General features: G+C 46.0%; 10 protein-coding genes across 14 annotated transcripts; 5 read left to right on the top strand and 5 right to left on the bottom strand.

The window, feature by feature from the left end:
• The first annotated feature begins 3,766 nt into the window (after positions 1-3,766).
• RHOF (ras homolog family member F, filopodia associated) lies at positions 3,767-17,411 on the top strand. Its single transcript, XM_013956182.2, has 5 exons — positions 3,767-3,940; positions 4,384-4,471; positions 12,966-13,075; positions 13,839-13,973; positions 16,345-17,411. The coding sequence occupies exons 1-5, from the start codon at positions 3,767-3,769 to the stop codon at positions 16,507-16,509; spliced, it is 672 nt and encodes a 223-aa protein (XP_013811636.2). The 3' UTR covers positions 16,510-17,411.
• Positions 17,412-19,040: 1,629 nt separating this feature from the next.
• TMEM120B (transmembrane protein 120B) lies at positions 19,041-35,452 on the bottom strand. Of its 2 annotated transcripts, XM_067306842.1 has the most exons (12): positions 35,317-35,452; positions 32,651-32,769; positions 30,498-30,614; positions 29,169-29,228; positions 28,411-28,506; positions 27,254-27,343; positions 23,521-23,586; positions 22,474-22,535; positions 22,199-22,291; positions 21,591-21,655; positions 21,341-21,409; positions 19,041-19,932 (listed from the first exon to the last, which is right to left on the bottom strand). In XM_067306842.1, exons 1-12 carry the CDS (start codon positions 35,383-35,385, stop codon positions 19,819-19,821), a joined length of 1,020 nt encoding a protein of 339 aa, XP_067162943.1. In that variant the 5' UTR covers positions 35,386-35,452; the 3' UTR covers positions 19,041-19,818. The 2 variants fall into 2 exon arrangements, with proteins under 2 accessions (XP_067162943.1, XP_067162944.1); XM_067306843.1 differs by lacking the exon at positions 27,254-27,343.
• Positions 35,453-48,501: 13,049 nt separating this feature from the next.
• Positions 48,502-57,920, top strand: MORN3 (MORN repeat containing 3). Its single transcript, XM_067307098.1, has 5 exons — positions 48,502-48,646; positions 49,649-49,806; positions 51,355-51,514; positions 54,141-54,325; positions 57,601-57,920. The coding sequence occupies exons 1-5, from the start codon at positions 48,502-48,504 to the stop codon at positions 57,667-57,669; spliced, it is 717 nt and encodes a 238-aa protein (XP_067163199.1). The 3' UTR covers positions 57,670-57,920.
• Positions 57,921-61,559: 3,639 nt separating this feature from the next.
• Positions 61,560-82,094, bottom strand: LOC106495677 (calcium release-activated calcium channel protein 1). Of its 2 annotated transcripts, none has more exons than XM_067306751.1 (2): positions 82,047-82,094; positions 61,560-62,174 (listed from the first exon to the last, which is right to left on the bottom strand). In XM_067306751.1, exon 2 carries the CDS (start codon positions 62,166-62,168, stop codon positions 61,608-61,610), a length of 561 nt encoding a protein of 186 aa, XP_067162852.1. In that variant the 5' UTR covers positions 62,169-62,174; positions 82,047-82,094; the 3' UTR covers positions 61,560-61,607. The 2 variants fall into 2 exon arrangements, with proteins under 2 accessions (XP_067162852.1, XP_067162851.1); XM_067306750.1 differs by lacking the exon at positions 82,047-82,094 and adding an exon at positions 72,993-73,265.
• A 4,397-nt stretch (positions 82,095-86,491) lies between these two features.
• Positions 86,492-203,321, top strand: KDM2B (lysine demethylase 2B). The gene is made up of 20 exons (XM_067306752.1): positions 86,492-86,496; positions 94,596-94,642; positions 112,486-112,664; positions 115,836-115,942; positions 125,852-125,945; positions 126,844-126,997; positions 139,314-139,429; positions 145,853-145,979; positions 154,431-154,885; positions 162,883-162,969; positions 185,412-185,636; positions 189,306-189,449; positions 194,204-194,290; positions 194,837-195,097; positions 196,088-196,126; positions 197,724-198,397; positions 199,841-200,004; positions 200,473-200,634; positions 201,325-201,543; positions 202,063-203,321. Exons 2-20 carry the CDS (start codon positions 94,597-94,599, stop codon positions 202,242-202,244), a joined length of 3,522 nt encoding a protein of 1,173 aa, XP_067162853.1. The 5' UTR covers positions 86,492-86,496; position 94,596; the 3' UTR covers positions 202,245-203,321.
• Positions 203,322-204,376: 1,055 nt separating this feature from the next.
• RNF34 (ring finger protein 34) lies at positions 204,377-214,253 on the bottom strand. Its single transcript, XM_067307075.1, has 6 exons — positions 214,168-214,253; positions 210,448-210,666; positions 208,636-209,025; positions 208,256-208,321; positions 207,822-208,023; positions 204,377-206,335 (listed from the first exon to the last, which is right to left on the bottom strand). The coding sequence occupies exons 1-6, from the start codon at positions 214,171-214,173 to the stop codon at positions 206,148-206,150; spliced, it is 1,071 nt and encodes a 356-aa protein (XP_067163176.1). The 5' UTR covers positions 214,174-214,253; the 3' UTR covers positions 204,377-206,147.
• Positions 214,254-219,396: 5,143 nt separating this feature from the next.
• On the top strand, positions 219,397-234,809 carry ANAPC5 (anaphase promoting complex subunit 5). The gene is made up of 17 exons (XM_067306873.1): positions 219,397-219,623; positions 219,704-219,783; positions 220,349-220,458; positions 220,863-221,058; positions 222,943-223,009; positions 225,374-225,475; positions 226,432-226,622; positions 227,564-227,645; positions 228,421-228,510; positions 229,607-229,788; positions 230,269-230,404; positions 230,645-230,719; positions 231,525-231,646; positions 232,769-232,876; positions 233,127-233,274; positions 233,886-234,048; positions 234,474-234,809. Exons 1-17 carry the CDS (start codon positions 219,420-219,422, stop codon positions 234,686-234,688), a joined length of 2,271 nt encoding a protein of 756 aa, XP_067162974.1. The 5' UTR covers positions 219,397-219,419; the 3' UTR covers positions 234,689-234,809.
• Positions 234,810-241,251: 6,442 nt separating this feature from the next.
• On the top strand, positions 241,252-253,229 carry CAMKK2 (calcium/calmodulin dependent protein kinase kinase 2). The gene is made up of 16 exons (XM_067307341.1): positions 241,252-241,509; positions 241,980-242,027; positions 242,356-242,409; positions 242,520-242,571; positions 242,848-242,981; positions 243,902-243,938; positions 244,465-244,486; positions 244,971-245,059; positions 245,178-245,377; positions 245,474-245,527; positions 245,662-245,735; positions 246,125-246,212; positions 246,456-246,551; positions 246,959-247,087; positions 248,013-248,113; positions 249,789-253,229. The coding sequence occupies exons 1-16, from the start codon at positions 241,252-241,254 to the stop codon at positions 249,859-249,861; spliced, it is 1,509 nt and encodes a 502-aa protein (XP_067163442.1). The 3' UTR covers positions 249,862-253,229.
• Positions 253,230-254,223: 994 nt separating this feature from the next.
• P2RX4 (purinergic receptor P2X 4) lies at positions 254,224-263,752 on the bottom strand. Of its 3 annotated transcripts, none has more exons than XM_067307064.1 (12): positions 263,288-263,752; positions 261,140-261,287; positions 260,047-260,118; positions 259,862-259,934; positions 259,270-259,366; positions 258,491-258,571; positions 258,220-258,361; positions 257,732-257,868; positions 256,074-256,167; positions 255,920-255,985; positions 255,734-255,829; positions 254,224-254,950 (listed from the first exon to the last, which is right to left on the bottom strand). In XM_067307064.1, exons 1-12 carry the CDS (start codon positions 263,416-263,418, stop codon positions 254,918-254,920), a joined length of 1,170 nt encoding a protein of 389 aa, XP_067163165.1. In that variant the 5' UTR covers positions 263,419-263,752; the 3' UTR covers positions 254,224-254,917. The 3 variants fall into 3 exon arrangements, 2 of the variants coding, with proteins under 2 accessions (XP_067163165.1, XP_067163164.1); XM_067307063.1 differs by lacking the exon at positions 256,074-256,167 and adding an exon at positions 256,674-256,689 and having other exon boundaries at positions 263,288-263,490; XR_010885929.1 differs by lacking the exons at positions 254,224-254,950; positions 255,734-255,829 and adding an exon at positions 256,900-256,975 and having other exon boundaries at positions 263,288-263,491.
• A 2,091-nt stretch (positions 263,753-265,843) lies between these two features.
• P2RX7 (purinergic receptor P2X 7) lies at positions 265,844-282,407 on the bottom strand. Its single transcript, XM_067306858.1, has 13 exons — positions 282,283-282,407; positions 280,448-280,584; positions 279,761-279,828; positions 278,817-278,889; positions 277,768-277,864; positions 274,563-274,643; positions 273,845-273,974; positions 272,778-272,908; positions 269,317-269,410; positions 268,809-268,874; positions 268,606-268,713; positions 267,749-267,844; positions 265,844-267,281 (listed from the first exon to the last, which is right to left on the bottom strand). The coding sequence occupies exons 1-13, from the start codon at positions 282,405-282,407 to the stop codon at positions 266,799-266,801; spliced, it is 1,689 nt and encodes a 562-aa protein (XP_067162959.1). The 3' UTR covers positions 265,844-266,798.
• Between the last annotated feature and the right edge of the window lie 535 nt (positions 282,408-282,942).

Here is a 282,942-nt window from a genome sequence, read left to right as displayed (position 1 = left end):
AGGCATTTTCTCTTACTCTGTATGTACAGAGGTGTAGTTCAAGGGGAATTCATCACTGACATAAGACATAATGTTATTGGTAATACTCAAAAATAAATATTTACAGCTCTGTCTTGTTATGCACATTCTTAACTAAGTTTGAGTTATTTCCTTTGACATAAATGGGACTACTTGTTCTTACTAAGTTTATGTTCAGTCTTTGTAAAGGTGGAGTCTGTATTATTAAGAAGAAAATTCTTAAATGTAAAAAAATTAGTTTTGAAAACATTCTAGAAGGAACAGGTCCCCATTCTTGTCTTGCTTTTATTACCATATAAACTAGTAATATGAGTATACAGCAGATGGCGTTTGCTGTTACTTCTCTCTGTAATTATGGATCCAAGGAAGTATCAGTAGCCTGTCACTTTGCTGGCTAGTTAAAATAGACATATTTTCCATTAGAAATACTATTGCGAGCCATACTCATCTGTCTAAGGGCATGCACTGCAACAGACCTTAAGTGACTGGAAATGTCAAAGGTGTTCAGAGTTCCTCCAAACAGAAGAATGTTTCTAACCAGAACATTTTGTCAAATCTGTTAACCTATTCCTATTTAAAGAAGCATCTTGTGAGCAGAAGAATCTGCAATTATGTTTCTCTTCCCCGCCAGACTTTCTGTCATCACAAAGCTCATGGGCTTCTAATATTTTTAAATCTCAGTCTCCTTGTCTATTTAAAGCATATTTGACCATCCAGTCAATAGTTACTCACAAGGGACAGACAGAGACACAGCACAAGGGTGCAATTACTGCTCCCTTAGGAAGTCAGGCCAACAACATGCCTTGAGTTTCTTGCATAGCATCAGAACTGTCCAGGAGGTTGGACCACTTTTCCCTGGCCTCAGTATTTTGAGAAATTGCAGTACCAGCTTATTTCATCACCCTATATCCTCAAAAGGTCACAGCTTCAATTTTAGACCTAAGATGTGAGTGTCCTGAATACTATCCCAAACCATCCAAAGTGTTAAAGTATCTTTTAAAAGAAGTCATATGCTTCCAGCAGTCTTCCTAGGCAGTATGATAATCTTCCATCCTTTTCTGTTATTTTCCTTGTCACTTGCAAATCAACAAATTGGTAACAAGAATGCCACACGAGTGTTTGCCATACCCCATTACATTCTTGATTTTGGTATACTCCTTGTAAATCTTTACATGCATGGTGCCTCTTGAGCTGCAAACGTGTCAGCTTTTGATGAAATACAGCATACCAAAATCAATGTACAGGCCAAAACAGAAGTAGGATAAGGACACTTGTGATTTATAGTGATCAGATTTGAGTTTTGGTTATAGGAGGCTGAATCTTCTTCCATTTAAATTGGTGGCAGAATTCCATGTTAGATTTTAATTTTTTAGAGCCAGCAAAAAACACTTAGCTTTTGTGTAGTACTTTATATATCTAACATACTGTATACACGCTAATTAAGATACTGAAATAATATATTTTGTCAATATTTTGTCAATACTAGGTTGACTCATTACAGATACAATATCCATTACTTAAAAATAGTCTGTATAGAGTTTACAGTTGATTTGATAGTCTACTCATTTTATATTGTTTAGTCCTGAATCTAAAACTGTACAAATTTAAAACGTTCCCCTAACTATAAATACAGAAGGAGAGTGACAAAGTTGTGAGAAACATGGAGATACTTTGCTTTGTAGGATCGTTGCATAAAACAACAACAAAAAAAAACTAACAATGAGCCCCAAAACACTTTTATCACTAAAAGCCTTTTACAGCAATTATTGAACTGAAAAGCCAATGAATTACAGCAGTCAGTTACATGAAGACTAAGAGCCTATCTGCTGATTATATCATACCACTCCAGTGGTTTTGAGCCAGGTTCAAAGAAATCGTTTGAGGGTAAACCAATTCATTTCTGGACCATTCATTCCTGTGCAATATTGGAATGTCCTCAGCCACTGAAGTCTGCAGGAGTTGACGGCTTTTAGACTCTTGCAGATAAGATATATATGATTATGGTTCATAAGGTACCTTTTTGACAGCTTGTATATTCTACATGCTCGTGTTTACTTTTTCCAAATAAAATGGTTAGCTTTACATAGGTGTGAATTTGGCTGCCTTTTATTTTTTTCATTTGTATTATATGACACTTTGCTGGGTGGTTATGTATCCCTCCTCCTCCTCCCTGTCACTGAAATATCTTTTTCTTTCTTTCTGTTTGCCCTCTGCATAAAGCAGGATCTTTCTTGAGAGATTATTCCAGGCGATGAGGAATACAGTCATGTTTTGCATTCAGTCTGGAAGGCCATCTAGTGACACAATCATGCAGGAGGAAATGTGAAACCCTGTTTGAATGACAATTTTTTTAGCTGAATTAAAGAATTTTGCTACGCTCGAGCATGCTGTCGGAGATTTGTTAGTATTCCCAGTAAGTGATATTTCAAAAAATTCTAGACTCAAATTTGATTTCTTAGGAAGTGACAGGATTTGTTTGAGACAGGGCACATCATTAATCTCTGCTAGGAAAAAAACCCACAATTTTTGCACAGAACGGTGGCAGATTTGTATCTGAGCGATTCTACTATAAACACAGAGTCACTCCACCGAAATGTGGATCGGGGCCAAGTTTATCTCACCGTTTTGATTCCCTACCTTCGCGCTGGCGATTCCAGCATGTGAAATAACGCTGCACGGAGGCGTGCGCAAGGCTTCGCATCTCTGTAATTAAAAACGTAAAATTCCATTTGATTTTTACCACGGCTCACCTTGCGTGAAGTGCACTGAGTGGATAAGCAACAAGCAGAGCTGGGGGGATCCTACCGAAGCGATAAACGCGCTAGAAAACAGGTAATAAATCACAACCGCTCGCAGGCAGCTGGTGTGTCAGCAACACGGCGTGTTTTGGGGGTTACCTTAGGAGGCAGCCGCATCCCCGTCCGTCGCCCCGCTCGGGTGGGCCGCGAAGGTCCGGACCCGCCGTTGGGGGAAGCGAGGCCGCGCTGGGACCCGGCCCCTCGGCTGAGGGTGACTTTAATGTCTGGAGCCCTGAAGGGGTCCCCGAGGAGGCAGGTGAGGCGGCGGGGAGGAGGGCGCGGGCTGAGCACGGGCACCGAGGGGAACGGCCCGGGGGCTCCCGGCGGGCGGAGGCCGCCAGCGAGGCCCTGGAGCGCGGCTGCCCCCCCACCGCCTCCCCCCGGGCCTGGCGGGGTCCTCGGGGGGAGCCCTGAGGGGAGCCCTGAGGTGAGGGGCCGCTGCGGGGCCGCCCGGGCGGCGGCGGCGGGGCCCAGACGGGGCTCTGAGGTGAGGGGAGCCCTGAGGTGAGGGAGCCGCTGCGGGGCCGCCCGGGCGGCGGCGGCGGGGCCCAGACGGGGCTCTGAGGTGAGGGGAGCCCTGAGGTGAGGGGCCGCTGCGGGGCCGCCCGCGCGGCGGCGGCGGGGCCCAGACGGGGCTCTGAGGTGAGGGGAGCCCTGAGGTGAGGGAGCCGCTACGGGGCCGCCCGGGCGGCGGCGGCGGGGCCCAGACGGGGCTCTGAGGTGAGGGGAACCCTGCGGTGAGGGAGCCGCTACGGGGCCGCCCGGGCCGCGGCGGGGGGGGGGCCCGGGCGGGGCCCTGAGGCACCTGCGGCGCCGGCGCCCGCGGCGCGGCCAATCCCCGGCGGGGCGCGGGCGGCGCCTGCCCGCCCCGGGGCGCCCCGCGTGAGGGAGCCGCGTCCCCAGAACGCGGCGGCGGCGGCGGCGGCTCCGGCTCCGCTCCGCGCCGCTCCATGGAGGTGGCCAACGGGGCCCTGCCCGACGGCCAGGCGGGGGGCGCCCGCGACGGCGTCGCCGCCGCCGCCGCCCCGTCGGGCAAGAAGGAGGTGAAGATCGTGATCGTCGGGGACGGCGGCTGCGGGAAGACGTCGCTGCTCATGGTGTACGCGAAGGGCGCCTTCCCCGAGGTGAGCCGGGCTCCCGCCGTGCCTCCGCGCTGGCGTTAGGGCTTTTTAGGGCTTTCCCTTTTTTAGGGCTTTTTATTGTTGTTGTTGCTTTTTCGCCCCCCGAGACACGCGAAACAGCACTGAAATCCCCCCGCCGTAACTCATGGCCGGGAGAGAGGCCCTGGGCTTTCCCCTAGCACCGGGGGTTAAGGAGGAGGGGAAGAATGAGTTTAAAGGCTGGGAGCAGGAACGGGTGAGATCTCGCAAGCGCAGGGTAAGTTTGGAAAGGACGAAACGCAAAGCTGCATGACGGGACGGGAGGGGACGGGGGTCCCTGCGGCCCTGCTCCGTTTGGCCGCCGCGGTGAAGCGCCTCGAGGTCACTGCGCCAAGAGGCCCTCGTGGTACCAGGGTTGCACAAGCATTACCGTTCAGTAACTAGAGTTATTTTTCCTGTGTTTACAGCAATATGCACCATCTGTCTTTGAGAAGTATACTACCAGTATTACAATTGGCAGCAAAGAAGTCATCCTGAATTTGTACGATACCGCAGGTAATGCTTTTTTTCACGTACTTTCAGTTTTTCCAGTTCCCAAAATAATGAACGGCAATGGCCAGTTTCTCCAAGACCCCTGGGATGGGATCGCGCTGGGGGACTGGCTTGAGACTGAACCCAAATGCAGTGCCAAGGTTTTCCAGTGGTATGAACACTGATATCATTTCAGAGAGTTGAGCAGAAACTGCCTTCGCCTGTGTAAAATGCCGTTCCTGTGAACGTGCTGAATCAGTGTGTTTATTCCAAAAGATTTCTCTGTGTCAACTTAAAACAGACTGATACTGGAAGATTGCAAAACTGGACATATTTTGATATTGTTTTTCTGCTAGCACGCTTCTGGCCTAGTATTACAGTTAAAACTATTAGAGATTTAAATACAACTTTAAAACAGGACAACAACCGTTACCAATTTAACGCATAAATGTGCCTGCCAGGGAAAAAATAGTCACTAGTCTAATGAATTTGTTGTTCTAGCCATGGATTTGTTCTTTATCCTAACAATGCAGTTTATTAGGTAAATCACATTGAATAGCATACATATCTGAAGGTATTAAAATTTAGTTCCCAGATGCATAGTGTAATATAATCAACCAAGAAAATGCTTTAATCTCCTGCCATGTGTGATCAAAAAGTAAAGGGAAAAAAAAGGCTAGTATGTGTTCAAAATAAAAAGGCCATAGTGTTAAAAGCTACTTGAAAATGCTGGTAACTTTTTTGGGTTCTTTTCAGGAACTTGTGGAATCGCTTGCATTCAACTTCATTCACAGTTTTTATCGTATTACTGAGACACAGTTGTCCAGCTGCATTTCTAAATGAACCCTAACATTGACACGCACTCCATTACAGCTCAGTGTAAATCATGTTTGTTTCAGTTCAAGTCTGTGGAGTTGTTCCAAATTTATGCCAATATAAATAAGAATGTGGTTCATACTCATTTCTAATGGTAATAAAACACATTTATCTTTTTACATACTGTATATGATATCTGAGTAGATAATTTTAAAGGTTCTTTAATATAAAAGTGAATTTTATAGCTAATTTTTACTGCAGTATAGTAAGATTCTGGGCACCCAAATCTGCTAATATTTCTTTCTGTTTCTAATGTTACTTTTCTTGACTCCAGTGATTTGGATAATCTAGCTTCTACTGAATGGCAAGGCTTCTGTGTTTGCTTTAAGACTTAAGAGAAGGGCTGAAATGTAGTTTGAGCAACCAAACAGGGATTTCCTTAATATAGTGCATTGGCACAAAGACCTTGTCACAGTGAACTTGTTGAACAAACTTCATGTTTGCTCACTGTCAGTGTGGGATTTTAGCCTGTTATATAGTTTCTGATATTTGGCTGGCTCTCATTTAAAATCCCTATGGTACAGCTTCCAACACTTGCCTTTGGAGACTCTTCCAGGCTGGATTCAGGAAGGGCTGTTGGTAGGGTAAAGCTCGACATTGTAGCTCTAAACTCTCGGGGCCCGTAGGCTTGTGAGCAAAGACCACAAGCCTGACATAAGCACCTGACTCGGTGCATCATACAGTGAGTTCAGCTCTGTGCGAGACTTACAGCCACCAGCAGCCTGGAGAACTCTCGCTGAACCCAGCGCTGATGGTTTATCTCTCCCTGTTTCCTTGTTCAGGCGTGTAACTCAGCAGAAAGCGTCTGCCCCTCTGCATTGAGTTCACAGCCACAAACACTGTCTTGGAGCAAAGCGCCTCCCTGCTGAAGAAGAGGGCAGGGGTTATTTTGTCTCTCTCACAACGCTTCAGGAAGCGGAGATGCCACTGTCGCCTAATTGGTAGAGCCCTTACCCATCAAAGAGCAATTGCCTTCCATGTCTCATCTGGAGAGCTTGAAACCCCACATATTTCACCTCCCAAAACAGTGCTGTGGCCACCAGCCTACAAGTTGCTAGAGGGTGCTGACACTCTCTCCTCCCTTCCTGTTAGTTTTCTTTTGCTTTGCATCAGACAACTCGAGGTTCTCTGGTGCCAAGAAAGGGAGACGTTGCTTTCTTGGTTAAGGCATTTGCTTGGGAGGAGGAAAGACTTGAGTTTTGGTCCTGCCCCAAAGTTGCTCACCTAGCTGTATGTTTCACAGTTGGTAATTCAAGCATTTCACCCTCTTCCTGAACCTGGAAGCTAGGCTAGAGGAAGAATTCTTCTGAACACCCATTTTTTAATCCCATCCTGTTTTTAATAAAACAAAACTGATGTTGATTTGCATAAGACTAGGACCAAGAATTGTTCTGTCTCCTCTAAGCGCAGTAGAAGACAAGGGGGACATTCTGTTCAGCAGCAAAGAGAGCTTCTGTTCCTCTGTCACTTCAGTCTGGAGAGGGACATGCAGTAATGGGATTCGTGTTTCACTACACTGACTTGCTGCTGTTGTATCATGCGACAGAGGCTCATTAGATTACTCTCAGCTGGGTAATGATGCTCTGGGGTGGCTGCTGTGTATAGCAGCAATTATGGCTTAAAGAGGAGAACAAGCAAGCGTACAACAGCTTACTAATAGCAGTGCGGTGGTTTAGCAGTATAGTATATTGGCTATATTTCGTGAATTTTCTTCTGACTTACTGAACTGCTTGAGTTGTTCTTGCTCTTCTATAAAAATCTAAGACAGCTTTACCTTTGTATATTGCTTCTCAGTCTGAAAAGTCCCCAAATCATTCATATTGTCCTAAAATCATTAAAATGAGATGAAAAAGAAATAAAAGCATTTCTGAGGTGAACGGCTCCAGCTAACTGTCATGCTGCAGTGTAGGGGAGGAGAAAACAAGTATGTTCTTCTGAAAAGCGTCACTGGATCTTCATCATCCACCCACAGCAGAAAGAGTTTGGTATCTTTAGGATCTTGCCAAGAGCAACAGTAAATAGAGCTGCATGTACTTCAGTATCATGGGAAGATAAAGGACAGGTTCAGCTCTGTGGCTGGTAAACCTGTAGTTTGATGGGATTCTTTGTACTCTGTCGTCACGTTTGAGACTGAGCTCATCCTGCTTGCTTAGGGAGAAGGACACAAACACGGTGACTATAGAATCAAGTATTTCAATCTGTAGAAGATTTTTTTTCTTGGCAAATGTTTTGGTAACAACTGAAGTTAATGAACTAACCCCAAATATGCTAGAATAATAGCTTTTTTGAGAGACTTGTATGATGCCACTCTAATCTTCCTCAGAGACACCTCTGGCTGTTGCAGGAAGTTGGTGCTATATATACGCAATCTATAAAGACTTTGCAATATCAATTATCTTGTCTGCAAACTGCAGCTGCTTATTCAATTAAAAATTTCCATTTCTCACTGTGCTTGACAGAGACAAAGGAATTGCAAGGTAAATTAACTTTGTAATTGTTTACATACTAAAGGAACAGTCTGATAATGTTGATGCTTTAGCTGCAAATCAGACATGAGGGTTAACTTCTGCTAGGTGCAAGACTTTCTTAGAACAAAGAAAAAATAGATTGAGCGGGGGAAGGCTGCGGAGGAAGTAATGCCTAATCATTGCGGGCTCTCGCCCTGGCTGGCAGGAAATGCACTTGAAGCCTCCAGCAGGGTCCTTCAGGTCCAGAATGACAGATGCACTACAGTGTGAAGCCTTAAGAGAAATCCGAAAGGGGCTATATGCAAGAGTAGCTTTTTGTAATTTTGAAAGAGAGAGGGAGGGCCTGAGGAAGAAAAAATACTCGCTTTTTAACTGAAACATGCCCCTGCTCCTCTCACCTCCCAAGCGTCCTCTTCTACTAGTTTTATTCCTGCCAGGAAGAAAATAAGTTTCACAAATTTTTCTAAACAGAGTAGCACAAAAGCTTAACTGCCAAGCTAGCAACAACCGTGGTATTCTCTAGAGTCTGCAGAATAACAAACTAAAGAGAATTTAGTGCATTTATCCTTTTATCTGCTCTCCACTACATGATTACATGCTGGTTTTAAATACTGAGTGTACTGTATTTAAGACAACATATTGACATATATAGGAAGTGGTTGGCTGGTCTGGACTAGGTGACAGGATATTACAGTCTTCCTTCTGTCCTGGCAGTTGGTGGCAATGGACAGTGCTGCTGTAAGTTAGAGAGCAGCACTCGCTGGGAGACTCCTAGACTGCCACTGGTTAGTTTTGAATATATTGTTTACCCTCTCCTGTGAATGGCAATCTTGTAGAAGGGAAAGCATTTAGTTACAAACATGTTTAGATTTGTTTAAAAAATAAATAAATAAATAAAGCGACCATTTCATATGTTAGATTTTTTTTCCTGAGATACACAGGGAAGAACTTTTAAAGCCAGAAAGAGAATGGTTTATTGTATAACAAAATGAATTTGTGGAACTCTGTGATCAGTTATTAAACAGGAATGTAGCAGGATTGCATCTGTAAATTGCTTTGTCTCTTTTTGCTTTTGCTGGAAGGGCACAGACTCAGCTCTGCCAGGTAGACTGCTTTTCTTTGGGAAAGTTGGAACCAAAAATTAGCCATTAGACTGACCTCAACAACTTAGCATACTGAACATCCCTGGCCCCAGCATGCCTTAGGCAGCATCTGTTCAAACAGGAGACATCTTAATAAACTAGAAATCGTGACTGGTTTCTTACCTTCGTTCTGCTGTGGATAGGTGAAGATTGGTTCGGCATCCTCATTGCCACCACTCCACTGTGTTTTTAGAATGGTCTCAGCTACTGGCTCCCTTCACATCATTTGTACAAGTGACCCTTCAAAACAGGCCCTGGGCCTGCTCTCCTCCTTCCTAACTAATTCCATCCAGCACTCTACCTTCTTCTCCATAAGGATTAATTGCATTGAAAGTAATTGTTCTACTTTAAAAGGTTTGCAAGAACAAAAATCGGATATATCCGCGTGCTGGAGGGGGCTGTTGTGTGTGCTCAGGGGATTATCTGCCCTGTCTTTGGAAGGGCTCTCTCCTGCGCTATGCTTTCTTTTTCCTTTAAAGATGTTTCCACAGCTCAGAGAGGTCCACTGGGTTGTTGTCTCTGGCCTTTCCCTACCTTGACAGCGTGTCAGGCCTGGGGGCTTTTTTTCATAACTTTACGATGTGGTATTTTACGTGTTATAATACACATACCTATGCAACACTGGTCAGTCCTGGGGGGTTTGCCACAGGCCTGGTGCAATGCACTGGAAGATGGGACCTACAGCACCAGCACTTCAGCATCCCCTCATGTCCACCTTAGGCCTTCACGCAGGCCTAAGGCAGGCCTTAGGAGAACTGCCAGAAACACCACCTATGATTAGGAGTACAAGAGAGAGAAAAAGCCACTAATTAATTAGGTCTAGAAGGAAGATGTTCTCCATTGCCCCCAGAGAAGCATGAAAAACTGGACAAACCCTGGTTGCCTAGGCTGAGTAGGGCAAGGCAACAGTTATCCCTCAGTCTGCTAGACGGGGAGACGGATGCCTGCACAAAAACTCAGAGGCCGTGCATGAAGCAGTGCCGTGGTGGGAGGACTTTACTACCTTCCCAGTGACCCAGAGTGCCTGAAGAGATTTAAATGTCCCCACACAGCTGTTGTCCCCACACTGCAAGCAGCTGCTGAGGTCCTTTACAGCCTGAGCACTGGACTGGCTGTTACTTCCTCTGGTCGGAGGTTTGGTGGAGGGGAGAGGAAGAGCACATGCAAACATGCATGTGAAATGGAGACCTGTGGTTTCACTTCTTCCTCCTGTCCTCAGCCGTAGCTTGAGGTCTCACCCCTTCTTCAGGCTCAAGTGCAGTGACGGTGATGTGAGTGTGTGATCTTGCAAAGAATTAGGGAATTTCAGGTGAATTCAGCTGGACAGGGAAAGTCTCAAAAAAAAAGAAAAAAAAAGCCAAGGTTTCTTGTGCTACAATGAACTGAGAGAAGCCAGAGGAGAGTTACAGGTATGCTCAGACATGGCTGTATGTTTGCCCGATTCTTTCACAGGATGCTTTGTAACTGGGGAAAGAAAACAAAAAAAAGTGCTTGAAGGAACACACGCTCAGGGGTTTTGCATGTACATTCAGTAACCACTTAGGTTCAGCCCTGGTCCTTCATTTTAAAACTCTTCTACTAGAAGACCTAAATCTGTGCCAAATAAACTCTGGCCACAGACTGAGCAACTTTATAGAAAAAAAAAGTCTCCCAGGTGCTTTTTTGCATTTCATCAGCAGTGCTTAAGGAGAGGCTGTGAAAGGAAACGTTTTCAATAAGGTTCTTGGAAGAGAGCTGTTGATGTTCAGACACTTACAACCTGATCTGGATCCTGTTACACCCACAACAACTGAAGAACTGTAGTTTAAACTCTTAAAGAATAGCTTCCTCTCCTTCCAAGTGAAAGCTGCAATTATCTCACCACAGTACAAGTTAAACAATGTACCATCTAACCTTGCCGCTGTGGTCTCTGCATTTTACCTTGTCCTGTGCTCTGTGTTTGACATTTCAAACATGAAGGAAGCATTTGCATTTTACAGAGCAGTACTTTCTCATGCATTTATTTTCTCAGTTTACTTCAAAGTCTTAACTGCAAAGCTGATTTTGAAGATGAAGGTGCAGTTCACTGGGGCAATCATATCTGTATTTTTTGGCTTACAACACAGCACATCTGTGTCACAAAGACACTTCTGTCATCCTACCCAGGAGAGCGTGGTTATAGCAGTATGTTCTGACTTCAGGCAAGCTCGTGTGGGTTATTCAAATGGGATGCTCCTCTCTGCCTCTCAAACTGCCAGCAGTAACTTGGAGGATTTGATAACTTGATTTTACAAGCTACCTTTTTAGCGGCTCAGAGGCATGAATTTGAAAGGGAAAAAAGTATCCAGCACATAACACTGGGGAAATAAGTAGAAAAAAAAGTTTGGCACCTGATGCATTTAATGTATTTAGAGGATTATCTCAGCAACAAAACGGTAAATCAGTTGCAAACAAGTAGATGGATTTGGGAGAATAAGAATGGCTAAACAGTACAGTCTTTGCTCTGAATGTTTATACAACGTGCATAATTTTGTCAATTGTCTATTATTTTTGGATTAAGCCTTGAGGGATCAATCCTTCTTTGTTCTGTATGTCACCCATGGAACGTGCTGCTCTTATGGGAGCTCAAATACAGTGAGTGGTCCAAACTTAAAATTCCTTTTTTACAAACATCTCAGGCAAACTAAGAAATGGCTTATCCAGCAGGGATTGCCTTGTAATAATCTGTCTCTCAATCCATGGTTTAAAATAAGAGGGATGACAAAGTAGTGTGGAGAGTTGCTGGGCATCTTCAGAAGTAACTTGAGACAAGCATGTTGGCTAGAGTAACGAGTATGTGACTTAGAACAGAGCTGGGTACCAAGATAAGGAATAGTTGATATAAAGTTGGAGAGAATGTTTACATTTTTAACATCCCTTCATTTGATTTGCCAATGCAAATATTTAAGATGTGTAACTTCTGTAGGGCAGGGAGCTGGCAGAATAACAGCCCAGTATATATAGTGCGGTGATCAGGCAAAGGACTAACATTCCCAATGCTCATTTTGGAAATACAGTGTGTCACAGAGACATACCTGATTCCCAGGGCAGCATTTAAGTGGTAAACAGATCTTCTACTCTCTGTTTAAATGGTGGTTTCTTCCTTAATAATGTCTCTGAAAAACATCTCAAATGAAAAAGATTTGTTTTCTGATCTGCCAGCCATCTCTGGTAGTTGCTGGGTTTCTTGAACTTGCCCTCTCAAAAGCGAGACACCTTCAGAGCCCAGCGTTGTGATGACTGCTAAGTCAGGTACAGCAAGGAAAGGGGAAGAGTACAGGACTGAAGCAAATTCGCTTCTTGTCTGATCATGTGCTGCAATATTGCTAATCAGAACTCAGAATAATCCCATGCTTTCCCAGAATTCAGCAGCAGCCCTAAGACCTGCTGAGAAGTCCTGCTTCAAAGATCAGTTAAGGCTGGTTCATGTTGCTGTGTGTCTTGTAAAATCAGCTGCTTGCTGCTAGTAGAACGTGGGCACAGAGGGCGCAGGTGCTGAAGGAACAGCACGCTAATCGCGGCTTCCTCTCAGCTCGCAGGGCTAGGAAATGCAAGGCTGCCACTTAGCTTTCTTACTTCAGCATTCGTGTCCAGCAGATAGTGTTTTTTCTCTTCACAACACTGCACGTGCAAATACATCTGGGGGAATGAAGCCACTGCCAAACTGCAAACATTTTAATCAATGACTATCAAATTCCTCTTGCTGATTATACTTGTGAGCAACAACTTGGCAATCAGTGATTAAAACTGCTTCTAAATACTTAATAGCTGGACAAAGCATCCTTTTTATTAAAACTTCCTAAGGAAACATTTTGTATTCAAAAGCATCAGCTTTGTCACTGAAGAGGAATCTCCTGCATTTAAGGGAGGGAATTTTACAAAAATGGAAATGTTTCAGTCTGTGCAATTAGAGTAATTCCTGTTCTTGAGATCAAGTATTTATCTTTACGTGTTCCTATCATATTGTCTGTCAAGGACAGATTTCTTTCATCCAAAACTTTCTCTGTGTTTCAGGGCAGGAGGACTACGATCGGCTACGACCACTTTCTTACCAGAACACAAATGTAGTGTTAATTTGCTATGATGTCATGAATCCCACTAGCTATGATAACGTAGTAGTTAAGGTAAGAGGTTTTCATAACTGCTTTAAACTTTTATATGAATTAAATGTGTCAAATGTATGACAAGGTGTCAGAATCAAAAAGCTGATGGCTTTTAGTAGTCCTGTACCCAAGGCTTATAAATGCCCAGACCATTCATCGTGCATTGAGCTATGGGTCACAGTCCTTAGACTTGGGACTCGCCTCTCGAAGGCTCACAAGTGCTCAGAATTGGGGGTTGGCTCTGCACTACACTAAAAGGATCACAAACCAAGCGTGAAATCACTGTTTCATCTATAGCAATGTCACAAAACCAAGACTGCATACAAATATTTTAAATTTAAGTCTACTTCCATTATATACATATTTAGATACATTTAAGAGATACATAAGCACCCACTGTCTGTAATAGGATTTCTGCTGAGCCCTTGTAATGCTCCAAAGCAGAACTTGGGGTTCCTGTATATAGCACCAGCAAAACAAAACAAGACTCGGTCCAGATTCTGTTCTTACGTGTGACTTCAGAGGTGTTCTTCCGAATTTAAACAGCTTTTAAGTAAGCGCTTTGTCATAGTGGCATACGCTGCCTATGCTTTTATAAAGCAACTGACTTCTGTTAGGACTTTTGAATGTTTCTGTAAATTCACACATTTTGTGCCCTAGCGCTAGAATAAGGACTTTCAAAACTCTGAAATTGCAGTGCATATTAAGTGCTAACTCTGTTCCTTGACTTTATTGTTTTGATTTCTGAAAAAAGGATGTAAAAGTTTTGTTTTTCTACTATCAGTGGTATCCTGAAGTGAGTCACTTCTGCCACGGTGCCCCTCTCGTACTGATCGGCTGCAAGACAGACCTCCGGAAAGACAAAGAACAGTTGCGTAAGCTCCGGGCCTCTCAGCAGGAGCCTATTACTTACAACCAGGTAAATACAACTGCATTTAAAGTGTCTGTCTTCTGTGCAAGAGACGAAGCACACTTATTTTAGTGGCATCATTGCTAACAAGTTGCAAACACAGATATTCCAAAATCAGGTGAACACAATGTCCAGATTATAAGTTATTGACAGTCAGCACTAACAGGGGTTTCTGCAAGTCCTTTTTGAAAGTGGCCAGATCACTGCCCATTTTTCATACTAAAGTAAAGAGAAATTTGATGAGCGTTTTGCATATCTTGGGGGGTCTGAAAGGACACTACTAACTAAACCTAGTATCAAGACTGAGATTTTCCTTCCAGCCTAAGGAGAGCAGCAAGTGTTGGTCATTTGTGTCTCTCTCTTCTAGGCTCATTACATCTCATTCTTGTTTCCTTTCACAGCTGGGTTATTACTGTTATGAATTTGTAGGCCCCAACAAGTTTGTCAGGCTCCCTCCATAATTCTTGTTACAATGCATTGCTTCCATCACTGATACTTTGATCAGGGTTGTGAGAAAGACTGGAGACACTAGGATACATGTTACTGTATTAAAAATATTGACTGTTCTAGAAAAAATGTGTTTCACAAACCATATTTAAAAATAAATCCTTTCAAGGACAATAGCAAAAACATCTGTAAGGCTTTTCTAACATAGGAAACCTTTCTCTGAAGTCTCTAAACTAATCTGAAGTAATAAGATACTGCATATTATCAAGTGTTTTCAATTTAAGCATTACAAAGCACTGAGCCTCACAACTAGTATTACATGACGGGCATAGCTGTCCTAGGTACAGGAGCAACATTAGTCAGCAGTGGAACAGCTCATCCCGTGTCACACAAGACCTTTCTGCTCTGATCTCCCACCTCCCTGCTTTTTACTTTTACTACAGAGTCATCCTTCACCTCTCATCTCAGGGTTTTTGAACTATTCTAGACGCAAGCCTGGGAAACAAGGTTAACTGCACAAAGACCTTGAATGAATCACTTATTTTTCTAAACACCGTGAAAAGGAACTGCTGCTGCCTCACCACTAAACCATTCTAGGACTTCTTTTTCTTCTTTGTGCACAAGAAGAGATGCCTGTCCAATTGCTTCATGAACATCTGCAGATTGTCTCTCATTTGCATTAATAACTCCCTTCATCACTCTTGCACTTGAGATACAGGGCAAGTCTGCTGAGGCCTCACATCTGGCGCTGTTACTGCCTCAGAGTGGCCTGATTCCCCCTCCATCCCCCAAGCAGCTCATCACACAAATGCTCACATAAGAGAGGGGAAGCTCATGAGCGTAAGCCTGAAGGAGAGAAGGTGAAGTGAAGCTAACACTTGTGGCAGGCAGCAGCAAGCATGCAGTTAAATTCCATGGCCCATATGACATACAGTCTTGGTCTCCCATGCAAGTCCTCCCACTTCTCCCCCCCGACACACACCTTAAATATACGCTACCTCAGTCTTTTACAGCTCATGGCATCTTGAGTCGCACAACATGATGTTCCTGATGCTAGGCACAGAGGAGCTGAACAGTAGCTTGCAAACGACTAGAAGGAGACATATTTTGCTTAAATATGCTGAAGAAAAACCCCCCTATAGAAGTCCGAGTGCTCAAGTGACCCCACTTCCAGGGCTTATAATGAATAAACGCAGTTTGTGAGCTGTGCATTGCAGACCTGAAACACACGCCAAGGCGTGATCACAAGCACTCAAAACGGGGGCTGACACTGCGTGACAATAAAAGGATCACAAACAAAGTAAGAAATCACTTTGTTTTGCCTGTAGTGATTTCACACAACCAGGATTGCATGCAAGTGCTTTAGATTCTAGGCTGTTTCCATCACACACATTTGGGTAAGGTTTAGAGACGTGCAGGCACCCATTTGTGTATTAGGATTTCTGCGGAGCCAGTGATGCTCCAAAGCAGAAGTTAAGGTTCCTGTACGTAGCACCAGCAAAACAAACACGGACGTTGGTCCAGATTCTGATCTTGTACATGACACTCATTGCTGGAGCTTGCAAACTCCAGAAGGTAACATCACATACTAATTGTGGTCAGGGCCATGTGCTGAAAAAACACCCTATTTGGATATCTTAATTCTCACTTGATCTATCACAGCATTTCTTTTAAAGGAACTTAACACTGAGACTGTACGCTATCAGCAGTCTGCAGCTTAGAGCCTCTAATGCACTGAACTCCTGGGCCAGCTTCTAGATCAACTTAGGAGGGAAAAAAAAAAGTTTCTTTACCAGTGACTCACAATTTATTAGAAGTACCACTTACGCCTTAGCACTATATCAGAAGCAGCAGCTTCTTTCTTCCCCATCTCACCTTCCTTCCCCTCCCAAACTTCAGGTTTACATCTTCTCTTTCCTTTTATTCTTTCCAGGGTGAAACAGCTTGTCAGCAGATTAATGCAGAAGTTTATCTGGAGTGCTCAGCAAAATGTCGTGAAAACGTAGAAAATGTTTTTAAAGAAGCAACAACCATTGCACTAAATGCCATGAAAAAAGCCAAACGCCAAAAGAAACGGACAGTGTGTTCAATGCTATGATCTGGACTGCAAATGAGCATTGCAGCCAAGTGATTCACATTTTAGCAACAGTATAACTTTAAAGACCTTTCCCCCCCCCCCCCATTACATGTTTTTATTCCTACAGTGATTTTTAAGTTTTAACTTTTTAATATTTTTGCACTTTCGTTGAACTGCTCTCATATAATTTTCAAAGCTCTTTATCGAAGTTAACTGGTGGCACATACCTTTGTCCATCTGGCTTTTGCTCCTAACCATAAACAACCACCAATGAGTTCTTGGATCCACTGTAAACTGCATTGAACAGTGACTGCTGCTATCTGACTTGATTAGTTTTTTCTCTGGAAATTAGTTGTGGTACATTTTGGCCACAATTTATTGCCTTGGTAACTAAATTTAAGCAGAAAAGCTAGAAAGGCCACTTCTCTCAGAAGAACTGATGTTACAGCAGCACATTTAGAGAGGACAGGAATTAATTTGAAAATATTGATATAAACTTAGTTTACTCAATGACAGTGAACTGAGTTAGCCTGAAGCTGTCCCCTAGACTGCACAGGCAAAGCATCCACTCCTTTATCATTGCACCAGCTTTGCAGAGCTGCTCCTTTAGGGGACTCCTTGCAAGGCCTGTTGCCATAACAGAAAGCGTTACTCATCATTGGATATATACCAGTTGCTCCAATTCAGAAGTGGAGTATCGTGGGAAATATTTAGTCTACAGCACTGAAGGTCAGAAACACTTGAAGCAGCTACTCCGTGCAATATAAAGTCAGTTTTACAATAAACTCCTGCAATTTATTTAATACATGACAGATGCAAATGTGGGTGCATGCTAGGGGCAGAGAAGTACTTAGCAGGACAACCCCTGCTCATTAGCTGATGAAATGATCTCTACTGCTGTGAAATAAATTCTCCCTTTGTGATGAAGGTGTCAGTTGTCTGTTGAAGGACATCATTGGTTTCTCCCACTGAACAACCTAGTACCTGTGCCTCAAATCTCAGTTCTTTTGCACATCATCATACAGTAAGATCTCAGATTTCAGGAGCAATTGCTAGTTTGAACTAAACCTGTGAGGGGGGAGGAGAAGTTTCCGCAGTATAGGTGGTGGTAGTGAAAGTTTTCTGCATAAGTCAAATGACTGCCCATGCTAAGCGAGAATACACAGGACTCATAGTGGTAAAAAGGCACAATCTTGCCAAGAAGTTTGAGCAGTGCATGCCAGGATTTTTACTACTAGACCAAACACCTGCATGTATAGGCAGGTAACTGTAGGTCATATGGGTTAAGAGCAACTTTGTCCTCTGCTGGTGACCAGCTGGTGAAAAACCCTGCTTTGGAGCGAGCCATCATTCTTGTTTTACATGTGGGATAAACAGATCTTCATCCTTGAAATCTTTTTTTTTCCCCAACTTGTTCCAAGTTAAAGTTTGTGAATCCCTGTGAGCTTAAAATGGAAAATGAAAACAAAATATACGATGACAGACTACTAGTCTGTGCACCTCTGATGACTATAGGAAAACCTCCATTTCAGGAATTGTGCCCTTTCTCCATGGGAAGACATTTGTCACTAAAAGATAACAGAACCCTATGTCACCTTACCCAGCACGTAATTGAAACACATATTAACAGAAAGTTACTGCACTTGCACTCAGTTCTATGGCTGGAATCTTTCCTTGGTTCTATAACCTGAGTCTCTCATACTGCAGAATCCAAATTACTTCCCATGCGCAGAGCTACCTCACCCCTGCAGCACCAGTTCCACTGTTGGGATCCAGCAGGTTCCAGCATTGCTCTCAGAATAAAGAGTTTACATTTCATAAATGGAGAGTTCCAAAAAAACCTCATAGTGTGTGCAAAAGTCAAGCGTTAATGCAGAAAGATACAGCCCAGCTAGTGTGAAACTTGTTCAAAATATGCAAATTGAAATTTATTGTTCATGCCCACAGGACAGCAACACTGTAAAGGTAATTTTGCTAGCCTTGCAGCAACAAAATAATTGATGAAACCATTTAAAATCTATAGTGCATATATATTTCTTTGTGAGCACTCTTACTGGGAGAAGGGCATAATTTTCCGATCATGTTCTGCCAAAGCCATTTGCCCAATCTGGACACTGGGCTAGCACAAAGAAAATTCTTATAGTTGAGAAATATGCTGCATAAAGCAGCTCACAATATTGAAACTGGGTTTAGGAGGTACAGATGTTAAACACCCAAACAAGCTGTATTTGAGTGAGTAAATTTAAGTTCAAGAAGCACAAGGAGTTAAGGAGAGTCAATATTTCTCCTCAGCCAAACTTCTGACGGAGTGTTTATGTTCTCTTAACTCTTGTCAGCTTGATAACCCATAATGGCAAAAGCATGGTATCTAAAGGAAGTATTTCGTATTTATGCTTAGTCTGTCTTCACCAGCTTTCCAGAATGGCACTGGGAGCAAAAAATACTGAAAGCAGAAACTGAAGGGCAGTGGCTACTGCACCTACTGCCAATGATCAGGGTCATTTTCAGGAAAAGCAGAGTCTCTCTCTCTCTCTCAAAAAAAAAAAAAAAAAGAAAAGATCCAACCCAAAGGGCAGTATTTTTGTTATTAAAAAGGGGCTGAACCAGCTGCATATTGTGTGATTTGTTTTAGGTCTTTTCCAGGCCTGGACAGATTACCTGGTCTCTCTGGAAGAGAGTGAGCAGATTTCCTTGCCATTTAACAGCTAGTTTTGCTTGCTTTTTTTTTTTTTTTGTTGTTTTTAGAAGAGGATTTCTCTTCATTAATAGCTTTTTAAAAGTGTATATAGCAGCAGTATGGTTCAAAGATTTTTTTTTTTTCTCCCCACAGTACACACAGGTTAGTATTGCCAACTGAAAATAAGCCTTAAACAAATGCCTTTAAAAACAGCATTCAGTCTGTATTACTGATCGACCTAGAGCATTTATAAAGCTTTGCAAATCCAATACCCCAAATTTAAATAATAAAACTGAGGAGGAAAGCATTAGAGATTATTCCAGAACTGGAATTACAGTAGATCCCACATTCTCCCAATACTGGCACTCCCTCTGGCAGGTGCATGCTGCTGTATATACAGAAAAACCAAAAGCAAACATGTTTTGTATTAAATATACATAAATAGCAGAACTGCAGACTGGAGAGCCATGCTTGCGTAATACTGAGTCTGTGCTGGAAGAGTTCATATCCTTCGCCAAACACAGCGACGATTCCTTCCAGGGCCTGTTCACAGCGCGGCTGCGGTTCAGCAGGTTCAGTCCGAACACTGAGCGCCTGCCGCAGGCGGAGGGCAGATGAGCTCCTGTGTCAGCATCCTTCACACCGCTGCTGGTTCACAGCTTCTTCATTTTGTCTTTGTTTTTCTGGAGTTTAGTGTGCACCACTTTGAGAGTAGTGAGGAAGTTCCCAAGGAAGAGCAGCAGAAATGTGAAAGCCAACACAAAAACCTGAGGAGGGGAAAAAAATGACAAATAACAGTGAGCCAATTCTGTTTCAAGGGGTTTTTGTGTTTAACTACGGCAACAGGTAAGGGAGAGGGGAGCCACTTGCACAGAGAAGTCCAGTCAGAAGCAGGATTAGTGCTAAGAAGGGTCAGTGAGAGCATTAAAACCCTGCCCTACTAAAACACCCGCATAGGGCAGGTCTTCCTTCAGAGGGCTCCCTCAAGGAGAGGTTTTATTCTTTCTATGCAACAGGGTAAAGCCTCATCTGTCTGCCCCAATTTCTGATGCTTCCTTCTGTAGCCAGTGTTACCTGTGTAGGTGTAATGTGAAGGAACAAATTTACCAACGTATATTTACCCAAAGAGAATTTGGAGAGGAAAGTCCGTTACCATTTCACTCCCCACATGCACAAGGGGTCGGATGAACTGGGGCAGGGGTAGCGTTTCAGCAGCCTGTGAGTGAGCCCGGGCAGGTTTGGTTGGCAAGTCCTACCGGTAGCCCATGAGGAGAGAAGATCATAGACAAACATACACCCACACATCTACTTTTGTGAGTTAACAGGGAAGTATATTTTTATCATGATCATTTAAGTAGCATTTACTGTTTTTTAAATATTACAACAAGGTCTATACGTGGATTATTTTTGAAATGATTTCCATTCAACACCTTTGGACACTTTCAGCCAGTAAAGTCCAATCATTACGAAGCCAATGGATTAGCATTACGCTACAAGCACTCTCACCTAGCAGCAGTGGCACGCACATTTATATGAGAAGCTGCGTTCCTCCCTTTATGCCAGTGAACAAAGTAGGCCGGTGACAAACTACAGCAAGACCTGACCCAAATAAAGCATATCAGATTGCCTGCATCGCTGCCCATGTGACATGGTCGTATACATCACTGCCTGTGATCAGTCTGAATCTACAGAAACAACAGGATAGCTGGAAAACAGACAGGTTTGATGGGTGACAGCGAATAGGAAGACAAGTGAAAGGATCCCTAAAAGTAGGGTAGATAATGTATTTCTGATCTGATTCATTGTTATCATTTTTTGTGTGTAACCCATGGTTTAGCTGTAAAAAGAACCAGCAACATCGCAGTCATTGCTATTACATTGCTATACATGAATACCTTGCTGGGATATTTACCCAAATGTGCTTTCTTTCCCCTGCACCTTCTGCCTTTAATTTTGTGTAGTTAGCTAAGGGTGCAAGTTTTCCTACAGTAACTCGACTTTATTTTAAAGAGCTGACATATCTTAACTTCTACTGTATAGGCGCTGTGCCAGATGATGTTGAGGTATTTAGATGGGCATAGATGCCCAAACATCTTTAAGGATCTGGTTTAATAATAATAATTATAATAAAAATGCCCTGCCGCCATGTTTTTTCTGAGCAGAACCAACACCCACCTGCCATTCTTTGCACTCCTTATGCCTTGACAATCCAAAAAGTGTGATTGCATTATATAGCTGCCAGAACTAAAAAGAGAAGAAGCAATTTCATTGCTAGCAAAACTTAGAAACATTTGCCACAGGAACATGCGATTCAAAGACAACCTCCTCGCTGCTGTGCTGCAGTCGCAGCAGTAACAGCGGACTCACTCTAGCGCCCGTGTACACGCAGCGGTGTTGGATGGAGGGACTGGACTGCCCAACTTACATGCCCAAAGAACAAGAAGGGAAGGAGGAATGTCAGCCCCCGCCACATCCAGGACTGAAATCCTTCTGCAAAAGGTTAAAAGAAGATGCACAGAGTGAGCACAGGAGAGCCAGGGGCTGCCCCCAGGAGGCAGGGCCAAAGCTGCATCTTGTCCCCTTTGCGAAACGTCCCCCAGTTTCTCCACGGTGCGCATGGGGAGCGGCTCTCCCCAGCCAGGCCTCCATCTATGATCAGTCCCCCAACCTGCTCCCCCCGTAAGGACTATTCCCGTCCTGCTCAGCTATAACCAACTAGCTTAAAATATACACTTGAAGGTGTGGTAATAGGAGGAGGATGATGATGGGGATGAAAACCACCCTGGGCTTACCCCTGAGAGGACCCGACAGGGATCAGAGCCCTCTGCTTCCGACCTACGGGGATAAAAACCTCGCTCCTCTTTTCCTGCCTTAGGACAAAGGCGGCCAGGCAGGGGAAATGAGAGCTATGCAAAGGAAGCGTTCCTTGCTCTTTGAAGATCAAGCCCAGCCCATATCACTGTATTTAAAACTCGTCCCATTTGCTTGACATATCAGAAAGTTTTGCAAACTGAGTATTGCAGAAAACCTCACCCACTGTAAGGTCCAAGTGGTTTCTCTCCCCCAAAGCACGGAGTCTATATAGGCAGCCCCTCTGATAGTAATATTGGAGGAACTGAACACAACCTGGAGAAGGAGAGAGAAAACATGTTGCACTGGCTATTCAGAAGAATGAAAAATGTATCAAACTAGTTTAACACATCCAAAAGTGTTCAACTATTGTTTATACTTGCATATTGCATATTTGCAGTTGTATGATATTGTTTATGTTTATACAGTTTAAGACTGAATTATCAAGATATACTCACTCTGAAATATTGAAAACGCTAAAAATTGACTGCGAAACATTTGATACATGAGTCCATCTGGCCTGAAAGCAAAACACACAAAGGAAATTCATTCACTTGATTAAAAAAAAACAAAAACAAAACACAAACCTACACAGTGCCTTTCCCTTGCCAGTCAAGCCTGATCCCATTAGCAAATGAAGCAAGCAGCTGGTTTCCAGCCCGCTCCACCCCATACAGAGCCTAGAAGGGGTGTTACAGCCACCCATAGGAATCCTGCACTGTAGGAAATCATCTGATTAGGCTTCCCCTCTCCAACGCATCTGAATGCTGCCCCCTCTTATGCGTTTGTTTATAGCAGTTTTCTCTAGGCAGCGATCAAAGCTGTTCAGCAGTGTCTGCATCAAGAATCAAAGTGGTGCAGCCAAGGGGGGTTGTTGCATTCCTTATCCTAAAGCTAATTCGGGACATATGGAGTACAAGGAGCCTTCCACTCCAGCCACTGTACAACTCCCTCAAAGACTCAAAATCAGAAATTTGTTTGTTGTTTTAAAACAATTTTTAATTATTAATCAATCAGTCCATACAAACAAAGTTGAAACGGTTTGTATGGTCACCCCACGCAGGGCGCATTGTGTTTTTTGCTAAACAGTACTATCTGTTTGAGCATAACTTGAATTTTTTGCTTTATACTTGATTTATAATCTGGATTCAGTAAAGGCACTGAACAGAGTTCATTTGCTGTCATTCTCCCACTAAAGCAAAGTGCTACTTGTTTGCTCAGTTCTTCGTACAGAGACAGAAACTGGGAGACTTGCAGAGATTTTGGTACCATCACCGCAACTAAATTCTGGGAGTTTTGTTTTTGCCAGTTTTTTTTTTTTTTTTAAGCTAGCTTTGTAAATACAAGCTTACACAGGGTTGTATTTAGCATTCCAAACAGCAGTAACATCACACAAATATTAAGGCAGGTGCCAGTGCGACAGAGTTACATGGTCACAGAGGATTTAAACGCTCTGACGATGCTGTTTGTTTGAAGCACCTACCAGCAGACGAGAGAAAACTCACCATGTTAACATCACCCCAGACAAAAATGTGGAGACGTAGTGATGAGACACCCACCAGCCTTTGATCCTGCACAGAAAAAAATAATAAAAAAATGCAACAGTTAGAAGGAAAACATGGATCTCAATATTGAAAGTTTGACTTTAAAGACAAAAAACAATCCTAGAGATTGGGGTGAGCGGGACAAAATGGATGGCCCAACTCTAAGGAGCAAAAGATTGGCCAGGTCAGCACCAAAGGAAAGGAGTGTCCAAGAAACCATCAAGAGGCAGCACAAATCCGTTAACGTACAGTACGTGGGGGGACGCGAATGCCACGCAAGCCCGACCGCTCGCAGCGCGCCATGGTGCGAGCCCAGGACCAGCCTGCAGCTCTCCCCGGAAAGCAAGTTTCACCCGCTCCTGGGGGCGGCCAGCGGTCACCAAACCCAAGCACAGGGAGACGAGGCCCCAGACCGCAGTCGGGTATCTTCCCCCGGCACCCGGCTGCCAGCAAACGCCTGCTGCAGGAGCCTCTGCACAGCCCCACGAGGCCTCGCTCACGGCGAGGGATGTCAGCGACAGCAGAGCCAAGGGAAAAAACTCAGCACCAACCGACCCACTCACTCACACCCTTTTTTTTAAACAAACCGGTATTGCGCAGAATCACCGCAGCTGCGAGTGAAGGAAAGCTGCGGGATGAGCAAGCGCAAGGCAGCGGCGCGGGGAGCCGGGCTGCCTCTGCCGGAGGGGCTGCGACTCGCTGCAAGTGCGTCCCAGGAGCGGGGTTTGTGCAAGGCACTGTCTCCTAAGAAGGTTTAACTGGGGGCTACAAACCCACGACCGCTGCAGGAAGACTCAGGACAACGTGACGGGTCTCGCGTGCTCCCAAACGAGGCAGGAATAAGCAGACTTTCTAGCACAGAAAGAGCCAGCAGTCATAGTGGCAAGAGGTATCGCAATGACTAACGATGTACGAGTTTCAGCCCACGCACCCTTTCTTTCCCTGCCATGCAAATAAGTGAAGTTTCAAAGTTCTTTTTCTTAGGTGGCCATTTCTTTCAAGTAGAAACACTGCAGAAAGCTCGGAAACTTAAACCACAGCAAATGAAGGCAAACGAGGGAGAATCAAAAAGCAAAGAACTATCCCATGGACAGCGCTGCATTAGAAACTAAACCAACATGACAGGCTAATTTTGGGTGTCTCAGACCAAAGGTGTTGAGCCTCAAACACTGAGACAGCATTGAGCCACTGGTAATCCTGCAACCCACATCAGTGGCTGCACTGGATCCAGGCCCAGCCAGAGGTTTCTTTGCTGGTCTCAGGCAAGCTCTTAATACCCTTGTGCTTTGGGTGCCCCGTAACAAAAAAAACAAAAACCAAGTACAAACAAAAAACACACACATGCACACACACAATCCTCTGCAAGGCTCAAAGGAAAAGTTCATGAATTTTGGTTCTCGCATGCCCTTCCAGCTCTGAGTTCCCCGAACAGCAGGCAGCGGGGCGATGCCTCGCCAGTGCTTAGATCCCTGCAGCATTACAGAGGCAGGGCAAGAGGCACCATTTGGTCTCCAGCCCCCACCAGCAATCCCCCCGCTCTGGAAAGCCCTCAAAAGCAGGAGATCCCAGATGAAACCACCAGTGCACACCAATTTCAGAGATAGAAGTGACCAGCTGAAATAAGGAGCCCTCAGCTGCTCCAGCCGATCGCCAGGCCTTGCTAAAGCGATGCACACCCCATCGTTACCACTTAGTTAGGAGAACACTGCTGGCTCCTGCCACTGCCATGAGTGCTGGTCTGCCCCTGGACAAGGGAGTGCGCAAGTCATCTGGTTCCCCAGAGCGGTGTTTGCCGAGTGGGAACGTGTGTGGGAAGCTGAGCTAACACAATGTTGGCTGTTCGAAAGGCAGCAAACGAGACAAGTTAGAAAGCCCAATTAATTAATGTAACGGGGAGCTGCAAACATTGCAGCAGCAGCCACTCACCCAGCAGCAAACCAACGCACAGACTCGTGGCGATCGCTGCCTTTTTCCCCGCCACGGTTGTGCCGGCCTATCTGGACAACGCGACCTTGAGACATGCAGCCGTCAGGTTATTGCTAAAATCTAAGATCAGACTCCCATTTAAGTTACACAAGTGCAAATCCGAGCAACTTCTCTAAGCTCTGCCAAGATGTGCCAGAGTAAAGGCAGCAAGAGGCACAGCAAAACCAGTCTGATTATCATTCTTTCCAGCTGGAGAACGACCCTCACCAAGGGCTGTCTCAGTTTCCAGGAGCGCTGCAGGAGTTGGCAGATGTCCTGTAATTCCTCCTGCTTTGGGGGACTCTCGGGGGGAGGGCAGGGACACGAACGCCTCCCTGGGAGCACCAGAAAGGCCCAGGCAGCATTTGGCTGGAATGGGAAGTGCCGGCTTGCAGGTTTGTTTCATTCTGATTTTTGAGAAAAAATGCACACGGATTGTGGATTGACTTTTGTTTGAACCCACTTCTGGCGAGGTCATATTGCATGGGCATTTTTTAATATCAGTGTGAAGCTCCCTCCCTTGGCATCCTTATCAGACTCCTTGGCAAGGACGGGCTCTTCTCTCCCCAGCCACAAACGAGATGTGTCCCCTACTCCTCATTTAGAGCAGCGATTCACAGCGATACCACACAGCACAGATAACCCAGACTTAAGGGAGATGCTCCAGGAACAATTCATAAGCAAAATCTCATCATCCTGCTCCATGGCCAGAGTGGCCAAACAGCCTAGCAATTCTGATCCCAAAAGCTCTCCGGGTTCACGTCCGCCCGGAGAGCTGCACACCCAGCAGTCCTCGCACCATCGTCAGCCCCAACCTCACCACGCACGTGGCCTGCAGGGCGGCACCCAGACCCCGCGAGAGCTGCAAGCTGGACCGCACAACCACATGGGGTAAGACTCTCGGAGAAAGCTGCATTTCTCCTCCCAGGATTCTTCCACTGTAATAATGTTCTGGGCGCGCCTAATAACCCAGTACATCGTTTGAGCCGCAAAGCTCAGTGCCAGGGATGTAACTGGAACAGGAGACTGGAAACTCCTAATAACTCCAGCTGAGCCTGGAAGCGATTCAGGATACTCCTACTAAGGGTGTCATGAAAAGGAAAGTGAGGGCAAGGCTTAAGGATCATCATCTACTTCTCATGGGGTTTTACTTGTGTTCCTAGCTCTTTATACAATTATCTCCTCCTAACCGCCAATTTTCCCTCGACAAAACTGTAATTTAGTTGAGCACTTCAGAACATGTTGCAGTGACCTGCAGAGTGGTCACGCTAACCACATGGAGTAATGCAGATGTTAACTTAGCTTCTACTTCCTTTTTCTACTATGAAATCAGTTTATGTATGCATTCACCCAGACCCACACTGCTACCGTCAAAGAAAGGCACAAAGCTAGTACCTCGGGCCGGTCGTTTTGCTGAACACGCACACTTTCATACTCCAGACCACACCTACAATTAACTTTTGGTAGCTACCAAAAACATTCAATACTTTGGATCAAGAGAGTATGGACTTCTCAGAAAGTGCACCTTCTCCTCCCTTCCCAAATCTCAGGTGGCCACACCTGCCTTTGCAAGTGAACGGAGAGAGGGTCGGAGACAACAGACCCTGCAGAGAAGAATCATCGTCTCAGATTTGCTGGGCTTCAACACCAAACCAAATCCGCTTTTGTTGCTTGTTTTTCTTTTAAGGACATTTCATGCTTTAAATAGTTTTTGCAGATTGCATGGTACCTTGATCCATTGCTAATGAGAATGCTTTCCCGTATCGTCAGCGTGCAGTAATACCACACTAATAGAAAGTTAAACACTTCATCTGTCACCCTGTTTAAAAAAAAAATACAGTAAAAATCCTCTTAATTATAAACATTCCTTTAAAAATCCCTATTCCTCCTCCCTTCCCCCAAGAAACAGGGTGAATGAAAACCTGCCCAAGCGAGACCACAGACAAAGGCCCAGTCCTGAACATCTTTAACCCACATGCAGAACCGCACACATCAGCAACCCTGCCAGGCTCAAAGTCCGTTACTCTGGGAAGTGCCCCAAGATCTAACGCTGAAGATCTCAAGCTGATAAGCAGGTACGTAGAGATGACATTAATTCCTTCTGAAGGAGAGAAAGCACCATGGAAGCAGCAGATGATCCAGTTTAGAGAGGCATTTCCAGGCTAATTCAATGAGGAGATTGAATGAGATCTATATAAATCCAATCAACTAAAAAAGCAGAAGAGCATTACACTCTGGAGAAAAAAAGAAGTCTTTATTTTGCCATTTGCAAGTCCCTGCAGCCACAGGGATTCTGGGCAGCCCTTTTATACAGCAATGTATTTCCATGGTGCAGTCCTGCATTCATCCCAGACCCATGGAGACCCTGATAAAAGGGTCAGGCTTCAAGACTTATGTTATTTTTTTTAAACAAAACTTAATAGTGGAAGCTTGTTGGTGCTCAGATAAGTTATTGTGACCTAATTTCAAATCTGACCACTTGATGCAAATGTTCTCATTAGGTGTTTGCAGCCCCACACCTTCAGCACAGTGATGATTCCTTTTGGGGACTATTGGAAAACCAGAGAACAAAACCAACCGCTCATTCCCAAGTACACCAAAACACCATGAAAACCAAAACAGATCAGGAAATAAAATGCTCAACTTTTCTTAGTTGTAACAGACTCCTAAAATATTAATAGCAAACAAGGAAAACCAAGTAGCTAAGATGCAGGGCCAGGCTGCACTGAAGAACAGGTACAGAAGTTCTCCTGCTGGGGTAGTGTAACTACTCAAAGCCTAAATATTGCCCAAGTCTCAGTCTTTAACAGAAAATGAGAAGAGTTAGTTCAGATTGAGTATGTTTTTATTCAGAATACTTGGTTACAAGTAAAAATGCAGGCTTACCTGTAGTGAAGAATAAACCTGCAGGCCACAGCCCCAAGTAACAAGATTATTGTCAGATAAAGTTTGAACTTTTCATATTCGTCTTTGTAGGCAAACCTGTAATAAAACAATTACAATGCAGGAGACCTCATGCTTTGCAAGGGGTGTTTTACTGGAATGAGACTTTCCTTCTTTCAAACCAGACACAAATCCAGGTGAAAACACATCCGCCCTTCCCCAGCCACGTGCACCCAGCGCTCTCCCAGTCCCCCTCTGCACAGCCTTCCCCCAGGACCACAGCCTTCATCCTCATGCTTCCTCCTCCTCTCACCAAGAAATGGGTGCAACAGAATAGAAATAAAGTCTTTGTACGCTGCAGAAGCAAGAGCCCTGCCGAGCAGGAGGATTTGGGTTGAACTAACTGCACTGGAAGTTTAACCAAAGGAAAAATGGGAACGAGGGAGAGTGTGTGCATGCCATTTAGGGATCCTGACCGCCAGCACACTTCTGCATAACGCAGTCAGACCTGCCCATCCCAGGGACAGTTTTTGCCTAACACCACTCAGAAAACCAGCTGACGGGGGGGAAAGGCAGCATTTTGCCTGCAGGGTCTGGGCTGCAGAGCTGTTACACTGTAAGGCAACTCTAGGGCTTCAGTCCGTAAGAGCTGGTTTCTGGGTTAAGAAGTAGCAGCTTTTTTATTCCCTAAATTTATAGAAAAATTGCCATTTTCTTGAGTCCAGCATGCCTCAAACAACACCAGAAAAACGCTCACTTACTTTGCTTGGTTACTCAGAAGAGTTACGTTCACATTTCCCAGCACCAGATTTAAGTACAAACTGGAAGACGAAAAACAAGAGACCCACATAAGTCTGTTTTATTTGAACACAGCAGAACAAGGCAGATTAGTTTTGAAGAGACTGTCATATTTGACTAAACTGCTTTTTGCTCTAAGCTTTAATTAAAGCACACTAGAGAAGCAAACTACAGAAGAGGGCTTAAATGCAGAAGGCTCTCCACAAACTCCTCCACCAGGGCTGTCTTCAGCCTGCGCTCACTTGCACTGTGTTTTGGTCAGCATTTCCAAGAAGTTTGAGAAAAAGTTTCTTTTTCTTTTCTTGGTCTCTCTTCTGTACTTTGGTCTAAGTGTGAGAAGCAGCGTGTGTACAGAGAGAGAAAAGAAAAAGAAAAGAAAAACGAGAACAAAAAATAAAAAGGAGAAGTCGGATGAGAAGTTTCCAGCAGACCGCTCCACCTGCGAGCGGCAGCCCACAGCCCCATGGGGAGGAGACATTTCAGCCGCCAAGGCACGGGTGTGCCGGGTGCTACACGGGAAAGCTCATAGGAATATGCCGATTGCCAAACCTCCGCATTAACAGTTACGGCTTCCTGGCTCGCGCCAGCCCTCCCTTCTGCTCCACCTCTCCTTCCCACTCAACCCCCCTCGGACTGCGCGATGAACCAGCCACGCCACTACGGTCCCTCATATCTGCCGGTTTACTTTGCATCGCTTCCCCCGCTCTGGAGCGTTTCCACCCAACGAGCTCTGCTCACCACAGGCATTGAAAAAGCCAACTTGAGCAAATGTTAGGGCAGGAAGGGGAAAACAAACCAACCAAGATCAAGTCACTTGGCCCAGTTTGCTCCACAAATGGCATCAACATCTCCTGTTTCCCAGCGGCGGACAGCACTTGACAGCTGAAAGAAACCTGTCCTAGCAACCTGACTTAGAGCAAAGTGCAAACTTGAAGTCAGCTAAATGCACTATTTAAAAGAAATGAGACAGAAAACTCTTGTGCTGATTTAGTCTTTAAAAAATTAGCACAGGAAAGCATTATAGTGTGAAACACTTAACTGCGTGATCTCTCACCAATGCAGATTCTCTTTTAGCAAGAAAACCTGTCTGTGCCTACACACAGTACATTTACATACACTTCTAGCTAGTGAGTTTTATGTGCAACTGACAGCAACTCAGCAAGAGATTTATGATTAATCCAGTTTTACATGCATTTCTTCAATACACACATACTCCTTTGGGAACACCACCGCTGTGAGTATTTAAAAATCAGTTTTCTTAGAGCACACGCCTGTTCCGACAAAGTACATACCCGTTCTTCTTTGGCAAGTAGGCTTCCATGTCAAAGAAAACATTTTGCCTCTCTTTGATCTGGCTGCTGATTTGCTGTATGAGAGCAAATTCTTCAGGACTAGCTCTGGGCTTGCACCTGCGGGAACACAGAAACAAGATTCTCCTGTTTACATTTTTACCTCCTTTTTATTTAAAGGAAGATAACATTGCCATAAAATCCATGCTGTTCAGAAGTTTACTATGTAAGTTTATCCCATTGTGCACATCATTCCTGTATTTTCCACTTAAAATCATTGGTAAGCCAAGTGGTAATTTGACCACCTGGTTTGTTTCACTGCAGATAATTTCAATCAGCTGGTTTGTAAATAAGCTTCTCTTCATTTCATTGACCAGATTCTGTACTTCTTCCACTGCAAAAGCCATGAGGGCATATTGGAGGGAGTTTTACAGGAACTTCCTCCAAATGTTTGTGTGTGGTTTCAGACGCTGCTTTTACAAACTCCAAACTGATCTGAACTCCCTGTAAGTTGAAAAGCCGCTACCCAGACCACATAAACTCTTCGTGAGAGGCCAGCTGAAGACAAAAGCTCACTGTACAGCCTTTAAAAACAAGAAGTGACCTCATGCATCCTACACAGCCACCAGCGAAAGCATGTCAAACTCATTTAAATTGAGAGGTCGATTCAGCCCCTGCACAATTAACAGTAGGTTGGACAGAGGAAGGTGGGGGAAAGGGACCTTCTGGTTTGCCTTTCTCCATGTGCTCCCTCTCCTGAAACAGGCCACTTTAGGAACAGCAGGCAGCGCAGCCCGGGCGTTTCTGCACGCTGGTGGTGGTGGACGAGAGTAGAGCTTTGCAGCAGCTCTGCAAACCCCCCTGAATACCGCTGCTCCATGCACAAAGCTGCGCGTTTCCATCTACAGGAGGGACCAGAAGGGATGCACAAGCGCTGATGTCTGCAGCAACGAGCTCTACGAAACCTCCAGAACCAGCCGCCCGCAGAGAGGCCGCTGCTGAGCGTGGCGCAAGCCAGGGCTGCAGGGAGCAGAGGTGTCCACTCGCAGCCCCCTCCGGCCGCCCCAGGGGGACTTCTGAAGTTAATCCCCATCCCCGCAGCAAACACAGAGGATGAGCTGTCAGGGCACAAAACTAATGGGAAACGCCACTCTCCGTAGCGAGGAACGGGCGGAAAAGGGGCTGCCTCCTCCTTCGGTACCTACCGCCCAGGCGCAGGACAACGAAAGGGCAGGAAACCTGGCAGTCTGCACAGCGCGGCTGCTCCTCCGAGGACATCGCTGATTAGCGAGTTGCAATTGCCCTCCTGTGCTTACTGGGAGGACCTTAAACATGGTCCTCCCAACAGGGAACCCTATGAAGCTTTCAATGGACAAGGACAGGGGTGTTAAGCAATGCAACTCCAACATCTATAGTGGAGCCCAAGGGTCATTTAAGAGTCTCATATAAGCTGCCAGGCTCAGCCCTCCAAAAAGTTTTTAAATACTGAAAGAAACATGGTGAAAGAGATTGTCCATAAGTTACAAACAGTCTGGTTACTGAGCTCAAAACTACAGCTACCAAGGGCACAGTTGTGCAGTTACGCTTCTTCAGCCATAAAATACTTCGTGCTGTAACAAAAGGCACAGCTGATGATTTACTGGCAAACTGCAGTTTTACCAATTAATGTAAATCAGAAAACACCGGAAGCAGCAACTTAGGATGTTTGAGCGGATATTTTCAGGCCTGCATACAAGGAATCTAGCCTATGGCTCCCAAAGATCAGTCGAACAGCTGAAGGCAGTTCCCTCAGGTAAATCAACCCCGGAGTGAGTTACACCTTCAAGGAGTGAACTTCCAGCACAGCTTACAGAGAAAAGGTTTTCTGACCTAGCAAAGCACGCGGAGCGGACCAAAGGCAGTGCCATCCTGCAGTGTACAGGATCCACCGTGAGGATGCAAACCCATGCAGGCTCCAAAGCGCTCCCTCAGAGATCTGGTTGGTCTTCCTTTATTTCTAGGACTCTTTAAATTTCTCAAGGTGGGTTAAGAACATTTTCTCTGGCTGTGATAAACTGAGGAGACTCAAGATTAATACAGACTTCATTTTAAATGCTAAAATTCCAAACAAATCTGCCATTTGGGAAGGAGAATCACCCCCTCCCATCTCCCGTTACCGTTGCAGGCGGTACTTCAAATCTTTTAATGTCTTCTTCTGTTTCTGTATGGAGCTGCTGCAGGCCGTCTGCAAGCCGGTGACTTCTTCAAGTTTCTGCCTATAAACTTTGTGAGTTTCCTGCAGGACAAAAAGAGCAATTTGTGAGAAACAGCCCTCTGGGTTACAGATTGCATCTGCTCCTTTACCTCTGAAGGAAGCAAGCAAACCCACAGCTCTGTTTTTCTAGGAGATGATAGGAGCCTAGAGTTTTCCCCAGCTTTTCTCCACATTCGTGTCACTTAATCTTTCCAACGAGCTTTCCCACTCAGGAGCTGCTCATCCCAGCCCCACCCTATAATGAAATCACACTCTTGATCCCAATCTGTCCTAGTCAAATAGCTGGCTAAATCACAGATCAAGAACTCTGATTTCACAGCCTGATTACACTTGAAAAAAGGAGGAAAGGCAATGAGGAGCCAGAAGGAAAATACGAAAACAACTACACATGGAAACCTCAGTGTTTAGGCAAGTCTCCCGGCCACAGCTGCCATCTCTATTCCAAATGCACTCAAGCAATTTAATGCACCATATTCTGGCTTAAGCCCTTAAACCCTCCCCTCTCCGCAGTATTAGATGCTCCTTGCAAGGAGCGCTTTTATCGCAGCTTGTTTATCCTCTGAAGCCCCGAATCAGTGCTTGACTGGCGGTAATCAGGACACAAACACCAGCTGCAAGCCCACTGAGCAGTGCTGCTGGTTTGACCCCCCTCTTGGCTGGGGGACAAAGCGGGAGGCCTCGGAGGGCTAACGAGAAGACGGGTGCCGCCGGCGGGGACGAGCCCTGGGGCTGCCATCCCGGACCGCGGCTTCACCTCCTCAGGGAAGGGAAGTCGGGTCCCTTATCTTCACCTGGAAGTTCAACATTAGCCCTGCTTTAAAAACAGCTGGGTCTTCCGATATCCGTAGTATCTCCAAAAACAGAGCTTACGGAGTTAGCGTTGAGGAGAGCAAGCTTGGCTGAAACGGCTATCTTGGGTAAAGACCACAGAAAACTACCACCAGTTTTCCTAATACCATCCAGCAGCATAGACACGGTGCTGAAACCATACAACCCAAATCCTCGCTCTCCCTCTCATTAGGACCTGGCTGCTCATTATTCACAGGAACAGGCTCTAGTATCCGATTTAAAAGGCTTAATAACCAAACTAGCCGCGTGCAGGCACCAGAGCTCTCGTTATTTTGGGATTGGTTTGGTTTTGCTTAGACCAGGCAGGACCTCAGCGGGTTGCACAGTAACTCGCTCCGCTTCGCTAGATCTCACGCATCAGGGTCTCTTCACGCATTGGCAAAAAAGGGTATAAGAAGCTCTTTGCCAAAAAATAAAAAAAATTTAAAAATTAAAAAAAATTGTGTGTTTATTAGAAATGCAAGCACAGCTTGGAAACGCAAAAACAGTCAAAAACTGGTAAATTCTATAACTAACCAAAACCCTTCAGGATAATGGTTCTAAAACAGCACTAGTGCTTAGAAGACGACAAAACGCGCTAGGGAAGTTATTCGCTCGCCAAGAGACACGCGGCAAACGGGTGCGAGAGGGACCCGCCGGCAGCTCAGAGAGCTCACGGCCGCCGTCCTCCTCCAAACGAAGGGCGGACTCGAGTTGAACGCGGAGGCCCAACGCGACGGCCGCCACGGGCTTTCAGTATAATCCTGAGGGATCGTGATCCCCGCAGAGCCGCGGGAAGCGGCTCGAGGCCCCTCCGCGCGTGGGGAAGCCGAGGTGGGGAGCGCTCGCCCACTCGCCCTTCGCCGCTTCACCTCCGACGGCGACGGCCCAGCGCCCGCGCGGGATTTATCGCAAATCAATCATCGCCGAAGCCACACCGGCTGGCACTCGGCCCCCACGGGCTAACCCCCACCTCGCGTTCGGTTAAGGCAACTCCGAATCGTGTCAACTAAACCGGCTTTTAATTAAAGACGGGGAGCTAAATCTGGGAATCGCACGTTTTCTGCGGTGCGTGTTCTGCTTAACGGCCCCAAAGAGGCTAACAGCCAAACGGAGGGGGAACAGCAGGTCGTATTTTAACACTGGCTTGCAGACTAAGCGCACGCACACGGGCACGGTGTCCGCTACCCACGGGGGAGGAAGGCTTCCCAGGTAAAAGCCGTCCGGGCTGGTGGAGGACGCCAAAGGTTGCTCCGTGGAGGCTCGTGCCAGAGGCGGCCTCCACCACAGCACCGCTGCCAGCCGTCCTGCCAGACCCTGCCGACCCTCCGGCAGCCTTTGGGCCCTTCTGAGCACCTCTCGCCCGGATGCAACCAGGAGGAGGAAGGGCCTTTTGGCACCCTTGGGAACCCCTTGCTGCAGGCTGCAGCCGGTTCCTCCCGGAGGAGCGGCCAGCAGGGAAAAGCAATGAAAAGCAATGCGATGGCAAGGAAAGGCAAGGCAAGGCAGAGCAACGCCAGGCAAAGCAATGCAATGTAATGCAAAGCAAAACAAAGCAAGGCAACGCCAGGCAAAGCAATGCAATGCAAAGCAAAGCAACAGCAAGGAAAGTTAATGCAATTCAAAGCAAAGCAACACCAAGCAACGCAAAGCAACGCCGCGCAACGCGCTGCCCGCACCGCCGGAGAGGCAGCGCGCCGCCCGGCCCCGCTGCCGCGGGCTCCCCCGGCGCCGCCTCACCTGGAGCTGCCGGAACTCCTCCTCCAGCTCCCGCCACTCGCCGCAGCACCGCTCCAGCTGCCCCCGCATGGCGCGCTCCGGCCCGCCCGCCTGCGCCAGCTCTGCCGGCGGCTGCGGCGGCGGCGGCGCCCGCCCGCACGCCGGCTCGGGGGCCACGTGCGCCCCTGACGTCATCGCGCGGGGCTGGGCTGGGCGCGACGCCCCGGCGGCGCGCGCCGTCTGCCCACCCGCTCCGCCCCGCCCCCCTGAGGCGCGGCCTCCCCTCAACGGCCACCGCCCCGCCCCGCCCCGCCCCCCTGAGGCGCGAGCTCCCCTCAACCGCCCCGCCCCCCCGAGGCGCGAGCTCCCTTCAACCGCCGCCGCCCCGCCCCCCCGAGGCGCGAGCTCCTCTCGACCGCCACGCCCCACCCTCCCCCTCTGAGGCGCGAGCTCCTCTCAACCGTCCCGCCCCGCCCCCCCGAGGCGCGAGCTCTCCTCAACCGCCGCCCTTCAGCCTCACCCGCCCGCCGGGGGTGTCTCCACGCCCCCCGCCGTGCTGTGCCATACCCCCCCCCACCCAGGGCGGCTGGTCGAGCCGCAGTGCCCCGAGGACTCCCGCCCTTTGCAGGTTCCTGCCCCCTCAGGGGCGTTTCTTCACAGAGGTGACCGCAGGGGTGGAAGGGGACAGGTGCTGCGGCAGCGGGTGTTGAATAAACGCCGCTCGCAGCCCAGCTGAGCAGCTGTCCGGGTGTGGAGCAACCTGGGTTGTGAATATTAGAAAATGACAGTACAATTCCTGACCTTTCTTATTATTACAAATAATAACCTGCTTGGCTGCAGGACCGGCTAACCAGGAGTGGGCTTTTGTGGCCTCTGGGCTCTGCAAGCAGGCTAGCACAGGGCCCCCACTCCAAAGAGCTCGCGGTCGAAATAACACACGACATACCAAGCAAGTAAGCAAGAGTATAAGGGGCAGGGGAGGAGTGAAGCCAAAGTAAAATTTTAATGCAGTCCTGTCCTTTTGCAAAGAATATGTGTAGGATCCTGTTTCCTTGAACTCAGCACAAAAAACCCCAAGTATTTGGTGTAAAGAGCTTTCTCAGTGTGCATGACGTCTCTGGCCATTTTCCAGAGCTATAGTAATGCTGTCTGCCTGTTTTATTCCCTTTTTGTTTGTTATTTTCATACGCGTGTGGATGGACACCTGAAATGCAGTCAGTGACCCCGCTACCTGCCTCAGCACTCGGTTTCCAAAGAAATCTGCTCAGAACTTGCAATGGTTGGTGAATTCTGCTGATTTAACAGCCGCTAACCACAGGGACATTTAACTGCTCCTTCTGTTCTTCCAGGGTTCTTCTCTTCAGGGAGGTTAGAGATTGTTCAAAGATCGAATACATATATTGTGTCAGGTACTGATAATCTTGAAGCTCAATAATAAACTGGTGAATGTAGTATGTGATAAGTGTCACAGGAGTTTGTTATGTCCATATTAAAGTTTCTCAAAATTCTAGCTTTTGCTAGAAAGCATAATCCTCTGTAACAGGATTTTAGGTTACAGGAGCCCTGCAGGTTTTTAAGTTACAGCAAAAAAATCACATCTCAGATCACGGCTTTAATTCTCCCTGGATATGTGTTAAAAACATTCCAGTTCACCACAAGATTGACGTACTCCCTACCAACAAAGTATTTTTCTTTCCTGTGTGAAAATAACCCCTCCACCTTTGCAGTTGTTCTCTTGTCTTAGTTAAATTTATTACAGAACCACTCCTTGTGTTCCTCTACATCGACACAAATGTTTGTTCTCAACAGGTTTTGCTTTCCCAAGCTACGTACCACTTTGCGCAAAAGCTTTTAAACAATTCACTAAGCCCTTGAAATCTCTTACAGATGGAATATTAGAGAACAAACACAGGCTGCCCTGCAAGGATGCTTGGGAAGGAAGGTGGGAAAGCCACAGTACAAAATTTGAGCCCCAAGAATGTGCTGTGCAGAGTTCCCCAAAGCCTGCGGCTGTGCTGTTCGGGGTTGGCAGGGCACGGAGCACTCTGCGCTCTAGTTAATGGCTGGAAAGCACTTTCTGGCAGCTGGTATCTGGAGGACATGTGTCTGCCCCTCCTGGGTGAGGGAAGGGAGAAGCATCTGCTGCAGAGGAGTGCTTCATCCTCTCCTCGAACCCACAGGCTCTGCTTTTCCAGTGCTCCAGTACTGCTCAGTCTGCCCCTCACCACTGTGCCTCATTCAGAGTTTTTCTAACCCCGACAGAGGAATTCCCAAACCTGCGACCTGCAGCCTGGGGATGGTCGAGGGCCGTGACTTTCTTCTGGGCTGCAGAAACTTGGCCCCAACACAGCGCTCTCAGCTCAGTGTGATTTAACGAGCAGAGGCAGCCCCGCAAGGACACCGTTCAAGCATGCAACTACATCTTGTCCCTTCCTGACGTGCTCTCGTGGGAGGTTGGGGTGGTAGCATCCTCCTGCACACCTAGGTGAATCCAGACTTGTGATTGCCATCGTGCTGGGTGGGTCATGAGATGTTTAGTGAGGTGAACAGAAGCTGATCCCCCCACAGGGACTGCTGCTGTCGGTTGCATGAGTTTAGCCTTACAGGTATTTTGTACACTGAAGCGCTAGCATGTGGCCATAGCAAACACTCCAGTCTCTCCTGTTGATAGGAATGGTCAGTTTAAAAGCAGATGGTTCTGTAGATGTCCCCTTATTTCCTTTAAGTAAAATCACTGCTCAGACTGAGCAAATGTTTCTTCTCTCTGTGGCTTACTAATGTAACTTTAATGTTGTGTGTTTTCATTTTTACATGCTTGGCATGGCCTCTTTGCCATGAAAAACGTACAACAGGATGGCTTTTATCTCTGAAAAACAGATCTCAGTCTGTGCTGAAAGACCAGTGGTTACACTGCAGAGTTTCAACTCATTGCTTCTGGGTTGGAGAAAGGGGGAAAGATATTAAAAAGACATTTGGGAATTTGGGGAGAATTTACTGTCTTTGAGGGTGAGCATTGATTACATTTGGAGAGTAAAAGCTTAGGGGACCACAGCCCATTGCATGAACTAGCTGTTCAAGAACACGGCCAACGAGACTGAGAACATAGGACCTCATGTCACCCTTCCACCGCTATAAGGACTAACTCCACTCCTTCTCATATGAGCGCGTATATGCTATCAAATGCATCTCCACTGGGCTTGCTAGGCTGACGCAGTCTGCTAGTAACACAACACACAGGCTAGTTGTGTGCACTTCAACATTTGTAGGCCTACTAACATTCAAGAAGACGTGCTTATAGAATACATCATAAATTGTAAATAACCCTTAAAACTATTCATTTAACTCACGGGCTATAAACTTCAAAAGGAACTCAAGAAAGCTCTTAATACCATTATTGGATATTTGCCCTGGGCCGTAATTTTGCAGCCTCATTAAACATTTTTTAGGACTGAAGCCCAATGTTTTTCCAGACCGTGGCCTCACGGAAGGCACACGCACAAAAGCCGGAAATTGTGTGCGTTTCCCATTAAGGGCTAGGCTAGCTCTGGAGGTCTCCTGTAAAGGCAGTGAACAAAATCCTACTTAGGGATCGGCAGAACTTTATTCAAAGCTTTAATATTCCTTTCCTACATCTCTCAACAAGGAACAATTCTTACGTGTGTTGGGGCTGTGTATAATTATAACACTGAAATATTTCTTTACAAATCTTTAAACTAAAATGTGCTAATTATTAATATTATTAATTCAAGAGACCTGGATATTCTTTAAATGAGTAATATGAAAGAATTTCATTTAACAAATAATATGAGTGTAACATGGCTATCTGTACAGCTAGTTCTAAAAGTATTTAATCTTGTCGCCATTGCAAAAGATTTCAGAATTACCTGTAATCTCTTTCCTTCTCCTGGGAGATTATAGCTGTTTGTATAGTCTCATTATGTCAATCACATCTTTGTGTAAAAAAACAAAGCAAGGTGACATACCAGAGATTTTTTTTTACTCGTATGGGAAAATTTGTTTATTATAGTGTGTATAACTTTATTTGCTAAGAAAGGAAACTGCAGATTTTAATGATATCTGTCAATTTTAAAGGACTAAAACTTCTGAGTTACTCATAAAAGAAAAATCACATAATTTCTATCACAGTCAGTGGTCCTGAAAGACTAAAATTTGCATATCCATGTTCTCAATATCATTCTTTTTCTTTAAATATGAACTAATCTTTGAGTTTTCAGGCTTTTTGCACTTTTTTTTTGTAATACCTAAAGTGTGTCCCTCAATGATATTTCCTGGAGGAAGAGACTCAAAATCATTGTAAATGTTCATCATCTCAGGATAAAAATATCTTAGGGTTAAAATTCGCTCATAATGAAAAGATATATTGGAATAATATAATGTGAGCTTTCATTTTTTCTATCTGATTAAAATGCACCCCTGAATATCTGGTAGGCTGTAGCTTGTTGCACCCAGTGGACAGTCAAAGACCTTACTGGACAATTAAAGAAATGCAAATTCTTTTAGCAGTTATAAAGCATTTAGAGGCAGGGAATTTTAAAACGGAGTCCCTATGTAGCCAACATTCCCACCTTCTCCTTACCTCACTTTTCCTGCTCTGCATTAAAAACAGGTTCTGCAACTCAGCTGGAGTGTGGAGCAAACTCCTAAGAGCAGGTACCTCAGCCGTTGTCTCCAGCCTCCTGCATCGTTTTCCGGAGCCTGGTTTATCTCAGGACATCCTCCATTCCTTCTGCATACCTTTCTTCACAGCCTGCTAAATAAACCAAATACGTTGTTCAGTCAACAGCTAATTAACCCAGTCCTGTACAGTTTTCACATTCATTTCAAGGATGCCTCCTCATCTGCCTCGGCAAACAAGGTCAGGGCAGTTGCACCGGCTGCGTATGTCCCCCAGCCCTTCCCCAGGCCTGTGATTTAGTGCTGGTGTGGATGAGACTCTGATTCCAGTTCATCATTTTCTGGAGGCAAAAATGCTGTTGTGCAGATTCAAGCAGTGAGAGAAGCTTCTTAAAAGAGGGTTCGTGGCTTCCTTGAAGTAGGCGTGTTAAACACAACGTTCCCCAAAAATTAGTTAAAATGTGCAGAAAGGAACCAGTGCCTTCATGCTACACGTTGTCTTAGCTGTGTTACCTAGGCCGAATGCATGGCACTAGCTCTTTCTCCTTCATCGGCTTTCTCGCATGAAGCTGGTCTTCTCCGTCCTTTCGCAGAGCGGAAGGCTGAGCTGGCCTAGGCTTGTGGGGCCTCCTTCGCTATTTCCTAGCGCTGCTGTATCACTGGATTTCTGGAGCAGACAGCTGCTCCAGATTCAAGGCTATAAAATTGTGTCTTTCACTTGTATTAACACATGAAGAATGGTGCCTTTCCTCTGAATTTGAATATTTTAAGAACATTTTTTTAGGTATCTTGTAAGTCTAATCTTCCAGCTTTTTAACGGCTGGCTTTCGCTACCAGAGCTCTTCTCAGGCCTTTGTACAGTAAATCACAAATATGAAATCTCTGTTTTACCTTCAGCTTAAATTAATCCCCAAATCATCAACTATTCACTGCTGGAAAACATATCAAAGAAACTGAATTAATAAATCAAGTTAAAGATCACAGCAAAAATGTGACTGCTTGTTCTTTTAAGGTTAAATTCTGTTTAAGTACATGTACTTACAATAATACATGTATAATCAAATGTGAACTCCTTCCCAGTGCCTTCCAGAGTATTTCTGAATGCAGATTCCATTCATTCTTTTCTCTTTTGATAATTTAGTCTGTTTCCTTAGCTGCTTTTCACCGTCCTCGAAATAGTCTTTCCAGCATAGTGCAAACTAGAAAGGATAAAAAGTATTTGTGGGTAAGTTAAGTCCTTACTCTAACATCAAACAGCGATAAGCCATGATAAATTTGAATTTGAACAGTGTCGGTGCAGCTATTTAAATAGATGCAAGTAGCTGTAAACCTGCTGCAAAAGAAATTAATGGGGAGAGGGTATCTGGTGAGTATCAGCTTGAAAGACCCTCTAGTAAACACTTCACTTTGACTGAATATGTGTTTGAACATTTCAAATAACCTAGAGTTCTTATTTTAGGTTATTTTGATTTAAAAACAACTTTTTTATTTTTATCCTCAGAGAGCTAATACAGCAAAAAGAATGGGAGAGATCTAAAGAAATACTTTCCCCCATAGCCATCTCTTAAGCAAAAGTCAACCAATGACGTTTGTAACTCAAACCTTTCACTTCAATTCCACCTAAATTCTGCTAATAGTAACTCTCAAAAACAGATCTGTGGAGAAGCTCCTTCAGTGCTGCACCCACTCTGTCTTCATTCCACTCTAAACCTGACACACACTTGGTTAGAGTCCAAGACCCTCCCACCTCTTCCTCTGGCTTTTATTTTGAATATAGCAGCAATAAAACACACATCCTAGCATCCTACTTCCACAGTATGTTGTTGTCACATTCTTCACCTTTAAAGAATTCCAACATATGTTTCTCTAAATGTTTTTCTCTATTTATTCTACAAAGTTCCCAGAATAAACTTAAGTTATTAACTCTGACAGCTTTCAGTTGGTTTGGGCATTTCATTTTGGTGATTCCCCAAGCTCTGCAAGAGCAAAGGCAGCTCAGAGCAGTTGTCTCCTTTCATGGTGAAAATGGCTGATTCCAAATGTTGCAGAACACTGAAGTCTTTTGGGTTTATTCCATTTAAAAACATCTTACTCCTTAAACCAAAAAAATTAAGGCGCATCGTTTGTCCAGGAAGCTTGCTCCACAAATGGAGCATTTTGGGGCATATTTCTCCATGCATCCTCCCATTGCTTGGTGTGCTCTTCGGTGTGCGCAGAAGCTACCATCAATTCTGGAGCTCATATTCAGAGGCAGAGAGAAAGTGGAGCTGTAAAACTCCATCGCAACAAGTTGTACTGATAGTATTATGGGCTAAGTTAAAACATGATTCAAACTGACCTATTTAACAGCTTTCTTTCAGTCTTAATAAATGTAAGGTTTAATCAAATACCAGAGAACTGAAGCAACAGCCATACGAGCAGCCAAAGCACTGAGGCCCCTGTCATTCCCCAGTGGAGGAAGCTTTGCTGGTACTTCTGTAGCAGTGACGTGTCTGTGAGACGAACAAGAGGAATCAGTCAAAAGAACTGAGAAAAGCCAAGAAGGGAGATTTTGGGGACAAATTTTGTCTGGGAAGGCCAGCATAAGGGGGGACTGCATCAAGGAAATACTTAACTGTCACCAAGTTCTCTTCCTAGCCCATCATAACCTGGATTTTGGCCACGTTCTTAATGACGGCTTCAGTGCTGTGCTTTGAAACGACTGCTCTTGTGGGAGGAAGAGAATCTGATTAGAGTATTTCTGGGTCAGTTCTGATTTAGACCTCACACTTAGCCTGAATTCTCTATTCTAGATACCTGAAACTCTTTATAAAAATTCTCCACATTTCTCACTTATTAACAAGGTTACTTCTCTCATAAGGGAGTAACATTTTTAAGTAGAATTTTGGCTCAGTGAGTCCAAAGAGCCTTCTGATAAAGTTGCAAATATTAGCAGCTTCTTTTCAAGCTGGTCAAACGTCACCCTTTATGTGAGAAGAGTCCGCTTACATTTCCTGCTCTGTACCCTGGGAGTGCAACAAGGGATAAAGGGATAATAATGAGTGACAAAATAATTAAGTAATAAGGTATAAGTACTGAAAAGCATAACACTTTGTCTCTTCCCTTTGCTGAGTAAGTTGCATGTTAAGGCATCAAATAGATATTTGTCACCCCAGAGTACTCCTGATACTGAAAACTCCCGTCGCAGTGGATGAGGGTGGTTCAAGCCTTGCTTTCTCCTTGCCCTTCCTCTAGGATGAGCTTAGAATAAGAAACCTGCCAATGGGAGCTGTGCACAACCTCTTCCCAAATAAATCGCTCCGCAGAGCCTCCTTGGTAGGGCCGGGAGGGTCGGTGGGGGCCGGCTAGCGCTAGTAACCCGACTCGCTGGGCCAGGGGAGCAAAACGGCAAACGCGCCGTGACTGGGAACAGAAACTGTTTAAAATCAGCAACACGCAAACTGAGACACCATCAAGTCTTGCCCTCCATCATATCCCAACCTGAAGGCGTTTGCGGAGGCAGCTGTGAGGCAGCTTTCAGTCTCTCTTCCACTCCTTCACTGCCGTTATAGAGGGAGTTAATGATTACTGCAGCGGGGTTCGTTTAATGCGATCCCGTACCTGCTGCACACAGGACTGAAGTTCATCTCAGGTACATGGTCTAACTTGGAAAAGTTGAATCACTATAATTTCCAAAATACAATGTCTAAGAGTTTTCTACATTTTAATATGACAGAGCCATTTCTTGAATCATTTCATGTATATATGTATCTTCTGGTTGGCAAAAGCTGTGCTTTGTGGTATGTAGCTTGGTCGCGCAGTTCAAAATCCTCAGGCAGTCTGTGCTTTTTGCAAATAAATAACTGGAACAGGTTGTCTGAGTGAGTTAATTATTTTAACTGACAAATTCTCAGTGAACTGCAGTACAATATAGGGACTGAAATATTCAAAATAATTAATACTTTTCCAGAAGGGGCTATTTCTCGTTATAATTTAAGACTAATTTGGGGGAAGCGAGAAGCACTTTTTCTTCTCCCTTATGAGTTTCTCTCATTTCCTCCATAAATCCCTGTCCCGCTCTCTAGCCCCTTGCAATTGGTACTGTAAAACATAGGAACTATCATTTTCAGTCATTCTTAGACTCTGCCCCAAACTAGAAAGTGTTTTATGAACTAGTGTGAATAAATCATTCCTCAACATCTTCATTTCATTTTTAATAATAGGAAATATTTTGTCTTGTAACTTGGTCACCTTTCATAGTATCCTGTCTAGTTTTCCTGCTTAAAAGAGAGAAGGTGCACCCGCATTGTTCTTTCACTTCACTGAAATGCAGTGAATTCCTGGATTTAGGGAAATGCAGAGCCATCTGTCCACGCTACGTTCCCCTGAAGCCTGAGAGGAGATGCTGGTAGGTACCGTCTTCCCAGGTGATCTAATCCAGCACCAGAAACCTCAGTATCTGTATTTTTCTGCAGTACAGGTCTCCCTCCGTCATTTCCACGTCAGCTTGGACGTTTGACACAGAGCATCTCTTCCCTCCCTCCAGCTCATTTCGCTTCAACATCTTATTTCCCAGGGAGCTGTGTTGTCTCCTCCCGCTCCGTAACACTCATACATGCAATGGGAATTGAAACAGGAGACTTCAGACACACAAACACGCTTGGAACAAGTCAAACGAAGCAGGTTTTTACAATTAGACACAAGCATTTAGGTATTCTTCAATCCTATGGCAGGCAAACAACCAGCGCTCCGCACCAGCTGCAGCAATTCTGTTCCTCCCAATCTCTTACAACCGTCCTCATCAGTCATTTCCGAACGCCTCCCACCAGCGCGTTGCCCCACGCGGCTCGCAGCTCCTCTGCATGACTCACTCGTTCCCTACGGGGAATATTGCCTGTGTGCTGGAGGGGCTGGGTAGCTTTGCTTGCATGCAACTCGCATCGTCACGCAGCAAGGCTCTCCTCCAGACAACCAGGCTGAAGAAGCCGGTCGTGGCACAGGACCAGGAGGGGGTGAGGTTTCATCCAGCTCCGGGATGGGCTACCCAGCCTGGAGATTCGCCTTCAAAAAGTGGCTGTTGCACAGAGCGAAGTGGAGGGACAAAATCGGACAATAGCAGCTCAGGGGTGTTTGCAGGTGAATCCGTCTCCCTTGTCCCTAAGGCTGACGGACCGGCATCGTTAGCATTTTATACCTGCTTTATCCGTGCAGATTCCCCGAGTCACGAGAGCCGGGCGGGAGCCGAGGTTTAACTCCCAGGGAGCGGGTTAGAGGCAGGCTCTGCTCGCCAGCCGGACGCCCCAAGGCCGGTGCTCGGGGCCAGGCTCCGCGGTCCTTCCGGCAGAGCCAGAGGCCCCGGGAAGAGTTTGGCGGAGTTGCTATGACGACTCCGGCGGAGCCTGCACACAGACGAGGGCACCCAGCCGGCACCGCTCTCCGCTCAGTCCGGCCACCCGCGAGGTTGGTGCCCGCGGGGCGGCCGTCGGGGCTGGGGGCGGCAGGATGGGGCTGGGCTGGCTCGAGGGCATCTTGCACCCCAAGCGCGCGGGGTTTTCCCCCGGCATCTCTCCTCCGCCCCTCAAGCTCTGCAACCATCCGCTCCCGTTGCTGCTCTTGCACCCTCGTCTCGCCGGGGAAGGGGCGCAGACAGCGGCCTGAGCTTCGCTCTGCAAAGCAGCCGGGGGTTCAAGGAGAGACCGGGGGAGCCGGGGGAATCGCTCGGCTGGTCCTGAGGGTGATGGGACAACGGCACGGGGCAGCGGGGTGCCTCTGTGCACAGCCCCTCTGCTCCGTCCTGCCCGGCAGCCGGAGCCACGGTTCCCCGGAGCAGGGCTGCACGTTGCTGCCCTCCCACCAGCTCCAAAACCTGCGGGGCCAGAAATCTCCCGAGAGAGACCAGCGCCTGCGTCGGGAGCCCGAACGTGGCCCGATGCTCTCCGTGCCCTGGGCGAGGGTTGCCTTCTGGCCTGGCAAAGCCACTTCTGCTTCACCCTGGACTTCCTCCCGCTTTTGGGGACCTCGCTAGTGCGGGGATAAAGCAAGGGATGAGCTGCCCTGGGTGGCCCTCAGGGCTGGGGGCGTTAGAGCAGGGTGCGTCCTCGCGCCGGGGCTGCGCCGGCTGGGGGCCGCGCTGGCAGCGCCTTTCTCCCCCCTGCCGGGGGGCTCCTCTTTGCAGCCGGCTGTATTTTTCAAATTGTTCTTTATTAAGTTAACGTGTAATGTTAAAAATTAACAAAAAAAAAAAAAAAAGTACCTAACTTGCCTTGCTGTGAAGTTCTGCAAGGAGCCAAGGAAAAACTGGGCTTCCCGTAGGGCCATGCAAACTGAGACAGCGTTTTACCCGAAACCTGAGGAAATCCGGGGAACATCAGTAAACAAAAACACGTAGTAGCACCTGGGGGAGGACCCGGGACTCTGTGCCATCTTCATTCGCAATCGCAGCAGCGATGGGAGACAAGCATGGGAGTAGCAACCTCTAGCCGTCAGTGCTGAGAGCTGCAGCCCGCGTTTCGCTGGCTCCAGCCGCCCCCTGCAAAGGGCGAAAGCGCTGCGGCTGCGGCGGGCGGACGGACGGACGGACGGCGCAGCGCTGCGTTGCCGCCGTGCTGCCGTGCTGCCGTGCTGCCAGCCTCTGCGCCGTGTCACCGTAGGGGGGTAACAAACAGCTGATGTGGTGGGCACCGACTGTGTTAACCCTCGTGCGAACGTGACATCAAGGTCACAAATCTGGAACTGAATTCAGCAAATAAAGCCATTTCTTGCCTGCCTGTTCCCCACGGGCACCGCGCCGGCTGCCCACCGGAGGATGCGTTGAGCGGATGGCTGCGCCGCGGATCTGCCCTCACACTGAGCTGGGGATCCGCGCTCAATTTTTACGTGTTATCCTTCAAGTTTAAGAGAAGAGGTGGTCGGGTGCGATGTCCCTGTGCTGCCTGTCTGGCGGAAAAGGGGGGCAGTGCCAGCGCCCCTCGAGGGCTGGCGCTTGGGGCAGTGGGCTCTGCCTGCCCCGAGTGCCGGTGCTGGGGCGGGTTGGGAGGTCTGGGGATATATCGGATAGAGGGACAGATTCCTAGATCCGGCAGGAGCAGCTCAGCGCAGGCCTTCCTCAACGGCGTTGCTGGACCGCGGGGACGGCCGTGCACGCGCAGCGCAGCGCGTGAGCCCGGCAAGCACCGCCGGGAGCTCCTCGCCCCGGGCGTCGCAAGGGCACCCCGAGCTCCTGCAGCAGATCCCAGGGTTGCATTGCAGGGAATGCACCGTCCGGAGCAGCTGTGACCCCGTCGGACCTAGTGATGGACCTGGCCCTCCATGGCCAGAAGCAAGATGTGCCCGGGTGGGCGGCAGGGATGGGCACGTTCAGGGGGATTCAGGCACAGTGACCGTCCTGGATGCACCAGCCTGGAGCCGCAAAGCAAAGCAAAGCATCCCGGCAATGGCAGACAGCCCAATTCCCAAAACACCCGCTTTGAGGGCCAGGAGGCAGCCAGGGCTGCTTGCCCTCCTCCGGCTTCCCGATCGCGTGGAGACCGACAGCGGAGAGCGGAGGAGCGGCGCGGGGGCACCGCTCGCGGGCTCCTGCCGGCCGCCGCTCCCGGCCCTCGCCCGCGTTGCTGGGACATTTGCTGAACTTCCCCCGCTTCCGAGGCCTGAGCTCACAATCGCGCGCCCGCCGCAGCCCCCGCGCCCACCGCCACGCGCCCGCCGGCCCCTCGCGGCTCCCCGGCGGTAAGGAAAAGCAGAGCAACGTGTTACACAGAGCTGCTGCCTTTGGGGGAGCAGCGATCACCGGGAACACGGGAAGGCTTTTTAGCAGTAATATCCCCCCCCCATCGTTTCTGAACAACCATCTTCCGTAGACACCCGGAGAACTAGACCGCTGGCGTCCCTCGACAAACTGTCACAAACCGCCCGAAAACGTTAAGCGGCAGGAACAGGAGCCCCCGTCCTGCCGGCAGAAGGAAACGTTGCCGTTTCTACCCTTTTTAACAAGACGCCTATGGGATTGATTGGGGTTTTTTTAGCTATAAAGGACCCTAAGCTCTGTACCGCGGGATGCATAGAGCATCCGAGCTCCTGCCGCACCCCGGGGACGGAGACCAGCTCTCCGACCCGCTCTATTTTCCAAAGATCTTCTGGCGTATTTCCTAATAAACCAACAATTTGCTAAACTGCTTAAATTACGGCTCCCCGCTCCCGCCGAGCAGGCAGAGGCGGCTCCGGGAGGGGCGAGCTCGCGGGGCTGCTGCCGTGCCGCGAGGGCCCCGACTTCCCGGGCTCGCCGACGGCCTCCCGCGGGCGCGCGGCGCGACGCCCACCCCGGCCACGTCCCGCCGCCGCTTGCTGAACGCTTCCTAACGCTCTGTGCTGCGAGCCTGCTTTCAGCCGGCACTGCTTCCCACTTAAGTATTTTTAGATTCCCTTCTGCTTGTTATATTTTTATTTTACCCCTTCCAAAGGCAGACATTAATTACTGGCTTGGGTGCGTATTCAAGCGTAGCTCATTAACAGACTGCTCTTTTAGTACCCGCCCTGAAAATTTCTCTCTCGTTTGTTTCTCACCATCGTTTGCTTCTGTCTCCAGCCGAGAACAAAATGCCCTTTGCGAAATGCCCCCCGACGGCAGAGCCTCCCTGGCACGAGCGCGACAGGAGAGCCCAGAAGAGCGGATTGAGACACACGGTGTACGCTGCAAACGGGGACCAGTACACGGGAGAGTGGCTGGACAACCGGAAGCACGGTAAGACGCGTCGTTCCGAGCGTGCCGCTTGGGATGCCTGCGCCAGTCCCTAGGGGAGGGAGCAGTCAGCGTTCCTAGGTATTCCTGGCAGACCGTTCATTCATGGGCGACAAAGTGGGTTCATTATGATATAAATACTTTGATATGTATCAGGCAAAAATGCGCTCAGACGTGTCACTAATCAGTAACTGGAGACGCTTTTGCGGGCGCTCAGCTGCAGGGCAACATGAAACATCCAGATTAGGGCAAAGCTCCCCCCTAAAAGTACAGCAAACTGCAGTCGGCGCGGTGCCTCCGAAACGGCCCTGCCTGCACCACGAACGACGTCCCCGCGGCCGCGAGGGCCGAGCGGTGCGAGCGATGCAGGGCACGGCGCCCTGCCAGCCTCCTCGCTGGCGGCCTCCGCGAAGGCGCCGCGCGCCGTCCGTCCCGCGGCGTTTGCCCGATCAGCCAGATAAAGCAGGGCTGCTGGCTGGTGCCCTGAAATGCCCTTGCCTCCAGGAGCAGGAATTTAGGCTCAGGCCGTGGCCCCTGCTGCAGGAGACCAGAGCAGAGCCGTAAGGGGAAGGAGATGCCGACCGAGCGCTGAGCAGCCGGGCCAGGTCGGGCTTGTTTACAAGCAGTAAACTGAGCTTTGGAAAGATTAAGTGCATTCGCCAAGGGCCACACAGCAAGCCCATGATAGAGATTAACGATGCATCCGACTCGGGAAGCTAAACCGAACCCTAGACGTAAACCTGCCTCTGTGCGGGAAGCGCTGCAAGGCGCTCGGCCCGCTGCGGGCTCCCGGCGGAGTGTGCGGCGCCGCGGGGCAGGTACCGCCGCGGGCTCCCGGCTCTCCCCGCAGGTTTGATGCGTTTGGGCAGCGAGGAAAACTCGGCTCTGCTGCTCCTGCGCCCAGGGCAGGGATCTGTAGCGAGCCCTGAGGGCAGCCCCAGAAACGCTGCTCTTTCTTTACAGCTGTGATGGTCTTGCTGCAATTCCTCTTCTTCATTAAAACAGGTAAAGGCACGCAGATATGGAAACGCACGGGAGCCATCTATAACGGCGACTGGAAGTTTGGGAAACGGGATGGTTATGGCTCATACAGCATTCCTGACCCTGTCACCAAGGAATACAAGAAAGTGTACACGGGCTGGTGGAAAAATGACAAAAAATGCGTAAGTGAGATTTCCTCGGCCTCCCCCCAACCCTGCCTACGGCTAGGAAGCACCCACAGCGACGTGGGCCCCAAAACGTGGGGAAGATTTGGGTGCACGCATGCAAAAAGGTCACTGTAAATACTGATTTTTCCAATGGCATCTGTACTCTGAGCCTGAACTGAAGGTGCAGAAAGATTTGGGGGAAATGAGTACGCGGAACAAGAAAAAGAAAGCAAGACTAAAAGCTTTCTTATTTCGGCCTTCGTTCCCGTGGGGGAGAGTCTTCTCCTGCCCCCACCGGCTTTGGCTGACCCAACTTTACTCACTTTTCCGCCTTAGATATTGCAGGAGCTGTGTTGCGTCCCAAAGCCAGCAACGCAACAGAAATACTGTGATTTCTGAGAGGGGCTTTCCCCCGGGCTTGGGCTTCCTTTATACTTTAGTTTGAGCCTGCTGAAAGAGTAGAAGCTTCAAGAGTAAAACCCGTCACCGATAAAACCTCAGCATGGCCAAGAGGGCACGGTCGGCATTTGCCGTGCCGGGCATTTTCGGTGCGGGAACGCGTCCGGGGGCACCTGGAGTCCCGCACGAGCCACGACTGCCCGGCTCACCTGCAGCTCAGCCGGGCAGGCAGGAGAGGTTTGGTATCCTGCGGCTTAATCTTCCCCACCCATTAATTTAATTACTACCGTGTTTAAAGCGGCCGGAGGAACTTGCTGATAGAGCATGTTTTACAAGCACTGCAAGAAAACATACCTTCTTAGACCTGCTCTTTTCCCAGCTTTACAGCATGTTAGACAAATAACCCAAGTTCTTTTGGAAATTAAGCCTGTCATATAAATCACCAGTTTTTCTAAAGAAAACATAATGAGGAAGTCATCTGGTAAAAATGACTGCAATCTTATGTGCAAAATCCTTTCAGGAACATTTTCTGATCTGCCAGTGGAAACATTGTGTTACCCTTTGTGTATGGCCTTAATTAAATTAATAGCCTCTTACGTTCCTAATTGGCATGTGGCTCTATGGCTCGAGTCTCTCCAAGGGAGCTTCCTTTCTCATTCTTTGAGAATATATTTTGGATAATTGAGCTTTGGTGAAAGATTTCTAATGTCAGCCAAACCTTACTAGGGTTTTTTTTCCTGCTCTAAAAGCCTCCCATTTACATCCATGACGTTTAATGAAATTCATGCTCCAAAAAATTGGTTATTTCCAGAGGTGATTTTATTTTTTTGCAGAGAGAAACTACTGTTTTCCTCCTATGGAAAAAACCTCACTAATACTAGGCAAACATTTCTCGACGATAGCGGCTCCTGGTGCAGGGATACCTCTGGGCTCCTCTTAGCTGGCAAACACACACCTAAGGCAAATAGCTCCTTGGCGTTCCTCAGTTCTACGCTTAATTCCCAAGTTATACACCTAGTGGGCTTCGTTCGGAAGTTCGCCAACCAAATCTGCCCCCGGCACCAAGCCGCGTGCCGGGTTGAGAAGAGAAAGCGGGGATCAGGCGCAGCCGGGGCGGGTGGAAGCCGGGCGGCCGCTCACGGGCACCTCTGTGCTGCCGTCCAGGGCTACGGGACGAGGTTTTACGCCGGCGGCGAGTACTACGAGGGCGAGTGGCGCGGCGGGCTGCGCAGCGGCTGGGGCCGCCTCTACCGCCGCGACGGCTCCATCTACGAAGGGCAGTGGCTGGGGGACCAGCCCTGCGGCCAGGGGATGCTGCGCCTGCGTGAGTACCGCCCGCCTGGCCCGCGCCCCGCGGCACCTCGCCGTCCCCCCGGCCGGTGTTTCAGGAGCCAGGGGGTGGCTCCCCCGCGCCGGGTTTTGGGCTGGAGGCGGCGCGACCCGGGCGAGGGCAGGCGTTGCATTGCTCAAGCCCACGCGCGAGCGAAAGCTGATTTTTGCTGTGATTTATGTTCAAATGCCTGGGATGGTTGGGGTTAGCGATAATATACTGTTGGGTCAGAGAAGAGCAAATCTCTCTTTTCAAGCCAGGCACTTTGCCAGACGTGCTTTCCAACTACCGCATGCCAAAGAGGAGTCTAGTTTCTAGTATAAAAGAAGAGAAGTTTTCTTTTAGCGTTCGCTCCATGCCCTCTCCCACTTCCGACACTGGCTCTTGTTGCATGAACATAGGGGTTTCATTAGTGCTCCATCCCTTCCCAGAAATAACACTGAGCACATCACAGATTGGGAATGCTGGGGACAATCTCATCATAAAAATAGAAATTCGGATTTTTTTTTAATTTGCTTTGCTTGGAGTTTAGTCCATTTGTCCCCAAAGGCAAGAATCCCAAACCTCTGCAATACAAGACAGTGTGTTCCAGGGATATTTGAAGAAATACTCTCTCCTCTGGCATGTTATTCATCTACTGCTCTTTTCCTGGAAGTAGTTTCAAGGCTAGGAGTTAACTAAGCAAAGCAGCTAGGAGGAATCAGCAGCACCTTCGCTACGCATCACGTGCAAGGCAGCACTGTCTCTCCTGACTGCGGATTCACTTTGGACCAGCGGCTCATACTGATAAAATCAACGCACGCTTCTGTGGGTAAGTCATCCGACTTATCTGCTCCGCTCCCGTCACAGTCATCCTCTGCGGGTTCTGTCAAAGTCCTTCTCGGCGGATTGTGAATTAACCGCCCCTGCCGGCTGCGCCGCTGCGGATGCTCTGTTTCAGCGCCCAGTCACTTCGAGCGAAGCCTGGAACTGATTGCGAGCTGGATTCCTTTCGGTTAAAATTAGCCAGAGCAATTATTTCATACCCACAAGCTTAATGCATTGAGCTCAGCCGCTGGCAGCGCGCCCACTTGCCGGCTGCTTTGCAAGGGTGAAAGAAAAGGAGCTCTTCGGCGGAGGTCACGATGAGCTGCAGCTCAAGATTAAATTGCTCGTGCTGGCAGCGCGCCCGGAGAGGGCGATCGCGGCCGGGAGAGCCACCCGGATCTGCTGGCGCCGCCGCGCTCCGTTGCAGGAGGGTTTTAAACCAGCCCATCGCACGTCCGCGGTCGAGACCTCGGCGGCGAGCGAGCCGGTGCCCGGAGCGCCTTGGGAGGAGAGCGGAGGGGAGCAGCCGAGCGCCGCGGGGCAGCCAGCGCGGGCGACGCTCCCCTCCGCCACGGCCGGGCCGATTGCGGGCGTTTCTAAGCTGTTGGTGGCTGGAGGACGCAAGCCCGGCTGCTCCCACTGTTAGGCAGGGCAGGTGTTGAGGATGAGCATGCAACAGGGCAGATGAAGGTCACCACCGCCCTGGCTCCGTCCTATAAACCACACGAGCGCCTGGAGAGCCTCACGGCGCTGCCTACCAGGAGCAGTCTTCTCGTCTTCCTCCTGCCTTACCCCATTCCGGCAGCCCCCAACCAGCTCTGCAGCACGGGTGCTGGGTCCTGGCATTTCTGCCACCTCCTGCCACAAAGAACGGTGAATTCACCTGACACCCGGATACATTTCCACCGAGTAGTTTGGTCAGAAATCCCTGCATTTTTTGGCCAGAAAAGAAAATACAGGAAAATTGTCTGAGAAAAGGAGACAGCAGAGGAATCTCCCAGTGAGAACAGGGTCACCTCGATATGTCCCAGCCCACCCACACAGGCGTGGACATGATCAGCCTTCTCCACCAGCGTCACTGGACAAATGTGCTCTCTTTGGCTTGCCTATTCGGAATAGGCCTTTCCCATTCGTGAATGGATTCTTGGAGAGCAGCTCAGTGCCCCAAAAAAATCTCTCTCGACTTGCAGAAAAACACGAAGAGATGCAACACAGCTGGAAAAACAGTCTGTAACTGCTTGCATGAACTGTTTAGACATCCACAGTGATTCCTGAGCTGTAATTCATTGAGAAAACATAAAACTACAAGTATTATTTAAAATTAAGATTATTTTGACTGGACAAAGATCACACAGTGCTACTGCTCTTTGCCCAGAGGAGCAAACCTCTGCAAGCTGCAATTCCAGTGTGATTGGTGGCAGTGACAACTCTGAAACTTGGGTCCTGCAATTTTTCATGTCATTAAGAGCGATTCAGCTACTTGTTCCTTATCCTGAGCTCATTCACTCAGAATATACATGAAAAATGAATATCACCAGGAGAAGAACAAAGAAAGTGAGTGCCTTCAGTGTTCCAAGTAAGTAAGAGTGGGCTTTAGCTGCAGAATTTTCTCACTCCGAGGCACAGCAAATAGGGCACGGTTAAAACAAAACGACATGCCATGCTGCATCTCCCTCAAAATTACCGACAGGGGCCAAATCAGGAGGCAAACAGATGATCTACTCATGTTGGGTTTCTGTGTCGATTGGTTTCATTTGTAACCACCTAATGAAATGGTGCAAATTTCATGGTCTGTTCATGTATTTAATTGCAGCAAATGAAAATCGGTATGAAGGAGGCTGGAAAGATGGAAAGAAGCACGGACCAGGGAAATTTTTCTACTTGGATACGGGACAGTTGTTTGAAGGTGTCTGGGCAGCAGATATACCAAAATATGGAATTATGATTGACTTTGGCAGAGATGAAGCTCCTACCCCTACTCAATATCCAATCCCTAAGGTAATTGCTTGGAAATTTCATTTTTGCTAATGATGTTTTTCATTAACAGCATTCATCAGAGCTCAAGGCATCTGTCCAGGTAGCGTTTCATTCTTCAAGCGATTGCTCACGTGGGCTCCAGGCTCGCTGCCTGCGTGCTCAAATTCTTTTGGCCAGCAGTGTCCTAAATGGCCCTTTTGGGACAAAAAGCCTATTTAGCACCAAGTGACCTGTGTGAGCCCAGCTTTGGAGCCTCTGTTACTTGCCTGCACATCTGAAAAAATGTAGTTCTCCTGCACCAAAACTGCTTAGAGACCTGAACCAACACAAAGGAAACGGAGACAATAGAGACAGAGACAATAGTGGGATTTGCGTCAAAACCAGGTGATTTCTCCAAGCCAAACTGCTCATGCTGACTAGACCTCACCGAAGCCCTAGCAGCTGCGGTGCTAGTATCAGCTACGTCCTTCACCCAGTCATGCTGAGCTAGGGGCTCTTCTGTGTCCACCAGCTTAGTGGGCAGCGGAGCACAGCTTCCCACCCAGCCTTAAGGCAGACGGAGGGATATCCAAGAACCAGCATCTTCTGCTCCCCTTTTCCCTTAAGGAAGCAGACGATTGACAAGGGAGGTGCAGAAGAAGAGCCAGTCCTAGTCATCCTCCCGAGACCTTGTGATAGGCACGATGGAGCACATGGACACCCCGCTGCAACAGGAGGCACGCAAGCTGGTGGATACACTGGAGCCTTACATCCCAGTTAAGCTCACATCGTCTCTTAACAAGATGCAGCTAAAGCCTGCAGGGGACTGATGACAAACAGCACACCTCACGATTCACCACTTTCCAGAGCACAAATAGACAGTCCTACTTTCCCACCAGGGTCCTCAAGAGCTTTTCTTCAGTGTCAGGTTCCCTTGTCGCCGTGGCTATGCAAAAAAAGTTCCAGCAGCAGCGACCCGCTAAGACACCACCCCAGGAACGAGATTAGACCCGCTTGGCAGAGAAATGCGTTCGTGTCAGTGCACAGCTGGGAACCGATGGCTGTAACACACTCCTGGCAGAACATCTCTGTCTGCACCCCAGAAGCACAGCTCAAAGGCCTGATCTCAACGCGTAGCACTGCGCTATTCCAATAACGCGGGGAACAGCATGGCCCTGGCCAGCAGAATCAGGTGCTGTTGGCTCCCTGGTCCCCCGCAACAGGTAAAGGGACACGGTTGTTGCATACAGTATCGGGCAAGCTTCACCAAAGCTCACGGTTGTTTGTTACAGCTTTGGTTTCCTTCACCCGTTATAGCACGGGCTCTCCGAGCACGGACATTTTTGACAAGTCAGGGAATTCTCCAAGTACTAGGTACACCCGCAGCAGTGTAAAATAATAAACACCAAATACTCACCATGGAAAAACAGTCCAGCACTTGGTTGCAAAAAGAGTGAAAGGAGCAGTACTTCTGTAACTAAAAATGTTTACCTTGAGAGGTTTGTCAAAGGTCACCCAAGAGAACTGCTTCTTCAACGGCCTAGCCCAAAAGTAGTTGGATGATTTACCGTTTTGCTAAGGCAGGATGTTCAGGCCTAGCTGTTTATTTAAACTCCCCCAAGACCAAGATCTGACCCAGTTTTCTTCCTGCTCTGTGAACAAAAAGGAAGCATCAACTTTCGCTGCTGTTACTACACTTCCAATTGGAAGAGACAAATTTAACTCTCAGAATATGAAGGAAATAACAGACAAAGGAGAAAATTTGAGTTCAGATTTTTATTAAGCCTTTGTCAAATTACCTTCACAAGAAGCTGTTAAAGAAACGTAGATGTAGGGTGAAAGGTAGAAATTGTCAAAACCAGAGATGGAATAAATAGTCAGCTTTTGCCTGGCAAAAGGCTAATAGCAAGACAAGATCTGAGATTCTGTATGAAAGAGGTGTCATTTTGCGTCTTCATTAGCAAACAGGTAAAAGGAGCAAACGGGTGCAAAGGTTGGGCAGGACATAAAACAGCTGGAAACTAGAGAGTAAAAAAGCTTGGGAAGAATTCAACACATAGACGATGGGGTAGCAGGAAGGCAGAATTTGAACCTTATTCACAAAGAAATACACGCTACAAATCAAGTCGCTTGCACGCCTTGCTCCAAGTCACTAATAGAGAGGGAGCCGGGAATCAGCACAGGCTGGACGGCTGGGCAGGAAGACCACCATAAAGCTTACCAGGGAAAGAACAGAAAACAGCGCTGGACACGTTGAATTTGTGGTACTATTTTATTGAGCGTTCAGTCCTCGTTACCCTGCATACCGAGAACACAAGACGGGCAACGGCAGATCCGAGAGGAGACGGAGCAGGAACGGCCTCCGGTCTTCAGCACCAGCCAGCGGTGGACACCAGAAGAGCAGGCTGAGCACGCAGCGCCACGACCGCCAAGATGCTCCCACGCTTTGCAGCTTAGGGACTTCCCGAGCCAAGGGTGGATGAATTCTTTTGATTAATTTGCTCAGTCACTTTATACATTTTTTGTAATAATTACTACCGGTCAACTTGGGTTTTTGACACTTACTGAGCCTGGAACCAGTTTTTAATAGGTGTGTTGTTGCAGGGTGTTATCCTCCGAATTGACCCTCTCTTCATAATCTCTTGGGAAAACTGCAACAGCAGAAAGCTCTAGAGAGAGGGAAGTAACTGTAGAGAGGAAAGGCACAACACAATGGACCCGGGATATCTGCCATTATAGTTACTGAGCCAAGACTTCAGGAAGCAAAACAAAATAAATAAGAAAAGGACTGGATGTCTTCTGCCTGGGAGAAAAACATATTTGAACCTCCCAGAAAACATGAGGATATAAAGCAAGCTGGACTCAGGTGACAAGTTCCTGGTCAGTAATGCAAGGTTTTGGTGCTTTCCCTTTGAGAATCTGTATCCAGTTACATGCAGGTTCCTGGACACGACTGACTCCTGGTTTCACCTGATTTACTGATGCTCACTCAGATGACTGCAAAGTATTCACCTATTACAGCTACAGGTGTGACCCAACAGGTTAGAAATCAAAGACAGTTTTGTCCAGGAACATGTCGTTGCTAAAAGAGAATCAACACACTCCATGCACAGCTACTGCAAGGAGACAAACTGACATTCAAAACGCTAGTAAAATTAGAAAAGTGCAGCAATGTTTCTAAAACAGTAATTGAAAGGCTGTGATATAAACTAAAGTCCTGCTACATGGGAGACTCTCCATTAATGCTTAAGTAATCAGTATTTATAAACCCTAAGCTTAACTACACTGCATAATTGATTTGTATTCTTTTTATTTAGATTGAACTAGCTGATCCAGATGGTGTTTTAGAGGAGGCCCAAGCAATGTTTGATGACAGCCAAAAATAATATTAACTGGATCCTGAAGAAAAAAAAAAAAAAGGATGCAAAATAAGAGCAAAATCCTGAGTTACTCATTTGTGTCTCAAATCCGCACCGTGGCATATTGGATTGCGGTCAGCCTGCCTCCCTCCCTGCCTCCCCTCGAGACTGCCCACCTGTGCTTCACTCGGCAGGCGGCTTGGCTCAGACACCTCCTAGCAAGCCCCAATTATTTGAAAAGACAGCAAAACGCTGCAAGACAAGCGCGGTGACTTGTTGCTCAGCTCCTCCACGGTTTCCTCCTCCTCCTATAAAGAAATAGTGCTCCTGTTGCTTTCAAGGTCTTTCACATAGACTGTAGTTCTCCAGGGCTCTGCTTCTATAGCATAGAATAGAAACCCTGCTTTTTTCTAAGGCAAATAAGCCCTTTCCCCTCCCAAGGGTAACTTAGCCCAATACACACCTGGGAACTGAGGTGCCTTGTGAAGTTGTAACAGATCGCAGTGCTATTAATATTGTCATTAATGCAACGCTACTCATTCCCTGTGCGTGTTCTGTAAAGCGAGGCCGGCTCCCACTCCCAACCACGCCGGGACGCGGATCAGCGGATCTAACCCCGGCTCTGTTCCTGCACTAACCCACGAGCCAGACCTGGCTGGTCCCCGGCCCCGTGCCGGCCGCTGCACCACCGCACGGACAACGCGCCCAGGGCACCGGGCGGCCGAGCGGCTCGCTCGGGAAGCGCTGCCGAGCGCCACCCACGCGAGCGCACCACGGCGGCGGCCCGGCTCGCTGGCCGCAAACAAACCCTGCGACAGGGTGTAATTAGTTCACCCGATTTAAGCTGCATTTCTGAATATCATGTGTCCTGTTTCCACTTCACTTGGCCCCTTGACTCTTCATATTTTCGCAGCTGAAAGATAACCTGCTTTTCTATTTACACACTCAGGGAGAAGAATAACAATACGACATTCTTACTTCCCACATTTAAGCAGTGCTGACAGGAGGAAAAGCATGCCAAATACTTTATATTCTTTATACCTGTCTGTGTGAACAGGAAATTTCATCTTTATACTCATGAAATGAGTAGCTGAATACATTTAAGAGATTCTCAGGAGTCCACAACTACGATTACCACAATCCAAGCTGAAGAACGATAAGGGATGTGAAGAAAATTAAGCATATTTATAGGCATCTAGATAACAAATAATCAGCAACAATTGAGTATATTTTTATTTCATTATTTTAAGTATTTTATATCTAAATCAGTGACATACAATAACCAAGTTTAAAACGCTTGAGGTAAATGATTAATACCATTAGTATAAATAAGGGATTTAAAAAGAGGGAAAAAAACCCACTCCGAGTGCACTCCTAATGTTTACAGCCATACTTTCGGGTCTTGGTTACTGACTCTGTTACAGTTGACACTGTGCCCAAAGTGTAACTTCCATGACCATTTCCATGGCTGGAAAACATACTCAATACTAGAGCTTAAAGTGCAGAAAATAGTCAGAAAAGCAGCTGTAGCAACAGCCCCATTAGCTTGGAACCTACCAGGTTTAAAAAGTTAAAAATAAGGTAGCTTCTACCACTAGCTTCTAATTCCCTATTTTCCAAACCCAAAATCCCTTCTTGTCACTTCGTAAAAGATCCACAAAATAAAATCAGCTACTTATCCAGAACAGCAAGTAGTTTTACAAAATAAGCTAGGAAAATATATTTTCTGGACCTCCATTCATAACAGTTACAACTCAAGTACATAAAAATTACACTTCTGTCTGTAAATTAAGTCTGACAGCACCTTTTCAACCATTTGTTCTAGTGTGAATATTGAGTCAGATTCGCGTCCTTTACTAAGGCTTAAGAACCCCCTTTCCCAAAATGAGCCTTATTTTAGTAGAGGATGCCCAAGGAAATTCTGTGCCTGCTATGAAGATTTCATGTTTTGGAATGCTGCTTTATTAATGCCTTACTAATGCAATCCTTCCCGCGTTCCCCGAACGAACACCTGCGGGATTGTAGCCCCAAGTCTCATCATCAGAATTATATCAGGAATAGTATTTTTATACTTGAAACGTAGCGTAATGGCAGAGCTAGACAAAATCCAGTTTGTCCTCTGCATACCAGAAGGACTTGTGAAAATGGCAAGTGGAAAGCGATTTTCTGCTTGCGAACAGAAAACGTCCCTGCAAGAACGGCACTGAAAAGCAGCCAGCAGCGGTTTTCAGCTCCTTCTCGGGATAGGAAGGGCACCGCGGGCAGCCTGGTCAGCACATCCGCAGCCGCTGCAGCGCTGACACGAGGAATCAGCCCCATCCGCTCCAGCAGGGCGCTTCCGTAGAAAGCTCTACGCTCGGCCATCTCAACTCCCTGAACGCATCCCAGGGTTTGTAGATACACTGGGATAATCCGGGATGGCGGCTGGGTGTAAGAGACCGCGTTCCGCCCGGGCTCAGTCGGGGCGAGCTCCGCCGCACTGCCACGTTCACCCCGTCTCATCGCCACATCCCAGCGCCATGGTCCACGGGGAGCTACGAGGGGGCTTCAAGTTTTGTTCCATGAGATCTGAACCGCTCTCAGCTTGCGTGTTCAAAAAGGGCTTGTACACGTTAAAGCCAACAGCTTCTCCATAGAGGAAAGACTGCATTCCCCAGATTTCCCTTCTAGGGGCAGCTGGAATTACAGGAATTCTGAAGCAGCCCAGGACAAACGCTGCAATCTTTCTTGGACAAACCTCATCTCTAATAGACCAAATGGAAGCTTTTGCTTCAGGAAGAAACCAGAAGTTGACACAGGAGCCTCACTCTATCAAAGATGCACGTATCCAAAAGTAAGCAGCAATATTATTTACAAATAACCTACTCTTATAAATAAATTTGCATAAAGAGAAGTAGTCTCCAGACCCTTTGGAAGCAAAAAGGTGTAAGAAGTTATTAAATACAACACTTCAGCAAGCAGAAGACTTTCTAAACAAGGAAATCCAAGGCATAGCTAATTACTTGGGAATCCAACATAGAGAAAGTGCCTTTTGCTGCTTGTATCTGAGGATTATTAAAAAAATATATTTATTTATATAAAAGTATAAAATAGTTACCACTTTGGCTTGGAAAAAAACAGTAGTGGTTCTGATTTTCAAGCAAACAAAAATTATCCAGTGATAATTTCCATTTAGTTTCTTCTTTTTAAAAAAGATTCCTAAATGAAAAACAGGCAATTCTTATCTTCAGATAATGCCAGCTCATGAGGACTTTAAAACACGTATTGCTTTTATTTTCTTCCACAGAAGAGTGTAGTAGAGTCTCAGTCCAACTCATGTGGCCATACCACATCACAGTAAGACTAGTCATGGGTGTTTAGTGGGCTATAAAATGTGTAACTGCCATGGGAGAAGGTGCTGGAGAAATCAGTGAAATAATAATTACTTGGCAGCAAAACACACTGGGGAAAGTGGTGGGAAAGCTTTCACTTTTACCATCTGTCAGGCTTTCTAGAGAGCACAGCACTAGCACTGAAACCAAGTGCTAATTGCTGTGTATCCCAAGTAATTTGTATCACGCCATGCAACATGTATTGGACAAGCAGTATCTTCTAGTAAATGCCAACATCAAATAAAGAAAGGAAATGTGCTTCTCTATCCATCCCTGACAAATACCAAAAATTACAGTGTTATTCTCCACGTATTTATGTAGCCGCCACTCAACATTAACAAGAAGCAATCTACGCAGTGCTCACTAGAGGAGGAAGGCTCGCGCAGGGCAAGCGCACCCCACCATCCATTCCTCCAGACATCAGCTATCCACAATGTTAAGACAACAACACTTTTTTTCCCCCATAAAGAGTTAGAACAACATTTATAAATCTCTCTTTAAAAACGAATCCATAGTTCACCCGGTTCATGCATGGGGGAGTCAACATGGCAAGGCAGAAGCAGAATAGTGCGTTTATTTTCTTTAAGTACAGGTTTATGCAAAGTGGCTAACACCTGGGGAGAGGGTATCACCTCTGTGATCCAGCTGATCCTGGAGCCGTGCAAATTCAGCAAGTTCATTCAGTTCTTGAAATTGCCTGTCTGTTTTATGGCTCACCAGTGACCTGTAGAAGTGGACTGCAAACACAATGAAAATCAGCCCAAAAGGAACCATAATAGATGTTGATGCAATGGCTGCTGCCTCTCCTGATGTGATGGTAGAATTGCTGTTCTGGGATGAATCAATAGGCTTCTTCTTTAAGGGGAGAAACTTCACCCAGCAGAGCAACACCACCTCTGCAAGAAAGAGCAAAGTCCCAATAACAGTAGAAAATGCCCAGGCAAGCTCAATGTGCCGATGCATACGATCATGGGGCGATTCCTTTACCGAGTTGAGATTATGCACATTGCTAACAGCCTCTATATTTGGAAGAATGCAAGTACTTATCATGAGTGCAAAAAGATGAACTGCAACTAGGACAGTAGTACAGGCACTGAAAGCTATCAGGAGACCTGGAGGGTAGTCATGATCTGCATCTAGCTGCACTTCCACCATAGCCACCTGAAAAGGAAGAAAAAAGACAGAATAATCTATAGTCAAATAATATTATGACATAGATATTACAAGTTTAAATCTGCTCACTGCAACTATTTTTATTCCAGGATAATTAAACGTCACATTCTAGTTCTTTCTATTTATGTCTGGACAATAAAAATACTTATTTAGAGTTCAAATGTTTCAGGAGTATCTTCTGATCCAAACGAAATAATCACCCACATTTAAATTTCTCTTCATGTTATTCTGCAGCCTTTTCATCTGGCCAGAATTTACATCTGAGGTATGAAAGCACACTTAAATTCAGGCCTGTTTTTACTTACTGCTCAGCTGTAAAGCAAACCATCAATATACAAAAAAGCTGTTAACAGCACAACCACCTTGCCACCTCCAGCTCATCCCAACAGAACAGCTGGACCTTATGATCAACACACTTGGATTCTTAAATTAAAGATTTCTTCTTCTCTGTAGTATATTTTACTGGCAGCTTTTGATCTTTTACTATGGATTTTAGGGTTTGTACAGTGTATTAGGAAGTGTTTTGTGCCCCAAGTATGTAAAACGAATCCTTTACAAACTCTTTTGAAGTAGGTATCTATAACATGAAAGCCTGTGAAGGCAGTGGACTGCCCTTCACAATCTTGGCGGTCCTTTTTTGTTACATATCTGCGTTCAAGTTCTGAAGAGCAGGAGCAGGAACCTTTCATTAAAAAGATCACCTTTCCACGGGGCTCTCGGTTTTACTCCTTCACTCAAAAGAAGCATTTAAGCAGACTCCAGAACACCCATTTAAAACATGAATGCCTCCATATCCAGGGTGGCCAAACAGGCCTGTTAGAGGGAAGAAGTGTAGAGAAGGCTGGAGGAAAGAAAAACAAGTCTCCCAGAAAATGAAAGACGAAGTGCTTCCAGACATTGCTAGATGCTCTTTAAGTTACAGGGGAAAGATACCAGAAGAAATCACTCCGTTCAGCGTGCTCAGACCCCACAGCCAGACAGCACAGCAGTTCCTACCATCTGAACTAATAATTAATTGCTGTTCATAGCGGAAATCCTCCTGTTCGTGTGACGAAAGCAATAACTGCACGCTGGCCACCCACTCTTGATCCTCTGTTGAAACGACAGCTTGCTATCCCAGTGAAAGCTAACCCGGGCAAGAGGTAGTCACCTTCTGCCAGGCTGGGCGACCTGGTTCAGCAGTGCCCCGATGACCGATGACGCTGGCACAGGCCCGGGTAACTGCGGAGGGGGCAGACAGACTTTGGGCAGCGCTAAGCTATTGACTTAGCTCTTCTGTAGCTTATCATTTTGCCCTCAAAAAGACTGTGAAACCGGTTATTACGACACAGTGCACAAAAGAATTGGCTCTTTTATTCCCACTGATACAGTCTTAGTCTATTACTAGCACTTATGACAGTAACATAGCCAAATAAGACACTAAAGAGCTTCACAAGATAAAGACTATTTTTTTTTAATTTTCCTTAAAAAAAACTGATGATTAAATATTTAATTCCCCAAGTATAAAAGAAAATTTACATTTTCACTGCTCAAAGTCTCTATGTAATAATGATATCAAACATCTGATTCTGGAGTTTAGTCAGAATTTCATAATTCCAACATCCCAGCTGTTCTGGAGCTACTATTCTCCTCCCATCTCAAGAGAGAGCCAAGAGGAAGAAATCTTTCTTCCTCTTCTCAGCCCATACTGAGCTAAAAGAAACGCTAAGTAATCACATTTAATCTAAACATACCTGTTTCTGATTTGGCTCTAATTGTACGCACCATCAAAACAAAATCTTGCAGAAAACCAGACTAATTTAAGCAGCATTCAGACACCCAGATAGCTCCGTGCCTGCACTAGCACAGACAGAAGCATAGAGACAACAAGCAAACCGTACAAAAGAAGAGCGGTCCAGGCCAGGAATCCCAGTCTTCCTGGATTAAAAGGCTTCATTTTTAACACTGCTGGGCGTTACCCTAAATGAGTGACCCCAGCAGTACCTACAACCTTCACCCACTGACGGAACAGGTTAAATCCGAGTTCCAGCTACACAAGCAAGGCTTTGGTTTATATGGCTGACAAATACATTAACACATAGCTGCTTTGCAGAGAAAGTTTGTTGTTTTGGTAGGCCCAAAATCATCTCATAAAGCAAGAGCTTTCTGAAGCTCAGCAAGGCTCTAGCTGTTACTTAACACTCGTCACAACTAACCTCCAGAGCAGGAAGGGTGTTAACTTCCTTCAGCTCAAACCATGCCATGCTACTCCAGCACCAAGTGTGCTTTCTCTAGAAGCAGGGGTAGCGTCTACAGCACTTTTTTAAAAGGTAGCCCAGGTACTTGCCTTTTAGCATGTGCAAAATAAACCGGCAGCCAAGTAGTCACCACCATAGGTGACGCCCATTTTCCTCAGTTTGGGCTGATGTTAACAAGTCAAAGTGTGAATAAAGCAGAGACATGGCACCCAGCTGTCCCAACCCCAAAAACCTCATGTACAAACCTGCAGGGGAGGAGAAGCTCCCAGGGCAGGTTCCTAGAGGAGACTGGGACACCCCTGGGCCAGCTTCAGCATCTTCCCTGGCCTCAATCCCTCCCAGCGCAGCTTCTGTGCCAGCAGAGCCCTGGTGCCAAGCATCAAGGGACGCCAGCGTTAGGAACGACACTTGAAGTTGTTCAAGTCAGAAGTTAGCTATCCTGCCAATAAGTAACATGACCTCCTCTCCATGGCTGGAACCACAAGGGAAAAACACTAACAGTGTCAAGTGCTGGGCCAGGACAGATCCCACACCAAGGTGAACAACAGAACTGCTGAAAGGGAGACAACATCTGCTTGCTTTGAGAGAAAACAGTGCAATTTAGCAACCTGGGAGACCACAGCGTCTGGAAAAATATTTCTATTGACTCTGACAGGATCACAGCTTCATGGACTCCAGTGGGTAGCAGTAAAAGATCCCCACTTTGAACATTCAAGATATACTTACAAGAAAGATGCACTAAGTGCAGCTCCACCAATACATTGAAAATTCTTTGCAGATGGCAAGTTCCCAGAAAGGGAGTTGGATGCTTTTCCTAAACCCTCCTCAGTGAGAACATGTGATAGAAGCTAGAGGCTATATGCATAAGAAAAAGAGACAGGAAAGGAAAAAATTACACTGAAACTAATTAGCTGGACAGAGACACCCTTAAGCAAAAAGAAAACGCACTGAGCAAAGCTGCAGTTGTAAGTAACGTGGTAACACTCAGGGTTAGCAACACCCTGAAAGAACAAGTGGGAAAAGCAGGAAAACACTTTTCTTTCCCATTCACGTGGATTAACGGACATTTCAGAACTCGCTTCAAATGGGGACTTTGGGGAGGTCGCAGATGCAGAAGGTCTGCAGGATTTCAAGGTCTCCTGAAGTTGATGGGAAGTCTCCAGGGGGCACAGCAAAGCCTGCGTGTGCTCCTGCCTGGCAGAATAACTCCTGCTTGACCCATAAGAGAAAAACTAGTTCATGTTTTCCATCTCCTCAGACTGTCAAGGAACTAGCGGACAGACCGCCAACTCTTTTCAGTTGCAAGCCTCTGTTCTTTATTGCCCGGGCCAATCTCGAACCAGGCACCTAATGGAAAATGGGGCTTTTTGGTTTATCAGGCCCGTGCCTGTTTTCAAACAGCGACGAGAAGTTCCTTGTCTCTTTTGCTCACGCTGGGATTTCAAAATGCACAGATTGCAACTGCTCTTGTAAAGCAACACTTGCAGCATCAAGGCCCCAGTGAACATATCTAATACGATCTAAGTCCACGTAAAACATGACCTTCTACGTACATGCTGATGTTGCACGCGGGAGGGTTTTTTCCTCCGTGCCCTCTATCAACTTTCGACACTTTCCAAACGTAGGCCCTTCAGGGCAGGAACTGTCATTAAGTCGGCACGGCAGCCAATACGATGCACTTCAGCACCATTTCCTTCGCCTTTTTTAAAGCTTCTTCAAACATTTGCCTCCTGGTTTCTACTGTGCAGCCAGCACGGTTGCTGCAAGCATCCTGCTTTGCTACATAATCACAGAACAAGCCAGGCTGGAAGAGATCTCAAGATGTCATCCAGTCTAATCCCTGGCTCAAATAGGAGCTAACTTTAACATCAGATCATCCTACAGAAATGACTGACAGACTTACTGCAGCCCTTGACAAAGCTGTAAATCTGAAATACAGCTTCTTGATGAAGTTAAAGGACTCTCACGCTGCTAAGAAGCAGGACTGGAGTTCAGATGCTTTTAAAATACAAGTAAATTTGTGCACACAGTCGTGGCGAGGCTTCTGACAATCCTGGATTTCACAGAAAGCATCACGGCAGCCTGATTCCTACCACACCACAAGAAACTGAACCACCTGCACTCTAGAAGAAGCTGCATTTCAATTTTATCTATAGTTTAATAGCTTGAAATAAATTCATTTCACTTGCTTGTGTATGATGCTTCCATATCTTGTTGGACTAAAAAGGTGTAAATGAGGTTCCTGCTTTAAAAAAAAAAAAGTCCTGAGTGCTATGAAGGTTTCTATCCTCACAAGAGCACTTACACAGTGCATCTGATAAACATCAGCTTCACAGCTTTGCAAGAGGCGAGCTATGCTATACTAATAAAAGTTTCCACCAGCAGCAACACAATATTCCATAAAGAACAATCCTCAGTCACACACACAGCTGCAAATGAAGCTGGAAAAGCTCATACGGCTTCTAATCGCAGGAGAAGCAACTGCCCTGGCTTGTCTTTTGTTCCTTCCTACCACAACAGCAGCACATAAATTAGCGACCTGATTCAATTTTCAGCATTATCCCCCAGTTTTATAAGCCACAAGACAACAGGCTGGTTTCACTTAACTTGGTTTTAATTCCAGCATAATGTAAATTTTAAGCTCAATTTCTGCTTTAGGATTGTGTTCTCTGAAGGAAAAAGTAACTAGGGAAAATAAAGCATGACAGACATCAGAAGGAAAACAGAAGGAGAACTGTACAAGGAGCCACCCATGTAGCAGGTCATATTGACACTCAAGACTTTTCAACATAGGAGAAAGAGGCAACTGCTCTTTGTTATCACATGAAGCAACAGCAGCAGTGAATACAGTCGTCAAGAGGGTTTTGACTTAATCACAGGCTTGCATCTTTTCCAAAATCACTAGCTACTGCTTTACAGAAAAGGAAACAAAATGCCTTATCCAAAGCAAATCTATACCAGCTATGAGCTATGTACAGAGGACTTCCTCTCCTCCCCTTCTCTGCAGAGACGACTCCTAGCTTTGGTAGGAAGGAATATAACACCGGCTGGGAGCCCGGGTCCTAACTGTCATACTGCATGGGCTTTTATCCTCTCTCCCCCATAGTATCCAATACCAGCATCAACACGCAGCCGAGACGCAAGACTGAGTTCAGCAAGCCACGGGAGAGACAAACAGCTTTAAACCTGACAGAGCCACAGCCGATTCAAACTCTTCGCTGCCAGTTCTGATCGATGCACGCGGCCACTTTTCCACAAACTGCCTGATTTCAGCTGAATACATTCTATATAGCCAGGGGCTGGGTCAACAGCTACCGAAGGCCACGTGAGGGGGTGGCTGTAGATTTGCCCCCCCGAACCCTACAGAAGGCTTTGACCAGTCTAAAGCTCCAAAGAAAACTGCTCTCCTGTCCTTTCTAGCCAAGATTCAGACAGGAACAACAGAGCAAGAAACCAGTTTCATTATTAAAAGCTACTGGGTTTAAATACAGAAGATCTCCTAATGACCCACTTAACTGAATACCTTGAGAAACACTGGCTCTCGGCATGCTCACGTTCTTACTGCGCGTACCACTCAGGGAGCTAGCTGCATCGCAGATTTCTTACAACAAGCAAAGCCCCTTCAGAAATGAGAATTTTACCTCAAGCATCACTCTTACTAAAGACACCGAGCACCATTAACGAATCCAGGTCTAGAATTATCTGCGTGTCCTTGCACGCCTGCTCTCACCTCCTCTTCCCCAGCCGCTTCCACCATCCCTAGGCAGGAAACTGATGAGGACAAGACAATTCTCCCACAGTCAGGGAACAGAACCAGCTTGGTGGGAGCAGTTTATAAGAAAGCTGTGCTGATTGAACATCGCGGCTACGTATTGTAAGGGTCCTTCCAAACAGCGAGAGGAGGACGCAAATCACACCTGGGTAAGGTCACCAGTGTTACAGAAATACCTTCACCTTGCCGCACCAACATACCCCAAGTTATACTGTGATAACTACGAGTTTAATCAACACCTATCCACAGAAACATGTGCTTCAGCCTCTGTACACCTTACCTCCCTCTGTTGCAGCAATGACAAGAGTTGATTAAATCTAGTTAGCCATATATTTACATACGGAAGTGACTCTTCATAATACACACTAACCTCAGCCGAAGAAACAAAAAGCCCACAGAAGTGGCTTCTCAAAGTCTTGAGGCTCACATCAAAAGGCAATTTCAATACCAAATCCCATCTTATAGCCCCAGCTTACCCACGTGCGGGACCACAGGGGAGGCTGGGGATGAGATAGGTGTCGTAAGATCATCGGAAATGAGCACTTCTCTAGCTGTGCCATCAGCTCCGGAGTCGGTCAGTCTCGGTTTTCCTGACAGTACTACTTGTTCTTAGAGACGCAGGCACAGAGCCAAGCTCCCCATAGTCTCTGTACCATTCATTACGAGCCATAACAAACTCATACAATATGACTCTGTTTGGGCCAGAACCAGTCACCGGAAATTAAAAAAAGATAAGTCAAAATAATGATATTGTTGTTACTGGTTTTAAACGGAAGAGAAAGTATACATCATTTATCCTTTAGCCTAGAATATCAGCTTCATGGCTTGTCATATTTTGCAGAATGGCAAAAAACATTCATATTTACTGAAGCCACCACCTGAATACAAACACGTGATTTAATTTTGTTTTGTTGGTAAACATGAAAAGGTTAATACCCATATAATCAGAGTAAATGCATCTGGAAGAGGTAGTACTTCTACAGAGTGTTACTTACAATAAATCTATATTGCAAGTACAAGGTCAGATTACACAGCACAGCAGGGAGAAGACAGCAGTGGCTTAATATCAACTTTACATCCTCCAAGTTCCAGCAGCCACAAGCAGCCGCTCAAAGCCGCTGCAAGACAGAGCACGGCAAGAGCCCCGAGCGCTCTCTTCCACGCTGCCTTCTCGCTCGGCTGCAACCTTGAGGCAGGGATGCTCAAAGGAGCAACAAAAAGCCGCTCTCATGACTGTAAGCAAATATAAGAGGCCTTTTATACCCGGGAGATTCTTCAGAGCACAGTTCTAACCTGTAAGTGCAACAGCAGCGCAATCGTAAGTGGTGGCAGCAGCCATAAAGGCAGGCCTGTAACGCTTTCCTGCAGGTTACAAAATACAGCTATTGCATGCTATTCTACTAGCAATTCAGAGAAACAGAGCTAAAACAACTTCTAAAGAGAGATCATTCAGTGTTTACAACCGCAGAGTAAACTTTACTAGAGGAGGACCACGCTGTCTCAAGCGTCTGCGCAGCAGCGGGCTCTGGGTCTTACCTAGGCCATATCGACTGCTTTTATGGAAATTAGTTTCATAAACATTCATCAGTGCAGTCAGTCTTTTACAAAAGATGACTTCAGAAGACTGTATCGGCTATACTTCAAAGGCGAGAGCTGGCACCTCTCTGACAGTATTCAGCGTTTGAGGCTGGTATATTCCTATTTAGGCGACAGCCTAGCCAGTTTGCATCGTCAGAGCCGTTTACGAGTCAAATGTACTGCCTGGTAAATAACGTCCTCAAAATTCTAAATAATTGGGTCAGTCAAGCACATTGGTAACATAATTTAGATCCCTAATTTAGGCCGAGTTTTTTTTCCACAGAGCTATTAAAGGGGGGAGGAGGGGAATTTTTCAGTTTGATGACTGTTGTGATTTAACAATTTCCATATGATATTTGCAACTCAGGTAACATGGGGTGGTCACGCTAGCGTGTGATACGACTCTGATGATGATACGAAGCCAGCGAGTCTGTTCTGTTCAGACTAGAAACCCTGCCCACAGTCTGTCTGCATTAGAGCTCTTGATCCTGGTGTGTGTGGATGAGCCAGTGTTAGCAATAATGGGTATATTCTGCTAAATATTTCCAGTGGTGACAGCCAGCACTGGAGATGGGCTGGATTAAGAAATAAGGACAGGCATAGAAGAGAAAAATCATATATCAAGACCTGGGATTTAAAGCAGAAGAAGTGAGAAATACCAAATGCCTCTACTAGGCGGAGATCAGTCAGCACAAGTAATCAGCCGAACCCCCAGGTCTTTCACCAACTACACGTACGCTCGTCGAGAATTTCTTTTGCTACACCTAACAATTTGGAGACTGATATTACTTGCTGGCGCCACAGATTGGGAGAGCATCCCGAATGCAGAATTATAAACTTCACGGATTTCCTCCTAGACACATGGCACTGGACAGTAACGTCCCCAGAAGCCTGCGCGAAGAAAGCGCTCAGGTTTATTCCCGTGACGTTAGCTCTAACAACGGCTTGCGATCACCGGACTGCGCATCTGCTTCTCCGGAGCTAGCACACAGCAGCACTGCAATGCGTAGCTCCAAAACAGAATTCACATTCAAACGGGTTTTTAACCAGTCCTCACTGCAGAAGCGTAATGCTGGTGAACACAAAACTTGGCCGAGCATTTTCATACTCTTCATATAACTGACCCGTGCAATCTCTTGACACCCGCGTACACCATTTAACTGGGGTACTCTTAATCGATCTTGAGGGAATAAGCTTTGAAAAACGGTTGCAGTTATATATGCGATTAGTCCAACAACAAAGGAATAGTTTCGTGGATACTTAGTTCATACTAAAGGATGAAAGTATTGCTTAATAAAAGAGCGAGGATCAAGGGAGCAGGCCTGAAAACAAGCACATTCCAGTACTGTCAATTCCCATCATTTTACTGGGTGGTCTTGGATGGGTCATCTAGGCTCGCTCTTTCCTGTGTAGATAAGGAAAACTGGGGAACAATGATACTTAACTGCTGTTTTAACTTTTAGATCTAAGATTAGGTTGTGCTTTGGTAGCAAATTGTTCCAAGGTGAGTTGCCAAAGAACCTGCTGAATTTAGTAGCGTTGCATAGGTGTGCCAGAGGCCCTGTTTTCAATGCAGAAGTTGGTAAGGACAGATTCAAACCATAAGCACTGCAAAGCTACCAGAGATTTTGCTAATCAGAACAAAGTGCCTTTTTCCTGAGTTACCCAAAACACCACAAATTCAATTAAAAAAGTCGCAGTTTTCAACTGCAGGACAGTGGGCTCTTATCTTAGAGCTCTCTCCCAGAGAATCAAGAGGGAAGTCAGCCATACTCCATATATCCATGGGGGTTTTGTGGCATATACTTACAAAAAAAAAAAAAAAAAAGCAAAGGGATTTAATAGGTTAAGTACAACAGATTGAGTATGGCTTTAAAAAAAATCCTTACGGAAGTCTAATATCCTGCAGATTCAGTTATTTACAGCCTCCCTTATTTCAAAAAGTGTTTAAAAAAAAAAATCCCCACAAACCACAGCTCTTCCCCATGTTAGCTCTCACGCTTAATGGAAAATACTGAATCAAGAAACAACCCCGGCAACCGCTCCGTGGTAGCGCGACGGGCGCACGACCGGGAAACCCCCCGAGGAGCGGAGCGGGGCGGTGCGGGGCGGTGCGGTGCGGAGCGGGGCGAGCTCGCGGGCGGTGCGCGCTGCCCCGGGAGCAGCAACCCGCCGCCGCCGCCGCCGCCCTCGCACCGTTGCCTGTCAGTCAAGCGAGCACCAGGCCACGGGCAGTCCCGAAGAGCCGCGGTCCGTTTTTAGCCGTTGAAGAACAGCGGTGACATTTATGTGACCGCCCGACGGCTGCTGCCCACCAGCCGCTGGGTTTTCAAAAAGCATCCTCCAGCCGCACCAATGGCCGGTAAGGGCAATATCTCTTACGGCTGAAAAAAAAAATATATATATATATATATTTTTTTTTTAAATCCGTGCAAAAGTCATAAACAAAAGGAAAACCCCCTCCCAGCCGTACAATCCAGGATTCACTGCTGAACACAGGGCGCTGCTACAGGTTAGCAGGCAGGATGTGGTGGAGCCAGTGAGTTACCGTATCGCAAACTAACTTCCAACTAATCCCGTTTCAAATAATTAGGATTACCAGGCTAGTTCTCCTCTATATCAAACCCTAAAACAACTAAAAAGAGCAACAACAACAAAGAGACATCTCTAAAACATGCACCAAAACCACTCTCCAAATTAAGTAACTTCCCCGATTTCCTTAAAATAAAGGTCTTGGGAAAACTGCAACCACAATTACTAAGGAGCAATAGGAGTTGGAGGCTCGCCGCCACTTTCACTCAGCTATCTTGCTCAGTTCAGCCGAAAACAGCGCCAGAGCAGCGCCTGCCTGCGCGGCCGCGGTGCGGGCAAGGCAGCGGGAGCGCTCGGCAGCACCGCCGCGCTCGGGGCTTCTCCTCCTCCCCCCCCCCCCCAAAAAAAAAAAGCGAGGCGCTGCGGCCGGGAGGCCACGGGAGCGAGCGGCCGCGCACCGGGCTGCAGCGGCGGGGGGCGCCGGGCTGCTCCGCCCCGTTCCCGGCCCGGCCGCGGGGCAGCTCGGCGCGGAGCAGCTGTCACCGGAGGGGCCCGGGCGGACGGTCGCCGCCGGCCGCTGCCCGGGCTCGGGGCGCCCCGTCCCGCCCGTCCCGCTCCCCGGCGGCCTGTCAGCGCGCGGGGGCCCCGGCGGGCCGGTAGCGGCGCCCGGCGGGCCGGGCCGCTCACCATGGCGAAGCCGGAGAGCAGCGCGGAGGTGCGGCTGGAGGCTTTCAGCTTGGCGCGGCTCAGGTAGAGCTTCCGCCAGGACAGCGCCTGCATCGAGTGCTCGTTCAGGCTCATGGGCTCCGGGCGGCGAGCGAGGCGGGAAGAGGAACCGAGCGGGGCGGAGAGGGAGGCACGCGGCGGCGGCGGCGGCTCCTTCCGGCTGGAGAGCGAGGGCGCCAGCTGCTCTAACACCCCATGGCGCCCGGCGGCTGCTGCCGGTGCTGGGGCCGCGCCTGCTGCCGCCGCGGCGCTGCGAGCCTGCGCGCCGCCGCCCGCCGGCACCGCCCCGCCACCGCCTCATTGGGCTGCGCGGCGCGGCGCGGCCCCCGCCTCCCTTCGGCCGCTTCCCGGCAGCGCGGCGGGCAGCCGGAGGGGGGAGTCGCCGCCGGCTTCGCGCCTGCGGGGCCGCCCGCCGTGAGGGAGGAGGCGCGAGGGGCTGTGGGCCTCCCCCGGCCCGCGCTGAGGCGAGGGGACCCCATCTTGTCCCCCTTCTGCCGCCTCCCCACACCTGCACTGAGGCGAGGGGACCCCATCTTGTCCCCCTCTGCCGCCTCCCCGCACCTGCACTGAGGCGAGGGGACCCCATCTTGTCCCTCCTCTGCTGCCTGCCCCTGGCCCGCGCTGAGGCGAGGGGACCCCATCTTGTCCCCACTCTGCCGCCTCCCCCTGCCCCACGCTGAGGCGAGGGTCCCCCATCTTGTCCCCCCTCTGCCGCCTCCCCCTGGCCCGCGCTGAGGCGAGGGGACCCCATCTTGTCCCCCCTCTGCCGCCTCCCCCCGGCCCGTGCTGAGGCGAGGGGACCCCATCTTGTCCCCCTCTGCCACCTCCCCGCACCTGCACTGAGGCGAGGGGACCCCATCTTGTCCCCCTCTGCCGCCTCCCCGCACCTGCACTGAGGCGAGGGGACCCCATCTTGTCCCTCCTATGCTGCCTGCCCCCGGCCCGCGCTGAGGCGAGGGTCCCCCATCTTGTCCCCCCTCTGCCGCCTCCCCCGGCCCGCGCTGAGGCCAGGGGTCCCCCATCTTGTCCCCCCTCTGCCACCTCTCCCGGCCCGTGCTGAGGCCAGGGGTCCCCCATCTTGTCCCCCCTCTGCCACCTCTCCCCAGCCTGCACTGAGGCCAGAGGTCCCCCATCTTGTCCCCCTCTGCCGCCTCCCCCCGGCCTGCACTGAGGCGAGGGGTCCCCATCTTGTCCCCCCTCTGCTGCCTCCCCCTGGCCCGCGCTGAGGCGAAGGGTCCCCCATCTTGTCCCCCTCTGCCGCCTCCCCCCAGCCTGCGCTGAGGCAAGGGTCCCCATCTTGTCCCCCCTCTGCCGCCTCCCCCAGCCCACGCTGAGGAGAGGGGTCCCCATCTTGTCCCCCCTTTGCTGCCTCCCCCGGCCTGTGCTGAGGAGAGGGGTCCCCATCTTGTCCCCCCTCTGCCGCCTCCCCCAGCCCGCACTGAGGAGAGGGGTCCCCATCTTGTCCCCCCTCTGCCGCCTCCCCCAGCCCGCACTGAGGAGAGGGGTCCCCATCTTGTCCCCCCTTTGCTGCCTCCCCCGGCCTGCGCTGAGGCAAGGGTCCCCATCTTGTCCCCCCTCTGCCGCCTCCCCCAGCCCGCACTGAGGAGAGGGGTCCCCATCTTGTCCCTCCTCTGCTGCCTCCCCCAGCCCGCACTGAGGAGAGGGGTCCCCCATCTTGTCCCCCCTCTGCTACCTCCTCACACCTGCACTGAAGCAAGGGGTCCCCATCTTGTCCCCCCTCTGCTGCCTCCCCCCAGCCCGCACTGAGGAGAGGGGTCCCCATCTTGTCCCCCTCTGCCGCCTCCCCCCAGCCTGCACTGAGGCAAGGGTCCCCATCTTGTCCCTCCTCTGCTGCCTCCCCCTGGCCCGCACTGAGGAGAGGGGTCCCCCATCTTGTCCCCACTCTGCTGCTTCCAGGAGCCTCAACCGAGGCCTGCCTCTGAGGTGCTGCTGATAAGCTAGCTTTTATCAACAGTTGATAATTGATAAAGCTGATTATTAAGCAGAATGTTTCAACTGATATATACTGTCAATGTCAAAAGACTTAATTACCACCCAACATTGCTACACCGTTTTTTTTTCTTCTTTATTTTACAGAGGGGAAATGAGAGCCAAATTCCATAGCAAATATGTGGCACAATTATGAAGAGGATTTCTGAAAATTTGACATTTAATACTGTGCTTGTGCCCTGAAGAACTTGTGGATCTGGAGAGTTCTTAAGGGATGTGAAAGAAACCCGTTGCTAACAATTCCTAGTAAAAAATTCAGAATTTTAACAATAGAAATAAGCAATCCTGGAGAAGTATAATTTTTACTATTTACAGGTACAGGGATGGTCACATACAAGCTGAATCACTGCAACACTAGTTGCATTAGAAATAATCAAAAATATTACTAATTGTCTGTTGCTTTGAAACTATCTTATTTATGAACAGGAAAAAAAATGTGGCACATAAGTCCTAAACATGTTTGCTGTGTTCCTCTCTTCATGCCTTTCTCTGATTTGCAAAGTTATTCACTTAGTTACACATATTCTAATGTAAAATTGAGGACAATCTATACTAACATAGGTCACTGTTACACTTTTTAGTTAATTGACACAGCATTCTTTAAAAAGGGATAGTTGAAGCATCCAAGGAATACTTTTAACGATTTGAAGTCTCCAGACACGTTTCCTGGAACTACAGTTTCTTACTGCAATAGAACTGAATGACCTTTGTCAGGAAATAAACTGAATCTTCATGTTAAAAACAACTCTTGGTGAGATTTTATCTGCAGGGGCATTAAAACACCTCTGGCAAGAGAATGAGTTTGACCTACCGACTTTTTCTGTAAAACCTTTGCTGTTGTGCAGATGACTACATGGAATGCTTGCTATTGCCTTCTCTTTTAGGGATGACAATACTACTCCATAGGATCCATTTGAGTGAAAGGCCAGCATAAAATAGCATTAGAAAATTCTACTCTTTGCTCAATATGTTTTAATTCTTAAAAAGAAAGAAAGAAAAAAAAAGCAATCTTCCCAATCAGAATGCTTTTTCTGTTTCCCATTTATACTACAGGCTAAGTCTGAGCAGCAGATTGCAAAGCAATGAGTAACAACCATATTGTGATTTCATTACTGCATTTTACTTGGGAAAATGGTAACCATCAAAAAACAGCAATAAAAATTTCCCCCACATCTCAAGCAAAGGTTCCTTAAGACTGTTCCTCTGTCATTTAATTTCTGTGGAATCATACATTTTAAAATATTTTGCATTGCTGTTCATAGGCCATGCAAAATATGTTTTTGCATGTGTACGCAACAAGATTATTCACTGGTTCTTCTTGTCTTTGTGCACAATGATGGTTGAATGGTAAAATAACGTGTGAGTACCACTGCACAAATAATACCTAGTTCTTGTCCTGTTTCCTAAAATCGGATTTAATCTAAAAAAGAACATGCTTGTATTTATGATATTGGTGCAGAAGTGTAAGCTGTTGTAAAGGGAGACTCAATAGCATTAATTAAATAGCTATAGAAGTAGAATAGGGTATAATTATAAATTTTGAATTCATCATTACCACAGCTGCTGTTTATCTGATTTAGTACTCTGTAAGCTACAGAAAAACCTGAGAGAGAAATGTCTAACTAAGAAGGACTTCAGCTGTCTTTCTAAATAATTGTATTAAAAATAGACTGCTTGACGAGTTAGGTCTTGTTGGTAAAAAGATGGAGTGCCTGCTGTATTGCAGCACAAAGACCGCTTTCTTGATTGTGCTGCTTTTAGTATACATAGTATAACTAAACAAAATTAGAAGTTTAGTCAGAATGGAAGCTTTTCATATAGTAAATCCAGGTTACTTACTTCCCTTGTGATCTAAGAGTTACATAAAAATGCTTTGAACTCACTGTTTTTCCATTCTATCCATCACTCCTGTTTCTGTTCATCAGAAAGGGCTTTGGAAGATGTAACAATATTGCACGCTGATGAGTTGATATTGTTTAGTTCATATTTCATTCAAAGAAACATAGTATTGAAAGGGACCTACTGGATCAGACCCAGCCAGTAAATAAATCTCATACTGTCCCATCCACATTTCCAAACAAAAACCATGCTTAATTCCAAACTTATAAGCTCCATCATTGTAGCTTTAAAATAAGCATTATTTTCTTTCCTATCAAAAATAAAAAATCAGTTTGTTAAATAGAAAAAACATAAATTATTAGGGATCAAGCCTTCTTCTTCAACCAAAATGTTAGCACTATAACAGTGTACCCATTTTTTTCTTTATGCTCCATCCAGTGATTTCTGAGCTGTAAAATACAAACTAAACAGGATACATTCTTCTATTTCCAAACCGAACTACTCATTATTGCACATACTTCTATACTGCCATTCTTGAGTTAGCTGAAATAAAGAGTCAGCCATGCTTACTTAACTCTTAGAAAAGCTTCAGGGAGTTCTCCTGAAATGGTCCTGGAGGTTCAAGGTTGTGGTCTGATGTTACCTCCGACCAGTGCAATTACAGGAGACCACCAAAAGGGTGTAGTCCTGCACTCTTCCTTCATCTCCCCCCACTCACTGTTCTGTAGACTACAGTGTTCAAATGGCTACAGAGCAAAGACCTCAGCAAGCTGACCCGATGAAAAATACTTTTTCTTGATGGATTAGCTTTCTGTTGGATTCGCTCGCCGAACTGACTTACCCTGTGGCTGCATGAGCACCAGACCTAATGCAAGAGGGAGGTGCGCACAAGAGAAAGGGAACCACCCCTTTCAGCAGCAGCCCACTATTACCCCTAATTACAGGTAATTTCAACCCATTCCCTGAATCATTTATGCATGAACACAATTGGAGCAGGTGGCAGAAGTCCAAGTTTCTTTCCAGAGAGCCCTGAGAGATCTGTACACTGTCACAAGGATACTCATGAAATTTTCTGCTATAAATGTACTTCTGTATTTTCTGTAGGAGAAATGAATAGGAAGTATAGGTGCTCTGAGTACCATATGACACTATTAATGTGATATGGTACTTAGCATGCAAAGGTGCTACCCTCTGCATAACAGTCTTTCTTTCTAAACCATATTGCTAGCTTCACATGCAAATGATCACTTCCATTTGTTCCTGTTATCGTACCAAAACCAAATCAGGTTACCACAAAATGGAAAGTATGGTAGTTCTGCATTAAAAACAATACACCAGGAGTAGCAATTGCAAGAAGCAAATAAAGAAAGGATTGTCAGCAGTCCAAAGCAGTGAGGAAGTTAAGGCAAGTATCTCTTCTAATCTCATCTAAGGTAAAACTGAAAGTTTAATTGATGGAATTTCTAGAGATTAAATATTTTGATCTGTCTTGTCTAGAAAATCATATAATCATTTTAAACTTATTTCATACAGCAATGAAGTGGTTAAATATCTAGCCTTACATCTTAACCCAAGGTAAGGTATGTAATGGTAGGTCTTACATGCTGAAAGATGTTTTTTAAAATGTTTAAAAGATTATTTCTGTCCATTCTATCCAATGGGAAATAAGTATGTCTGAAAGCTCAATAGGGACAAAATTAATCCATTTCTTCATACAGCCATCCCAAGCACAGAATTAGAGTTCTTACTTTATTGTGAGCTTTGGAATGTAAGTTTTATTAAATGACAGATCCTAGTTTCAAGCAGACAAGGTCAAGATTGAACACATTGTGAAACATGATTAGAACGTAAAAATTTAAGTTAAATTGACATCAAACAGAAGGTTTCTAGGTTTTTTGGGGGGAGGGGGAGAGGCAGTTCATCTGAACCCATTTCTCGAGAATCGTCCCTCCTTTTCACAATATTAATTGTTTTTCCCTTATTCTGGATTGGAAAGAAACCCTGACTTGCTGCAGTAATGGGCTCTGCTGTAGCAAGTGCTGCCTGACAGGATCAGCACCAGGCACTATCAGAACCCCCTGGTGGAAAATTGTGGAATGACCTGCTCAGAAGGGAAACGAGCCCTAACCCTCATCTGTTAGCAGTTAACCTGTGTCCTGAAGCACATGGGTTTAATATTGCTTCTAAATGTTTTTATCCTATCTAATGCAGCTGTGGATATTCTCATCATCTATATCATACCCGTTTTTTTAGTTAAGTTTGTGGCTTAGTTATTTTGTTATGAATTAATACACTAAGTGATTACAATATTATTTTAATGGTAGAATGAATTGTAGTTTAATACAAATAATTTCTGTCTTAAAAGAAGATTAACAATGCATTTTCTATGTCTGGAGGTCTGTAGATTAAAACTGTGATATTTCTGAAACGTATTTACTTCCATACTTCAATAATGTGCTTTAGTATTTCCAGGTGTATGTGATCAATATAGTCCTTGGTGGGTTTGCTTGATATACCAAGAGTCTCAGATTGCTCATATCCAAAAAAAAGATTTAGAAAAATGAGCTGATTTTCTTTTATGTCTCTGTTCTGTCTTTTTCAGTGGACTTTTATAGAATGGATGGATTATGTGTTTTTGTCTGATGATTCTCTAGTAACATCAATTTAACTTATACAAATACTCTGTCCTCAATCCTACAGATGCACACATGCATTTAATTTTAAGATTGAGTAATCTTGGCTGAAAAGTCATCATATGCAGACATCTTTTGAGGATTATGGATTAATAATGCATTTGATATAATAGACATCTGGAATCCACACTTCAATGTATAACCTATACAACACTTCTATATGATAATAAAGTTAAATCATCTGCAAATAGGGAAATGTTAGAGAAAGATTACATGATTTTTCAAGATTCCGCAAACAGTTACTGGCAGATTCAGAAACAGAAGTCTACTACCTTAAATCCTAAGGTAGTATTCTATCTGCGAGACAAAATCTTCCTTTATCCATGTGTCATGGTTCATTAAAATATGGAGCTTTCTAAAGAGATGTCCAGAAAGGCCCATGAAGTTGAATTTGAATGTTTTATGTTTTGCATAATATTTAATATGTTGATATAGTACCTAGAATTTAATTGATTAGGTATACAAAAGGTAACTGGATTCTATATGAATTTGTTTCTGTTGGGTAAAAGCAGACAGGAACAGTAAAGAGAATTGCCCTATTTTAATAAAATGTTTAGTCTCCATTTAACTGATCTGAAAATTAAAGCCATAGAAACAGTTTGAAATTTGCTGCTGAGATTTGTAGTGGCTAGGCCCGTGGTTCTCAATCTTTGCTTGCCCACGAGCAACAACCATACTGAAGGTAGCAGCACAGTTACTCTCAGTGTCAATCTCAAAAATTGTATCTGCAAAAAGGAAAATAGAGGAGCGCTGTCAAAGCCATCTGCCCATGACCATGAGTTTAGATATGCTTTGATGTCCTCTTTTTTGGGGGGACGGGGGTTGGATGGTAAAGGATGTCACTCCAGAGCCATGCAACACTCTGGAACCTGAAGGCAGCTGTTCAAAACCTGCAGTCTGACCCTGCTGTTGCACTCAGATGGTCCCAATATTTGCTCAGTCTCAATCTGGACTAGATGTGAATTGGTGTTCTGGAAATGAAAGGCTCCGAGAATCTTAAGAGCCTGCAGCATATCCCAAACCGTAGATTTTCTACATCAATATCTCTATTATATAAATTCCTTTTTACTTGCAATCTCATCAGTCATCTGCGATTTCTGTCTGTTGTACGCACATATTATAAACCCAACTTTGTTTTCTTTAACACTGAATAATACATTATCTTTATAGACATTAGGATCCATCCTTACAAAATAAATACAGACGCAGCTCTCACAACGCTTTACGCGTAAGCCCGTGGCACGCTGCCGCAGAGAGCTCCTTTGACTTTGGGAGGACTATCTTGCCAAACTTCTCGCCGCACGTGTAACAGGAGAAGACACAGAAATTAAGCCTATGCAAAACAGGGCGCTTAATTAAACGGAGCAGTAAGACTAAGTGTTACTAATTATTTTCCAACGTTGATTTGCAGCTGCTTATCCGAGGCACCCCTTCTTCTTCCACGGTCGCGGCTGGTTCCGTCGCGGGGGATTTCGAGCAAAAAACAGTAAGCGCACTTCCGAGCCCGCGCTGCGCGGGTGCCCCTCTGCTCTGCTCCGCGCCGCTCCGCTCGCCGTGCGCGCCCGCGGAGCCGCCGTCCCCCCCCCCCCCGCGCGCCGCTCCGCGCCTTTGTGCTGGCGGCGCAGTCGCTCCGCGGGGCGCCGCGCAGCCCCCCAGCCCCAGCCCCCGCGGCGCGCTGCCCCGCCGCTCAGCGCCTGCGTGCCGCGCCCGCGGCGCACTCGTGACCTGACAACAACACGGCGGGCGAGCGGGCGGGCGAGCCGGCGGCGGCGGCGGCGAGCCCAGCGCCCGGGCGCCCCCGGGCCGGCCCGGCCCCGCCACTGTTTACGTTCCGGGCACTGCGACGCCTGCGCCCCGCTCCACACGCAGTGCCTGAAAATGGTTCCTTAGGACTTTGCAAAACGCATCGCCGCCCCCCTCCCCTTCCCTCCCCCTCCTCCCCCCCCCCAAAAAAAAAGTGCTGGTGCAAAATTGCAAAACTTTAGAGAGACCTGGATGGCTTTTGTTTTTCCTCCTCCCTATTTGGGCCAAAAATGCAGGACAGGAACTGTTGACAATTAAGTGATGAAACTCTCCAAAAAAATGGAGGCAGAGAAAGACTCTGGAAGAAGATTGGTGTGTAGCTGGCTTCTGTCTATTTCCTATTTGTGCCTTTTAATTGATTTTGCTTAATTGTTTGCAAAGGGAAGAAATGCATGTAAAATGTAGGCAGCAGAGCTACTTAGTTTGCGAGAGATCAGCTTAGACACTCGGGAAGGGGGTGGAATTTAACCGAGGGGAAGGAGAGGGTGGGACAATAATATTTTTTTTTTCCTGCGGGTAAGGGTTTGTGCTGATCAAGTGTGTGTTTGTATAGGCTTGGCTGCCGGGGCGGATTTTAAATGTGTGCCGAGCGAAGCGGCGTGTGCAGCGCCGGGAGCGGCGCAGAGCCGCGGCGGCAGCCGGTGCAGCCGCGCTCCCCCCGGGCACCTACCTTTGTGCGCGGCCGCCGTCCCCCGTCCCCCGCCGCCGGCCGCGCCGCGCCGCGCAGCCCCGCCGCCGCCGCGCCCGGCCCGCCGCCGCCGCCGCCGCCGCCGCCGCCAGCAACTTCCCCGCCGGCCCTGGGCAGCGGCACCGGCCTCCGCCGGGCCTACTCGCACCCCCCTCTCGCCGCCGTTAACTCATTCCTGCCCCCTCTGCGCGGACCCCCCTGGCTTTCGGCGTGGGAAAAGTGCGCAGGCTCTGGCCGCGCCGCAATAACGCGCGGGGCGCTGCGAGAAACGGGGGGTTTGGGCCGGGGGGGGGGGAGAAGGGGGGGGCGATGGAAAGCAAATAAATCGCGGCGTTACATAATGCGATCTGTTTTTAAATCGCGGCTTCCGGTGTGACTATGGAAACACTTGGATTATGTAAATACCGAAACCCGAATACCGAGCCTCCGATTTAATGATCTCTCCCCCCCCCCCCGGGGAATTAGCTGGTGTTCACGTGCAAAAATAATAAAAATGATCCGGTTGCTAACGAGCCGTGGCTGCCGTTCACGATTTTTACGGGATTGCAAAATGCATCAGTGCTGTAGCTTGTGAATTTTCAGCGAGTTATGTGTGTCTCGTGTTTGCATTTAAATGCTTGCTCCCAAAAAATAGCACAAGTTTTAGTTTTTCTGCAGCCAAACACCTGTTATTCTTGTCTAGCTCAGTGCCACGAGATGGAAAAGGTTGTGCATGCAGCTGTGTTATGGCTTGTTTTGGTTAAGGTTTTGTTAATTTTGTGTCTTGCAAGCTTAATTATTTCTCCCAGATTATATTTATCAAATCATCCTGCACGATTCATGCACTTTGCTCCCCACCAACCCCATTTTCTGTACCATATATTTTTGTTTTCTAGCGATCTATTGGCAGAAGGAGATACGATGAGAACGAGGACCTCTCGGATGTGGAGGAAATTGTCAGCATCAGGAGTTTCAATTTGGAGGAGAAATTAAAGAGTAAAATGTATCACGGGGATTTCGTGCATGCCATGGACGGGAAAGGTAAATGCCGGGGTGGGAGCGCTGCTGGGAGGGGGCCGGATGCCCAGCCCGGGCTTGCTGCGGGGGGCCGCGCTCGTGGTGCCTCCACGTGTAGGGCTGCGCCTGGGTTCATATTTCGCGCCCGCATCCCCCTGCCCGGGGATCCGGTGACGAAGCCAGGCCGAGCAGCAGGGGAGGCTGGGGGACGGCTCCGGCACCGGGGCCCTGCAGCCGGCACCGCGGCGGCGGCGAGCACATGCCCGGGTGCCCGCGCGCCCCGCCGCTGTGCCCGCAGCCGCCTCGGCCCCGGCCCCGTGCCCGCAGCGGGCAGCCCGTGCTCCCGCGTGGTGCCTCGGGTGCAGCTCGGCGATGAATGGCGGTGCCTTGCGCTCCCTCCCCGGCGTGCTCCGCTATCGTGACCCCAGTGCACCACCGGGATATTCAGGAATTAGGCTCTTGCAAAGGAGGCAGAAACCCCAGCCCCCACTTAGCCGGAGGTGATTCCTGCTCCCCCTCCGCCCCCTATTGAATCCAGGACCCTTTTGCAAAGGATGCAATTGATGAGCCTGTTCTCCAGGGTCGGAAACTTTAAAGTCAATAACTTCTTTGTCTTTCTGTCCTATATTAAATTACGGCAGCCCCCTCCCCAAAGTCATTTGGTTTGCTTAGGTGACTTAAATTACCAAGCAGTAAGCAAAGCCAGACAGCCCAGCTCTGCGGCGTGTTTGCCTGGTAGGAAGGAAAATAGAAGAGGTTAGCCCGGGAATCCAAGGGACCAGGGTGGTTTTGCAAGTCACCTTTATTTACTGCAGCACTGTTGAAAAGGATCCTGAATCCCAGATGGCTATCGCCAAACCCCGGCCTCATGGAGGACCAGCTTTCTCAGGAAAGAGTACTTTTGGCTGTAATCCTCATGCAATGGCCATAACTATGGAACCACTAATCTAGTTTAGAATATTTCCTTTTTTTTTCCCCTAGGCTTAGTTTTGCATGGGTATTTTAAGCTTCTTTTAGAAAAGCTAATGTGGTGGAGAAATTAAATACCTATCTTATTTAGGAAGTTATTTGTTTAGGAGATAAGCTCAACCCTGACCCCTCTTCCTCCAAACAAAACACAAACACCTATTTTTTAGCTCTCAAATGTTAATTAATTTTCCAGAAAATGGTTGCATTCTACCCTCATCTTCTAAATACTCTAGGGTTGCCATTGCTACATGCTAACTATAGTACAATCCACAGTCTTCCTGGCTCAGCAGCTCTAAAATCTTTTGGTAGCTTTCTCCTTTCTGGGAACTTGGAAATAAATGAGTGTCTTTTGTTATTTTGTTGTGGTCTGTGTCTGCTTTGTTCAACCCCACAAGGGATTTAAATGCTTTGTTGGGCCATTATAAAGAAAGGGTCTGTCTTCTTATTTGCTCTGTTCTTATTTTTACTATTGGTTTATTTTTTCTATAAATCCAGGAGTTGAACTGAATCTAGGCAAAACAATGTCAGTGTTTAGGAAGAATAAAAAAGTCAGGTTATATGAACACATGGAATTGGTTTATTTATTTATTTATTTTTATTTTCCATGTCCTTGTTTTTATTTTTAATGATAACTCCTCTTTGATTTTTTGCCAGGAATGTGGGTTGGAGGTTTTCTTCAGAGATGCTGCAAAGCTGTGATGTGATTTTTGGCTTGAATGCAGTTTGTCATAGCTACTTGTTCTCTAGCTTGCTAGGCTGTGTATCTGCCTCTGCTTTTTCTACTGATGTTATTCTTGATGTTTGTTATCTCTTGACTCTCTGTCTTGGATGTGAGTGCCCTTAAAAAAAAAAAGTGTCTGTGGTTTATTTATTTGCTTAACTAAAGCCAGAACACTTTTAATATGAACACATGTGAGAAAGGAAGTTTTCTCTAACGCAGAAATACTTACTTGGTAACCTTAGTTAACTGGAGTATTAATTACAGAAACTTTATTGCTACTAATCTAAAATTAAGTGTATTTTTAATGTTTTAGTAAATTGATAATTACTGTTCTCTGTTTTGGTAAGTCTAGGGAGTAATATTATATCCATAGTAGTCATAATTAGTAACTGAATACGGTGAGGGAAAAGTTGTAAGGAGAGAGGGGAAAAATACATGCCTGGGCACAGGAGCTTAGCCTCTGTTTTTCCTATTTCTTCCAGTATGAGTTTTTATGGTAAGAACTACCACAGATACAAGTTTGAGTCTAGTGAGGTTCTTACAGTTTCCCAGGAAAGATGTACCTTGGTGACTGAATCTTGGAGAAGTTAAACTACTTGTGCGTGCATAAATACAATACATAAAGTGTATAGTTTATTTGTGAGTGTTGTATTTTAATCACTAAAGATTCAGTGTTTTCCATTTTAAGGTAGTTAGATATTTGTAATGCACGGATACTCTACAAAATTGGTTCTCCTTTAAGAAAGGAGGAATAACAGAACCACAAAAACTCTATATGGCCACCGTAATATTTTGTTTTCTTTCTGTGGCAGAGTGCTCCAAATGGATTATGAGATTTTTGTAGGCCCCTCTCACCCAATTACTGCTTTGTAACTTTGCTCTAGTCCCAGAATCCCTGACATTGTATCAGACCATTGCATTTAGAAATGCACAGGAAAGGCCAATTGTGTGAAATCTTCAGAATGAAGCAACAAGGTGATTCTGGTCAGTGTTAAAATAGCAAACTTAATGCCTTTTTTTTTTTTTTTTTTTTACTTGTGTGCTATATTGTGACTTGCACACAAAACTCTTACCTTTTCACCATTCTTCGTATGTGCCAGGAATTGTATAAGATTTCTATATATCAGCTCCTGCAGAGTTACACTTCTGATTAATTAAAAAAAGAATGTAATCCGTTGAAAGTAATGGGATCCCTCACATAAAAAAAAAAAAAGTGTTCTAAGAATCAGGGCATTGGGTTATATTCAAATAATGCTCACAAGAAAGCTTTTTTTTTTTCCTAGATAGAAATGTATAGCTTAACCTACACATTTGCCCAACAAATAGTAGCCTGCTTCACAGTGATGTAGTTAGCATTATCTTTTAACTGTTAATTTGGTATTTCATTACAACCTGGGTGTTTCAGCCCAGGCCTTAATTGACAAACTCTGACTGGATTCTGTTTTATGTGCATCAGTGAACAGGAAAAATAGAGAGCAGCTGGGAGAGTATTGTCTGTCAGTCAGTTTCCGGTCTGGACCTAAAATATGCATTCTCTTTATATTTTTGTTTAAGTGATAGCGAGAGTTCTTTGGTGAGAAGAGCAAAATGGAGAGCAGTTTGAGAAGATGTAACATGAGGTGCCAATGCCATTGTAATTGATTTTTTTTTATTCATTATTCAAACAGATTTTACTTTTGAGTATGTGCAAAGAGAAGCTCTCAGAGTTCCCCTTATCTTCAGAAATAAGGATGGACTGGGAATTAAGTAAGTTACAACCAAATCTTGATGATTAATAAATGCTTTTATAAAATAACCATTATGCTTTGCACTTGTATGTGGTACTTCTTTTGATGATCTCAAAATGTATTGCAATTAGTAAGACTGTCAGCACCCTTGTGAAGAGGAGTGATTATTTTCCATTTATAAACAAGCAGCTAATGAGGTCTGTAAAAGTTAAATGCATACAGTGTGGTTCTACGCAGTCAAAAATAAGTCAGTGATAAAAGTTTGGAACAAAACTCAAGGGTTCTTGCTTCCAATCCACACTGTAATGACAGAACAACCTCCCTTCAATTTTTGACTTCTTAATTGTTTTCTGCGTTACAGGTGCAATAGCTAGTGATGCCTGTCTTTTACCAAGTGTCTCTTCAGAAGGCTGTAGCTTTGTAAATATTTAATAATTTCTAGTTAAAATGTGGTATTATTAGAGTCTTTTTGAGGTCACATTTTGTTATATCCATTCATAAAGGATTTGGTATTTTAATAAACTGCTGTTTGAAAGTTGTATTGTTTTCTTGTCTAGATGTACAGATCCTGCAACAGTTTTTTCATAAAAGTTACAGTGTCTAAGAGAGAAAGATTTAAATTATATACTTGATCAGTCCCATAATCCATAGCTTGGATAAATGTCTTCTGATACTTCTGGGAAATTATGGCTGTGTGACTGCTAATATATGAAAGATGGAAAATGAATTTAGTGAAAGCAGAAAGTTCCTTTGGAAAATTTCAGCTGGAACCCTTAAAGTCAGTGAAGTAAGGAGTCCCCGTTAAGTAGTAATTGGCCATTAAAAATAAAAAAGTCAGCTCAATAGACTTTAATGAGAGAGAGAGGCGATAGGGTTTGGTTGTGGGGAGCGTAAGTGTTTTTCTGATTGAGAGAAAGAGAAAAGTAAAATGGAAGACTTATGCAGCCAGAGGTCTTTGGACAGGTGGTTTCTTGGGCTCCCTGATTCCATAGGCGTTTTATTTATGACACTTATCTTTAAAATTTCTTAACTATGTATTTTATTTTTTTCTTTAGGACGCAACTATGAAAACATTTTACTATAAGAGAAAATAGGCACTCAGTAGTGATTAGAGTAACGGTTATTTTGTCATGTTGTGTTGGGCTGGAATATTTTTTCTTAGGATATTAAAACCAGCTGCTTTTCCAATTAGTCCTGGATACATAGTCTTTTTTTTTGGTTAAAAAAAAAAAAGAATGCAAACATTAAGATACCATCTTTTTTTATTTGTCTGTTCCAAGCCTTTCCTCAATTGTATCCTAATTTTCTGGAGAAAACATACGTGTTCTGTAATGTTATAGAAAGCAGGTAGAAAACATAGATATTAAATGAGAAAGGCTGGTCACTTCTTACTGTTTGCAAGCAGTTCTATGCTATTATCTAGTGTTGTAAAAAAAAAAGACATTTTTCTGTTATATTATTTGAGAGAATGTGTGGTCAGGTGAAAAGCATTGATCCTTAAAGCATGTGCAGAGAAGGGTTACAATAAGCATCTGTTTTGATATTCCTAAGCTGTACAATCTTCCATGTAACATTTATACGAAAATCTAAGAAACAGAGAAAACATTCTTGCATGTTCATAACTTAATTATGCTTCACCTGCAGAAGCCATCTCCTTAATCTTAGTTTATACATGACTAGAGTATCTTCTTGCTTGATAAATCATTTCTTGTTATCTTCTCAGCTGTTTCATTAACGGTGTTACATACAATTTGTTCTACATTCACTGTTAACACTATTAGCCAACCTAGTTCCTAGCGAGCCAATTACGCTCCCTGTTGAGTGCTTGTCAGAATGTGCATTGACACTGTATGTGTATATGCAACCATCACCTGAAGCCGAATCACTTTTGCTTCAGCAGGAGCTTTGTCACGTACAGCAAATTTCTGCTCGCTAGTATGCTGTGCTGTAACCACTCATTCAACTGGGCATCCCAGCTCTTTGCTTCCTCTCAGCCTCCAGACCTCATGGAAGCCTTCCCTCCTAGGATGGTTTTTTCTGCTGCATTAGAACCTCTGTTTTTCTGACCCTCCCTTTGGCTTCTCTGCTCAGCTTGGCAGTGAGGTTTTTTTGCTGAATGTTGTTGCTACTCTCTTTATTCAGTATATTTCTTCAAGAGAGGCTCCTCTTAGAGGAGTAATCTGAAGGACATATCTACTGTGGAAAATCATAGCTGAGGCAGGTGCTCTCCCAGTATGCATTATTTTTAATCTGCTGCTTCCAAAGGTCAAGCAGTAAAAGCTTCAAGAACTTCTTCTGGAAGAAACCATTTGCTTTTGTCTGCAACTAGGGAGTTATTAGGAACCAGTGATAGTAGGACTTGTTCTGAAGGCAGGTCTGTGCAGTACACTGTCTCTGACACCTCACAGGTACGATTCACCTAAGCACTGATCTACCACATTGTGTGTCCTTGTTAATACCTGTGGCTGCTGGGGCTCTGTGGAGCTGAAGGACAAGCAAAAGAGACATTAGGCACCATCTGTGAGCCTTAGTTTTCCCATAGCATCAGATCAAGCATCTGTTCTTAAGTTTGAGTGAAGTGCAGGTGTTATTGCATGCGTCTTCTCTCTTGCTCGTAGTGCTGTCTGCATGTTGAGATTGGTTTGAGAAAGCTCGTGGACCTGAAAGTGAGCAAAATATGCACCTTCTCTAGCACCTACCATCAGTTCTAGCAGCCAGATCCTCCTCCTGTGTATGAGGAAGCTCACAAATTCCCCATCCTGAAAGAAGCAAGCTGGGGAAATATTTCAGCTCTTACTGTGCCAACGCTGCCTATCCAGCCAGTGCTCCATCACTGGGGAAGTCTGGAAGTGAGAGCTCATACCATGGACACAAATTTGGGCTTCAGATTCTCAGCCCCGAATGGCAGAGCTCTACCAGAGCCGGATAAAGAGTACCGCACCCCTGGTACCCCTGTATTCCCTAGAGCGGCCTGTAGCAGACAGTGGTGCCTCCAGAGCTCAGGCTGCCTTCTGCGTTGTTGATGTCAGACGGGTTCCTCCAGAAAGATTCCTTGTTTCCTAGTGTCTGTAACTGCAAGATGTAATATCTGTTTCTCTTGATAGCTAATTATTCAGGATTCTGTAATGAGGCAGTTTCACCTTAGCCATTTCAACGCTCAAATCTCAGCTCACACATCATCATTTGCTTCCCTGTTGTTTCTGCGCCTGAGATCTGGAGAGCTGCCACCTGGCACTCCCCTCCGCTTTCAGTTCGCTGTATGCTTTGGCTGAAGCTTCCTAGTGTGATAGTGACTTTCAGAGAGTCGTTTTTGGTCTTTCTTCATCTATGGGTTCAGAAACTCTCCTCCAGCTAGTGGTATTTTGTAAGGAGCGCCATCTGTTTTTTGCTTCATGTGTTGGCTTGTTTTTCTACAGGATGTGTTGTTTTTAGATGCATTCACAGGCAGCCTTCCTATTCTTCCTGGAAGTCACCAGTAATTGTTCTTAAGACCTTGAAGAAGCGAGGGCTTGGGCTGTGTACCTGTCCCTTCTGTGGCCGTGAGCAATGTATATAGACAGAACAGGTTGTAGATGTACTTCTGTATTTTGCTGAAGCAAAAAAATGACCTCGTCTCACATGCTTATTTGTATGTGCATATACAGTGTGAATGCACATATAGATGAGTATGTCTCAAAGAAGAGCATTGAAAAGAAGGTACCTTTCTTTGTAAGCATTAACAAAGCTGTCAAATAAATAGTTTTAAAATATATATTGGAAGTGGAGAGGTAACAGAAAAGACTGAATGCAGCATGATTTTTGGTTCTCAGAGTTTTGCAGAGTTGGCAGTAACATAATACATCTTTTGAATTCTGATCTGGATTGTGAAGAGGTAGAAGGGGAGTAAATACTAATCCACAGTAACAGTTTTGGAGTCATTTTCCTGACTCTTTGTCACACTCAAATGCTTTGCAAAGTGAAGGAGAATATATGTTTCAATTTGCTGTGATGAGCTTAAAATAGTCTCATAAACCAGGCTTCACTAGCCAGCTTTTTTGTTTGCTGCCAGCTGCTGGTATCCTTCTAATACTATTCTGACATCTTCCCTCTTTTCTAGCGCTGTTTCCCTCTCTCCCTTTTGTGAACATTCTACAGCTCGTGTGCAACTTCTTCCAGTAGGTGGGATTCACTGCCAAAAAAGAAGAGAGTAAAAACACTGAAGCTTTTTTAGGAGGATATTTTTGATGAATGGTATGCCAGCAAAAGTGGGAGCAAATTATTTCTGATACATGATCTTTAGATGGTTCCTGCATGGGATCAGTGGAATTCTTCATTTCACAGTTAGTTGGGCGAATTGTTCTGATATTTCCATTCTCTTCTGAATCACTGAATAATGGCTGCTCTGATGGGTTAAAATACTAGAATTTGTAGATCAGTAATCTTACAGGGAATTCCACGTTTTAATCTTTTTTTTATTTGAATGAGCATAAATTGTTGGTTTGAAATGATGTTGTAAAGGAATTGTACATTCTTGGGAGTAGATGCCTCTAGAGTAAGAGGATGTTGGAAATACATTTTATACACATTTTAAATGACAGAAGTGAAATGCATGGGCAAACTTTCATATTTGGCATGCTGCAAAATAACATGATTTAATTTTATTCATATTTGCACTTCTTACATGTATCTATCAAGAATAACTGGCATGTAATACACAGGTTTTGTGGGTGTGTATTGTACTGCAGCAAAATCAAAATAGTATGCATTGACGCCTGCCTGGGGTATTAACCTGTTAACCAATTAACTGATTTGAAACCGTCAGAACCGTTAGTCTCATCCTGACATTTACTACTCGAATAGTGAGTATCATAGTCTGCCATCTTCCACCACTGGAAGGAGATTGGCCAGTCTGCCTTTGGATTTGAGTCGTTTGCTGATGAGATTCTGCAGCCTTACTTTCCACTTCAGGCTCCGGAGGAAATTATGCTTTAGTGAGCGTAATCTCTTCTTTCCTGAGTCTTTTCTAGCAATACTGTCTCTTGTCCAGAGAAGGCTGTGTTTATCATCGTTTGATAGATTGGGTCATTCCTATATGTGAGGTGACAAGCACTTTGAGATGCTCTGATCTGTAAAATATATGACATGCAATATAAGATGATTTTCAGACTTCCAACTTTTTGAATAACTGATGATATGTGCTTCCACTTCTGTTTGCCATTAAGCAGTCAGCTTGCATGTCTGTGGCTGGCAGATGTACAAGGCGTAGCTGAACAGTTTGGTTACTGTGACTGGAGGTAGTGCAGAATGGCAAGAAATGAGATGGCTGAGGAAAAATAAGGAATCTTTGAAAGTTGCTTTCGTGTATGTTTCTGACCACAGTGAGCTGTTCCTTGTATGGTTAGAAGCAGAAAGGTCAACTCGTGATCTCTTAACAGAGGAGAATCTGTTTTCCTCAGAGGGTTGTTTGGCTGTTCCCATGACTGTAACTTGGAGAGTGCGTGCTGTTTGGAAAGATGTGGTCTCTATTGTCTGAGCAGCAGTCCTCTTGCATTGTGTTGTGGTTAGTCAGATATGTGCGCTCCCCAGCGCTCATCCTAGTTAGGACTTGAATAAGAGACTGTTCCAGAGAATCCGTGAACTCTTCCTAAACTCCAAGTTTGCATTAGTGCACGCTGAGGGGTTGCATTTCTTTTCTGTTTGAGGCAACACGATTTGTCTGTAGCAGCATGCTGAAACTCTGCTCAGATGCAGTCAGTAGAAACCTCAGGGACTTCTCTGTGCAAGTGGAGAGAGGGGTAATTCTGTTGCTGGACCTCAAGGCTGTGATTTCTCCCACGGTTTGGTAGGTACGACAGTTGTTGCTGGCTGCTTTGGTGGATCGTTGACTGTATTGCGGTGTTCTACCCCCAGGATGGTCATAGTTTGGTATAAAGTCAAGTGACCCCACTGTGTTGTTCTTCACCTATTTTTTATGATACATAAAATCTTTGGAAGCATATTAGAAATTTTTTCATGCAAAGTGCATTTACCTGAAAATCATGTTACATTGAACAAAAATCTCAGCTCAGTTCTTCTGCGTTGTTGGTGTTTCAGATTTATATCTAGCCCTTATAGCTATAGGGCTGATGACGTTCAAAGAAACATTTTTTTTTTGCCATCATAGAGCTGTAGCAAATCAGCCCTAACTGTACAAGTACAGCAGTTAGATTGGGTGGGGCTGGAGATAAAGAGATACAGTAATTTATGGACTCTCAGCAGTCCGCAGAATGGGTTTTAATTAAACCTGGCCCTCCCAAGGTAACCCAACTACAAAATGGGTTCTTGTACTTGAAACATGCTGTGTTCAAGCCTGAAATTCTTCCCTTAGTGTACTCTTTCTCTAATGTTTGATATATTCTGGGGTTGCAGAGAAATAAAAAACTGTGATGTGCCAGGTGTGCTCTCCAAAGAGCCTGACGTATAATTTTATTGTTAAGGAGGATTATATTCTTTCAGTTTGAGTAATGTTTATTGCCAGCTGCTGCTGGAGTTCTCAGAATGACTGGATTTGCTTATATGCTTCTGGGTTGGGGTTGTTGTCTACTCTTTTTTTTTTTTTTTTTGATTTATACAGATGTGAAAAAGTGCCCATCTAATTGTTACATGTGGCTGGACATAAAATACGGGCAAGCTTTTTTATTTGAAGATGAGCCTTGCACATTCTTGTTGCCCCCAAGTAGTTCCTTCTTTCCCTACTTCTGACTCTCTAGTGCTTGGATAAAAAGATGAGCTCTGAATGAACCCTGAAGGTCACTAGATTCAGGCTGTTTCATTCCAGCGCGGGAGTGAATTCCAAAGCTCTGGGGCCCTCGCAGCTAAATGCAAAGATGTTAGGGTTGGCGGAGACCTAACAAAAGATATTGTCCAGCCTCTGCATCCCACCAGGGGAAGGTGATAAGGATAAAAGTAAACGGACAAACAAAATTTGGCAAATAGTTCTCAAGATTTGTGCATGACACTAAATGGATTTTTTATCTTTACTTTTCTGTGTTTTCTTAATAGTAAAAACTATTGCTCTAAAAAATGGCCTATGAGCTGAATAGTTCTGATTTTCTAACTGAGTTGTGTTAAAAGTTCTTTCTGAGCAGAAGCAAGTTGTTTATCTTCAACCCACGGCAGTACAAGGGGGACAGAACCACCTAGCTAGCGGTTCCCCCAGAGCTGTTCTTGATTACGATTCTGTAGTTAATTTTCATGCAATGCCCTGAAGATAGCGTGAAGTATCACTAAGATGAAGTGAATCAACTTAAGCACTCCTCTCCTGCTTTTGTTTTAATTTTCTGTCAAGTCTGTATGTTGCGGAATTTTTACTCTTTCCTGACACTTAAATTTCACACACTTGATATACTAGGCTATTATCTAATTACATTAAAACCTAAAATATTGTCTGTGTTAGAAGTGATGTTATGAATACATTGGCATCAGTGAACCAGTTATGCTGCCATTTGATTTAGCTCTAAGTTAGCCCTAACTGAATTAAATTGAATGAGAATTTCCCTACCCACTAAATACAGCCAGGTTGTTTTCCGCTAGGGGACGTTGTTTGATATAGTGTTTAAAACAAAGGGACTTTAATTCATAATTTTCAGTATTTTATTTCCAAGCTGTGAATCCAACATATGATGATGTGACTTTGAACAAATGGGTTTACGTTTCTATGCCTCAGTTTGTATCCAGTGGCAAAATGATAATTTTTACCTCAGGGAATATGTGAGAAGCAAGACCATTTGCAAAGCACTTGGAGTCGCTTAGCAGGAATGTGCAATAAAGATTTGGGATTTTTTTGAAATCACCCCCAACCCCTTCCTTTCCCTCCCACTCCAATGCACGTAGAAAACTGTTGCTAGAGAGTGCTTGAAAAAACACCTCTTCTCCTCCTCCATTATGAGTAGAGGAACTTTTGTACACTTGCCAATCCAAAGATGTTATGTATGTCATTAAAAATTATACTGTCCACACTTCACTGAGGCCTTACTTGATTCCACCTACTGCATTATGGACAAAGAGCACTATACATTTATTTCTCTTTTATTATGGTAACCAAAGTGTACCCATACTTATCTTGACAGTATTTAACATTGCTTTCTTTGCTAATTATAGAATGCCTGACCCGGATTTCACCGTCAGAGATGTGAAGCTATTAGTGGGTAAGTTATTTTGAATGCACTGGATTAACTCTATACAGAACAGAATTGCTTTGAAATACTTGCCCAGTTGTGTTTGTAGACATTTGTGATAACTCTCAGAATCTGAGTGAAGGCACGGAGAAGCAATTTGTAAATTAAAAAGGCTGGGAGAACCCTAATTAGTAGTTGTGCTGACCAGACTGTGATCTCATGCTGGATAATTGGCCATTTGAAGTAGAGTGAATGCTTTTGCTCTTAACAGGTGTCCTACATACACTTTTGTGATCTTGGAAAGCGGCCGTTTTATTGATTGAGTTCCTACGGGTTTTATCTCTTGTAGAGCATCTGTTTGTAAAGGTATGATTGGAGCCATATCACCTTTTGCCTGTGCTCTCCTCGCAGTTTTTATCAGTGTCAGGCCAGGTCAGTGCTTTGAGGAAAGGTTGCCAAGAGAGACTGAACACAAAGCTTTGCAAACTGCCTTTAGTGCTTTGATAGGAGGCACTTTGTCCTGAGTCAGTGTTGAATGAGTGCCTTCTCCTTGTTTTTAGAGGTGCTATCTTTTTGATAAGACATGAAACAAATAAATGGTGTCTGTAATTATCAAATATTTCATAGCAATTTTTGTAAAAGAGAAGAATTTAACTCTATGAAATAGCTATGTTTTGCATACTGAATATTTCTCTGAAATCTTCTTTTACTTAAGATGGATGTGTTATTTGTCATTTGTCTGAAATTGTTACTGAATAAGTGCTAGCATACTTGGTTAAGTAGTAGCTGTGGAGCTAGTTTTGGTGGCTAGTTTTGTTAGCTGCAGTACTTCTCAGGTTTAGCTGCATTCTTGATATTTAGAATTTATTAGTATTATTTACTGGTAGAGTGGCAAGACGTAATCTTTTAAATTAGTCCAATTGCTGCGTTCTGAAAGAAGAATTTTTGCAAAATTATTCTTGACTTTAATAATCCATAGGAATATCAAGTCTGAAAAAGATCTGGTTAAGCAAAATGAGGGGGAGGAACTTGTGCCTCCGTTCTGTTCAGTCAGGGGTTATCTGTGAAGGAGGGGTTATCTCTGATAATCCCTCCTTTATAAACAAAGCTGGGCAATGTTGCTTAATTTGTGATTATTTATAAATTTGGAAAAAAACCTCTTTGGTAGAACACGTTAGAGAAGTGGTGTGGGAAGTGTTGTTTGGTAGCATTTTTGTTGGTCAATCTGTAGTTAAAATAGGAAATCATGCAAGGGTATTTGGAAGTCCTTCTAAATTTTATGGATTTCCTAAATACTTGCATGTGCATGTTTGTAAATACTGAATCCATCTTCTTTTGCTGTGGAGAAGCCTAATGCATATGCCTTTCAATTATCTGGACGCTGCTTGCAATTTTCTGTGAATTTGTTCCGTAGCTGATAAACTGCCATTTCTGTTTCTGCAACTGCTGAAGTTGAAGATCTGACTTTGAGATGTTTTGGAACAGTGTAGCGTTGCATAACAACATTGTTTTTCCTGTATAACAGTCAAAGTGTGGGAGTTGCGTTTCCTCAAGATTGATGTTCCTGGAAATATTAGGGGGTGGAGATTCTTATGTACATGGCCAGCAAAGCAGGAGGATATTTATAAATAAAATTAGATTTATAAAACAATGGAGTAGAAATAACAATCATAATTAACTTTGAGATTAACTTCAATGCAAAAAAGTGAGCAGTTTCTCACAGCTGGTTCAGCAATCCGTGTACATGCGCTAGGCCAGATACGGCACGTCTTACATTGTTCTTTTTATTGTGTTTGGCAATCTCCCTTTAGAATCATTGTACTGAACCTGTAATTTGGTTAGGAACGCTGTCAGCTGCTGTCTTTTTTTTAAATGCAATTGATGACTTCTGGCATCACAGGTGGAAAATTTGATTAAAAACAAATCTAAAATATTTGGGCAATTGCCGGTAAGTTACATCTGAAAATTCACCATTCTTATGGAATATAATCTATCACTGTGGAATTTGTGCCTTATGTAACAGTCACATTCAGACTTAAAGCATATGCGTGCAATTCCCATGTCTATGCCTAATTTCTAAATCATGTAGTCATGAGCTCAGGAAACATACTGGAAGCAAGTTTCATATTAGATATCAATGCTGATAATTTTTCCTAATCTTTGCTTAATATATGTATTCTCTTGCATTTTAATGTTCAAATAAAGCTGATGAAAACTCTGTTTTATTAATATCTCCTGTGATTGTGCCAGCATTTTTTTTGGCAGACTTCTCAGATCTCACATGAACCTACAGGTAACTACATTTCTGAAATGCAGTGTTTTCAAAACTTATTCGATGTGTTGTTGAAATTGGAAGGGGAAAGATGTTTTGCAAATGAGAAATGGAATGATCATAACTCTCTGCATTTGAATATGTGTGGGATTCAGTAGGCAGAGAATATGGTTTGAAAAATGTTGCGTTCTGTGTAAAGTTGTTGTTTTTTTAAGTGCCCATTATTATAGTGTGCAGGTTCTATTTAAACCTGTTATTTGTTCTCTTTTCTTCTTAGAATCAGGGAAAACACATTTGTTATCGAATGTTTTAAAGAGATAGTGCTGTTTTTTTCAAAGTATGTAAACTCCATACATTTTGGAGGAAGTTACTGAACCTTTGGTGTGAGATTATTCTGAAATCTTACCTTCTATTTATAACATAATCGTTAAATCATCTTCAGACTAGGGCAGCTATAAGTCACAAGGAAATAATGACATTTGGTTGCCTTTTTTTTTTTTTTTTTTAATTTCTCTTTGAAAATTCCAGCTTGTGGCAATAATAAGGGAGGGGAACAGTTTATTGATCACTGTTGGTGCTTACTTGGGCTTTGTTGATTATTTTTTTAAAGAACCAGTTTTTGACAATATTTTTCCAGCGTTCCAAAGAAACAATGCTATTGTTTACTGGATTTTTTGTTTTTCAGGAAATTCTTAAAAAAAAAAAAAAAAAAAAAAAGCAGATACCAGCTGTAATTTAGTCTGGTAATGTTTATGATTTATTTAGGATCGCACATTAACATGCATGAATGTTCATCTGTGTGTAATACATATGAATGAAACACTCTTCCAGTACAGTAGTTTTACTTTAATGAACAAACACTTTAAACTGCACAGTTGGAATAATGGTTATAACTAGACATTTGACTCCCACCTCCATAAGAAAGATATCCTGGATACTCTTTAAACCTGAAACAGTGGATTAATTTCAACAGTTGGAATTTGTCTGATCTCTGAAATGGCCACGAGCCAAGAATACAAATAGAGAAGCGGAGAGGAATTATTGGCCTACTTAGGAACTTGAGGCAACTCTTGAAAGAGGAAAAATTCTGTTGTAATCTAATAACTATTAGGCTTTATAATTTCATTCTCTAATGTGGATTTGAATATTGATTTTGAAAGACAGAATGTCATTGTCGTCTCATCATAAACTGATTTAAAATTTGGCAAAGAGAGTCATCGGCCCTCTTACATCTCCTTTAAACATTTGTACTAAAAGTTTAATGAGTGTTATTTCTGCAGCCTCCACATTCTTCACTCTTGGCATGCCATACTAGTACCTTGTTGGTTTTAGTATATGCGTAGTAGCTATTTAAAAAATAAGCGCACTGCAGTAGCGAGTAGGTATTGGGTCTTTTTTTTGTTCCAAAACTTCTTGTACATTTGCAATTGTTGCCTTAAGATCTGCATAGTATTTTGGTTTACTTGTCTTTGTACCTTTGAGGCTTTGTGCCTTTTTTTCCTAATATGTGTTCTCCTGCTCGCTTGTTTTAAAGGCCGTGGGCTCTGAGCTCATGAGGAGTGCAGAGAACTTATCCCCGTTGTCCATTTCTTCTTCTCTGTAACCATAATCAGTCTCAGCCAGTGAACAGACATTGTGTCTCAAGGGTGCTCCCAGCCAGCGTTACTGAGACACTCAGACTCTTTCCCTGGCTGCTAGTCATGTAAATGTACGTCACAAAGCTCTCTATTAATTCCCCACCAGTGTCTTTACAAAGAAGAAGTGCTCAGGTTAGCTGAAGAACTGATTATGGGGAGTATCAGGTATGTAAGGTGGCAAGTGTTGGGTAGCACAATAAGTATTACTAATTTTTCCTCAGAGCGTGTGATTCTGAATGACTTATTGCTCATGTAGTGCAAATGCCCAAAGAGGCAGCTATGCAGTATAACTGATGTTTTCTGGGCCTCTGTTGTGTCGGCTCTTCCACGCTGATGCTTTTGGGCTCACAGCATGGAGAGGAGTCACAGATGGACAGAAAAGGAAAAGCTTATGTTCCTGGGTGTGTGTGCTTGAATCTCCAAACACACCTGCTTGAATGCTTTATGCCAATTACACTAAAGAACAAAAGAAGTATACTTGCCAAGATTAACCTAAGATTGAGCAAGTGGTGAAAGGTAACTGCCTTGCTCAGCAAGCTGTTCGAAGCCAGGGCTTCTGGGGCAGCCACTGACCACCTCTAGCCTTTGCTGCTCCTGAATTCAAGAACTGAATGCAAGTCATGTGCTTTAGTCTTTGATGTGAGAAAACCAAAGCATTCTATTGTTTTGTTTTGATTGTTTTTTTTATATCATTCTTCGTGTACATCATATAATCTGAAAAATGGAGCACTGAGTAGCTTTGGAACCTATGAGCCAAGTAAAGGAGAAAAAAGAGGAAACATGCGTGAATGTATGCATCAGTACGAGCTCCCTTTCTCTTTCTTTGATGACTTCTTTTTAGTGGTTTCCATGGGTCAGCATTGATTGAGTTTAAAAGAGTTTCTGCTTTTCTCTGGCATCTGCAGCGTCTCACCCTTTGACTTGTAATTGATGTCTGCCCTGCCTTTATCTCCCTGGGTTGTCACAGTACGGTCAGGAAATCTCTGGATAGGTGTGGAGTCCCTGCACAAGTGTGGTGTTGTTTTCTAAGCAATAAAGGCTAGTCTGGATGGATGTATTTGCTTTAATTTTTTATTTTTTTAACTGACCCCTTTTCAGTGTGCATGCCACAGGCTTGCTGTTTATCACCGTTGGATCCCAGCTTTTACACTCATACGGTGCCTAAATAAACCTAAGTGCTCCTGCTGAGTTCTGCAACGTACATCAGCTCACCTCTCTACAGGCTGAGGAGGTCCAGGCTTAGATGCAGCTTTGTGTGCCATAGTGTGTATACCCCCGCAAAGTCAAGCTTGCAAAGACAGGCTAGTGGCGAAAGAAGTGATTTCAAAACATGTCGAGTATTTTAAGAAAGAAAAGAGACTTTCAGTTATTGTGATCCCTGTGCTGAAGAGGTTAAAGTTGTGACCACAGCGGTCACTTCTGTAGGAACAGCAGCATTGTTGTATAGAATTCACCATGCACAGCCGGGCATTGTATCAGTGGGAACAGTGCAAGTACAGGACTTATACTATTCATGGGGTGGTCTAACAACTGACATAAACTCACTGATTGATTTTGTTTCTTCTTTAACTCACTCGCTAAGGGTTTATTAACAAGATTAAAAATAAGTATAGAAACAGGGAAAAATGTATCATCAATGACATATTTTTCAATTAAAATCTAATGTTGTAGAACAGGCCTTAATCCTTAAGCAGGTTGAAAATGTTTGGTTCACTTCATTTAGTTGCTGTGTTCTTTTCACTAACTGTGCTGAAAGGCTCTGTTGCTTTTGACTTGAATAAAGATCTAAGTGAAGTTGAAAGCAACAAAGCTTTTAAATGTGATAAGATTTGTGCATTGAGATATGGCATTAAAAAGTAGACAGGACAAAGCTTTGAAAACTATTGCAAAGAACAGTCTTTTCCTGGCCCCAGGAGATGATGGACAAGATGGGACCTAATAGATCATTTCAATATTTGATTTCTGTGATTCTGTCAAGTCTTTAAAGACCTGGCTGCAGCCTTTGATCTCCAAGACAAAGGGTGAAAGCAAAACCAAACCTCTATGCATCTCTTTGCTTTCTTTGCTGGGAGCAGCTGAAGAGACACCTGATTATCGCTGTGTTTTGCCCTTCTCATTTGGCATCTGAAACACCAAAAAACCAGGAGCTGAGCCAAAAATTTCAGTTGCAAATTGAGTGTTTAAAGAAATATGTGTGAAGGTCTCTGCCTCAACAGTGAGTTTATAATCATGGTGTCAGTGGAGAAAGATAATAGAATGAATTACATCATTAAATCCCAAACATTTGCAACGGAAAAGCCCTTTAAATAGAGGGGTTTGGCCTTGCAAATTCGGGTCAGACTTCCCTTGTGCCTGCTGACAAGTATCTGTTCTGTGAGAGATGCTATGTTCTGTCATACATCTACGAATAAATCTTTCATTCACTAACTGGACAAGAAGTTAAGGACCTCGTCTTACTTTGTTGAAGTGAGTGAGGTTTTTTTGGCTGCAATGGAAGAAGAATTAGGCCTGCAGAGGAGTATTGCATTGGCCATTGATGTTTGTTCACAGGGAGAGGCCGAAGCGAGCTTTCTGCAGCGTGGTGTCGGAACAGTGTTGTGAGTGGTTTGTGCGAGTCCGTAGTGTAGTGGTGCACAGTAAACAGCACTGCCTCCTCTTCCTGGGTGGACACCGTGGGCCGGGGGATGTGAAATGACCTGCCCGGGTACAAATTCGCTGCAGCACTGAAAATAGGAGTTGGGAGTCTCTGCGGTCTTCCTGTAAACTATAAGTGATGTACTGAATGTTTGCTGCTAGATCTGAATGTGGCACACATGGGACAAGTTGTGGCCTCTTTGTGCAGAAGACTGAGATGGGATGGCATGTGTTCCACTGCTAGTTAATCTAAGTAGGCTGATTTAAATAATTTAAATTCTGTGTAGTTGGGACAGAAAGGATTACAGTCCCTCTGTATATGGTAAGTGTCGAGAATATGTAGCAGCCATAAGCTGTGGTAGGGTCTATATCTTTCATCTAGCCTTTTTTTTTTCTATTAAATATGTATGCTGCTGTAGTCCCCAGGAGCTCCAGCTAAGATGAGAACATATGGTTTCTTACACAAAGACTACAACTCACCTAATCCATACAGTCATACTGTTGGATATAGGTGATAATGAAAGGGGAATGAAGAGAGATGCAAAGAGTGTATGCACACATTTTAGGTAAATGATTCTTCTGGATTTATCAAATGTGTGAGGTTTATATATAAAAAGCTATATGTATATTTCATATATATAGTATATATATGTTTATACATACACACACACACTCGTAATATTCAGTGCTCAGTCAAGAGTCATAAGTAGTATCTCCACAGAAGGGAAACTTGTGGTGCTGACTGCAGGTCAGGTGGATCAAGGCAAGAGGAGAGAGCAGAGACAACGGTAAGAAAAAAGAATGTATCACAATTCTTTTTCATGCATTAGCACAATAGTTTCCAAGCTGGCTGTGCAAATGTGTTCAGCTTTTTGTTAGTAGCTAATCAAGAAAGCTGAAAGCAACCCAGATAGCTCTCTGTGTGTAACTGCTTCCTAATGATTTTTGGTTCATTCCTCCTGCGTGTTTGCTCCCCCTCTCCAGTTGATCTTGTCTGAAAATTGTATCATGGTTGAATTCACATCAAACTACAAAGCACGTTGAGAGGCTCGTAGTGTGGTCTGCAGGCAAGTAGGGGAAATTTTGTCTTCATCAATGTACAGTTCCCCATCCTCTGAGAGAAAATTAGCTGTGCAGATACAAAAGAGGGACAAAGCAACCACACACTGCCGTGCAGAATACTTTCCATCATTTCTGCTGAATAGGAACCTAGTGTTGCTTTTTCTATAGAGCAACGCTCCATTTGTTTCAAGGAAGTTGTGAAATTGGAGACCGAGAGAAGGAGTTAGGAGGGAGGCTCATTAGGGAAACTTTGTTGTAAGGAGTGGTTCCCAAAATTAAACAGACTGCTCAAAGGAAGTGCAAAAGTCTGCCCTCAGACATACATCTAAGTCTTGATTAAGATGTATGGTTCTCCCCCTGTGTGAGGATTTGCTCTGTGAATGGGAGTGCCACATTTGGAAGAACAGAAGACCTGAGTCAGGAGTCATTAGCTGCTGTGTCTGCAGGAGTCTTGTGTGGAGGGATAAGAAAGAAGCAGTGAGATCTTGCTCTATGCCTAGTGCCCAAATAATTTATTCTTCAAAACACAGTGGACCAGACCCTTCCATGGTAAAAGAGTCAGGACTGATCTTGTGGGATGTACTTGTGTGAAATATTCCGTTCGTTGTAAGATTTCTCCTCTCCTTGCTCATGTTAATGGTGGCCCGTGGTGTGAACTGCATTTGGCTTGCTCTCTGGCTTCTGCTTTTTTTCATTTTTATGTATTAGCACAGTTCTGCAGTGTCCAGTTTGCAAGCTCCGAGTGGGACTGTTAACAAAAATGGATTTAATGAAAACAGCTTCACTCTTCTCATGGTTTGAAAGCCAGCTCCTACGTAGTTTTATAAAAACCAAGTTGTCGACTTGTTCTTAAGCCTATGTGGATTCAGACTGAGGGTACCCCGATTTTCAGATCCTGCAAGTCATGCCCTAAACTGGTCAGGTGACTCCAATCCACGAGAGAGAGAGAGAACATCTCTCGGAAAGCCGTGAGGAGAAGGGATCCAGGAGAGGACAACAGCTCCGCTGCAGGGTGCAGCTGAGCTTGGATGCTCCTCGCAGGTGACTGTAAAGTAACCGCATGTCAGTGCTACTCCCATTGGTCTGGGAATCCCAAACCAGAACCTTTAAGGGGGCTGAGTTATATACCTGCCTCTATACCTTTTCGGGGGGAAACAGAAACTCAGGAAGTAGCGTAGGTCGAGGCCGGTGACTTGCCTCAGATGTTATAAGGCCATTTGCAGTATCACAGTAACATTTGTTTGAGATCCAGTCTTTATGAAAACAAACAGTTCCTCCAACATAGAGTTTCATGGATAAAGCTTGTATTAAATCTCCAACTATTTTTCAAAACACTTTGTTTTTAAAAATTAAAGTTCAAAATGTTCTTGCAGCCATGCTATTGGGATGGCCAACATGCTTTGTGCTCTGGCGCTTTTCTGTAATTGGGAAACCGCTAAGTCAGACCTCAACCAAAATCAGCAAATAATTGCTACCGCTGAAGAGGGTAACTTCCAAGTGCCTCTAAGCTAGGATGGAGTCAAACCAATGGTCTATCAACCGAGGGGTTATATCGTACTCTCAGTGTAAGCCAGCCAGCCTTCCAGCTATTGCGTTTCTATTTAAATGTGAGCACTACAAAGAGGAAACATCTGGACAATAAAAAAATAAAAAGTGCTGTTTTATTGAAGAGATTTGTTCCAATTCTGTCTAGCAGGGTTTCTCTGTGCCAAGTACAGCATTGAAGGAACATTGGCTCATTCTTCAGTCTTTGTCTCTTTGCTTTCTTTTCCCTGGAGCGACCTCTCCTGTTTTCTTTGTACCTGTCTGTCTTTGACGAGACCACTGTACTGTACATACCTCATTTTACTCCCTAATCTCCTAATAGCTTGTGAAGAAGTAGAGATAAATCATTCCAGACTAGAGCACTTGCTATTATGATATTCTTACAAACTATGATCCAATAATGATAGGGAGATCAACATACTTATCTGTTAGCAGTACCAATAGGACTTGACAGGTGGGTTTTTTGTTTGTTTTTTTTCATGGAATCTATTAGTTCTTTGTGGTAGGTAGTTACATGCAGACACATATGCTGATCAGACCAAGTAATGTGATTTCTGAGCTGTTTCTCACTGTGATCCCTGTGTGCTCAGGCCTAGGAAGAATTACAGCTGCTGATAACTTGATGCAACTGGCAAAACTGTGGAACTGTGCTGTGTTTTCTCATGGGCAGAATTAAAATTAGAAACTAGACTTAGGAGTTTTTGAATGGATTTTTTCAAGTGAAGGTTACCTTAGTGATTTTCCTAGGATCTGAGGACTCTACCTGATCTGTCAAAAATTGAAGCAGTTTGTAGCTGTTCTTAAGCAACCCACCCTTTGGGACTCTCCTGATTTCATAGGCATGCACTGATATTAAGGTGGAACAGTGCATGTTGAAAGTCAGAATCTCTCTGTATTAAAGTGATAAATTGCAGAACTTCAGAGGACATTGCTTCATTTGACACCCACTGGTTTTGTGCCTCTTAAATAGCATATTGTTTAGGGATAAGAGGAAAAGCTCCAGTTTGTAGTATTTGGAGGGGATGCTGAGGCTGTGGTTCAGTGTTGCCATGCGGTGTTCCCACCGCGGTGCCAGCTCTGGTGCTGTCGTGCCCACTTCTACCCCGGTGTAGGTGGAACTGTGCTGTGAAGCAGGCAGGGAGCCGACCCAGCTTAAAAAAGTTATTTAAGCCTCATCAGTTTCTTGATTACTGGTGAACAGTTTGGGTCATGAAACCAGGGCCTGGGGCATACAGAGGTTAAAACTTATCCAGTGGCGCTGATAGACTGGAAATAGAAACTTGTCCTCTGAATTCCAGTATTGTGCTCTGGTTGCCAGACCATCTTTTTGTCATCTAAACTGGCATCTAGTTTTTGCAATTGCTGCCTATTATGTGTCCCGGTATTGTGTCTCTATTCTCTGTGCTACCCTTGGCTGCTGCATCTAACAACCTGTTGGATTTTTGCCATATGGATTAAACCAGTCTAAATTGGTGTCCTGCTCATTCTCTTCCCTCTCTCCCTCCTTCTGGCTCTGCTCTCCTCTCCCCTTCCTGTGTGCTGGTGCGGGCTTTGCTCTGATCTTGCAGTGAGATGGTTCAGAAAGTTGAATTGGCAGGAGACTAACCCTACCTTCCTCCCTCGCAAAGAGGGGGAGGAATCTTTTTTTTTTTTTTTTTCCTCTTCTTCCTGCTGGTTTAGCTCTCAGCACCAACTGGTGCTGGGCTAAAACGTGATGGAATTGTAGCCTTCTACCTATGCTGTGAGTGTCTAATGGGAGGCTGTGCATCAGAAGAGTTCTTAGTGAGCGAGTCTTGGTCCAGGATTAGGCTTTTTATGCAGTAAAATAAATAAAATGTATGTAGTATTTGATACTCCCTCTTCATGCTTTTTTTTTTTTCCTCTCCTTAGAAATAAAAATGAAATGTTACAACACTCGCTTGCCTATGTTTAGCATGTCTGCTGACTTGCCATCTTGGAAATAGAGCCATTTCTATTTTTAGAGCTGAGCTTCCTGTTTGATCTCTCTTTAAATTTGTCCTTTGCTTAACACAGTAAAACTCCTTAAAGAATCTTAGTTAAACTGGGACAGTCTTGCTAAAAACAGTCATGTTCGCATCCGGATATAAACACCAATAAATCCCCTTTGAATGAATGTTTTAACAAGTATTAAACGTCTCAAAAGAATGTACTCCCATCATGTCCAAACATGAAAGTGGAATTGAACCGATGTGTTGATGTGGTCGCTGTCATCTCAAAGCCTCTGTCTGCAGTGGATTTGTAAATGAATTGTCCACATGGGAAAATTAACCAGAACAGCTATTTTAGAATAACTCCTCAAAGTCACAGTTCTGGAATAAGCATCTTCTGGTTTAGCTCATCCAAACTGGAAAAGTGCTGTCTTATTCCAGAGTAATAGCACCCAAAATCATAAATATTTCATGATAGTTGTTATGCTTTAGTGTGATAATTTACCTTAGTCCCAAATGACCTTCAAGTGTAGTTATGTCTTTACCTAAAAATATATTAATATCTGCATGTTCTGGAAGCTTGATGTAATCACAGCTATATACACCCTAAGATGTCCTCATCAGAGCTTGGATACTAGATGTATGTTGTGATTGCCAACCCTTTGCCGATGTACCTTTAAATACCAGTCCAGACAAAAGCAGAGCTGCAATATTTCTGATAAAATTTCCACATTACTGAATAATTCTGCTGCATGAGGGATAGTTGAAGGTCTTATTCCATTTCCTAATGGCCAAGTATTGGGAAACCAAGGCCATAATCTGTCTCATTATGGCCTGGTGATGAGATTTCGTGACCCAGAAAGGCCAGTCTGACAGAGGCCAGAGCCTTTCCCTCCCGGCTCCTGGCTCTTCCACCCCTGCTTATGCCGTGCCACCTCTGGATCCAGAGGTCCTTCCTCTTCTCCTGGGCAGGCTTTGGTGCTTGTCTGACCCATCAGTGAGCTCATTCAGTGCTCTCCATCAACAGAAAACTAACCTGTCCTCCAAGTCACCACCAGAAGAAGGCAAATATTTTCCTGCCATTTTAGTGAGGTGTGTTTGCTTACCCCGAGGTCGGAGGAGTGCCAGGGTCAAAGCAAGAGAAGGGCAGGCTGCCCAGCCAGGAGCAGGGGCGACAGGGAGAGGTGAGACCACCTAGGAGCAGGGAGCCATTGGATCGTCTCAGCCACCTCCCAGACTTCTCCCTGCCTGGTCCCCTGGTCACCCAGCGCCAAATGCCTGGGGCGTAACTCCACTCTTGTTCCTACCATTGATATTACTGGTGGGGCACATCACAGTAAGTATAGCTTAGAATTTACAATGTAAATAAGGCCATAAAAGCTAAACTGCCCCTTCCGCGTTTGGGTGTGGTTCCTCATCAGAGACCCCTTTCCTAAAAAGAAAAGGAGAAGAGATTGCACTGATCCAATCAATGCGCCTTTGTGCTTGCTTTTAGGAAAATAAAGGACTTCAGTCTCTGCTCCTGCCAGGTTAAGATGTCACTTTAAACAAAATCGTTTAATTTTGATAGGTTTATTAGTGTGCAAAAATGACTTGACAGTGTAGAATGAAACAATACTGCTATTAAAATTGCCATTAATTATTTAATTTTGGTAGCATTTTTCCTATATTATATCTAACTATTACTATTAAATGTTTTATTTTGAGACAAGGAGCAGTGCTCTTAAAATAGATTTGATAAGTAGATAAAACATAAGTTCAATGAAGTTATATCCTTTTCTACTTTCCTTAGACCTTGTATTATTTTCCTTTCTGAAGTTTTTTGTATGCTGGCTGTTTGTTTTCAACTATCTGTAGTATGGTTATACTATAGGTTAGTATGTTTGGATACTGTATAAAACTAAGTAAAAGGAAAAGGTTTCTTTGTGTATTGAAACATTTTCCTTCCAGTGGTTTTCACTGGCTGAAGTTTAGCTCAAAGAATCACTGAAAATTACAGGTTATGTTTTGGATAAATGTAAATATATTAATTGACTCTATAGGATGTCATTAAAACACATTTTTTGCCTTAAGCCTCTTTATTTAGTCTAGTCCTGTAATGTTAAGGCTTTATAAGACTTTTTGCTGGCTTTAGCTCTTACTGTAGACATGCTCTAAGTACCTTACCTTTTGTTGCGTGAAAAAAACTAATAACATGGGTTATTGCAATTTGGCAGTTTTATAACAAATGATAAAACTGCAGCCACCAGCGAGGGGAGGGTGGGGGAAGGTACCTTTCAGGTACTCAATAGCATCACATCTCCATAAGAAGGAAATAATTTAACCCCACTGAAAAGGCTCTTGTTCTGCAGGCAGCATGCCATGGCCTGGGGAGCTGGGAAGGAATTGCAGGGCCGGGGCAGATGCCTGGCTGAGGAGGTGTAAAGAGAAAAGGCAGAGAACTGCAAAGCAAGAGATTGATGGCTTGGGAATATTAGTTTCATGGTGGGTTAGACCGTGCTTTCCATTTGGGGAAAATGCTGGGTGAGAAAGCTAGCTGTTAAAGACACGTGGGAGAGATGGGTGGAAGTGTCCAAGCTGAGCTCTTATTTCCCTTTGTTCTTCAATGCCCTCTGCTGGATCTGGGAGTGATGGTATGTGTTGCTTTTAACTTAACTTGTACTTAGCTGGGTCTGAAATTCAGGGAATGTCATTAAGAGCTCCATTTGAGCAAGGACTTTCTGCTCTGATTCACATCCCTCCCGTTAGTATGGGATGTCATAATAGTCTCCTGTGGGTAGCAGAAGAATACACGCTTTCCAGCTCGGGGGCCTCCGGAGGGATTAACTGGGATGTAAGTCAAAACCTCAATCTTTAGGTACAATTAACCCACTAGTGAAGCTAGCAGATTTCCTAGGGCTCTGCCAGAAATCCTGCTTTACAAACCAAAGATATTTTTCACAGAAGGAAGCATAAAGATTAGAAGGGTCCAGCAGGCCTCTTCTAACCTGACCCTCTGCATTTGAGGTTGGTTTCTAGTTGGAGACACCATATCGTTCTTCAGGCATGGTTCTCAGTTCTGTCACAAAGGGTTAAAATAATTTCCCAAGGTAGCCTCATCCTCTTAACGGACAAGCTTTATAATCGTTATTACAGAAAGGACATTTTGTCTTTGCTTGGGAGACCGTTTCACCTTTTCTTGCCAGTGCTACACTGGGGAAGACGCAACAATTTGTTATAATTTTCACTTCTGATCACAGTCCTCGTGCATGTATTGTATTCTACTGCATATTTCATGTTTGCTTCACTTATGGACCACCTCTTGCTTCTACTCCTGCTAATATCAGTGCTAAATCCACACCAGTGGAAAGGACGGACAGTTTTGAAGATTGCAGTCTGGTAGCCTGGATAATGCAAGTGTGAAGCCATTTCAGATCAAGGTGGGGGAAGGTAGTCCTTCACCTTTTTGGAAATGGGAAGTGGCAACTCTTAGATCCCAGGACAGATGATTAAAATCCCACAATTTCCTATTCGTAGGTTCCCCTCTGGCAAATGGTTACAGTATTCTATAGGTGAAGCAAAGCGTGGGTGCAAATTCTGCAGGGGTGATCAGCCAAGAGTTTTGCTGAGTGGCTTAGGAGCTGGAGTCTGTCATTTCTCGTAACCTGTGTTAAACTGAAGTCTTTATCTGGGGTGAACTTAGTGAAACTGTGATTTGTGAAAGCATTTGCTGGTACAATGTAGCTTGCATTTGTGTGCTCAAGTGGAGTTCTCATTCTGACTACAGGACAAGGTTTGCCTACCTGTTGCTCTCAAGAAGGTATTTTAGCAAGAAGTCTAAGATTAATCAGTTAAAAGCTATACAACATCTTGTTCATTAGACCTCTAAAAGGGGGAACAGATATTATATATGCTATTTCCCCCCCCTTAATTTTAATGTGGATTTCATTAATGTGTGGGCCAGAGCAACTTGATTAGATGTTTTTAAGGTTCCAAATGAAACAGTTCTAGAGCAGCTCTTCCTGTTTGTTTTTGTTTTCTGCAACTTCTGATATCTCTGCAACTAATTCTCCTCTCTCCTCCTTGCTTTCATCTGCTCCTCCTGTCAAAGATGGCGCCTGGCTTGTTTCTTAGTTACTGTCTTTCTGATCCTTTGGGGACTCACTTTCTGCTTGATGAGTAGGCAGTGTTAGAGGAGGAAGACAGTGATTTCTTCTTTAGGCAGTAAAATCCCCTCTAGTGAACCTGAGCATCACCAGCTTTGTCTCTGACTCAGAATCACATCTGCTGCGGGAGGGGAAACAGCACCTTCTCTTGATACCCCACCATCCCGACTTTCTCCAGGCAGGAGTTATGCTGGGAAGAATTCCCCGAAAGCCAAGGGTGAGGTGATGTGCGAGCAACTGAAGCTTTGCACATCAGCAGAAAGGTGTGCTCTTTGTCGACGAGGGATGCGGGTATCCGTTATCCACGTGCAGCAAGTGATGTGCCGAAGCGAGGAGCAGGGGCTACATGAGGGTAGGAGGCTGCCAGGGTCACTGAGATGCTTCTGGGCCTCTGCAGGCTGCATCGTGCTGCATTTACCAGCTTCTCTCCTTAGAGGACAGGGCAATTCATGGCAACGTGGTGACCAGGAATTAAATTGGTTAACAGAAATGGCAGATCAAGTAAAATGCATGGAGCAGATTGTCAGAAATCCAGGATAAATGGAGGTCTCTCAGCCTGCCACATCTTTTTGAAGCCTCAGTTTGCTTCTTTCCTGGCTTCTTTACCTGCCTCCCCTTCTGGATGGTACCTAACTGTCTCCTAGGGGCAGGAAATCGAAGAGCTGAATCTTTTCAGGAAAGAAGAGAAAAAAGTTGGCAGCAAGCCATCTAGGAAGGGGGCAGTGAGCATGAGGCTGCTCACCTGAGACTGTGTCTCTCAGGTTTTGAGAACGGTACTCCAGGAATCATTATGTATAGGCTGCTTTGATAGTACTGTGGTTTAAGAGAAAAACATCCTCCAAAATTACTCTTTAATTTGGAAGTCAAGAGACTGTCAATTTGATCTTGGCTCTTCTGTTCATAATTGATAATCGTGTATATTTAACAAACTTGTTATTTAACTGGGCCTCATATTTTTAATTCATCAGGCAACTGATGATTTTTCTTTCAGAAAAGATAATTGAGAGGTTGTACAAGGTTGCTTTCAGCAGAGCTGAGATGAAACCTAGACAGTAATATGGCAGATCCCAATCTCAGTCACACAGTCCTTCAAATGTAATTTTCCAGTATTTATGTACTCGCCTCTCTGCTCTGTAGTAGCTGCTTTAATCTCAAGGCAATGGAGTCCAGAAATCAGGTTGGCTTTTATTCAGGAGCTGTTTAACAGAATTTCACTCACATATATTGCTAATATATTTAGTTGAAGAAAAGGCTTTTTCCCATAGAGTTGTAAAGTTAACAGTTAAAATCTAGTTTGGGTTTTATTTATGTATGTTGTTTCAAACGTTCAACTATCTCATTTAAGGACACATAACTAAACTTTCTCCCCATGCTGCCTCAAGGTGGCAACACCATGTACAATGTTGAATCCAGACTAAGGAATCAAATCCTGTTCGCTGGCACTGTAGTGAAGAGTTTGACTGAAGGGCCACTGGGACTATTCCAGATTTACACAGTGTAAATTTTTCTTTTTGATTACAAAGCTTTATGGTCTTGAGTTCCTTTCCAGAATCATTATCACATCTGTCACTGTCATTGCTATCAGTGGCTAAGGATGTTTTTAATGGAGTGATGCAATCCAAACTATCATTCTTGCTGAAATACTGCTCCCAAGCACACAATAGGCCAGGTGCTGTAATTATTAATAATTCCCTCTGATGGCATATATAGGCCTTCCATTTTGTTTTAATGCAATTTATTTAGAGTTATTTCTTCAGCAATGAAAATCGTTTTGGAGGGATTTTTTTTGGAAATGTTGCAAGTTTGTTTGCTGGAATCCTTCTCTCCTGGAAATGAGGCATGTGTCTCATGGGCTCCCTTTCGCTCACACACAAATGAACTGCTAATTAGAATGATGAAATTGCTGAGAGAGGTGAAACCTTCCAGTTGGCCAAAGAGAAGATTGTGGATTAATCCGTGTAAAGCTGAAGGCTTGACTAAAACTGCTGTTCAACATTCTGGTGCTAATGAGGCTTGTATGTCTGCCACTCAAAAAGCTGAAAGTATGTCCTGTAGTTTGTGTGGAGAGATCCAAAGTGGGGGCTCACTCTTACAAGGCATTTAGTGCTTTCGTCTTCGCTAACGACTTTTGGAATTGAGAATGCTCAGCAATCCATATAAGGTGTTCAGCAGCTTATAGCATCCGGCTATGCAAGGCACTTTGCTCTATATGGATAATTTTTGTACATGAGTAACAGCATCTCGAGAGGCATATGGATGTTTAGAAAATCGCAGAGTATGATTTGGAGAGCTGTTTGTCTTGCATGCCCCCTGCTACCATTTTATATCTGTTCCTTGTTGATTTTAAGGTACTTCTGCTCATAACATCCATGTAAAGGAGGGAAATACTGTCTCCATCCCTCTGAAGCAAAGAGACACCAGGTGACTTGCTCAGTATCATACTGGGGCATGAAGTCCGGTTCCAAGTTACTTGCCTGCTCACTATTTGAGCTGCTGAGGAGGAGCCCTGTGGAGGGACAGATGTTCATCCCTCATTCTCTAATACCAGTTCACTACGATTGTCAAGAATGTATACATTTAAAATAAAGCAAAGGCAAATGTTTTTAAGAGTGGTTCTGTGTGTTTGCAGGCAGCCGTCGTATAGTGGATGTGATGGATGTGAATACGCAAAAAGGTGTGGAAATGAGCATGTCTCAGTTTGTGAGATACTATGAAACGCCAGAGGCCCAGCGTGAAAAACTCTACAATGTCATCAGCCTGGAGTTCAGTCACACGAAGCTGGAGAACATTGTTAAGCGCCCCAATGTGGTAAGAGATCCCTGTAGTGGTGTTCGTTATTAGCTTCTTCCCAATTACCTGTAGCTTTATCAGAAATAAACATGGAGTTGCAGGATGCACACTTTAAACAAATCAAGTGATGTGAAGTGGCTGTAACTCCCATCCGTTTAGTGCTGGGATCTCATTTTTATCTAAGCAGAAAGCTGGTCTCCTTGACAGTGGAACTTAACTTACAGGAATTAGGTATCTGATGAGCTCTTAATCATGCAATTTGCACAGATACCCAGTTCCTCTGAAGATATTTAAGGGAAATTGCATCCAAAATTAAATATCTGTCTATTGCCTTTTGATGTTTTTATAAGTGCTAATGTGCAAATACAACCTAATGCAAGATAACAATAGAGCTATTTTTTATGGAAAATATAAAGAGAAAAGATTAGCTAATAATGCATTAAAAGAGCAGTCTCAGTCTGTGGCTTGGTGAGGAGGAAGGTTATGTATTATCTCTAAAGTGTCTATAGGTGGGGGGAGGAAACTTAAAGCTATTATGAGAAAGCTTAAATTCCTTATATATGGGCCCTCCTAGCCACTGAAAAATGTTCAAGGGGTTATGAATCAAATAAGTTGAAAACGTGTATTAAATATAGAAATTTACACATGATTAAATCAGCATAATTACTGCAGTAGAGTCAGAGAAAGTGGGCAGATTTGTATGCATCTTTGAAGAGTGCAGGCCTCTGGTGATTTTGTTACCCAGTGGAGTCAAAGCTGAGGAAACCATGACATTGTTAATAAAGATCATTTCATTCATTGCTAAAACGTAGCCTAGCGTGGGTGGGGATCAGAGCATCAGCTCAGCGGTACCAGTGAGGCAGTGGAGCAACTGGCCTTGGAGTTTTCGAAAAGCGTCTCCTCAGGGCACTCTGCAGAGAGCCTGGGCATCGGTCCCGGTCGGTGGGAGAACAAAGGGACTTCTCAACGCCGGACGCGCGTGCGGCTTGTTCCCTGTGAATCTGCTCCCGGCACTGGATGCTCAAGCCTCTGCTGGGTGTGAAACTTTATAGCTCTCTGAGGCTGTGTTTTCAAGCGCTTCCCCCTTGTCATTTCTAAATGCTATTCTGATTCTACCAACAGTTCTTCCACTTGGGACATCTCTGGCCTATGCAGACAATATAAACACCACACTTATTTTTTGACCCGTTCAGGCATAGGTTGGAGCTCTAGTCACTGATTTGTAGAAGTAATTCTTAAATAGGCTTTTGTGTTCTGTTATGCATCTATCACAAATGGAATATGAAGCACGTTTTTAGAAGTTTGTGCAGGTTTTTGCTGTCATTCAGACACTAGCTGGCAGTTGGAAAGTGCCCTGGGGAGTTTCTGGTGTTCAGCTGATCCTGGGTTTCCCAAGCACATCATGCTCAGCAAGCTTTTAAAACATCTGTGCAAATTTCCTGGGCACTCAGCACTGGAAAATGCTATTAGGTATCTGTTACTACATGTAAATGAATTCTTATCTATTTAATATGGCCAGGCTGCACAGTGTTTTGTAAAACCAGCAATATTTAGATCTTTCTGAAAGAGACATTGGCATCCCCATTAGGTACTGAAGTGAGGGATAGAAGAGAGGAGGCAGGGGACTGGGAGGAAGTCCAGTACATAAAGTCAGATACTGGCACTATATTTGTAGAAGAGAGGCCCCTCGGGGCTGCAGAGCTCTTTCAGCCCACGTAAAGCAGAAATACTTGATTCATGTTCCTTACTGTGTAAAGGGTGTGGGTTGCAATATCAGGATGTGGGAATTATGTCAGAATCTGGTCAGTAACCATCAATTTTGTGTCCGCGTACTGCGGACACAGATACTGCGTGCTGCATTTGGCCAGTGTGGCTGTACATCCCAAGCCTGCCCAGACAGTCATGATGCGATTCATGGAGTACCAGTTCATGGAATTGGTACTATTTCTACTGGCTACATTCTCTCTCCCTTTGCCCTCTTTCAAAGGGCTGTGAGTTAGCAACAGCACTTGGTGCAGACAGAGAAACGGAGAGGGGCCAATCTGCAAGAATTTCACATGCTAATGGCGGTGTTAGGAAGATCCTCTGGGATATGAACCATTGGGCTGGCTCATACAAATATTGTCCTTGGGTGGCCCTTTCAAAAGATTTAGTAGTCAGGAGGCTGACAGAAGGGCTAACTATGCCTGAAGTGGCCTTCTCCGTTCTTGCTGCAGGCAGTGCCTCGAAGTCCTATTGACCCATAAATGGAGGTTCATTCGCTTCACTGTTTCCTGAGCTGGCTCAGGACGTACAGCCACACTGTGGCCAAATGCAGCACTACAGCCTCCCTCATCGGACTTCTCTAGTTCACTGGTGTTTTCCCTGTTTTGAAATTTGGTACGAGACCCACTTGCATAACCAGGAGGGACTGTTTCAGATATCCAGCACAGGCTCCTTCATAACACAGACCAAAGAAGGAGGAGTCGCAGGCTTGTCCTTGCTGTCATTTTAAGGGACAGAGATGGTAGTCCACACTCTAGGACCCAATACAGGAGCCGTGTCGCAACATCTCTGAACAGTCTTTGGTTTCCTTCTCTTCTTTGCCTTGCTGGTGGTATCATTCTCAGTGGTCAGCTTCCACTGTTTGCTCCTGCCCACGCTTTTTAAAAGTTTGGCTTTCAGACAAGGACCTCAGTGAATTTTATATCCAAGCAGAACTATGAAGGAAATGCTTGGTAGGCAGTAATGTAATTACTCAAATCAAAATTTGGCCAGAAAAATAGAGTTAATGTTCCTTGAAATGTAAAGTATTGGAATAATATAATCTCTTTTATGTTTGCGTTTCAATGTTCATTAATGCAGTTTCTAGGATGTTGGCTACAAAAATGCATTTGGATACAAGTGCATTTGAATGCTGGTGCAAGTGCTCGCAGGTGCCTGTAGGTCAGGATTTGCACCCAGTTGAACTGGCTGCAGAGCTCTTTTTACTCTCTGGCTTGCAAAGGCCTGAGCTGTGGTGATGAACCTGCTGCGCTTTGAGGAGCTGGGTGCCCAGGCCTCGCGCTGGAGCAGCGAGATTCTCACGGCCCACGAGCGTGTGCCAGCTGTCCGTCTGCCGCTGTTGCCACCTTGTTAGAGCCTTGTCCAACAGGAATGTATCCTACCAAGTGTTTAGTGACTAACAGTTGGTTTTGATGGGGATTTCAGGTGGACTTAGTCGACTGGGTGGATAATATGTGGCCACAGCACTTGAAAGAGAGACAGACGGATGCGACCAATGCCATCTCAGAGATGAAATACCCCAAAGTGAAAAAGTAAGTTTGTTTAAGTCTTTAAAAAGCTCTGCTCTTGACCTGCTTGTTTAATTCCTTTCGAGCTCAAAAGCTAGTAGGAGAGGAAATATTGATTTATTTATTTTTTCGTGAGCAGGAAGGGGGGGGTCGATGTGACTGATCTGCTTGTGCTATGTAATACCAATGGACTGCTCCAGGTTTTAAAGAAATCAGTTTTATGTTTGAGAACTTTATAATGGATCTTTCACGTTTTTAAGGCCTGTGGTTGGTATTTTCAAGAGAGGAACATTCTATTTTTTTTATTCTAAAAATTCATTTTAAAGGTTCTCAACACATTTCATTCTCTCTTTTATTGAGAAATAATCGATCTAAAGTTTGAGACTCACTGAATACAAACAATCTTTAATCAAATCCCTTTGAAAAGTTCCTTTCAATTTTTCAGTTTTGAGCAGTTCTCTTTGTTCTGAAAATGGCAGACTACCTCTGACCTTGAGCAGTAGATCCTCTAAAAGTGCTATCCAAAGAAATTACTTCACAGGATACAGATATGTCATACAAAATAATCAAAGTCTTTCTTCTGTAGACTGGGTTCAAATCCTTCCTGGGTTCAAACTGTTAATGGCTGAAAAGTTGTTAGCTGAGGGGCATTTTGTGAAATGAACTTGAACACTTAAATCCATTTTTAATAGATGTATGTCTCCACTGAAAACTCTGTCACTGGCCTTCATGCCAGTTTATTTTCCTGTTGACTTGTTCGACAGCAAGATCAAAGATTGGACTGACTATATAGACTGGGCTTTTTTGTTTTAGAGGACCCAGTTAGGGCAGATCTGAGACAGAAGGACAGTTTGTCCTGCTTCTGCCTATCTTGGATCTAGTCTGTGGACGAGTATAACCTCACTTTTCCTTCTGTTTGGGTGCTTACTTGTAGCTGTTTTTATATGATGATTGGAAAAAAAAAAGAAAAACTGTTTTGGGGGAGCTGAAAATACGCATTGTAATTTTCATGGGAATTAGTACAACTGGAACAGGAGTTACCATTAGAGATATAAGAGCTGCTGACCTGTATGGCAGTTGAATGCCGTGTAATATTGGAAGTCCTAAGTTGATTTAACTGCTGTTTGTGTTTTGGAGGCATTTTCTATTGGCCAAACCTAACGCTGGCGGCATTCCAAGCTCTGCTGTTGAGCCGACCTCTAGCGTTTTGCAAATCGCTCAGAACTGTTTCCAAACTGTAATGTCTAAAATAGATTGGTACTAACATATACAAGAGGAGTGTGCAGTCAGAAAGTGATATGCAGCATTTACTCCCTCGTTCTGTAAAAATAAACATTTTGGAAGGTACCAGTCCCCATAATATGAGAGACTCTGTTGCGTGCATCGTGGGGAAGCCCAGTGCTGTGATGTGCTCAGTACCATTGATTTCAGTGGAAGCTAAAGATACTCTATCCTTCTGAAAAAGTAAGCTGCTTGTTAGCGTAACTAGATATGGATAGGAGTGCCAAATTTCACACATGGGTTTGGAAATGTTCTAAGTGACTTGCCTAAGGTCACACAATCAGGCAGTGACAGAGCAGAAAATAGAAGCCAGGCAACTTGTTTCCCAGTTGCTTAGTCTACTAAATAACATACTTTATTTACAATATGCTAAAGCTATGAAACAGAATCATGATTCAGAGCTTCGGGATTCATGGATTGTACAAGGTAAGAAGTAAAGAAGACGGTCCCTTTCCTAGAGCAGGCATGCTCCAGATGCTGAAAAAAATGCAGCAAGTAAACAGAACAAGACAGAGATGATTTAGAAGAATAAGGTAACAACATGACTAACTGAATTTAGCAGAAAAAGCAGAGTATATTCTTGCAGTTCACTACTTGCTTCATAAAATGCCAGATGGTAGGTTTCAAAGAGGGATTTAAAAGAAGTAGCAATTCAACAGATTTTGACATGGAGCTTTTCCCGTGTTGGGGGGGATGGCCTGGGAGAAAGGAAGGAGATGCCTGATGAAGAAGCAGACACGTAGCCATTGAGGTTGCTGTCACTGGCAGAATGAGGGTGGAGGTTGTCAGCTTGATAAACTACTAGATGTGATAGGCAGAGTGAAAATAGTGAAAGACTGTAAGTGCTTGAAATGTGAAAACAGAGTTTGGGTTTGATGTGGGGGAAAGGAAGAATTGTCATGCATGAGGGTTAAAAGCAAGGGTGATGTGGCTGGAGTGAGAAGGTATAAGGATAATGCTAGTAATAGCTGGAGTAGCATAAAGGCCAGGGAAGGCTGATTTACAGCATTGGCAGTACAAAAACCTCGTCAGTCTAAAGAAGTAGCAAATATTCAATTCATAATGGACGCTGATAGTTTAAGGGCACGGGAGTAATTGTACTGGATCAGGACAAAGATCCCTGGTGCTCAGTAACCTGTCTGCTCTTTCCTGCTGTCATAAATGCTCTGGGCAGAGCGTAAGAACAGGGTGAGCATAAAATGATATTGCTCCTTAATAGTCTGCCAAGCTTCAACCGTATGTAGTTTGGGCAGCGACTTCTTGAGATGAAAGTGGTTTCTGTGTGCTTAGTAATTCTCAAGAGATTTCTCTTCCATGAACTTGTCCAGTTTAAAGATGAACTTCTCAAGAGATTACCTTTCTCCATCTTTGGAAATTCAGATTGACCCTTTCCTGTATAAATGCTAGTCTTGACTATTGCTGTGAGTACCCAGAGGGCATGAGCCCTTATTAAAGAGATTGTGTTCAATGGTGGAGCTAAATGTCAGTGCTGTCACTTGTTTCATGCTGCCCATTCTTTTATGCAAAACACCAATACTCATATTCTTTGTTATGGATTGTTGTTACTCAGAAATGGGATTGTTTCATTTCTTTTTTGTTCTTAGCGTTCTCATAATACTAAGAGTTTGCAGTATGCGATACCCACCATTAATGTGTTCCCTACAAACAAAAAGCACTCCAGTGAAAGCGTTGTGGTTTTGCAGACACAGATGGTATTACCAGACACAAATGTCTGTCTTGGCTACTGTACGTCAAGTTCCGTGCTGGGAATGAAGTTAGAGAACGCTCCATCTGCTGTGCTGGTTCGGTTACTAGGAGCACTAGATGCACTGGAGACTGCCCTGGCTTTCACTTGGACTTGCACCATTAACTTAACCTCATTACCTTTTTTTTTTTTTTTTTGTCTGTAAGTAAATGACTACTTACCTAATAGGAGCCCTAGAAAATGGAATTAAGTGGGGAGACAGTTTAAATCAAAAATATGTAAAAGTTTCAAAGTACCACCTCTCAATTTTAGGCAATAAGACAACATGAGAAATTAGGGGCATGACTGGCTGAGATTGTGGTGTGACAACCTTCAAACTGATGCAAGTTGGCATTGCCCCTGAAAAAAGAGAGTCCCGTGCCCACATTGTCCCATCCTCATTGCTAGGAGAGTCCCACGCACGCATTTTTCCATCCTCGTTGCTAGAACATGCCATAGTGCAGCTGCAGAGTAAACTGGGCAGGGGACTGGTCTGGATGAAAATCAACCCAGAAATAAAGAAGAAAAACTGTTTACTTTTCAGGCCATCCAAGCCATCGCATTGCTCTATAAATGCATGTATTGGCAGAAGGGAAAGCACAGTGCAGGAGTGTGGACAGCTCATAGCCATGGGTTCATGGACAAGCCCCTTACTCAGCTCACTGGAGGTGCAAGTACACGATACACAGGGTGAGCAGAGTAGCTCATTGCTACCAAGAACAGGAAGCCTGTCCTCCTGTCTCCCCTCTTACATGCCCCTGGGTATAAGTTTTTATTTATTTGCCTTGTGTTAACTCCAGCATTTGTCACACCCATCTGTGAGCTGATTTAACTTGCTCTTCCCTTCCCCCTCCCAAAGACAAATAAAACCTGCAACTTTCTATCAGATTAGTGAGATAAATCAGCTCAGCAAAGGGACTGATGAGCTTGCAAGTGGGTTTGAGGGAGAGCACTGCACTGTGTAGCTGGAAGCCAAGGCAAGTGGAAAAGGTAGGGCTGCTACAACATCAGCTTTCAGGGGCAGAAGCTTGTTCTGTCACCTCAGATGTCTCTGGTACTGCAATCCTAAAGGTAGGAAACAGTGTGATAAAAGGAAACTGAACGGGTTTAGAACTGCTTCCTTTCTTCAAGATGCACCAAAACCATTTTTTATTTAGCTCAAAAACAGCTCACATCTAGTTCTCTCTTTAAATTCAAACTGGACTGAAACAACTTGCATACAGCTGAACCCAAACCAAACCAAAAAAGTACTAATTTGATTTCTTGTTTACCATATCAGATAGCCCTGCTGAAATTATGGGACTCCTCTCTGACTGTTTACTAGGTTTTGCGTTGTTAGCCTTGCAAGACTATTTGCAAAGCAGTGGCAGTAAAACAGCAACTCTGCCAAGACATCATGGCTACAGAAATAGCGACAGGCATTTCTAACAACTTGATAAAGTTTGCATTATGGAACAAATGAAAATGAAAGCCGCAGTTACGGTAACACCTTTTTTTCCTCTCTTAAAGGTTCTCCCTATTACTTACAATATCTAAGCACTGCTATAATTGGTCTTTGTATCACTGCTGTCCTTCAGTTAAGAAGGATGGTGTATCCTCTATGAAACATCTATCTGTTCACAGAAGGATGCTGCCCTGTTACCATACTCTGTGCAACAGCCAGCCCTTTTTTCCCTCTTATAGGCTGTAATTCAGCCATCCATTCCTTTCTGTTCATTCCTTTACTAAATAGGAATGGATTTAAACAGATGCTAAAATGCTTTGCTGTACTGTGGTCTAATTAGAAGCTGAGGGTGTGCCCCTGGAGACAGAAACTGCCCTTTGAGTTGAGGGAGCTCGCAGGTCCCGCAGCACAACCTGGTGCTGTTTTATGCATGTGTGATACTCATATGCAGTTTGTATGTCACTTGTGAATTGCTTTTGATGCAAAACTGCTATATAAATATATTAAGTACATGAAAATTAGACCAATAAGCAAAAGTACTCATTCAAACTTGATAACACAGCAAATAAAATTTAATGTCTTCAAGTCGATGCATTAGTCTCAAATCCTCATTTGTATACAGCTTGGAGGACTCGCAGTGTCACACATCTAGCTGGAAATAAACACCAGCGTTTAAAATAGTGTGTGGTGAGCCTAAAGCTAAGAAGCCGTGTCACAAAGAAGAAGAAATGAGTTGCATTTTCACAGATACCGAAACGCTGCTCCGGCTCAACACAGTCGTGGGGCAGACAGGGCCGCTTTGCTGCAGATTGGCAGCTCGGTTCGTTTCCTCGCGGCTGCTGCCGCCTTCTCAGAAATTTAAGCTTCCAATTAAAAAAGAGGCCTCTTAGTTCTTAAAGTTCAAAGGTAACCTTTCAAGCGCTAGCTGAATGTGAGCTGTAGCAACGAGGTTTGCAGACAGCCTGAAATGGTAGCTGGGTGCAGCTCTGCTGTTCCTCCATGTGGGCTGTTAATGCCAAAATCCAATGGCAGGAATGTAAATAGTTGGTTCCCTGCGAGGTGCCTGTGTGCATCCCCGAGGAACGCTCGGGTTTCGGACCTGCGCCGCCCACGCGAGCAGCCTCGCGCTCCCCCATCACGAGGGGACGGGATGGGGGCGAGGGAAGTGCTGCCGCTTGCTTATTGTGGCCCCAGTTTGATCCGTAAGCCCAACGCGTGGTTGCTTTTACAAAATCGGCGGTGCGCAGCGAGGTGCGTGGCAGAGAACGGGGTTTCTCATCTCTCGTGTGGTGGTTTTGTCTGTCTGACCTGGATCACAACCCCCTCGGGGTAGCAGCCAGGCCTGGTGTGTGGCTGTGGAGCGCCCCGTGCCCGCGCCGCGTTTCGTGGCCGGTCGCTATTCGGTGTGGAGAGGCGGCGTTTCCTCTTTCCTCCAGGTGGGAAGAGCTGGGGGACCGCGGGGCGGCTGCGAGGGGGCAGAGGGGCCGGGGCGGCTTCGCCCCGGCGGGAGGCCGAGGCCCGGGGCGCTCCCCCAGGGCAGCCCGCTGGGGCGGCGCGGGGAGGCCCAAGGGGCCGGCAGCTCTATCGGCCCCCCCGTCTCCTGGGTGACAATGGCTTCTTTTGTCTTGCGGGCGTAATTTGTGGCTTTCAGTTGCAGGGCCCCTGCGTGGGAGCCTTGCTCGGTGTGGGGCAGGCCGTTAGCGTGAGCAGTCGCCCCAAGGTAGCTATGGCTTCCTGCTGGTTTCCTCCCGCTCCCATTTCCCCGTGCAGTGAGTAGGGGCCTCGGAGAAGGGCAGGCCAAGCCCCCCGACGCCGGGATGGGGCAGGCCCCGGGCAGATGCCCTCGCCGCTCCGGCCGCCCCCAGCGGGGCCTGCTCCTCTGCCTGCGCCTGCCACTTGCAGCTGGCTCATGGGCTTGGGGTATTCGGTTTCAGGCTCAGGGGTTTCAACCAGCCGGCGCTGCTCCTGGGAGGAAGGAAGAGCGAGCTATACTTTCCTCATTGGCCCGAACGGAAAACAGAAGCCTCTGCTGGGGTCTGGGAGTGGTTTAGGGGCTGAGCTCCGTGGCGGGGGAGCCCTCGCAATGCCAGAGGGAATAAGAGCCCTGCGGCGCGCGGTGCCTCTGGCGAGAGACGCGGAGCTCACGCTCAGGGTAACGCTGCCTCCGCGCGCGCGCTCGCTCGCCCGGCTCCCCGAGCTCCCGTGCATGTGCGCCGCGCCACTGCGGCCCCCCGCGCGCCCGCGTGCATCCCGGCGCCTCCGCCGCTGCCTTTGTCTGCCCGCGGGGCCGGAGCCGCGCGCGGCCAGCGCCTTGTGGGCTTGCCGGCGAGCCCCACGGCCCCCGCGCGGGAAGCGGGGGCTCCGCGTTGTTTCCGTGCGCCCCCCGCTCTCCCTGTTTGCATAATCTTCATTTGTATCCTCTCTCTCTCTCTCTCTCTTTTTGGGGGATCTCTGTGTTTGTTCCTCCCTGCGAGTTTGCAGGTTACTCCATGTTTCTTCTCATCATTTCGCTAACTAACAATTTTCCTCAGGTTTTTTGGGGGAAAGGGGGGCTCCTCCCTCCCCCCCTACACCACAGATCCTTCCCCCAAAATAACAATACATCAACTTGAGCGGTTTCAGGAGAGTAGAGAGCAGAAAACACACTGTGCAGTGGGGAAGGGAAGCTCCCCCCCCCCCCCGACAGGGTGCAGGCAGCCGCGTGCTTTAAAACGCTAGCCGAGGGCAGGCGGGGAGATGAGGTGAAGTCTGCAGGGAATGGATGTGGCAGCCGTCGTGAAAAAAAAATTAAAGCTGGGGCCTCTTTTGCGGCCGCCTGTATTTTCAGCTCTGGCACAACCACCTCTCCGTATCCTCGGTGGGGTCGGGGTCCCCGTAACCCGCGTTGCCTGCTGCGGCCCAGCACGCGCAGGGCAGAGCTGTGCCCCAGAGGCGTATGGTGCCATGCAAACGCTTGATTTCTTTCAACATGGATGCTGTGCATGGTTTTTTTTGTTGTTGTTGTCGTTTTGCTTTGTTACGGAAAAGCCTAAAAAAGTTGCATCCTTCCCCCGGTTAGCAGCTGTTAGCGCTGAGGAGCCGCCGGCCGTGGCCGGAGCAGTGTGGGCGCCCGGCCGCGGCGTGGGGCTGCGCGGCCCATGTGACTGCGGTGCACGTTGGAAGAGGAAGCCGTAGAGGTCAATGCAAAGGCGTTGTGCCCGCGGCCGGCAGCGAGGGACCGCTGCATGGCGGAGGATCGCGTCGCAGGCTCCCGAGCCTCTCGCTCGCCGCTGGTGCCGGACAAAAGCAGCCCCATTAGGGTGACAGCAGAAATTAAATATGGAATGGCTCATTTGTGGATGGAAAGAAAAACTGTTTTTTTTTTTTCCTTTCCAAATGCTTTGTAGGTTTTTATTAGTCACCATATGTTGGTCTTTCACTAAAACCACCTTTCTTGCAATGGAAATGGTTGTGTTTAGAGGAGTTTCAAGAAATCAGAGGGAAGCACACAAACCAAACAAAAAGAGTTGCGTGTTCACGGTTATCCCTGCCTTGGTGTTTGCTCAGGCACAAAAATAAATTTTGAACGCTTGGGATTTGACGAGGAATTTAATCCTGGTATTTCCTCTCTCAATAGAAACAAATCAGCAACTTCAAGTTTAGATTATTGATTATTAAAGAATTGAATAAAACTCTGGCTAGTGCAAGGCCACTTATGCTCTTTCAGAATACCTTCATACAAATGGGTAATTGTAGGTAGGTATCGTTGTCTTAGAAAATTTCTGTTAATGTGATATATTTCACATCTGACCTTTTGGAAACTGAAAATAATGGATTCCGTAAGGATTTGATTTTTCACTTTAAAACAAGATGAACCGCTAATACTCAACGCTGCCTACAACCTAAGACGTTCCAAGTTGTTTTTTGTTTTATTAGCAATTATTCAGTCTGGGACTTTTTGCATTCCGGCTTGAGGAAAGGAAACTTCCTTTCTGGGCTTCTTTTATTGTTCTTTACGTCTATCGGACTTGTAATCAGCAACATCTTGGTAGAGAAAACATAAAAGAAGAAATGAAAAAAAAATGTGTTGGGGAGGGAAGGACTCATATTTTGAAACGAGGCGTACTGAGAAGTCTAGACAGCTTCTCGGCTAGCTGTGATTTTTGAAGCATCTGAAATACCCCAGGGGCAGAAGAAGCTCTCTTCCTGCTCCTGAAGGGTAAAAAAATAAAAAATAAAAAATAAAAATAAAAAATGCAGCGCGGGCGAGAGCAGAGGCACGTCGCTGGGCGCGGGGCGGTGTCGGCGGTGAGGCAGGCACGGGAGCTGCGCGGGGCCCGCGGGCCGCCCGCCTTCGTGACAGCGCTGCGTCTCGTTCTGTCAGCCGCGGCCCTGGAGGCGGTTGCTAGGCAGCGGCTCTCCGGTATCTACGGGGGCCCTGATTTGCCAGCCGTCCGCAGCCACATGGTAAGGCCCTTCCCAGCCTATCATCTGGAGGGACTCCTGCACGCCGTCTGCATACTGCTGAGATTCTCTACCTGCATGTGATGAGAAAGAGACACAGTTAAATGAAACCGCTTTTCCTTCCCCTTGTTTTTTTTTTTTTCCCCCCCCTCCCCTCAAATCCCTTTCCGGTACTGTTTCCATAACCGCCTCCCCCCTCCCCCCAAAAAAGCCATGAAACGGCGACCGGAACAAGGAAAAGAGGTTAGTGGGTTAAGTGGTGTGTGTTTCCTGCGTTTGCAAAGGTGCCTAGAGTGAGAAGGGCGGCTGTGATTCGGCCATTAGTTACAGATGGTGGCTGGAGGCTGGAGATGCGTGCAGCGAGACGAGAGCTCTTGTAGATCTTCCCAGCAGGGCTGACTTTAAACTGCTTTGAAAACCTGAATCAAGAAGGCGTAAAAAGAATAGTGGATCTGATACTTTGCAGTGCTGCCAGCTGGTTCCTTTATGTATTTTGATGCAGAAATGCCTAGAAATGTTAACAAAAAAGAGTTAATTTGCCAAATGAGGTTTCTGTCCCCCAATTCTTGCAAAAATGGCATTGGTGGCAAGTAGGTAATGAACATTCAGGAAGATTTATAAGCAAATTGGATTTTTGAAAACTTTGGTCTTTGAAGCAATTTGTGTACAACTTTTGGTGAAGGTTATGTCTCTCGAGCAGTGAAGGAGAGCATTAAACAGATCACCCTGGGGGTAGGCAGTAGCCGAAGAAATATTTCTGAAGACATAACTTTTACTATTTTTCCGTTCCTTAACTCTGAAAGCTTTCCTTCCAGATGTGTGAATAGCAAACTCAAACTTGGAGATATGTATTTTCCAGCAGAAACCTAATTATAGTTACTTCATGAGGCAAAAAGCAGTACAATAAATGCAAAAACTTAATTGGTGGAAGTGCTATCACTCATGCAGTTATCTCTGCACATTAAGACATGAAAAATACTGCTTCAGATTGATTCATTTTTGTTCTTCACTGTGTTTTCAGGTACTGTTTGATGAGTGTGAAAGGATGCTTCACTGATTTTCATATTGATTTTGGTGGCACTTCAGTGTGGTATCACGTTTTCCGTGGGGGGAAGGTAGGTGAACCTTGTTGTTTGATATTTTTATTTCTCTGCAACTCTTATGGGAAAGAGGGGCTGCTTTCGTTCTTTTCATTATTTTTTTTTTCTTTTGCTGGTCAGCGATGGGTCTATTTCAGTTAGCTTTGTTGATGCACGTAAAGTTTGCTGAACTAGAAGAACACCATTCCCCTATATGAAGCAAACAAATAATTTATTTGAAATACCTAATGTATTATTTGGTGGTGGTGGTGATTTCACGCCTGTTATTGCTGCATAGTGTAGGAAGTGTCTTGCAGTGAGTACATGGCTGTGTGTACCCTTGTTGGGTCAGAGTGCCCTCATAAGTCTCCTTCTGTAGCTAGAGCTTCTCAGTTTCCCGTTAGAGATTCCAAGTTCCTTTAAGTGTGCACATGCACACATACCTGAATTGAAATATTGCAGGATACAGAAATGTTAAAATATACAGCATATATGGCTACATTCAGGACCTTGTTTTAGATCGCTTTTCCCATTTATAGTGTGGATAGGGTATGGTAGGCATTGAAATAAATACAGCAGATTGAACATCTCTGTGGTACAAATATTGCTCATCTATGTGTCCGGTGAAGTTGTAGTATACTAACACGCTATTTTCAACTGAAAATAAACTCTGTGGAAACGTCTTTTGAATAAGATGTTTCATGGAAGCGATATGACAGCTGACTGTTATCTTGCCACTTCAAGCATATGTACTAATTGCTGCTGCTGTCTGCTGTGGACCTCTGTGTACAGCACCTGGAAAACACGTATTTTATGCAGAAAGCACTATTGGTGCTGTGTTCATTTCCCTGATGTATGATAACCTTGTTGGAACTTCTCAGCTATTTATTTTTGTTTACCGTTGGTAAGAGTTAAATCTTTGTTTTATTTTTAGATCTTCTGGCTGATTCCGCCTACTCTGCAGAATCTAGAACTTTATGAAGAATGGGTTCTCTCAGGAAAGCAAAGTGATATCTTTCTGGGAGACAGGGTGGAACGATGCCAAAGAATTGAGCTGAAACAAGGCTATACGTTCTTCATTCCTTCAGGTATCTCTTGTTAACTAGCTGTTTTTGGAATCACTGGAATTGTTGTTCCTGTCTAACAGTTCTTGTCTGTAAAACAGTGCTTCATGTCTAAACCCCTTGTTGGCCTCTTTATTTGCAGTGGCAAAAGATAGGCTAGGGACTGAATGGGCTTAATTTCCCAGAAATTGTCCCATCCAAAGTGATGAGAAATGTACTGGTGAGAAAGTATATGCAGTGATCACTTGTTTTGTACCAGGGAAAAACAGAGAGGACTTGGATCTCTGGGACTGTCAGTTGAGAACTTCTCATCAGAATTGCTATGACTTTTTTACTGTTTTTTTGCCTTCTCAGAAAAAAATACCTTTGTGTTTTTCTTGTTCAGCGATATAACTGTTCTTAAATACATTCAATGACCAAAGTCAGTGACCTCTTCTGGCAGGTTTCACCTGCAGTTCAATAACCTACTTCTTTGCCTCTGCCTCTAACCAGAGGTGGGTCTTGATTCCATCACAGACTTCAGTGGAGATTCCTATACATGGGAGAGCAGGTGCTGTGCTGAATGACTGTGCTCCCTCAGGGCTGTTCTTGGGGGAACAACTTTATTTTATTGCAATAACTCTTCAGTACTTCTGCTGATGGAGATGGTGCTGAATCTGGACATCTTCCAGTAGCCCAGCCACACTTCATTTTTACTCTACTGCCCACTTCAGTGGCTGTGTTGCATGATTCAGGCTCTTCTTGCAAAGCAACCTAATAGTTGCTGTTTTGAGGGTTGGTGGCCTCAGCCCTTCTTCTTTGGCCTAAATTGGATTAAGGATCATGCAGTCAGTAACACTCTTCATTTAAGATAATACCAGGCTTTGCTCTCTCTATTATGGGACCATAAATTTGTTTATAATGATATAGTGCATTGCCTTTTTCTAGTTGATCTTACCAGGGAAATAAATATTGGTAGCCTCTTTACTTGATAGAAAGACATGTTGGTTGTTCTTCAGCTTCTAAAATTACTCTGTGGAGATAGGTTTTCTGTTTGAGGCTTGTGGTTTTTTTAGTCCTGAAGACAGAGGGAATGCAGGGTCATAAGAAAGCAGTGATAATGTTCTTGCTAACTAGGAAGCATTGCTGGTGTCAGCTGAAAGCCACAAATTTTCTCATTTGGTAAGTATTTGGTAAGAATCAGCCTGTGAGGTGACAGGCAAAATGGCTGTGAGGGTAGAGGAGCTAATCCATTAAAGGAATTAGGTCTTCCCTTGAAGCAGGTCAGAATGTGCTGTTACTGTTTGAACTGGGTGTTTGAATGTGCCTGTGCTGTTTGCTTAGATCCCGTTACTGCATCTTCTTATTTATCTTCACTCCCCTGTGAACAGCCTCCTACGAATAAGACTTTCTGTATGTTAGTTTAGTCATGCTCAGCAGTTGGAATACAGCAAGTTGTGGGAGCTTATACAGGGCACAAATGCAACATGGTGCCTGAAGTGAAGTGCTTCCAAATGTGTTTTTGACTGTAGTTTCTGTTTTCTTAGGAAAGCCCAATGTACAGAAAAACCAGTATCTCAGCCGTTTTCGGCTCCATGCCATATTTGAAAGGCATATATGAATAATTTCTCCTTAAGCACCTCATATGGATTCCAGAGTTTCTGCTCTGCTGTATTTTGTCAGAAAATTTCCTGGCAAATTTTTTGTTTATGTGAAAAGACAATATTTCTAAATTAGTTTAAGTATGTAAATGCCTAATTAGAAGATGTTTCATGTCAGCAAATTAAGCATAGTCCTGTAAAACAGTTCAAGTCCTTTAACCTCTTTGCTCTGGTTTCTGTGAGTATCATATTAGTTAATGTTTGAGTGTGTTTTGTGTGTACTTAATAACTGTTCATAATTTTTAGGTTACAGTAATGTTTATCTCTAAAACCGGTGTGCCTCCCATACCTTATTGGTTGAGCCTGATAAACTCTAACTAGCCTCTAGTCATCCATGGAGAAAATACCTTCTGAATATAGGTCTGGCCTCAGAAAGCGTAGGGTGATGTAGGCAGTGCTCAGCTGGACTGAGAATGGTGAAAATTTCAGTGAAGGACCTTTTCTGTAAAATATCCTGCTGTGCTCCTGTTTTCAGGTCGTCTTTGGGGGTGGTCCTAGGAATGCTATTATACTGTCCCAGTGTAAGGATGACGTAGGCAGAGAAGACTGTACACAAGGCACATGAGGGAGTAAGATCACAGGCTTGTGGGAGATGGAGGGTTTCTCTGAGAATCCAGGATCAGCAGTAGATCCAGTAAATCTCTGAAACTGCAAACTGCTTGGACAAGAATGGGAGTTATTCTTACAGACGGCATAATTGTAACGCTCACCAGGGCCTTGGGATATTTTCCTCTGCAACACTGCCTTCATCTTTTCAGGATTAAATTTAAACCAGTTAATTTCTACCCATGGTTCTAACCCTGCAAAGCGCTGACAGAGGCAGGTTCACAGCTGTGGTATCAAGGGGAGATTGAACAAAGTATTATCAGCATAGTGAGTTGTTGTAGACCAAAGTGTGTCTTGCAGTATTTGAGGAGTCCCTCAGGACCTAAGTATGTGGGACGGGGGGAAGCAGGCTGGGATTCTGAGAGATACTGTGCCTGGGGCCCTGCCCAGGTGCCGAGCTGTGCTCCTGATGGCCCCTTAGGACTTCTCCAAACAAGTGATGCACCGTTACAAGCTCTCACCTCCCACTTTGCCAGTTCCCACCGATGAGTCAATGATGATCAGCTCTGGTAAAGTCTGCGTTAAAGTCATAAAATCAGCTAGGAACCTGGCCTTTTCCATTACTATAATCATCTAAACTGATGTCAGCATTGTTGATTGAGAAATCTACCATTCTGTGCCATGCTGAGGTTTATAGCCAGATGTAGATTCAAGATGCTAAAACAGCTGAAGGTTCAAGAGTGGGAGGAAGCCGTAGTAACTACCACTGTCAGCAGATGATTTTTTCTGTAGAAGTCTGACTCCTGTTTCCCTAGGCTTGGAGACAACTTGTCCTTGTTCAGGAAGCCCTTAGTAGAGAATGCTGTGACTCTAGGGTTTTTGCACTGTCTGTGTCATTGCAAGCACTGTTTAATCTTCCATATGGTTAAGTGTTCGACACAGATGAAATTTAGCCAAGGTAACACATCTTGCTCCAATACAGTGGACAGCAGCTGTTGCATATCTGTCTGACCCACCTGCCAAATAGAAGGGAAATGCTTTGTAGAGAGAGTTCTTCTCTTTCCAGGTGTAAGCTGTGATGATCTAGGAGAGGAAGAGTGTAACCTCAGTGCTCACTTATTGTCTTAGCAGAGAAACAACAAAATTTTATCAGTTACAATCAAACCTGGAGCTTGTCCAGTATTATTTGTGCTGTAGCTTTCTTCTGTATAGTGCGCGAGTCCCATGATGACTTGTGGGGAGGATGCGTGGAATGGAAGTGTTTGGAGTCCGTTGTGATGTTGGTTGTGGAGAAAATATTGAGATATCTCTTATCACTGTGTTAGGGACATACTGAGGCAGTGTTTGGGCATCAGCCCTCAGATTTCTACAGCTCAGGGTTACTGTAGCCACTTGTTTCTGGCTTATGTGCAGCCACTTGTTTCCTCACTGATTGCTCCCCTGCAGCCTGTTTGAAATACTGCTCACTAAATTAATGCAAAAGTGCTATCCAGCTTTTGAATATATTTAGTGCTTGCCCTTTTACTTCAAATTTAAGTATTTTTCTCCTTTTACAGCTGGAACCTTTCTCTCTCCCCCCTTGCCCTTCACCTGCAAATCTAATCTTTATGCTCTGTAAACCATCTTTTACTTCTGTCCTTACACTTACTTTTCCAGTGGTGCTTTATGCATTGACTTTCCTTCCTATCTTGATTTTTCTGAACACCACCTTGGTTCCTCTTGTGTACTCCTAAACTTTACTGTTACCTAAACCTAAGTTCAAAACTAAACATACGCAAAATGAAAGATTCATCCCATGTCGGTCCACTTGTTCTTTTGAGTCTTGTAATCTTGCTGAATATGTCATTTTGATTGTAAATGATGGGACTCTGACAGTGATTTGGTCCCTCCCCTCCTTCCCTGTTGTCCTCTACAGTCCACATCTTGCAGTAGCTTGAAATGTTAGGCTTGTTTGCTTTTTTCCCCTCAATTTTCTGCCAGATCTCTCTTAAAAAAAAAAAAAAAAAAAAAAAGACCTTTTCTTGTGTGCGTGTTTGTATGCTTGGTGTAGACTCTTGTGCCTAAAATTCAAGAGTGTTTGCACATGCAAAATTGGGACCCACAGAAGCAGGCCAACTAGTAGGCTCTTGTGGAAAACTTGTCTTGCAGTATTTGTCTCTGTTAATATTGTGAAGTCAGAATATCATGATTATGGGCCTTGAAGAGGTGAAGTCAAGCAGTTACTGATACTGTTGTCTGCTAGAATATGGATAGACATGGATTTTCTTCTCTCTCTGTGAAGACCAGTTTTGCTGTCTTCAAAGGAAGTTTGCCACATGTACGGTGGATATGATTAGATTCTATGGTTTGTGGTGTGATTGGGCCAAGAAAGCCCTGCACAAATACTGCAGGCTCCTTCAGAAGGAGCAGGCTAATACTAAGGAAGGATTACTCTAATCATCTCCTTTTTCTTTTACTCCTTCTCTGATCTTTTGCTGCTGGTCGCTGTCAGAGGCAGTGGGGTCACGACTAGATATGCTTTTGGTTTGACTCTGTATAGCTGTTCTCACTGTAGGCTTTCCAGATAGGTAGTTTTAATGTAAATACATTGACGAGACGAAACGTCACGTGTGTGAACTGGTAGCATAGCAAGCTATATTTTAAAAAGGAAAAAAAAGTCCTTGGTAGACAGGCCATCTTGATCGGCTCTTGTCTGTTCTTCAAATCACACAGTGACGGGCCAAGTAACAGGCCACTTCATGGTCCATAGAGCAATGGTCCAAGAAGTCACTGTGCGTTTTTAATTTCCAATAATTTAATCATTAGATATTGTAGAAGACTTTTGTGATGCTGATTTGTTAGGCTTTTCCATGATCAAAATCCAGACAGGGTAACTTGCTGCCAACTGGACCTGCCGTTCCTGTCCGCCTCCTGTTCAGACGAGTCTTGCGCGAGTAAGAAGCTAGCTGCTGCGCGCCCTTCTGTAGCGGTTGTATTTCACCTGGCTGGCAGTGCTCCACTGAGGAGTAAACTGCTTGTTTTACTTTATTTTTTATGTTCTTCGTAATGCACTTTGGGGCCTTTCATAGGGAAAGATGCTATTATAATCTCTCTAATTTCTTGAGAGATGAAGAATGAGCCACAGTCTAACAACATGTTTTCATTGTTCCGCGATGATTATTATGTTAACACGAGAGTGCTCCAAAGTTCTTGTTTTCAGTCAAATGCAGAAATAATGACTTTTCTCTGATGAATGTTTTTGGGAAAGGAAGTGGACGAAAAGAGATGTTGTATGCTAGTTTCTAGGCAGTGATTTGGAAGGGTTCAGGACGCTTCAAATACTGTATCAGTGGTTATCGGTAGGATTCTGCTTATTATGAGTGTGTGGTCCTAGGTCACCTCTGCTGTGCCAGTCAGTATGTGATAAATTATTATATAATGGGGCCAGAAGGTAGCATATAGGGGAATGACAGGCTATTAAAATCTGACTGGGAGAATGTTTTGCGGGGAGTTGCGCTAGGGCTGCAAAGCTGCCTGGCTATTTTTGGTTGCTGTTTGCTTTTCCCACTTCAGGAGTTTCCACTGGCATTAATGGAAGCGCCATGCGTGGAACCTTTAGGGACCAAGTGATGAAGACCAGTGGAGAGGATCAGAGAGGAGAATTTTTGCCTTGAGTGTCTGCTTTCAGATAGAAGGTGACAGCTTTAGTTCTGTTCCTCTACGGTGCTCTACTTAATTCCGATCAAATGAGGATCCTGAAAGAAACGTGCAGCTACACATGATCCCCCAAGGAGAGGAGAATAGTTTAGGGGGGTAATTTTTGCCAAATTTTGCTGGTTGGAGTTTTATACTGTAAACAAAAACCAAGGTGGTTCGTATGTAAAGGTGCCAGTGTGGAGGAAAAGAGATGAGGGATAAATTCTGAGCTGATTTACTCGGGTAGGTGACCCTAGGAGCAGCCGATGCCTACGTGCAGAGGATTCTGCTGTCACGCGTGCAGCAGCTCAGGTCTCACTCTAAATGCAGTGCAGAGCTTTCTGCATATGCTCAGGTCGTTTCACAGCTGTGAATTACATACAGGACAGGTCTGGTACGTCTGATATTGGACCCCTGAATAGTGGCTGGGTCCCTTTCCGAGCTATTGGCACCAGCCTGTGTGCTCGTGCTGTACCTGACTGCTCTGTCTGCTCTTGGCTTTAGTTTTTAATTCCAAGCAGATGAACAGTCTCCTTTTTGATTTTTGATGAATTGGGTTACTTCTTTGCACCTCAGTACCTCATCTGAAAGTTCTGAAGGCTCAGATAATATTCATTAGGAGATCCAAGGTCTGTTGATGGTCTTTGAGGGCGGTATGTTAATAGTGGTTGGTTTGCTTGCTTTGCTGAAAATAGCTTAATGATGTAAGACTGAGAGTTGCCATATTATTTGTATTACTGGGGACAAAATTATTATTAATCATTTTTTACTTTTAAAATGTAAACTTGATGTATCCTTGATATATTCAGTCGTTGACACTATTATGACAGAATAACTCTTCTTTTGAAATGAGAGAAATCATGTCTCGTTTGCTGTCAGTGCCAACTGTAGGATTATCTCCTTAGTCATTTATTTTGATTTTTATTTTTGAGATGTATATATTTAATCTTTTCCACCACAAGTTGCTGTAGAGTTACAGGAAAATGTGTATGCCTTCTATATCATAAAGCAAAATACCTGTTCAGTTACTAGTGGACACAGATTCACCACAGTTTTGGCTTGGAGTTTGTAGTCTGCCCCATAGCCTTGTAAGTTAATATTCTTTTTTATTATTCTCAGATGGATGACTGCATCGTTGATGATACAGTCGGAATTTGCAGGCCCCTGAAATCTTCTAACAAGTCTGCAATGTTTAATCGTACTTGTTTTATAAAATTCCAGAGGATAATGAGATTATATCTTTCTTTTAACTGTTCAGAAAAGCTTTTGTTACTGTTAATTTTACCTTCTTGATTTACTTGTGATGCTAACATCTAAATATTCAAGTGCATCTTAGAAGCAGTGGAATAATTCTTTGCTGTAAATCAGCTGAGGGTATTTCTGAACATCGTGAATACAATTTCTGCTCCATGTTGGCTTGGCTTCATAAAGTAGGATTGTTTGGGGAAAGAAAAAATTCTTATTGATCACCAAGAACTGAAATAAATAGATCGACTCTGGAAAAACCAAAGTGGACGGCTCTCTTGGAACGAGGGTTACGAACAGAGCTCCTGCAGTGGCTGCACGCCCAGAGCTCGCTCTTCTCCATACAGCTGACTGTTTGCGGGCTGGCTGGCGCCTGCGCTGACGTAGCCTGCTCCCAGCTGCGCCGTGGCCGCGCAGCAACTGCTCCCTGCGCTGAGTTTGCTCCAGCCATGGGCTTTTGGACCGGTCTGCGAAGGAAGGACAGGCCGCTTGCACGTTCACTCGGTCGCTAGCCTCCTCCTTAGACGGCTGGTGACTGTTCAGTGGTGTCTGCTGCAGATTGTATTTGGCCTCACCAAACAGTGATCAAATAGTACTGCTGTCGACAGAGGCTCGTTTGAAACTGGTGACTTGCGAGGAAGAGGGTACCAGTCCCTGAAGCCACACAGTGTGCATGTCTCTCATCTGCGCAGTTTAATTGTAGCTTCAGATAATGTTTAGCAGGTGCTTTAATTTGTCTTTCAACCAAAAATGAACAATAACTTATTCCCTGGATCTTGATCTTTTTTGGTTCTTAATCCCTTTATTCTGATATTGCTTTAGTGGTGGTGGGTTTGTTTTTTTTTTTTTAAGAGTTAAGGATACAATGAAACTTGTGGTGTTTTGTTCTGTGTTGCTATACCTAGGGGAGAAATATTACCTCCTATCTGTCACTAACCCATGAAACATGCAGGGTTGTGCAGTAGCACCGGGATTCATGTAAATAGCAGGATGCAGCCACTGAGCAGAGAACTGATTACACTCACTTCAGAGGTGCCTCTATTGGAGGTTGCATAGCAGGTTTTTGCCGTGACAGCTGGAAGTTTTCCATGTACATGAGCAGTCGGGACAGTCTGTCCAGCAGAGAGGGATGTGACCATACATGTCAGCAGACCTGTTGTTCCATCCAGCGAAAGCCAGTTGCGTAGCTGAAAGTGAGACAAACACTTGTCTCTCGTTGTGTATGTGCACTTCTCTCCCCTTCAGATCTCTCTTCCGTTTAAAAACCCTTCGTAGGTGGGAAGCTTGAAGGTTGGTGTTCTTGTTGCAAATGGTCACCATGAACGTTCATCCTCCTCAGTTTGTTTCTTAGTCGTGCTTTATCTAAGCTGCGGGAATGAACTGAATGTATCATCCAAGCTGATGTGCTCTCTGAGCTCGTTTCTGCAATATATTACCCTTGTGGAAAGTGTTTCCTGCTTTCTGCTTGTCTCTCTACAACTTCCTTTCCTCCTACTTCTGCTTCTCTGGTACTGGCCTCTCAGTTTTTCTCTGTATACAGTCTTGTTAAATTATTAGAACAGGAGATTTTTTCCTTTGCAACTTCTGTGCCAATCTTCCTGTGTTTTTCTATCTTATTTCCATCTTTTCTTTTCTAACCTTGCCTGTAATGTCCTATATCCCTGGAACGCACCTCTTTGTGTTTGTGCTTCTGCTGTTTCAATATTGCACTTAGGTTCCTCAGGCAAGTTGAAACTATTTTGGGATGCAGTGTGACTGAAAAATGCTATACAGCTGTGTGGCCAGACTCTATCTTACGAGCAGGTGACGCCGGTGTCCGGGCTGCCTCCTGCGACTGGCAGAGGGGCCAGGCTAGCCCGGGTCAGCTGGGCCAGGGGGATCCTGCCTGCGGGAGCAGATGAGCTGCTGGAGAGGAGAGCGAGGGCTCCCCTGGGGCTCAGCTGCGTGCCTGGCTCCGCGCCGTCCTACGGCAGAGGGAGGGGGCCCACCGGCATCGGCCTTTCCCATCGCCACGCTGCTCCCGGAGTTCTTCCTACACTCTGCCTTGGCTCAGGGTAGGGAGCTTTTCTTCCTGTGTGCCCAAGCGCTAAGGAAGACCCTCCTGTTGTGGCGCTGTGCTTCTGCTAGGTATTGGAGAAAGCAGAGAGCTGAGAGCTAGAGAGAGGATGGCAGCATGTGGTTTTTCCATCTCCTCGCTGGCAACGGAAGTTGGTGTCCCCTACGTGCTGAGGAGCTGATGCACGGTTTGCCAGAGGAGGCTTTCTCACCAGGACGCCGGGCCAGTCGTCCCTCCTCGTCCTGCGAGGGGCCCTGGGTGATCCCACATGGTGATTCCACGGGCTTTGTGGTTAGGTCTTCCTGCATGTCGCAAGGTCTCTGGTTCATTGTCTTTTTTACTGACCCTGCTGGATTTCAATGCTTTGTTATTTCAGGGTTTCATTATTGAGAACTGTGTCGTAAAAGCAGTATTTCCAATCTTGTTATTAGAAATATATTTGTCTTGAAGGACCTAGTACTTAGTTGGTTTGGAAGTTAGGAGTTTACATCTGTCAGTTGAAAGTACTAATTGTTAGTAAGATGAGTAGCTACCTGGCTTATAAACATAAGTAGGAACTTAAATATATTACCCACACAAGCAGAGGTTATCTCAGGTATTTTGGGAAAGACTTTCAGTTTACATCTTTACCAGCTCTTCAGCAGTGACAGGATTGAAATTGTCTTCCTGTTCATTAATCTTTCTGTTAAGGATTTGTGGTGTCGGGGTCACCATTTGCTGTGGAACGTAGTCTTAGGCCAGTGATAGATCCTTTGAAGTTTTTCTCAATCATTTTGGGACTACTGCCTAGTAAGTCTAGAGATTATTAACACAAAGACCCCTGGCATCTAATTGGGCCAGAACTGAGGGGTCAGGGAAGGTGTGATGAGGCTGAAACCCAAAGAGCAAGAAATAATGAGATCAGTGGAACTGTAATATGGATTTTTCACTGAGGTAACATAATTTGTTAGGAGGAGGCTATTGTGTGGTTATTTAAAAAAAAAATACACTTAAGGAACAACTACATTAATGGATTTTTGTTTTATTTCTTATAAAATGAAGGAACCAAACATATCTCCTTTCCACCTTTCATATAGCGCTAGAAAGACGGGTTTCAGCTCAGTTGCTCTTTTCACTTGAGTTGTAAATCTTTGGTAACAGATTGTGTTTTAGAAAGATGTTGATCATTCCATTAAAATATCTTGTTGCAACTGTCAGCTCCAGTATATTGGCTGATCCGTGCTGAGAACAGGAGTGTGGATTAGTGGTTAGGACTCCTTAATGTTTTGCTGGTAACTGGCTGTTTCTGACCTGTCTTCTGCCACTGCTCTGTTGTCCCATTGACAGATCACACCACCTTTTTGAGCATCAGTCTGTTCAGCTATAAAATTGATAATTAAACTTAATTATCACACAAGTTGACCCTGAGTTTCCCCACCTATCCGGTAAGTCAGCTTTGGGGACCCAGCAACAGATTTACTTTAGCATGTGGTTTCCACTCTTTCCCCTAAATCACATAAATCTTTGATTAACTGGTAGAAGGAATAGCCCCAAATTCCTTGGCCTTAGACCTTTTCCCTTCCCAAAGACTAGGTTTGGGAAGATCATTTATTTTTCCAGTAGATTCCTACTAGTACAGACGGATGTACTTCATGCGAGGTGGTGAACTACTTAAACTGCGAAGAGATTTTATAGTATTGACGTGTGTAGTCACCACAATACCTTTATGGGGAAAAAAGATCCTCTACAGTTGGTTGGTCTTGATTTGGAAGTAATAAATGTGCTGAATTATTGTGAGCAACTCTGTAACTGAAATTATGCTAACTAGAGTGGGAAAGATAAAGCAATACCCAGAGCTGCCAGGGCCACAGGGCACCTGCATTCTTCCCTGCATCACATTTGTCCTGTGGAATTAGACTTATAGATTAAGAAGAATGTATCCAGAGCGATGAACTTGTGTTTCTAGAGAGAAAATTCTAATATGGATTTTCTTTCCTTCCTCTCTCCTACCAATATGCCCTTGAATTAAAGCCCTCGTTCTGCCATCTGCTGTGGCTCAAGGACTTCTCGGGCATAACTTTGCAGGTCTTTGAGGTTTAAAGATGGTTGCGGAGGAGGGCTTTCGTGGCGGCTCGCTGGAGGGCCCTTTAGGCTGAATGGCATTTTCCTGCTCCCTCACTGATCTGGAAGTGAAGGAAAGCCTCCACGACTTTAATGGAAAGGAGTGCGCAGTCGGGAGAAAATTGACCGCCCCCTATGTTGCTTTGCTGTCTGCTGGTTTTTAAATTGTAATGCTTTTCATTAAAAAGGCAAAAAAAAAAAAAGAAAAAAGTGTCAGGTCTCCGTGGGTCCCAGATCATTAGCAGGATCAATTCCTTTTTCACTGCAGAGATCAGAGGCTACAGTCTTGCGTAGCCGGTGCTTCAGCTGCTGACATACCAGGCAAACAATGCAGAAGCAGAAGAGCTGGTTCGTGGCTGCCTGAATTGCTACGTCTGGATTTTCGCTGTGATAGAAAATTCTTCCCTCGCTTTGGAGCCTGTGAAATGAAATCAGTCCCCTGCAAGATAGGGTCAGAACAGTCTCATCAGCTTGAGTAGCAGAAATGTTAAATCCCTTAACTTGGGACTTAGAGTGAAAAGATTTTCAGTTGCCTCAGGAAGTAGATAATAGGATACAAAACTTTCACCTCTGAGGGAGGGCTGGTAATAACCTGAGATTGTTGACGTCTGAAGATGTGTGCTCTGGTGTTGGTGTGAAATAAGTTTGATGTGACTCAGTCCAGTTCCACAGCCCTAGCCCACCATCACTGACAACATGATTCGCAACCCTACTGCAGGTGCCAGAAGATGCATCTGAGAGCCAAGTATATTGAGGAGACTGAATTTACTTCTTAGTCATGGATGTGGTTGAGTCACAAGCTTGCTTGTTCTCAGTAAACACTGTAACTGTTCTGTGGATAAATAGAAGAACCCAATTTACAGAGGGCTGTAAGATTGTACATCATAAGATGCCTTTCTTCTGCTATCGCTACAGTCTTAAAGAGTGGCTATGAGCACACCATTTTAACCTTTCACTGCTTTATCCTCTCTCATACCCCACGGAATGGGGTTCATGGGGTTGTGAAAATTTGCTTATAAATTGGTCTGTAATCCTACACAGCACGAGGCATTCTCAGTTCTTTGCTTTCCCTCTCTAGGGTGGATACATGCGGTTTATACTCCAGTAGATTCTCTGGTGTTTGGTGGAAATATCCTGCATAGCTTTAATGTTCCCATGCAGCTTCGCATCTATGAAATTGAGGACAGAACAAGGGTAAGGATACTTGATTCTCTTTTTAACTGAACAATTCTTTGTGACTATGATCTGTCATAGTCTCATATTCCTTTCTGAGAAACAAGAGCTGACGGGATCTCCGTGTCAGAGTCGTTGAAACAAGACAGGTAAACATGAAGTAATGAGACTTTCGAATGTTGGCTATTTTTAGTGGGATTTACTCATCTGTTTTTCCCTACTTCCCACAGACTTGTCCCTTCTGTATCTCTTTGCCTGTTAAAGTTTCATAAACACCTTTCCTTTTGCACAAAGACATATTGGTCATTACAGACCTTTGTGCCAGTACTTCTGGTAACACCCTACTTACTGTCTCTCTGTGCACGCCTGGAACGGAGACCCAAGAGTGGAGAACTAATGGGACTAGCATGCTTCTGTTGTCCACAGCTGGATTGGGAAAGCTGCAGAGGAGTTGCAAATGAAACGATGTCTTCTGTACTGTGCAGGATTTTCTTCTACAGTGACTCCACACTATGCAAGAATTTCTTGTGACAGAGAGGGTCTGGGGTGGGACCTAAGTCTGAACATTGTGATGCTCACCTGGCTGTAGCATCCACCTGATGGAAAGAGTGTTATATCTTGGAAGAGGCAACTGTGCAGGCTTTTTGCTTGGGATTGAAAATTATGGCCTTGATGAAGAGGCTAGATACCAAGCCACTGTATACCTTGCAGTTCTGTAAAATAACAGAATCTGACGGAAGTGTCACTGTTTTAGTAGTTATTGAATAAACCATACAAGGCAATGATAGCATTCTGATGCAAAGATGGACCTGTGGTGTGTACAAATTCAGATGGAGACTTTGTGGCTGGCTGTTTTGGAAAGCATGGCACTGAGACAGTGATGCTAAACAACTGGCACAGGTGCCAAGTGTAGTGTTAATGGAGATTTGGGCTGGCAAAATGGCAGGAAGTTACAATGCTTCTTCACTAAAAAATCTTAAAATGATGATATGTGTTGAACATCAGCAGTGTTCAATGTTACTCACCTCTACAAGAGAGCACAATTTTGTTTCCAAGTGGGATTTTATCCCAAATCACTTTTTTTGTAGTGGGAGTGCATTGGCCTGAAACATGCTTGCGTTGTTTAGAAATACATCCGTGACTCACAGGGAGGAAGGGCGTCCTCCCCCCGGCCGCTCCGTGCCAGCGGTCTGCTGGGAAGGGACTGCTCCCTTCCTTCGCAGCGAGTGCAAGGCCCAGTAATCTTCACATTGCAAAGCAGTGGAAGAAGCAGCTGGTTTCCTCGACTGATTTTAATGAGGAGAAGGAATCTGAATAGGAAAATGAATTCCTAGGAGGAGAGATCTGAAGACAAAAGCTGAAATTCAGAGCAAGTAGAAAGGGTCAAGTGGAGAGATCTGAGCAGAGGGAAAGTAGCAGAGAGCAGAAGCGGAGGTGAAGGCCAGAGTGGAGTCCAGCCTGACTTTGAACAGGAGTCTTAAGGCAAGAACTTGAGGTGACATGAAAAAAGAGTAGAGAGACTTGAACGGGAGAAGGTTCTGATGGCAGAAACAGAAGGGGACAGGAGGAGCTGTAGGAGCACCTCGGAAAAGGGGCAGGGGCCAGAGTCGAGCTACGGCTAAACAAGGTGATAGGGGTAGGGAGGCTTTTAAAGGGATAGTAAAAAACAACTAACGATACATGCTGGTGACTGCAGGTGCTGGAGGGGAGGGAGTGTTGTTGCTGGGGAGGATGCTAGAGCAGGCGACTTGAATGGAAAATGGCGAAGAGAGGGCTCGGAAGAAGGATCGATGCCAGCAACAAATTATGTATTTCCATTGATGACTATGGAGAAGATGGACAGGAAATGCTCCGGTTCCTGAAGTATGGGAAGAGCTGACATCATGCTCCCACAGGACATGAGCAGCCCGGGGTCACATAGGTTTTAGCAGAGTTGCAACTGCTCGATAGTGCTTTATGTCAGGCCCTTCGTGGGAAATTGAGTGCAGCTTGGACTACTTAAGGTCTTCTAAGCTGTATAACGGGAGGCAGATTTCCCCATTACAGTTAAGTATCTCGGTGACTTTTAGGAACCTGCCTGCCAGTTGCACTGCAATGCTCCAGCACCTTGACCCCGCGGGAGGTTTCCAGGGGTTGGGTATCTGCCTCTCTGCAAACGTCCTTGTCAGTGTTGTTTGGAAGGGGATGCTGCCACCTTTGGAAGTCCCAATTTAGGCCAAAGTCAGTTTTGTTTCAGATTTTCTTCAAAGTCTGTGTAATTCTATATCGTTTTCCCTCCAGTAAGTACTGCCGTGATTTAAAAAAGACCAATGAAAGCCGAGAACTTCCACGGCTCCACAGTAGCACTTTGGGCACTCGCCGGCTGTTGTGTGCGAGCGGTGTGTTGCCCGCAGCCTGCTCCCTGCGGGAGCTCGTGTGCAGCCGTACCGTAACAGAGCGGTGTCAGCAGTTGCGAACTAGCAAGAAGTTCTAGACAGGAACCAAGCATGAGCCTTGGCGCTAAAGCAAAACAGAAGTTTGCTAAGAAGCAGGAAAGTCAATATTGTTATTTATAAATAATAACAAAAAGCTACAAATATCGTAAGTGAATCTTGAAGGGATAAATGTTTTCAAAATAGAGTTCTGGAGTGTACTACTTTGTTTGCTCTAGCAATCAAATATTGTAATTTCTTACTCAAATAATTTTATTCATACACTGGCTAGTGTAGGAGGCTCACATACAGTGTGGAGTTCACACAGATTTGCCAATGTGAACATACTGCAAATGAGTTTCTCATCAGTATCGATCTTTCCATTGTGTATAGCACAGAAGTAAATTAACTGAAGTGATTGACAAAGTAATTTGCCACACTCGAATCAAAGTGTAATACAGGTGTGTTTCCTCTCTTCATTTTGCACAGAGCAATTTCATGGAGGTTTCACTGTGTTTAAATCTGCGATATCATGCTTAATCATCTCTGATTGCTGATATTCAAAGTCATTTTTATGCTAGGTGTAGTTGTTATTGTCTTAGCAGCTGAGACAAGAATAAATACATGGTTGAAATGGTAATGCTGATTTAGAGCCTGATAAAATTGCCTAGTTTATATCCTTGTCATGCTTATTCTAGCTTAATTTCTCATATCCCTGGGAGACTTTTTAAGAGGGTTATAGCCATTTAAAAATAGTTTTAAGGAGTAATAAAAAACACGTCTATTGTTGGAAACGGCTCCTAATATGCAACTGAGGTAAATAAATATTCTCCAGCCTTACAATTTGTAGAGAGTCTCATTTTGCAGTCTGGCTTTCCTCGAGGCCAATTAGCAGCCAGTCACATAGGCCAAGCTGTTTAGCTCTCTGCTAGACCAGCTTGCCTGACTGCAGAGCAGGCTGCCGCGCAGGGACTCGTCCTCCTGGCCTTACCGCTCCCTATCACCGCCGAGGAGGAGTGGGTCAGACTTGCTCTCAACTCATCTAAATGTAACCACTTTAAAATATTTGAACACGTGTAGGGACAAAAGCACTCAAAATATATACGTAAGGTGGTCACTCACAGATGATGGTGTTTGCTACTGATTCTCTTTTCTGGAACTTAAGATAATATTTTAAATTAATAGATTAATTTTTTTGTAAGTAAGCATAAATTGTTTCTCAATATTGTAATTAGAGCGATTACATACGAGTATGTAATGATTTTAATGGGCATAGTAGAAGAAACTGATACTTTCTTGAGGCAAATGTGCCTTACATGCCTAGGGTTTTTTGTTTTGTTTTTGGCAGGGGATACAAGTCTCTAAAATAATTTCACTTTGAGCTAAAGAAATGGATCATATTCCAGAGAGGATTTTTCTCACTGTACAGGAATAATTAAAAAAAATATTCAGTGGATTGTAAATTATTAATCACAGAAGTTAGAGCTGGAAAATGCCTGTTAGATGATCTAGTCTCTTTACCCGCTGCCATGAGATTTAGTCCTCTGGCAGTGTCCACGCAAGATACTACGTTTTAAATTGATCACAGAAAAAAATTCATTTCAGTTTTTTATTTTTCAAAATAAGAGTTCATTTGACCATAAGCATACGATGGAAAACTTATGGACATGTACATAATACAGTTCACATCCATTATAATGAATAAATATCCAAGAATATCATGAATAATGTACTCCTCTATACTTCCGCAGAAGCCAAATTTAGAAAGATTTTTAAAGCACTGTTAGACTTACTTTAATGGCAAAGGGCACTGGAGATCTTTGCAGAGTATCTTTTGCTGCATATGGTAGCTCTTACTTCGGAAGGTTTGTAAAAGCAGAGCCTTCTCGGGCAAATAGCGAATTACAGAGGCATGGAGGGATTTGCTGTGGGTTGGAACATTGATAGTGAGGCAATTAGGAACTCAAATTGAATATTAAAGATTGATATACATAATGGGAGCACTGCATGCATTACTGCCTTGTCTTTCACATTGAATTAACATTGGTAACAACTAAATTTGGTGAAGCTCAGAATCTGTCAACAAATGTTGAGCAATGATGTCTTTAATATTCCCAGGCATGTGGCTGAAAACCTTTTGAAGGCTGAGGGGTGGAAGGCGGCTTCCTGTTTGTAAGTCAATTCTTTGCAAATTTTGTTTCCTGCAGTGCTCTCTTGGAAAAATTTGAGTTCCTTTATTAGCATATATTTTAGCATGGCTAATTTCCCCTGTGTTCCGTACTAGTGATAAGTGACTTGATCTCTTCTTTCTGACACATAACTAAACCAAAAGGAAGAAAGCTCTCCGGTACGAAAAGGCCCTGGGGTTAAATGTTCTCACGGAGAGGGGGTTGTTGTTTGGCTAGTTGGTTTTGCCTTTTTTTTTTTCTTCTTTTTTTTTTTTTTCTGGTTTGTGTGCTTTATAACAAACGGCACAGGGGAACGTCTGAAAAGGTGCAGCATCCCTGGGTGCCTGACCCGTAGTGCCACGCAGTTCAGATTCGCCAGCTGCATTTGTGCTGAGTTTGAGATCTCAACTCCGGGTTTTGCTGCGGAGTATTTAAACGCTACACTGTGATACATTTAGTGGGGCAGTACAGTATGTTTCCCCTTAATTACATTTTGTTTTACTGCTAAAAGTGTTTATGTTTCCTGTGCCCTGGGAACAGAGGCAAGTTCTTTGGCTGTCCACCTTGGGGACAGTTTTCAAACACGGGCATTCTGGTAAGACATCTGTACGCACGAGCGGATGCTCGTATCGGCAGGCAGGTGTTTCGACAGTGTCTGCCTTGCAGAGCCGAATCTGAGTTTCCAGATGCCGGGAGCAGTGGGGCTGTTTAGACTTCATTGCTTTTTGGTTTTGCTTTTTTTTTTTTTTTTTTTTTTCCCCCTCTTCTTAAAAATGGGCTGTCTGAGATAAAGATCCTTTCTGGTGCAGTCCAGGTTTCATTAAAGGTGGGTGGACACCTCTGGGCTAGGAGAGCAGTTAAACTGCATAGAATGTGTTAAAACAGTTCCTATAATCCCAGAGCAATGCGTGCATGCAAGCCTGCAAAATGCAAATTTCTGTGCCGCCAGGAGAAAGAACTGTACAGTGTAAGTACAAGTGCATGCAAGATGCATGGCATCCATTTTTAACAAATCACAACAAATATACGTATGTTCTTGCATTTTAGGAGCTTCCCAGTTGCTTCCTTGGTACAGTGACCTCCCATATATAGAAAACTCTGGGGGGAGGGAAGGAAACCCACTTCCTTTTCTTCTGAATATGAAATGATGTCACAGATATACAGTGTTGGAGAAGAAGCTTTTTGTGTGAGAACAACAGGTCTGAGATGTAAGGAAAAGTGCGTAGCTTGGCAGAATCTGACAAAATCCTGCTTTTCTATTCTGTTTGTGGCAGAAGTTAACTTGCTATCAAAATGCTAAATGTAAACCAAAGGAGGGATTTTTAATGTTTGTTTACCAGCAATCAAAAATTTGTGTTTGTTCATTTGTTTAATCAAATTGTTGTAAAAACCGTAGTTGAAAAAAGATGTGTTTCCTGCTTGACTCATTTTAGGTAATGCTGTCATTTCGATAAATCACGTGGTAGTGTTTAGGAAATTGAAACAACCCACCTTTATTTTAACTTGAATTTTAGTGACTAACATCTGTATGTGACCACCCTATGTTTATACAGTAGGTAAATAATACCGTAGGGGCCATCCATCAGTTTCATGATTTCACAAGAACACAAACCTTTTCCTCTCCCGCCACCCCAAGAGGATACAAATTAGTGAACCAAGAAACGATGCTATCATGGCAGGCAGGCAGGCAGGCTCCTCATTGTGTATGCTGAAGGCATACCCCGCGCTCGGCGCCCACCCGCGCTCCCCTCCCCCTGCTGCCTACTGTTTGTGCTCTTGATAACATGATGAGAATGATGCCTGGCCCTTGTGCTGCAAACTTCTCTGCCTTCCCCGTGGACTGACACTCTCGATCTTGCTTGCAGGTGCATGCCAAATTCCGTTATCCTTTCTACTATGAAATGTGCTGGTATGTTCTGGAGAGATACGTGTCCTGTGTGACCCAGCGCTGCCACCTCAGCAAAGAGTACCAGAAAGAATCAATGTTAATTGGTGAGTGAATCCTTTGAGTGCGTATTCAGAACTGATGCTAGCACCTTAGGCTAGTTACTGCTTTGGTTTCTGCAAAGCAGATTATAACCTGAATTGGAGAACTGTAGAAATTTTAATGAATTATTTCTTTATTTTTGGGGTGGGGAGGATTTGACTCTTCAGCGTTTCAACAAAGTACCAACCTAGTTCAAATGATATTTATTGAGCGTTCCCTTAGAAAGTGGATCCTGGAAAAATAATTTTTGGATGCATTTATTGCTTGATTCCAGCAATGTTTGTGTTGAGATGATCTGCCAAACAGTTGAGGATTTACTGTCGTGTTTGGCACAGTACCTTAGTAGCCAGAAATGTATGCATTGCAAATATGCTCTGGTGGGTTGGATACTTAGTCCTTTTATAGCGCTTTGCATCTACAGAATGCATCACTGTCACTAAATCTGGCTTCTTTTTCTTTAATCTCTTCTGTAGTTCTCTCAGTTCTTAAAAGAAAAACAAAAACAAAAAATATAGAAACAAGAAAGCACCCATACAAATCTACATGATCTATAACTTAAGTGCAGGGTGCAGGGAGGTCAAAGAAACCTTTAAAAGAACAGCTGCAAATGGACCATGGCAGAGATGGATAGATGTGTCTGAAGCAGGAAGGCATTGCCTTGGCACTGATGTGAGCTTCACGTCAATGTGTTACAATTCCAGCGGTTGCCTTGCTGAACTGCCCTCTTCCCCCCCCCCCTTTAATGGAACGAGACAGTGGGCCGTGTTACCTTCCTGCTTTTAAGCACGGAAGGGCTGAAAGTAGTACGAGTACCAGCTAAATCTTAACTGATCCATATTAAGTGCGGAGGAGGACTGAAGTATTTCTCAGCCTCCCAGTCCCTGAGATGCCACTTGGTGGGAACCTGGCGTGTTTGGAGCTGCTGCAGGTTCTGGACAGAGGAGGGAAATGATCACCTAATTGCAGCATAATTTTCAGTAGGAGGGATTGAAGAAGTTATGGGCAGACACACTCTTCACTGAGTTTCGCTGACCAAGAATAACTGGAGGGAGCTAATAGTCTGTGTAGATAGGGCAGGGAAATCTCTTGCGGTCCCTGGGAATCCGAGTGCTTCACATTTTGCACCTCTGCGCTGTGGGACTCTGATCTGAAGGGTCAGTAAGTCAGGCGCTCTGTGCGGAGGAATTTTTCTCTTTATATGAGATTATCCTAGAGGAAAGGATGAATTTAGCCCTTTGGCTTAGCACTTCAAAAACACAGTGACAAAGCTCTGTTACTGCATTCCCTGGAAAATAAGGAGCAAACTCCTGTTGTCAAACCACTGGCGTGAGAGGTGCTGTACTGGGAAGAGGCTCTTCCCGCTGGCGAGGCAGGGGTGCCAGATCACTGAGGTGTAATTGCAGAACAAATTAGATGTGGAGAGTGGATGGCTCAGGATATTGAGACGGGACCTTTCCCAGCTAAATCACCAGTGTGAATTCAAGCCCAGCTCGGTGATTACTCATAATGATTTGGTGATCCCCATGAAATATGTCTCAATCCAGTTACTAGCTGAGAGATATTCAAATCAGGTACAAGCTCCCTGGGAACCATGCCTGTCCAGTGTCTAGAGGGAAGAGGATTGCTGTGCGTAACCAAAGAGTGTCAACTGCAAAGGCATCGGTAAAAGGACCCTGGCTGCTTGGAAAATGGTTTGGTGGTAACATTGTCTAGGCCTTGTTGTCTCCTGTGGTGGTTTGAATTGTTGGCTTCTAGGAAGGTGAAAATTAAACTGTTTCACTGTTAATTGGGCATGTTTTTATGGTCATTTTAAGCTAATGTAAGAAACATGCTGCCCTCACAAAACGATCCTGTTCTTGTGGGCTCTAGTGACTGTGCAGCTGCCTGGTGAGAGCTGGATCAGTTCAGTGAGCTGACTGAAGATGAACCGTACTGAAAAACTGAATAATTTGTTATCGATAGGATCGATGAGCTAATCTGACTTGCAGCCACGCTACTGTGTGGCTGGTAGTGCCGAGTCAAGGGAGGTGCTGCGAGGATGTGGCTGGGCTGATCCTGAGCTGTTGTTACTGTCCTGAACGGATCGGGACTTCTAGCTTACCGAAGAGGTATCTACTGACAGTGTATAGTTCATCCACCTGCCTGCTACCTCTTGGCTTCAGAGTATTAGCATGCTGATAAAATCTCTCACACTGGCATCTAGGGCTTTTCTCTCCAGGAGAGACAGATTTATACTTTTTTTTGTCAGAAACTGCTTTTTATTTCCTGGCAGGATCTTACCTTAAAATAATTATTTAGCTGTGACTTGCTGTTCTGAAGCCCAGATCTACTGTATCTTCTGAATCTTTTTCTTTGGTATTTATCAAATTTTCTGCAGGAGTAAAGACATTATTTACCTTTAAAAAGCTGTGCTGTTTTGTTCTGCTCAGGTAATACTATTTCAGATATTTGCTTGTCCTTTCAACTAGTCTCGGTGTCTAGCCTCTTGACTCAGGACAAATCTCCATGAACTGTAATCCTGAATAACTTTTGTTTGTTTGTTCTGTGGTGTCTGTATCTTAATATTCATTCAGCTCTTATGGGATGCTAGATCCAATTGAAGTTAGATATGAAGACCCCACTCCTTCATTTTTTAAGCTTTTCTTCAGAACTATTCAGGTCCTCAAATTGTTACATGCTCCTCTCTTCCTTAGAGACTTCTCTGTCTGCAAGCAGTGTCTTGATTTCCCATGAGAGAGTATCCCTTGACGAAGAATTTCCCATCATCTTCCATAAAGAGTAATGAAACGATGTGTTTAGCTTCTCTGCAGGCCCCTCATTAGATTTAATTGTCTTCTGTCCTTCTTGGTCTAAGAAAAGCTTCTTCACATCCTTATATTCGTTTTCAGAAATTTCTCTTGAATAGGCTTAATGTTTATAACTGCTTCTTGTTTTTCCCTATTTTAGTATATAATTTCCTTGACATAAGTTGTTTTAGATGTCTACTTATTACCTTTCTTTTTTTTTGGCTGCTAGAACTTGCTATTTTTCACCTTCGAGTTGTGCTGCTTTTTCATATTCTTTCTGATACAACAGTCTCACTGGATCTCATAAGCTAAGAAGCAGCAGACTTGACTGATACCTGAGGAGGACGTCCTCCAGGGAGAATGCAGAATGCTGGATGTGGTCTCTGGGATTTGCGGAGTGGTGGTTTCCAGAGATCCCGTTCGCCTATGCGAAAAAATAAATACCATGTTTTCGTTACATGGTATTTATTTACTTTGAGATGAAGGTGGCCAAATTCAGAATGAGCCTTTAAAGATATTGGCTACTCATGAAAATTAACTGCTATGGATTTATTGTGATACCTCTATCAATTTAGTTATACACTGGTATAGCAAATTACATTGATCTTTGTATTTCTGCTTCCCAAATATCTGGCCCCAAAAACTTCAGGCAGAAACTTAAAAGCTCAGTGGAGGCAGGCTAAAATTTTGAGTGTTCCCAGTCCTCGAATGAAAAATGTCTACGCTTCTAATGAGATGGAAGAAGGAGACCATGGCTTCCTTTCCCATTCTTCAGTCCCAGAGTGAGTCTTCAGGCAGTTGCCTCCTAGTCAGTGTGTGAGACTACTTTTTTTTTTTTCCTTTTCTCTTTCACAGAAGGGCGAACGCTCAGGGGAATGGTGATGTGACAGCAATCACAGGCTGCTGCAAAAGCGCACTCTCTCGCGCGCTCTCTCTCTCTCTCTCTCTCTCCACTTTTTCTTTTCCCTGTCCATCTCAACTGTGACATTTGTCCTGTCAGCTGGAATCAAAACCAGATCCTATTTGGGTTTCCTACTAGGCTTGAACATGCACTGTTTCAGGATGGATATGTCTTCATTATTTTTACTCTTATCATGAATGAGTCTGTACTGGCTGTTTTCAACCACAGTTGACCTTCAGTGAGATATGGATCTTGAGAGTGAGCTGACAAAGAGTAATTGGGAGAAGATACTGGGCTATCCGAAATAGGCTTTCTCTGTAGCCTGCAGCTTTTAAGATTCCCACTGCTAAAATTTTAACAGGATGGCTCTAACTGTATACTAAGCCTGACGGATAAAGAAGATGTGCCCTCTGGGATGGCGAAGGAGCCCTGCTTTTTTTTTCTCCTTCATCTCAGAGGACAGAATGGATTTGCTTATTGATAGGACAGGTACTGGATTATACGGAGTGATTTGTGTGTGGGATGCTCCATGCAGTGTTGTACTTCCAGTGTGCTCAGTTCTTTCTGCTAATGAAAATGTCATTCCTGCCTTTAGCGGACCAGTAAGAATTGCTGCTCCCAAGTCACAATGCCAGATTTTGAAACTGGGAATGGCAAGGTAGATATTACATGCTGGATTGTTGTAAAGAAGTTAGAAAGATTTCATAATTATACCTCCTCCGCCCTTTCTTTAAAGTTCTATAATATGGTAAGTTGCTTCTCACCAAAGAAGAAAACTGTATAATTATCTTGTACAAGTGGATAAACTGTGGGGAAAGTTAAGTGATTTGCCCAGAACCATGGGGAAGTCAATTGCTGTAGAAGAAAAGGTATTTCTAGCTCTTTGCCTGTGGTCAAGCCTGTGCTCCTTGTCTTACTGACTGGTTTGGATAAGCTGGTTTGCTTTGCTTTGAGACGAAGAGGGGGGAAGGTCTGTTAGGGCTGTCTGTTTAAGCCCAAACCAGATAACCCCTCTGAAACGAAAAGAAGAAGAAGAAGAAAACAATTGCACTTAGCAGGAGCTTTCTTCAATGGAGAGACTTCATAAACCTAAAAACGCCAAGTCGGTGGAGCTCTGGTAGTATAGAATTAACCCTCTGCTCACTGGTTAACCTTAACCCGTAGCCTACCGTAAAGCTTTTGTGGATGTGTTTTGCCAGTGCGGTTTAGAACTTACTTTGCATTGGTGGGGCGTGCCTGGGCTCTTCAGCTGTGTACAAATACGCCCGATGGAGACAAGACCAGGGTGGACCTCTGCACACTCCAAAAACGATGAATCTCTTACTAGGACTTACTGGCAAGTCTCTGGTTGCAGCCTTCGACTTTTCTCCCTCCGTCTCTCTGGCAGGCAATAGGCAAGGCTTTTGCATTAATGGGACACTGGTCCCTTCTTCACTATTTTTGTGAGTCTTCCCATGCTCCAGGCTGCTGATGCACACTCGGGAGCGTGGAGGGATGCCACTGTGGAAGGAAAAGCCCAAAGACGACTGCTGCCAACAGGCAAAGTGCCTAGGAAACTCCCTTTGTATGAGGGGGGCTAGAGGAGCAGGGCAGTGCTGGGAGCTGCCTAGCAACTCCTAGCTGTAGCAAGCAAAGCCCAAGACTGGGAAGGGGAGACATGCTAAAACGTACTTATCACTAAAGTAAATGCAAATTACACTTGTGTAGAGCTTTAGCTCACAGGATAGGGTAGCTCTGAGTCAGATGTGGTTTTCATTAAATAAAAATCATGACCCTTTGCATTACAACCAAACACTTGAAAACACAAACTTGAACTTTCCTGCTCTTGACATTGTCCTTCCATTATTGATTCTCTTGGATTTTTTTTTTAATTAGCAGCAGCAGACGGTTCTAGTGCTCCAGAATGGGCTGTGATACTCTTCGACCTGATTAACTGCAGGTTATTAGCAAGCCCTATTCCTACAAGTAAAGCTAGGCCCAGCACCATTTAACTGTCAAGCTTGCAAAGAACAGGCCACTTGTTTGGTAAAGATTCATCCTGAGGTTAGATTTAGATTATTTTTTGTGTGCATGATTATACTGATTGTCTGTCCATACCCAGGCGTAGCTGGCACAGCAACACCTGCTTTGTGCACATCAGCCTGTAGCAGAGAAAGGAGCCGCAGCTGGATGGACAGGAGTGCTGGGCCCCGTGCGTGCTGCCTTCCCCGGCGTGCTGCGATGCTCCACACCTCCTCTCTTGCCTTTTGTTTCCGTAGATGAGAGCAAGAGACAAAAAGTGGACACCTCACTCAAGGCCGTTTTCTCTTAGCACCAGAGCATTACTTGCAGTAAATTATTCACATTTCCATGATGTGATCTCCCCCTCTTTCCCTCGGCCTTATCTACACTTGTGATTTGCCCCAGTTACAGCTGTCAGTTCTTGGAGACTGTTTCAGCAGAGCCACAGCATAGGAAGAGAGAAACATAATTTTCTTTGTGCAGATTTAGACCAGTTTCAGTTAAGGACGCTGTGCTAGTACTGGTAGTGCAGGGCTGTGTGCCCGCTTTCACCTTCTGCTGCTTTTTCCCGCATCATCTCCCATCTAGATTAGGCTCTTGTACTTCAGGCATTTGTAAAACAGGTAACCAAAGCGGTGAGGCCTGGAGAAAGGCTCCAGCCCTGAACCCGAGCGACTGGGTTCTCGTTCCTGCTTCTGCCCTAGATCTGGTATGTGACAGTGAGCAAATCGGTCTTTCTCCCAAGCATCTCGTTCCTCAGCTGTAAAATGGGGGAGTGACGTGGGCTGATCAGAATAGCCCTCTGAGATGGATAAGTGAACCAGCTACTGTGGATGGGAAAAACAGTGTAAATGAGTTAGATAACCTAGTGGTTTTTAAATATTCTGGTTACACTATTTTCTAATCCTGTTATTTTTCTAAGGAGAAGTGTGGGGATGGTGTAGCACAGACCAGAGAGGAGGGGCAGCTTTGGAGCGTTGCACGCTGCCACGTCAACACACACAGTGCGCTGTGCGGTGCTTCGTGGCAAAGCCTTAGTGGAGGGGTGCGCGGAGGAGCTTCGCCTGCGCTGCAGGTGGAGCCGGGCTGGGCTATGTCCGCCCTTGCTGGTGGTTGATATTGTTTTATGTGACTGCTATCTCTGTTCACAGGCATTTCAGCTTAAATATGCCTTTCAGAAGTAGTTTTCTAGCTGTTTCGGTTCTGAGGAAAAATTCCAATGTGCCTGGAGGAGTAGACTGGAGTAGACGCTTGATTTTTGCAGAACCTGCAGCATTAGCTCGTCTCCCCTGAGAAGTGGCAAGAAGCAAAGTGGCCAACTCATTTCTCTCAGGCGCTAGTGCACATGGGTGCACCTGATCTCACAGGTTTTTATTTGGAATTGCAATGTTAAGCAGCTAGGAAAGCTGCCGCAGGATAGCTGATTTACCACTACCTGCTGCATCTTTGTTTCCCAGCTGCCAACACCACACACATTCGGTGAGAAGATGGCGCAGACTGTGCAAGAGACAAGGAGCTTTGCTGTCGTAAGGATGAACTTGCCAGCTTGGAGCTGGGCTTCAGTGTTTGTTTTGAATCTCTCTGTTAAACAACCGGATGCTGATTTTTTTTTCCTTTAATGTTCGTTTAGTCCTTTCTTAGGCATGGTTCACATTGTCCTAATCCAAAACTGCTGCACTGCAAAACATGAAAGTACTCAGGGTTTTGGCCTGCTGAAAATAAGAAAACGAAGCTGTGAAAGAAACTTTTCGTTAATTGTTCACTTGTTTTTCCTATATGACTTCTGTTTCCTTTGCAGAGTGCTCTTTGTTTACAGCTTAATCTCATATCCACTGTAGCCAGTATTAAAATTCACATTAACTGAACAGTGTTGCCATGTGTTTTCCACAGAAATTCTTGCTGTTGCTAGCCTGCGTTCAATGTCATTCACTTAGTAAAGAAAATCGGGTCTAATAAACATGAAAAGACCAGTGGTCTAGGGAACCTTGGCCACTACTTTCCAGCACTGCTTTCACTGCTCAGTTGCACTGAGTTGGGCAAAACTGAGGTTTTTTTAGGGGGAAAACCTGGTATAAAGCTAAGATTAATAGTCCTTTAGACTCAAACTTGCCTTTACATTTTCCTGAGAAATACCTAGAATGCATCAAGGACTGCATTAAGAATAACAATATTGTGTGACTCTGGGCCAGTGGCTTCATTTTTCAGTATTTTTAGGCTTCTTATCTGTGCTTTAAAAATTTTGTGTAGTGCCCCCTGCCCTGTAACGACTGATAGTTCTTGTTTTCCCAACGGTTGCTTGAGAAGAGAAAGAGTATTGAGAAGTTGACTTTGTCCTGTGCAGAATTCCTGGAAGAATGATGATGTACAGCATTTTAACATGCTTCCTCCCGTCATTTTTTCCTCTCCTCTTTTTGTGTAAACTTTTATCTTAAAGCTGTAAAGATTGCCGAATCTGGTCTTTTTCGGATTTGCTGGAAAGTTAATTGCGTGTGACTTACGAGCTCTGCCTACTCTTAATTGAAGGCATAGAGGATTGAATCTTTGAAAAAAGCATATTTTTTCCCCTAAACTTTTCTCAGTCATTTGAACTGAGTAGATTTTAACAAAAAACATCAAAAAAAATTTTTTTAATTGGCTGAATAAACTCAATTTCTGTCACATACTTAAAAGGCATTATCCAGTGCCTTGTTAAATAGGCAGCTCCTAGACCCAGTGGTAGGAGCGTGTAAGCTGGAAATTACATTCAGCGTTCTTTTTCTAACTTTCAGATGCAAAAAGAAAGCGCAGCGTAGACAGCTATTCATCGGATTCGTGGTTAGACATGGATGAAGAATCTTGTGATGCCCATATCCGGGAGGAGAAGGATGACAGCTTGGATAAGAACTCCAAATCCTTGGCGGATGGCTCCTCCTCACCCAACAGCACACACTCGGAAGGGAAGGAGGGTACAGGGAGAAAACAAAAAGCCACAGTAATGAGATATCTCAAAAGAACTTTGTCTAATGAGTCAGACGACAGCGTAAAATCAACGACCCCCACGGACTATCCCAAAACACCAACAGGGTCTCCAGCTACAGAAGTTTCAACCAAATGGACTCACCTCACAGAGTTTGAACTGAAGGGTTTAAAAGCCCTGGTGGAAAAGCTTGAATCTCTCCCAGAGAACAAGAAGTGTGTTCCAGAAGGTATCGAAGATCCCCAGGCTCTCCTAGAGGACATGAAGGTGGGTGCGATAGCTTGCTGAGCGACACAAACTGTATTCAGGGAGCGCAGGAGGCAGTAGGAGTTCAGAAAGCAAAGTTCTGCAGTAGAGGGGTGGTCCGTTGTGTGCAGTGACCACCTCAGGTGGGCTTGCTGTGCTGCAGAAAAGGGAATTATGCTTCCAGCAAAAGCCATCGTACCGCTTTGCACTGCAGTCGGATTTAACTGATGGGGTCCTTTCTGCAAGTCGCAGCTATGCTCAGTGGCCAAAACTTTGGGTGCTCTCGTAGTTTGGGGCTTGGTATATCCCACATGTAAATCATATCTAAAGAAACCTGTTGATAGTCTTAATCTGCCATTTTTGGTCTAGTCTCTGCAGAATATATCTGATTAACTGACACATACAAAATGTAAATACTTGATCTTAATTCAGAAGATAGATTGCCTTTTTCAGGTGCATTTTCTTTCCTTTTTTTGCCTTTTTCATTTTCTTTTCCTCCATTGCCCTCTATAGGTTGATAATTATTCTCTGCTGGTACAATGTACTGTTTTCGGAGATGGTGAGGAGTGAAGGCCCACTGATGACGAACTTGTCTTTAGATTTGTAATATAGCAGAGGTGGTACTTTATGTGACTTAGAGATGAATTCCTCCTGAAGACCAGCATGGTCTTGTTGCTCCTAGTCTCTCCCTGCCTCTGATCTGCAGCATCGCCTTGAACTATTTGCTTAGCTTTTCTGTGCCTTGTTTTCACATTGTATTAAATAGGCATATTAATACTTTTTTTAAAAAAGAACTGAGACCAGCCTGCTATTGCCATTTTGCTGGGACTTGTCAAATAAGACTAAAATAATCAGGGTGTTCTCTGTAGGTTCAGTACCATGGCAATTTGGCCTGATTTGGAACTACAAGTATTAATTTTTAGTCTTGTGCTTGGACTGCTGGTTTTGTTCTGCGTATGTGTACAGCATGATTTTATTTATTTTTCTTCAACTACATATGTTCTATACATGACAGCTGTGTAAGCCACAATCTGAGGAAAAATACAAGTTTATATGGTAAAAAGGGAGCCTGTACTTCTTCAGTGTAAGTAGTGTAACAGCTGCTTAGAAATGTCTTCAAAGCCAGTTAAAGAAGGTTGTAAATATGCAACACGCAGTGGAACCATATTCTGCAATCTTGGAGCCTGGAAGGGTGATACACGGCACTCGCTTTGGTAAACCACAAGAGCTCAGAAAATCTCTTCTTGCAAAATCAGCTACTTTGTATGTGAAAGTGGATGAGCATGCATGCAGTTATGGCAGTAGATTTACTTGCTTTGTGATCAGTGATATTCTAATCGGAAATCAAAATGAAGCTTCAAGACCAGGAACTGAATTTGTGGTGGTGAAGGGGAAAGAAGGGTAGCGTTACTTTTCCAAGCTTCAGGCACAAACCAAGTTTCACTTAAAAATAAGCTGCCCCTTCTTGACATTCTAGAAGGGGGTACAACACACAATAAATTGTGCAGATGTTCAGAATACGATCGTGAATGCTCTTTTGGTGACATACTCCAGTACACTGCACTGTGAGACATCTTACTAGAGCAAGGCAGGATGCCATATGTGAATCTGGTTTAAAGCACCGTGTAGGAGTATATGCTTTCTCCTCCTTCTGCAGAGCAGTGGATTCACTAGCTACAGAGGTGGAGAACTGCAAATGAACTTTGAACAGAATGGACCAAGTGATGCCCTTTCAGTGATACTGTGCTTTAACTGGTATTAAGCGGGTGTCTGCCACTTTTGTTCATCTTGGCAGAGCTGCAGTCTTGATGTTCCATCTCCTTTGATAACTGCACAGAAAACGGCCGCTTCTAAACTTCCGCTCCTTGCCAGCACACACTGTAACCATCAGGATGTAGCCCAACATCTGGATATTTATGATTCCCTGCTGGTTAAAGAGCCTCATGATAACGTCGAAACACCATACATGCTGCCGAGTTGTTTTCTCTGGGATCACCTCTGTATGTTTGGCGAGCCTGTGGTTGATTAGTCAGAGCAAGAACTCTTAAAAGGACGTTAATTCACAAACATTTTCTTGAACAGTATCTAAAGAACTGCTCTTTCTTCTCCATCTCCTTTACTGTATTGGCCCACATATAAGGCAGCCCTCAGCTTTCAGAGAATGATAGTCAGTACAGCATAGTAAATAATTAAACCCCATAGTCTCTCCCTACATCTGTTGTTATGTGCTTGCTAGGCTCTCTGAAGGAGCCGGGCACGGAGGGGGCGTTGTGCTCAGGTCTGTGACTGCGTGAGCACGCTTCCTCTCAAACGTGGAGCGCAGCCCCGGGCTGCCCGCGCTGAGCGTCCCGCTGCTGGTCAGCAAGCTGGCCGGGACGGGGTGCGTCTCGTTCCAGCTAGCGCCGGGCCCCCGCGTGCAACCACCCCTTGCTCCTTGCTGTCGCCGCATTGGTTCGCGTGGCAGAGGACAGCGCAGCGGGAGAAGGGGTCCCGACTCATCGTAATCCATGTGATAGCAAAGCATACATTTTGCTTTATTCAGTTTGTTGGCCTTAAAAAAACAAACAAATGCATCAAGTGCCAAGTGAGCGAGTTCAGCCCCTTGAGCTCGTGTCTCATGTAATGCCCCTAACAGGATTCCTGTTCCGCTTGGTGTGCGGGATGCAGCTACTCAGGATTTTTGTTCCGTCCTTGCTATTCAGTGTATGTTAGGTACTTCGTGCCGTTCAGAACCTCGCCTGAACACGGTGATAGGAATGTTCCCTGGGAATCCCAGCGATACTCATCATTACAGTAGTCACGTGCTTCCAAGCGGTAATTGATGAGCAGTTGTTATCTCTGATTCACAGGTAGGGAACTAAGGTACAAAGAGATTAAGATAAAAGTGGCCATTAATTTCGGGATACTAGTTTCAGGTGTGTCTGACATGATGTTCAGAATAGTTAGCATTGTTTAAGAATGGTATATGCAAAAGATAATTCTAATGGTGTTGAAACTGTAATTGCTTTGCTTTTCTGCAGCGGAGAAGTTCTGATCTTTAGCATCCAGTTCCCAAGTCAGAGGTGAGGAAGGCTAGGAGCGTGCAATCCATGACTGCCTGGGGAAACCTGAGCTGAAAGATTTGCCCTGTGTCACATAGAGACATCATGGCACAGGGAGGAAAACAGTCCAGTTTTCCAGAATAGTATTTATCTCCCTGACCATGAAATCATATTTCCTCTTAATTTGCTACCACTTTCCCAACTCATACAGCAGATAATGTGGGGATTTTGCTGACAGCGTTAGCAGTAGAGTAAGCAGAAGCCCTGCATCTTTCCCTCGCTCTGCTGACTATCCAGAGCACCAGCCATCTGTGGGACTCACTGGAGGCAGCAATCCTGTAGGCAAAACAGTACAGACCATGTAGCTGAGTACAGTCGCAGCGCACTTGCGCAAGGTTTGTTTCTTGGGCAACCTGAATTTTTTGTATGTGATGTATTAATAATACAGCCTAGAAAAAGTACCCTTTCAGGGCTCCCTTTTGAGGGTCATTTTTGACAAACGCATCGCAAGACGTCTCTCTGACAGAATGTCTAAAAGTTTTTGCTCCACTCAGAAAGTCTTAAACAAGTTTGTTTCTGATGAAAGTAAAACCATGTTTATTATAGCAGTTTTATTTCTTAATGAAACACCCTCAGGAACTATTCTGTATGACATTTAAATTGTTTTTGTGCTTCAGAAAACAGGATATGGGTAGTTAATTTGGGGAAAGGAAACCATTTTATTCAGCGACGTCAAGTTTCACAGAACAAATCAGGGTAGCTTGCAAAGAATTCCTGCTTTCCTGACCGAAGCAACGATTGAGTAAAGGATGGGTGAGTGGATTACTGCTCTCTGTGACAAATACAACTACAGCTGCATACAGCCTATTTGATGTCAAGTAGGTGAGGAGGCTCTTTGAAGTCAAGTAATTTATTTTTCCTTATGAGAAGGGAGCCTGAAAGCTAAACTAAGCCTGTGTAAATTCCTTACACGTCACCTAAGCTCCTAACTAACTGCCACTATCTAGTGGGGACCCGGCAATCGAGAAGTGCCAAGTAAATGCCTCTGCAGATTGAGATCCCATTTATCACCGTGATCGATGGAGTGCAGCAATGCAAGGGAAGCTTATTTGTGGAGCATGCCGCTGCCTCGCTCGGGGAGGGGTCAGCTCTTCCCTCCGCTCCAACAAGGAATTAAGCTCCTCTTGGCTGCAGCTATGCTGCATGGGAATTCTGTCCCGTGGGACCTGTATTTGCCACCAGAGGAGCTTCTCGGAGGCCTCCAAGCAGCTATTACTGCTAGCAACCTTCATTCCCTAGCAGATGGCATCTGAACAATCAGCAACGGAGAGGCAGTTCTGTATGTATCCAAATGGCTGCGGCTGGGCTCCGTCTGAGCGTGTACGTGCGGCAAATGTGAGGGGAAATTGTTGCACAGCTAAGCATACCCTCCCTGAGCGGGCTTGGCTGACACAAGTTACAGAAGGACCGAAGGCTTGGCAGTGTAGTTGTTGGCAGGGTGAACAACCAGGATGCGCGACAGCCCTTGCCGCCACATCCGTGCTGCTGGTGTTCCTGTTGGAGGCACTTGCAGCCTGCAGCAATACCTTGTTTTCCATATATACATGGCCTGAAATTGAGATATGAAACAGTGCAACAACTCCTGCTCCCAGTCTCTCAATTTAAAAATGAAGCAGCAGCTGAACTGTTAGATCTGGAGAAAGTCCCTGCAGTGAACAGATAAGGAAGAGAAAGAAAAATCACTGAGGAATAACTGTTCTTAAACGGTGGTCCTGGGGATCGAAAAAGTTTCATTGTGTGGCTTCTCCACTTGTTATTTAGCTGCCAAATGGAATAGCAGTCTAGTAAAAATGCACTCGGGGTGGATTTATGCATGGAGCAGAGAGTAGAGAGGATGTAATCTTACCACCTGGTGTAGTTTGCAGCCCATATCACAGGACTCTGCCAATGATCCTTGTCTGTATGCAGCCACTGATGTAGTTTTTCCAACATTTCTGTTGTGTTACCAGCGGGATGGTAATTCCTTCACTGCTGTTGGGGAAGACGATTGCAAGATCACTGTCGTGTGTCTCGTAGTAACGCCACAGACCTTGCCCACTTCAGAGTCCGAAAGCTGCCCTTCAGCAGGGGCTGAGGAGGTCCAACAGGGCAGAGGAAACTCAGCTGGAAGAACAGAATTTGTCAAATATCTGTAACTCCTTGGCAGCAGCAGAAGATTCTTGTGCAAGACAGATGATATCTACTGAAATATGTTCTTCCTTTTCCTTGCCAAGAATCTTACCCCCTTCTCATTCTGATGACAGAAGAAAACTCGCTCTGCTGAATGCATTTCAGGGGAGTCATTCCTTGCTGTGCTTGGGAAATTAATGGCGAAGCTGAATTCCTACATACTTAATCAGCCTCTTTCCTTCGTACCTGCTGTTGTCACCACAGTCATGAAGTGTAATGAATCAGGCAGCCTTGTGCTGGGTGAGCATCGTGTTTTTTTGTCGAACTGGAGCCCCATGGCTTTTCTTTATTTTTTTTTTCTTTTTTCTTTTTTCTTTTTTCTTTTTTTAAAGCAGGTGAACAAGCGTCTGCCTCCTCCAGCCTCTTGGGTACTGACATTTGATGCCACAGTCAATGCAACTGTGGTTTGGTTGTGGTTCTGCTGCTGAGACATCCATTGTTTTCAGCTGGCTGAGATGATAAACTGCCGTAGCTTTAAGTTGCTTCTTGGATAATATTTTTATGTGATACATACAATAACAAGAAACTCTCAGTATCCAGCCAAATTCCTGCAATGTACTCTGCTTTCTATTGAACTCCGAGTCTCTGACAGTATTTAGTGAAAATGTTAAGGTTTTCTGCCTTACAACCGTTCCAATTCAAGAGTAGCAAAGTAAAGAGAGCTTAATTTGTCATTTATTTATATGGTTCTCAAGCTGCCTTCTTGTTCTGGAGAGCTTGGGCTTTCCTCTAAAACCACAAAAGATCTCTACATTTTTAGGGTTGAAAACTGACTTTCAGAGTGTGGTCGCAGTTTAGTTAATGCAGTAATGACTGCCTGAATATAAAAAGGACGTGAAAAAAGAGGTGCTCGCTTACCTTGCTCACATCAGCGAAGAGCCACTAACTGTTTTGTATGTGCAAGCTCTTGGCCCTTTCCCTTGAGGAGGACTCAGCTAGAGATATGCTACAGGCTTCCACCGCCCATCTGAGCCAGGCTGGGACAAACCAGGCTGCGGTTTGCTCCTCACCAGCCAAGCTGTTCCCGGGGAAGCTCCTGAGCACGGCCACAGTCACGCTGACAAAATTGCCTTTACTAGTACTGCGTGTTTTGGTCATTGGGGCTGCTTTTAGGTTAACCAGTATCAAGAACAGCCTTACTGGTATGATCGTACCTGAAGGAGGAGCGCTGTGCCGGTGCTGTAGCCTCTGTCAGTAAAACATCTCTAATTTAAGCACAGACTGGGGAATTTAGCTGAATCCAACAGGGTGGTGAGCTCCCGCGAGGGAAAGCCAGCCCCAGGGGTGCCCGCCCGTGGGCTGCTCCGAGCCCCGGTGCCACCAGCCCGTCTGCTCAGGCTGTTGGGGCTGCAACATGCCATCACGTCCCCCGCTTTAGCTGAAAGTTTACAAATGAATTTCTTTGCATAATTCCAAGTACGTTTCCTATTAAAACAGGTACCATATTTTAAACTCTCCTTGTACAGTGTGTGAAATTTCTAATTATTAAAGCTCTACACTGGGGACTGAGAGTATCTAGCGCCTTTTGTTGTCTAATTAAGCTTTTTTCAAGACGTCAGTGTAATTGGGAGCAACACCGTTGACTTTCATTGTCTGGGGTTATCTCCTAAATTCTGTCATGAGGTAATTTCCAACCTGTAGTTCTTGTTTGTTATGTTGGAGCAATTTTTTTCCCCTTAACCTGTTAGAGTTCATTTGAGCTTCAGTTTTCAGCAGCTCAGCAGAATCCTTCTTCAGGCTTTTGACCTTTTTTTGTTGTTGTTGTTTGGATTCGTTTTCTTTTTTAGCTACCTGAACCCCAAATTAAGACCTCCGTAGGTAGGTTAGTAAGTACATCAAGAATCACAGGAAACCAATGTGGAATATGCACAACTGAGTACGCTTGAAAGCCGTTCTTCCCCACCTCGGTGTTGAGTTACCCAGTAATGGCAGTGATTCACAGCGGTGGAAGCTGCACAAGCCAGTGCAACCCACTCATGAGATTTCTAGGACAGTGCATCAAAGCAAAAAGATTTGGCAGGGGCGGTGGTAGAAAAAAGCCAATCTTTTTCCTTAATACCACACTATTCTAGAGTCAGATCCTTTCTCAGTGAATGCTCAGGAGCCTGAAGGCCTCACCTCACATAAAGGGGGTGAGATTGCAGCTGCTCTGCTCTGCCCTGCCCTTCAGCGTGGAAGGAAGGCTGGTGGAGATGACAGTGTTCAGGAATTGCCACCTGCGTGAAGGTGAAAGGTTCAGGTGCACAGTTCCATATCTGGACTTGCCCAGATGTGGCCAGGCGTGTGAGGGTTGCTCTGCGCTGCACGGTGGATGCCCTGTGGTGGCAGAGCTCGGTGCTTCTAGGGTCTTTTGGAGACTTGGTTAGGAGAAAGGGTGGTGGTTGTGGTGATGGCGGTGGTCCTCATTCGAGTTTTAAAGGGAGAGGTAATAGTGGTGTTAGACTGACACCAGCAGAAAAACACCAGTCTTTTGGATGCACCAGTTCTAAAGAAGTCTGCAGTATCTGGTGGGATTAGTGTTTGGTTGTGCTGTCAGTTTTGCAAGAACCTTCACTGTTTGGATCTTAAAGGCAGGTGCAAGAGTGTCAGTGTGACCTGGGAGGCTGGAAGCAAAGGTAACTTAATATAACTGCAGTCATGCTGCCCTGTAGCTTTGGTTGGGGTGGAGCAGGCTATTCTATAGATTTCTGCATTCTTCAGTTAGAAAAATGTATCTCTGGTTAATAAAACTGTTTTCATTTGCAACAGAACATTCTGAAGGAACATGCTGACGATGACCAAAATCTTGCCATTTCGGGTGTCCCTGTGGTCAGCTGGCCCAAGAAGACCACAAAGGTAATAAGACACAATTACTAATCACTGTTGTGCTAAGTCTTGATGTTTATTTAGCTATAATCTGACAAAGTGTTTTAGACGATACTTCAGCAGCTGCTAGCATTTTTAACATGACTTGTTATTTTTAATGGGTTTGTAATTAGGCGTTGAAGCAGAACATAAGAGTGCCTCAGTAGGGATAAATTGTTAGAGCTGCCATTTAAAAAATAATTTGTTTGGGCCTTATTTACCTGTATGAAACTTTGAAATGTGTTGTTCATTTACTAGTCCACGGTTAAATTTAAAAATGTTGATTTAACATTTTGCGTGAACATAAATGTTGTGTAAATTCTACAAACTGGTCACATCGTAAATACTCTCGTCTGGATGAGAGGAGGTTTTTCCTTTTACACTACGAGACCTGTATTCTCTGTCCAAGCGTGTCACTGTAACTTTGGAGGGTTGTTTTCTGGCCCTGTATCTTCATTTTGCTACCTATATATGGGAGTAGTTCTCTCTGCTTTGTAGGAGTACCATGAGGCTTGCTTCATTAATGCTTGTGAAGAATTTGAAGTAATTAGCTAAAGAATAATGTCAAAGGGCTGTATGTTATTTGTAACAGTGGTATGTTTACCAGACTGCAGTTATTCAGCATGCTGTAAAAGCAGCTCTGCTTGTTTAGAAGATGTCTCATCGCTTCTATTTTTACTGCTATTCTTCACTGAATTAGTTTTATAATACATAATTTCTCTAAAAATGCTGAAAGGGTCAGTCAACATCAATCAGGCTTCTATCTGAAAATCTGTTCCTCTTTGTAAATAACTTTCAAATCGTTAACTGAGTGAATTATTTCCCCTATTTTTGCTTAATTTGCTTGTGCACTCGGTGTGGCTTTGCATATCATCACTCGTAGCCATAAGAATACACTATTTTCAAATGGGAAATAAGAGACCATAAACTTGAGGAACTGCCAGGGAAGAGTGGGGCAAATGCTTCTTGGTTTCTTTTTGGTCTTTAGCTGATTGCATTGCAGATAGGTTTTACCTTGTTAAATACATATTTCTCTTTTTGATGGTAAGAAATCCGTAGGAATATGCATTGTGTTTAAAACATTTATTTGTTTAAAAACAACAGAGTAAAACCTTGACACCTGAATAGGTGTCAGATGCTCCACTCCACTGCTTGATAGCTGCTGTTCATTTACCAGTCAAGTGTACACTAGACATTGAGTAAGGAAAACCCCATGTGACCAGAGGAAAACTGGTGTGTGAAAATTAGAAAACAAAACTGAAAAACAGCTGAATTTTTTGTGCTCTATTTTTGAGCCTGAGGCTTGTGGTAGAAGTAAGGATTTGGTATTTTGAAGCTTTTATAAGCTTTAGTGTGTGTTAATGTTCTTGTTCGCTTTATTTTGGAATCCTTGATAAATGCTTCATTTTTATATGTTATTTCTGTGCATTGGCATCATCACTGTAATGTAGGATTTATATTTTTTGTGGTTTTAATCTTATCCCTCTTTGCAAAATTCATCTTGCTGGCTGCAAGGTTGGTTTTTTTGTTTGTTTGTTTTTTCCTAGTTTCTTGTGCTTATTTCCTTTAGCCTTTCTGAAAGCAAAACCTTCTAAAGGGCATCGTTCCCACTGCTAAGGTACAATAACAAACAAATATACACATCAGCTAGTAACAAATGCGAGGAAAACTCACAGAGTCAGACTTTACACTGAAGCCTGCAAATAATTTGTAGCAGAAGAAATACTTTCACCAGTCTCTTTACATTTATTTTCCTTAATCTGTAATTAACTTGTATGACATATTATGTTTTAGTTGAAACGTACACATGCAGACACGGCTGCGTGTTTCCAAAAAGGCGCTGCCTGTTTCTTGGACTCCCTTCGATTGGGGAGATGTTCGCACCCTCCCTGGTATCGCAGCTACGTCGCAGCCTGGGTGCGGAGGCCGAAGAGCGAACAGGCTAGGAAAACTCGTCGTAGAGCTGCGTCTCGGAGCCCCAAATTATAATATGTTGGAAGGACTATATAGGGGAAGTTTGTGTAAAGACAAAGTTGTAAGCGGTTAAGCTTAGTTATTTCTCCTTGTTCCCTTTAAGTCCTGACAATGAAGTAGAAGATTTTAAACAGAAGAAAACCCTTAGGGAAGGGGAAACTCCCTTTGGAATTGGTTGGTAGGTGGAGGAGCGAGGAGGCTCCATGGCCAGAAGATTCCACGACTGTTGAGCAGGGCAGTCAAACCTACCAGGAATTTCGCTTTCTATAGGATTGCTCTTCTAGCCTATAGCGTATATGAGAAATGCCAAACATTTAACAATGCCTTTCCCGAGGTACCAGTGTTTAAAGGGAGTGGCAGATGTGATACAGCTATTGCGGGACTGGTGAGAAGACGTTATAGCTGGTATACAAGTTTCCAGGGAGAGGAGGATTGTCTGATTCCAAGCTTAAAGAAAAAAAAAGAGAAGCGAACTGAAATTCAGGAGGAAAAGGCAGTAAGGCGAAAATGTGGCTCTTGCTTTCTCTCAAGAGAAGGCTCCAGAAGAGATTTAGAAAGACAAGAGCAGCAGATGGAGGAGGAAGAATAAAGCCAACACTAAATGCCAAAACATTTCAAAGGAAATGGAAATGACTCTAAAGAAAGGAGGGGAAGGGAGTAGAAATGGAGAGAAAGCAGGATGAGAAGAGAGGCAAGTACTGAAAAGAGATAGAGCAGAGAAAACGAGCAGAGGGAAAGAGCTCGTACTAAAGTAAAAGATCCCTGGGACAGGGACGGGGACTGACTTAAACTCTGTGAATAACCCAAGCTGTGGAAGGGCTTGCTTAGTTATATTGACTTGCTTTTGAAAGAATATGCCTTTAATAATCTGAATGACTTTAAAAGCAGCAAATAATACTCGCGTTTAAAATTGAGTTACAGGTTTTCTTATGCATTGGTAGTGTGAAGTGCCAACAGTGCATGTGGTTCAGTGCTGCAGAACAGTTGTTTGAAGAACGTGAAATTCTGGGATTTAGGAAGGAACAGGTACACTTACCCTAAATCACAGTTCATAGCGGATAAGGTAATAGATGGGCAGGAGTGGGGGAGTCCCATGCGTGTGCCGTGGCCCCACTGCGCTGCACTGCGCGTGGCTACCTTTTCTAAAGGCGTTTGGGGCTGTCAGTTTTATTACACCTCTCTCTCTCAACATGTACTCACTTTGAAAAGAAACAGAAGGATCAAAAATGTTCTTGTGAGGAGATAAAATAAATGGGTTAAATAGGTGACACTTGATGATTTCCCAGTTAATGTGCAAACTGGGAGGCAGGGGTCTGCGTTCTGCTGCCAGCTCCGCCGCAGCCTCCTTGTGTCGCAGGAGGCGAGTGGTGCCCTTCCTCTCCCCGAGCTTTCCCACGTTAGAGGATGCTGCTGGTGCTTCCCACCCTGGGAGGCTGGGAGGTAAAATTAATGTTTATAAAGATCTGTGAGACCTTTGGCACAAAGTTTCATGGAAAGACATATGAACCATTATTATTTTACAGTAATAGGGAAATGGCATGTGATTCATAGTCACCTCTTCCAAATCACATTTACTCGTCTTTATGTGGCTTTTTTGAGTCTTCTGTGATTTTTCTAATTTATCAATAATTGCCTAGCCCAATAATCGTACTCCAGGAGGCATCCTTTTTTGCAAATGCTCTTTCAGGAGAAACAAGAACCTGCTTTTTTTTCTTTTAGCTGTAGAGTGACACAGTCCATGTTCAAAAGAGGTCTCTGTCTGACAGTAATTTACGTAACAAACTGTTGAACTTTGCCGGAGATCCTCGGATATGTACAACAATCCTAATTTATTCCTCATCAAGGAATCAGGGTTGTGGGTCTGAGTAGATATTTGAAACGTGCTTGTCCTGGTGCGTGACCGACAGTTTAGGTGCCGTCAGCCTAGCCAGCGCCTTTTCCCTAGCTGGCTGCCTAGCGTGGATGGGGCCGTGGCTACGTACGCTCCCGTGCTCATTGCTCTTTTGGGGGGTTGTGCAACGGTAAGCTGTCCTCATTTGGTGCCGAGCGTGTCTGTTGTCTTTTGTAATGGTGGTCTGCCATCAGAAAGGAAGAACGCCTCGGTGTTTGCTGCCCCGAGATTCAGTTTGTGGGAGACAAATGCAAGGGTGGTATCTGCTGTGGGAAGCGAGGTGCTTAGTTCCACCATATGCTTGTGGCTCTCGGGCGAAATCATCTCTTTTGTAAGTCAGACTGTTTTCCTTCTTGACAACCTGCTCAGTCGTGGTGTTGAACCTGCCCCCTTAACATTGGTGAGGTTCCAGCCTGCATCACAGCTCCCCCTCGGTTTCACTTCGTCCTGCTTGTTGCTTCCCACCTTCTGGCCTCTGAGTGGAGTCTCTTAACTGGCCAAAGACAAGTGGGAAATAATTGTAAGCAACTAACTCCTTCCCCATCCCTGGGACATGAACTTCTGCTTGGTGTGAAAAGAGAGCAGAGCCTGGCCCAAGTCTGGGTTGCCAATGTGGTGACACAGATCTCTAATCACTGGTGCAGAAAGCTGGCTACCATCTACATCTTGAAGCCCTCTCTCAGGGTTTGCTCAGCCCTACAGTGTCAAACTTCCCACTTGATCTGCAAAGGGATTTGGGGGTAACGTTTTGTTAAGGAACTCAGTGTATGGCCCAAGCAGAAAACATGCATTTTCCAAACCATTTCCTATTTCTGGAAGATGACAGTCAACTGTAGTAGCATGTAATTACACTCTGTGGCAATATCTTCTGTTTTTACTGTGATAAAGATCTTTAGTCATCGATGAAGAGGAGCTCAAAAGAACTATAATATGTTTGGACTCTCTTGTTCTGTGAGGAGTTAGAAATGCAGACTGTGAGCTATATTCTCATCCCTCTTACCTGGTATAAACCTAAAGTCACTGCGTTTGTAATGGTAGCATGTGTCCAAATATATATGAGTTTAACTGCGAACAAGATACAAAGCTGTAATTTTCAGCGTCTGGCTAACAATACTGGAATATGTGGCTGTTTTTCAGGCCTTCTGTTCATACACTTTTTTCATGTAATTTTTACCTGTTGATTTTAAGAGAAGATATTTGAAAAGTATCATAAGGAAATGATAATACCCTTATTTAAAGGAGTACTATTAATTAGTAGAGGCCACAAACTGAATTTTTAATTGGAAGAGAGTTTTGTTTAACAACAACCTTCCTTGCAGGGTTGGCAATGCAAATAATGTTCATAGCTATTTATCAGTGCCTGAGAACCAGGAAGAAAAAGTGATCATAAACAAAAGGCAGACATATCCTAGGCTGGGGATGTTTTTGGTTTTTGGAGGGATTTTTTGGAGGCTGGGTTGAAAGGGACATTCTGTGTTAAGGACTCCACTTTCCTGGTATCGTGGGCAACCATGGCATCCAATGCCATTCAATAGCAAGCTCCATCTTCCAGCAGTTTATTTTTTCCCCCCATTATTTTTACTAGAAATGTCTTGCAAAATCCTAGATATCCATGTTTCTGGAGGAAAAAATGAATTAATCTGCAAGAGGTATAACAAAAGGCTGGTTAATACGGTTGAGGAACTGTTGAGCTAGTCGTACTCCATCCGACCAGACAGTCCTTGTAGTGCGGTGTCCTGTTTCTGATGGTGGCCAGCCACAGCGGTGAGAAGAGCTGTGAAAGCGGACATACAGCGATCACACGTTTTGAGAGATTTGAAGGAGGTCTCCTGTGCACCTTCTCTATGCTGCCCATGACTCTTTCTATGTCCCAGTTACTGCTACTCAGTCATCGCTTTCTAGTTTGACTATAGGTAGTTTTGAGATGCGGGTGGATATGGGACTCCAGAAGCACGTACAGTATTCAAGATGCAATTTCTTGTTCAGCCTGGCACAACGAAGTTGAGGGGGCAGATGACTGTTGTCATCTCCGTAAGTACTTTAGGGAGTATAAACACCGGGAAAGAAGAGTTACTTAAGCTAATGGACAATGTTGGCATGAGAACAAGGGGGTATAAACATGCCATAAACAAATTCCGGCTGGAAATAAGATTTCTGACCTTTGTTCATAGTCTGAACTAAATAGCCTACAAAAAATAAACAGTATATATCTGTGATGAGAAGGGGTTGGATTCTTTAGAAATAATTTCTATTTTAAATAACGAAAGGCAGTGATATTGGTCACTCCCTCCAAATCCAGAGTCCACAGAGAGGTCCTTGGGCACATTCATGTGTCTGCTGCCATTTTCCAGCAAGGACACTTTTTCCCTCTTCTTGATAGTTAAAAATGCTGGAAGGGAGGAAGATCTACCAGTTTTTAATAACAGTGCTCCTTTAGGTATGGCTCTAATTTTATGAACATACATGCAACACTGTGCATTGGATCAAATTTAAGAAACAGTAAGTAAATGGACCAAGAATTAATGGACACAGCAAATTTGAATGCAGAAAATAGGAAAAAAATAGCATAAATTCAAGAAGTCAGATAAGCTTCAGTTTGAAAAACCTCAACTGTGTTTAGCCCCATGTGACTTTTCAGAAGTGTTCAGCTTTGCTTTGTATCCATTTCTCTTCAAATTCAGAGGAAGAGGTGCTAGGTGGACAGAGAACGTTCCTGAAAACTTTTTGATAAATACTTCCAGTTTTTACTTGCTTGCTTACTAAGAATTCCTACCGCAGCTATTGCTGGGCCAGCTCCACCCTTAGTAGCAAGAGCATTGAGGGACTAGTTACAGCAATTAGTGTTTTAACCCGAGTGGTGTCTGAAGCAGATCTGAGCACGTAGCAATGGCACAACATCAAACCAGCGTCAGGTTCAGAGCCTGCCCTGCGGCTCCCACCAGGAAAGCTGCATTCCTGGTGGGAGCAGTGGGAAACCCGTGCCAAATTCCCTGAGACGGACCAGCCCTTCGGGAGCCACTCAGGGCGCTTGCCTTGTGCTTCCCTTGAGAGAATATGAAAATATTAGAAAACAAATATTGTCCATTAAAAACAAGCATTTAAGGATTACAGTAAAAATTGAGTAGTTCTAGTGTAGAAAAAGAGCTGGAAAGGGGAAAAAAGGTCAGAAATACACCAAAGGAATTCTGTATGATTTCTTGTGCAATGCATTTTCCTAGTTGTGATTCAAATCAAATTCTACATCAGTCACTCCAAGTGCCACAGGAGTGCAAAGGAGATTTAAACTGTCACATTTTGTCCTTGCCAGACGCCAGTTTAAAGGTGTTTGAAGTGAGCTCACACAGCACTGCCTGAACTCTGCTCGGTGTCAACAACGCCTTTAAATGCTGATAGTCTGCAAGAACATTTGCATATACAAATATATGAGTATTGTGAATCCTTTTTGTTGATTAAAAAAAAAAAGTACTGACTGTAAAGTTCATAATTTATTACCAATTGGACGTTTCTTAGTAGTTATCAGATACTAATGGTTATTCTTTGAGAAAATAACTGAGCACAAAAGAAAATTAAGATTAAAATCAACTTAAATTTGTTTTTCTCTTTACTGATTTCAGTTGTGATTGGAATCAGTGATTTAAATAATTTGGAATAATTCCTGTGCTTTAACACTGTAGGACTAGTAGTTGCCGTGTGGCAGGAGAACACTCAGTTTATTCAGAAAGGCACCCGCGTTCCGACTCCTGGCAAACCCACGGAGAAACAAAACCGCATAGATGAGGTTTGGGGGAATTTTTAGGGGACTTCCCACAGTAGCTGTGCATGTATGAAACTAAGCACTTTCCCTGCTGACTACACTTACTTGGGAACAGGAGAAAACCTGATGCACCGGCAGAACTGAAGACTTCTGTAGGTACGGTGCAAAGGAGGAAGAGCTGTGGGGGCCACGGGGAGCGTGTCGTCGGTCCGCTTCCCTGCAGCAGCGCTGGCAAGGAAGGCAGCTCCTTGCCTGCCTCGCTCATTTTTCTGAGCACCGCTTCAGTCTCGTAGAAACATTAGCGCTCAAGACAAATTCATTTGTGTGGTAGCTCCACGCAGGCCAGAGAAGTTTCAGGGTTTGGTGTATGTGTATCATATATAACGTTTCTGAAGAGCTTCACTGTACATTCCCTCAATATTCTTCTAAAAGCTTTGCCTGGTGACTTGACAGATTATTTCTCACCTCGAGAGGCTGTACTTGAAATATTGTGTCCCTTCAGGGAGTAATTATAAATAGCAAGGACTTGAATGAGCACCTTCTTAATCTTCCATCTTTGACTTAATATTTTCCCTTCTTATCAACTCTCAGCCACTTGCTTTGAAATTTGACCGATGTCTTTATGTGATTATACATCAAACAGGTAAATTAGAGCCATTTTGATTCTGAGTAGAAATTTGAATGGATTGGAAAAAATGAAGAGACATCTCTATTTTCAAAATGATATCCTCCAAGTATCATACTAGAAGATTTATGTATTCTTCCCCATTGTCATTCATCCGTCATATGCATGTGCAAGAATATTCAGTAACATGAATTTATCCCAACTAAGGCCTTGACTGACATTTTACAAGAGAGCTGCTTTCTCTTTATTTCATGGCAGTAGACGTGCTGATGAAAACTACTTTAGTCTTAAGACCTTTGTGTATGTGAAATGAGTTGATGGGTCTCAAATGTTATCACCAGGAACTTCACTACATTCATTGCTGAGTTGGCCAACAAAACAAAACAAGCTAAGGTTTGAATTTGACTAAGTATTTAAACATCCTTGTGGTGTCTCATCCTCCCCCCCCACACACACATTAAAAACACTGAAGCTTTGAGTTACGTATCTGAGCATTTAATAGTTCTGTTTCTGGATCGAAGCACATTGGCAGAGCAATGTGGAAGGCGTTTGTCATTCCACAGTACGTGCTGCGTAATTATGGACATCAATCCTGCATACACTTTTCAGAACAAAATTGAATTGTATGTTCTGTCCCTGAGAAGATGGCTTCCTTTTAGTTCCATAGCACATTGAAATTAAACTCTGCTGAGAATATAAATGAGGTCTTGTTTCAACTTTATGACTTTCCTGCAGGCACTAGTAGACCAGATACAAGAAGCACAGAAGCACTTTCCTCTTTGAAAATTAGCAATCTGACAAAAGAAATGGAGAAGGTCCGATAAAAGCTAGGCAGCTTTGAGACTGTCTGGCGTGTTTTGTCTTGGTCCTGGATGTTTTCCTACAAATCCAGATCAGGTCCGTAGCTGACAGCTGAGCAGTCATGAGGAAAACTGTAGCTCAGAATCTCTTCCTTTTCTTACATTTCAGCGCACCATTTGGTTGCATCTAAATGTTTGGGTTTGGTCTCTAGACTTTGAATCTGTTGCTCAGACGCTGGACATGACTGGTTGTCTCACCAAGAACTTTTGGTGCTGTGTGTCAGCACACAGAGCCACTTGCAGGAAAGCAGGTTACATATTCTGGTTAATCCGCTCTTTAGCTAGCAGCCGCATCTATTTGCAGGTTCCTCCACAGCGTGGCAGTCATTTCTTATCTTCTTAGGAGCCCACTTCACTTGCTGTTGCATTTACTGGCAGAACATGGCTCTTGGAGACAAACTGTTTGTGCGGTGGGAATACTGAGGGGTATAAGGATTTGTGGAAGAAGGAAGCATGGCAGGATTTCGCTCGTTTTCCAGTGCACAGTCCCAGTCATCCCATGGCTCTTCATGTAGGGAGTAATTTCACAGATCTGGATCTAACAATTTGTTGAGTACGTTAGTCGCTCTCAGTCTCCACAGCCCTGATGCTGTGAAGATGGCAGACCTCATTTATTTATCAGCAGGTTCCCAAGATGCTCGTGTCTTGGGTGGTAGATGAACTTGATGTTTCAGTACTCTTTCTGTGGTCTTATTTATTTTATTTTTAAGAAGGTGGGATTTTATTTTTAAGACTTATGAGAGAGATCAAGTGAGTTGTCACCAGCACGTTCTGTCTGGGCTCTTGACCTTTTGGTTGGGTGCTGCTCCTCTGCTGTACTGTAATAGTCCAAGTTTGTCGGCCTTTAAGAGATCTAGTAATACAACCCTTGCCTTCTTTGCCTTTCATATGCTGGGTGCAGGTTAGGAGATGAGCACTAGGCATTACATGGAGGGAGTGATCAATGTATTATTTCGTCTTGAGTTACTTTATTTGATCTGCAATTAATCAATTAGACTGTTTATTAGAGAGATTACAAGGGAAAGTCAGTGCATCTGGTGATTACTCTTATGTCATAGTTCAGATTAAATAAATAGTAGGAAGAAGTAAGATCATGATATTAGATGGATATCTGAAGACATGTTAGACTGCCAGTATGTCACCGCCGTGTTTAGAGCATGACTGAAATATTGGCTAGAGCTCTTGAGAAGGGTGTTGTGAAATTTGCCTGGGCCCCAAGACTTAGGATCGTATTTTATACAAATAGATGCTTACGCCAAAACACTGATCCTTAGAAAGCACTTGGGTAACTGTCTCATTCTCATACGGGACAAGAATCATTCACAAACGCCTCAGTTGGTTTCCTTTTCAAAAAGATACGTGTCACCATCTAGAAAGCAGCAGAAGCTCAGATCACAAGACCTTTTTTCAAGGACTTCTATACAAACCAGTTTGGAGTTGTTTTTTCCAATTGTCTCCATGTAAATGTTTTCTCTAATATCAGCTAAATACAGTATTCTATAAAGATGCATAAGTTTCAAGGGAAGGTTAAATCTAAGGTGTATTTGTACCATATTAAAAACTTAATTTCACCTCAAATTGAAAATCGTTTGGCAAAGAAACTCCAGCTTCTACTGTGAAAACACTAATCCTGTTTAGCACTGAGCACTGATGTTGGCAGCTGAAATCAGTCGGCACTACGGAGGCTCAGGAGCCAAGTGCGTATCGTGCCGGGGTTGTAGTCGTCTTCCCCCCATCTTAGTTTTACTACTTAGGGCTATTTGCATGAGAATAAAATCTGGTTCTTTGGCACTCATCTGCTCCTGCTGTTTATTCCTTGCTCGAGTTTATTGTCTCCGTTTGTGACAACATAATTGGTTTCTGTGGAGAAGATTATGATATTGATGAGACTTATATATGACTTCAGGTGAGGTGCAATCAAAGCAACAATTCGGAGTCAACGGTATTGTCTGCTTTCATCCAGTTTTTGCTAAGACCTGCCTGGCAGCTTAATTAAGGATGTTATTTATTACTGAGTTACACCATGAAAAGCTCAAGTGTGGACACAGTTATGCCAATACAAGTATGATTAGGGGCAGTATTGCTTATTTTGCTTTCTGAACTGGTATAAACTGTAGCAGGCTAGTCAAATTTACACTGGAACTGTTCACACAAGGACCGTTCACTGTTTGGCATAGTTTAAAGTAGTGTTCTCCAGTGTTGACAAGCTGAAAGATTTGAGCTGGAAGAATGCTTGCTTAATAGCTCTTTCTGTGTATTAAATATTTCTTTGAATGGCTATCTGCTCTTGTAAAAGATGAGATATTTGAAGAGCAATTCTAATCAGAGAAGTTCATTTTATTGTAATGTTTTTCCCCACTAATTCCCGATTTGCTATTTTATATCACACCCTATCCATTTTTTCTTTAAATGCCAGCTCTGCAAAGTTCACCTAGCATCGGCAGATCAGCCGGAGATCATCTCCGCGTGTGCGTCTTCGCCAGTAACGCGCCCTTCGTGATCAGAACGCATTTGTGGCGTTTGCTCCTTTTGGAGGCAGCAGAGTAGCGCGCGCTCTCCCATGGTGGCGGTGGCCGAGGAGCGAGGCTGGGTGGGGGACACGCGGGGGCGGTGGCCTGGCACGGTCCAGCTAGGCTAACGCAGAGATCAAGAGCGCTAACATTTGTTGCGGACGAAAGGAGTAGGATGATCTGCATCATGATGTGAATGACGTTTTGTCGGGGGGTGACTGGTGGCTTGTCCTTGGGGGATGTCGCAGGTTAGTTCTTCTCCTATCTGGATCATGGAGCCGGAAGGCTGGAGGGGGAGGCCGAGCACAAGCCCAGTTACACTGAGCCAAGGCTGGAGTCTGCACAGAGGCTCATGGAGACCTGGGCTGCCCACAGGTGGCTGGGGACCAGGCATCCTCCTTCTGCCGCTGCTGGAGGCCACCTGCACGCTCGAGCAGACATTGCTGCGGTTGTGTCGGTTATCCTGCCTTCGTATCCAAGCTCTCCTTTGTAGGCCTGGAGTCAGAAGCGCATCCCCCCTCCTCTCCTCCAGAAGCGCTGGAGTCTCACGCTGCCTCGTGCTTCTGAAAGCCAAGGCCTTAGGCACATGCCTTTCGTGCCGCAGCTTTCATCTGCTCCTGGTTGCACGCTAACACAATGGGGGAAGAGAGAAACCTGAGGAGACAAGCCAAACGTGTCTGATTATATTTTGAAGATCCACGTAATGTGCTGCAAGTAAATGTGTTTCATTTCTGGCATTGCAGATGAGCAGAATTTGGGCGAATACCCTCACTTAGCCACAATTCGAGTTTGAGTTGGCGAGAGGATGGAAGTGCAAACAAAAAAACGGGTGCTTTAGGTATTCAGAGTAGGGAGGGGACATAATTACCTGGTTAAATTGGCTTTACCAGCAGTAGCTGTAAATATGTGTTTAGAGTATGAAATCTGACTGTATTTTGTTACTTAAATTTGAGAGGCTGGACTGGCCGCGGCGAGCAGGGCTTCGCAGAGGCTGTACGGGGTCGGGCAGTGTTGCACTACCAGCTCCGTGGGGCCACGTGGCGATTCGGGCCAGGGAACCGAGCGAAAACCCGTTTGTCAAAAATCCTGATGCAAAGGCCATTAGATCTCCTGCTTTATGGCTTCTTGGTAGCTCAGCGCATGCAAATATTTAATCTCCTGTTTAATTCTGCGTTGTAGGCGTAGGAGCCAGGGGCAAAATCCTAGTGACTTGAGTGGGATCGGGATTTCCCCTGAGAGCAGGCCCATGAACTTTGCTGGGAAATGTAAAGCTCAGTGCTCAGATTCAGCCCTCCGCGCCTTGACCCGCCGTCGACGCCTCTCAACGGCGAAGGCGGCGTCCAGGTTCGGGCGCTGTCCGTGCTGTGAGCTTTGCATCCCGAGCAGGTCCCCGATTAATGACACGTAACTGGAATGCTTGAGGGAGAGTATTTCACTGTAAACCCCCAACGGGGGGCCGAGAGCGGTTCCTCAGGGGCGAGCAGGCAGGTTCACCCCGGGCGCCCGGCGGGCGCAGCTCTGCTGCCGGTCGGGTTTTGCCCCGCGTCCTCCCAGTGCTGCCTCTGCCCAAAGTTTGCTCTGTGCCTCCCTCCGGGAGGGTCCCCCCGCCCGCTGGGTCGTGTCCTTGGCGCGGGGAGGGAGGCGGGCGGGTGTCTGCGTGTCTGTCTGTGTGTGTGTCTGTGTCTGCGCGCGTCTCCTTTGTCTGCAGCCGCCTCCGCAGCCCGTGCAGCGCCGTGCACCCCGCGGGCAGCGCCGGCCCCAGCGCCCCGGGCCGGGCCGGGCCGGGCCGAGCCGAGCCGCGGCCCGCCCCCAGGCGGCTGCTCCGCGGCTAATTACCAGCGGGGGGCTAATTAGCAGCGCGGTGTCCCCTCTCCCCCCTCCCCTCCCCTCCCCTCCTCTCCCCGCCCGGGCCGCGCTGCGCTGCGCTGCGGCGGGCGCCCGGCGCTGCCCGGCCGCGCTGTCCCCGCGACGGCTGCGCGCAGCGGGGCGGCGATTGGCGGTGCCGGCAGGGCCAGCCCCTTCCTGGCCGCCTGGCAGGGGCACGCCCGGCCCCCTTCCTCCCGCTCCTCCTCCTCCTCCTCCTGCATGTGTGTGTGTGTGTGCGGGGAGCGGGGCTCCGCCAGCAGCGCCGCTCCAGCCATGTCAGCGCGGCTCCGCCTGGGCCCACCATGAGCCATGGCCATGTCTGCGAGCGCCGACGAGGAGGACTACGAGTCGGAGCCGGAGCCCGAGCCGGGGCCGGGGCTGGCGCCGGGGCCGGGGCCCGAGCCGGGGCCGGAGCAGGTCCGGGGCTGGGCGGCGAAGTTTGCAGCAGGAAGGGAAGGGAAGGGAGGGGAAGGGAGGGGAGGGAGGGGAGGAGGCCGGGCCGGGCAGCGCCGCGCCGCGCCGGCAGCGGGGCCGGGAACAATGTGGGGTCGGGAGCGGCCCCGGCCCCGGCGCGGCGCGGCGGCCCCGGGCGTGTCGGCGGCGCGGGGCGGGAGCGGGAGCGGGAGCGGGGCGCGGAGCGGGGCCGGGGCCGGGGCCGGGGCCGCGCCCGGCGGGGGCAGCGGGGCTGCCGCGCCGCTCCGGGGGCGAACGCGGCCGGAGCGTGTGCTCGTGCCTCGCCGGCCTTTTTCCTCCCGTTCCCAGATATTTTTTTATTTATTTTTTAATAAGATTCCTCGAATAGCTGCGAGGGCTGCGTGACTTCAGGAGGAGTCTGATGCCGAGCCGAGTTACCTCGCCTCGGCTGGGTTTACAGGCGAAAGCGCCTTTCCGTTCCCGGGGACGAGGGATGGAGCATAAAGAAAAGGATGTGGGTTAAAATGAAAAGAGAACTTTCATTAATACTTCCAGGGTCTGTTCTCTGAAGTTTTTTTTTTCTTCTCCCCCCTTTGGGTGAAAGAGAATAAACTTTTGATATTTATGGAGTAATCTGTGAAAAATAATCCAGAACATATGTTCTAGATTGCAGATTTTACTTTCTAAGAACTGCCTAAGCAATTAAAAATGCACCAGGAATAGAATGCATACATGTGTATGCAATTTAAGCATAAACTTGATATTTTTGTTCATAACTCAAGGTGATTTGCTCTTCAAAATAGCCCCATAATTTGCAACAAGTTGGTACGTAGGCCAGGTATTGAGTCTAGCCACCAACACCCATTTCACTTATACTAATTGTGCTACTTTTTGTTCAATAATTGCACCAAGAAAGCAAGGCTGGAAAAAGAGTTCAGGCTGGATGGCGGTGGTGCGCCTTGGGTGCTCCCCGGCGGGGGCAGAGCTGGTGTGGAAGTGTTAAGAGAGATGTTAATGTGCTGCACTGGCCTGTTGTCACGGCAGTCCAAGAAACTAAGCCGGTTCTTGGATGAGTAACTTTAATAAAGCCTTTGCTTAATTCCAAGAGTTGTGTGAATGAACAGGCCAGTGCTGCTGCTCAGATCACTGCCGAACTCCCAGGCCCCAGAGTGAGAACATCCCAGCCCCTCTTCCCTTTTTTTAAACTTTGTCCCACGCTAGGCCTCTTCCATTTGCTTCCCTGTTTTGATGTGATTACTGCATGCTCTTTTTTAAAGAGGTAATAGCTGGAAGAACAGATTGGTCTCAGCTGCATTGAAACAGCTGTGAAATCACTGCTGAAGGTGCTAGTTCTTGCTGGATGAATCTGAAACATTGGTTATATTCTGGGATTCTTCAGTTCTGCTAAAACGTAAGACTCGATAGCATTTGTGTATCTTAGGAGCTTAAAACAAAAATTAACGTAGAGAAGTGGCGATCCTTCCTGTGTGATTCTTTAAAAGTTTTGATCTGGACCTGAATTTTAACGTTGTGGCCTTCATAGCAAAGGCATATGAAGTGTTTTTCGGTCTCTTTGTTCAAAACAGTTAGAATGAGGAAAAGCTTAGCGTGGACCCAATTATATTTTCATACAAGTCTGCTTTTAACGCATGTAGTTGCTGTATTTTTCTACGTAGGAAATGTTAAATCAGTGTCGCGTAGCCTTATCCCCCTGTGATAGTCCCTGCTCTGTAACGGCCGAAACATTTTAACTCTACAGGTGTCACAACTGTAGTGCTCAGACAGGGGCTGCGGAGTTTGTGCAAGTTTCTTCCTACCCTTCACCTTCAGTCTGTCCTTTCTCCCCGGGTCTAAACTAAGAAAATAGGATGGTCAGGTCTTCCGGCGCGAGCGTGGATGGGATTTGTTGCGGTGGAGCCCCGTGGCGCAGGGCCGCTCCAGGTGCCCAGGGCTGAGGTTTCCGATAGTGACACTTGGTCTAGCAAAAGCTGCTTGTGTGAACAGTTACCCCAAGAAAAATACTCCTGGGTGGAGGCTGGGGGGATTTTTCTGAAGTAGCAGTGAGAAAAGCTACGTTTGCAGAAGGTACCCCAAGTCCGTATAATTTACTGGTCTCCTTTCTTTCTAAGAGCTCCTACTCTGGATGCAGCTTATCTACAGAAGCATATTTTTGCTAGTGTATCTTATTCCACCCTCCAGGCCTAACTTCTGCCTCCTCACCGCCAGAGGAGAATAAACTGGGGCACTTGCACTGGCACAGACGTGCCAGTTTATCACGCCCTAAACAACGTAGCTATGTTGGCAGAAAGCTGCTGGAGTGTCGCTAACACGCAGATGAACCTGCAAGGTGCAAGTTCTTCCGTTTACTTGTGGGAAATGGACCTGTTTGTTCAGTCTTGGAGCTCGGTGTGGTGACCCGCAGCGGCGGTCGCTAGCGACTCCATCATTTTTTTTGCACCAGAGGACGGGAAAGTCCGTAGATGCGAATTGGCGGAGATGACAGCCCTTGACCATCCGGGTAGTCTTAATCCTGCCTGGGGACGCCTGGGCGTGATGGCTGTCCCCTGCCCTGCGATGCCCCTTGTTCAGCGGGGGGCTTTGGGATGTGAGGTGCCTGGTGCGATGCCTCGGCCCCACGGGAGCGTGCGCCGGCGGCAGCCGATGTGGCTCTTGTAAACCCTCGCCGTTAGAGGGGAACAGAAATCTCATGGAGTTCGTGCGCGTGAACTTTGGGGCAGGTTGGCTTTAGTCAAACGCGTTAAACCTGAGCCGTTGGTTTGCCCTCTTGAGCCGATGGGGTTTTTAAGGACTTTGCTGACAGCAATGCCCTGATTTTTGCCGTCTTCAACTCACTTCGTCCTCAGCACCCCTGAATTCCTGCCGTCACGGCGCCCTCTCCTCTCCTTCTCTCCCTGGCCGAGTTCTCCTTGGAGCAGGGATCCTGGCAGTTACCGAAGGGATACGGGTTTAACAGTGAGGAATTGGTGACTTCGCTGTGCTGTCTAGTACCAGACAGGGTCCGTGTAAGGGGCCGCCAGCCGCCCTAACACCGGTCGCTGTATTTCCGAGTTACCGGAGTGTTAACGAGAGGCTCTGTTTCCTCCTCGAGACGTCTTGTAAAATGACTTTGGGTCTCCGTCCCACGTGCTAGTGTGCATGTCACCGGTCCCCACTGTGGTCACTGCTGGTGACAGCCAGTTTGGCTGCTTCCCTTTCGAACCTCGCGTGCGTAGAGTCGGAGGCTGGGAGAGGGACGCGTTACCGGAACGATGCCGAAAGTTCGTGCAGCTTTCGCCGGCTCTGGGCGACAGGCTGGGAGCGTCGTCCTTCAGAGCTTCCCCCTGTTTGCCTGGGAAGATGCACCTCTGCCTCCTGGCCGCTGTGATGCCTGGCAAGCGGCGGGGAAATCGCGGAGCAGAGGCCTCCTCTGGGGCGGCGGCGGGTTCTCCAGCGCTCCCTCTCTGCCCGTGACCTGGCGCGTTTAAGAGCTCTTTTAGCTGACAACAATTGTAAATTGTGGTGAGGATGTTGTCTTTTTTTTCCCCCTAGTGTGTGTTTATCTGACAATATAAAGAAAGTGCTGGTATTTAAATTCCTCTAGTCTGGTTCTGTTAAGAGCTGTATGGAGCAGCAGGGCTGTACAAAGGTGTAGGCACGGGGCTGGCGCCCAGGAGGTCCTGGCTCCTCGCTTGCCTTTCCGGGCTGATGCTGTTGTGCGGACTTGGCCCAACTACTGCGAATAGAATAAACTGAAATCCGTCCATCTGTTATGAAAGCAAAACACCCCTGTCTTGCAAGTGGAAGGGGTATGTTCATACAGCACCTTGAAAATATGAAAGCTAAAGACATAAAATGTCTTTTCTTGGGGAGATTTGTGCAGTGGATACATTAGCTGGTCGCATTGCGCTTGGTTGGGACGTGAAGCCCTTCAGGGTCTCGGCGAGCTGGCCGCACGCGTAAGCCCTGCAGAAGGGCACTGCGCCTGCGCCTGAACTTCGGTGGGAAGTGTTGAGGCTGAAATAACGGTACGGTGCTGCCGGCAGCGGTCAGGCAGCGCATGAGGCTGAACGGAGGAACGAGACCCGTGCCCAGACAAAGGCCACTTGCAGAAGAGCTGGTTTCAGGGCTGCAGGCGTTGTCAGCCTTGCTTTTAGGGCAGGCCAGGACCCTGCTCCTAGCCTGGCTTGTGCCGTCAGCTGATCTTCCTCCCCAGAGCAGAGGGGTTTGTATGTGAAGGTGCCTGGGGACAGCTCCAGCAGAGCCAAGCGGGTGGTGGGGGTGGTGGTTACAGCATCAGCACCTACTTACCCTGCGTTTGGCAGCTGATGGCTCTTGAAAGGTACATCTCCAAAATGTGATCACCCTCTATTTCTGTTAATCCAAGGTCTTTTTAGTTATTCTTCACAACTGCAAAGGTTAGAAAAATGTTGCTGTAAACATCAAAGTTGAGATTCTGTTGTCTAAGAGCTGGGCTGGGGGCACATGGGTTCTTCGGCCCTCTGCCGCCTCCGGCCCTGGGCTCGGGCAGGCAGAACTGCTTTGCTACCCAGTGGGGTGGCTTCAGAGGCTGCCGTGCAGGGAGATGGCACGTGGTGGAAGTGTGTTAAAGTACCTGTGCACACACGGTGAAAATTTCCCAACAGCCAAACGCTTGCCAAAGCCGAGATAAACTAGCGCTCGAGCGTAGCAACTCCTGCAGGCAGCGTTCCTAGGGGGTTGCTTACGGAGTTGGAGGTGGGACACCTGGGTTTGTTCCCAGATCCGTACGGACTTGTTGAGGGCCTTGAATCATTGATGACCTCTTCTTCCCACCCAGTCCCCTCCCTAACTGTTGTCCACCAGGAGCTCTCTGAATTCAGTGGGGTTTGTAGGGACTCGGCACACCTGAAAATCAGTTTGCTAATTTGTCCCCTTCCTGGTCTGAAGAGTGGGAGTGTTTAATCGCTGTGGAGTGGGAACGTGGTGCCACCTTCACTGCTTGTAAATGGCTTTGTAGTTCCTAGTATATTGTGTTTGGTGGCCAAACCTTGTTCCTAGTACCCACACTGCGCTGAATCCCACAGGGATTCCCGCAGGCTCTCGGCAGTTTGGTTTTGCTCGGTGTGGCTGCCGTTGTGTATCGCGCAGCAGTAGTCTGGTGGGGGGAACGCAGCAGGAGGCCTGTGAACACATCTGCTTTTGGAAGGCAGGCAGTGCAAGTCCACCAGCTTTCTAGGTCTCAATATCCTGGAAGCAGATATTTAGTATATTAATTCCGATTGGTTTCAGCAGCCATTTGCGCAGCCTTCATTAGGAGCTTGGGGAGCGGTTGTCATCACTCCAGCATCCTCCTACCCCGCTTTGGAGGACTGTCACTGTGCCAGGGGAGCACGGACGCACTTTCTGCGGAGGTGCCGGAAAACATAGGGGTTTGCCTGAGGTAGGAGGTCAGGCAGGCCCGGTCTTGGCTCCTTGGGGTTTGTTGTAAGAATTAGAAAAATACCGGTTCAAGTTTGGCATAAATTTACTTTCCTCCACAGCTCTCAGAGCTGGCTGTTGGGGGCTACAGCGTCAGCAGGCAAAGGCTGTGCCTCACGATGAGTTCGAGGGTCTCAGCTTGTGGCCTTGTCGGGAGAAGAGATAATAGGATCTAACAGGCAGGAGAAGCCATCTGGCCAGAACTAGCCTGGGGCCGAGTGTGTCACCCAATCCTGCTCCCGAGGCCGCGGAGCTGCTCTTTGCTGGCCTCTGTGGTAAAGCCGGTTTAAGAGATTCCTGCTGTCCCCCACCGCTCGGCCGTTGCCCTGCAGAGGTGTCCAGGAGGGCTGTGAGTTCGGTGCAGAGGTGGGAACAAGGGCCGCGAAGGAAATCTCGCACGGGGCTTCGCTCCCGGGGCCGGCACATTGCAGAGCTGCAGCCTGAGCTGGAAACGCGGCAGTATCTGTTCGCTAACATCAGCCTGGAATTTATCTGGCGCTCTGCCACATGCTAAATAAACCCCAAGTCATGGTGGAGGCTCCTTCTACCCCCTTGAATCCCAGCCCCTTTTTGGGATAGCAACCCACAGGCCAGATTTCCTTCTGTTGAGGTTTTTAAGCAACCAAGTTGAGCCCCTTGAAACTAGATACTAGTGGGAATTCCTGCAAGGCCTCCTCTCTAGCCGTGCTGACGGGGACATGGTGCAGTGAAAACGTGCGTTGGATTGAGGGTGTTCTGGTCAGTTGGCAAGTTAGCACAAACGCGGCTAGTACAATGGCTTGAATTTCCGAATGTGCACTGAAGAGGACGAGGTGGGTAAGAAATCTGTTGCGTACGGCGAGCTCAGAGGTCTGCGTCTCTGCATCCTTGTGCCGCGTGTTGGGAGTTTACAAGGGGTCCGAGTTGTGTGGTGCGGTCTGGCTTCCGACTTGCCCTTGTCCCTTTGCCTTCCTGCTTTTTTTTGGTCGGGATTCTCAAATCCCGTAGTCAGGTGGAGTCTTTTTTTCCCCTTGCATCTTTGCAGTGTCCTGGTGTTTAAGACATGGTCCTGGGAATCAGGCCCTGGCTTGTGTTACTGTGACAATCGGAAGATGCCTCCCAACTGGAAGAGTAGCCGGTTTGATGCCTAGTTGAGAGAGATTGTATTTAAAACATCAAACCGTTCCGATGGTGTCGTAACTGGTGTTTGCCTTCTTGAAAAACTGGTGTTAGCTCGTGTCCGAACCTAGGGCTGGGTGCGACCTTCCGCGTGCTGTTGGCGGAGGGGAACTGCGCAGGTGGTCGCACGCTTTTCAGTTCACTTTGCTCCCACCCAAGTCTGGCCTCTGGTTCACATTTCACACGTTTGTGAGTGGAGGGAGACTGACTGAAGAGAAGGCAGGGGTGGTTCACGCTGAGAAAGAAAATGAGCCCTTACCTAGGTGCTTCTAAGCCAGTCCTGCCAGGGCTGACTTCATCCTTGAGAGTGTGAAAGTTAGTCTCAAGGGCAGATGTTCATCCTGGAGGATGTTTGAAGTTGATCTCAAATCTGCGCTCTGGTGCAGTTTCTGATGGGGAGCTGCACCTTTCTCTGCTCAGCTAGCGCAGGAGGATTCAACTTGCAAGCAGAACAAAAACTGTTCAGAAGGAACATAATTAAAAACTTCCTGAAGTCTGCGTAGCCTCGTCCGCTGAGCAGTGCTTTCTCCCACCCCAGTTATGGCAGTGAGTCTGCGTGAAGAGGAAAAATCAGAGGTGCAGCTCCCTGCTTCTCTGCTCTCCCAGCACTGCGGCTCCTGGGATGGACACTCTGCGTTAAAGTAGCGGCGCTCTTGCGCAGGTTAATAAAATCACAGGGGAGGCTCGCTGGGTCAGCTGGGAGGAAGGTCAAAAGCTCATCAATGTGGCTTTTCTGCAGGCTTGCGTAGTAGGACACTCGGGGAAGCCACCACAGTCCCAAATAGTGTGTCTGCCTGGACCTCTCTTTTAAAAAGCGCGGTGGAAGCTGTGTGCGGCTTGCTTTAGCCAGCCTCCGTCTGCCTTAGTGACTGCCCAGCGTTCAGCAGCAACGGAAAGCGAAACTGCCTCGTCTGTCATTCAGATGCTGAGATGTGCAGAAAGTGGAAAAGTTGCATAGACACTACAACAGATGAGCTTTGCAGGCCTGTTTTTGCTCATCTTTATGGAGAAGGCTGTCGGGGTAAGGATTGGCCACGCCAGTTCTTGTGTAATTACCCCCATACAATTACACTGTAGTTTGTAATTTGGCTTGAGCTGTATGTCCTTGTGTTTAACGTGGAGTTTCTGATTGGAACGTGAAGTTTAGATGTCCAGAGTGAATATGTTGTAGTTAACCTAATCGTTCAAAATCTTTTCATGCTCCCTTAGCTACTGCCTTAAAGGTCATTGAAATCTAGACCCAGGATGCCCTTTCTAGCCTTTGGACGGCGTCGGTTAGTATGCTATTTTTGAACACTTGTTAGTGCTAGATATGAGGGGAGCCCTTTTGGAAGGGTTTTGTAGTATTTGTGTTTTATTTCCTACTTTATCACTTGGCAGCAGTTCATACTCTCCTCTTTCTTCTAGGAAGATTGAAGTGGCTTGAGTCACTGTTGCTGAATGTTTCCCTGTTGTACCTAGCCTCAAAATTGCTTTTGCAGCCTCCTTGGGCTCTTCCATTTCCAAAGGAGGAAAACAGACCTACTGGCTGAATCTGAGTACAGTCCTAGGAGCCTCCTAGCCAAAGCTCAGCAACGGCACCGATGGTCTCTTTGGTCTGAGCCAAGCTCGTCGCTTGGGACGAGGTCCTGCAGCGTGCGAGTAGGCTCTGGCTGCCCTCCTGCCGAAGTGTAGCTGGGGGGTCTCGTATCTGTGCCTTGGTTTCTTTGTCTTTTGACAACGCGTCTTTTCCTCAAAAACTGATGGAACTCGTTTAGCTGTAAGAGTGATTGTATGCGTGTGCTAAGTATTACCCATCTGTGGATGTTTGCGATACATCTGTCGGTTTTGCATCGGAGACGTATACAGTACCTGCCCCGGGAATTTCTGTAGCCTCTGCGGCAAGCGGGACGCATCTTTAACCTTTTGTGTCTGGCTCTTTCAGAACAGGGCAGTCGGACGGCCCAAAGGGAAGCTGGGCGCTGCTTCTGCGGTGAAGCTAGCAGCTAATCGGACCACCGCGGGAGCACGGCGGAGGAGGACGCGATGCCGCAAGTGCGAGGCGTGTCTGCGGACAGAGTGCGGCGAGTGTCACTTCTGCAAAGACATGAAGAAATTTGGGGGGCCCGGCAGGATGAAGCAGTCCTGCATTATGAGGCAGTGCATTGCAGTAAGTGCGCCTGTTGCTCCAGCTCTTTCGGAGTTTTCTTTCCTATGTCTGTGTCTCCTGGTGACAAGGCCTGGAACCGAGGACTCTCCTTGGAGTAGTCTGTAAAATGGCAGAACAGTGTAATCCCTGCCTTTTTCTTCCCCTTGCTTTCCACCCTGCAAAGCTCTTAAACTCCTAAAGCTTAATATTGCTGCTTTCGTCCTCAGTCGTGTGGAAGGCAGGTGTGGAGCTTATCAGTACACCATAATTCAGCTCTCTAATCACTTTAAAATGCTGGGATTTGGGGGAAAAGGGGAAGAGAGGGAAGTTCTGATTCAAAGGTGGAAGAGGCCTGTTTGGTTTGAATCTTTTTTGATTTTCCTGAACAACCACCTTGCAACTGTCTTTACCACCTTAACTACTTAACCAACTTAAGATATGGGGAAATCTTAGACAGCATCCCCCAAGGTTTTGGCACTGGTGACCCCAGCCCCAGGCCAGGTGAGATCTGAATGTGAATTTGTTTGCTGTTACCTAGGCGTGTGGGAGGGGTCTGGTCCAGAAGAGCCAGAGAGCCACCCAGCCCAGGGGCTTGTCTTCTGCAGGGACTGGAAATGGCTGCCTGGCCATGTGCGTCAGAACAGGGCAAGTAGGTAGTCGAAGACAGTTTCCTGGGTTCCAGTGATACGTTGCTTAGAAGCTTCTTGAGCCACGAGTGATAGCTTTGTGCTTGACAAATATTGAAAGATTATTCTCCCATTAAGTTGTCCAAGCACCTTTTGAAGCCATTGCTTTCATATTGACTGTGCCGCTGAGTTTCTCCTCAGGGTTCAGTGCACCCTCCCAAGAATAAGAACTATCTGTAGCTTTCCTCCTAATTTTAGCTGTGGTCAGCTACCCTGGCAAGTTTAAGCCTTCTGCTGATAAACTGGAAGACCTTCAATTTGCAGGCATTAAACAGCATCAGTTTCTGAAGGGGGTTGTTTGTTTTTAAAGGGAAAGGAATGTTGTCTATTCATAACTGTAATATTACCCTATCTATGCTGATTTTCATCTGACTCTTGATTTAGTCTTGTTACTGTTCCATTCACCTAGGCTTTTTTCTTTAATCCTGTTGAGGAAACTGAAGTGGAGGCGTTAGGTGGCATGGTCAGGCTTTAAAAACTGATAAGCACTTAGTGTTTCCAGTAGTTGCTCCTGGTAGCTCACGCCTTGTCCTGTTCTAAGCCCTGCGCAGTTTTGGCACAGAGGGTTGGATTCGGCTCTCCGGGATCTTTCAGTACATAGAATATCTACCTTTCTGCAGAGTGCTTTTGCAGCTCGAGTGTCTTTTCTTTGAACTCTTGATTTCCTGGAGTGTGGCATGAATTGAACAGCATGGATGAAGAATTTATTATTCTCCAGGGAGAAGAAATTGTGAAATCCTGCTGCCTTTTTTGCGGAGGGATTAAATTAGGGCTGAAGTGTGTTTTATTGTCCTGCCTGATGAAGGAAACTTTCCTACTAAGCAGTTTTAATCTTGATATGCAGGCTGAGCCTTTTGGAGGAGATGAACTGGGTTCTCTTCTGGCTGAGCGTAGTTGTCTTCCCATCCCCTCCCCGCCTATGAAAAAGTGTTTTTCTTCAGTCAGTATGTGCAGTTTTATTTCCAAGAGCCCTGTTAGAACACAGCACTTGGTAGCCAGGGTGTTTTGGTTCCTCATCCAGTCCGTACATGAGCTCTAGCGGCATTTCTACTCTTTGGAGGTTCCCATTGGTGTAAATAGCAGTGGGGATGCTACAAACTTCCTTAGAGCAGCAAAAGCCTAGAAAATTAACCGGTTGACCTGTGGTAACTTGTAATGGGACTTTACACTTCTGTAAGCGAGCCTGTTGTCTTTGCTCTTGGTCGTTATGTTCGCTAGCAGTTGCAATAGGAACACGTCATGATGCGCATCCAACAGCTTCCAGCAAAAAAAGAAGAAAATGGTCCAAACAAGGCTCTGTGGAAGTGATGATTCCCCACAGTTCTGGGACTGCTGTTTCCTCTAGTTAATATCATTGACAATATTAACTAGACCCAGACTTCCATTACGCTCGGAAGCCTTAAGAGAGCCTGTACTGCGCTTCGGAGAGCAGGAAGCTCCTCTGCATCGCTGGTTCAATCAAGAAGGGAGGCAGGAGCGCCTGGGACGCTCCCTGATGCGTTGGAAGGGTGTGAAGGGAGCGCGGGGGCTCTGTGCTGGGAGGACGAGTCATGACAGCACAGCTGCTCTTCGAGCCCTTCCACCGTGCAGAGGGAGGGGGCACGGAGGATGTTCCCTAGAGACCCTTGCTCCCAGCGAGAAGAAACTCGAGTACTCCCGGGGTCTCCATGCTCGCCGCTTGTGTACGGATATAAATTATTGCCGTGTGGGAGATCAGACAGAGCAAGTGGGCTCAGGACAACTTAACTTTTCTCTGGTTTACCCCCTGATGCAATGGGATCTGGGGGATTCCTGTTGTGAGCCTGGAAGAAGGATAGGAATTAAATAACATTTGCAGAATGCTTTTAAAATGGAGCATGGGTAAGCACTGGCATGAGAAAGCAGGAAAGTGTTGCCAGAGCTAAGGTATCAGTTGCTGGTGTGCTCTGTGGTGTCTTACCATAGCTGGTTTTCCCCTAAGTCTGAAATTTCCTGGAGGATACACTGTTGCCGCATAGATTTGATTCAATATACAGTTACCCGGTTAGAGATTTTATTCACTCCGTGCATGAGAGGTCCTTGCCATGAAAAGCCGTATCTCTAGCTCCCACTGCTTCGTAGTTGAGGAGTTACAACCTAATTGATTTTATTTCACATTACAGCCAGGTTCTTATGAGGATCTTAGTTATCTTTCTTGTAATGAGGCTTACACCCTGTTGCAGCAAACCAGAGTTTTGTTCCTCATTAGCGCAAGGGTAGCTTTTTTAATTAGACTGGCATTCAGTGCTTTGACATGGGGGACAGAAATATGAGATGCTACAGTTGCCCTTTTACATCAGTGAAGGAGGGGGAAGATCGCCACCCTTCCCACTTGTCGCCCTTCTAGGAGAGGAATTCTCTTTTTAAGTGTCTCTGCAGCGTTTCACAGGGTTGCGGTTTGGAGCAGGGCCTTCAGGCCCGTGCTGTGACAGCCCGTCGGTCAGAGAAAGGCCTCCTCTCGGTTCTGCTGTGGCCTGCCTGTGCGGCCTGGATTGGCTCCCGTAACCTCTGGCTGCCCAGCTTGTAAAATGGGGGAGCTGCCAAATTGTTGGTCAGATTGTGAAGCTTAATGGCTGGGCCTGGCCTGTTGTAGGCTGCTTTTCTTCCCTCCCGCTGTATTTCAGTAAAGTGACTCACAGACCACCATGTGTGTGAGCTCACCGATTCAAGGGACCCACAAAGCAATTATTCCTTCTCATCCCTGGAATTCCCCACTGACCTGTGTTGCTACAGGGAGGGCACTGTCATTCCCTGATACGTGTCCTGTGATGCCTGGGGTGGGTACCCAGCCCCGAATGTTACCCGGTTCTTCTTGCCTTCATTGATCAGCTGAAAAGTAGCCTTCGGCTGCTTGCGTAATTAAGCCCTCTTGATCTTCTCTCTCCAAAACTTTGGAATGAGAATACTGTAAATGAATGTTGTGATCTTCTATTTCCATATGCTTTCTGTGCCCTGATCAAGGCTTCTTTCTGCTATGTGTAAACAGCCGGTGTTGCCTCATACTGCTGTGTGTCTGGTGTGTGGAGAAGCTGGGAAAGAGGACACTGTGGAAGAGGAGGAGAGCAAGTTTAATCTCATGCTAATGGAATGCTCCATTTGTAATGAAATAATACACCCAGGATGCCTTAAGGTGAGTACGACGATGTGATACTTGGTGGAAGCAAAAACTGGATCGGGTATCACTTTAATGTAAAAGTAGTACACAGAAAGCAGAAAGCTTTCACGTTTTCGTCTTTGGAAACTCAGTGAGCAAAGAGTCGGTGCGAGAAGCAGGGTGACAGCGGCGGCGCCCGCAGCCCTGGCTGGCTGGCGGGGATCGTCACCTGAGGCACCGGCAGCCCTGGGTGCGGAGGCCCTCGCTTCGGACAGCCGCAGAGATGTGTTTGCATGCAGATGTTGTGCAGGGTTTTTTGTTTGCCTCTTGTTTAAGGAAGTGAGGAGTCTCAGGTGCGACAGAAAGCTCAGCTAATGTTTTGACACTGACTTGTTTCCGGAAGACAGAAAAATCTGCCTGTAGCTTTGGATGAGTTAGGGTCACAACCCCCGTATCAGCAGCTCCTTCCATGGCCCACAAAGCACAAATGAGTAGTTTGGTGTTTGTGTTTGTCCAGGCACAGATGTGCCATTCAGCGGCAGCTGGCTTTAAAGATGCTGCCAGCAAACGCTGCAGCTCTAGAGAACAAACTGAGCAAGCTTCAGGCTGCAGGAGGGCTCGCCCTTGGCTGACTCGAGTAATGTGAGCAGCTCATTTCTTTGCTGGTAGCAGAAGTGTTGTTTGGGGCATATATTTGCGTGTGAGTATTTGGAAGCTTCTCCTCTCCAGAGCTGGTTGTGTTTCAGCTGCTCAGCCATTTCCTGTTGCTGATTTGTTTATGGTTAGTGATTTGCCAGAGCAAAGGTATTCGGACGCAGCGTGCCCCAGAAAGCAGCGTTGGGCCCCTCTGGGAGGGGAGCTGCGCTCCCTGGGCAAGGCCTGGGGCAATGCTCTCCTGGTCCCTTGTTGTTCTTGCGCTGTTGCACCAGATGCTGCGCGTGCGTCGTTCATCAGAGCAGAAAGTGGGTAGGTGTCAAACCAGAGCTGTGGCTGTCTCCCTGCTCCATGAGGAATGGGGTGCCTGCAGCTCCCGCCACAGCGGGGCTCGGAAAGGGAGCTGTGCTTGCTTGGCTCTGCTTCAAACCAGGCGTCGGGGGCTGATAGGACGGGAAGGAGCTGCTCCTCTTCAGCGGTGCCTCAGCCCCGACTTGTAGCTGCTCTTTTACTATTCTGGTCATTCCTCAAAGTGCCCTGCACTCCCCCATCTCCTGTTTTGCAGTAGCAGTGATGCTTCACGGTCAGGTCCGGAGGACAGGATTGTTGTCTAGTGACAGCTCGAGTACAGTTTCCCCTCCCTGTACCACGTTTGGGGCTAGTTGCACAGGATGTGGGTCAGACCTGTGAAATCAAGCAAGTGCTGTTTGTTCTTTTGTGCATAGGTGGTGTTTTGAGTGCTGTTTTGGTAACTCGGAGCAATGTTGCTTCAGGTGGCTGTCCAAGTTGAACAGTGGGAGATTTATGGTGTGCCTTGCGTGTCTTGTATTGTAATTTCCTAATGCTTTCGGCAAGCTGGAACGGTGGGATAACTGATACTATTTACTGGGACGAAAGGGCACCATTGCCGGTTGGATTTGGAAATCCTCTTGGAAGGCAAGAGGAGACTGCACAGGAGAAGAGCAAAAGGAAAATGGAGCCTTTCCATTGATTTTTTCACTTTGCTCGTTGTTCCTGGCTTCCATGATTTTCTGTGGGATGAAAGACTCAGTTGCTGTGTTGTGTCTGCCTGGTGTTTGAGCCCCTGACATGGACTTAAGCCCGGAGGATGGAGCCCCACAGATTGTACTTGTGGGAAACACTGCTGGGTGCAGACACAGCGCCCGGGCAGCTGCCCCTGCTCTCCACCCAAGAGAAAGTCCCTTCCTGTCCTTCTCAGGAGATAGGCAGTAATACGCATGAACTGTGGGTGTCATCTCCAGTAAAACTTGTCTGGCAAACGTACTTTGGGGGGAGACTAGAAGAAACTGGATCAGTGAAGGAATGAATGTGCTTTTTCTCAGTTTCTTATTCTCACATGGAGAGAGTTCCCTTGCTTGGTCAATACCTCCGAGGTAGCTCCAAAGCTCCTGGAGTAGTTCAGCACATGCCAGGGTAATTCATACTGCGGGGCAGGCTCCTCCTGGTTTGGAGCTCATCCACTTCCAAATTCCTGATTTGGCTGTGCGCATTTGTGGTGGGTTTTCTCCATCAGAGAACCAGTCTCACAGGGTGATCTCTTAGAGTGTCTGTGGATGCGTCTGTCCTCTACCACTGGCTAATAGTTGAGCTAGGTTCAGTGGGGATGCATTAACCAGAACCGTGGAGGACTCACCGTCTAGCTTCTGGAGCAGGTTTTATAGCTGGAGCCGAATGTCGGGTTTCAGCAGTGGGTAGCTGCAGTTTAAGGGTAGCTCAGGTGCATCGGTGCTGTGCCGCAGTCGCAGCCGGGAGGCGCTTCCTTGGGCGCCCCTCGCCGAGGGAGCCCTGGGGCCTGACCCCGTTGGGTTGGAGCTGCCCGGAGGACGGCCAGGCTGTTCCACGGCCTGGGAAATGCCATGGAGTGGTTTCTGGCACCCTGCTGCTTTTCCTGAATATACAATACTAACACGAGCGCTTGTTTTGCTGAAGAGTTTCTTACGAAACGGTGACGCTTTCGCACCCGCAGCTTTGCCCACGTTGTTTCCAGGGGGAGCCGGTGAGATCTGCAGAGGAGTAGTCCTTAGCTGTTAAAGTGTTTGAGTTGAACCCAAATTGATGAATTTTTCTTGCTACGTGGCAAATTGCTAATAACACTGGTCAACACTGGTGACTGGGCGCAGTATTTGATGCCGCTATCTTAAGGAAAGGGGGTATGTTTTCCCCAGCAGGAGCCCATTCCTTTTCATCTTTTAAGTGGATATAGCGATAATGATGAAAAAGATTAATATGTTTAGGTGCGTTGGCAGAACAGCAGAAATACAAAGACCTTTCCCAGCACAGCCGCGCTGCTGCCCGCGGCTCGGGGAGGTCGGCTCGGCACCCTGGGGGCTCCGTGCTCCCTAACGGGAAGACTTCGTAGTGGGGTAGCCTCGCGTTTAGACTTTGTGCATCGCTGACCTCGCCGTGCAGGTACGTTCCCGCAGGTGCCTCATGCGGGGGGGGCTTAGACGCTCACCTGCAGCATGCAGTGAGCCCGCCAAACCGGCTCCCACCCAGCCTGGCAGGCTCGGGCCGCGTTCGGTGGCAGGTTTGTGTGCGTCTAATTCGGTTGCTTACAGCTCCTCACATCTGTTCAGTTCCTTAAACTTCGCAGAAGGGACGGAGCTGTAGCGCTTTCCCTTTGGTAGCATTCGCTCTATATTCAGTGCGGGAAATAACTTGTTCCCAGCTTGGGCTGGGGCCAGGAGCCGCTCCCCCGAGGCGGAGATGTACACAGCTCCTCCTGGAGTATCCTGCACTTACCATGGGAAAGAAGGTTCAAAGGCGCACAGTTGTGATAAAACCAGTATTTAAATTCTGCCCACTTCATTTACCCACTTATTAACTCCAGAAGACTTGCTGAAAGAGCCTGACGAGCCGTCGCTCTCGCTCGATGGGGAAGCGGTCCAGCGCGGGGCTGGAGGAAGCAGCCCCGCGAAGCGAGGACGTGCTCCCGCGCGGCCGGCCTGCCTCCGCTGGGCCGGGAAACGCGTCGCGCGCGTGAAAAATCGGCAGCTCTCTGGCCGTGCCTGTTGCAGCTGCAGTCCCCCGATCGCGCCGCCGGTGCCCAGCTGTTTGTCTTGACAGTCGCGTGTTTTTCTTTTCTACAGTAGCAATAAATCTTTTTTTTTTTTTTCCTCCAAGGCTTTTTTCTAAAAATATAATTGAACCCTTAAGATGCGAATGTGCCATCTGTGAGTGTATGTGTTTGCGTGGAGGGTGGTTTTTAGCTTAGCTCTATTTTTCGGTTTCATTCACAGAAATTTCTTTTCAAAAACACCTATCTCCTATTTGGGGAGTAACACAGGCTCCTATGTGGAAATTCAAAACCAGCTTTTCTGCTGCGTACGGCAGGACGGCGCTTTTAATTGCGGTGTGACACCACCGCGCGTGCCTTTTCTCTTTCAGAAGGCAAAACGCCACAATCCCTCCATGGTAATAAAATAGCAGCAGCATTTCTCGTCGTTACAGTAGCTGGGTAATCGTGGCTGTGAGAAGCCTTAAAAATGTCTGTGTGCGACCATTAAAGTTTGCCTGTTCTCTAACTGACCTGGCAGCTACCGTTTCTGCTGGCGTATGGACTTGGGGGCTGGCTGCATGGGACTGTTAGCTCGGAACACAAAGGAAACATTTTTTAGGGAACGCTTGATTACAGTGCTCCTGGCTTCTGAAAACGCCTCGGAGCGTAAATGTATATGAGAACAAGCGTGCAGGGGGAAAAACCTTCCTTTTAAAAGATCGCGCTGCAGCTCACTGGAGGGGGGAAGCCTGAGCTTTTTGAGTCGGAGGTGTGGGAGGACGTTTGGAGATGGGATGATTACAGTCCACTTCTCCGCGGGAGCGGAGCGTGCCTCGGGTTAGACTGCCATCGTCCTCGGCCTTCGCAGTGAGCCCGGACTCGAGCCCCGCGCTGAATGCCGGCGGAGGCAGCGTGCTCTCCGCTCCCGTCGCCGTCGCGAGGGGCGACACCGCGGGCGCGCACGGCACCCGCCGGGCCGGGCGGCTGCCCACGGCTCCCTCCTGCCGCGGGCGAGGGGGAGAGCGGCGAGCCGCGCGAACCGCCGCCGGGCGATCTCCGCGGGGACGGGAGCTGCCTCTCCTCGCTCGTGACTCGGCTTGTGCCCCTCTCTCACCAGGTGAAGGAATCGGACGGTGTGGTTAACGACGAGCTGCCGAACTGCTGGGAGTGTCCAAAGTGCAACCATGCAGGGAAGACTGGAAAAGTGAGTTTAATGGGAATAAGTGGTGCTGCAACGAGATACAAAAGCTCAAACATTCCCTCTGGCTTGTAGATGTAATTTTGCCCTGTACCAGCTTTTGGTTTTGTACTGAATTCAGTAGAGTCAAAGGAAACAAGCGGATGGCTTTCTCCTCCCTAATGTATCTTATGTAGTCCTGTTCCATGTACCAACACCTCACCCGAAACCCGGGGAATATTTAGATTAGTTCTGTGCACTGCTGCATTTTAACTTCTAAGACGAAAATAGTTCTTCCGGATTTTGTAAAATTTTATTACATGAAACCTGAAGTGTCTCTTGCGATTAGTGAAACACTAGTTTCAGCATCTGTCTCAGTTTGCAAAGAGCATGTGCGGTTATAAAAAGTAACTTCATTAAGGTTAAAATTACTGCTACCCTAACTCCTTTTTAATCATTGCGTCTGCTACGAAGGGCTCAACCCCTAGTGCTGGAGGCAGCTTACCTCCAAATAGCCTGGAAAGGCATAAGATATAAAGTTTGTTTGTGTTTTGTGTCTCTTTGGCGTACAAGCAAAAGCGCGGACCAGGATTCAAATACGCATCAAATCTCCCAGGCTCATTGCTGAAGGAACAGAAAATGAACAGAGACAATAAGGAAGTCACAGACGCCGCAAAGCGGAAAGGGGATTGCGAAGAGACTCCCCGGCGGAAATCTGAGGAACATTCCAAGAAGGCTCAAGTTGACTCCATACTGAGGAGAAAGTCGGACGAGGTGCATCTGCGAAGGAAAAGGAAATTTGAGAAACCCCAGGAACCTGCTATGAGAAAACGGGTATGGCAAAACGCCATTTTTACATACGTACGCGGGTGCCTGTGGGTTGCTCGGGGCTCCTGTCTCTTGCTTTCTGCCTTTTAGCTCATTTGGGAGTTCTGGATCGTTTCAAAAGAAATGGCGATGTTTTACTTTCCTTTCTGAAAACCGCTAGTCTAACAGGACACTAGTTTGAATAGCAAAGCTTGGGGGGTACTCAGAGGCCGAAAACACTAGGCTACGGCTGTTGTTTTATTCAAAAGGCTGGAAAACCCACTTTAAATAGACATCCCTACAAGATCCTTGGGGTAGGAACAAGGTGAAAACCAATTTTCAATGGAAACTCTCTCGTCTTTAGCCACATGGAGGCGCATGGCAGCTTTTTTTGATCCACAACTGTGCAGTACCCAGCAGTGATGAGAGGAGCTGTGGAAGCGACACCTCCCTCCCGTAGCCTGCAGAGGGGAGGAGCTGCTCGCGGCAGCAGCGTAGACAGCTTTCCCCAAACTGATCGGTCTGAGCTCTTGGAGCAGGGGCGTTCAGAACGTGTCCTGTGGACTGCAAAATGTGCTACTTAGGAGAGAGAGAAACGCTGGTTTGCAGAGGTGGAAATGAAGAGCTAGATGTAACCTTTCTCATGACTAAACGTATGATGGCTTTGAAATCGGGAGCAGTGGCTGGTTGTGCGCTGCGGGTGTAGCTCACGGGACCTGGCAGTCCGCCGTTCAAGGCCTGATAGTGGGGACGCCACAGTATGAGAGGTGCAGGGCCTGGGGTTGCTCTGGTGGAGTGGGAGAGCAAAATTCATGATTCCAGTTTCTGCATATCTGGTTTCTGGCCATGCTTTCCTTTTCCCATCCCTGTGGACTCTCCGGAGTGTTTATGGATCACCTGGGTTGTTCCATGAAAACACCTCAGCCCGTGAAGGTTTGGCAACCCACGGTGCTTTCCTCAACAGACAGCACAACAAATGTCCTGTTTTGGGGTTTTTACTTTTCTTTCTTCCAACAGCTAAAACTTGGAAAAGAAGAGAAACTCTTCAGGAAAAAGGTACTTTGCCTTTTTAATGGATGTGTTTTTAATCTCTTTTAACCCCCCCCTCCTTATGTGAGCTGTACTGTGAGCCAGTTTCTCTATCAGTCATGTCTTTGTGTCACTGCAGGCGGTTTTATTACCCCATTTACATCTCGAAATTACGGAAACTCTCTCTCATGTAAACCTTCACGCTCCGGATCAGCTGAGCCGCGGAGGGCCTGCTTTGTTTTCTCTGTTCAGGTGTCCTGTATTAAAATACAGCCATAAGCTGTGTTTTAAAGAGCCAAGGAATAAAATTCTGTGCTCAGTGCTGATGTTTTGCTCTCCCTGTGTGCTTGAATCTTGCCCCTGCAGCACACACCCCCAGCGGTTCGTACCACGGCACGTTCAGAGCCCCTCCGGCACCCCAGGGAGCCGTGGGTGACCTGGCACCAGTATCGATTACCTCTCACAATCTGGCTAACAACGAAGTCTGATGCCTTTAAATTATGCATGCTTCAGTGTCCTGTGGGGAGGATGCTGCAAGCTGACAGTAGCCTCATGTGTTAATTTTTTTTGTTTTAACCTGTCGTTAAGTTATTGCGACCTCCTCCTTTAAAGGCAGGGCGATCCGCTTGCTGTCGTGTGCCCCAGCCTGCAGCATAGGAGCACATCCACTGCCTTGATCCAGTTAGCTTATCACAAAAGCATGGGCTTTCTGATACCAGGAGCGTGTTCACTTACTAATGCTGTTTCATTTAACAGTTGCTAGCTTCCTTCTTGCTTGTGATCGGATTAAACTTGAAGTCTTTCCTGGTTTTGGTTTATACATCTCTTAGTTTCTCTCTGGTGCCCATCAAAGCGAGATTAGATTAAAATGAGCAAGGGAAGTGTGGTTTGCTGTTACGAGCAGGGAGCAGGCAGGGAGGAAGGTGCTGGCTAACCCGTGAGGCCACATCGCGTTGGAGAGCGTGTCAGTGCGAGGTCTCATCGGACAAGCAGCGTGTCACAGCTGTCACTCGGATCCCCCGGCCTGCATGCGCAGGAGGTGGCGGGGGAAGCTCGAGAAGATGAACCGAGTTTCATAGGACATAAAGGGGCAGCTATAGCGTAGTTGAACTAGGCGGTGAGTATCCAGCAGTGAGGGCCACGACGGAAGCGCAGCAGCAGCATGAGTCAGTGACTGCAGCTCAGGGTGTTTCAGAGCTTCACCTCTTGGCCGAGGGCGTGAGTGCATGTCAGCCAGCTTTTAAAGTGGGTGCTTTACCCAGTGAACCACTAATGTGTCCCAAGCCTGGTTTCTTCTGGCCTGCTGGGGTGTGCTGTTAGTCTTCTGTACATAAGCTGTCTGCTGTGTAACGAGCAAGGTCCTCGAATCCGCAGGATTATGCATGGGGGAATACGTGTATTTATCAGTGTCTGGGAGTCCAGGAGGCCAATAGCTGGACTCTCGTTGTCATCCCTGTGATGGCGCTTGAACTTGATGCCTTTGGCCGGCGAGTGTACTCTTGCGCTCAGCTGCGCGCTGGCCCCGTTTGGCAGGGCAGTCCGACCCCCGCCCCAGGCGCAGCATGCGAAGTACTGCGGAGCGCGTTCTTGCCCAAAGAGTCAGCCCTTGTCTTTTCCTTTTCAGCGGCGATCGTGGAAGACTCCAGATGACCGAGCTGCCATGCTCAAACCCCTGCGACGCCTCAAGCAGGAGCCTGAGGATGACCTGCCGGAAGCACCTCCCAAGTCCAAGGAGAGTGACCAGTCGCGGTCCAGCTCACCCACTGCAGGTCCCAGCACGGAGAGCGCTGAGTCCAGGGACAAGAAGAAATTCAAGATGAGGCGGAAAAGGCGGCTTCCCAATAAGGAACTGAGCAAGGAGCTCAGCAAGGAGCTCAACCAGGAGATCCAAAAAACCGAGAACAGCCTTGCCAATGAGAATCACCAACCCATCAAATCTGAACCTGAGAGCGAGAACGAGGAACCTAAGCGTGCCCTGAACAACAACGAGAGACTCCATAGGTTCAGCAAAGGGTTAAATGGGACTCCCCGGGAGCTGAGGCACCAGCTCATCCCCAGCCTGCGAAGCACACCTCGGGGAATCACCCGGCCACCGCCTTCGCTCTCTCCTCCCAAATGCATTCAGATGGAACGGCACGTTATCCGGCCACCTCCCATCAGCCCCCCTCCGGACTCGCTCCCCCTGGATGATGGGGCAGCACACGTGATGCAGAGGGAAGTCTGGATGGCTGTCTTTAGCTACCTCAGTCATAGAGACTTGTGCATCTGTATGAGAGTTTGCAAGACCTGGAACAGATGGTAAGGAGGGCAGGAAATGGAGCTAGAGCTAAAATGCCGTGGGATGGACTCGTAAGGGAAATGGGTGACCGGAGGCACTAATGTCTCCTAGAAGAGGTGGGCAGGGTGTCACTGAAGCTCTGTCAAGCCCAAGGAGAAAGGGTGACCAGCAGTGCCTAGAAAAGTACCTACCTTTCTTTCAGCTAAGCTTTCTCCGAGACAGCAGATTCCAGGGTTTCTGATGGGTGCGCACGTGGAAGGGCAGCCGGGTGCATGTGTCAGGCTTCCAGGCTTTGTAACGCCCAAGAGCACTCGCAGCCTTTTCTGTAGCCCTTGGCTGCTGGAACGGTCACTCTAGGTCATGCTAAGTCTTGGTGTCGTTCCATCCTCAGGACCTGCTAACTGCTAAGCTCAGCTATTCGGTGTTTGTTAAGAAACAGTGAAGTTGCCCTCAGTTTTCTCTTTAGGTCTGTTCTGATTATTGCCTTATGCAGGGTACACGGAGGAGCGATCCTGTTCGCTCTGTTCTGTACTAGCAAAGCTGATGAAAGAATCCTTGATTATCGTATTTACTCGCAATGTGTCCGGCGCTCTGGTTACCAGAGTGTAAAAATTGACAGTCGGTCACTGTAACATAGCAGGAAGCATTAGTGGACAGATTTGTGTGTTTGGTTGAACTTGTAGTAAAGTATCTTGTTTTCTGTCATCTCAGATTATCAACTGTAATGTGCACACAGATGGGCAAATAGTAGAGACTCCTTCCTGGCACAGTCTAGTAACAAACTGGGTTAATGACAGAAGGATTGAAGTTGATAATTCAGTGCAAAAAGATGTGCATGGTGTCCATCTTCCATGGGTTCCTTGGTGTCACAGAAAGGTGGTAAATGTTTTTGTCCACTTAAATGCAGTATTTTCTAATGGAAAAATGAGAAAATGCAAAGTCTTGGAAACCCATTAGGACTTCTTGCTTGTTGCCCTTAAAAACAATAGAGTGTATTATATTAACACATAAGATATGTAGATAGGCATAAAACAAAAAACACGGAACAGGAAGGGAGAGGGGAGATATGTTTTACAGAATTTATTGGCCGAGGTAAAGACGACTCGGGAGAAGTGAGGACAGTAGCATTTAAAACCGATCTTTGTTTTCAAAAGGTAAGAAGATGTGGTGCTTGACTTATGGCTAAAAAATGGATTTTAACAAATGCTGTGATGACTTAGAACAGGATCCTAAGTTGCTGACATTCATAGCTCTGTGGGATAAATCAATACTCTGTTGCATGATATACCTGGAGAAACTTCAAACTTCTATAACACTGTTTCTGTTGGTGTGCTTATGTTAGTATCACTCAGCCTTATTTTTGCTATGAAGTAGTTTCCATACTTTCAATGACACCTTTTAAGGTCTTGCAGAGATCGAAACAAGTACCAAATTAAGCTGTTGGCTTTCTTCTTTTTGGGTAGGTGCTGTGACAAAAGATTATGGACCAAAATAGATTTAAACCATTGTAAATCCATCACTCCACTTATGCTTAGTGGCATTATTAGGAGACAGCCTGTAACCCTTGATCTTAGCTGGACAAACATATCTAAAAAGCAGCTGAGTTGGCTTATCAACAGACTCCCAGGTAAGTGACGTTTTGACCATTTCACCAACTGTAGCAAACCAATTAATATCTAAACTGCAGAGGAATCTCTGAGGAATGTCTAAAGGGATCCAAGTATCCTAGGAGATAAGTAGATGGTTAGAAACTAGTTATGTTGTAACTACTTGACTTTCTAGGTAAAACTAATACAGGGCAGGTCTTAGTCAACAGGTAAGGTTGTGGAAAGCACTCATGCTAACCACGATAGCAAGCTGTGCGGTCGAGGAGGTGTGGGGAACTGTTTTCACCCACAGTATCAAGGTTTCGGGCTGTGGGTGAGATGGAGAACTGGGCGGGAGGAGGCTTCCTGCGTGTCCCTGCTTACCCTGGAGTGCCGGGATTGTCCATCAGAGCGGCGTCGGGCTTAACCTAACCTGCACGTGGTAGCTAAGAGCACCGTGTACGTCTCTCTGGCTAGGCCAAGTGCTCCAATTTCTTCTGTATCTGCAGGTCTCCGAGACCTGCTGTTATCAGGGTGCTCATGGATAGCAGTGTCGGCACTTTGTAGTTCCAGTTGTCCTTTACTCCGAACTCTGGATGTGCAGTGGGCAGAAGGATTGAAAGACGCACAGATGAGAGACCTCTTGTCACCACCCACAGATAACCGGCCAGGTAACGAGGCGGGAGGAGCACACGGGAGAGCTGTCAGATGCGTTCGGTGGCATGCTCTGCTGCTGGCCCCACTTGGAGGAAATGAGCAGAAATCCTTGCAACAGCACGGGCTGGGTTCTGGGCTTTGGTGTGTGCAAGGTGTTCAAAGTAGTGACTTGCAACACCTTGCTGGAAGCCACTGGGTGACAAGTTGTGTTCTCTGGCTGCTTGAACAGTCATCTTAGCCACTGTGCTGGTTTTCTGTCTGACTTTCTTCTCTTCAGGCTGCAACGGGTGTACTTTAGAGAGTATGGAAACACTTTCTTCCAGTTCAGGGAAGGAGCAGTTCTGTGGGTCATGCCACATTCGCCCGGATATCAGCTCAGGTGAAATTTTGAGCAAATCAGATCTGCTTTCTGGCATGCACTGCACAGCCTACTGCTTACTCCTGACTAGTAATTCTGCTGGGTCCCTGCAGTTACTTCTATCCCTTTGTTTTGATATCAGGAAGTGGTTTTCTCCACGAGCCTGTGCCAAAAATAGAAAAGTGTTCCTGCTGGTATCCCCTCCAAAGCAGCAGACAGGCAAAAAACGTCTGAAGTTAACTTAGGGCAGCAGCGTTGTGTGTTACAGTGCATTTCATATAGATCTGCAAATGTTTGCAATACTGGATGGCACTTTTATGAACGACCTACCACCCCCGTTTTCCAGGTCAGATTGACAACCGGAGTAAACTACGGAACATAGTTGAACTGCGTTTGGCTGGTCTGGATATTACGGATGCTTCTTTACGACTGATCATACGGCACATGCCTCTGCTTTCCAAACTCAATCTTAGTTACTGTAATCATGTGACGGATCAGTCTATTAACCTGCTGACTGCAGTCGGAACCACCACGCGGGATTCGTTAACAGAAATTAATTTATCAGGTGTGGAACACAAACACAAGGGAGGGGAGGAGGAGGGGAATTGCATGTCTGTTAAGCTTGTGTGAAATAATCATTAGTGGAAGTGGTTCTACCCATCCCCTTTCCCTTCCCACTATAATTTCCCTATCGATAGTCAGTCTCTGCAATTACTGGGTGCTTTGCTGGTGTGAAACAAGTATCCTCCAGCTGCCCGGCCTTTCCCGGGGCCTCCGCCAGCCGACACTCCGACTGTGCGTCCCTGTTCAGGGCCATGTGTTGCACCTTGCTCATCCTCCACACGGGATTTTTAAACTCTGCTGCTTCTCGCATCTGGCATGTTTTGCTTTATCAGTTATGCAGCAGGGTCACGGGGATCAGAGAACTGTCGTCAGGCTGGTGGGGTTTTAACCTAGTGATTTCACTGCCAGCACAGTGAAGGAGGAGCAAGAAGGAGGTATCCCCCTCAGTATAGACCATCCTTGGGCTGAAAAACAAATCGAGGCATGCTTTTAAATTTCTCTCCCTGTGGTTTCTCGGCAGACTGCAATAAGGTGACTGACCAGTGCCTGTCTTACTTCAAACGTTGTGGAAACATCTGTCAGATCGACTTGAGGTACTGCAAGCAAGTGACAAAAGAAGGCTGTGAGCAGTTCATAGCAGAAATGTCAGTAAGCGTTCAGTTTGGGCAAGTGGAAGAAAAACTTCTGCAAAAACTGAGTTAGTTAAAGGACACGTGTAAATACTGGGGCAAGGGGGGGAAGGGACTAAGAACATGTAGGGATTTTATTTTCAATTGGGAACTTGGAATATTGGAAAATATCACGATTGGATTTTACAACTCTTGTCAAGGAGAGAACGACATTAAACTACCCATGTTAAGAATTTCAACCTGTGCCACTAATTCAGTCTACCTGGGATGTCCTGCACTGGCTCTTATGCAAATTCATAAGGCGACTGTTATTGATGATAATTGTTCACACCCGGAAGACGACTGATCTCCAAGAAATACTGTTATTTAAAGTACCACAGCATGTGCTTGGTAGTGTAAATTTGATTTCTGCTTTTCATTTCTTAAACAAAAAAAAAGTTGGTGTCATTAAAGTGGACCACGCACTGCATTTCTGCCTTCTTAACACATTTTGTTTTGTTACATCTTACATTATGCAAAACTATTTTTGTACAAAAATTGTTTAAAAATTATTTATGCAATGTTTGAATGCATTACCAGTGTTTCGGTTTTGATTGCCAATTTTTATCTTTACTTATGGTAGGAGAGAACTTAACCTATACTTCGTAGACAGTATCTATCTACAAATGTGCCCAGGTCAGGAAAAGTAGGTTAATACTTTCAACTTAAAGCATGTTTTAATGGAAGTTTATATCCTGCTTTGTATACTTCAGAAGTGACATAAGCATGTTGTGGAAATAAGGTGTAAATTATAGTTGAAGTAAAACACTTTGCCAAGTTTTATCTGTATAGAAATCACCTTTTTCTCAAAATTTTAAAAATTCCAATTTCAGCTTTTGCACATAGGAGGGTTTCACTCTGTAGCATGAGCTCTTGTACTCAATATAAAATTAATTTATACAGTGAGTCCAGCAGTAGAATAAATGGTCAAACGTAGTCTCTCTTTCTTTGAAGTGTGAGTTGAGTTCTCATTTAAGGTTTATAACATGGTTATTTCCTGATTGTAAAATTCTGCATTCATAAGTGCCATTGTTGTAAGGTGTTGTTTTCGTAGACCTTCCTGATGCAGTTTTACCTTTGTTGAATTTGTATAAACAATTGTACAAAAAGAGACACAGTCTATGAGGGTTTCTGTTCCAGCTCGGGTTTGGGGGGGGGGGGGGGGTTTGCGCTTGGGCTTCAGCTGTTGGCTGAAGAGTGGCTTTTTTCACTAGAGCTCCATGTTACCCCCATGTATTTAATGCACCACCAGCAGGTGAGGTGAGAGACCGAGGGTCTCTTCCTGCTGTCAAGTTACATATGGGGAAAATGTGCACAGCACCTCCAGCAACAACAGCTGTAGGCAAGTTATCGATGCTTATTGCTCTACTCCAAGCGTATATGTGAAGAAGAAATAGTAAATAGTTTAGTTGTAACCACTTGTGGGTTTAGGAGCTGTATCTACTGTCTTGGGGGCTGTCTTCTTTTTATAGGATCTGTTATTAAACACACACACATGCTCTGAAGGTGGGTAAGGTTTAAGCTGCCAAAGTGCTCCTGCCACTCAGGAGTTGTGATAGTTAAATGGGTTATAAGAGAAAGAAAAAGCTCTCATATTACAGCCTTTACTCCTGTTGAGATGCCGGCTTTGCTCTGCCACAAGTGTGTGAACCTGTATCTTCTCCCTGATGAGCTTTAAGGCATGAGCTTATGAGGTGAGTGTAGTTAGCCTGATTTGGTAAACAGTCAATAAACACATTTCCAGCTGAGAAATGTCTTCTATTCTCATGCTTTTCTTTCATGTGTACAGAGTGAGCCAAAGTACTGAACTTATTTAAACCAAGCAAGACTTATAGCAGTGACTGTTTGAACAAAAGCTCAGTGGCAGATAACATTTTGATGCATACAACATACTAGAGCAACTAGAGTTGTTTCTAGTTGTGATGGGAAAGAGATTAACAGGAAGAGCCCCTATTTCTATCATTTTGCAAGCAGTAAGTCCACAGCACTTTATCCAGTGCCTCAGAGTTGACATACACCAATACATTGTCACCATGGGAGTGGGGGGATAAACACGTAGGCCTAGAGCATCTGTATACTTCAAGAAGAATGTGAAAGCTTAAGAGTGAGTTGATGAATCAATAGTACTGAGAGAGGTAGGTAAGAAAAGACACAGAGGCTGGAAAAGCCCATCACAGATCTTTATTAAACTTGTGTGGCTGATAATTAGAATGGAAATAATGTGTACAGTATGTTTTTCTTCATCGATTTACCACCCACTGAACAGAGACTCCAGGAATCAAGTACTTTAAAAAGTTACTTCTAAAAAATAAAGCCATTAAGAGGTTTGCTCCCTTCTGAAAAATAACCAGCACTGTCTTTAAGATGTGGATTTTATTTTGAGGAGCTACTTTCTCTTTTTTTAAGCCTGGCAGCCAGCTTAATTTTCCACACCAAGGAAAAGAGCAGGAATGACACGTAATAAAGCAGAGGTAAGAATTCTCAGGTACTACAGACTGTGCAAAATTGCTCATCCCTATTTCCATTACTTTGCCAAGAAACTGCATTTCTTTAAGTTTAGCTAAAGTACCTGCAGTTGCCTTTATTAATTAGCTACCCCTTGAACTCCTTCAAATGGAAGCCGCCTATCTGCAACTGCTGTCACCAGCTGCTCAGCAAGGACCCAGCCCCCGGCTGGGTTCTCTGCCCCATCCTACTCCAGGGCCATCTGCCAGATCCCAGTGCCGACTGCAGGGCCTGATACCAGGCCCCCGGAAAGAAACTCCATCACAACCCCTGAACTGCAATAACGGTTTGGTGAGGAGGGAGCACCTGTCACAGACTCCAGATTTTTGCTTCAAGAGGATACTTACCCTCCTGATGGTAAGAAGTCCAGCTAGAAACTGGTCCAGTGCAGGATTACACACAGGTCACTCAGCAACTTAAGTGGACGCTTGTTTAATAGTGGCCCAGCCTTGGTTACAAGTTTTAAACAAACACCACGCTTCTTTTCCCTTATCCTTAATAAAACCCTACTCGGTTAAGGTTAGTAATACCATACATTCCAAATGTTAGCAGCAAGTAGTTTCATGACCCTGATTAGTATTCACAGTAACATCAGGTTGTCGGCACATGAAGTACAATCATCACATGTAAGATTGATAGTTACAATAGGCATGAATGGATTAAGGAACACAAGGGTATGTTTTAGTAGACCCTTAAAAAAAAAAAAACAAAAAACCACCATCTTGCTCCTAAACTAAAAAAAAAAAAAAAAAAAAGTTGGTATTTGGACACCACATGACAGAGCCCTGTAAAATGACTGTGCAACAAGCATAGGCCAAGACACTACACAGGTAAGGACAGACATTTTGAATGAAGCAATCAGCATAAAAATAGATTGCCTAAGAACGTCTGTGCAGGTACAGTTAATGGCAGTGCTTTCTACAATCTTATTTTATAGACTGTTAACGCTGTTGCAGGAACAGTGTCAGAACAGTTACATTCTATATTTAATTACATAAAAGCTGAATATTCAACTGATAAATTCATTGCTTCTAAAGCACTAGACAGTGTAATAGTCTAACAATATGGTCAAGTAAAGGTGTTTTCCTGACCATTTATTGAATACTTAATGCAATAATTAGAGGTGATATTCTTCAGAAGAGAGCAAGAAGTGATTCGAGGTCAGCTGTAAACAGTTTGACTTGAACAGTTTGTGGTTTAATAAGGTATGTCAGGCAGCTCTATTACTGTACACACAGGCATCATACCACCCAACTGTAAGATTAAGTACACTGTAGAAAAGCGATTCACAAACTTCTATATCCTGATGTTCAAAATGTTATGGTTTATTCTGAGAACTAAAACCTGCCATACGCCCCAAGCTTCAGTACTCTTGCTCACAGAAATCCTGGAAGTCAAAGGGCAACCAGAAAAATCCATTTTTGGTCTTCATTTAAGATTTAAATACATGCACTGCTCGTACAACATACTGTCGACAGATGGGGCACTCGCTCATTCTTTTGCCACACTTCGTGCAAGTGACCATGTGACCACATTCCAGCAGGACACAGTCGATCACTGCATCCATGCAGATCCGACACAGGTTGTCGTCGTTGTCGTTCAGCTGCATCTTCTCCCCCTCTGCAAAGCAACACCTCATATGTTCGGGCTATACAAACCCAGTTAAAAGTTCTAGCCCAAGCATCCATTAAACTATAGAGACAGCCTAATTTAGCATAAATTTGTTCTGCAGTATGGGTACAATAGTTATTCTAGCCCACAGAAGCTTGGCTGAGAATTATTCCATATTCTTAACAACAAACAAATACCACTAACCCCCCCCCTAAGTTAACATCCAATATTTGGCTTCATTCTTTATACTCAGAATTGGAAACGGTCTCCAAATTTAGTAACAGTGAATAATGTGCTGAATTAAAATTCAGAGCATGTTGTTTTTCCATTTCTTAGCTTACTTCATTTGGAAGAATACTTTCATCAGAAGATTAAACGTGATAGTACAGAGTAAGGCAAACTAAGAAGTGGAAGCCTTAATCAAGTAAGCTGTAAAGATGACAGAGGTGAAGAAAGCCTGTCAAGTTTCACTGAAAATAGACAACATGCCCCTTTAACACCATGTATATTCTGTAAGACCATGTGGAAAAAATCCTAAATTTGATTTCAGAGAGATAGATAGTTTTTAAATTTTTAGTTGACAGGACTGTCTCACTTAAGCCGTGTTTTGACACTCAGCAGCAGTCCTACTCAAGACTGTGTGTAGCCATCATCTTCCGAACCCTTCTCCACACTGGTTTCCCACCTGATTAGCCGATTATTTCACACCTGATTATCACAGCTGAAACATTGGTGCTGTCACAATCTGGCTATAAAGTAGCCCAGGGCAAGTAAGTTTTCCAGTCTCCACAGTTCCCTGATCTTTACCACCTGGCTGCACAGCAGCAGCAATGACCAGATGCAGGAATGCACAGCCAGGCAGGAATTTCTCGAGCTTGTGAAGACATCAAAAAGATGTTTCTCAAATCATACTTGGTTAACAGGAATCAGTCTGCAGGTTAAAGACTGAAATTTAGTGTAACAAAGGTTAGAAGATTACTAGTCATTCAGCTGCAGCCACAGAACCACCTTATCAGGGAATCATGGATTTATACCAAACCACTTGAACTTGGATTTCTGCCACTGTAGCTTTTAATTCTGTACCACAGTAAAAGACCTGAATTCCTTTGGCCTGGAGAAAGCTACTGCAGAAGCTCTCCCACTAATACCTTGTGAAACCTAGTAAAGGACCTGGATGTGCCCAGCCTTTGTCCAAGGAACTGGTTTTAAGTTGTGCAATTTACCTTTGTTATGAGAGCCGAGGTGTCTGAGCTTTGGAAAAAGAAAGAAAAAAAAAAAAAAGCCCCAGAAAGAAACACAATCCTTGAAAGCCTTAATTACTAACTAGTACTATGTTCAGCTATTCTAGACGCAGCTCAAACTGTGAAAAAATACCTTCCAGTTATTCCAGCGAAGCACTGAAACTAAGGTGCCAAGCCCTTTGGTTGGCAGAACTAGCCAGTGGAGACCAGAAAAGAAGTAGTTTTAAGAAAGTGAGAATTAAATACAAACTTACGTGTCTTGTGGTTTTCCTCACTCTCTCTGTATAGTCTGCTCACTTTTTCCACAAGTTCCCATTTTTCACAGCATCCTGAATAGTTGACAAAATTACATGCAAGTATTTCCTTCAGCTGCCGAACACTCAACCCTTCAATGTCTTCCAGACTTGAAATATCGGACAAAGATGCCCTCGTTCGCTTTCTGGACAATCCAGGGGTCTGAAACACACCAATTGTATGTTTTTAATTCTCTGTCCTAGTAATTTCAGAGCACCAGATTTGTTCTGCTTTGTCACAGATCACATTAAGCTGCAACTTGGCCCAAGTTTTATTCTCTTTAAAGCAACTATTTACAAATATCTGTTTCTAGAAATGCTGAATTCTGAAACAACTAGAGTACTTTACGGTGTCACATGCCAAAAATATATTCTTTGGATAGTTCTTCTCTCACCTGCTCTTCTGCACTTTCTTCTTCTTCTTCTTCTTCATTATTTACCAAAGACGTTTCAGTTTGTCCCTGTGTACAGAAGGAAACTAATTAGAATAAAAAAAATATATATATTCATTCTAAAATATTTTTGTTAGTGTACCAAACTGATAAGAGATGACAATAACATTTTAAAGCTTCAACTGCTACTAATCATTATGGATTTAACTCACTTCTTTCACCTAAGCTGCTAGTAGTCTTCCGTTTTCGGGTCAGAGATATAGAAAGGGATTTCGGCTATCACCCCAACCGGTGTTTTGGTTAGTTTCAAACCATTGCATTAAAAAAAAAACAAAAACAAAAAAAACTAAGCTATATCATAAAACACATTTGAATTTTTGTACCTGTAAAGGTGTTCCATTTCCTGTGCTTCCTCTTCTGTTTGCAAGTTCTCCTTGAGAAGACACTGATACAGACATAGAAAATGGATGAGTAAAAAAAGCGGAAGTCTGCGACCGTGAAGAATGCAAGCTACCAGCGTCCGTATCCTCCTCAGAACCTAATCCATGATGGCACAGCACAAGATCCACCAAGTCTTCTTTCTCCCTGCAAGTATCTGTCGGTATGTTTCTGAGAATCAGATACTGGCGCAGATCTTTTACTTTCAGTCTCATTAACTGAGGTCGCTGAAATGCTGTTTCTTGTAATAAGTGACAAGTAGAACATCTTCTGAGATTTTCTTGTAAGACTGAACAAACTGAGCAAAAATCCTTCTTGCAGTCACAACACACGTGCTAAGCAGAAAGACAAAATAACCAGTCAGCGGTACATGAGATACTTACTGATGCAGAAAACAAATCTATAGGCTGCTCTTTCCTTCTTCAGACTACATCATTTACTATTGATTTTAGGCTTTCACTCAGTTCCTAAAAATGATGTATGCCAAAATTGTTAAGTATATAAAATTGCCCTGTCAAATAGTTTTGCAAGTGTTCAGGGTTTATGTAGCTTTTGTAGCAACACCGGAAGTTGATTTGAGGCCTTACTGAATAAAACATTATGAACAAAGAACCTATACTGTAGTTTAACATACCATAAAATTTTGTAATTACTGGGTAAAATAGTTTTGAATACACTAAGTGTCACTGCTTTTCTTCACATGTGTAAAACAACAGTATAATCCCCAAACTTAAGACAATATACTTTTTCTCAGTTGATTTTAAAAAAGCTATAAGCAAGTCTTAAATGTGAAGATCCAGACATCAGATAAATACTCCTTAAGTGCCCAGGTGTCATTTCTGAAGAGAATTTTGTTCAAAAGATTTACTACAAGATACAGAAGCTAGAATAGGCAAGACTTTGAGCAGCTATTTAAAACAATCTTCTCATCCACTGTGAACAAACCCAAACTCCTCTTTACCTAAGTTCCTCAGGATTTTAGTAAATTAATATTCGCTTCAGAAAACGTCCCTACACAACCATTACTTTCACACTGTGCTTGCCATGCAAATAACAGAGTGCTGCAGTAAGAGGAAAGGGGAAACCAAACATAGTAACGGAAGAAAGAGGTTTCAGGTTTATCCAAATGAGCCACAGAGAACTAGGTCACTAAGTGGACAAGATAATGATGATGGACAATCACGTTACAAAGAAATAATTTTAACAGTTCGAATTTTATTTATCTGGAAGCCTCATTAACCCACCAACCCGGCTCCAAATGAAGCAAGAGGCCATTACAGTGTAATAGCATTTCACAGAACTAAACCTGGTTAGGAAACAAGCAGAACTATGCTAGTATTTAACAGAAAGAAGCTGTAATACTAAGTTATGAGCTTTTAGCTTTTCCATCACCAAGTTTGTTCATTTCAATAGCCCACAACTACATTTGATATCATCTTCAAAAACACAGGAAGATTTATTTTAATATTCAAGATTCTAAAATTAAAACATGTATCTTACAAATAAGAATCAACTAATTTTTAGGTCAGATCAGATCTAATTTGTCACTGATTAATGAGCATGGGATGCATCAGACCTCTCAACTTCTAATGCTGTCTGACATTAATTTCCTGTGACCTCAGAATAAGGCACTTACTCTCTCCTTGGCTATCTGCCTTGGTTTTCCCCATCTGAGGAAAAATATTTATTCATCTCCCAATATGCCTGCAGATTAGTTGATATTAGTAAAAATATTACACAACAGGAAGTATACTCACTTTTTTCCTAAAAACTGAAAAGGAAAGTCCACAGGCTTTGCAAACTATGTTAGCTCCTCCTGCAGCTGGAGATGGATATGTTGAAAAGTCTGTATTTGGTGCAAATCGGAATGGGCCAGTACCTCCACCAAAGCCAGCCTGTTGGCCACGAACAGCTCCAGTACCCATGACTTCATTCAGCAACCCACAGCAGGACGCCCACATGGAAGTAGCTCCCGCCTGAAAACAGTCACAAGGCAAAAAAGGAAATTAGTATCTTAAAGCCCATATCATACGCGACTTGCTATTAAAGAGCTACTCCACTCCATCTGTCATCATCCCAAAAGCATGTTGCATGAATTCCCCAAGCATTAGGAATTCAATACATGAACGTCTATAACAAGCCCAGTAATCTCCACTTCTCAACTGCAAACCAAAGTAGGTAAGATTTGCTTTCAAGAGGCGAAAGCAGGCACAAGGAGCTTGCTTTCATACCTCCTTTTCTAGCAGAGTTCTGCACAAAACCAAAAGGGTCAGGAATTTGAGGAGATAATGTAATAGCAAAGCATATTAAAGAAGGAAGAGACTAACAGCCAATCATAGGTAACCCCAAAAATTGACTAGTAAGGGACAGTCTGAAAGGAGAGAGACACAGCAATACAGCAATTCATCCTAATTAGAGCAGGGCTGCCCCCAGTAGAATCTTCTCCAGCACTAACTCAGTTCCTATAGGACTCGCAGTGAAACTAGACCATTGTTTCTAGCAAAGTTCAGTTTGTTACCTTGTGTTTGCTTACCCTAAAGAAAAGTTTCTAGCTCTTCTAACTTCAAGGTAACAAATTGAACTTTACTAGAAACAATGGTCTAGTTTCTCCAACAATTAAATGTCTTTCAAGCACTCCCTGAACCTGCTGTTTTACTGTCTTACAAAAGGTTTAACAAAAGGAAAATAACTCCAAATAAACCTATTCCATATTGCTTGGATTTCAGTTTTGATTCATACAATTTAATCATAAAATGAAACACTACAAGAAAAGTCTAAATAACATATATGAATATTACTTTACTACTTTTTATCCTTGAAAGTACTTTGTACTGGATTTTCTGTCAAGAAGTGCATATTCTACTTAAAGCTGGAATTTGGACTACAAGCTGGGCGGGTCAAGTGTTTAAACACTGTCAGGTGGCTCACCAAAACCTACTGAACAAAACAGCAAAAAGAAGTGCACCAGGTTCTTTACGGAAGGAAGTTGAGTGATACAACTTTCTTTAAACATAATTTCTCTTCCTACTTTTTGTTCCAGAAGAATATCTTTTTACAAAGCATAAAGACATTAAAACAATTATGTTTGATACTTACTCCTACTGTAAAACCTTAACCAAACAGAACATGTACTTCACCTCACTAATGCTGGTATTTTAATTCCTGTATTAACTAGACTAGTTTCTATATTAAATTGCATATTTTCCCCAAATTGAACACCATTTACGTTGGTGTTATGCTGTTATGTTTGTGGGAACTTAACACATCGCCATTGGGGATACTCCAGAAATTCTTCTTCCAAGCCACTGAGCACAAAAGGTAAGAAAAGAGTCCTTACTCTAAAAAGAAGCTACGAAAAACAATGCCATAGGACTAAACATGTTTACAACAACACGTTCACATATGTTCCTTAAGAAACATCTCTCCAAACCTGGCATTTCACTTTCATTGCCGTAAGCTGACATTAGAAGTGTTGCAGTACCAGTGGAATATTGAACACCGTCAGTAACTTTTCTTCAAAGCTGTACTACACATAACATTGCAGGCACTAATAAAATTAGACACATATGCAACAATTTATAGTCACTAATCTAGTTTTAGAGGTATTTCAAGAGCAATTCATCCCAAACATAATAAGAAAGAAACCTCCATGTGGAGGGCACCCACACTTAGGTAATCTTCCTAAGCTTTCTCTGAACGGAGTGCAAGAAGGATGAACAAGCAATGGCCCTTCCCTGACCCCTAACGAAGACACAGGTATCCCTGTCACATGGCTGAGCTCACGGATACACATCAGATGGACTCCAGATGAACTGTGTAATCAGACTTTCATGCCAATAAGCTGTCATTAAACTAAGACTTATTTTCTACTTTTCAGCACCAAAGAACGGAAATGGATCAATATTCACTTTTCCCATACAAAACAAATTATCTCTAATTGCCCTAGTTTATTAGGCAAGAGTTAAGTCCAGAAATACAATCTAAAAACTAAAGACTTAACCCAAGAGAACTCCAAGTTTTAAAACTTGGAGTTTTGAAAAGTATTTTTTCCTCATCTTAAAGGAAAGTTGTCAGTTGCAGAAACGTTACTCTAATTCTTCACATATTCTTAAAAACTGATGAGCTGGCTTTTATATTTAAAAGATTAAAAAATAGTGCTATGCAAATAAGTATAGAAAAATAAAACAATTAACCAAAAGTGTCTGTCAGTACCCTCAGAAGCCAGCTTGTTTCACTATATAACTACAGTCATTTCAGGGGTCACAGCAGGAGGAAGACACACAGTGACTGAATGGACACAGCCTAGCTGCTACAGCTATCATTACCTGTTTGATTAACACCTGCTTTTTAGACTTTATTCAGTAGCCTGTAACAACTGCTCTTACATCACTATCAGCACTAAATAAGTATTTATTTAGGAAAAAAATGTTATTCTTTTTCATACATGACTATTGTAAGTATCAAACAGAAAATGTCATTACATCTACCTTAAGCATTTGGTCATTTTAAGGTAAAAGGTAAGGCAACATGGGCATCATTCATTTTCTCCTTAACCTAAATCAATCGTGCATTCTTCATAAGCACTAGTATCCATTAACTGTTAATTGAATTACAAACACTGTCTAGAGTATGTTTTTATCGCTCTGTAAAGTAAGTGAAACCGTGCCAAAAACCACTGACACAAGACAGATACTCTAGAGAATTAAAACTTAGGCAATATCTGCACTAAAAAGCCATTTCTAACTATACCAGTCACGACTTCCTCATTCTCTTCTCACAAGCTGCCATCAGCTATCTTCTCTCCATAACTTAAACGTAAGCACAGAAATTCCCTTTGAGCTCCTCCGGTCTCGTTCTCGGTTTCAAGTGCACTGAGCAGCCCGAGGAGACCGTTTCCCTCCGGCAGACACCCACCGCAGGCAGCCGGAGGCTCCGTCTTTGCTCCTTACACAACCGGGCGAGAAGGACGCGGTATCGCAGCCGGCAGAGCGGCAGGGATTTTTCAGCCCTCGCTGAAATGCCGTGTTTACATCCACGCAACTTCTGTGACTAACGCCCTGGGTCAAGGAAACCTTTTTTCCCCCCCAATGCCGGACGCGCTCCAACGGCCGCTCTCCTCACGCGCCGCCGCTGGGTGGAAACGGCGGGGGGGGGGGGGGGGGGGCTCGCCTCAGGCCGCGGAGCGGCGACACCAGCCCGCGACAGGCCCTGCCCGGCTGCTGAGTCAGCGCAGGGCGCCGCGGCTCCCCGGCAAGGCGGCCCCGGGCCGGGCGCCCGCCGGTAACGGGGCAAGGAAGGGAAGGGAAGGGAGGGCGGCCGCTGCCCCACGGGGCTCGGCGGCTTGAAGGGCTGAGGCGAGGGGGGGAGGGGCGGCGCCGCCCGGGCCACCGGGGTCACGGGCCGGGTTGTCCCCCCCCACACACACACACACAGCGACGGAAATGGCACCTTTTCCCTTCCGCCGCCCCCGGTTTTACCTTCATGGCCGCTCCGGCGCCGCCGCCCGGGCCCCAGCGCCGCCGCCGCCCACCTCAGCCGGCGCCGTCCGCCGCGGCGACCCCGGCGCCACCGCCCCCCGCCCCGCCCGGCGCTCCGAGGGGCCGCCTCACGGAGGGCGGGCCTTCGCGCCGCGCCGCACGCCATTGGCCGCGCCGCCGCGGGGCGAGCGGGACGAGCCAATCAGAGGAGGGGAAAGCGCTGTTGGCGGGGGGGCGAGGCCTCGCGGGGAAGGGCGCGCGGCGGCTCCGCGGGCGCGGTGTCTGCGCACCGCGCAGGGCCGGGGGCAGCGATACCTCCCCCCCCAAAATGGCAGCGAGAGGCCACAGGCAGCTGCGTTTCGTAAGGGGAGCGGGAAAATCCAGGAGAGCCCCCCCCCCTCGCGTGTCGGCTGGGAGTCGGCGGAGAAGCCGCGGAGGCCCTCGGCAAAGCTGTCGCTGTGACAGGGGCCGCGCGAGGAGGTGGAGGGTTACGTGCGGGCGCTCGGTAACGGTCTCTGAGAGGACGTTGGTCGGGGATGAGCCGGGCTCATCTGCTGGGCCAGCAGAGCCGCGGGCTGCCCTCCAGGCAGAGGGCGAAAGCGCCTAAATAGCTGCTGCTGAAATTGCGATATTTCTAATCCTCCACAGAGCCGTGGCGCCCCGTAAACGGTGATACTGGTGAAATATATGTTAAGGAACAGGTAAATAGTGCTTTATGTTAAATTGAAGGGTGCTGCTTTTTTTTTTCTTCCTTTTTTATTTTAATAGTTCAGGAACCAGGATGTCACAGAAAATACATTTTTGTGCTGAAAGGCCAGATGAAAGAAATATTCCTCCCCACACACACACCCATCCAAAGTCTGGAGGAATCAGAGTACTTCTACATCATGTTTTTCCCTGTATGCTTAAGCAGATCTACACTAATCATCAGGCACTGGATTTCCTTCAAGGTGATGGAACTGGCTATAAAATCCAATAGCAAGTGTCGTATTAACATACGGAGTAACTGGATCAGTCACCAGCCACCTACTTCCAGGAGTCTGACACAGACTTGCCAGTATTTGGACATGAATCTGGCAGTCGCTGAAATATGGGATTTTTTGGCACCTCTGCATACGAACAGTGGTTTGTCACAAAGAGAATTAAAAGCCACAGTGCTATAGGCAAAGTGCCAAAGTCCTGATTATTCTACCAAGCGTTTTGGTGACCTTTAAGTAACAGAAGAGAAGGGTTATTATTTGAAAATCCAGGTTCAACTGGCTCCTAGATCCCCATTATTATTCTGCCTACCAAATGAATGAGATATTTACAAAATTGAAGGCTGCAAGAAACAGAGGCTTTTAACCAAAAAGACTAAGTAAAAAAAAAATGGCAAGGCTTCAGAAAAGCTTTACATAAGACTAAGCACGCTGGGCCAAAGAACAAAGGAGGCTCTAGCCAGATAGAGGGACAGACAAAATTGGCTGAAAACAATTTTTGCCCATGAGCCAGACATTTACAGAAGGTTGCATAGAATCTTTAATATTTGTGCAGAATAGATACATTTTTGGAGCAGAAGGTCTGATGCACGAACTAAGTCAAAAAAATTCAGTATGTAATTGGCATCAGAATGACACAATCTTGGCAGCTTTAGCACCAAGAGCTGATACTTCATACAGCCCAACTTCTGGATGTGCATTTATACCACATTTTCATGCAAAATCAGGTCATCTCTTTTTTGGAAATGCTTATGCTCCTTGGGAAGCCTTTAATATACTATGAACTTTACACATAATTTAACAAAAAATACCATATCAATATTTCACTTTTTTGCAACAATAACTTGCAATTTTAGTCAATGTAACTAAAAAGATGATTTTTATTAGAAAGGCCTTTGTGAATAGTGCTGGAACAAACAATAGCACATTTGTCACACGCGCACAATGTAACATAGCAAATTCTGTTCTCCAGAGTTCGACTCATTTTACTGTTGAAGCTTGATAGCTGTTTTTTCAATACTCTCTATAATTTGATCATTTTTGTTCTTTTTCTAGGCTTTGCTGTTTCTTCAAATTAAATCTGTTGCTTTCTGCTGTCCCTCTTCCACTGGCCTGACAGATGGGCTTAGACAGAGGTGTGTGAGATCTCAGCTTCTTAGATCCATGTCTTGGAATAAAACAAGAGATTTAAATCAACCTTTTCTGGGGACAGCAAAAGGAATTACAAACACTAACACAAAAAGCAAAGTTAACAGCAGGACCAGTCCTTGAAAATTTGAGAACTGTTTCTGAAATCTGGAGGAATGACAACTGTTCTCCAAAACGCAGCTTAAAGAGTGAAAAGAACAGAAGCTTATCTTTAAATGCCTTTGAAATACTTTTTTACATTTTTGTGTAAGAGATTAAAAGCATGTTAAACAGTTTTCTCATCTCCCCACTTGCAGACCAAGCCAGTTGGGATACAAATATTCATTGTGTTATGAATATTTTTCATTTCTGAGTACTTTTTTAAAAGAATCTTTCATCTGAGGCTTTAAAATGTACAGGACGCTGGGAGCCAGGTGCTTACTACTGGAGAGGGAGTGTAAGTACACAAACTAAATGACCTAAGGCTAATCAGCAAGCTAGTGACAGAGCAAGAAATAAAATGCAGCTGTTTTACCTTTTCTTCCCCTTACCTGACACTTACCTTATCATTTTCTCATATAAGAGATTACTTTAAGGCACCTGAAGAAACATCAGTCCTGTTTGATTTCTTAAAACTTTTTTGACCCCTAAACTTGGTGTCAGCTCAGAGGGTCATCTCTGAAGTACCAAGTTATGCACAAGTATTTTTGTTAATAATCTTAAATTAAAACAAGACTCCTGACCCATAAAAATTGTCCCACAGATGAGCAAAATACGGCAATAACTAATTTTTTTTTCTTTAGCTTTGGAAAGGACTTGTCAAAAAGAAACCCTCCCAAACACAGATGTTTTAGGGAGTAATGTGGGCCTAACACAGCTGAGATCTAGAGGCTATGCTGACAACTGCAGTTGCCACTCCCACCTTATTTTGGGCAGATCTTGATGAATCATAGTTGTAACATGTGATCTGAGATCACTTCTAATGCATTAGCATGTCTCAATTGTGACCATGTAGATTATTTTTAAACATGGAACTTTAACCCCATCTGCTACTCTCTGACTGAAAAGTGGTGTTTGCAGAGGTTCTGTTAATAAGAGACTTGCCCTCACTGAGCCTTCTGGATTGTGCCAAAGAAGCATTAAAAGATTTAAATCTATTAGTGCTAGATGTCCCATTTACTTCTGTCATGAAATAACAAGTGATGATGACCAGCAGCCGTTCTGTAATCCTCCAGGGTTTTACATATCACCAGAGAATGAGGTGGAGACAGGATGCTTATCAGAAATCTTTTTTTTTCTTTTTTTATCTACCAGTTTACAAATCTTAAATTAAAAAAAAAGTTCAGCTCTAGGTTTTATTTGGGAATTTCAGATCGGGTATTATTACCTATAGGGATAATAATTGTAGCATTCACTTGTTTATACCAGAGACATGCAGTACTTTGGAATTATCTTTAAAGAAGGTTTTCAGATTACTGAGACTTGGTCCAATGGATTCAACATTCTGTTGGATTCAGCATTCACTAAAATGCAAGAATTCCCAAGTCCAGATGCTAGCTATTACACGCTTCACAAAGCTCAGACACATTACTCAGGGGCTTGAGCATAGTTTTGGTAAGATAAGGGATGACTTTTTCAGTTGTATAACCTAAACTTGAACTTTATATGACAAAAAAAATCTCTTGTTGCTTATTTAGAGGGTTAGTTATGAGGGATGGGATTTTTTTCTTCAAATATGCATTAAAAAGCATGTTCTAAAATCTCTCAGTACAAAATGCTAAAGGATTATTCAGTGTGATTTGCATGAGAGCTTCAGATAGGGTACAAAAAAGTCAGACCTTTGGCCAGCTGCATGTCAGTCATTTCCTTTCTCCTCGCTGACTTCTGCAATTGGCCCCTCCCCAGCAAATCACCTTAGCATTTCAGTGTTTCCACCCCAGATGGCATACTTTATTTTCAGGAAATGTCAGTTACTTAGCCTTTGCAACATAGAATCTATAGCCATTTCCTGCTTTTTATATTCGGCTGTAGCTTTAGTTGAATGAAGGCTAGGAAGTTATCATTAATTGTGCTAGCAACAACTAACTATAACACTAAGTTTCTTAAATGTACATGTATTTGAGAAAATTACTCCAAGCTTGACTTTCCTTCTCCTCTCACTACCTGCAAGTATGAATCAGGAGCAAGTCAACTGAAATCTCTGGGGATGTGCAGATGTATCATAATATTGAGTTTTGTTTTGTTCTCGCTTACAAAAATGACAACTATTACAATAATTGGAGTATTTTCTTTGGAAATGTGATACCTTAATGAAGTACTATAACAAATTACCGCAACAATAATACGTATGTGTGGAAACTCTAAGAAATGCCTTTATCATATTACAGTTAACACACAGGAAGTCCAAGTTCTCCGCCAGGATCTAACAGGAGCAAATTTGCTTTGTGGTGTTAAGTTTCAGGTTGTACCAGAGAAATGCTCACATCGGAGCATGGGTCACAACTCCTCAGCGTGGCCCAGCGAAGCCTCTCACGGCTTCTTTAGCGACTGGCTATGGGGAAAGCACCACGTCTTTGCAGAGTTGCGGCACGTCCGGCTTCGTTGTTGCTGTCACACTCAGAACAGCCGAGGTTGGACGGCACCTCTGGAGCCCGCCCGGCCCAAGCCCTGATCCCGCAGCCCCGGCTCCAGCTGGCCTTCGAGCATCTCCACGGATGGGGCCTCCACGGCCTCTCCGGGCGGCCTGTGCCCGCGTTCAGCCGCCCTCGCAGCGAAGATGTGTTTCCTTGCGTTCAAGCGGGAGGGCTCCGCGAGCTGCCGCTCCTCGGAGGGACGCGCGGGGCCAGATCCCGCCTGGGCCACGAGGACAACGGGGACGGCAGCGCCGGCAGGCGGACAAGCGGCAGAGGGGAGGCGCACGCCGCCCCCGCGCCCCCCGGAACCTCTCCCTCCGGGCCCCGCTCGCCACCCGGAGCCTTCGCACGGGCGCACAGCCGCTCCTCCGATTGGCCGCCGCGCCGCCCGCGTGACGCCGGCGGCTGCTGCGATTGGCCGGTTCGCGGAGGCCGGTTTCCCGGGAGCCGGGGCGGCGGGCCGGGCCGGGCAGGGCTGCGGGCCGGGCCGGGCCGGGCCGGGGAGGGCGCTGCCATGGCGAGCGTGCACGAGAGCCTCTACTTCAACCCCATGATGACGAACGGCGTGGTGCACGCCAACGTCTTCGGCATCAAGGACTGGGTCACCCCCTACAAGATGGCGCTGCTGGTGCTCCTCAGCGAGCTGGGCCGCGCCGGCGCGCAGCTCGGGCTGCTGGAGCGGCGGCGGCTCAACCGGCTGCTGCTGCCGCTGCTGCAGGTGGGGCCGGGCCGCGGCCGGGGCTGGGGGCGGCGGCGGCGGCCCCGGCCCCTATCGCGACATGTCGCTCTCCTCCCCAGGGCCCCGACATGCCGCTGTCGCGACTGCGCAAAGCCATCGAGGAGTCCTGCCCGCACCTGGCCGGCTCCGTGCACATCAGGTAGGCGGCGGCGGCGGCCTCCGCCTCCCCCTCCGCCTCCCGCTGGGGCCCGGCCCCGCCGCGGCTGCGGTTGAGAGGGCAATGCGTCGGGAGCAAAACCTTCTTCTACGGTTTTGCAGTTCTCGTAAATAAAGTTTTGAAAGGGCACAGACACTAAGCGTTGAAACGATCTATTTTAAAGTTTCCATGGTACAGAAGAGCTGTTCTGACATTAAAGAACTCGCAAAACAGTGATTGTATTAAAATCGGTTGTTACTTACCTTGTTAAAAGAGTCATAGCCCTTTCTCTTTATTCTCTTTATTGAAAGAACTGTTTCAAAAGAAAAATCATTATTATTTGCTGTCATGTTTATTGTTTATATGATTGTCATTTATTTACATTATTATATTACGTTTAACATGTTTTGATTTTGTTCACAAATGTAAAAACTTGGGTATAATGAGCTAGCTACCACTTGGTTCTGTCTGTGTTTATTCATCTATACCTGAAAATGAAGGAGTGTTTATTTGATATGTAATATTAGAGCCCTAAAAAAGGTGATTTCCCTCCCCCCCCCCCATTTAGGTTAAAACTTATGGCAGAAGGAGAACTGAAAGATATGGAACAGTTTTTTGATGACCTTTCAGATTCATTTACTGGGACAGAGCCAGAAGTTCATAAAACAAGTGTAGTAGGTAAGTAGTTATTATTAATAAGCTATATTTGATGTGATAACTAATATCAATATAATTCATTCAAGGTAAATATTTGCATTTCTTTTTGGGTGTACTGGGGATATATATCTCATAACTCTCTTGCTCAAATGTTTCAGATTAAGAAATAATTTTGCATAGTGTTGTAATTCTTACTGATCTTAACAACTGTTCCATGATCAGATAATCTCTGAGATTTGCCACTAAATTATTTTCAGACTGATTCTCTACAAAAGTGAGTTTTATCAATTGGTAGGCTAAGATGAGGCACTTAAGCAAAATTATCTAATGCAATTTAAGCTTCTGGCTATTATAATGATTTCTAGTCTCCCCTCTGAAATGAGAGCTTCACAGATAGTTGTCATAATAGATGTTTTCCTTTGCAGGTCTTTTTCTGCGCCATATGATCTTGGCATACAATAAGCTTTCTTTCAGTCAAGTCTATAAACTTTACACTGCACTTCAGCAATACTTTCAAAATGATGAGAAGAAAGATGGAATTGATGAGAGTGATATGGAGCTGACAAATACAGAAGAACTGGAGGGGAAAATGGAGAAAGAAGAACTTGATGCACCTCTAAGGTGACTTATTAATATTCAAGTCTTTTCCTCTCTTTAAGAGATTTCTCAGTTAATCTTATTTCAGATTACCTCTGTACCTATCGATGTAAATTTAAGTTTTTTCCAGCCAAAGATTCTACTGTTCAAGTTTTCAAACTCTTACAAATGCTCATCTAGGCCCTATGCATGTCTTATCACTAATAACTTGTTAGAATCTCATAATTTGAATTTAATTTAGATATAAGAGACTATAGCAACTTCAGCTGCGGTAGGGGATGTAGTGTACTGTAACCTTGTATATACTCCTGTGTTCTCCTTAGAACAGGAATGTCACTGATTTGCCTCATGTCAGACTTGTCTGATGCATATAGTTGGCAGAAGTCTTAGGTCAAAGCTAGAACTTAAACAAGTTTTAAAATACTGTTCATAGGCTTTAAGCCAAAAAAATGATTATTAAAGCAGTCTGATCTTGTAGTTGATGTAGGTTGATTTTTTTTGTTTGTTTGTTTGTTTGTCTGTTTTACCTTGTGTGGGGATCACAGAGCTTTTTTTATTTAATATATATACTGATCTTGTTAATTTGCAGATACTCAACTTAGAAGGTAGTTCAGAGGTATACTAGCTACTCCTTAAGAACATATTCTTTACAGACAGATAACATTGAAATGTTAGAACTTTTTCTTCCTTGGGGGGGGGGGTGGGGAATGGGAAGGATATGTCACCTTTGGATTCGAAAAGCTCTGCCTTTGTGTTAATGATGAAGTACAGTGAATGTGAAGAGGATGCGCCGAGTGGAGTTAGTCTTTCTAGAGCCTCATGCTCACTTGCGGAGCTGGGTGGCCTCTCCGTTTCCTTGGTTGCCACCATGTGGTGAGACTTGTGAATGGCAACAGTTCCGTTCTCCGTGTCTCACAGAAGATGGCGGTACCCCATTCTCAAGCTCCCTCGGGGAATCACAGTCTCAAGGCCGGCTGCCCATAGTTTCCTTCCGCCTGGCCCACTGCTGAATGATTTCTTCTCTGGTTACACTAGTGTGACGTGCTAAAGCTGTTGGAGAGGTCACCTCTGCCTCCAGCGAGGAAAGGTTCCCCTCCAACGAAAAGTTCAGCTTAACGTTTTTGGTTTCTCTTTTCACCCTTCTCCAAATAGAAGAACTCACATTTCTTTGTGTTAAAGATGAGAAGCAATTGCTGAGACTTTTCACCCACTAAAGAGATGTTTCACCATAAGAATAATACTAAAAGTATTTATATATCCATATACTTACACTGTATTTTTTTTAAAACTATCTTTATCAAAGCCTGTGCTTGTGTGTGCTCTGCTATAGCTTGGGGATCAGTTAACGCCTTTGGAGTCTTATGTTATGCCATGGTTGCCGTCTTTTAATGGAATAAACGTTTGTCTGCTCTTGTAGAGCAGCTGTTTTCTGGAGTGATGTGTGTGGCCAAAGTGCTGTTTAATTTCTTTGTGGCCATCTTCACAAGGAAGGAACAACAGAGCTAAGCCATTTGAATATGTCACCCTGAATCTGTCTCTGCTGTTTCTGTTAGCATTCTTATGTGTGTATAGGATAACGCTCATGCATCTAGGATAACATTCATGTTGACCACAGTCTCTGCAGGCTGATGATTGTGATTCAGGTCTGGTTTTATAATGGCTGATCCATCAGAATGACGTCCACTTGCCTTCAGGTGTAGCTGTATAAGTGTCTGAACTGCGTGGAATCATTCAGACTGCTAGCTGTGATGTAGTAGATTTTATTCGTTATTAAATTTTCTGCTTTGAGCTGTTGAACTCTAATATGTCATGCAACTTTATAAAGCAAAAGTTGGAGTGTCTGTTAAAATGTATTTTCTTGTACTCCGTTTCATTGCCCTTGTTTCTAACCATAGTGGCTTTTCGCAGGGAAGAAGAGATATCTTGCAATGGGCCTCTTTCCCAGAAACAAGCAGAGTATTTCCTTTCTCAGCAGGTATGTTGATTCTGAACAAAGTTAAGTAAATGATCCATAACATGATTTTCATCTTTATACACATTATCAAACATGATGTTTTCTTAAATCTGTTAAAGATTTGTTGAATTTTGTATTGTGTGTGTAGTTGCTCGGTGTGAGCACTTAGGTTTAAAACTGTTTTATCCAGGCATGTAGACCATATGATTTTATTTGATTCTGAGAAGGTCACTTCAGTTCTGACTACTGAGTGCTTCAAATTCAATGTCTGCTAAAGGTGCAGTTTTGTTTGATTATTCCAGCTGGTAAATACAAAAAGGAGGGGCAATTCACATGGGCACAAATGTCATTAAATGTGCTGCATGCTTATAATAGTTTGCTAGCAATACAAAATACATATAATACGTAATGTTTCATACATACTTTAAAAGTTCAAATAAATCTTTACTGTTAGGGGTTGTCACATCGGTAGCCTGATTGAGGTTAGGCTGCTGCAACTCCGTGACCAACCAGCAGGGAGACTGAGTATATATTCCCACTAGGAACACACACGCGCAGCTGGCCACACAGATCCACACAGAAAACATCGCTCACACAAACCCCATCAGCAGCCTAATCCTGCTCCCATCAGGAGGAAGGTTGTTACTGGAAAATACATACATACGTGTGATATGGATCCCTCCGGTAGCTGGCCCTGGATCCTCACTCTGCCCGGCTGCTGGCATCTGGGCATGAGTCCCCAAGGCCTGCAGCCCTACTCCAGCTGCTGGTACAGACCCCTTTGCGCACACCAGCCCACGTGCATGCACCTGCGCACGCACGCATGCACACACTGGATTCTTGCAGCAAATGGACTTAGGTCCTCAGCCTATCCCGAAACTGACCCTTGGATCCTCTCGGCTCCAGCTGCGTCACACGCAGTTGCACACATACATATAAATGGGTCTCTTGGTCGACACCCAAATCCCATGGCCTCTCCAGCAGCTGGCTTAGACCTCTGCTTGTCTTGCTCACAGAGACACATGCATATCCATCACGGACTTACGGCTGCTTCAATACCCAGCTCCCAAGCCACTTATCCAACTTGATATTCGCTAGAATCACACACTGGTGTATGACCAGTCACCCCCACTCAGTTGCTGATGCCACAGACACACGGACCCCTGGGACCTGTAGTCTGACTCCAGCTGCTGGCACTCTGACCTCCAGGCACACACATGCACACAGAATAGAGAGCCCCTCGCCCAGGAAAACAGTTAGAAATGTAGTTTAACGAGAACCGAGAGGGACAGGCTGTGGTGATCTGGCACAGGGCATGGCCAGACAAGCTTACTGACCAGCGATCTGTTTGCACGGATCCAGTGCCTTTTATCCCCTTATCCCTCTATTTTCTCGCACTTGTTCCTCCCCAAACCAGCTTGATCCATCGCTTTCCCCGTCTTTGGTTCCTCCACTAAACATCCCATAATGTCTTGAACAAGCCCAAAGTGTTCTTCCCCTGGATCCCACAGCGTGTCCCAGTGTCCCATACCTCGGAGGCAGTAACCGCCCTCAGCGTGAAGGGTGCTCCAGAGAGCGCCCTGACGGGTGTCCCTCCTTCCCCCCGGGAACAGCCGGAGACAGCCCGGGGGGAGGCAGGGCAGGTGTTGCTCGAGTTCCCCCACCCGCCCTTGTTCCCCTGTCCTCCTTTTTGTGTGTGCAGCCTTTTATCGCATAACCAAACCCGCCGCCTTCTGCTGGGTCTCATTAGCATGTAGGGTTGTTTTGTTATTTTACAAACATGGATTTTAACTGCAGTGATACTAGCTAAAAGCACAATATAAGAGATTATTATTTACGTAGAGTATCTATTACCTATATGTATAAAAAAGCCTTTTTTTCTCCTAATTATGGTATTGTGGAGGAATCAAGATACTTTGGGGGGGTCCTGAAATTTGAAGTCTTTTTATTATTCAGTAATACTTAGTCTAGTAACTAGATTATTACCATTTTTTTTATTAATTGATGTTCTTCCCAAAACCAACTATGGATTACTTCTGTTTAGTTTCCTGAATTTTCTGAGAGAATATAAATACAATTTTCTGTTGCAGTAATTTTTCAAAGAGAGACTTGATCAGATTTTTTTATGTACCTTTAACCAGTCTTTTGAATAAGCTTTTATTTTACTTGGTCTCTGTGATCTCTGGAAAGTGAGTGCTATAATATAGCATATAATAAAACTGCCACTGGTGGCTCAGTGTCATAGTAGACAGAGCTGCTATGAAATCTTCTTTAAAGCTCTCTGGGTGCGGATAACAAACTGACAAATACGTATCTCTTTTTTTTTTTTTTTTGTGTAACCCTCCAGTTTGAGTTACTTAGCATTGGTTTCAATTTTTATTCCAGGCTTCTTTACTAAAGAATGATGAAACAAAGGCTCTTACTCCAGCATCTTTACAGAAGGAATTGAACAACTTGTTAAAATTTAATCCAGACTTTGCTGAAGCGGTAAGTATCTTTTTCTTCATCCAGAATGGTTGTAAAGGGATTTTTTCATACCTCTAGGATGGGATTATTTGGGAGTAATTTATTCTATATTGAAATATAAGCAGATGATAAAAATGTGAATAAGAAGCATGTAAATGTTTAGTAATTCAGACTAAAACTCTGGAAGGTATAGAAACCTTAATTAAGCGAAGTACTTAACCACATGTCTAGCTTTATGCATAGATATAATCCTCCTAACTTTGGTGGAACTATTGCAGTGCATTCTAGTTGAATTAAACCTAAAGCTTATTTCTTTTTATGTACATTTTTCTAAGAAATTTCAGACATTATACTCCTGTAATTTAGAAATCAGTATTAGGTGAAATATCTGTTGATTTTGTTTACTGATATTCATTTCTGGTGCTTAAAAGTAGACTGAAAGCAATAGACAACTCGCATAGACAAATGGTTCTAGTACTGTGCTGCGAGCATTTGCCTTGTTCCCAGAGCACTTTTCTTGAGCTGTTCCCATGAGTTTGCAGTAAACTCTCTCCTGCTTTAGTTTTCAAGGCTTCCTCCCAGCTGCCCTTTTGGCTAAGGCAGGCAGGATTTTCCTTGCACCCGTTTGGAGAAGGTTCCTTGAAAGGGCTGCCAGAGGAGGGGCTGGGCTTCATGGCTCACAAAGTCCTCTCTGGTGTTCTGCTTCTCTGATGGAAGAGCTTGGCCTGCCCTCTTCTCAATGTCAAGGGCCAAACAGGTAGCTTTAGCATCCCCCTTCTCCACGCAGGGCATTTGGAAGCTGCTGCCATTCTTCTGAGTATCTTCCAGAGTGCAGACACAGAGGTAGTCATGCCTTATCATCACAGTTGTTAGGCAGCCTTTCTCAGTAAGATATACAGTAAATACTCTTTTATACTCAAAAACTTAGTGTTTTAATGGTTCTGTATACTTAAAGCTGATTTTGCTTTCATTTTTAGCATTATTTAAGCTACTTAAATAATCTCAGAGTGCAGGATGTCTTCAGTTCAACACACAGCCTCCTTCACTATTTTGACCGTTTAATTCTCACTGGAGCAGAAAGCAAAAGCAACGGAGATGAAGGTTACGGTCGGAGTTTGAGATACGCTGCTCTAAATCTAGCTGCACTGCACTGTCGGTTTGGCCATTAGTAAGTTAATGCATTGTACCGTGCATCTAAAATTCATCTTGGTGCATCTCTTAAGTGCTAATAGATGGACCTTTGATTCATTATGAAAATCTGTTCAGGAGAAGAAGGTACTTTCTCTAATTCAGTAACAGCTATAGTTGGATCGGGCTGGAATTTTCTTGGAATCTTGATTTGTTTTAGTTTGTTTTTATTTTGACATTTATTTGGTTTCCATAATAACTAAGTTATCCACAGCACCGTAAGAGTTGACATTTGTCTGTGTCTGGTTGCAACTGTTTCCTAGGGAGTTAAGTTCTCAATTGCTATGTTTCCATGACCTCAGAAAGGTCAGTGGATGTGGATGCTTATTTCCAACTATATTCTCAAAAAAGTGCAGTTGTTTTTCTGTTGCATTTAAACCAATACAGAGCTGATGATCTGGAAAAAGAATAATTAAAAAGCCATCTTGGGAGATTAGGTATTGTTTCTAAAAACCCATAGCTGTGGGTGTTATTTTATTGATAAATAAGGCTGGCTTACCGACCTCCATATAAGGCTCGTATTTAGTGACTTCTGCCTGGATGCATCATGTAAAAGGACTGGAGATGATGGGAAGGAGATGTGAAAAATGGAAAGCAACAACTTTTCTACATAGGCAGATACTTTATCTTGCCCCTGTTCAAACAGTAGCTTAGCACATTGGCCTGAATATGGGTTTGAAAGCCCATTTAGGGGTTACAGTTAGTACTTCATGATGCTGCCTTGCTCGCTAGCTTCAAGACTGGAATATATTGCTGAAGTGGTAAGAAGGAAGTACAGGCTTTCTCATTTGATCTATTAAATCAGAGTTCTCTTGAGTGGGATATGCATAATTTAAAGCATTATTCCTCTGTATCTTTGTAATGCTGCATTTTAAGTGCTATAGGAATACGAATATGTTCTGTGTTTTTGTTTGCTGATAGTCAGCAGGCTGAACTTGCGCTTCAGGAAGCCATCCGAATTGCACAGGAGTCTAATGATCATGTTTGCTTGCAGCACTGCCTGGTAAGACAACCGTGTTGCGATGGAGGTTATGTCACCTTTGTCCGTGTTATCTGTGCCTTTGCTCAGGCAACGGCTGCAGAAATACTCTTAGAGTAATACCTCAGCCAATGCATCAGTAATTCAGATATGACTCTCTCACGGTGGGATGACATGTTGTTTCTGGCAGATGGGTCACCCAGAGCAACAGACTAGAGGGAGATCATGGTAAGGTTTTCTTATGATTTGGGAGGATGTTCTTAAACGGGAGTTGTGATCCCAAGATTACTCCATGCTAAGCTCAGAGTTTAGTCTTACATGCTTTAAAGAGCTTTCTTCAAAGTTTTTTATAAACCTTGTCCTTAATGTCTCTTGTATTTTCAGAGAGTAAATACTAGCCTTCTTTTCAGCAAACAGAAAGGAGGGAAAGACTTAATGTTTCCTTCTAGGTTTTTTTTTTTCTTTCTGTAATTAACATTAATATTGTAATAAATTGGCATCAGTGATATCAAACTCCCAAGACACTGATTTCCACAGTTAAGTATAATGGGGTGACTTCGTATTACTCTGAAACCTCCAGTATTGGCTGCTCTCAAGCCAGTAATCCCAGTCTAGCTGCACCTTTGATATATTTTGCTGTGTAACATTTAACAGAGGTTTCATTAATATCATATTTATTCTAAATTATAGTTTGTGTTTCCAGCAAGTTCTTGTGCATTCCATGTAAAAGTAAGAGAAGCTAAAAATGCTGTAACCATTAGATATTCGTAATGAGATTTTAATTTTTTTCCCTTACTAGAGCTGGCTGTACATCCTGGAACAGAAGATATTTGATAGCTGTGTTCTGCTGGAGCACTCTGTAAACAAATCTTTACATTTTGGTTTGCCAGTAAGTCTGTTTCATTTATTCTTAACTTTATACTAGGATATATGCCTGGGGGGGAGTGTGCCTTATATTGGCTGAACTGTTCAAATGTGTAATTGAGTTTAAATCAACCTGTTTTACACTACAAAATCTAGCTGTTTCTATCACTTTTAATCTTCATATTAGCAAACCAGAGTTCAGTTGCTTTGATGTCAGTGCATTATCGCAAGGCTCACTGCTTTTACTTCTAACTTGTTTGCTCCTCAGGCAGAAGGAATTCTCTGTGGCTACTGGGCTGGCTCCGTGCAGCAGGTCCCGGCCCATAACGCAATCCGCGGGTGTCGAAGGGAGGCTCTCAAGCCTCGGCGGCTGCCTTCCCTGTGACTCGGTGCTGATGTCTCTGGCAGGGCTTTGAACACGTGTTTACGTGTACTGCCCTGTCCGAGCTGTGAAATCCTGCGAGGCAGCCCTCTCCTCGGCTAGTTTTGTGCCCTTTCGTATGTATCAGCTGGCTGATAAAGTTTAGTTCTGTCTTCGCCCAAGATCTGCAGTCTCTTCGTTAAGAGAATTGGTCTGAAAGGAACCAAGTAGCTGATGTTGCGAGGTGGAGAGCAGACATTATACTGTATAGAGGGGTGGCTGCCTGGCGAGCTCCAAAAATCAGCCTGTGACATAGGCGATCTCATCAAGTGGAAAGAAGTAACAGCCGTAGGAAAATTGGCAAGACGAAAAAAGAGGTTGCTGGTTATGCAACCGGTGTACTGGCCGCTCGGTGGGGAAGGTGGGGGAAGGCTCTGTGTTTTTGTAACTGTTTCATCATTGGAGGAATCCACATGAAAGTCATGTCATCTTCTTTAAGACTCCTCTGTGGGGGAGTGGAAATTACTCTTCACATCTAGCAAAATGGCATTCATATGTGTGTGGGTGTGTAAGTGCATATTTAAAGAAATCACTGTAGCGGTGCTCTTTTATCTGTACTGAATAGCATCATATCTTTTAATTGGGACTTTTTTTCTTGGTTTATACCTCTTGCTGTGATGTAATTCACGCGTGTAGTGTACTCTCTTGTCTTTCAGTGTTGTGTTTTGTTTTTTTTCTCCCCCCCACCCCCTCTCCGCAGTACCTAGCTTCCCTGGGAATACAGTCCTTGGTTCAGCAAAGAGCTTTTGCAGGAAAGGCTGCCAACAAGCTAATGGATGCCTTAAAAGATTCTGATCTGTTACACTGGAAACACAGTTTGTCGGAACTTATCGATATTAGTATAGCACAGAAGACTGCCATTTGGAGATTATATGGCCGCAGGTATTTTTTTCTTTTGAACTCTTGTGTTAGCTCACTCTACTTGTTAGCAGGTAATGCATTTTGAGTTATTTATATAGGTGTAACAAGTGACTGTGTCTCTCCAGTGTACCAAAATAAAGCATTCAGACTGTGTGATTCAGTAAATGCTGGGTGCAATTATTTCCCTTATGTTCATTTAAAACTCATAACAGGAGAAGACGTGTTTCCATTTAGTAGTGGCAAATAGTTCATAAGTTTAATATTCTTATGTCCCCATTTTCAGCTTCTCTGTACTTAAACTGTGTGCAGCTTTCAGTACATTGTATACACTTGCATAGTCTAGAGTTCCTGGGTAGCAGTTATTTTACAAGTTTCCATTCTCCCCCAGGCCTCTGGCTTGCCACAAAAAGAGTCTGTAGACCACTGTCATAACAAGACCATAGATTTAAAATGGTTGGTGTTCTGTCGCTTGAAAGCTAAAAGGTGTTTCTCTTACTAAAGCACCATGGCACTTCAGCAAGCCCAGACCTTGCTGAGCATGAACAGCCTGGAGGCTGTGAATGTGGGCGTACAGCAGAATAACACGGAGTCCTTTGCTGTAGTGTTGTGTCACCTGGCTGAGCTACATGCAGAGCAGGTGAGTTTTATGGCTAGTTGCACAAAATGTCATTTGGGTGAGAGGATGGGTGGGTGTTATTGACAGAGAGCCTGAGGCCAGAGTCATGTTGTGTTCTGCCTTTAATCCCTGCACTGGAGGGGAAGAAAATCCAGGGCTTTTGCCTGGCCAGTTCCTCTTTCCAGGAGGGCTGCGATGAAATCAAGGGGAATGGTGCTTGCTCCTGCGCATGCTTATCCGAGTGCCGTTTCTGTGTTACAGGGATACTTTGCGGCTGCTTCAGAAATATTGAAACATCTAAAGGAAAGATTTCCTCCCAACAGTCAGCATGCGCAGGTAGAATATATATAATTTAGCCTGTAAACTACACAACTGTGTTACAATAGGATCTGAATTCCATTGCAACTTAATTCATACCTTTCCTCTGCATGCCTTGGGCTACCTTTCCTATTTTCAGTTGGCTCATGACCCCACGGGAAGCCATGTGGCCTTTACCTTTGTACTAAAGCATGAAAATAATGCCTCTGCCGTTTTAAGACTGGTGAGACAATTGTCTCACTGTAGCCTCCTAAGAAAAAGCCATTTAAATAGAACTGTACTTAACAGAGGAGTATACGTGTCCTTCAGAAGCACATCTGCAAATTAAATGCTGTACACTGATTTGGAGCTTCAAAGTTCTGTTTAAGGGTGCTAGTTATTTTGATGTATTATACTCCAGAAATAACTGAGAGAAGAAGCCATTATTTGTGTGACCCTGGGAAATGCATTAACGCATGAGTCTATAAGATAGTGTTTACGTTAAAGTGTTCTAGATTCCATTAAATTTAGTTCAGTCCTTCTCTTTTTGCTACAAACAAGTCTATTATTTCAAAGCATTAATAATGGTTTAAAAGAGCTTTTTTACTTAAGATGCAGTCAAATAGATCAGCTGCAGTATTGAAACATTACTCTAGACCTTTCTGCTAAAGGACAGGAATTTAGTAAATCCAGTAATTGCAGAGCTCGTCAAACACGCAGCATGAATTTAGTTGTTTCTGGACATAAATATCCACAGGGGAAAATAAAAATTAAGTTCTAATTTAGGGTTAGAAAATGAGCATGCACAATTTCTTAAACTTTTTCCTGGATGTTCTTTGTTTAGCTTTGGATGCTGTTTGATCAGAAAATACAGTTCGAGAGAGCCATGAATGATGGCAGATATCATATAGCAGATTCTCTTGTAGCCGGGATTACAGCCCTTAATAGCATTGAAGGAGTGTACAGGTAAGAAATCATGAATCTGCAGAATAAACTGACAGGTTTATCCCATGAAGGTAATTAAAAAAATTAGCAAAATGATTGCTGGCAGTCACATGTATTTACATGCTCATCTCTTCCCAGTATTAATTATGGTAGTGTTGTCTAACCTGTAACAATTACTCTGGTAAGAGTATGTCCTGCAGTAATCCATTCTAGTTGTTTCTCTGGAGATTTTTAAGACCAGAATCTGCTCATGGTAACAAGACCCAAAACTATGCACAATGAAGAATCTTATATAAAATAGCTAGGAACCTAGGGCCTAGTTGCAACTCTGCTACAATAAGAGCTCGAACAATGTCTTCGTCTCTGTCCTAGTTTCTACATCTATAAAATAGGACGGTATAAATGTATTTATCTCACCTTAATGTGTTCTTGTTTCTAAATGAAAATGGTATGTTAGCAATAGATGGGGTCAAAACTTGTTATTTGGTGTATATGAATAACAATTTATTGTTAAAAGCTGTTTGTTGTTGATTTTCAATGAGGCAAAAAGCCCAAAAACATAGCCAATACCAGTAAGCGGGAAGATAGGTATTCAAGCTGTGGGACCTGATGCTTGTCCTTCTGGAACTGGGCTATCTGTGATTGCCCTGACCTTTAAATATACTGCTCAGTGTGTGGGTTCGGGTTTTTTGAACCCATCTCCTACTGCTGTGTGTTTTGTTTCTTATTTCCCTGCTCTTGCTCTTTCGCTGTCACTCCATGTCTGTGTTAGCTCATGCCAATTTTAGTTAGCATACCTCATACCCGTTTTTCTTGCACAAATAATTACTGGTGCTTTCTAGCTTGCATGCCCTCCTGCTTCTGCTCCTTGCTTGGCCTTTGTTTTCGGCAATCCTTGTTTTCCAGCTAAAGCTGTTTTATGAGTTGGATCCTTTCTGCGTGGGAGTTATCTAGTGATCGCGATGCCTAATTTTTCTTCCACCTGAGTGTGTAGCATACGTACTTTGTTACAATACAGTTTTATGGTTACATTTACAGAAACAAAGTTCACAAAATAAAGGCCCATTTTACTGTGCTCTCAAGAGTAGAACTGTGTCTAAAATATAAACGTATGATGAATGACTTTTTGTTTTACCATGGCAGAAAAGCTCTTGTTTTGAAAGCCCAAAATCAAATGTCAGAGGCACACAAACTTTTGCAGAAATTGTTGATCCACTGCCAGAAAATCAAGAACACTGAGATGGTGATTAGGTAAGAATGATTCATTTTCAGAATATTAAAGCCACTTTGCAACGATTAAAATCAACCGTTTCAATCTGTTCGTGTTCAGACTTCACTAGTCTTCAGATTACCTATTATGGAAATTACATAATAATTTCATTTATTAAACATGGTTTGGGATAATTGTTTGATACTAGCTTGTTGGAGCAGGGGGGAAAGCAAGCAGATGTTTTTCATCAAAAGAAAGAGGTTTATAATTCTTTCCCCCTCTTTTGGTTAGTGTACTTCTCTCGATAGCAGAGCTCTACTGGAGATCTTCGTGTCACACGATAGCTTTGCCTGTCCTGCTACAGGCTCTTGCCCTCTCGCGAGAATACAGCCTGCAGTACTTGGCTTCTGAAACTGTGCTGAACTTGGCTTTCTCCCAGGTATGTTTGATTTGTGTTTTCACAGGACAGGAGGGCAACATTTATGCTGGGGATGTGGATACTGGTTTTACTCCTGTTAGATTTAAGAACATAACCTTGTCGGAATTCAGTCGCTGATTCTAATGAAGTATATTCTAAATGTAAAATCTTTCAAGGAAGTTAATAAAAGTTGAGTTTAGTGTATATCAGTAAGATCTGTAGTTATGCTACATAATTAAGCAGGCAAGCATAAATTGGCCCTGCCTTCATTTCTCCAGTTGGTATTTCTTATGCTAATTTTTTGGCTTTCTAGTAGCACGGTTTGACGTGTGTTTGAATTAAAAATAATACTTGTAATGGAGTTCAGCTGTATTGTTTATTCTGAGCTGGCAGAGTCCTGGTTGTCAGCACTGACTGGAGTGGAGGAAACCATGCCCAATCATTTCAGATGGTAGCTCATTTCTACTAATAAGTTTCTATTTGAAAGAAGATTGTAGGGGGGAAAAAAACCAACATCCTTGTCTGGAGCATTGCTTTATTAAAAACATATGTGGCTTATGTTGGTCTTCTCAGAAGAAGCTGCTCTCACCAATGGATTCCAGTATCAGACCAGCAAAGTGTTTCTCTTTCAGCTTATCCTTGGGATTCCTGAGCAAGCCCTGAATATTCTGCATATGGCGATAGAGCCTGTCTTGGCTCACGGAGCTGTGCTGGACAAAGGCTGTGCCATGTTCTTGGTGGCCAAATGTCAGGTGGCTTCTGCAGCTTCCTACACTCCACAGAAGAAGGTTGAAGGTAGCGTGAAGAAGAGTTCTCCCTGTTTATACCTTGTTCACAAGTTGAAAACTGCAAAGCAGTGTATATGTTGGAGTCCCGATAGAACAGACACCCCCCCGATCACTGTTAATAAAGTTAAAATGGTACAACAGTGTTATGTAGTTATCAAATAAGCGAATTAATTTTGAATTAGCTGTTCAACTTGAACAGATTCAGTAATCATAATGGAGCCTTGTTGATCTGCCTACTTTCATGCCCATATTCTGCAGCAAAGGTTGAATAACAGAGACTAGCTGAAAGACCATGTTGCTAAGACAAAAATTGTTTTGAAAAGCTGAGGAATGTGTATTTGGGCCCCTTAGAATGGGGCTGTATTGCTTGAAATTATTATTGTGATGATGTCTTAAATATGGCTGTTCCCCCCCCCCTTATTTTTTTGGCAGCTTTGGAATCAGCTATTCTGAATCTAAATGAAGCTAAGACTTATTTTGCCAAAGTGGATTGCAAAGAGCAACTTAGAGATGTTCTCTACTTCCAAGCCAGACTGTTCCACACCCTAGGCAAGACCCAGGAAAGGAACAAATGTGCCATGCTCTTCCGGCAGTTGCACCAGGAACTGCCTGCACACGGTGTCCCCTTAATAAATGCCTTTAAGTGATGCATTTAAAGATGAGATTTGCTTTTCTGTTTTGTTAACTGTCTTTTTATTATATTCAGTCATCAGTGTTTGAAAATAATTGCCAATAAATTATGGTCTTCTACTGAACAAACTTGTGTTTTGCTTGTAATGACTTAGGAGGAAATACAGATTTCCACCATTTCACTTTATTCCATACTTGAAATTAAGAATTAAATGGGGAAAAAGAATGCTCTCAGGACTGCAGTAAAAGCACACTGAGGGGAGAGTAGCAAAGCCATGATAAAGCAATTTCTGCTCTTAGAAATGACATTTTCAGACTCAGTGCTGGCTCAGTTAACGCTGGGTGGGGCACAAAAAACTAGTGGAAATTGTAGGCGAAGCTCCTTTGTGCTAATTTTAAATACTATGGAACAGGGAGTCGCATTTAAAATGTGTCCTTGCATTTAACCTGTCTACAGTCACTGTTTACACTGTAGAAACAGATGGTGCTGGCAGAAGGGAAAAAACAGAGCCCTGCTGGAAAGGTCTGATGGTGCAAAGTCCCAGCATCGCTGCGTTAGACGTCCTTGTGCAAAGAGCAGCTGCAAAAAGTAAAGTGTGCTAAGGTTCACTTGGATGCAACAAGAGCACTAGGTCAGCTGAACTATTTTGTGTGTTTTTTCATAGGCGCTGTGTAGGATTTACCTGCTCTGTTTTTATCTGTGAATAAATGAGGACAGGAAGTAACTCCACACTTTTGGAAGATAATTTCGTTTTGGATGTAACGCGGGATTTGGTACGCAGATGCGGTTGCGCTGTCGTGAATGGGAGCGTGCACGCACCGGGCGGGAGGCAGCCTGGTTGCACCGCGGCGCCCGGTGCTGAACCTTGGGCAAGGCGGGTTCTGGTCCTTTCTTGCCTTTCATCCCTCTACTTTACAAAAGCTAAATACCATTAGTGTAAACACTTAAAGATATCCTGCCAGGAAGCACTAGATGATGAGATTGCGGCATTATTGGCAAAGGGAAAGCAAGCTTAGAAGTAAATCTTACCGGCTCCCCTGGAGCTCTGCCAGGTAAAGCAGGAAGAGAGAAATTTTAAAATGTGTGGAAATAAGGATAATCCAGTACTAGTTTACACATCCCATTAATTAATGTTGCAGTGTGGCTTTTAGCAGATAACCAGTGCTTTGATTGTAAAACCACAGCTGTATTTCAAGTGTCAGAGAAAAGTAACCCAGATTCCCAGCAGGCTTCTCCGGAATGCTGGTTTTGGTGGCTCCTTGCCCCGTCTGTTACATTAATCAGCCCCCCCATTAATCAGTGGGAAAGCACTTAAAGTTCAATCCATAAAATGTTTGGAGCACCTGCTATTTGCATTAATAGCGTATTTGCGTTATTGCAAAACTGATTCCTAGGGTGGCTTTCAAGATTGTGGTGAAAATAGCAGCATTTATCCCTAAAACTCACGTGGAAGCATGTCCGCACTCTGGGAAACTTTGAAGTGTTGAAATGGTGCCCACAAATGGGTCTCAAGGCAGAAGGACAAGTGGGATTTGGGGCAATGCCGGGTGGCTTCAGCACATACGAGGCTCTCGCGTTCATCTCGCCAAGTTTTGAAGCCGTCGCTTCACGAAAAGAAGTTGATCTGAAAACCGCAGTTAAGATCAGTGCAAGGATGATGCTTGAGTGGGAATGTGCTCGATAAGAAAAAATGAATAATTAACACGAGCAAAGCGGGGGCTGCATGTGCAGAGCCGGGTGCCGGGGGGGAGCCAAGCGCCGGGGCCGCACTGCGTCTCCCCCCGCGCGCCGCAGCGGCAGGGGCCGGAGCCGGAGCTCCAGAGGCAGCTGCGCTGGGGGGTTAAAGGCCTGGGGGTGGGGGGCCGCTCCGGCATTTTCAGATAGCGGCTCTATAAAATTCCCTCTCTGCAGGGATTTCGCGAGGGCTGGGCAGCTGCTCCGGGCGAGGCCCGGCGGAGCGGGGTGCGAGGTAACGCCGCTTCGCCTCGGCTGCTCTCACGCTGCACTTGCGCGGCGGCGGCGGCGGCGGCGGCGGGGGAGGCCGCAGCTCAGCGCGCCTCGGGCTCGCGCTCGGGCTCTGGCCGCGGCGGCTGCGCGGGCGCGGCCCGGGGAGCGGCGGCGCCCGGCAAATCCCGGCTTCGTGCCCGCAGCGGGTAAGGGGGGGAGCCGCGTTTTGGGGCGGATCGACGCTGGAAAGCTTAAAAAAAAAAAAAAAAAAAAAGGGCTATGGGGGGGGGGGGGCAGGATGCGGCTGCCCGCGGGGAAACCTCCCCTTCCCCGGGGCGGAGCGGGGCCTCCCTCCCTCCCTCTCTCCTTCCCTCCCTCTCTCCCTCCCTCTCTCCCTCCCTCCTTCCCTCGCCGGCTGCCGCCGCCGGAGCGGAACCGAAAGCGAAGGCGGCGCCGGGCGGGCGCGCTCGGCCCCGCGGGCGGCTCCGGGGCTGCGGCTCCGCCGGCGGCAGCGGCAGCGGCCCCAGGTCGGTGCGGCGGCGGCGGCGGCGGCGGGCGGGGACCGGGCCGGGCCGGGGCGCGGGGACAGCGCGGCCCCGGCGGGGACAAAGCGGCGCCGCCTCGGCGCGGCCGCTGCGCCGCGCCGGGGCCGCGGGAAGGGGCCTTTCCTCGGGGCAGCGGCCCGGGCGGCCCTGCGGGCGGCGGCTGTTTTGGGGGCGGCGGCGGGGGGGGGGGGGAATCGGTGGCTTGATTCTCCCGTGCGGGCGAAACCCGCCCTGGGGGAGCGCGGCTGGCCGGGGGGAAGGGCCGGGGGATGCTCGGGGGGCCCCGGGGGGATGCTCGGGGCCCGGGGATGCTCCGGCTCCCGGGGATGCTCCGGCTCCCGCTGCCCTTTGCGCACCGGCCCGGCTGCCGCCGCTCTCCCCCACGTGCCCCCCTGGGCCTGTGGCGCGGGCGGCCACACCGACCCCGGGGATGTGACACCGAGCCTCAGGGATGCAGGACTGCACCTCGGGGATGTGACACCGACCCTCGGGATGTGACACCAGGCTTTAGGGATGTAGCACCAGGCCTCGGGGGTGCAACGCCAGGCTTTGGGCATGTGACACCAGGCCCCGGGGCTGCAGGACTGCACCTCGGGGACGTGACACCAGGCCTCGGGGACACGGCGAGCAGGTGGCCGTCCCCAGCAGCGCAGGGCGTCTCGCGGGCCGAGGCCACCGGCCGGCAGCCGTCGGGTCGGGGAGGCGAGGTTCGGCGCTGGGAGCGAGAGGGGCCGGGGAGGACGAGGCCGCGGGCGCGCTGGGGGTCGTGGGGAAGCAGAAGGGGGTTTTCGAGGTCGCGGGGGGAGGAAGGTGGCGGCGCCGCTGAAGGAGGCTGAGACGAGGCCACGCTCTGAGCGGCGGCGCGGGATGGTGCCCGGCTGGCGGCGGAGCGGCCCGGAGCCGTGGGAGCGTAAGGATGCGGGAAGGGCCGCGGGCAGGGGCAGGGCGGCGGTGGCGAACCGCAGCCGCAGGCGCCCCAGGAGCCCAGACCGCTCGTGGGGGCAGAGCCCGGGGGGGGGGGGGGGGGCTCGGTTGGGCCTTGGTGCGGCGCCGCGGCGGGCGCTGCCTCGCGGGCGTCGTTCTTCAGCGCTGCTCTTGCCCCGAAAGCCGGCGCGCTCGGCCGGCCCCGGCGGAGGGGAGGCTGCTCCGAGCGGCAGCCACGGCCAAGCCGGGGCTCCTCCGGGAGCTGCCGGCGGCTTGGCGCTTCCGCTGCATTTCGGGGTACTTATTATACGTCGCTTAAGCGGTACGAGGTGGTATTGCTAAATGCAAATAGTCTACCGTTCAGCTCTGATATTATAATGCTACCAGATATTATAATGCTTTTTTTTCTTTTAATTCTTTCCACGTCGCTTTGGAGCGGCCGGACAAAAGAGGAAGGCTTTCGCGCTTCCCCCGGAGGCAGCGGGCAGCCTGGCCGCCGGGGCGCGGGGACGGGTTATTTTGGGCGCCCTCCGGCTCGCAGGGAAGCTGCTGAGGGATTTTTTTCCGTCGAAGGCCAGGCATGGACCCGGCCGGTCTGTGCGCGCTGCGGTGACTAATGTCTTTGTGGCGGGATTTGGGACGGCCCGCGGGCAGGGCCGGGGCGGCGCACGATCGATGCCGGCGCCGTCCTCGCCGGCGGTGGCCACCGAGCCGCGCGGGCGCCCGTCGAGGGGGAGAGGCCCCCGCGCTGCCCGGGGCGCTTTCGGTTTAATACCCCTCTCCGTCACGGATTAGCGGCGAGCCGATGGCTCGGATAACCCCGCCGCGGCGGGCGCAGGTTACGTGCGGAGCGTGGCCGAGGGCTGTGCCGATGCAGCGCTCCGAGGAGGCGGCTGCCTTTCCCGAGGATTCAGAGTCCGTGTGCCTTTTGCTTTGAAGACAGCACCAAAGGGGTTTTGCACCTGAACGCACCCGTTTTCCTCGTGCGATGATCAGGGTGCACCGGTAAAGCCCCCAAAACCGCATTTCACCTCTGTGGATTCATTGCTCCCATCCCAGGCTCTCGCAGTTTTTCCTCTGGAGGATGATACCGCTGTCGTCTTCCTCCTCCTCCTCCTCCTCCTCCTCCTCCTCCTCGGCGTCCCCGTGCGCCCACCACGGGAAGCCCGGCCGGCGCTGGGGTCTCCCTCGCTTCGCGCCGGCGCCTGGCCCTGCCTGCACGTGCTCAGCAGCCGAGCTAACGTCTGGCTTCCGCTCGGGGACGGTAGCTGTGAAAAAGGGATTTCAGCACAACCCCGTTCTCAGCCCCTGTGCATGCACGCAAGGGGGAAAAAAAGCCCCCAAAAGCCTCTCTTGCGTTTGCACGGTCACCGTGCCTGGTCAAGAGGAGCCGGTCCCCGGTCGGAGCCGTTACGGTGCCGTTCGGGTGACTTTCAGGCCGTTTGCGGAGCTGCAGGACGGCGGCGTTTTAACGGGCCGGGTGGCAACTCCCACCTGCGGCACAAGGGAGGTTCGTCCCGCTGCCCGGCGGCGGCCGGGGGCACCGGGGGCCGGCGGCGTTTCGGGGGGCCGCGGGACGACTGCCGGCGCCGTCTGCTGCCGCCTCTCGCGCCGCCGTCCCCAGGTGCTGCCTTTTTTGGTGCTTTTCCCTCCACGCCGCCGCGGTTTACGGCGAGGGCCCGGCCGCCGGGCTCGGCCCCCGCTTAACGGGGCGGCTGTTTACATCCGCTGGCGCCGGGCCCGAACCTGCCGGCGGAGAGCGGCCTCCGGGTCCGTCCGCTCCCGGAGCGGGGCGAAGGCGCTCGCTCATTTTCGCGCGTCCCCCGGCGTGCGCCGAAACGCGCTCGCGTGGCCCTGGCAGGCTGGCGAGCCCCGCACCGTGCCGAGCCGAGCTGAGCCGGTGCCCGTGCCGGGGCTCGCCGCCGCCGTGGATCCGGGCAGGCTCGCAGGCAGCGCTTCCCGGCGGGTCCAGTCCCGATTTTTGCAGTTCTGGGTGAGGCTTTGCCAGTGGCGCAGGAGCAGCTGGGTCCCCACTTTGCCGGCGCCCGCCGGCTTGTTTTCCTTATATTTATCCATTTATTTATCCATTTATTTATCCATTTATTGTACTTGACGTGTCGCTCCTGCCCCCCCGATTCGGAGCGGTGGTGCTAAGGGCACAAACACCGTTCATACACAACTTACACGAGCGGGTCTGACTTTGAACAGCGGGAGGCACGGGAACGACACAGAAAACCCCCTAAATAAATCTTTATTCCTAGGTGCTGGATCTGGGCCGTGTGTTTCGGGATGGGTTTTTTTTTCTTTTCTTTTTTTTTTTCTTTCTTCTCTCTGGCTCTGTGGCAACTTGTCAACCTAGAAATTAAAAATAAAACGGTGTCGCAGGCGGGGAGAGCAGCGGAGCCTCCGCGCGCCTCTCGCAGCCCCGCGGGAGCCGCGTCCGGCCTCTCCCCGCGGCCGGGTGCCGGGGCGGCGCGTCGGACCTTCCGGCGCGCGTCCGACGGGCGCAGCTCAGCGCGGGGGGATGCGATGCAGCGGCGCGGGGCAGGCGCGTGTCGTGCCGCCTGCTCCTTTGCCGCCCTTCCTCCGTCGCGGACTCGCTTCCTCGCTTATCCCCAGGTTTGGGAGGCGGATTCGCGCCCGGACGGCCGTCGGCGGCGAGGGGCGCGGGATAGACCCCGGCGGATGGCTCGGCGCGGCAGGAGGGAGTGAAGCGGGGCTGCGTCCCGCACCCGCCTCCCGGTAAGCAGATCCCGGCGGCCGCGGCACGGCTCCCGGCGGGGCCCATCCCGCCCCCGGAGACGCCGCTTTTGGGCTGGGACGCGGTTATCCTTAGCGCGGGTGGTGCCGATGCTCCTGCCGGGAAGCGCTTAATCCAAGGGGGGGGGGGGAGCGGTGTTTTTTGGGACCGGTTTCCCGGCCGGGTGAGGGCGCGCGGTGGTGGTGTGGGGGGGGTATCGGTGTCACGAGGCCGCTGGGTCTCAGCCCGGCGCGGGCGCTGACGGCGCGCTGTGTCCGCAGCCGCCCGGCGCCCATGGAGCGGCCCCAGCGGCGGGCACGAGGCCGGCGCCCGCACCGTGCCGTCCCGCGTCCCCGGCAGCTCGCCGGCCCGGCGACCCCCCTGCCGTGACCGACCCCCCCCGCCTGCCGCCTCGGCCCGGCCATGGAGGAGCCCGGCGGCTTCGCGGAGGAGGCGCGGGAGCCGCGGGCGAAGCTGAGCCTCTCCGGCCGCAAGCTCTCGCTGCAGGAGCGCCCGCCGCCCGCCCGCTCGCCCACCGCCGCCGCCGAAACCGCCGCCGCCGCCGAGCGCTTCATCTACCCGTCGCTGCCCTACTCGCCCGTGACGTCCCCGCACGCCTCCCCGCGCCTGCCCCGCCGGCCCACCGTGGAGTCCAACCGCGTCTCCATCACCGGCTTGCAGGTGAGCGGGGCGTTCCTCCGCGGCGGCACTGCTTTTGGCCTCGTTTGCTTTGTTTTGGGGTTGTTTTTGGGTTTTGTTTTTTTTTTTGCATGACGTTTACTTCTTTTGGGGGTCGTCCTTGCGGCAGCAATTAGCCGCCTGTGGACGCGCCAAGGGGCCGTCGTTGCCGCTGGTGAAGTCAAAGCTTCCCGGCTCCAGCCGGCTTTCACGCTGCCCCGCCGGCTGCTCGGCTGCGGGGCGGAATAGGACATTCAGGGTTCGCGGGGAAAGTTTTTCCCGTGATCTAAAGGGCTCCGGCGTCACCGTTTTTTTCCCCTCCATCGGATTTGCCTCTAACGGGGCTGCCGACGCTCCGGGCGTTCGCTGCGCCGCCGCTCTCCCCTGCCTGGGCGGAAATAAAAAAAGCAAGCGAAACGCGTCGGCGAGGGGTTCGGGGCGGGCGCCGGGCTCACGCCTCGCTCCCTCCGCAGGACTGCGTGCAGCTCAACCAGTACAAGCTCAAGGACGAGATCGGAAAGGTGAGTATCCGCTGGCGCCGGTGCCGGTGCCGGCCGGGAAATGCAGGGTGCAGGCAGGCAGTGGGCTCTGAACCCTCCGCCCTGCGGCGCTTGCAGGCTCCCGGAGTTGGATCCATTGAAACTATTATAATTATTATTATTATTACTACTACTACTATTACTATTATTATTTTGTTTATTTATTTATTTTTCCCCCTCCACCCTCCCTTTGGTGAAATGGGGCATTGGAACCTTCCCCCCCCCCCGCTCCCCGAAGGAGCCCCGTGCCCGGCGCGGGGGTCTTGGGGCGCCCCGGCCGGTGGCCCACGGCTCGCGTCTCTGCCCGCAGGGCTCCTACGGGGTTGTGAAGCTGGCCTACAACGAGGACGACAACACCTACTATGTGAGTGCTGCCGGGACCGGGCCTCGGCCCCCCCCCTCCGCTGCCGCCGCCGCGAGCCCCGCGGCCGGCCCCCGCCAGCCGGCCTCACCGGCGCCTCGGCTGTCTTGCAGGCGATGAAGGTCCTCTCCAAGAAGAAGCTGATGAGGCAAGCGGGCTTCCCCCGTAAGTGGCGCCGGGTCGGGGCGGGCGGCACCGCGGGGACATTCGCTTTGATGCCTTTTCCCCTTTTTCCTGCCCGAAATCGGAGCCCTCCGCGGTGCTGTTTCCTGCCGAGGAGGATTTGGGTGCAGGACTCAGCACTTCGGCACCCCGGCCGTTCCCACCGCAGCCCCGGGCGCGCAGGTGGCTGCTTTCGCTGCCCTGCTGCTCCGTCGCCTCTCGCGCGGGCGGGTGGGCGGGCGGGCGGCAGAAAAAGCCCTCCTCGCCCCTTCCCCGCAGGCCGCCCGCCTCCCCGCGGCGCCAAGGCCGCCTCCGAAGGCTGCGTGCAACCCAAGGGGCCCATCGAGCAGGTCTACCAGGAGATCGCCATCCTGAAGAAGCTGGACCACCCCAACGTGGTGAAGCTGGTGGAGGTGAGCGGCGGGCGGCCGCCTCCGGCACTGCCGCCGCCAGGGAGGTTCGCCCGCCGGGCGGGATCGCCTTCCCCCCGGACGCGGGGGAATTTTGCAAGGGAGCCTCGCGCCGGGAACGCGGGAGCCTCGTGCTGGCAGCGCCAGCTCGGCTCCAGCAGGTTCTGCGTCTCGGAGACTTGGGTTTTGTCCCTTTTTTTGCAAACGGTCTTTTTTTCCCCCCCCCCTCCCTGCACCCAAAAGAGAACTTTGTTTTCCTCCCTGAAAGCGACCTGCAGAAATACTCTGAGAAGCTCAGCTGAGTTTTGGGGAGGAAATGACGTCCCCGAGGTTCCTGCAGAAGGGAGACCCCGCTGGGGCTTGCCGGCGGGCGCGAGAGCGGTGGCGCCGCGCGGCTCGGCCGTGGGTGGCCCCCGCGTCGCTCAGGCCTTGGCGGGAGCGCGGGAGACCCTTGAGGTTCCCGGATATTCGGTTTTGAAATTAAAGCGTTGCTAGCGGGGCTTCCGAAGGGAAACGAGGGAGGTGGCAGGCTGCAAAGCGGAGCCCTTGGCCGGGGAGCTCGGGAGCCTTCGGGAGCCCGGGGCAGATGGCTGCCGCCTGCTCCTCTTCCTCCTCTTCCTCGCCCTCGGCCTCCCTCCGGGCAGCTCTCGCTGCCGGCCCGTTCCCGCCGCGTGCCTGGGTGATCGCAGCACGGCAAGCGGGTCGGGACGTGCGAGGTGCCAGCTTTGGTCTAATCACCTGCCGTCGCACCTTCGCTTACCTGCCCGAAGCCGTATCCCGAGGCCCCGATTCACGCAGCTTCCGGGGCGGTTTGGGGCAGAATTGGGACAAATCACGACACCTCACTTGCAACACGGTTATTTTATTTTATTTTTATTTTTATTTTTGGTTCTGTTCCATCCCCGTGTCGCTTGCCGTGGCAGGTGCTGGATGACCCCGGCGAGGACCACCTGTACATGGGTAAGCGAGCCGCCGCGTCCCGGTGCCGCTGGCCGCGCGCGCGCGGGAGCATCGCTTCCTTGCCCTCGCCGATCAAGCGTGGCTTAGCTTCCCGAAGCGCAAATCGCCCCCTCCCCACCTGCCTGCGCAGATTTAAGCGGTTGGCTCAGCGCCGGCGCCGGCGCTTTTGCGGGTGGCGGGGAGGGCCTGTTTCGCGCCGCTGCCGGCGGGTAACTACGGAGGCAGCTGGCAACATCCCCTTCAAAGCGGTGCTGGGAACCCGTGCCGCATACGCGCAAAAAAAGCATTTGGGGGCAAACTGTATTTTAAGTCGCCTAAGATCCTTCCAAAGGCTGAGCTTGCTCCACGCGCGGCTCTTGGCTGAAGGCAGAAGCATCCCAGCCTGTGCGCCGGGTGCAAGATAGCATCTCCTTGTTCGCCAACGTATTATTTTCGTAATTGAGCTGTAAAAATAATTGCTCGTGTGCTGGGACTCGGCTCGCAGGAGCTCTGACCGCAATTAATCACCTTTTCCTTTGCGTTTCAGTGTTTGAACTGGTGAAGCAAGGGTGAGTACTGAATCCCAGGCCCGAAGCCGGTAAAGCGGAACAGGTCTGTACGTAGCAGATCTCCGGCGCCCGAAGCCAAATTCGGAGGCGCCAGGGAAGAGGTTAATGCCGGGCTTCCCCCCGGGGCTCGGGGCGGGCGCGTTCAAAATACGCAGCGTGGTGCATTGGGATGCTCTTGACCTTTTTTTTGGAGAATTTCCAGCCTTTTGCCCGGGGACGCAGCCGGGGTTTGGGGCGGGTTGGGGGTGCAGACGGGCCCCCGGTTGCTCGGTGTTGCGCAGGCGCCTGCTGCTCCTTCTCCCGGGGTTTTGGAGCGGGGACGGGACGGCCAAGCCCTGCCTGTGCGGCAAACCCCAGGCGCACTCGACGTGATGGCCGCGTGCTGTTGTCCCCGCTCAGCGGTGCCAGCCGGCAAAGCCCCCGGACCTTCCTCGGTGCCTCCGGAGGTGACACGAGCTCTGCTCGCCCTCTCTTGCCTTTGCAGACCCGTGATGGAAATCCCAACCCTGAAACCTCTCACCGAAGATAAGGCTCGGTTCTACTTCCAGGATCTCATCAAGGGCATCGAATACTGTGAGTGTCCATGCGAACAGGGTGGCGTTTGGGGGGTTTTGGGGAGGGTTGCGCCGTTTTCCAGCGGCGCTGTTGCAAGCCGCCGCTGTCGAGCTCCTCGCTGCCGCTGTGGTTGCAGTGCACTACCAGAAGATCATCCACCGGGACATCAAACCTTCCAACCTGCTCGTTGGGGAAGACGGGCACGTCAAGATCGCCGACTTCGGCGTGAGCAACGAGTTCAAGGGCACTGATGCCCTCCTCACCAACACGGTGGGCACCCCGGCCTTCATGGCTCCAGAGACGCTCTCGGAAACCAGGAAAATCTTCTCTGGGAAGGTATTTGGTTGCAACGTGGGGATTTTTTGGAATAACCTTCCTTGCCCGTGCTTTGTCTCCTGTTCCCGACCTAACCGCGTTTGCTTCTCCCCGAAGGCTTTGGATGTCTGGGCCATGGGAATCACGCTCTACTGCTTCGTGTTCGGGCAGGTAACGGGTGTCGTTTTTCAGCGCTGCTGGCGCTTCCCCGCGGACCCGCCGCGGACGCTCGCCCGGCCGCCCGGCCGTCTTCTTCCTTAACAGACGTTGTTGCTTTCTTCGCTGCTCTTTGTCTCTGCCGCTAGTGTCCTTTTATGGATGAACGGATCCTGAGTTTACACAATAAAATCAAGACCCAAACCTTGGAGTTCCCAGACCAGTAAGTACTCAAAACAAAAAAAAACCCCAAACAACAAAAAAAAAAACCCTCGGCCCTTGTTTTGAAGCTGCCGCGAGCTGTTTTCTCGGCGGCTGCCCGTTGTGGTTTTGCAAACTCAGCCCGCGAGCCCCCCTCTCGGCCCCGGAAAGCTTCCTTTGCGTTGAACGTGAAGGCAGCGCCGCTGGTTTGCCGCTGCCGGCGAAAGAGCAGCGTCGCTGGTGGAGATGCTCAAGCGAATGAATTCGCCGTGTCGCTCGCCGGCTTCTGGCCGGGGGGGATTCGATGCCCGTCCAGGCTGGGGGGGGTTTTGCTTCCCGGGGGGTTCGGGGAGGGACGGGGAGCGTTGCGCCCTCCCCGCGACTCCTCTCCCCTCTCTCTCCTTTCCCAAGGCCGGAAGTTACGGACTTCTTGAAGGATCTGATCACGCGGATGCTGGATAAAAACCCCGAATCGAGGATTTCGGTCCCGGAAATCAAGGTACTGGCGCAAAGCCCCGGTGTTCGCGGCGGCGTCACGCCCGTCGGGTTTGCCTCGCTCGGCTTATTCGGGAGTCACTGCGATCCCTGCAGGCTAGGTGCCCCCTCCCTGCCCGGCCCGAGGCAGGTAAGTCCCGGTTCCTTTCCCCCCCTCCTGGACCTTCTCAGCTTCGGGACCTTCGGCGCCTACAGAAGCGCGCGGCGGAAGGAAAGGCCCTGAGTACAGTATTTCCTCTGCTACCAGGAAAGTACTGTGCAACAGCCTTTCGCAGGAGATTTCTGGTCCTCCGCCCCTGCGGGACCCTGGAAGGGGCGAGAAGCTGAGAAAATGGAGACGAAGGTAGGGGGAAAGGATGGCGGGCGACTTGCCAAATCCCTTTTGCGTTCCTCCCGCAAGGGCCGAGGACTGCAGGTGCGTGGGCGAGGGCGGAGCGGGGCGTCCCGCCGCCGCCGCCCCCCGCCGCCGCGAACCGACCCCCTTTCCGGCCGAGGCTAGGGCTCGCCGCGCTCCCCCCGCGCCGCCGCTCGCCCCTCCGACCGCCGCTGGACCGCCACCGCCGCCGCCGGACCGCCGCCGCCGCCTTCGGGGTGGGGGGGGGGGCCGGGTGAGACCGGCGCTCGGCCCCGGCCCGGCGAGCTCCTGCCGGCATCCCGGCGAGGGTGCGCGCCCGCCAGGCCCCCCCCCGCCTTGTCTGAATTACAAAAAAAGAGGAAATCGTCCCTGACAGGCTGTGTTATTAATTGAAGTTACACCCCTGGGCGACCAAGAACGGCGCGGAGCTGCTGCCCACGGAGGACGAGAACTGCACGCTGGTCGAGGTGACGGAGGAGGAGGTGGAGAACTCGGTCAAGCACATCCCCAGCCTGGCCACCGTGGTGAGCGCGGGGGACGCCGACCGTCCCGGCTTTCGCTCGCTCCCGCGCCGTCGCTCCGGCCCCGGAGCCACCGGCCCGGGCAGTGGGGCGCTCGGGAAGGGCGCAAGCAAGCGGGCGCAGCGCCGGTGCTCTTTCCCCGCCGTATTTTTCTGGCAGTCAGCGGGCGGGAGCCTCCGGAGCGGAGGTTCCCACAGGTGCCCGCGAGCCTCCGTGCCGGGAGAAGCGGGGAGCATCCTTCCCCGGGCCCTGCCACGGTGTCATCGGTCTCGGGCGGCAGCGGCTCGGGAGGGAGGAGCAGCGGTATAAAATCGGGCCGGGGGTTGCCAGCGCGTGCCGAGGCAGGGTCCGGCCGGAGCGGCGGCTTTTATCCTTGCTCCGGTAGTTCCCACTGGTCCCAGGAAGCTCACACCGTGCTTGAAGCTTTGTAACTTTGCGTTTTGGGGCCAAAGCTAGGCAAACTGCCGATTCTCCAGGTTGGGTTTGGTAAACGTCAAGGCAAAACTGTGTTCATTCCTTCCTTCCCTTCTCCCCGTCCCTTTCCTGTGAACTCCTCTTTTGAGTAACCTCAGGCAACTGGAAAATTGCAGTTGCCAAATACAGGAATTGGCGAAACCTGCCTGCTGCGGGAGAAAACCTGCCCACGCGTCGTTTTGTTCTCCTTTCCGCCTCTCGCATCTAACGTGACTGTCGTTTGCGTGCTCAGCTGTTGCATTTTGAGTTTTCGGAGGAGGCTGCAGGCTTCCATGTTAAGCAGCTGGACACTTGCAAACGTATTCCCTTTTTTTCTTTTCCAAAAGAATTTGGAATGTTTCCAGTAGTTTCCTGACTTAGCTGGGCAGCAGGTTTAGACGTTTCTGTTGCCCTTGAAGGAAAGGGGTCTCGGGCAAGCAGAAACCCCCTGACAACCCCCAACCTGGTCTTGCAGATCCTGGTTAAAACGATGATCAGGAAGCGCTCGTTCGGGAACCCGTTCGAGGGCAGCAAGCGAGAGGAGCGGTCGCTGTCGGCGCCGGGGAACCTGCTGACGTGAGTGTCTTCGTCTCGGTTCGGCCCGAAAGGGCAGGACTCGCCCCGCACGAGTAGCTTTTGCGGGGTCGTGCTCTGCGTTTCCTCTTACAGCCGTGACCGTCCTGCGGGAAGCTCATCCGGGGGCTGCTAACGGCTCGGATAAATGCGAATAAATAAGGAAGCGGGTGCTCTCCCCGCCCTGCCCTCACCCTCCGTTTCACGCAGATGGGCATGTTCCTGCGTTGGGTGACTCACTGCTAACAAGACCTTATTTGTAGCTGGGAGCAGATTTGGGTCCTGCTAAAGCTAGTGGTGAAGTTCTCCTCAGGCGGGACTTCAGCACTGCGTTTTTCCTTTTTCCTTTTTCCTTCCCCCCCCCCCCCCCCTTGGGTTGCATAAGGCTTTGCAGGCTGGAGGTACCGGAGGCTGATGGAGTTTGCCGTCCTGGCAAATCAGCCTGCATCGCTTCTCCAGGCTCAGGGTAAAGACTGCGTTTTGGATTCTGGTTTCTGCCGTTGACTTGCAAAGGGCTGAATGGGAGTTTCTTGAATGAATCCCTCCCCCAACACCTCTAATTCTCCGCGGGAATCAAAGCGCTCGCTGGGTCTCTGTTAACCCTGGGCTTGTGCGCTGTGCTGGAAGCGACCCCGCGGGGAACGGCTGCGCGGCCCAGCTCCGGTGCTGCTGCTGGCCTCCGCTTCCTGCTCTTTCCCCTGCGAAGAAGCATGTTTAGTTTATTAAAATGCCCCCCAAGCTGAATGTCATCAACCTAGGTGGATCAGCTGAACGATGCGTTGGATCCTTGTCTTCTCCATGGCCAAGGCTTTAGTCTGTCCTAAAAACCAAGCAAGTAATCCTCCCAAATCCCCTTGGGGAGTGGATTTATACAAGGTATTTTCCACCTGGATGTTCACTGCGTTAAGTGCATGTCTGTGCGGAGGGATTGAACAGGACTTTAGGAAATCCTAATTAAACTCTTTTTCAGAGTTACTAAGCAAGGGTTAGGTGGTGTCTTGGCCTGTGGAAGCTCACCTTGCCCAGAGGCGACTTGTCCTCATACAAATGACTCCTGCTGCCTCCAGACTGCACCTACAACTTGCAACATGGGATTGCTTCCAAAATACATGATAAGGATTGATTCACCTGTTTTCTCGTCCATGTTCTGGACTGGAGCTGACAGTCTGACCATGTCAGAACGGCAATTTATTGTGTTACTCTTCTGGAGAGGGATCATGATATTTACCAAGCCGAAGTTGGCCAGCTCCCTTTCCAAAAATGAATCCCTTTGCCCCTTCCCAGCAAAAATGAATCCCTTCAGCCCTTCCCACCCGCTCCCATACTGCAGCCTCCACGTGAGGCTCTTCGCTGTGCGTTGGCCCAATCTCTGCGAGGTGGCATTGCTGCATCTCTCAGGTGTTCTTGGATTAGCCTTGTCATCGCGATGCTGGTTCCTCCCCAGTCTCTGCTGTCATTGCTTTTTAGTGCTTGGTGCCTGAAGGAATGGGATTGCGATTGGCATTGTGGCTTCCAGCATAGCTCTAGTCTGGGTTTGGTCCTTTTCCCTGACACTGCTTACAAAATGATGTGTTGGGAACCCAAATACAGCTTTCTGCTCCCTCTTCCCTCCTCGCCCTGGCCCAGGAAAAGAATTGCTGGTAAGGAGACTAAAATGTCTTATTTCCTTCTAAAGCAGGAAGCAAGGCAGCGAAGATAACCTGAAATGCAACGACCTGCCTGACGTGGGCGAGGAGGAGGTTCTTTCGTGAACGGCGACGTTGTGGTTCTGTTGAGCGACGTGGTCTGGGGCACCTTCTAAAGCGTGCAGCCGAGGATGACGGCTACTAACAGAGCCTCCACCAAACGCAGCATGACGTGGCGCTATTTCAGTATAATGCTGGATGCAGAGCTTACATAGCAGCATGTTGTAAGACATCCGACTACAGTACTTGTCATAAACATTGAACATCTCCGACTGCTTGGACTGCTGACTAATTGTGGGAAGGGTGCTGGCGGAGACCCGAAAGGTGAGCTATCGTGTTGAGCAGCAACAGTGCTTTGCAAAAAAAAAAAAAAAAAAAAAGCAAAAAAAAAAGCAGACAAACAAAATGCAGTTGAGACTGCTTTTACGTGGTTTTAATGCCAAATAATTTACAGGGACTATTGCCAGCGTCCCAGGGGGGATCGTGTGCCCTTCTTATACTCTATGGGCATGCACAGGAGTGTGAAGCTTTTGCAAAGTGGCATACACAACAGTAAAACTACACTTATGCACTTTGAGAGTTCACGACCTACGGGAAATGTTGTTGCATCTTTTCTTGTTGTTCTGTTTTGTTTTGAATCGACACATTTTTAACTGCATGGGAACAAAGCAAAAAAAAAAAAACCACCACCTCTTCAGCTTTTTTAAGAATGCCTACCTTTGTGAGCCAACTTGTATTAAATAGCATCTTCGGGACGTTCAGAAAGTAATGCTAATTACAGTGTTTGAGGATGCCACTTTTCCTAAGGTCTTGATGTTGGTATGACAAGAGATTCACAAGTTTAGTATTCAGTGTACAAAAGGAAAAGGTATTTAAGGGCTTAAGTTCGGTCTGAACTTTTTTTTGCTGCAGGCATATGAGTGAAAGATGGTGTTTAGCCAAATGCTTGTTTTGAACAGCAGAGGAAGCACTAACAAAAGTTTGTTTCTAAATCTTTTACTTGATCTAGATACATATATTGTTAAATATAAAATTCAGGGTAAAATCCTTCACTTCCATGTACATTACATGGTTTACTACAATTAAAAATAATACAATACTTATGCTGTTTTTTAAGTATAGACTTAGGGCTCGCTTAGAATTTAAGATCTTAATGAAATACTTAGATTAGCTAGTAATTTTCAAAGAAACTTTTCTTTTCCAAACTCTTAATTTGGATTTTTGGGGCCAATGCTATGTATTTTTTGCAAGTTCGTTACCAGTAGTTTGTGAATGCCTGTGGATCAAGGGCTTGTTAGCTGAGCTTAGTAAATTAAGTGTATACCTAATACATGGCTTGTTTCTGATGAAGAGCTCTCTCACCTTCAGTCAGATTACTCTGATGATTTTGTGGTGCTTGTAAAACCTCAGTGACATGTGGCAGGATGGACTCGGGCTTTGAGACTCACTTTCGCGGGTCCTTCGCGCTCAGACGAAGCTGGAGAAGGGCAGACGGTAGGGGAGCTGGCTGCGCGTGGCGATGCGGTTGAGGAAGGGGCTCAGGGTAGGCACAGTTGTGGCTGGAGGGAAGGCAAAGGTCGGGCTTTGTTCCTCAGTCCTGCTGCTGATTTGGCTGGGTGACCGGGAACGAGTCATTTAAAATGGCTGTGCACCTGTAAGAGGGGGATGATTCAAATGTCCCGGCTTCCTAAGGGACTGTCAAGGCTTAATGCTTTGGCCGAAGGAGGAAGGCACTATATGAGATCCATAAGCCACTACATGAGATTTTTCCTTGGTGGTATGATCTCTGCCTACCAGCTCTGGCGGCAGCTGCCCTGCTGTAGGCGTCTAGAAGTGACTGTTATGTTGCCGTCCTTGATCTTGTGCACAGCAGCAGCGCGCTGATGGTCTTGGTCCTGCTAGAGTCAGCCCTGACCCCCGACCGCTAGTCACGCCAGGCCTCTGTTAGTCTGGCCCGTGTTGAGAAGCGCACGGGTGCCTGCGCAAACTGGCCCTTGTTCAGGAGGGCCCCTGCCCCTTTTGAGCGCACAAAGCAATGCTTCCCCTAGATCTCATTTTATTACCAAAAAAATTGTACTGCTGGCCTTTCTCCAAAGCCGGTGACTACGGCTTCTGCAGAGGTTCGTGCTTTAGGAGCAGTACTACGGAGTCTGAAGCCACGAGATGCACGGTTTTCCTCCCAGTTTGGTCTGAGGCTATGCCAAAGCTCTGCATCTTCAGATATGGGAAAACCAAACAGGTAACGGATGGCAGCACTACTTCTGCTGCCTACTCCCCCCCCCCAACCCCCCCAGCCCAACCCACCCCCAAACGAGACTTTTTGTTGTGGAAATAATTGATTGAGAATGGTCAGTTTGGTTCTGTAGCCTTGTAAGTGGACTTATTCGGGGGGGGGGGGGGGAGGGAATCGGACTGCTTGTAGCCATTGCAGAGTAATGTGTGTGGCATGTTTTTTGTTAAAAGTGAGTGAGCTGTAGAGATGCTTAGTGCTGAATATCTCCATTTTTGTGATTTGGCAAGTGCCTAGCAAGATAGTTTAAACTTACTAAACAGGCTTGCTAGGTACAATGCAGCTTCCAAACAGAATAACCTACCCCAGTTCCTAGGTGCCCAACCGCATGGTTACTGGGCTTCAGCTAGTAGCATGGATCAGTGTCTTAAGGCCAGGGTGGTGGGCTCGGTTCGTAAGCATCCAAAAGCTCAGCACTTCTTTAAAACGCACCTCAAAATGACTGCCTGTTAGTGCCAGCTCCAGTAAGGCTGCAGCCAAATGCACGTTTCTGAACGAAATTTGATGTAGGTTTCCTTGTTGATTAGTTCTGGTGAAAGTATAAACCTTGGATGTGTGAGGAAGACCTCTTATCTAAATGCATGACCTGTTAGAGAAGCTGTACTGTATATACAAATCTGCTCAGTTCTGTATCTGCTGTTTAGTAGTCAAGCTAGTTTTTTTCTTATAGTGAAGTACACATTTTGCTTGTGCCTTGGAACTGGGTTACAGCTTGATTTTTTTTTTTTTTTCCCCAATTCCCTTCCTTTTAAGCAAGCCCAGCGCTGACTGTATGGTTACTGCTGGGTACTAAGCCTTTTTGGCTCTGAAAGCACACGGGAAAGTGCTAAGGGGAAACCAGGCCTCTTGTCTTGAGTAGTTTTTCTTGGTTGGACCCCCTATTCCTATCAGGCAATTGATCTGTTTCTTTTCTAAGGTCCTGAAACTATTGCTGATTTTTATACTGTTTTGTTTAATGACCGAGGCTTGTGTTTCATTCCTACCCCTTTATTATGCATTTAACTTTATCAGGTGTATCAAGTTTAAATACTGTGTATTTATCACTTTTAAATTATATTACCTAAGAAAAAAAAAATAGGTGTTTTTTTCCACACAGCTGTTCAAGCTTCTCTGTACGAGTTGAAATAAACAACATGCAACCAAACCCGGAGTTAGTGTATCAAGTGGAGTCATTATCTCATTTTACCAGTCTTTCTTTATCAAGCTATAGGAGTTTGCTTTTTGGCGGGGGGGGGGTCTGATAGCACCTTCCCCTGCTGCTGTAATCTGGTACGCTACTGTTATTGGGAATTACGGCCTTGGAAGAGACCGCAATGGCTCTAGCCATTGCATAAGTGAAACTGAGCCAGTCACACTTGCATACTGCAGAGCTCGCTCTTGGAAAAGCAACTGTTTTGAGTTGTTACTCTCAGCTTAGTGCTCAGCAGTGCTGGGCAGATGATATCAAGCTAAAGAATGAAACAAAACTGCTCCGTGGCACCAGGTAATGCTGCAGCACACCCCCCAGCACTGCTGGAAAAAGATAGCAAAATGCCAGCCAGGATGACTGAGGTCTGGAATAGCTCCCAGAGCTCTGTAATGCTAGAAAAGGTTCAGAGAAAGGAAGAGCTGTTCTTTGCATGTCAGTGCTCTCACTAGAGAAGCTCAGGGCCACCTAAAGACAACAGGCAACAGATGCACTTAAGTCGAACTGAGCAAGCACATTAAATGCCCAGATAGAGGGTCTGGGGGTGCAAAGTCCCTCAGTCCCTCAGTGTGGAAGGTACGCCAGGGAATATACTAACCTTTGGCTAAGGCAGTGCTAGGCTAACCCATCCTGGCCCCTAATTTCTAAGTCTTTCCCCTTGGGTAAGGTTTTAACTCACATGAACTTCCTCCAATGCAACAGCCACGGACAAGATGAACCATCTGTCCTGCAAATGGACACGACCTTTGGACCTGTCTGTTAGGAGAACCAGGTGGAGCAGATGCCTTAGGTGTCACACAGCACCCTTGCTGAGAGAGTCAAGAGGCAAAGCTGAAAGCAGCACTGGCTTTGATAGCTCCCTAGTAAGAGTTTCTGCCTGTGTAAAGTGAAGGCAGTTAACTGGCGCTAATCCTTTTGGGCCCTGGGGAAGAAAAACAGCTTGCAGGCCTCCAAGATGACTCATAGAGGGTAGTACTTTATTAAAAATGAAAGTCAATTTTAAAGTAGTAGCATAAAAATAGTCAAACTGGGGGGGGGGGGAAATCTCATAACCAGTAAACCATTCACCTAAAGCCATTCACTATTGTAACACAATAAAATTAGACACTGTTTTGTCTCAGTTTGTGGCCACTGGAGCATGGAGACACAATCAAATATTGGGTACAGTCTTAACTAAACATCATGATCCTTCACAGTAAGGAAAAGCGATTTGATAACAGCCAGGAGCTGCTCTCCCGAGGCTAGGCGACACCTGGCAGGGGCCTTGTTCACTCTAAGGAAGAATCTGTATCTGTTAAGGGCTTTGCAGCTCTCTGCTACCAGTGAACTCGGAGAAAGGTGGATTGTTGAAATGACCATGACAGAGCAGTCCCTGGCCCAGGCTTAGTTTGTGCAGAGGCCTGGCACAAAAGCACGAGGCTCCATATGTGCTTTGCTCAATTACCCTGGAAAGACAGCAGACAGGAAGCGGATTCATTTCTTCTCTTTGGGGGTCGGCTCGGGCCAGCAAAGGTGATGAGTAGTGACTAGGGTCAGTTGTTCCCTCTTTCCTTCTCCCAAAGAAGGTGGCGAGTGTCTTATGGCAGGTTCAGAGTAACATTCACAGCAGCAGTTCAATTCAGCAGTTGGTGCTGCAGAGCAGGAGGTCAGGAGTTTGTTCCATATGTCTCACTGCCACCCTGTAAGAATTAGAGATTAGTTCTCTGCTAGAAACTGTGTCTAAGCAGCATCACAGCCTGTTTTACCTGGAGAGACTGGCCTTTGATAGACTGCCAGAAAACTGGTGTCTTTCTGCCCCTTCCTCTCACACAAAACCTCTCTGTACAGGGAATCTGCTCTCATGCAGTTGGACTCAGACCTCACATCTCCAATGCCAAAAGGCCTTTTGAGTCAGAAATCCACCCTCTGCAGCACCATCTCCCACTACTCATGGGATTGCAGGGCAGAGCTCTACCCTTAGCACCAGCCAAGCAACCCCACAAGGGACAAAGGAGGCCTAAAGCCTTCTCCTGACCAAAAGGATCATTTAGCTCCTTAAGGGAGGAGCCAGCGAATACCGGCACATTTCATGGCTTTGTTCAGAGCATCAGGAGCCCTTGCAGAGACCAAGAAGGAATGATTTGATGGGGACAGAACAGTTGTCTGCAGTATGCAGGAGGCAACTGCCAAGGACTGCAACCCAGAAGAGGGGCGCAGTGGGAGTGTGACAAGTTCTTGTGAACATACACTTCCCTCTTCAGGAGTGGTTACCCAGGAAACATGACATCATTATTTCTTTCTAGTGTTTCTCCCCTTCACAGATTTGAGGTAGAAATGAGCTTCTCCGAGGAAGACAGAATTTCCTCAGCGCTGTGGTACAAAGTCCGTGTTTGCCGTCAGCTTCACGCATCCTGTTTCAGAGAATCCCTCCCAAGTCAGAGGAGAAAGCAAATTTGACTTCACTCTGCCTTCATGCTGCTTACCAGTTCATAATCCTCCACATATTTGTATTTCTTCTCCCGATAGTAATATCTCTTCTTCATGCAATACAGGACAACAATGTCGCATAGGACGGTTGCCTAAGTGGAGATTGAAAGAGTTAAGATAATGATCCTCAGAGCTGAGGCACCAAATCAGAATTCAGTCCAAGTGCAGACAGTGTCACTTACCACTCCAAACAGCGCTAAGCCAGAGCCAATGTTAATCATGGTAGGAATTACGTCAAATTTTCCTGCCTAGAAGACAGTTACAGGGGTGAATGGGGTTTTTTTAGCATCTCTGAAAGCCCTTGCCCCAAGACCGCTAGGAATCAAGCTGCCCTACCTTTCCAAACACTAGGATATCAAAGCGGATGCCATAAGCTTTGGCAAGTGTCCGTGATTCAGTGCCATTCTGATCCTTGTAGTATTTTGCAAACCTGAAGAAAAGGTGGGTCAAAGCTTAGCTGGGAATTTCGGGGTTGCTTAAGTAAGTGAGCCTCATGCAATACCCAGCTGTGTCTCCCATCCCAAGAGGATGGGCTGAATATGTGTACTTCCAGAGTCAAGCCACAAACAATGGAGGGAGATTACATGCAGGCAAGCGCATTTAAGGAGAAAAGCCCAGAACAGACTAGCTTAAGACAGCCACTAGCATCAGCCAAGTCAGGAGACTTCTGAAGTATAGGGAGGGGAACAAGTGAGCTTTAGCAGGGAAGGGGAAGGACGGAGGGGAGAAAAGCAGCTACACGTTAGCCTCATCTTCCTCGGACAGGGGCAGACAGGAGGCTGCAGGAGTGCAGGCAGCCACGAGAGGGCAGGGTCGGGAGCAGGCAGCGAGGCAGCGGCACCGCAGGCAAAGGCAGCTCCTTGACCGGCACAACGTGACTCGCAGGCAAATGATAGGGAAAAGGAGAACAGAACAAATAAGTGAGATCAGACTTACTCCGTCACAGGGTTGACTAAGCCAGGAGGAAGCAGAGAAAAGGGTGGAAGAAAAGAAGAGTGATTAGCATGGGGCTGCACCACGTTCTGGAATTAGCAAGAGCACTTCAGAGCCCGCACCAGCCAGGCGGCCACGTCCTCCAGCTCCTCCAGCCTGTCTGAGCACAGCACCAGCCCCGCAGCCTCAGCACGCCTGACACCCACGCACCTGCAGACCTGACACCTACCAAACACACCCTTGTCCTGTCAGCTTTCTCATGACAGCAGTCTCCCACCACATCCTGAAATAATCCTCCTTGGTTCCTGTTTGAAGGAGGGATTGTGCAGACCCAAGATCACAGCCCTGGATGGCAGTAAACTCACACAAGTTCCACCAAAAGAGATTCCCTGTGCTAACAGAGTCTGTGATTTTAGAAACATGCATAGCCCTGCGCCCTGTCTCCTCACAAGCAGGATTGTGACCAGTCCATATTATTATAGCTCCGAGCCCCTGTTGCAGCTAACTACCCGGCTCTGCACTCACTGATTTACTGGAGGTGCTGGACCTATCCATACTGGGCAGAGTTTATATTGTGGTGCTGTATGCCAAAAGGATACTCCTGGTGCAGATTTTGTCTTCAGCTGACAGACCCACTTTCTATAATGGTTAGTGGAGAGTTTTTCCTCATATTTTTGCATACTGAAGGAGGCCCCTCACTCTCCCACCCTTACACACTCCACCCTCAAAGACTGCCCTACCAGTACACCTTGAGATGATCAGTTCTCACACTGACACGCCACAGGAGGCCAGCCCGAACGGTCTCCTAAGTGCTGATGCGAGTATGACTCAGGCAATCTGATGCAATCAGTGGAACTTCACTGACCTCCCCCTCTGCTATGACTTATACACAGTGAGGATCGACATGCTCTAAGTTTTATAGCATCGGAGAAACTCCCCAAGTAATCTACCTCCAAGGCGAGGACCTGACCAGGTCAGAAGAGTGCAGGCAGCCTATATCACTGTCCTAGTGGCAGACTGAGCCACAGGGACAGCAGGGCCACCTTCCACAGCCACATTACCTGAAGTTGTATCCAGGCGACACAGTGTGGGCAGAGTCCTTGCTGTCAAGGCGGCGGAAGGAGTACCTTGGCACACAGTGGGAAGCAGCTCTGTCAAGGTTGCAGTCCCAGTTGATCTGCAGCCCCATGACTCCACCCTGCAGAGCAGAAGAGAGGAGAGGAGAAGGTGAGCAGGAGACTCCAAGTGGCTGGCTGGTCAGCCTAGCAGAAGGCTGCCTGCTAACCAGGACCCTGATTTACCAGCCCATATCATGGGCCAGTCAAATGCTTTTCCCCTCTGCCACAGGAGGTCTTTACTTTGCACTTATCCCCACCCAAATCAGCCAAGAACAAATATTTAAGTAGAATCTACTCCAGCCCCCCAGCCAGAGGTACTCTCCCTCTTGCAGCCACTCTGTCCTGTAGCTCATGCCACCAGGCACAGGGGAACACCACCTACCGCTCCTCTTCTACGCAGCAAAGCCCTGAGAGAAGGATCTGCCAAATACCTCCACAGCCATTTCCTGGAAGTTCTGCCCTGCAGCTTCAACTATTTTCCCTAAACGAAAGATAGGACAGAAGGGATCTGTCTGGGAGTCATAGATGCAGTTCTTGAGGTAGGTGGAGTTGATAGTGGGGAGGATGTTTCGCCTACAAGGGAACAGAGAGAGAGAGAGAGAGAGAGAGAGAAAGATCTGTTACATCTTCTTCCCACTTCTCCTGCTCCCCTTGACTTGACTTGAAGAGCCCAGATAGTGCTGTGCCTCACACACTACTTACTTGCTGAAGTTGAACTTAGGATACCAAATGTTGTTCTTCACTAGAATGGTAAAGTTCTCAGCTTCTTGTAGGAATGCTGGTCTGCAAAACAACAGGGAAAGTAGGAAAGTTTCACTCCTGTCTTCACGAACCTCATGACACCACAGCAATATCCCAGTGGGGACAGTTACTCTCCTGACTGAAGAGGCATTTGTCCAGTACTCATGCTCTGTACAGACATAGAACAGGATGCTCTAAGCTCCAAGGAAGCTGGATGACAAACTAGCAGGCTTTAATCCTATGCTTACTGAAACGACTGCAGAGGCAAACTCTTTAACGCCATGTAGCTCTGAATCACAGGTAATAGCTCTGCTAGGCAGTCCTTACCGCACAGCCATGGGTAGTGAAGAGGGCATCACTCAGAGCCACTGAAGATGAAGTTTATTTCAACTGCTCCATGTTACTCATCTGACCTGATGAAACTGTCTCCCACAGTGCTGGTGAGTCACAGCTCTCACCCAGCTGTGCACAGAGCTGGCTTTGGAAAGCATGACCCACTGTGACTGTTCCTTCCCATAGGCAGTGACAGCTCTCGTTTTTTCCCCCCGCTCCCACACTTTTCCCCTTGTGGCCCTGCTTGGTTTATCTGTCACAATATCTGCAGGGTCTTCGATGATCACCTCTTCAGCTTTACCCAACTGGAGCCCATAGGGAGAAGTATCAGCTGTAGCCTGCCTGGCTGTATGCTGCTGGCCTCCTCTCAAGAGGGTCAAGGCAGAGGAGGAAGACAGGGCACTCACTTGGGTATATAAGAGTCATTCTCCACAGGGCACCATGCAAAGATCTCACAGGTCTTGATGCTGCTGTTATATGGTACACACTTCCCAGTCTGAATGCCTGGAAAGACATGAAAATGGAGGCACTAACAAGCAAAAAACAAAGAGGTAATATTTGCCCTGTCATGTCTCCTCACTGCATAAGGTGAGAGCAATCTGCTCAGAGGTGAAAGTGTCACTACCCAAGCCCCTCATTATCTTCCAGTGCAATTTGTAGCACAAGCTCAGAAAGAGAGGCATCAACTCCTTTTCTGAGTCAAATCCTTAATTATGCATGTGAAATACTGCTTCATGGACCTGAGGTCCTGAAAAAGCCCTCCACTGTTTGCTAACTCGCCAAGCACTCATCTGTCCAGCTTCTACCCAGCTCAGCAGGAGTCTAAACCCATCTGCTCTCCCCCAGAAGAAAGACCTGGGGTCCCTTTTAAGTTCTGAGATGCGAGAGAGTGAGAGCAAGGGGACTCAAGCGAAACACAACTGTCTTCACAGGAGGGAAAGCACAACCCAGAGATAGCACAACACAGATTGAAAGGAGCCCCTGCAGCAGGCTTCCTACCATTGCTGTGGGTGCCAACGTATCCTGGAGCACAGTCCTCCTTTGTCGTGCATATTGTTTTATCATCTGGAAGCTGGAGAGGAACAATAATAACACTAAACTGCAGAAACTCTCCCTCCCCACACACTCTCACTCACAGAGATCAAAATTAGATCCTTCTAGAGCCAAGCAGATCTTGTACCTACCTCAGGGCAGTGGCCTTGTGTCTGGTTCAATGTGAGTATTACATTTGTCATGACAAACACAGCGTTCTCTCCCTGAACATGCAAAACAAGAAGGAAATTTAAGAGTGATAATTTGCAAAGAATAACCAAAGTGCTGCCCCAACTGCCTTTGCTGACAGAGCCCAGGTGGCCCTGACAAGCAGACTTGCTTTGGACAGTGCAGGTTTAGCACTAAAGGAACAGGTTCCCACTGTATCACCTGATGCCAGTGCCTTTGGGCAGAGGAAGGAGCGCGAGACTAGTAACCCTTTCTGTTCTCCTTCTTGGCCACAGTTTCCTCATTAACATTATGAAAACAGAGATCACAGAGCTCCAGTAGCATCATGAGGCAGGAGCAGAAACAAGGCTCCCACTGCAAGCTTGAGCCGAACACCCAGTATGTCTCCCCTCTGCCAATATCTACTGGAAATTTGACCAGTCTTGGTTTGTTTCTGCAGGGAGCACCACCTCCATTACTTTCAGATCCCTATGGTTGGAGATCTGTTGTTTGTTTTTGCACCACTGATATGTAAATGCAATCATTCAGCCAAAATGTGGCTAAATCTGTCACTTTTTCTGCACCACATGTCATGCAGACAGAGTGAACCGTGACCGGCAGCCTGGCCATGCCTGCAAACGCTGAAGGCCACGTATTGCCTGTTAGGCGTAGATTCCCACAGACACAACGTCAATCAGTAACTTAGAGCAACGCTTCCTGTTAAGTTCCGGATCAAGTGACTTGCAGATTATTCCTAAGGTTTCTGCCAACAAGTTAACGTTGAGCTGTTTGCTTTAGAGAAAAGTAGGAGAGAGGACATGTGGTTACTGTCACAGCTTTTTTCCTGAAGCCTGCAATATTCTCTCCCCTACACACTCTCTCTCCTTGAAACAAGTTTCCCCTAGGAACTGCAAATGCTCAGCCTGATCTGGGACAAAGTAAAGCTGCTTCATTTGCTACATCCTCTTGTATAAGGACCACACTGGAGCAGAAGCTGCTCCAGACCTCAGTGGACTTGGGCAAAGCAGTGGCTGTTTGTTAGAAAACCCTCCTGCCGCATGTGAAAGTGGTTCATACCTGAGGAGGGATGACATAGTCAGCTACATCCCAGATCCTGGCTCCCAAGCTGGACGTGTTTGTCAGAGTTACTCCTTTCACCTTTGTGGTTATAGAACTGACCACAGAATCTGTTTCCTGATAGCCCTTCTCCCACAGAAAGACCCAGCTGCAAGAGAAGGATTGCAAGAAAAAAAAACAACAGACAAACACCATAAGCTATCACAGGCAGTAGGAATTTCTCCTTTTCCCCCTGGTCACTTGAAAGGGCCAGTCCAAATAGTTTCACACTGCTTTCCTATGAAAGTGTCACAGGACTAGCAATCTCCCTGCTGATTTTTTCAGAGTGGTTTGGTACTGTTGATCTTCTTCCAACCCTTTTTTTCCCAGATGGTTGATAGTCCCAGCTTCTACAATACTGAGACCCCAAACTTTTGTAGTAGGAAAGAAATCTAGTTCTGATGCTTTTCAAGAAAAGCACACAAATACCTAAGAACCAGAATAAAGAGGAAGCAAACACAGAGCCCAAGTTTGGAGTTTCAAATTTGATTTTAGGCCTGACTGGAAGCGGTTCATGTCTGGGTTCAGTCCCACGACTGCACATGTGCATGCACACACACACACACACATGTACACCAGGTGAAGATCATTTCAGAAGAGAGAAAATATCACAGGGCTCCGGAGCGCTCTCCCCTCTTGAGGGCAACCGTCCTGCCTGCGGCTGCCTCTAAGCAGACCTACAACCACCAGGCAAACATCAGGCCGCCCAGTTCAACTCTCAGTAGAGTCAGGATGGCTCCTTACTGCTATCTAGGAGTTGGATGAGGCCCTTCAGTTCTGGTTTACATGGTCTCTTTTGGGACTATTTAGGGATTGAACCAGATAGGAAGAGATCTCCTTTTCTTGTGCATTAATGAATGAGAGGGTAAGAGATAAAGAGGACACTCGACATTAACCCTCCCAGCAAGAGGAGAGGAATAGAGAGGCAAGAAAGCAATTCTGAACTCCCAGCATGACCAGTTATTGACTTTCATGGCTTCAAGTTACGTAATAAGTACACTTTTGAGGTTTCAACTGACATTTAGTGTAAAAGCTATACAATCACATCCTTTGCTGCTATACAATCACATCCTTTGCTGCCAGTGAAGGACTGATCTTTTTAGAAAGCATCTCAGGACAAGCGGAAATTAAGTTTAAATTTATCGCTTGCACAGATGTTTCATATTTTTTTTAAACCAGAACAGCCCACAGTGAGAAACCAGTAAAGGAGGAAGATGTTACGTGCAGCAAAATCTTTGCTACCATGAGCAGCGAGAGCAGCCCCAATTTCCTCCTTGTTCACAGGGATGGGACTCAGGAATAGCTCTACCAGTGCAACACTAACCGGTGGCCTCTTCTGAGCTCAACCACCACAAATAAACAAGAGGCTGTCCCACCACTTGGTGGTCAGGTCTTTCCTCATGAAGTTAAGAAAACTTTTTTTTTTTTTTTAATATTGTGGGCTTTTTTGTTTGGCTTGGTTTTTAAAATTAAAAACCTCCTCCTGCGTCCACTTTTACCCTTCTTGTGCTGACAACTTTTGACTGAAGCTCTAACCCGCTTAAGAACCGGCTCGTTTGGTGACACCACGGTGTCACTGATGACACCGGGCAGGGGACATCTTTGAGGGGCGCTGGCCACCGAGCGGACAGTGGAAGCCACCCTGGGGCAGCGCTCCCGCCGCTCCCGCTCGCTCCTCCGCCCGGAGCGGGGCGGCGGGAGGGAAAGCCGCTGGGCCCGCCATGCCGCTCACACCCACTGCAAGTGCTTCACCTGCCGGACTGCGAGCGGCAGGGACCCCGTGGCTGCCCACGAAAGACGAAGCACTGACCCGTCCCTGGGGTTCGCCTGACGTTTTTTCCACGTGAAACACCTCTAAAATCCTTTCTTTCCAGGACCCCCCCCACACACACACACACTTAGGTTATACAATCCACGTCAGGTGTTTTCTTCACTTTTAACGAGGCACCGCCAAGCGCCGGCGTCGGCGGCCCTTTCCCGCCCCCGAGGAGCGGCCATGTCGCGGCCCCCGGGGGCGCCCGGCGCGGGAGCCTCCGCCGGCCCCTGAGGCGGCAGCACGGGGCAGGGCAGCACGGGGGCCCCTGAGGCGGCGCCGCCCGCCGCGCTCACCCGATCACGTAGGCGAGGATGGCGAGCTGCACCAGGCGGTTGACGAGCCCCACTTTGCGGCTCCGGATCAGCACGATGCGGGGGGTGTCGTACTCGAAGAGGAAGCTGTAGAAAGCGCCGCAGGACACCATGGCGGCGGGAGGGAGGGAGGAAGGAGGGAAGGAGGGAGGGAGGGAAGAAGCGGCGCCGCCGTTCTCCGACCTCCCGCCCCGCGGCGCCTCATCCGCCCCCTCTCCCGGCTGCTCTACGCGCTGCGCGGAGCCCCGCGGGGCGCCCCGAGGCCTGCGCCGGGGCCCCGCTGCCGCCGCCGAGCTGAGCCGGGCAGGGCGGCGGAGGTCCTGCCTGCGGGGAGGCCCCGTGCGCCAAAAACGGGGGTTAAAGGAAGGAGCTGGGCTCCTGCGGCGGCGCTCCCGGGGGCGGCTGAGGGGTTGGGTCAGCCTCGGAGGATGCTCTCGTGGTAGGTGCTGAGTTTGGGGGCTTTTTCCTCTCCCCCCCCCCCAAGGGAGCTCGCACTACATAAAAGCAGTTCATTGCAGGACTGTTTCCTCCACCAGCCTGAGCTTTTCCTGCGCTGCTCCTTGTTAGCAAGCTTATGGGTTTTTTTTTCACCTCTCTTAGCCGCTCTTGAACCTCATGAGGTTAGCAAAAATTTAATAAAGAAGAAAAAAGTGGGGATACCTTCCCCCTTACCCACTAATTCTGCTTCCAAGCTTTCGGCCAGAATCACAGCAACTGGAGCCTTTCCTTTCCATAAAGGAAACAGGTAATTCCCCCACTGCCTTATTCCAGCTGTAGAGCTTCCTGCTTGTCTTTTGAGACTCACCGTAGGGTTAGGAGAATTCACGGGCACCAGGACAGAACCTTTTGCAAGATGCTTCTGAGATGCTGAAGGGAAAGAGTTTTATCAAATAACAAAAACAGCACAAAGAAAAACAATTCCCAAGCTCCTAGTATATACAAAAAAGATTTGGGAAACAAACCTTTTCTGGTGTTCTTCACACGTCATTGATAAGCAAAAAAGAGACAAGATTGATTTATGATTTTTTTCCAAGAAACCTTTGAAAGGAGCTTTCCTGGCCAGCATCCTTGTAATTGTTTATATGGACACCCCTTCTTCAGAAGTCTGGACACTGGGAGCGCGATGAGATCATGACTTTAGCCACCTGCTCCCCCAGAACAGCCCAAAATGACCAGCAGTCAGAGAGAGGAAAGAGAAGAGCTGTTTTCAGCAAAGGCAAAAAGGACAGAACAAACATGCGGGGGTCAGATGGTCGCAGAAAGATGCCAAATAGTTTTGAGCAGCCCAAAACATATAACCTGAGAGAGAGGGATTTTCATTGCGCAAGGGAAAATAGTAATGAAAATCCACCAAAACAGCAACCAGCAGGTTCAAATCATCTGTTGTGCTACTTGTTGTCTCTCCTGACACTTACTCCAGCATAAGCACCGTGGACTCAGCTGTGGGTTGGGAAGAGAGCAGAATTTGAACCAGGCAATAATCATAAACATAGCATGACTCCAGTGCTGCTCCTGTTCCTGATGGAATCAATGTGGGATTTGTTCTACAGAGATAATTGGTGATTGTGTCCAGATGCTGTTTTGCAGACAGGATCTTGCACTGCCTGTGCTCCATACTGCCCAGACAGGAGTCAGCTGTTACCTGGAAGCCTGCTGCAGTCAGCTCTACACTGAGTGCAAGCTAGTACGTCTCACAAGAAGCTGGACGGATGACCTCAGGAAGGGGCCATCCTAACACCGAGACATAACTTCCAGTCGGCTCAGGGCAAGGACAGAGCATCTGCCTGCGAAAGATAGCAGAAGCATACCTAAGACTGTTACCTTCCCACTCCCGATGAGCAAGTCTTCTTGGATTTCAAGGATTTGTCTTCTGACAGAATTCATCTAAACTATAAAAGCAGAGAGCACCACCTAATTCCACCTGATGCTGAGCTTCCCAGCACGGTGGTTATAGTTACTATGAGGGTAATGATGATGTTTTTGTAGGTAAAGCATTAGAAAGAGATTAAGGGAACTGAAAAACTGGCTGCGGGCATTTAAGACATTGCAAAACCATTAAAGAAACTCTGACTCAGCTACATATTTGTTAAATGCTCTATTTATTAAAAAACAGTCAAAATGAGCATGAGAAAAAGGAGACGGTAAGGAACATATATAAAAAAATATGACAGGAGATTCAAATCACAGTCTAAGTGAATATCCACTGTCATTCTTCCAAAAATCAGTGCATGTGTCAGAACAGGAAAGCATTAATGTCAACTGTAATCTTTTACCACTCTAGATACATGAAATGCTGCAGTGAGAATGTTAGTGCAATTAATGCATATTACAACTGAAGATATAAATATAGCTGGCATAACCTGCCAGCAATATATCTTAAAAAATATGTGGGCAATTGAAATGGCAAACTGCTGGGTTAGCTCAGAAAGAATAAAGCCTAGTTGAAAGAAGTGCAGAATATACATGTTACAATCCTTCTCACCTTGTTTGTATAAAAATAGAACATGTCGAAGTATAACGAAAGGAAAGAACTGGAAAGGTGTTGAAGCACAGTTTAATCTAGCCTGAATTTGCTGCCCCTTGGCTGTACTCTGGCTTCATGCCCTCACAGCACAAAGCAACTCTCATTATGCCTAGTTCAGTAGAAGAGGTGTAGGAGGCAAGGCCTGTTTGAAGCTAAGAGCAAACATGAGGCCAAAGTCTACTGTTAACAATTTCAATGAGTATGAATGAAATGTCTAAAAATATTACAGAAAGACGATAAAAATACTTTTCCTTATAATTCCTGAGTTTAAGCTGAAAGGAGTAATACAAAGAGAACAGCTGGGCTTTTCAGAAAATGCTTTTCTGTGTCACTGAAATCATCTAAGATGAGCCTGTTTAATCTGGACAGTGAGGCCCTCAACAGCGAGTTATGAAAATTTATGCACAGTGGCCTCTTTCAAGAGCTTCCCCTATCCAGGGCTCCCGAACCCTTTCAACAGGGGGGTGAGAGAAAAGCTCAGGCCCATGTTTTCAAGTGATATGTCTTTTGGACTTCCTTCCTTCAGGGGTCATGCTTTGAGATGACTCTTGGCTCCATCTTATTTTCAAGGTACGGGTCATCTCCTGACTCAGCTGGGACTCTGGTATGCACCAAGGCAGAGACGGGAGGCCTGGAACCTCCCACTAAAACATACCTACAAGAATTCACCCCAGAGGCTACATTTCCAAACCATGGCCTAGATTCTCTGTGGGATGACTCAGAGAGGGAAGCAAAGGCAGAAGCAGCACTTTGAGTTAAAGTAATGGTTCCTCCAGCTAAGCCATAGGCAATACTGCCTCTGCAATGACAGTGTGTACAGAATTCAGCTGTACAGCAGATTTGGGGAAGTTGCATGGTTTTTTTTTTTGGTTTGGTTTGGTTTGGTTCTTTTTAAGGCCCGTAAGAGAAAACAAAGGTTAAATGTCCAGGATAAGTCACAGTATGAGCTCAAGTTGTACTACAGCATCCTCATGTAGTCTTAAAACCAGTATACTTGCCATCTGCTTTGGGATAAGTATCTCTAATCTTCCACCTGCAGCAGCTTGGGATGACAGTTCTGTGTTCCAGATCAAAAGAGCCAAAGCGCCAGTGAATATACTGCTTGAACGCACAGTGACGCAGCTTGTCGTTGACATTCGTACTGTTCAAGTCCAGAAGGGGCTCTTTGTAGAGAAGGGCGTCTTTCAGGTTGTCTCTGGACAGCACCAATCGCTCAAATAAAGGGGAGGTTGTGATGCATTTCCCTTCTTTCCTTCGGCAGCAGAGCTGCTCATGGCGCTTCTCTGTTAGCTGGCATTTCCCACAGCAGCACCACGCTGGGCGGTCCGGGGAGGAGGCCTTTTGCCTTCGCTTTTGGAGAGGATACATCTCCTCAGGTTCCTCCGTAACAGGGTCCCTGTCGGAATTATTGGTGCAGCAGTTGACAGCATCAGAGAATTTCTCAGGGTGGCTCTGCAACAACAATTCCCAACATAAATTAGAGGAGAGAAGGCAGCATTTGCTGCTTTACCCATCCGTAGAGAGAATTTACCACAGTGATCCTCACCATTGGGCTTTTCATTTGACACATCACAATAGGCATAATGACGACAGATCAGCAGATCTGGAGGAGGATAGTCTTTCTGTGTTGCCAACACCCACCCCAGCGAAATCAAATTAACACCTCACAAGTTGTTTCAACACCAACGCACTCCCACTAGCATATATACACCGTGGAAAGCAGCAGTTTTAAGCTGACTCTAGAAAACACATCCTCTGGTCACAGGACTTACTAACTGGAGGCTGGCAACAGGACTCTAGTTTTAGCCCCTCAGAATCTAGCTGGAAATCTGAGAAAAAAAATCCTAGTCACTTGGGAATGACATTCCTCAGTTCTCCCTCCTGAAGAGGGAATCCCAAAGGTACATGCCTGTCCTTACCTCAACGCTGTCGCCTTTAGTATGCTGCAAGCTTGTTTTCAGGTGTTTCGTTATCAAGGTAACGTGTGGCTCATCAACGTAGGAAACGTACATCACCTATGCAGCAAAAGAAATGAGCATCATCAACTGGAGTAGTTACTTAGAGAACTGGGGACAAACACAGCATAGATTTGACTTCAGGGCCTGAGTTCTGCAGTCTGTACTCAGATAACAATCCCATGCAGCTGCATGTTACAAGGGCAGATATTCCCAATATCTGAGACAGTAAGGACACAGGGAGCAGAGGGGACAGTCAGAGGGAACAGGAAGAGATGGTATAGAACTATCTGTAGGAGTGTGATTGTGCAGGGCCTTTAGGCACCCTTCTCTTCACCCTTCTTTAAAAATGCATGTCTAAAATTCTGGGGGGCAGTAAATTCAGTCAAGAGAAGTAGCCATTGGACAATGCCCTCCTTAGGGGTAACCCTTTCATTGTGTCCTTCTGCTGTTTTGAAGGGTCACTGCTCCCTGCCAGTTTACCTGATAGAGTTGGTGTGGTTTTGCCATGCCAAGGATCTGTATGTGGAGCCCACTGTCCCTGTGCAACACATGCAGTGCATAGCTCCATGGGAGCTTCCTGTAGGTTCTCTGGATGTTGGCATGAAAAGGAGGTGGCAGTTCCCTTTGCCAGTCCTTTGTTTCACTGGATCCTGCAATCCCTCTCACAAAACTCCCTGATCTCCCAAACCCACAACTGCAGGACATATGCACGATGCTGGGGAACAAAGCAGTGAAGCAGTAATGAACCATCCAGCACTGATGAACGGTCTGGTCTGCTGCGTGTTTTTATCCACAGAGCAGCAATTTGCATTCCTTACCTGTCTTGGATTCAGCACAGTCTCGTACTTCTTTCTGAAGTGATATTCCTTGACAGGTGATTTGCAGCAGCTGCAGCAACTAATATATGAATCAATGACAAAAACAGCCTGCATATGAAAGAAAAACACGTGGTGATTCCATTTTCTTAATGAGACCATGTCCCCAGAAGTGGCTCCATAAACATAAGAAATAAATCTCTCACCAAGCCAAAATAGGAGATCATGGACCCAATGTATGTCACAAGTTCAATGATGTCAAATTTTCCAGCCTGAAACAAAGCAGAAGGGAGTAACTGGAAAACAGTATCTTGGGCCATTCACTCAACTTAATGGCATTTCTCTTTTAGTCCCTTTACAGTGATTCATCCAATCAATTCCAAAATTTCACAGACTATCATCTCAGACGCTTAGCAGGGGAGAATAAACAAATTGAGAGGGGAACAGTGAGGACACACAGGGTTTATGAAGGTCAAGATACCTGTTAGTGTCTCAGTCTGAACAACAATTCTGCCTCACTCCCAGTCTTGCCATTCCACCCTCAGCTTTGCTTTCCTATGCTGCTCAGTTCAGTGTAGATCTAGCGACACAACATGACTTCCACCCCAGAATGATGGATAGGAGCCAGAAAAGGGGAATATGGTAGAAGTGGGGCTAAAAAAATAGCAAGTTTTCTTCTCTTCTCCCTCCCTGAGGAAAAGAAGTTGTATTTACTGTGCCAAAGACAAGGACATCAAACCGTATTCCATAGACTTTGAAAAGGGTTCGCTGTTCCTCCCCATTGGGCAGCTTGTAGTACTTTGCAAATCTGTAAGAGAGCAAATGAAGATCTGTGCAGCTTATCTGGGGAATATAATGCCACAAGGCTGGAGAAAACAAAAGAGCAGGATAACTTCTTCTGCCTTCTTCCTCCAAGGCTGCCCTTCCAGCCCTCTGAAACGAAGGTGCCAAGGTCAGTTTGATGAACAATATTTTGCCCAGTACTTGACCTGGCAGCCTAAACTAAATCAATACACATATATAGATGTTAACAAATTAAAAATCCAGCCAATGTCTCATGAGTGTGTTGCTGACAACCCAAATTCAAATGTGAATCTGCAGAAAGAAGTTCAGCTACAGGTAAAGCAGAAGGAAAACCCTAGCAAGGATATGTGAGGAGATGGCAATGGCAAAAGTGTCCTGCTCTGAGGGTTTTAATACCATATTATCAGAGACCAACTCTGAACTCCTGAAGACACTTTAGCACGCTAGATATCAGTCATTTCCCACACTTTGAGCAGTGGAGAGTAGCAAGGATCACGTAAGCCTTTACTGGCTTCCAACTACACGATCCTCCTGATGTCTCAAATACACAGCTCACATCAACATATGGATCAGTAAACAGAGTAACAGAACATGGAACAAATAGACCTTTTTCAAATCTGACACTAAAAAGCTAGCAGTACAGACAAGATCATTATATTTAACTGAAAGACTTACTAAAATTCATATTCTGATAACCCATATGTCGTCTGCCTCAGATGTGCTGTCAGGACTTAAAGCGCTGTATTGTTCTTGACTGGTTTACTTGAGTAATCCCTAAGTCGTGTTCTCTTTCATTTAGATAAATTATTCCAACTGAAATTTGCTTAGCAGAAGGGAGAGAAGGTCGGTTCCATGGGCAGTGGGTACTCACAGATCACTGTCATTGCTAATGAAAATTTGTTTTAGAGTTGGATGCCTGTTCAAGTACCAAAAGAGTAGACTGTGTTTAATAAGATGTCTGGCCTAAATGCCATCAGCTCAGCTCAGTGTCTCCAGTTAGCTCATTCAGAGCATAGAGCCATCTAAGGAAAAATAATTTTTCCTCCTTTCCTCTTCGTGTTTAGTTTCTGCTGCTCTGCTTTGCCATCTTGATGCTAACAAACTAGCCCAGAGGAAGCTTTTACTTGATTCCACTCTCTCCTGTACATCTTCCTCCAAGCTAAGTTTGGCAGACTTTTAGAGAGCTTTTAATCAGTGTTCCCCAGATCATGTGATCATTTGCTTCCCATTCACTGAGATCTGATTTGCATTCTCTGAAGGCAGTGAGTCACTCAGAAAAACACAGCGTAATGTATTCTGCTTTCTTCTTGCTTACACAGATATAAAATGACCTCTTATCTTGTGCTGAAGGGTTCCACAGTCTGTGGCCAAGGCATATTTTACCGGCCAGCTCTTAGCCTCTGAAGCCTGCAGCTCTATTGCGTTTTATTTTAAGGCATTTCTAATATTTTCAAAATCAGAGGTTTTCTTTAGCCCCTGAGCGGTTATTTCACATTTGCTCTTGATGGCACAGAAGCTTTCTCATCTGTAACAGCTTTGTGCTCAGAACTGACCTGTTAAGAGCTTTCTTGATCACTTGCTGGGGCTTTGCTCCCTTGCACCTCAGGCAAGTCTTTTCATTTAGAAGGCTAAAGCCTGTTCTCATTTTAGTCTATCACAAAATTCCCTTCGGAATTCAGCTGAAATCAGTAGGGCTCCAGGTAGGCAGACGTTGCAACCTACCCAAAGTAGCTTTCCTGACTTGCAGGACAGCTGGACTGCAGGGGAAGCAGTGTTCTATACATGCCCCATTTCTTACACTCTTCTCCAAAATTTTCTTCTTCTGCTACTTATCTCTGTTAGCTTTAGGACACTGGGCTGGATGGACCTCTGATCTGATACTAATTTGCATTCTTATGACATGTCACACTTACGACAAAAAAGCTTTCTTGAAATATATTAATTGTAGGATCAGTTCTAGCTCTCCTCCCCGTACTCATGTGTGTAGTTCTACTGAAATCAGCGCTTCTGTTTATACAAGTTTGCATACACCAGCTCAACAATGTGGCAGAGCTTGTGCCTGCTTTTCTTGTTTTAAGGAGTATTATGATCAAACTATTCATGACTCTTCAGTTTTCACAGTGTTTGCTTTTTAATTTGCTGCGCAGACCACCTCTGCTGCTTTTTTTTTTAATTTTGGGAACAAGGGAGGATGATTTCTCTTTGCCAATAAAACCACTTGATTAAAAGCTATAGAGTCAGGCCATCGGCATGTGGGCTGGCATCCTGCACACTCCCCCAGCAGGCCTGCCTATGTTCTCAGACCAGACTTGCTCACTGCCAGTGTTGCATTTCCTTTCAGCAGATATTTCAACTGAACTGCAGCAAAACAATCTTGCTACAGACTGGTATTTTTATGCCCAAAAGATAACAAATTTGGGGTAAATCCACTCTTGGCATTTTGACCTCAGCTGTCAATCTGACACTAAACGAGCTCAAGACTACATTGTCTTCCTCCAAAAGCTTTCTTATAAATCCCCTTTGCCTACAAAAATCTATTCAGGAGCAAGGTTGCTGGCCTCAGTGTCTCAGTATTGTCTCACTTCTTCCTTGTGATCTCCCCCATCTCCTGTCTGTGGTTGTCAGCTCTCAGCAGGGAACACCACCTTCTTTGAACAGCTCCTGCACAGTGCAGCTTTGGAGTACAATGGCAGCTCTTACACAGTTACAGCACTCCTGCTAGTATCACAAATGTGTGAAAACCCACAACATAATAATAATCACGGCATGAGTCAAAAAAAAGTGTTATTACACAAGAGTTTTGACCTAGATCTGAGGGAGAACTTTAGTTTTAAATATGCTGATATGCATTTGATAAACTGTGTAACTATATTAAAACTGGAGTTGCATCAAGATTTTATGTCAAAACTTCTTGTAAACCTGCTATATGCACACAGAACCAAAATCTCTAATTTGCTTTTGAATAAATCTTGATTTAGTGAACTGTAGGGCTTCCCAGATGGAATAAAAACACTTTGTTAATATATTTGTGTTAATTGACTTGGGAAACTCCCAAATTTAGGTAATTTCAAGCCTCAATTGCCATATGGTGGAATCTGCCCAAACGATTCTCTGTGTTACCTCCCAAAATACTTCTGGGAAATTTCTAGGCCTTTCAGTATAGAAATAAAATATCCTACAATACAAGCATGCTCACTTAGAAAATGACCGTGATAATACATTTATACAACTGCAGCAACTGCAGGTTAAGCACATGACTACAAGAGTGAAGGAGAATCAAATGTCTGTCGTTCCAGGTCCTCATTTCCCACACATTATCACCTCTCTGCTTCAACTCAGGTAACATGCTACTTGCTTCATACATTTTTTACCTAAAGTTGAAACCAGGATATTTGCTTGTTGTTTTGTCATCAAGGCGTCGGAAATCATACTTCGGACTGCAGTAGTAAAACCATTTGTCCAGGCTACAGTCCCAGTTAATCTCAATGCCAATGATTCCCCCCTGGAAACAGAAAGAGAAAGCAAGCTTAGGGCCTAGCACTGTGATTGTTGCTTTTGCAGACTGCTGTTAAAGTTAGTGGAGATCTGAGGGAGGCCAAGGGCAGGGACACATCTTGAGATACACATTAACATCTAAGCTACATTTGCCCACCAAGCAGTCTTCTATGGAAGGGACTTAATTACTGCACAGGTGAGCTAGAAGGTAGAACTCATTCAAGCCTTTCCTGTTTACTATTTTTCTTCATCTTCATAGTACAAGTGTAGATGTAGCTGTATACCGTGATGGCCGTTTTGTTGCTTTAAACTAAATATAGGCTCATACCAAAAGCCCAAGTGTAAACCTAAGTTTTGTAGGCTTCCTATCTGAATCTTTCATCTCAAATGCCCTTGTAAATCAACAAATCTAGCTCAGTTCATGATTCTGGGCAGGACACTTTGTTTCTACTTCTATTCCACCCTTCAATTAATATCAGCTTTCTTGAGATATGGCTGGATACTGTGTTAAGGGCATTTGGCTCAATGCCCTAAAGAACAGAGGAAAATGTAATGGCAAAAATAAGTGGGTTTTGATCCTGAATATAAGCTGTCATTTGTGCCAGACTGACTTTTGGATGACTCTTTCCACCAGCAACAGGATTTAGGATGTGCTTTAGCAGAATCAAAAGCTGAGCAAGAGTACACGAGTGAGAGTCTTGTATAGCACCTATTTAAGTGCTACAGAAAAACAAACTAAACAATATCAGCTCAATCAATATGGGTCCCGTCCTGTGAGATATTGAGCACATTTAATTCTTGAAAGTTGAGGTTACTTTGCATCTCACACGATCAGTTTCTAAACCTAGAAGAATTCCATTAAATGGCAGTCAGCAAAACATGCAAGAAGACAAACAAGAAAACGTTTTAACAGTGAGCATAAAGCAAATGTAATATCACAGACCTCAACTGCCACCTCAGAAAAATTCTCATTTGCTGCCTGAAGGATATCTCCCAGACGGAAAATTGGACAGAGCGGGGAAGTTATCTTGTTGAATGTGCAGGAAGTATTGAAATTCAGTGGAATATTTTGTCTGTGAAGAACAAACACAGTTGCTTAAACTTAAAAACAAAAGCTGAAGCTCTTTACTGAACAGCAGCTACAAATACAGCTAAGGGATTTCACTTGTTAACCTGTGTTAAATGTGCTCAGGTTGTAAATATATAAGCTTTTGTTTTTGTAGCTACCAGATCTATACCTCCCAAACTGGGATCTGAGAATCAAGATGAATTCTTTACTCTTTGGATGGATGTTATTACCAGTAAAGTTTTACCTGTTAAAATAAACACTTCCACATTATAACCTGAATCACACGTGTTGTGCTGTGTTTTAGTGATTTTACTGCAACACAAACCAGTATATCTGAATGAACAGTTCTGTTTTCCAGTGCATGAAAAGAAATAGAGCTATGCTAGGAAGCTGTGTTCCCAAGCTCTCCCTACTTTTCTTGGTTCCTGAAGGATTAATAGGGCTATTTCTATCGTAGAAACTTGGTATTTGTCACTCAGGTAGATAAAGCCCTGAATACATAGTCTTTTTGAGTAAAGCCAGTTCATACAATCCTTTTTCAGAACACAACCACTCGTCCTTCAGAAAACATGGAGGAATGTTCAGCACTTACGTGGTATAATTAAATTTTGGGAAGTGGATGTTGTTCTTTATTAGTACTGTGAAGTCTTCAGAACTCTTCAGAACAGCGGGCCTAAAATAAACATACCAAACAATTAAATCAACTAACTTTTACTTAAATACATCAATTAATATTATACTACTTCACAATTACCTGGAAAACTGTCAGTAGGAGGAATATGTTGCTAAGAATAACAGACTGAAAAGCAGGGAGTTAGGTGGCTCAGGGCATCAAGAAAGGTATACACAGTTTTCTCAGTTTTAGTTATAAATTGTTCTCTCTCTTTTGCACTTGTTTGTGTGGGCTGATCCTAACTGGAATCCCTACATGCTTCTGAAATATGATTTCAGGAGACTTCTCATATAAATCTTGCTACAGAATAGTAGTAAGAAATTTCACCATTTGACAGCTGATGATTTATGCACAATTAATAGGCAGTTTCACTGCTTGTTCCCGTATAACTATTTACGCCAGAGCTGAACAGCTAGTAACTGTGTAAGAATGAGCCACATTCTTATTCCTAGAGGAGGTCTCTGGAAGTCAGGAATCAACCACATCACCAAAGGTGGTCAGTCCTTCCTACTAGATACCAGTTTCAGGACCTCTCCTGCAGATCTTGAGGAGACAGTGGTTTGCGTCACTAAATACACAAGTGAAATGCAGGCACAATGGAAAGCAGGCTGCAAGTCCTACCCTTCCGCAGAAGAGTGATTTCTCTGAAGCTAATGCAGCTGGACAGAAGGAACGTTCCCACAAGTTGCCAGCTGGGTAATGTCAGCCTAAACCATGTGAGACAATCTCTGCTATGCCCCAGGACCTACCAGGGCTATAGAAAAGTAACAGATTTCTAGCATTGTTTGCTAGCCCAGGGGTTATGCTGAACTGGATTACTGGCAAGGATATTATTGCTCTCCCGCTCCATTTTAAATATTCCTGGCCCATTTTCAAATTTCCATGAAGACAGCCATTCCAAGAGGGTAAACCCAAGTCTTTGAAACAGTCATCCATATAAAGGACAGTGCTTCTAAGCATGGAATATTTTCCCTATTGTATCATTGCATTTTGAACAATATCTCTGCATCAGAGATCTGTGATGACAAAAAACACGTTAGTTGGGTGACACACTGTGTCCATGAGGGACTTCTCAGAGTGTTTCCTAAACAAAGTCAATGAACAGGACTTGGCTGCAAACTAAATTAACATTTGTGGATGTTACCTGGCTATCAGAGCTTCCGATGAGTTTCAGTATATAACAGTCAAGATAAGAGTAATGTATGTTAGTTGTTAAAGAACTAAAAATAGACGAACCCATAATGTGAAACTGTCTATAATTCATCTATTGGGAGGCATCTGGAAACTCATCCAAAGCTCTTTTGAAAAAGTTGTTGTGAACACCTGTCCTTCAGCTAGCTAATCTGAGAACGCTGCCCTGCTTCTGACAGAAGTGAACAATCAAAAATAAAGATATTTCTTGCCAACAGGCGATTGTTGCTTTGTTCAGCTCCAGCCATCACTAACAGGAAGGAAAAGGAGGCCTCCTGTATAGTTCATGAAGCTTATCTTTCACAGGAATTTTCACAATAAAGACAATCATAGGTGTAACCAAAAACCGACATTGTTACCCTAGTACCTCAGCCAGATGGCAAAGCTTCCTGGGCTCTGACCTTGGATTTATGCATCATTCTGGTAAAGACTCAGCTTTGCCACTTAGTTATTCCTAAGTTTTTCCTTGCCTGTGGAACTTGCGAAGAATCTTTATACATCATTTGCCAGTTTGGATCAAACTTGTTCTCCATGATTTTTGGTCCCTGCTAGTGACCAACTACTAATTTAGAGGAAGTTTAGCAAACACGACAGAATGTGTCAACTGTGCAACACAATTAAAGGCAAAATCCCCTCTATAACACACACAGCAATAAGCCTACATAGCATGACATTTAAAAATGACTGGCAGTCGCTGAGATGTTATCAAAACAAAACCTAGGATTTCATTTGCTCAGAAAGCTCACGTATATTTTCCCAGGACGCTGTAAGAACAAATACTGCCTTCCTGTTGTTGGACGAAGCCTATTTTTGGATCACAACTCTGTGCCCAGGAGAAGGGAGTGGAAATTACTTTAAAGAACTGAAAAAAACCAGCAGAAGGAGTAGCTGCAGGAGGCATAGTGGGCTCTGGAGGGGACCTGACAGGGGAAAAGTTGCTCAGCCTCTGCAGAAAACTCTGAATTAGGGAAAAGAAGGGATTTATACACAGAATCATGCCCATGTCTTCTATAAGCAATGAGTTAATAAAAGTGATAATTGACCTGGTGTCTTACGCATGTTGCTCAAAAGCTGTTACAGGCTTGGGATTGAGAGAAGCTACAACTTATTAGTCCTTGGTTCTCTTTGAGAGTAATTTCCATCATAATTTCAGTTGAAATTACATCTTTTATAAAATATTTTCATGATTTGGCTGGTACAGAAAAGAAATGGTACATTTACATCTTAGAACACTGTATAGTCATGGGGTTAGAGGAAACACTGCTACAGGACCCCTCCACCTGGGTCCTCTTCTGGGTTACAGCAGCCTTGTTCCCTGCAGGCTTTTTCCTAGAGTTTTCTTTAATTCGTTATTACATATTGCCAATATTGAGGTTTTCATCATCTATCTAATGAGGCTCGAGAGGCTGTTCTTCATTCCAGAGCGGACCTCCCAAAACACTACCCTGCAGTACAATGTACAGACAGCAAATTTAGCACTCCTGTTTTGGGAGATGGAAGCAGCCTTGCTGTGATAAATGAACCCACACAGAGTTTCTGCATCACAGAGCCCTGAGCCTTGTAGAAGAGAACCCTGAGTTAGCAAACTTTTTATTTCTGCATTTTCCTTGACATCTGAGTTAATGATCCAAATGCCTCTAGTGAATTCAAGATGAGTCTGTGACATCTAAAACTGTTTATATGGCAGCTGTGTGATAATACAAATCTGAGGCTATGACTTCACTGCAGAATCATACAACAGGACAGATCATTACAAGTAAGTTACAGGTTCTTAAATATAATGAGTGTTAACAGTATGGTTGGGAAGGAAATAGTGGTTTTACACGAGAACTGTATGTGTCAAGACAAGGGCTGATTATCCCAAAATTTCACAACTTTGTCAAAATAAATTCTTCTTTTGACACAAAAAAATGCAAATACCTCTTTTACTTACACAGGGGCACCTTTCTGGGATTCCACAGGGCACCATGCCATGACCTCACAGGTTTTAATAGTTGCATTATAATTCACACATCTTCCTGTTTGAATTCCTGTAGAGAAGAGAAATAAGCTCTTATTGAGCAGAGACATGAGTTTTGAGCCATTTAAAGACATTTTCAAAATGTTAGTGGATCCCTCCTCAAATGTAAGGTAGAAAAGCTGTCAGTTTAGATTCTTGCAGCTTTCTATAACAGGAAGCTGCAGGAAGAGTTACCCAGACCACAGTCCTGCCACACCTTATAAATCCTTATTCAGTCGTTTGCTTGGGTCAACAGTGCATGTTATTGTTTGGGCTGAGGGTGAAGTAATTTCCCTCACAGTTTTACAAGGAGTTATCACATCAGAGTCTTGAGATAAATCAAGAAAACAGTTTCACTCAGAAGTTTAATTCAACAAGATGAGCAAATTAAACAAGGATATAAAGTTGAGGGAAAACCTTAATTTTTTCTTCACTCCTGGAAAGCCAGGATTTCTGTGAGCATCCAGGCTTTACGAGGGAAAGTGATAATCCAGCCAGCAGCCCAAATTCACTAAATCCCGGCACTATAGAAAACTCACCTAGCCAAAGAAAACAGTATGATGCCCTCTAGACAACTTCAGTGGTCCCCAAGACAGGACATAAGTCCCTTGACTTATTCTGAGGACTACTTAGTCATCTTAGTGGTGTTACAGCCCCTTCAAATGGACAACTGGCTGAGCAGCCACTAAATTCAATGGGAGCGACTGTGAGATTGGCCCTCATTCATACCACTGCATATACCCCCCTTCACATTTTCCCTTCCTCTGCTTCCTCTCTCTTTTTACTTTTAGTAAGGGTACACATGAGCTGATAAGAACTCCTTTTGTGGTTTTGAACTTATGTTCTCATATCTCTTAGGGGTCTGTGCCATTCTACTGCAAAGCCTCTCCAAGCTGGATCTTGCACAGTCTGCACTGGTCGATAATGCAATAGCAGATGGTACCCACAAACAATACTTCAATCTGAAAATGGCATTTATATACCATTACTCTGGTGATCCACACTCCCTTTTTCGCAGGACTTGTCTGAAGAGCAGATAGCTTTGGCAATGGGATACTGAAAAAAATTGATGTAAAAGAGAAATATAAATATCTCCCACTGCATTCCTATGTAAAAAGTCTTTCTCAGCTTCAGTGTAAAAATATCAAATAATTTGAAAAAATAGCAATGCAGAGCAAGTGTAACCCTTACTAATTAGTGGGCTTATGAGGAGATAAAGGTTCAGCTACATGCAAAACCAAAAAAAGCCCTTTTCTTGCTTACAGTAATTTTCCCTTATTATTTATGTCCTTTCCCATTTTCCATACTCTCCCCTATACTCTGAAGCACAGTAAATCTAATATTGCACTGTTTAATTCTTTGTTTACTAAGAGCCCCTCATACTTATGCAGTGAAAGTCAGCTTGTTTTGGGGAACTACTCTACCAGGTTCCATTTCTAGGCTAGCCAGATGAAAGAAGAGGAGAGCTGCAGCTGACTGTCAGGTTTGACCTACAGAACGGAAGGAAGGGGACATATAGGCATGAGCAAGAGTAATATTAAAAGCACCATATTAGCAGAAAAACTGATAGCAATTCTTTAACTCCATCATTCCTCCAGATTTTTCTCAAGAGCAGCAGCAAAGCCAGAGCAGCTGCACAGCAATCACTGGCCTGAATGCCACCACTTCCTGAAAGCGATGCAGGCAGGTTTGGCTACAAGGTCTTTGGTGCGAGGTACAGTCACAACTGCCAACTGATTCCCTGATTCCCCCAATTAAACTAGATCTTGTGTGTTAGCTACTGAGAGAAAGAGGAGCAGTATTTCCTTGTGCAGGACTGCTCCAAGGACCATCCACTCTTTAATGTCAACATTAATGTTTGCTGTTATCTATTGGCAATTCGCACTGGAGACTGTCATCCCAAGTATAAATTACAAAACACATTTACCTCAGGGCACCTCCTCTGAAGCTGATTCTCTGTCATAATGACGTTAGTTATCACAAAAAAGGAGTCTACTCCCTATATGGAGAAAAGAACATGAATCTGACTGAAAAGTCACATACTTGATTCAGACCTCAGTCATTCCAGAATGTCACCTGGAAAGACAAGGAGGCTGGTTCTGCTCTACCTCCCACTGACAGACATTCACATTCTACCAGGCTCAGACTGGGGAAGGCAAGGGGCATCATCAGGATAGGAATGAGCAGCCAGGGACAAGAAGGCACCGAATCCTTCACCCTTGATATTACAACCAAGGAAGACACTCATCTGATGCACTAGCATTAATGACATTACTCTGTTTAGTACAGCTATACCAGAGTGAATCTGTTCCTAGCTTTGTGATTAGTAAAATACTAAACTGATCATGCAAAAATTGTGTAACAAATAGCACTACAGAAATCTCACAAAGGGGGACCATTTTCTTCTTATTTTGGAGGTGGAAGGGGAGATTTGGCTTTAAACATTGCTGCCTCCCCCCTCAAGTCTCCTTTAATGTTGCTGCTCATCTCAGCCCATATAATTATCTCCTGCCCTGATACAGTAAACACATTGAATGGGAGTATAGAGACACATCAGAAAAGCAACTAGATATATCAATGGAAGTTAAATATTGCACTGACATTAAGTTAAGACTTGCCTGCATCGGCATAGTGTATTCCGCTGTATCCCAGATCCTTTCGTCTGTCTGAGCCACTCCCTTCACTTTAGTGTGAATGGAGCTGATAACGTTGTCCTTCTCCTGATAGCGTCTGTCAATGATGAGCGTATAACTGGCCAGCAAAAACAGAAAGGACAAATAAAGCCATAAGAATAAAATGGGTCACTTTCTTTATATCACTCTTAGACAGAGTGCACTGCAAGATAAAAGTCAGATGGACATTTTAAGGTAACGTGAGTGACTTTTGGTGCGAGAGATGCATTGGCTGGACCAAAGTCCTCTTGGTTTCACTTCTGCAATTTTTGGCTTTGTCAGGAATGAGCTGAAATATGCAAGAGGAAAATTTTTATTTTTTCTGTCCTAAATGCTACAGACAACTTAAGGTGACATCTTGGGCCTTCAGAAATCATTTGTGAAACACCCATTGTCTGTAATGGGGCTTGATATCGCCCAAAAACTTTCACCCATGATGTGTTACTGTCTGTCTAGACTTTGAGCTTTGCTGTCGCAAATGGTAGTGTCCTCTCTAAATCTGGGAAGAATATACTACTTTTTTTTTTTTTTTGAAAATATCTTAAAATATCTACTCTTTTATTTTCCTGAGTGCTTCATAACGAATGCTTCAAAAACCTTGGCCTGGCTGCTTTCACTTTTTCACAAATTGAATGTGTTACTCAGCAGGAAGGCATCTCTTCCTGTAAGTTGACACGAAACCATTAAGAATCATTTAGCATTTCTTGCTTTTGCATGAGATTAACAAATACCACACACTGAACTGAGAAAACCATTGACAACTTTGAAAAACTAGCGTATGTTCAGAAGGTACTTTCCACCTTACATAAAAGTCATATAAAAAGTTTGCTTTGAGGAACAAACCTGACATACAGCCACAGGAGCTAGCATCATTTCAGTTTCACAACAGACCATTTGGGGAAGAGAAAATAGTATTTGAAGAACAGAAATACAAAGCAATTGACCAGAGCTCCTTCAATTGCCTGTTACATGTTTCAGCCTTTTCCTTCAGGAGAACAATGTTTTGGGTTAACCATGCTGTTGGAAACTGGCAGCAGGAATCCAGCTCTGAGCAGCAATAGGTGGGCACAGTACCTTAGTAAGGCAACTTGAATTTCCTGCAAGCTTGATTCTCAGCGAGATTGGGATCAGTTTGCTCAATGTCCTGGCTTGCTGCCCTCCCTTGAGAATAAAACCAACTCTACGAACTTCTGCAGACTTTGTTCAGCATACACTTATCACTGAAAACAGCCCTGCTTTGGCAGCAAAAAGGAAAATCTGCCCTTTCGAGGCAACCAATTATTGTATATTCATAAAACACCTTATTGTTCTTAAAATCTGTTGCAAGGGGTGACTTGCTGTTTCATCTGTTAGGTAGATCTAACCCTGAACAGGAGACTCCCCAGAGCAGACTCTAATCTCAGAAATACTGGTGTAAATCTGAGATTAGTCAATGGAGTTATTCTGGATTTGCAGACTGCAAACGAACACAAACAGCATGATCAGAAATGAAACTGAAGGCATTTATTAGAGGAACCTCGGTGAACTATGTCCAAGCGACCCCACTCTGTCATCTAACATCTTATGCCGCACTCCCATCACAAAGTTCCTGCACAGTTCCCACAGTCACATCCATCTTCCCAGAATGGTGTAACAAATGGATTGATCTTAATTTGCTGCCACAGAACTCAAAGCAAAGTTGGATTTATTGGCTGAAAGCCAAATTGTAACCAGACCACTCCCAATATAGGAACCAGTTGCTCACATATGACACAACATTCCATCACCATGCACTTACCCAACATATGCGCCGACAAATATATGAAAGATCCATTTCATACACGCATATTTAAGACTCTGAAAGCGGATAACTTTCGAAGAGTCATAGGTACGCAGACACTCCAGAGAGCCACATGCAGCCATTGTTAGCACTTCCTGTGAGATCTAGGCTTTTGAAAACTGCAGCTGCCTTGTGCTGTCTTCTTCCACCCCTGCATCCTTCCCAGGCCACACCACTTAAAGGCACAGTCAGAAATCCGTACGAGTAGGATAGTACTAAGTGAGAAAGTCACAGGCCTTTGAAAGAAGGGCAGTTGGTAGATCAAGGACTGTTACTAATCAAAAACATAAAACTAACATAAGGAAACGGGAGAAAGGATGTCAGATGCTTTTCTTACCCATAAAGAGAGGAAAAGGGACAAATTAACTTCTGTTTTATCTTCATTAAAATCAGGAGAATTCCGCTAAGAATTAGTTTGGCTCAGTTTTTTGAGAGAAAAACAAGCTCTTTACAGCCACCCACGTTTATATGCAACAAAGACAGTTTTCAGAGAGGGAAGATTTTTTGAATTCCCTTTGACTGAATATCACAAGTGTACTTTAAATTTCTGAGCTCAGACTTTTTTCAAAAAGAAAAATCAAAATGTCAGATGCATTAATGCTACCATTATGTTCCCCA

This window comes from Apteryx mantelli, chromosome 17 (genome assembly GCF_036417845.1).
Source record: "Apteryx mantelli isolate bAptMan1 chromosome 17, bAptMan1.hap1, whole genome shotgun sequence".
Classification (NCBI taxonomy): Eukaryota; Metazoa; Chordata; class Aves; order Apterygiformes; family Apterygidae; genus Apteryx; species Apteryx mantelli.
Note: the sequence above shows the minus strand (reverse complement) of the source record. Positions and strands in the feature narration are given on the sequence as shown.

Coding starts and splice junctions, on each gene's coding strand:
- P2RX7 (XM_067306858.1), bottom strand. CDS start 282,407: ATGGCTGCATGTGGCTCTCTGGAGTGTCTGCGTACCTATGACTCTTCG. Junction 274,644..277,767: donor TCCCAGAAAGGTGCCCCTGT/GTAAGTAAAAGA, acceptor TGTTTATTTTAG/GCCCGCTGTTCTGAAGAGTT. Junction 273,975..274,562: donor CCAAAATTTAATTATACCAC/GTAAGTGCTGAA, acceptor TGTTCTTCACAG/ACAAAATATTCCACTGAATT.
- LOC106495677 (XM_067306750.1), bottom strand. CDS start 73,106: ATGAGCCTGAACGAGCACTCGATGCAGGCGCTGTCCTGGCGGAAGCTC. Junction 62,175..72,992: donor TGCTCTCCGGCTTCGCCATG/GTGAGCGGCCCG, acceptor CTTCCTTTTCAG/GTGGCTATGGTGGAAGTGCA.
- CAMKK2 (XM_067307341.1), top strand. CDS start 241,252: ATGGAGGAGCCCGGCGGCTTCGCGGAGGAGGCGCGGGAGCCGCGGGCG. Junction 245,378..245,473: donor GGAAAATCTTCTCTGGGAAG/GTATTTGGTTGC, acceptor TTCTCCCCGAAG/GCTTTGGATGTCTGGGCCAT. Junction 246,213..246,455: donor TTTCGGTCCCGGAAATCAAG/GTACTGGCGCAA, acceptor CTCTGCTACCAG/GAAAGTACTGTGCAACAGCC.
- ANAPC5 (XM_067306873.1), top strand. CDS start 219,420: ATGGCGAGCGTGCACGAGAGCCTCTACTTCAACCCCATGATGACGAAC. Junction 225,476..226,431: donor ATCCAGACTTTGCTGAAGCG/GTAAGTATCTTT, acceptor TTTCATTTTTAG/CATTATTTAAGCTACTTAAA. Junction 233,275..233,885: donor TGAACTTGGCTTTCTCCCAG/GTATGTTTGATT, acceptor TTTCTCTTTCAG/CTTATCCTTGGGATTCCTGA.
- P2RX4 (XM_067307064.1), bottom strand. CDS start 263,418: ATGGTGTCCTGCGGCGCTTTCTACAGCTTCCTCTTCGAGTACGACACC. Junction 260,119..261,139: donor ACTATGTCATCCCTCCTCAG/GTATGAACCACT, acceptor TTGCATGTTCAG/GGAGAGAACGCTGTGTTTGT. Junction 257,869..258,219: donor TCCAGGAAATGGCTGTGGAG/GTATTTGGCAGA, acceptor TCTGCTCTGCAG/GGTGGAGTCATGGGGCTGCA.
- KDM2B (XM_067306752.1), top strand. CDS start 94,597: ATGCCTGACCCGGATTTCACCGTCAGAGATGTGAAGCTATTAGTGG. Junction 154,886..162,882: donor CTCTCCTAGAGGACATGAAG/GTGGGTGCGATA, acceptor CATTTGCAACAG/AACATTCTGAAGGAACATGC. Junction 200,635..201,324: donor ACCCACAGATAACCGGCCAG/GTAACGAGGCGG, acceptor CCCGTTTTCCAG/GTCAGATTGACAACCGGAGT.
- TMEM120B (XM_067306842.1), bottom strand. CDS start 35,385: ATGCGGGGGCAGCTGGAGCGGTGCTGCGGCGAGTGGCGGGAGCTGGAG. Junction 28,507..29,168: donor CTTCTGAGTAACCAAGCAAA/GTAAGTGAGCGT, acceptor GTTTTATTACAG/GTTTGCCTACAAAGACGAAT. Junction 21,656..22,198: donor CCACTTGGACCTTACAGTGG/GTGAGGTTTTCT, acceptor AACCTTTTGCAG/AAGGATTTCAGTCCTGGATG.
- RNF34 (XM_067307075.1), bottom strand. Junction 209,026..210,447: donor TTTCAGTTTTTAGGAAAAAA/GTGAGTATACTT, acceptor CTTTCTGCTTAG/CACGTGTGTTGTGACTGCAA. Junction 208,024..208,255: donor AAGAAAGTGCAGAAGAGCAG/GTGAGAGAAGAA, acceptor GGTGTGTTTCAG/ACCCCTGGATTGTCCAGAAA.
- MORN3 (XM_067307098.1), top strand. CDS start 48,502: ATGCCCTTTGCGAAATGCCCCCCGACGGCAGAGCCTCCCTGGCACGAG. Junction 48,647..49,648: donor GCTGGACAACCGGAAGCACG/GTAAGACGCGTC, acceptor TCATTAAAACAG/GTAAAGGCACGCAGATATGG. Junction 49,807..51,354: donor GGAAAAATGACAAAAAATGC/GTAAGTGAGATT, acceptor GCTGCCGTCCAG/GGCTACGGGACGAGGTTTTA.
- RHOF (XM_013956182.2), top strand. CDS start 3,767: ATGGAGGTGGCCAACGGGGCCCTGCCCGACGGCCAGGCGGGGGGCGCC. Junction 4,472..12,965: donor GAATTTGTACGATACCGCAG/GTAATGCTTTTT, acceptor TCTGTGTTTCAG/GGCAGGAGGACTACGATCGG. Junction 13,076..13,838: donor ATGATAACGTAGTAGTTAAG/GTAAGAGGTTTT, acceptor TTCTACTATCAG/TGGTATCCTGAAGTGAGTCA.